The sequence below is a fragment of the Zosterops lateralis genome (assembly GCF_965231275.1).
Source record: "Zosterops lateralis genome assembly, chromosome: 3".
Lineage (NCBI taxonomy): Eukaryota > Metazoa > Chordata > Aves > Passeriformes > Zosteropidae > Zosterops > Zosterops lateralis.
In genome coordinates this window covers 27,237,236-27,519,349 of record NC_139764.1, presented here as the reverse complement: position 1 = coordinate 27,519,349, position 282,114 = coordinate 27,237,236, and the positions used below count along the sequence as shown (strand labels likewise).

Genomic DNA, 282,114 nt, shown 5'->3' with positions numbered 1-282,114 from the left:
ACTGATTCTTTCTGTGGCTCTGTTCGCTCAATTAATTACAACAAGACACATTAAACTCTGGTGTTACATAATTCAATACTTGCGTTAGTAACAGCTTGGAATAGAAGCTGATGGAAGAGCCAGATTTTTATTATGAAATACCGAACTGGAGATACCTCAGACAAAACTGAAAAATGTTGCAGTTTGCAAGTGTTTGATTCATTGGCGCACTCCCCTTGCACAAGAAGTGACATTTAATATGAGGTGTTTTAGTGTTTTAGCTTATAGGGGACAGCAAAACCAAAAGTCCTTCCAAAGGTGCCAAAAAGAAAAAATGTCTACTTTGCAAGGCAGCACAAACATACCTACAAAGGCAGCTCCTTCTGAGTTTAGAGATAAAATGATTAAAGGAATCACCTATTTTCACAAGAATTTTTAGGTTCTGAAGACCAAGGTCAAAAGCAAAAATGCTGTAGTATTATTTATGTATAAGGGCCCAGAATAGTGAGGAGTAAAAATCAAATATGGCTCAAAACCATATTCCTTTCAGAAGACAGCAGCAAAAGCTTCTTGGAGATGTTGCTCCACCTCTGCACATATGAAGTGTTTGTTAGATCTCTCATCAAAACAAAAGGACACGGGTATATTAATCTAACAACAACAGTGTCCATTGTGAGAGGGGACCCAGTGCCAGGCTGCCTGCTCCATCTGACAGTGAGAGTAAACACCACGGCTCTGTGCGCTTGGCTGCATGCCTTGCCTGACACCACCACCCCGTGCAGCCACAGGGTCAGCAGCTCAGTCACCACAGGGTACAGGACTAACAGGGCTTTTCTACGCCCCCACCATTTCTGCGTGTCTCCCAGTCTCTGAAATGGCACACAATGTTTTGAGCATCCCTCCAGTCTGAAGTACAGAGCAGTATTACTGCTATACACTGACATTGGATGCAATGTGGTAGTGGATCCATCACTATCGTCACTTATCAATGAACCACACAAAATTCTGTCCGCTGTTGCTGAGAGGCTGAAATGAGGCATATATAGCCAATATAATAGAAATGCATGTGTTTAAATAATCCTCCTAAAATTATTTTTAACTTTAGGCTGAAACCATACCATTAGATCTAAAGGCTAGATTTCACTCTCACTGACTGCCAGATGAATAAGGATGCTTCAATTCAGAGATACATGCGTATATATATGTGTATATATATATATATATGTATATTCTTTTTTCAGATTAAAGTTTTTCAATTCTGACCTAACCAACATCTTTAATGTTGTTGATACATCATTTTGAGAACCTGCCTTGAACTTTTAAAAAGTAAAAATCTGGACAAAGCTCATCTGAAATAACATTCATCATTATTTAGAATTTAAACTTGTAATGCCGCAAGATTGTTTTGCACTTGATGAGCCATAATGCATATACACACTTGTGCATGCATGTATACATTTACATGTGATTATATTCATGCAGATGTTTGAGTGAAAGTGTGACAAAACTTATTGCTGGTAGGGTTAGTTTGCATCTGAGTTATTGCTGGTGTCGTTATTTTCCTGCAGCATTCTTGACACTGTGGAAGAATATGATTTTTAATATGCCACTACAAATCCAGCACAAGCATTTATTTTTGGTGACTTTATTTTCTCAATTTAAAAAAAAATGGTTAGAAATAAATAAATAAATTTGTTCCTAGAAACTAAATTTTATCAGCGTCGTAAGAGTTGCATAGATAATGAAAATGATGACATTCAGGATGAAGATAATTTCTTGACAATGTCTGAAATCAATGTACTAGCTATCAAGATACTTTTACCAATTGTTCTTAAATGACAAGATTTGGTTTCCATTTCATAAAATGGCCCACGCCACAAAATTTAGGTCAACTAAAACCGCATTCAAATCTGTGCCCATCATAGTAAGATGTAGGATCTTCCTAGAGGCAGCACATTTCAATTTTCACCCTTTTCCCTGTGTTTTTTTCTGTGGTGTTCACAGCTCCTTGTCTTATCAAGCCCATTAAATTCTTGCCCCTGTATTGGTTAAGACTTAGTGAGTGGTCTGCACAAGTTGTGTGCTGGCAGAGGAACATGCCAGCCTGAAAGAAAGAGCATCAGTATTTGATGCATCTTGGGTAACAACTATGTAAAGAGGAATGGCATTTACTTTACAAAAAGAAGCAGCTTAAGAGCTTTTGGAAAGTGAGTCATCTTTACCTCAACTGGAAGCAAAAAGAAAAAAAAATGAAACTTCTACAGGAGTTGTTTTTTTCCTCTCTTTAGTTTTGCTTGGTATTTCTCAAACATCTTCAAAGTGAACCTCTGTTTTTAGATAGCAGCCCAACTCAAACCCACATCCCTGAAGGCAAGAGAGACAGAATCAGACACAATTAGATTAAATTCCCTGCCACTAAAACTCTTGTCATCTGTAGGCAATTAAAGGTAGTTACCAGGCCCTGACAACTGTAAGTACTTGTAGACAGCAACTTCATCATGGCTTCATTTTCCTCCTTTGAAGAAATTTCTGTTGTGTCCACACCTAACACCTTATGACCATTTTGAACTTCTTAATGATATTTTGCACAGACCAGAGCTTTAGAAAAACAATTGTTCAGCTGAATTTCATTTAGCAAACTAGAGGGCACTGATTTGTAAAATGGAATCTTCCTCTGCCTTCCCCATAATTTTTGAATGCTTCCTTCTATTCTGTATATATTTTCCCATGTTCCAGAGGAATAATTTTTATTTTAAAAATCTCTGTTCTACCAAATGGTCACCCTACAGACAGATGCAGTATGATGACAGAATATCTGTATCACAAATACTATTATGCATATATTGTTGTCTAAATTAACTAAATATGTGAACTAAGGTGGCTGGCATGAGCTTGTCCCTAGGCAGCTGTTCCAGTAATGGTCTGCTTAATGACATTCTTCAATATTTTTCATTTGAAGGATTTTTTTGCCTTTTTGAAAAAGAATCCAAGCTGATTGAGCTGCACTGCAACAAAACTTCAATAGTAATTTAAAAATTAGTTTGAGTTCTGAATGATTGGGAGTTGTTTTACTTTTTTCCCCCCGATATATGCACATGGACTTGTTTAGCTGCATAGAGGGGAGGGGCTTGGGGGCCTTTTTATGTTTTGGAAGTGATTGGGGAATACCTGATGTTGTATTGATCATCATTTAATTAGCAATGATCTAGACCAATATGTCTTGTTCCAGCCAAGAAAAGGGCATCAATACAGTCAGAAGTAAAGTCAGTCCCCAGCTATGAAGACAGAGATCTCAGTGACCCCCAGGAAAATCAAAGTGTTATCTCCCAAAGAAACAGAGAAATGGAAAGGGAAAGGCTATTGCTACTTCTTTTTTTGATACAGGGTCTAGGCCAGATCCTTTACTCTGGTTGACTACTAGTTGACACAAACCCAAAGTGAAACACTAATGTCAGTTTTTAAACTGCCCTTGTAACTCTGTGGTCTATAAGGTATATTAAGAAGTATATTAAGACCCTAGTGCCAATAGAAAAGCCTTGGGATTTTTTAAATTATACTTGGCTATTGGATCCTGAAACAGCTGCTCAGCAGGCAGGGAACTCCAGCTAAATATCCTTCTTTTTGTGGAATTGGTGACTGAGCTGTCCCACTGCTCCTATTCTACTAAGAAAACTGACTTACTTTGAAAATTATTTCAATACAGCCAGTTCTGCTTGCTTTTAAGTGCTTTGTAGCATCTCAGTGGAAAAAAAAAGGTAACTGGAGCAAAAAGTCCTGGCTCTATCAGTAATGCTGCACAGAAGACAACATTTGCTTACTGTGTATTCTTTGCAGAAGACTTAGAAGAATTAGTTTCAGTTGGTGTGTCTTGCTAAACCTCTGATTATTCATATTCTTGGACATTTACGTGTAAACTAATCAGCAGCACTGATACCCTAGTGAGAAGCAGAAATCAATTAGGAAGGCAGTGGACCTTATTATAGTAATTAATTACAAATGACATTTAGTTTCAGTATTTGATAGCCTAGCTCTTTATTCTGGCTGTGGGGGCTTTGGTGTTTTAGTCTAGTTTGGGTTTGGTTTTTTGTTCGTTTGTTTTGCTTTGGGGTTTTTTGCCTTCTCTCTATTACACCACTCTTAACCTGCCCTGATTTTTCTTAGACATAATTTTCATCACTTGAAATCTGTCCTATTTTGTGACACACACTTTCCTGAAAGAAACTTGACCTTCTTTACAGGAATTCCTGTACACTTAGGAGTCCTGGAAATGGGACAATGTTCCTACGGAAAGGTGGCTCCTTACTTCTAGGCAAAGGATGCTGACTTACTTTCTTGGAAATCTGCTTGACTGTGAGGGTGAGGGCAGGAGAGAAGAAAACCATCTTTGTTGTAGTTGGCAAGAGGGCTCATTTTACAGGGAATGCAGAGCACCCATACTCCAGTGAGGTGCTAAGTAGTATGTCCGTGATTACCAGAAAGCAGGGTTGCTCTGGAGACAGAAATTACGTTGCTTTCTCTGTGAAGCAGTTGCGTGAAGAGGGGCACACCCAAGTTCTGCAAGCTTTAATTCCATCCTGGCAGTCTGAGCCAGAGGGAAACTTGGTGCATGCCAGGAGAGCAGCACATATTTAACTAGGTAGTGGCCCTGATTCTATGCAAGACATTCATGCACAGAGACTGGGTCCCTCAAACCATTGTTTGTTCCTGGGCAACTGCACATGCCAAAGAAGAAACTGGTCATCTAGAGGGATGTAGCTAATCAGGAATGAATTAGTCAGTTTTTCAAAAGATTTCAAAGATGTAAAACAATAATGTTTTAAAATTATGGGGAGTAAATCTGTACCTTTTGAATACATTACCATACACATATAGAAAACTGGAGCTGTGAGTCAAACATCCTGCTTTGTTTCACATGACAGAATCTGAATTTAGCACTTGTATTTTTTGTATTGGTGTCTGTGAGGTTCTAACAGCTGTGGAAACTATTCGGGATATTGACAGAGAGACGGTATCATGCCTATGGAGACAACCACAGGAAACTTACTGCTCAGTTCATCAGAAGGACGACAGAGCTTGAGCCCTGAGCACTGATTTACCACTGCCCTGCTCATTCACATCAGGCACCTTCTTAACTCAGACACACTCCACACTCACATTACACTCATGTAAATAGTGCTGCAGAGTTGGTGTCAGTAGGGAACTGGGTCACAAGACTTCACAGCACTGCTTCACAGAAAGTGCAAATACCATGGGAAGAAAAGGTTTCACATTATTTTGTCTCTGTAAATGACTATTGCAAGTCTACAAGAAAAAATAGAAAAGACACTGAAAATCATGAGGCACTAGGTGTAATTAGCCTTCATGAACTAATTGGATGCACAAATTCTTAATAGACCAAAACACTGAAATATTTTAAATTGCACCAAGGAGGAAGATGGATGGATGGATGGAAGGAAGGAAGGAAGGAAGGAAGGAAGGAAGGAAGGAAGGAAGGAAGGAAGGAAGGAAGGAAGGAAGGAAGGAAGGAGGGAAGGAAGGAAGGAAGGAAGGAAGGAAGGAAGGAAGGAAGGAAGGAAGGAAGGAAGGAAGGAAGGAAGGAAGGAAGGAAGGATAAAATCAAGAACATTACTAAACTATAATTTCCAATAAGTCTATTTCCTACCGTACAAGAAGTGCCTCCAGTTTAGACTATAATTATAATCAAAACCAAGTAAATATGTTGGCCCTCAGACAGAGTAGTGGTATGACTAACATTTGTATTACAGCCTAGATACAAGTCCTCTTCTGCTGAAATGGTGGTGGGGTAAAGACTGCAGATGGGGTTGGTTACAATTTTTATGCCATTATGGTATGTGCTGCTTCTAAACACACCTTGTTTTTTCCATTACTGGGGCTTGTGAGGCTCTGTTTTCTGTAACTTTGCTCTAAAGTTGAAAAACCATCTCACCACCTAGCAGTATGCAGAAGGTTCCTCTTGCTTGGTGAATGTCGGTAGCATCATACATGTTTAAGAAAACAAAATGATAGCTAAAATTATTTCCCCTGCTATTCTATTCCTCTCCCATTCCCCATATGCAAATCAGAACTAACCTGGATGATCTGTGTAGTTTCTGACTCACTCTTCTCTCTCTCTTTGTATTCAAAGGTTCTCTGTTCAGTTCAGGTCCTCACTGTGTAGTAGGAAGAGCCTCTCTTCAGATGAATTAGTACAGCTACTTTGACTGCAGAGATGGTTGTCTGGAGAAACAATTGCAAATAAATAGGTCTTTTTAGCTTTCTCACAATATAAAAGACATCTCAAATATCTTTTCACTTTCAAATGAAACTACAGAAGAAATATGTGTAAAGGTTCCTATATGGTCTCTTTTAATTTCAATGCAGGGCTAGTCTTCTTCACTGAAGCATTCAGCACTGCTCTTAATATACTCTGCAATCAAATCCAATATGAATACATCACATGTACCACTATATCTTCAACACTGATTGCATCTGCACTGCAGAAAAATTGTTGATTTGTTACTCTATACATTAACTTGGAGTATAGGGATCATAAGTGATCATTGATAAAGAAAAAGAAACATGTATTTTTCTGCACAGAGTGTGATTAACATACAAAAGATGGTTTTCAGGTGGCACAGTACTATTGGCTTTGTCTTCTTTCTATCAGATGCTCTAGACAGATGATTTCCAGGATTTATCAGAAAATCTGTTTTGAATTATTTGCTTTTATCATTCAGTTAATTTTCTTGTTGTTGGGTTTTTTCATTATTTTTTATTAAAGCCAAATGAGTGTGCTCCAGGACATTCCACAAATGCTGCTATACTGTCACTTTAGGAAATACCATTAAGGCGACCTTTTCCTTGTTTGCTTCCCATGGTATTTAACTAAACTGTTTTAAGAGAAACATCATTAGAATTGTCATTTTCTCCATGTGTGCCTTAAGGTTATTCATAGAAACTGCAGTCTTTGGGGAATAACAGAAAAACAGGGCTTTGTTTTCCCTCATTAACCCTATGAAGTAACAGTATCAGCTTTAACACAGGTCTATCAATATTAGCCAAATTCAGGCCTCTTTCTCTTCTCCACCTCCCTGTAAGTATTTGATACTGGTGAAAGAGACCACATTAAAATCACAAGAGAGTGAAGTCCTCTACCCAACCTCAAACTGTATATAGCACAGGAAGCAATTCCACTTCTCCCCACCCCCCAAAAACCTTCCACCACAATTCCTGATATTTGTTCTGGTGTCACTTATTTTAAGGTGTGGGACAATACATCCCAAATAGTACTTGGATCCAAGTAGTAAGTGCCAGCTATGATCACAATTTTTGAGATGCTTTGACTCAGCCATGAGAAAAAAATTAGGTATCACAGAGTGCAGAGCACAGTAAGGCTGGATGAGACCTCTGGCAATCATCTCCTCCAAACCTTGTGCTCAAAGAGGAGTCAACTAGAGAAGATTGCCTGGAGCCCCATCCAGTCAGGTTTTTAGTCTCTCCACATATGGAGCCTCCATAATGTCTTTTAGCAACTTGTTTCAGTGTTTTGATCACACACACATTAAATTATTTTTCTTATGTTTAAATGCAATTTCTTATGTTTCAGTTTGTGCCTATCAACCCTCATCCTGCCACTTGGCTCCTTCTTTTTTACTCCCCATATCAACAAGCATTCATATATATTGATAAGCAGTCACAGGTCTCTCAGTCTCTCCTCATATGTCAGATATATCAGTCCTTTAACCATATTTGCAGCCTTTCATTGCACTCTATCCATCTCTTTCTTGCCCTGCAGAACCCCAGAGCTGGACACACCACTCCAGATGTGTCCCACCAGTGTTGAGCAGAGAATAAAGATCATTTGTTTTGACTTGTTGGCAGTTTTTTCTTAATACTGTGCAAGGCTGTTGTCTGCCACAGTGGTGTAGTTCAGACTCATGTTCAAATGGTTGCCTACCAGAACTCTGGGTCCTTTTGCACAAGGCTGTTTTCCACCTGGTTTACCCCAGCCTGTACTGATGGATGAGGTTCTTCCTCCTCAGGAAAAGGACTTGTATTTCCCTTAGTTGAATTCCATGAGATTACTATTGAGATGCCTCCAAACAGCAGTATAACCATCTGGTCTATCAATCTTCTTCCCAGTTTTATGTTGTCAGCAAACTTGCTTAAGATACAGTCAGTCCCATCATGCAGGCCATTAATGAAGATGTTAAACAGTTTTTTTTATCCCAGAACTAAACCTGGCACAATCTATTTGTGTGGCCTGCAGCTGATCTCTTTGCTGCTGACCACAGCCTTTCTAGCCCAGCAGCTCAGTTAGCTACTAACTCATGTCACTGATCACTTATCTAGCCCACAGTTCATCAGTTTGTCAATAAGGACACTATGTAAAAGTGTCAAAAGCTTTACTGAAGTCAAGATAAACAGCATCTACCACTCTCTTCCTATCTCATCATAGAAGGCGATATATTAGGATGGTCAGGAATGATTTCTCCTTATGGATTTGTGCTGAGTACTTCTGCTCATATGCTTGTCCTTCATATGCTTGGAATTGGTTTTCTAGGATGATGTATTCCTTCACCTTTCTAGGAATTGAGATGAGGCTCCCCACTCTGTCCAGACAACCCTTCTTGTCCCTTGTGAAGATAAAAATAACAACTGTTTTCTTCCTGTCCTCAGGAATCTCCCCCAGTGGCTATAACCTTTCAAAGCTAATCAAGAGTGGCTTCATGTTGACATTAAACAGCTCCCTCAGCATTTTTGGGTGGTTCCCATTAGATACCAGGGACTTGTTTATTTGTACAGTTCAGATAAATATTCCCTAACCCAATTCTCATTAATCAAGGGTGAGTCTTCCTTACTCCATATGTTGTAGCTGACAGATCTGACAGACATAGGATTTCTCAAGGTGAGTACTTCCAGTGAAAATTACAGTAAAGAAGACTTGAGCATCACATCTTTTTTTGTGTCTTTTTCCACCAGGTTCCCTAGACCATTTTTCCCTCTTCTTTCTTCTTTCAATCTGCAATCAATCCCTTTTGACACTCTTTTTGTTGTCCTGTATGTCCCTTAGCAGACTCAAGTCCATGTTGGTCTTCTTTTTCCTTATCCCATCCCCATACATTCAGATAGTGACTCCATATTTCTCCCAAGTCACCTGACCATACTCGCACCTCTTGTAAACATCCTTTTATGTTTAGAAGCTCTTTGCTTACCTACATATGCCTCCTGACACCTTTGTTTCATTCCCTGCTCATCACGATGAACTTGAGTTTAAAAGAGGTGATCCTTGAAAATCACTGGACTCTCATAGACCTCTCTCCTTGCCAGGGCCATGTCTTATGGAATTTTTCCAAGGACGTCCCTGCTCAGGCCATAATCTGCTCTCCTGAATTCTAAGGTCATGATCCTGGTTTTTGTACTGCTCCCTCCTTTCAGGATCCTAACTCTACCATCCCATGGTCACTGCAGACAAAGCTACCCTTAATTTTCACACTCCCAGTCTGTTCTTCCTTGTTTGTAAACACAAGGTTCAGTAGAGTGACTCTTCTCTTTAGCTCAACCATTATCTGTGTTAGAAAGTTGTCATCACTCCAAAAACCTCTTGGATTTCTTGTGCTCTGCAGTATTGCTGTTCCATCAGACATTGAGGTGATCATGAGCCTCCTCCAGTTGCCTTAAGAAGGTCTCCTTCACTCATTCTTTTGATCTATAATGGACATCCACCAAAGCATTGCTCTGGTTTATTTCCCACAGGCTCTCAATTGGCTTATGGTCCATCACTATGATGTGGTAGTGTCAAACATGCTATAATTGGAGAACCATTTCACAGAAACATCAAGGCTCCTCCTCTGCTGCAGCTTTCCTTCCTATGTTTTTAGGGAACTCTCAGAAATTCAAACATATCCTGTTCTGGGAAACCTCATGCCCATTCAAATCAATACCACAGCTCAGAGTCAATTTGAATCAGTTTCCCTGTATACCACAACTCCTTCCCTGTTTGCTGGTGTTGATATTTCTTTCTTAGTCTCCAGTCTTGCTGCTTGGGACTTCGCCACACCAACAAATGGTAGACTTGTACATCTGCTGATGCCTTGGACTGGCTAAAACTTAAGGAATCACTACCTTTTGAGAAAGAAGTTTCAACAAAACCTTTTCATTTCATTAATGTACAGAAACCCTCACATGGTCCTGATTACCCTGGGGCTCTCTGCTAAAGGTTATCTCCATTCATGTGCTTGTTACCACTTCATGATTCAGTCTGTCCTTATATTCCCTGAAGAGCTATCCTTAGTCATGCAATTCACGTGGCATTACATCTTCTCATCCCTGAATCTAAACGTGAGATAGCTTGTCCTACAACACTTGCAATTGTAACAATTTTTTATTCTGATGAAAAAACTGAATTTGAACAGGTGACCAAATCTTTGTTCAGCCACATGTAATAACTCTAATTTTACTTATCAAGCAGGCCTGCTTCTTTTTAGAGTATTATTTTTAGTATGAACATTGTTTGATTCTGTATTCACATCTACATCTATCAGTGCCACAGCATCTCACTATGCAATGAAGTGATCCTGGTCTCCATCTTCCTAACACACCGTGTAAAAGAACTAGGATGTAGCATCTGACAAGAAGCAACAGTCATACTTCTGTGTAATGCTCATTCATCTCAAAGGAAGTTCCTGCCCCAGCTGACACTAAGGCAGTGAATGCATGGAATTCTAAGAAATATTGCCTGGCAAGCTTTCTGTATGCAGTCCTAAGTGGATTTCTTAAAAGAGCTGGCAGAGATGGAGCAGGGGAAGAGAGGTTTAATGCCAATTTTTTTTACTTAATGCAAATATCAACCCCCTTGAGTAATAATTTGACATTCTTCAGCAAAGACACACTCTACTTTTGAAATATTTACCATTCCTTTATTTTTTATAACCTTAAGAAAATTTTGGAGGAATGTGAACTGTTTTGGTTTTTGTCTTCCTATGATGGCAGAGATTTATTTATAGCCAGGAACTGCAGGACAGTTCTCACGTGGCTGCTGAAAATTAAAACAGCATGTAGAGTTTTGTTTTGTTTTGATTTTATGCCTTTGCCGCTACAATCTCTCCCTGCGTTCCCTAAACCCTTGTTATTGTAACCAGAGCCACATTTTGCATTGCTACAATTGCAGGGTTATGTAAATTCCAAAGGCTTTAATGCAAAGGGCCTGCAGATTCTACTCTGGGACACAGGGAAGTTGACACAAACAGATATGCCCAACATCAAGGGAGAGACAAAGGTATTCATAAATTGTCAAGAGACAGGAAACCTAAGTCTCAGCCTCAGCATCAACCTGAAGTTTTCAAAATCTTTAGAACTTACTGGTTTCATTTAAATTGATTGCCCTCTCATTTTCAGTGTTACACTTTGCTAGGGCCAGGAAAATTTCCTTCAATCACCTCTGAAAATCCTCATGAGTTCTCTCTCACTTTTCACCAGTGTGTACTGGTTTACCCAGAGGACCCAACAAAAGAAAGTTCTACAGGTACAAATATTTTCAGATCCAAGGAACTGTATTTTTACAATGATGATGAAAACGTGCATGTTGAAATACTTCACTTTAGTCATGATTACTTTTATATTAAAAGAAAATCACAATGAAAGAGAAAACCCATTCTCATAAAAGTTGTTAAGATAAGAGTGTGCACTTGGATCCCTTGCAAGCAGTCTTCATGGCACTTAGGGTGGGAAGAAGTGCGATACATGTTGCACATCTGTGCCCTTCTGAGTAACCAAGTTGTAATGCTGACATTACCTGTGCATTTCTGTGTGGGCATGGGCAAGCCAATTCATGTCTCTGACTCTGTACTCTCTAAAAGAGGAATAATCATGCCTGACTCAGCCTCAGTGTTAGAAGGTTCTGCATAAGCTCATCTTAGTCCCCAGTGTTTAGACAACTCAGCTAAATGAGAAAAATATTCAGCCCACTTCTCCAGACTTGCTTCTATTTAAGTTCTAAATCACCATGAGATAAATCATGTTTAGACTTCAGACAAAAAAAACTAAATTACATTATTCCTGAACTACGTGGAGGTTTTGCTGAACATGCTGCACCCCAGTCGCTGGAGTGTGCTAATGAGAGCTCATGGACTTTGTGAAAAGGTGCAGTCAGAACTCCCTAGCCAATTCAGCTGACACTATAAGGAAGAATGAGGCTGTGATGCCACTCCAACATGTTGATTTCTATAGCTGTGAAATTTTCCAGTAAACATTAAACTTACAGCTGTAGATATGGGAAAAAAAAAATAAAACCACTGACAACAAAAACCCAGCACCTTGCTGCACTGTTCACACACATCTTTGGTGCAAAGTCAGTCATGGTAAGTGAGATAGAAAATGAAGCACCGGCTCACACTTTGCAACCAGGTAGGTCAAGCCAACACAACACAGAAGGACCATTCCAAGCAACTCTCAAGCTGTGATATTTCAAAAACAATCATTACAGTTGAAAAGATGTTTTCAATAGTGTACAAAAGTTCCCACTCACCTGGTAGTTGCTTTCACTGCACAGGTGGCAATAGCTATTATCATTGTAAAAGTGTAGCTGTTTAAATCTGATCATGAAAGATGAGACCCACTTCTTAAGGTGCAGCTACACAAAAGCCCTGCACAGCTCAGAAGATTCTACCAGTCTGGCATGTGTGTTTATTTATTTGGAGCCAGGAACTGCCCTGTGGAGCTCTGATCCTGACCATCACTGTGACCTTGGGCAAATGACTGAATGTCTCTGCACCTACAACTTCTTTTGAAGTCAACTGGTGGTGATGTGTATGCTCACCAGTTCTGAAGAAAAATCCAAGCCCTACAGCCAAAGCCAAAATCTGTTAGAGATGAGGTGTTTTGGGTCACATCATAAGTTATATAAAATTTTAACACTAAAACTGAAGCATCAACAGATCAGAAATATTTTTGTGAATGTTGTTGTTTAAATGCATCAGTAGAACCTAACTCCTAGACACAGAGCAGTAGAGTCCAAAGGACTATCTATATTAACCATTTTTGGAAGAGGACAATTTGTTCAGCATCTGTGTTGAGTCAGAAACAAGCAACCATGAGACAAAGAGAAACTAGAAATCAAAGTCAGCTATATTAGGCTGTGTCCCATTTTTAGTGTACCGAATCATAAGTATCTGAGAACTATGTATATTGCTGACCCAAATAAAGTGCTGACCAAAATTGTTACTTTATTTCATAAGTTATGCTTTCTGATAGTCTAAACTGTTGTTCTTTTTCCTCACAGATTACTAGTTTAGTGCTCAAAAGCACTGTGGAGCACAGATAAGAAACTCTGATATCCTATAATATCAAATTCCCCAGATTTTGTTCTTAGACCTGATTCAAAATTGACACATGCCTCTAAGTGATCAGCACTGTTTCACAATACCTTTCAGTATTTCATCAAAGTATTAAGCAAGATGGAGTTTGCTTAGCTTTTAGGACTTGTGAATCTGCAGCCTGTAATTATTGGCCAAGCCAGCATCATAGCTCTTACCTACAACTCATTAGTTTCCTTGAGTTGACAAAGCCCTTCCTTTCCCTCCATGCTTGCATATCCAACAGATACTTCTTGGCTCAGCACAATTAGCAAAGCAGGCAGGACAGGGAGCCACTTAGTCACCTCTGACACATTTTACAGTAGAGAGCCTTCAGTAGCTGACACATGTCAAAAAAGGCAAAAAAAAGTCATAAAATGCTGATAAACATAACCACACAAACTTCTGACACATCAGAAAGTCTACTTAAAGAAGAAGTCTAAAAAAATGCTTGTACTGATACCAAATGACGGTAAGAAAATAAAAGGCCTCTGTTGGCCCAGTGGTTCAGTGTGGTGAGGTTTAGTTAGGCCCATCTTAGATCCTCAGTGCTATGATATTTCTCTGCTGCATAAAGAAAAGAGGGCAAAAAGAATGAACAATGGTAAACACATGGGTAGAGGCTGCATAGTAAAAAAAAAAAAAAAAAAGTAAATAAAAGCAAAACAAGCCTAACAAAAACCCTTCCATAAGCAGGAGTAGAATAAAAGTAAAATTAGAGCAGTTCAGTTGGAAGGCAGCTATACAATAATCAGTCCAGTTGCCTGATTGCTTTAATGCTCTCTAAAGGTGCAACACAGGTGAGCTTCAAAAGACAGACTTGTGTTGTCCTCTCAACCTGCTGCAATCAGTTGCACCCAAAAATAACTGGAGGGAAAAAGACACCTGACACAGACATGGTAAAAATGACCCAAACTAAGAAGTAGCAACTCCGAGGGTGTGGGAAAGTCTGCAAACAAATCACTGGGTGTGTCAGATCCACAGACGCTGGTATAATGTGGTGATTACTGTGTCTCAGTGAATATGTAAAAGTGAGCTTGGTGTTTTAAGAGCCAGGCACAATGACCGCTGAACAAACTCCAGTCTGGCTGCATTTGCCTAGGAGCAGTACAACATTTGCTGTGACCCTTCATGGGATGTTCAGAGATAAATGAAGCCCAGAGCTACTAAACAAATCCAGCGTGGCATCTAATTCTACATGGAGATTTTCTAGACTAAATATCACAGAACTAGGAAAACTGCTTCTGTGACACCCATGAGTGAATTTCTCCATGAGCTTCACTGAGGCTACAGGGTCCATTATTTCCCACCCTGATGGCATCATAAGATGCAGCATGTGTGATCCACATCAAAGGGCAAAATTTAGCCCTAGAAACAGGCCTCCAAAATGTTAGTGAGAAGCTTTAAAATTCCAAATGCAACAAATATAGAGACCTAGAAAGCTTGTGGATTTAAGTTCACACAGCCTGTACAGAAAACCTAAGAAATCAAACAGCTCTGCGCAGCCTTGGTTGTTCCATTGTAAGACAGCAAGCAAAGAGATATGTAACACACTGAAAAGCACATACCCCAAGTTAATGGTGGTAGTCAGCCAGCAGAAGTCTAAGATTCACAATGAAAGGATTCCTAATGGAAGTCAAAGAGTTTTTCCCATTTCTCTGGAGGCATTGCCCCTCCAGTCTGGCACCAAACTGTCCAGCTCCCTCTAGCTTCTTTGTGAATTAGGTTTATTCCTGAAGGAGCTCAAGAATCCCAAGAGACCATGACTAAAAAAGGCTCAAAGAAAAAATGAAAGTTGCCTATCTCTCTCCTCCACTGCATAACCACTTAGCACTGAGTACCCAGAACTGAAGACAGTGTTCCCAGTGTTGTTTCAGCCTAGCTCAGGGACATGTTTCCTCAGCAGGCTATTTGGATCAAAGACTTCAGGCAACATCCCTCAAAGAAAAGACAAGGCAAAACACAGAGGGTACTTTTTCACCATCTGCTTCCATTTTAATTTGCTGCACTCCCACATGTCACCAGAGCCTGTAGGGTGGTCAGTTGGATTCTGGGTTGTGCGCATTCATGGCAGTATAAGACTACAAAGTCATCACATCCTGCTTCCTACAATCATAGACAATTGTGTAATAGACACATAGTCCAGCAGTCTCCACAGCACATTTATTCCAAAACTATCACACATTAACATAAGCCTTTCCAAGTGACCAGTGGGAAGCAATTAGATAAGTTTTCCAGTCTGATGCGAGGTGGCCATTTTCATTCTTAGTTTAAAGCAGTGACCATGAGAAATTAGATTTTTCATTGTACAGAGGTATATTATCATCTCCCTGACCTCTGTTAACTGATTCTAAAGATAAAAAAATTTAGTTCTCTCTGTGGATAAAAATACATAAAGCTAGAGATAACTTTTTATTTATGTTGAAATCAGGACAAAAACCCCCTAAAATATTGATATGCATGTAATTTGAATTGTATGTTGACATGTCTTGCAGAAATCAAAGCTAGTAATTGAAAAGCTGATTCTCAGAACTAATGAAGTGGCACTCTTATATTGCTTTTTGATAAAAGTACAGTGATACCATATGAAAATGGTATTACATTATGATAGGTCAGCTGTAATTTGTATTTACAGTATTTCCTTAGATAAGGCTCCCATTCCACAATAGCTTAGCTACACTAACAGATGTGTAAATCAGAAAGAGAAGGGGCCCCTGGAGATGTCCCTCTAGATGGGAACATATTAAACATCACCACTGAAAGTAAGCAGGGAATGAGACAGTGAGAAGTCACTTGCTAAATTTTGCCTCTGATTAAACAGAAAATGTGTCATGAAGGGCAGAGTAGGGCATTTATAGTGTAACACATGTCCCCCAGCAGGTACATGAAGCTATTCTGGATAAGTCCAGACACAGCTGGAAAGCAATTCATGGGTCTCCCAAGGAAAATTTCAGAAATTTTCAGTCAGAAAACGCATCTGTTTTTCTCCCTATAACTTAGTAATGGTGAGTGCCAAAGACTTTGTAACATTCACACAGACTGCCTGAATCCTGCTGATGATGAAAGGCTAAGGTCAAGCTTTGTACTTCTGGCATTGGCAGCACATTTCAGGGTCTCTACCACAGAGCCAGCGAGATTCACTCATTGGGACGCCTGACCCACAGGGCAGTAAAAGTATGAAACAAGCAACGAGGGCAAGTTCATATCTCAGTAGGGCACAGTTGGAAGACAGTTCATATTGGCAGGGCCCTAGCATGGTTATTACTCTATCCCTGCATAACAGTGCAGGAGGATGCTGACACATCAGAGCACAAGTGAGAACAAAACCAACTGTCTCTCTGTGCACTCAGCTGTTAGAAACAGTTTAATTGGTTCCCGCTGTATACACGGCTGCAAAAGTAGCAAAGGACTGAAGTCCCCTCATGTTTGGTCAAGATCTTGCTTTCTTTCATCTGTTGTGCAGATGCTGATGGGGGTCACCTGCCTGGAGGGGGTCAGGATTCTGCCAAATGGATTTTAGGAGGGTACTCATAGTCCAGGCATCCCAGCTTAATGGTCAGTGACTCAGTGAGAAAACCAAGATTGTCTGCACTAGTGGACGGCTCCATTCCCAAAGTTTGTAAGGAGGAAATGATATCCTGACAAACCTTCTCTACAGATCTATGATGTTTTATCTAACAAATAAACCCATTCCATCTAGTAGGGAAATTCTCTTAGAACCATTATCAGCAGTACCTAAATTCTATCCTTGCAGTACAGGAAAAAAACTAAATGAAGTGTGGAGTGTAGGAAGAACTGGAGATTGTAACTAAAGGCTCTGGGAAGATATGAGGGAGAGAGTAAAAAAAGGAAAGAAGTATCCACTCTGTTATAGGGTGACAATCTTGCATTCTGGGAGAAGTATGGTTTTGGTGAATATATGGCTTGTCTATAGACAGGACACTAAACAACATAATGATTAAGATTATGTTATAATATTTTAATTAGTAACTATGGCTTTGCTACACTGACACTGCAGAAGACATAAAGATATCTGAAAAAAACGAGTCTAACCTAACTGCAGTGAGAGTACTTATGTGATAGTACAGACTCCCATTAGTTTGCAGGCATCTCAGAAAGTCATGCCTCAGTTTCCCAAAATGCTAAATCCACTAATATTTGTAAAGTGCTTGGAATTTTTTCAGAGGAAAGCACTGAATGCAAACAATAAATTGCTTTATCTGCTATATATATCTGTGATTTATACATATACATTTTTATACAGTGTATGATTGCAGACAAGAAAATATTCTCAGCATTTAACTTCTGGTCAAATAGGAAAAGTCCATTGATATGACCCAGCTCTATCAGAAACAATCTGACGAATGGTCATACAATACCCACAGCACTCAGGGTTTGATTTTAAACCAATGGAAAGTACAGAACTTGCTGTATTGTAGGCTGATGATTTATTGACTACATGTTTTCAGAGGGAATGGACTGATGTAAAACACTTTGGGGAAAACAATGGATTTATGTTAAAGGGAAATCATGTTACACCTCTAGAAGAGTCCAGGAAACTTCTACGCAAGGATCAGCAGAGACAAAGATGCTTAAACAGTTCCCCAATTGTTTCATTCCTTCTTGAAAAGGTTGTTTGCTTTGACCTGACAAGCAAAGGAGCAGAATTGGCAGGCTGATGCAGAACAACATGGATTCCCATGTATTTCTGTCACAGCCTTCTGGAGATTTGAAAGAAAACAGATGGCAGTGTAGGACCAAGAGCATGCAAAGAGATTAATGATTTTTAAAGACCAGCATGATTTACTTTAAAAGATGCTACTTTTTTTATTATTACTTTTAAAGCACTGAGCTTTCCTGGAAAATGGAAGAACTCAAAATATTTGTTAGTTACAAAAGTATCAGCAAGAATATGCTACTGATGAGTATATCTGTTGAAATGTTTTAAGAAATATTCAAACGCAAAAGAAATTACAAAACATCTCTAAAAATAGCTAAAGAAAGGTTAGCAAGTTAAATCTTTCCTGAAAAATTGTCACTCTTTGTAATCCACTTTTCAACTGGGAAACCAGCAGAGATGCTGATCCCTTTTTTCAACATCAAGAAGACACAGATAGTGCTAAAAATTAATGTATAGTTTCTTCACATGCATTCTTGACACTTAAAGGACTCCAAAATATGAATAAACTTGTGGAGGTTTGTGAGGTGTCTGGTCAGCTTCCTCAGTCAACATCTTACAGATATGACTTCTTCTCCCCTGGAAAGCTGACACATCAGAGGATCTTCACATCTCTTTCTCTCACAAAGACCACAGGAATACAAAATCGACTACATGGACTCAGAAGTCCATCTAAACCAGTACCATATTGCCAAGTAAAGGTCAGCTGCAGATGTTCAGGGAAAACATAAAATACCGGATATAGTCTGATCCTACCCCTGCTTAATCCTTTCAGTTATTTAGGAACTTGCAGATGGGAATATAGCCAGATTATCATGTTTAATAGCTACTAGTGCACCCATCCTCCAAGATTTTTCACCTTTTCCCACAACTTTGTCTTAGGAGATGTGGTCTTAAAACTTCAAATGTATTCTTGCATGATTTCTTCACAATAAATCCAACCTGGACTGTGTTCCTTGGCAGAAATGTTCCTTCTCTTTCATGTATCTGTGTTTGTGTATTTATTTTATAAAATTGTCCTGGGAACACATCTTCACATCAGATGTTACAATGTTAAATTGGACCTGATCATAGTCTTCAAAGAGAAACAGGAGACTGTACAAGTTTCTATCTCTTAAGACTCTACAGTTCATTAATCCAATTCTTTAAGAAGTTAAAAAAGATTGCCCCTCCAAACAGCAAACAAAATGGAAAGCCCCCCAAATCAGGCTCGTTCACTGTCTTGAATAATAAAAGCTATAAAACAGTAGAAATGAGTTCTTGTTTATGCCTCCTTTATAAAAGTAATGTACCAAGGAGACGGAATAGACTTGTTGAGTCTCACAAATCAGCTTTGTCCCCATTTCAAAGAGCTAGGCTGGCACATATATTACCTGCATTTTAGTCATTTTGGGACACAGTGAAGAGAAAAATGCTCTCCAACAAAAACAAATGTGAACTTCAAAATTCATGAGCAGAAATATCAGCTTCAGTACTTATTACTGGGAAGTCAGCAAGCACTTGTTATTCAGGGAGGAAGCCTATTTCTTTCTTGTTGCCAAAGTAGTTTTTTTCAGTTCCTCAAGGTTACCTCTATTTTCATTTTCACGCAGTCTAAACACATCCTTCTGATCTCCAGCTCCCATTCCTCGAATTCCAGCAAGTCTTCTGATCTCATCCCTTTCTTATCTACTTCCTTTTTTTTACCTTAAGTCCCTAATTTTTAACTCCAGAAAAGCCTTATCACTGGTATAAGCCTGCCATACTATCAGAATAACTTTTATTTTAAATTAAAAAAACAAAAAACAAAACAAAAACAAAAACAAAACAAAACAAAACAAAAAAAAACAAAAAAAAAACAAAAAAAAAAAAAAAAAAAAACAAACAAAAAAAAAAAAAAAAAACACTAGCTTCTCCTGTCAGTTTTGCTACTCCATGTTACAGAATCACAGAATCACAGAACATCCTGAGTTGAATGGACCCACAAGGATCATCAAGTCCAGCTCCTGGCCCTGAACGGGACCATCCCCAAGAGCAACACCATGTGCCTGAGAGAATTGTCCAAATGCTTCTTGAACTCTGTCAGGCTTGGTGCTGTGACCAATGCCCTGGGGAGCCTGTTCCAATGCCCAATCGCCCTCTGGGTGAAGAACTTTTTTTAATATCTAATTTAAACCTCCCCTGATACAACTTCAGGGCATTCCCTTAGGTCCTGTCGCTGGTCACCATAGATTTTGTCCTGTGTCTAGTAAACTCCTACTATCAGAAGACATTATATGACACCACAGAGATGACCAGAGAATCCAAAATCTCAAGTGTTGAAATTCCATGTAGAAAACTGAAAATATAAATCTAACAGGGAGCATGAATTTTGAGCAACATACAAACCAGACACAAAGCCTCAGGGAAGGAAAAGCTTATTTGGCCAACACCAGGTACCCATTTAAGTCACAGCACTAAGGTAGCTCGAGGCTACTCTACCAATAGCACTGCTCAGGGTGTGATATGTTCATGTGCATGTCCTTACGTGGTTCACAGCAAACCACAGCTGGGTACATCCTGTCAAGAGAAACAGACCATGAGGACAGGACTGACACACCAAAGCTCATGGGAGCTTCCAGCAATATGGGATGCATTTGCCTGTGGCTTCCACTGCTGTAAACCAGCAGTAGTTTCACAGACCTTCAGAAAGTTACTGTGCTGTAAGAAGTATGTGAGCAGAATCAAACACACTCTGTAGACTTGCCCAAGTCCCTCGGCTAGCATTTCAAAAACAGCTTATAATTTTGGCTGCCTCAATTTTTGAGTGTCTTGATGTCTTAAAGGACACTAAAAATACAGAGCCAAAATTACAGGTTACTTTGCACAACTTGGGCCTCAGTTTCTCTGTGCTAAGTTCTGATGTAACTTGAACTTACTTCGAATTGAAGCATGGAGTAAGTTTCTTGAACACTACAAAGCTACAGAAAATTTTCATTAGATGAGAGCTGACTTGCACTCTCTGTATCTCAGGTCACTCAAGTTGAAAGATAACAATTTCTTGGCCTGATAATGACACAGACTTGTGCCAAACAGAAGTAATGTCATTGGTAAGTGGAATTTCAGAAATACGATAAATTAATCAGAACTACTGCATGTTAGTATGTATATTGAAAACTACCATTTTTCTGCACATGCCTGAGTTCAAAGCAATGTGATATTAGGGATCAAAACTGGCAAAAGGAAAAGCCACATGAGACACCACTGTCAATAATCAACAAACCAAAAAGCATGGGAAAATACACATAAACTCTTTCATCCAATGAAAATAAGAGCAGTCAGCTTTCTTTTAATTTAGGAACATGCTGTGCTTGCCTGAGGGTTGCAAGGGCAGGGAAGGGAGAGAGGTTCAGCTCTCCATAGGACTGACCCAGGTTTGAAAATTCACAGCAACTAAAGTGCTGAAAGCCAAGCCTCCCACACATCCTTCCCCTAAGTGTCAGGAAATAATGTCCCCTGATTGCTCAATCTCTAAGTCAGATGGCTGGCCTGGAGGGACTAGATGGGTTTCTCGGATACCATTGGACCTTGGGGAAATTTTGTATCAACTAAAGCAGATGGAGCAAACACAAACAATTTTGGAGATTCCTTCAAGATGCTATTCAACCCATGATGAGCCTCCCTGTCAATGAAGTACAGTAAGTTCACCCCATATCTGTACTTGGTAAGAAAAATTTTCGTGACTGATTTGCAGGATGAACAGAACTACCCATAAGAAGCACAACTAAAACAAACAGCAGTGATAGCAGTAGACAAGTGATATGGTGTGGTAAAGCCACTAGGATATCCAGGGAATTTGCTTACTCAGCTCTGTGAAACCATGAGACCTCACTTCGTAACACATAATATAGACTTTTAAAACCTCAGGGTTACGCTGACTGTCATGGGTTGCAACAGGCAATAGCTTTTTGTTCCACAAAACAAAACTGAAAAGATGCCTGTTTTGTCCATATTGTGTTTTTTTTAATCTTGCTTCCAGGGTAAGTCCATCCATACACAAACTAGCAATTTCCTGGCTGGTATAATCTCATCCAAATTCAAGGATGCTAAAACCCATGCATTCTCATTGGAACTGAATTTATGTTCTGCCAGATCAATATCTCCCATACCATTTTTTTTCCCAGCCTTCCACTCCACGTTCAACTTTCCCGTTGAACCACAGCTGACATCCCACAGGGAATTTCCAGACTCGCAAACCCCTGCAGGTAGTGTTGCTAACCTGTTGGATGCTGAGCTGAAGGAGAGAGAGCAATAATGAGACAGATGGGTAGCAGCCAGATGAAAACACCCTAAATATGGAATTATCTCCTCCCTAGTTCCTCTTCTTACCCTCTCAGCAGTTCTGAATATATTAGTCCTATATTGCCTACAGTACTTCAGCAGTTTTCAGCACAGCTAACTACACTTGCTCAATTTTGTTATGCAGTGGAGGTCCCAGTAACAATCTCTCCTCCCAGTCTTCAATTTTCCTCCTTTATTTCCTTCTCCCTGCCCAATAACCCACTCTGCCACCCTCAAGAGAAGAACTATTTGTAGACTTTTCCTATTATCAAAACAGCCTGATACAGGGAATTGCAGCAGCCTTTCTTGTGACTGCCTGTTGGCTGAAGCCAATTGCTAACAGCACGGGGCATTGCATTGTGCAATTCACATGGCTTCTGCTCCTCAGTCCAGCTTTGTGTTTATGCTCAAGGGCATCATCTCTCCTTCCAGCAACTGCACAGGCCAACAATGCTCCCGCTGGCCAAGAGTTTTCTACAGTTACAAGTGCTTGCAAAGTGTGTCATCTTCATGCAGGAGGCCTCAAACTGTTCCTGGGGAAGCAAGATGCGTCTGTCATGGGTCTCATTAGAGAAAATGCCAATGAAGAGGACAGCTGCCTACACAGCTATCCCCAGAATAGCTCCCTTCTCCACTTGAAGAATGAATAGACATCCAGGTGTGAGGCTGGGGAGGTAAGGTTAATTAAACACTGCTTTGAGATTTAATTGCAAATAGATACAGCTGTGTGCCCCACTGAAAACATTATCTTATGGAGTAGGCTTGGGAATCTCTGGACTGCAGAGGTATTAAAAAATAATTATTAAGAATCACTAGTTTTAGTCTGGACTTCAACCAGGTGTCTGTATCAGTATCTGCAGGGAGATTCTCCTTGTAGTAGCTGACTTGTTCATGTATGACCCTGTTACATCTCAGTTTTAGATGTGAGAGGCACCTCTGCAGAAGCAGAGAGTTCTTTGGAGAGCCCTTAGTAACAAGCAAGTACAGGCTCAAGGTGCTAAATTTGGCAGTTTTAGCCAAGTGACTCCCCTTACTTGTTAGTATTTTTTATCACCAGTAGCCTGGCAGAGCAGAACAGGACTTCATTGTCAGGGGCCAAGGAATTGCCTGTCAGCCTCATAAAAAAAGAGGGACTGCCTGCTGCACAATATGGCAAGGGATTAAAGAGTTAAAAAAGAAATCCTACATTGTGGAGTTGCCTAAGGAAGTTGATTTTTGCCTAAGGCTTATTCGGGATTTTCCTTTCCTGCTACCAGAACATGAACTAACTGAATTTCAGTTAATTTTTTATCCTTCTAAAGATATGATTGTCCCCTCCTCACTCTCCTCAGACCTCCCTCATCCCCTGTCACCCCCATGCACATACAGAAGAGCGCAAAAGCCTGCACTGTCAGCTCCTCTGCATACCTTTGGGAGAAGCAGTCAAGCTAAACCTGAATTGTGTGTGCTGCCAAGCTGGCTTCAGGATATTTCAGAGGAGGAAAAAAAAAAAAAAAAAAAAAAAAAAAAAAAAAGAAGAAGAAGAAGGATGATCAGTACTTGAGTACTTGCAGGGATTTGTTCTTGAAAACAAGCAAAAACATGAGAAGCTTTGCTGCAGCAGCTGCACTTACACTGTAGTAGCCGTGTCTCTGGGTGGATCCTCCCCGTTCTGCAGTCCCGTAATCCACACAGAGAAATGCCTGTACTGCTCCTCTCGCTGGCACTGCTGTTGGAGTGAGACTGGAACTGCTGCTGTTTTCACTTTCAGACCAGCCTCTCTCTCCAAACCCTCTGACGTCAGACAGCCTGCAAGAGATATTTATGGAATGAACAATCTAAAAGTTTCTCTAGGTAGATTTAAAACGGCAGTCTAGGGGGGGATTTGTAACTTTTCCACTCTTGGATAGAAAGCCCTTCCAAGGGGTTCAGGGAGGAAACAGTGGGGAACTAGAGATGTGGTTGTATAAGTCCCTGGCAAAAGATAATACCTGTACTTTTCCATCCATGGTATATTATATCCACACCCAAGATGTAACTATCTGTCATGTAAGTCCCCATTTGGAAAGTGGTTTTCCAGTATCTCAGCTGTGTTTAAACAGGGTTTGAATCAAGCGTGACATAGAGGTCTCTCACAGACACACTCCAAGCCCATAGCCCTCTGCTGTGCCCAGGCTTTGACTGCATTTAACTAAAACAGGACTGAAAAAGGCCTTCCAAACATCTTGTCCACATCCTCTTTCAGTTTGGCACTAACCCCTTTTAGTTGGATTGTTTTCTCAAGCATGCGGGTCATTTTGGCCATCTTCCCGCCTAACTTCAAAATATCTTCTCTAGAAGTGTGGTATCTCAGATAAATACCAGCTCAGAAAATTAATTTATTCTTTGATCTCTATTATGCTCTGCCTATCTGCATCTTTCCATTATTCCTTTGCTACTGTACAGTATGGCACTTTTCACCTGCTGTGAAAGCCACTTAGGCGTTATGTGAAAGAGAAGAGCTGCTAGAGCAAAAACCAGAACAGTATTAGCATTAACGTTAATCAGTACTTGAAGAGTGAAATGCTCTCGTGGTATAATCCTGCTGAGGTAAGTGATGATAAATTTGGACTGATAAGACCTCTTTGTTTTTATTTAGAAGCTGAGCTTGGCTGTAAGCCTGTATCAGTAGTCCCACCTAAGAGATGAAACAGGGTTTCATGGGTTTCAGGGTTTCTGAAAGTGAAGTGATTTATGGTGAAAGTCCTTGAGTGAGATTTGTGTGATTACAGACAAACCTTTTTAAGAAGTTCAAAACTTATTCAACATTTTCTGCAGGAGTGTGCAAATGTGCTGCTATTATAAGCAACTCAGTTTGGGTTTTTTTTATACCACATCATCTGCATTTTTAGACAGTTAAGAAGTATATGTCTTGGTACCACTTTTGGAGATGCAATTGCTGTTTCAAAAGGTGCCAAGGTTCTTCTCTGTGCAACTTACTAGCAGAGCAAATTTACCATTTGGAGCTGCATGGATAAGGCTTTTTCATATATATATATATATATATATATATATATATATATATATATGCATACCTTCTCTTTTCTGCACTACCATTATCAGCTTTGGGCATGAGCCAGGGCTCCTTCAAATCAATAAATTTCGTCTGATCAACTTCAAAAGGCTTAAAATCAAATTTTCCCTGATAATTTTCTAATGGCAGCTTTCCCCATGCACTATAATATCACTATGACCAAAAGCTTTGAGATAGATTCCAGAATAAAATGGTATCTCTTTGAAGAGATTTCCACTTTCATACTTATAAGATGGATCTAAGAATCTGGCAGATGGAGGAACAAAAAAATTATCCCAGTTCCAAAGCAGTATTCAGTCAAGCAAAGGAAGTAAAATGTCTTTTATATATAAAGGAAAAAATTAAAAGGAACCCAGTTTTGACAATGCAATCCAAGGATTGAACAAGTGGTGTTGTTGTCCCCTCTGGCTATGAGATTTGCCACTTGTCTATTTAGCATCAACAAGGATCACTCAGGGCACGAGTCCCTGCCTCGCTCTGCTGCATGCTAATCTTATTAAAGATCAACCCTGGAGTTACATTGCTACCTCTTAGCAGTCTGTCCCATGGACTTCCAACAGGAACTCTGAAGGGCAGAGTGATTCAGGGCTTTTCTGTAGGATACCAGAGCTGTTCCTTGCAGAGAGTTCCACATCCCACTGGATTTCATTGACTCAGCTCCTCTAAAGCACAGTAGAGGCTCCTGGTGTTTGCTAAAGATGAGGTGGCTATACATGACTCCTTTTTCTTCTGTTTATAAGATTAATATTACACCTTCTCCCTGGAGAGTGGAGTAGGAGGAACATGGAAATCCTGACCATCACACAGAAGTAAAGCATGAATAACCACAGCCTGTCTTACAAGCTGGGCCAAGAACAAATGGTACTCCTACATTTTGAAGGATTTTGCAGCAAGATTGAATGCAAGAGACGAAAATTGGCTGTTTACCCATACATGATATGGACAGTGACAGTAAACCTGTGTCCAGTAGCACATTTCATTTCTGTCCTGAAGGGATAATGCCCCTTACAATGTAGTTGTTAAGATGAAAATATTCATCCCATCAGAAATGCTATAACATTCCAGCTACCATGGACTAAGATAGTATCTCTATGAACCTGTTGCATTTCTATATGAATTTGAAAGGTAGAATAGCCAGTTGTATGGTTGTATATTTGTAACCTCTGCATAACTGAATCCCACAGGAGTCAATCCCACAAGATGCCACAGAAACCCTTTCTGGAATACACCATGGTGTGAAGAGCACAAAAAAAATCCTCTGTGGGCAACCTGTAGTCCTGGTTCCTATACTTGAGAACCCTCTCCATTAGATTGGGAATGTGCATGCAAGAGCAAAAATTGTTTCATTTTAAACAGAATTTATTTAAAACAGTAATTCTCCCAAAAGACACTAGAGACAGGCACTTTTGGAGGGTGAGGAGAATCAACTTTGGGCACTGGACCAACAGAAGCATAGGCACTACTCAGCCCTGAAACACAGAGAAAATACAGAGAACCAAGTGAGATCCTCTGCATCACTTGCACATGACTGAAAGAAGACAGCAAGTACTCCTCAGATCCAAACCAGTCTAAGGCATTTCACATGAGCAACAAAGAAGTTCAGTTGTCATTCCCTTAGTGCTACATAGCAAAATAATAAACCAAAGGAAATGAAATCCTATTAAAATACTATTCTTGCTGCCATAGTGGAACAGGCCATTCAGCTCACTAGTCTAGTACAGTGCCTCAAGCAGTGGTTAGATACCTGATGATTCAGAGCATGAGGAATGGAAAACACACTACATCCAGCCAGTTGTGGGCTGGAATATTATGTAAGGATGAGTGGTTAAAGAGGGAAGAGAAATTCTTTCTTGAACCCCATAGTTGATCAGTTTACACATTTAAGTATGAGGTTATTTCAGATGCTGGGATTTTTCCCTTGCACTGGTATTGCTATGTAAGTTATTTCTGCATATATTTCAGTTTGGGAACCCGCCAGGTTTTTTTATGATCCACTGAAGTCAGGAAATGCAAAGTTATGGTGTATGTTCAAAGAATAGCACACACCAAAGCATGCAGAGAGCTCTATCTTTGTCCTCATATGCACACAGTCTTGGCCCTAGTTTTTAAATCCACCCAGTGATTTTCCTTTCATTTCGAATGATGGAATTCTATTCACTGTGTACGCTTGGCCCTGGATTTAATTCTCCATTGCACTGACCAGAGGGAAACCACCTACAGGTCTCATAGACCTTCATTTCCAAGGCCAAGATAAGTTCTTGACTAACTTTTCCTAGTCCAAAATATCATAGCCTTTTCAAGGACAGTAACTGTTAAAAATGTTATCTGTTGTTTTAGAAGTGTCTATGTGCTAGTCATTTGCAAGAAAAAATATATTCTGAGGAAAGTCTGAGAAAGGCCTGAAGCAGTATCATGGCTTACCAAGGATTAGTAAACAGTTTAAGTGACTGGAAGGAAAGCTGGTGATGTGTTGCAGATAAACATGTGCCAGCAAGAAGGATTGTTCTAAGACACTGCCACAGCCACCTCTGAACTGTGTAAGGGATCATACTCTGCAGGGGTTCGGGCTGCTTTCCTGGCTAGCGCTTGCACCAAATCCACATTTAAGGGTACAGCTTTGTACCTTTCTGATGTTCGTGGATCTGAGCCTCAGGCTGAAGCATGGCAATGGCAAAAAATAAAGGAGGACTTCCACATGGGTTTATCCAGGTTTTATTTCACCCACAGGGCCCATGTGAAGAAGTGACCTTTTCCCTCTGTGGTCTCCGCTTAAGTACAGGGGGTGTGGACAGAGGCAGAAGACAATCTAGAACCAATCCCAGAACAGGGGAGAGTGACCCAGAACAAGAGAACGATTCTATACATAAAAAGGGAGTGGGGAACCGAGAACCTGATGAATCACCTCACAGCCTCACCAGAATTTTCCAGGCTTCTGGACAGGGTTGCAGGGTGACAGACAGGACCTACAATCAGAGAAAAACCAACAGGGTTTTAACATGGGGGTAGGGGACAAACCATTATAAAGCAAATAACAGAAGCATGCAGAAATTTTGGTAAAGCCAAAATGCACCACAACAATAATCAGGAAAGAGGGAAGAAAGCACTTTTTGGAGCTATACAGTGCACTTGAGGTGCTCCTTTAGCCACAAAGGATCATGCAGAGCACGGGAAGTGTATGAGTATCATAATCAATGTATAGCACTGAACTGACAGCATTTTAGACTCAGTTTCCTCCAGTATGAGGGTCAACACAAAGTAAGAATCAATGGAAAATAAGGCTCATGCAACAGTAGGAACATTTCAAATTTAAAGTGATGCAGTGTTAAGTAGAGTAAGACTTACAAAGCCATCATCTCTGGAGTACATTGTGACTGAACTCAGAACCTGAGGCATAGACTGGACTTCTCAAACTAAATTGGCAACTTAGATGGACAGTATCCATACATGAGAGGAGACAGAAGGCAGCACTAGCTGAGAACACCCTACCCCCACCACCAGCAGAAGAGGAGGCAGGAAAGAGTGAGCTTTGTCCCACACAGGGAGTTGTGGCTAGGCTCTGACTCCTTTGCAGCAGTCAATAAGACCAAAGAGAATTGAGTAGGCAAGATTATTTTGACAGTTGGTAACTGAAATCGTTCTGCAGACATATAATATCAGAATTAAACAACATTTTGTAATATATCACAGCCTGACTAGCTATTCCCAGGGCTATCTTAGATCCATTTTGTTTTCCACCAAAAACTGTATAGTGAATTCAGGTTAACCAGGGTCCTTTGAGAGATTTGTGGGATAACAGTTTCCTGCCTTCTTTTATTCATATACTATAATGACTTTAAAAGTGGAGATGCTTCAAAGAAGCCAGAAAAAACCATACACACTCAGCAGACGATGATGCAGACAGAAATGCCAGCAATGATATACCATATTAACAGCAATCATCACATGTTACAGGGGAGCCTAGGTAGGAAGGAGAGTTCAATTCTGTGGAATGTATCAAACTTAAGTGTCTTGACTGGTATATATATTTTTTTCTTTTCTTTCCTAGACATTCTCTTTTATTGCAAAAGATTTATTTTTAAAAGACTCCAGGAAGCCAAGAGAGCCTATTAGACTGGCAATTATCCTGAATCACTTCCTACAATGGTTTAAAACAACTCAGAAAATCTTTTTTTGTGGACATGAATGCAAAAGTACATCAGTGCCCCATAGAGCTGAACCAGTAAACCTGGAAACAGTAATAACCTACAGCTAGTTACATCACATTTTTAATTACATTGAAAGAGTGTCAAGGTTGGAAAATCAATGCTGAAAAGTGATAGATAGCAAACACATTATGATATGGATATGTTTAGCCACTACCCATGTGTAACAGCTGTGGCAGATGGGATGGGATCCAGCTGCCTACATTTCAGTTCAAGGCATTTAGCTCAAGACAACTTTCTCCTTGCAACTCTTGCCACAGTTGATGTGAGCCTGATGCAAGCTCAGTGATGAACTAAGCACCTAAAAATGCAAGCACACAGTTGGAGCTGGTGCTGCAATTTTTGTGCTTGTATACTTTTAGGTGTTTTTGTTCATCAGTGCTTATTCTCTTTACTGCCATTCTTTCTGTATTATTTGCTAATTAAAGACAAAATCTCCCAACAGTTCCAAAACAATTGCCCATGTAATCCTACTGAATTTTTGAGACATCAACATAATCCCCAAGGTCCCCTGAATACAATTTTATTCCACTGCTGTCATGATGCTGTACTTATCTCCTCTTGTGAAGCTGCCATTTCAAGAAGTAATGCAATTTAGCCATGGCATATTCATATGTCTTCTCAGGCAGGAAAACCTAGGAAAGTTCTTTAGCTTTGCTTCTGAAAAATGCTAGAGTATATATGGACAGTATTATTAGCACAGATATTCTTGGAATTTATACAAAATGTAGAGACTATGCTATGCTTCAGCTCCAAATTTTATTACCACACCAGCCAAAAGTGACCTTGTCTGCTACCCCACCTCCAGAATAAGAAATTAAGACAGCCTGTCTATGGGATAAGAGCACAGGCTCTTGATTGATAATGCCATGAAACATTTCCTAAGGTTTTATAACATAAGAAATTAAACAAGCAAACAGAACAAAACGAAACCAGAACACACAGGCATTCTTTTTTCCTTTGTACCTATTAAATATCACAACTAAGAAGTCATTCTTATATGACACTTAACATTTATTGTGAATACTGTCTCCAGCACCTACACAGTAGTCTATAGAAACAGGTCAATTTACAGGACTAAACAGAAGGCCACCAAAGTCCAGATTACATTTATTTCTTTCTAGACAGAAGAAAACCTAGTGTTATAAATGAATGAAAGTTTGAAGACAGAATACTCGTTTGGAGAATCAGGTTTTAGACTGATCTTGGGGGGGCAGTGAAATATGGCAGAAGTATAATCAGCCTTCTAGTGAACACAGATTTACAAACTTACACTGATGATACTGACTCCTCCAGGATCTTAGTCACTGCTGATTTACACATAGTTCAAGATATTAAATATCCCACAGCACCAGAATTTTGTATCTGAAGTAAAGCAATGATGCTGCGTGGGTGTGGGGGTGTGTGAGAGGGGTGTTACATTATGCAATGGGATGGCTATTTTGCTTAAATTAAAAAAAAAAAAATAAAATACAACAACCAATAAGAAAACCAAAAAACAAACAGACAAAAAACTTCATGAAAACCTACGGAGCTCAAAATAAGCTGGAAACTCTCATAACAACCAGAATAACAATTCTCATGTTTCTAAACCCATTGTCTCCCAAATCCTAGAGTGTGGTCCTTAAGATCCCAAAGCAGCTTGAAAGAAACAAAGTTGGGATGCTCAGCATATTCTAAGACCAAGGTGCAAAATATTGTCAAATGTGCCCTAAATTAGTACATTTTGTTTTTATATAACTATATAGAATACACCATTGGAGAAGTTATCAGTGATGAACCAGTTAAGACAAAATTTATTAACTGGTTTCACAAGAAAAGGCTATTGTACTTTAGATTTATCATTTACTTTGATCATTTCAAGTATTGCAGAAAAGTGACAGGCTTAAAGAAATATTTGTATAACTTTTTTGTTCATTTCATGGATTTCATGTAATCAAAGTTGTTACTATAAGATTCTTGTCCCAATTAGGTCCAGGAATTATCTAAAACCTGAAAGTTTTGTTCCTTCTCCTCCCACCTTCCTCCCCCTGCCACTAATTTGGATCCAGGAAGGTATAACAATTTAACTGCCCTTGATCAATCTGTCAAGACATGAAAACACAGTTTGCTCATAAGAGAAATTCTTCAAACTTCTGAATACTCAGTAGTCTCTAGCTGACATATAAAACCATGCAATATCATGTTATATGTAAGAATTATAATATTATGAAATTATAATAATAGTATATGTTTGGAGGAAGAGAAACTTTCTAAAGCCTTAAACATATGATTAGATAAAAATTATACCAGCTTAAATAATTTGAAAAGCAAATTGAAGGCTGGAAGGTATGGAAGGGTGTGTGAACCTGCAGGAAGAGACTGGGTTGTGTGGGGACTGTTGACCAGTGCATCACAACCACAGGATTACCAGCAAAGAACTGGCACTGATGCCTGGCTTCCTTGAAAAAAACCAAATGAAGACACTTTTACTTCCTCCCCATCTCCGAAACATGACAAAAACGACTCTATATTACAACCAGCCATAGTAGCTCTCTGAAGTCATTCCAGAAGCACAAGACCACTGGAGTGCAGTAACGTTTGGAAGCTGCAGGGGGGATCACAAGCAAGTGGCTTCTTTCACATAGAATCAAAGCCTCTGAGAGGTTAGCCATGAGCATCCTCAGAAATTAGGGGGGGTAAAAAGAATCCAAACGCAGGAGAATGATTAGAAATTGGTGAATGAAGTATTTTGTGAACCTTAGTTCTGGCAGAAGAGCAGACAGCAGCTGACTGTGGCAAAAAATGTTTTTTTACGACAAATAGCTATACCGGCTTCTTTTCTTCACACTAGTGTTACAAGTCAGATTTTGTTAATGTCTGTAAATCTCTTTGAGATCTTCCAATGGAAGTTACTATCCAAGTTTTATAAAAATATTATATAAAGGAAAAGTGTCAGTGCCAGAATATATACAATGAATCTATGGGAAATCATTACTCTTCCATGTTTCAAGAACTGTTTGACAAGTTTTGAAATTATTTCTCTGGGAACTGATCTGACTTAAATGTGCTTATCCCTTGTCTTTTGTTAGCTCATGTTTGCATTTACTGTCCATTAATAATAGATGAACACAACAGCCTAAGGTTCTTGATTCTTTTATGAACTGTAGATAATTCCACATTTCAGTCCTACATAACATCAACAGCATAGGGAAAACTGGAATGTGGCAAGAAGCCCAGGAAAAGGCAAGTTGAGTTGGATTGGGAATTAGCTGGAAGGATAATAATCCTGCAAGCCAGTATTCATTAAGTAATTTTATGTGCAACAGAAGAAAATCATGATACACACTTGGCATCTGGAGACTTTAAAATGCTAAGAAAAATAATTCAATAACTGTACAAATTGGTTAACAATTGTGACGCAAAACAATTATTTCTACGTCCCTTGATTCAACATGATTCATTTTTACTCAGCACTATCCTGAAACTCCAATACATAACCTAAAGAACAGCTTATCAGACAGCCTAGCTGTTTCCTGAGATGTTATCCAATCCATCTTCCCATTTTCCTTCTGAAGCCACATTTGCCCTACATCCAAACCATGTTCACTTCAGCAATGTGAGATGAAAATTCTGGAGGTGCTTTGGCATACACTGGAGCCTAGGCAAGACCTACGAGGGCATGCAAATATATGGAAACTGTAAAACAAGAATTTGAAACAGTCAATAACTAAAACCAAAAGCAGATAAAAATTAGCATACTTAAACTCCTCTTCTGGAATAAATTCATATCTGTTCTTAAACTATTAAATATGAGCCAAAATAACAGTACCACCTTCCAAAGGTGTCTCATCCTTTTGTAGCTCGTGATTTGCACCAAACTGCTTGTTTTAGTAATGTGACTCTTCTGATAACCCATTCAATGCAAACTGCAAATAATATAAGCTCCACTGAAAAGCAAATGTTATATTAGTAGCAACAATTTAGCTGCTGAACTAGCCATGTGACTCACCCATGAGGATGGTTGCATCTCAAGGAAGGCTTTTGGATTATCCCACTTAAGAATGGCTGGTGCTACTCTATCTGGATGTCTGTTCATTAGTGAAGATATTTATCTAAATGTAGGTAGTAGGCAGAGATTTGGGGTTGTTTCTTTTGTTTTTCAAGTAGGAGTTTTTGTTCGTGTATCTCAGTGGATTAGAATTGACCTCTGGAAATGTAATGGAGTCCTTACATATCCTGCTAGATTTGTACAATGCAAAGTGCTTTTTTCTTAGTCCAAAATATCATAGCCTTTTCAAGGACAGTAACTCTTAAAAATATTACCTGTTGTTTTAAAAGTGTCTATATGCTAGTCATTTGCAAGAAAAAATACGCTCTGAGGAAAGTCTCAGAAATTAATTTATTTACTGCCTGAAATTCATTTTTTCATGTCAACAATCTCATCTACCTGTGTTTTCAAATATTACATCTAGTACTTCATGTTCATTACCTCCGGAAAAATCTGGCTGGAGTGTGTGCAAACCATTGACCTCTCCCATGGGTCACGGAATAATGCAAACTTGAGAAGATTAGGTCCTGATTTTGTCAACAGTTCTTCATTAAAAGATATACTATTAGCTTAATAATGACTTAATCTAAAAAAATTGTGGCTGGCATATATTTGTCTGTCAAATTACCACCAACAGGTTTAGGAAGCTTACTTTCTGAATCAAGGATCCACACTATATGGAATTTAAATATGTGTATATATAACTCACCCTCTTGGTTGTAAATAACCTGGGAAAGATTAAAACTCTTGGCAATGCTTACAATAGGACTTCAGTTTGGAGAAGAAGTAATGGACATAAAGTGCAGTACAGTTGCTGACTTAGGAAAGGGGATTTATTCTATTTTCACCTTTGGCTGGTTTACATTTCCTCTGTTGTCTTCAGCCATATGTGAAAAACAGGTAACCTGCATATGGTCACTTGTGCTTGTAATATTAGGGTCCAAGACACAGCTTTATTTTGATGAGGATTTAATTCCAAATGCAAGAGAATTGCAACTCACTAATTTATTACATTCCTGGCGATTCTTAAGTGAAAGATTCTAGGGAAGGCTAAACAACAACTAAGTACACAATCCATGGCCAAGTTAGAGACAGCAGATCAATGCTGGGTAAATTAACATTTTGTATTTTAATATAGTTACTCAGACAAGAAGTCTGCCTCTTCACATTGGCAAATAACTGATGTCGGCAGTCCCTGGATTCCAACCCTTCCCCACTTATGAGATTTCTCAACTGCAGATGCACAACACCAACATGTGAAAAAATCATGCAGCCTTAAAAGTATCTGGCATTTGAGATACAGAATCACAGAATGGTTGGGTTGGAAAGGACTTTAAAGAGCATCTAGCTCCAAATTCCCCACCCTAGTGAGGGACATATTCTACTAGACCAGGCTGAATTTGCAATATTAGCTGAATAAGCAATAGTAGTTGGTTTATTTTAAACTAAAAACTGAATATTATTTTTAAAAAACCCAAAAAAACCAACAAACCAAAGCAACCAAACTAATCCTCTTTTTTCCTTTCATTACCTGAATATATCTAGAAAAAAAGGAGGATTTAAAATACTGTTGCACTGTGCTTACATGAGGGCTATTCTATTTGATTTCAAACAGTTCAAGAGTGCATCCTAATTTCTTAATTCATAGAATTGTATGGGGAAAACCAGTGTTGTCATGTTTACAACGAGGTACAAATACATGGAAAACCTTAGTGGGAAAGTTGGTCTTGGTATTTTAAGGCAGTTAGTGCCTCACTACTTAAGAAACCATTTTCTCTGGCTTCACTGCAGTTTGTGCTTGCAAAATTGGACATATTGTTTAATTATTTCACAGCTTAATTTTGTCCTTGAAGAAAAAGGCAGGTACCAGCTCTAAACATGTTAATATCAGGCACACCTGGCTGGAGCATATTATTACATCCAAGTTGAAGAAATTGTGAGCCTGGGCAAGTGTTAGTGTAACAAAAGAATGCTCATTATGGTAGTTTCCTGAGATCAGTGAACTCAGGTAGTATAATTTCCCTCAGTTTTAGCTATGTTATGTTACTTAGATTATGACTCAAACTTTTGCTTCTTTACAGGTGGCCATCTTTTCTTGTACAACTCCCTTCATCACCCCGTAAAAATATTTCTCATCTGCTCACCCACTCAAGTAGTGGTCACCCCATGCTAATTCATCTTCTCATGAGATCAACTATTCTCCTTCCTTACTTTTTTAATTACTCTTCTGTGCCTATTGACTTTCCCCACACTAGTTCCACACTTCCATTTATTCCATCCAAATAAAAAGGCTGAACAAAAAGCCCTCAAGAGATTTGCTGCCTCTGTTTACCTTTGCCTCCAAAGTAACACATTTTACTTTCTTTTTTTAATTTTTACATTACCTAAACCATGAATTTTATTTTTACTGGCTGGAGTTCTCTTTTATACTTATATTGTATAAGTATAAATTCACTACAGCTCCTTGCATCATGCCCTCTATCTTCACTTAATAATTGTGAAACTGAGATCACAACGTTTATCCTTACCCTTTTGAACTACAAAATTTAATTTTACTCCATGGCTGTAATCACCTTCTGTCACATTATTGTATTTTCCCCTCATCTCTCGTCAATGAATGACAGCTTCTTTACCCTCCCCTCTCACTCAATCCCACACACAGATCCTCAGTTTTGTTGTTTGATATCATCCTTTCAGTTATCTCTCTATGCTGTCAGCAGCTGTGCCTCTTTATTGTCTTTTAGGTCCTTGTCCATAGTGTAACACCTTATTCATGACCAACTTGCAGATAGGTTTCTCTCTATGATCTATCATTGGTATCAATTTAATTTTACACTTTCTAACACACCTTTCCCTGCTTTCTGTGATGCTAGTTTTCCGTCTCCAAAAGAGCCCTGCAAAGATCTGTAGAGTTATATAATTCTCTTTCTTTAAATTCTCTTTCAAGCAACAGCTTTATAGAAAAATCCTAGCCTCTGACTATTTTGCTAATATTACCCACGTTATTTATTTTCCTCCTTTCCAGCATTACCACCCGTCCTAACCTTAGCAACAGCTGTTTGGTACACCTCTAATTTTACACAGTGCTGAACAAAACTTCTAATCCTTGGCTTCAATCTAAAATTTATTGTAAATCAATGGTATCAAATAATCGAATTTTATAATGTTTTGTTAAAGGCGATGGGATTTTAATCCTCTTCAAAAAAGAGCATACACGAACTAGTTATACGATGACTATAAAAGAAATTACTCATTGAGCAGAATTGAACATGAGATTGTAAATTTCTCACCAGCTTTCAGACAAAAAAGCCCAAACCCCACAGACTTTTATACTAGAATTTTATCTCTCCTTAGTCAGAGACAAATCAACAGTGGACTTTGGAAGGTTTCATAATAAAGAATCAGTAAGAAAAACTATTATGCTAAAGATAAATGTGGGAAGAAGGTAGAGAAAATTGTACAGGTAAGATTTGCATGCATTAGGATTACATTTATGTCTCCTGTTAACACTTCTCACGCTAGTTTACAACAAAGGATCCAGCTAACCATTTAGAATATGAACTTCCCCCCCCTCCCCCACCCCTAAGCCAGAAACAAAATGCCCAGCTTGAAAAAAAGATTTGTTGTCTGTTGCAGTCAAGAGTCCTAAGAATCCCTAAATTCCTCCATGGAATTTTTGTTTACTCTAAAAAAGGCAATTAAAGACATAATTATGGATATATGTAAGCCCTAAGGAGGACTTTTTCAGATTTTCTAGTTTGACTGAGTACCATGACACACATTTTTAGGACACATATAAATGTGTTGGGTAAGAATGTGAGAGCAGTGACATTTTAAGGTACTTTCCAAATGTTTTTCTTACATACATGAAGATGTAACCCTGTTTCCTAAGAAACAGATTATAACAGTAGCCTAAAATAGGAAAACATCTCTGTCCTTCTCTCAGGGCTGGACTATTAAAAGCTGAACAAGGCAGTTTTGTCTACATGACAGCATTAAACATTTTAATGCTGGACACAAAGCAAGGAGAAAACAAGGGTTATATGGCTTTGGGATGATACTTGAAATATCAAAAAATATTGCCTCAACTTTTTCACATTCCATTTAAATACAGAAGCCTAATTTTCTGTATTACCACACCTTTACTATAAAGGCTGTAGTATTTCTGGCAGCACTCACATAACAAATTCAACAGATACTGTACCTAAATTTAGGCCCCATTTCAGACTTTCATTTCTGGTCATTTAAGAAGTGTTTCTGGTCATATAAAAGATACATATTTGGCATTAAAATTTTCAGGAGCTGGATGACGAGACAAACTCAGGATTTGGCAAGAGTTTTGGCCCTTCATCCTGCCTAGTTGATCTACGGAAAGATTTTAGTGTTCTAACTTCTAACCATTATCTCAGCCAAATGGCATGGTAGTTGCCAAGAATAAATAAAGTCTATGAAAAGTACAACTTTGGGGGAAAAAAAAGAGAGGACTTGAAAGTTGGGGCTACTATAAAACTTACAAGGCTGTTTATTTGGAAGCATAGTGAGTTGCTAGGTGACATAATGGAGCATAAGTACTTGAATAGCCAGGTCCAGTATATATTATGACCAATATTATTTTTCTAATTGGAAAAAAAACTACAACGGTAAAGGTAGACGATTCATTGTGATACGTTATTACTTCAGAATGCAATGGCTGATCTTTTTAAAACGTGGAATTGCCAGACCCTATAAGTCATACGCTCATATAATTATTTCAAGTCTGCAGGTTGCTTGTGTTGTGTGGTGCATTTCCTCAAATCCCGGAGCTGAAGAAAGCTGACACATCTTTGAGGTTTAACATAAACGTAAATACTGAAAAATCCTCAATTACAAGGTGATTTTCCAGGAAATACAGAAAGAATATCTCGAACAGTTAATTTAAAGCAAACCTAAACTTTTCATGCCTCCAGCATAAGATATAATCTCTAGACCTGTACATTTTTAGTTAGCTGTCACATTCAGCCTTTTCTTGAAAGGCAATTCTTTTATTCTGGAAGCAGCTTGGGCCTAAGCTGGCTCATTGGCTTCTCTGTGCCATATTCAGACTATCCTATATTAGAACAGTGTGTCTTCACTGTGCCACTGGCTCAGAGTTTGCAGCTCAGGCTTCAGGTTGAAGAAAGGCAGCTAAATCATTTGGAGAGCAGGCTTGGCCCCAGAAGCAATAGTGTCATTGACCCAGCTTCATACTCCAGCTAATGAATGGCTTTCCTCACAATTAACTATAATATTATAAAGTTTACTGCCCAACTAATTCACAATCCAGCTAAGCTGCTAAATAACAAAGCTGACTATTAAATTTACAATTTTCTGTATAGAAATACAAAATACTGTATTGTCCTGCATCATTTCAATTCCAAACCAAGAAAACCAACATTTCAGTTCCCAAAACTTAAATTAAACATCACAATTCTTCCAGAGTTCTGGAACTGAAATTACTTATGCTGCCCTCCCAAATCCTGATCTCTTAGTCTAAATTCATTGTATGTTCTGCTTCCTTCTTGGCTGCAGTTGTTTCCCTACCTGTAATCACTTCTGCTTCTAAAATCTTCTCCAACATCCCCATCCCTACTGATGAGACAAACGTTTTTCATAATTTGGAGCAATGCCGAGAAGATAATTACTATTTATTCCATTATCCCATTCCAATGTCCTGTTTTTTCCTTCACTCTTTATTTAATCAGCAAGTAATATTTTCCATTTGTTCTCATTTTTAGCCTTTTGACTTTTTGCTCTTGACTTTACATGGTGATCAGCCCTTTTTTATTTTATTCCCTGAAGACTTCTTATGCCTCATACACTTTCTGAGACAGTTATTTGCTCAGCTGAGAGAAAAAAAAAACAACCTTTTCCCTACTATTTTTGCTATTCGGAATACAAGTTCAACATATTTTTACCATATCTGAGATAAGAGAAATTTCTGTCCTCCTCCATAATCAAGTGCCTGATTTTTTACTTAAATTAAATTAGTGTGCTTGCAATGACTGTAATCTGATCCCTGCCACTATATCCCACCAAAACTAAGGCCAAAATACAATCATGTTGCTTGTGTGACACTTCAGTAACCACTTCACAGAATAATGGGGTTCTGCTCGTAATGCTCCGTAAGTTTCGCTCTCGTAGCAAGACATCTTCATTTTCCACCAGAAGTTGTTTCTTTTTTAAAACCATTTTAATATTAGAATTAAGGAGTTGATGTCCTCAGTGCCTGTGATGCCTTGGAAGGCTGACCTGTAACAGAGACTGGACAGAGCTAGAGAATAAATAGGCATTTATTGAAAGGCCTCCAGGATCCACCTTGGGCAGGACAGAAGCCTGACCACAGCTGCAGCCAGGGTGGTCTAAGAATAGTCACAAAACGGCTGGCTGGTCATGAGATCTTACATTTTTATAAGTTTGGCCCATTTGCATTTGGGGTTTAATTGTCCAATTACAGCTTCAAGTTGTGAGGTCTCTCATCCTTCATGTTTTCTCTCTTCAGTCCACCGTTGTTTATGCTGTTGGGCTGAAAGTTGTCGTTGGTCTTCAGCAGGAAAAGGATTTGTCTACCTGCTCTGTGAAGAGAGAGCTCACTAGCACTTAATACGAGGGGGGAGCCCAGCCAGGGGGGAGCCGGCACGACGGGCCGGGCTGGCGGTCACCTGTGGCAGGCGGTCACCTGTGGCAGGCGGGGCCCGGCCGCTCCCCGGGGCCCTGTGGGGCCGCTCCCCCGCCCCGGGCCGTGCCCGTGCCCGGTTACCGGGTTACCGGGGCCCGGCGGCGGCCGCGATGGTGAAGGAGACGATCCGGGTGTACGCGCGGGTGAAGCCGCTGGGCAGGCGGCAGCAGGCGGGGGTAGGCCGGGAGCTGTGCTCGGGGGGACACCCCGGGGAGGCCGGGGAGAGCCAGGGGCGGCCCGGGAGCCGCGTTCCCCGCTCGGGTGGGCGCAGCGGGGCCGGGCCCTGCCCTTCAAAAGGCTCAGGCGGGCGGCGGGGGCTGAAAGGCTGGTTCTCAGGCGGGTGTGCTGTTCCTGCTCTCCGAAGCCTCAGGAAGTTCATAAAATCACAAAGTGGAGCAGTTTAGGCTGTAACTGTTGGGGGAGTGGCTGAGGAACTTATTTCCATCCTCGTTATTAGAGAGGGGCTGGGCAGGAAAACACTTGACACCCGTGGCGGGGTTTGTGCAGTCCAACAGTGTTTTGGGCAAGGGAGGGGAGCGCGTTGTTTGCTCCCATCCCAGCCTACAGCTGCCTAACCAAGGGATAGTAAAGATAATGGAAGTGTTCCTCAGGAACCCTTAGGTCTCAGGAACCCTTTAGGTCTCTTAATTGCCTTCTTGTTTTAAACCAGCTCTTCTCGGCACAGCCTTTGTCTTTCCGAGTGTATTCTTCCAGATGTTTTGGAGGTGTCTGCACTGGCAGCAATGCTTTGGGTTTTTATAACATCACAGATATTAAAGTGGTTTGCTAAGCCAATTGTGTCAAAGAGGCGACGCTTTTGTTTTGAATATCGTTGTAGTGTTTACATGGTGACAGGCTAATGCCGGTATGTGCTGGTTTAGTTGTGTAGTAGTTCAGGAAGATCTGCTCACGTATTTAGTGCAATTTTTAACAAGTTTGTCTCCAGACAACTACAGGTGCTAAGCTTAGGTAAGTGTCATATGTAATGCTGTTCTATTGATGAAGTTATTCTGTGAATTCCTATCCATCCTTGTTAGAGTTACTCAGTTGATAATGAGGAACCTCTGCCCAGTCTGGAGATTACTGTGCCACGTGACTTAGCAGATGGGTTCATCAATAACAAACGAGAAAGCTACAGGTTCAAGTGAGTAGAAGGCGTGTCTTTGTACCTCTTACCTTTAGTGATTGACAACATTATATGTAATGATATTTAGAATCAGAAAAAGTCTAATTTTTAAATTAAATTATGGTATAGATGGGTTCATTTTTATATAACTCCCTTAATAAGAAGAACATTTCAGAATATGCTCTTCGCTACGATGGGTCTGACAGCACTGGATGAAATTTTCATTCTGTCCATTGCAAGTCATTTTGCATTTCTAAATCTCATCTCAAAGATTCATTTATCAGTTCTTCTATTTTTGCACCTTGTTTTGAATTTGTGTATGAAGACTGAAGCAGGACTGTGTGTTTTCTTCTGATCTAATGAGTTTTAATAGATTGGCTAAAGAAGTCTTGGTGTAAAACATTCTGTTTCGAAACTGTGTTTCAGACATAGCCAAAGCAAGGTAAAGAAAACCAGAAATTGTTGAAAGAAATAGATCGTTGGTTGTAAAGTGCAATTATTTTTTAGGAACTTAAAATCAATGCAGCAGCATCAAACACTTTCATTGCTTAAACAGAAAAGTGAGGCAACACTTTAAAATTTTGGTGATGAATAAAGGTAGATATATAATCACCTTTAATGATGAGGTCAAGACTGTCTTTTTCCAATTTGGATATGCTTCATTTTTTTATAGTAAACAGCAAGTAATTTGTTTCTCTATGCTATTAAAAGAGAGAGCTCCACATAAACAACTGCAGCTTAGACTGATGTTGTTTTACATCAGCTGAGGTAATCTGCTTGGAAAGAAAGGAGCTGTCCTCTCCAAATAGATTCATATGCAACACTACATTAGGCTGTCAATGCTCAGGCCTAACTTAATGAATGCCAATATTTTTGTCTGACTTTATAATTTATTAAAAACTCTGTAGAGATGCATTTTGAGAAACCCTATGCCTTATTATCCTTAAGACAAGGGAAGAATAATTGTTTGAGTTGCTTGACCGATTAGCAGGATAGAATAAATGCTTTTGTGTTTTGTGTATTGCATTTGTCTGCGATACTGTGATCAGCACAGGGCCTTTCTACACACCCAGTGTCTGTAAGGCCTTTCTACACACTCTGGGGAGTTCTGTGCAAGACTAGAATTCCAAATAGGGGGGCAAGACACCAGGACTCCAGCAGTACAGGGGGCTGCTGGAACATGTGGATGACAACTTCCCAACATAATCAGAATATTTGCAAGCATAGACAAACTGTTGATGGATATTAAGCCTGGAGGTAGCTTTGATTGCAGTGGCTGTGAGATAATGAAATTCAGGATACTGAGAGAAGGGAGTAAGGCAAAAAGTAGGATCACAGCCCTGGACTTCACAAATGCAGACTTTGGATTGTTCATGGGTCTGCTTGAAAGAATTCTCTGAGACACATTCCTGGAGAGATGACCAAGAAAACTAGCTGATTTTCAAGGATCACCTTCTCCACTCTCAGGAACAGTCCATCTACATGAACAGAAAATGATGCAGAGGCAGCAGGAGGATTGGAACAAATGGTCCCTTCCTACCTCAAAAATTCTGATTCTTGAGAAATTCTGATTCTGTAAAATAACTGCAGATATTTTATATAGAAACTGACAAAACATATTTAATTAAATATCTCATTGTGACCTATAGTAATTGTGCAGCAGAATGAAGGAAATGGCTTGAAAAAATGTGAGCCTGGCTGTGCTGGTGGGATGCTGTATTTGGTTATAGTGTAATCTATTTATCCAGGATTCAGTATGGTGCCAGTTACAAACACTAATTCTCTTGATAGATTTAAAATACGGTTTATTTTTTTTTCTAAGCCACATCATTTTATCAGAGGATTTTATTGTACAGATCTTGTCAAAGCAGCTCTGTGTACAGCCTATTTATGTACAATAGCACAACAGCAAGCTGTGGTTAAGACTACAGGGAAAACATTGTACTAAGTTATGTAAGCCTAATGATGTAAACATTGTATTACAAACACAAACAAAAATGTATGAATCAAGTACTGTTTTAACATTCTAAGCAATTATTATTTTCTTAATATTTTCAGATTTCAGAAAATTTTTGATCAAGAAGCAAAACAAGATGTGATTTTTGACAGCATTGCCAAACCAGTAGCAGAATGGTACGTTGTTGATTTTGCAAGTAACCAGGGAAATGCTATTTCTGCTTTTGTTGCATTACTTGAAGGAGAGCAGTCAAGTCTTTGTATCATTGTCGTAAAAGTGGATTGATGTTCCAGTTTATTAAATACTGGCATGTGTGAATGCAGGGAATATACAATCCCCTGAGAATTTTATGGATAATAAGATTCAATTTTTAACTCTTAAAATAACAATGCTGCTGTTGCCTCCTTTTTTGTATAGAGATAGAAATCCTTGCCCAATTCTTTTTTCTTTTTTTTTTTTTTTTTTTTTTTTTTTTTTTTGTCTGTAATGTAAGTCAACTTCATTGTCTTAGAACAGTATTTTCTGTATAGTTTCATAGGGGGGTAAACCTAATGAAAATTTTGTACTCCTATATAATGTTCATTAAGCTAGGGACTCTCATTAATGTTTGTGGAGATATTCCTAAATCTTGTCCTTATTACTTTTGTTTTAACATGTAAGGCAGTACTTTTGGCACTTTTTTTTTTTTTCTTCCTCCATTTTCATAATCAAGCAATGCTCATGTCTGACAGTTTGCATTTAAGACTGATGAAGACTTCTGCATTCATTGTGTGGATTGCATGCCACTCTGAAACAGGTGGATTTTCTGATGGAAAGTGGTTTTATGCCATTCTCTTTGCTCAGTTTACTGTTTGCATTGCTGAAGTTTGTACTGGTTTTAGTGCGGGAGAAAATCCCATGCTGGAGGAAGCAGAGTTTCTGCATAGTGTTTGCTTGTTTATCTAACTTACTGCTCAAAATCCAGACTTGTAGTAAGTTGGGAAATATTACTTCAAGTGCCAATTTCTTTCTCATTCATTGTCTGTTGGTTTAAGCCACGATTCTGCAATTTATTCCTTAATCTATTGCACAGACCTGTGTTTAGCACTGTAGGAAAACAAACATCTTCACCTGGACACTAAGCCAAGCTGTTACATGGAAGAAAAATATATCTATTTATAGTTTCATTTTCTTTCTCTTCACCCCTACTGCTTTCTTCTCTGAAGTCCCACATTAACCAGAAAGATAATTGACAGTGAAAATGAAGAGCCAGTGAATTCCAAATGTCATTAGAATGAGCTAAATATACTTAAAGATAATGCTTGTTATTTTCTCATCCAAAAGATATTTCTTTGCTTATCTGACATTATCACATATAGCTTCATATTAACTCATACACTTAATTTTAAATATTTCTGGGTTTAGTGTTGACTGCAGAAAAAAATCTTTATCTTATTTGGGTGTGTTCGGAAGAGAAGCGTTAAAAATCTCATTGTTACGTACTATGGACTTAATTATCCTCAACCAAAGCTCAGAGTATCAAAATTAATGAGCAAGAAACTGGCCTCTTTTTTTCCCTTTGGAGTGTTTTGCTAGAATATGGGAATGTTTTCCAGTTGAATAATTCATCTATACAGTGCTCTAATAAACAGGAAGGGATATTCTTCTCCTTCATTTCAGTGTTAGCTGGTAAAAGACTTGTTTTATATATTATTTTTCTCCATTATGTAGGCTTTAGTTTCAGGGTTTAGATATTTTTATGTACTTCAAAGTACTTAAATGCTATTAAAATCAATAGTGTTTAGGTAGACAATTACTCCAAATAGATGAGTCTTTATGTTTAATGCTAAAATTGACTTATAAAACCATTCTTAATGAAATCAAGATTTTGTCTTCCAGCATTATAATGTGGTAAAACTTGTATTCCACATAATGCTTGCATTGTTACTGATAATTTTAATTTTGTAGAGTAGGCAGTAACTGAAATCTGTTCATGTTTTTATCCACTGCCTTAATTTTTTTACCTCTTTTTAGACAAAATATATATTTCAAAATATCTTCAGTTATGAGGCTGCTTGGCTAATGGAGTCCTGAACTGGGCCTGAAACTTATTTCACTCTGTGGTTAATGATACCATTTTTCTTTCCATCATAGGACAATAAGAATTGCCCTGTTTCTCTTAAAGGCCACAGTTTTTTACAGCAAAATGTCCTTTGTTATTTGTTTCTTTCACAGTCAATATTCTCTTGCATGAAAAAGCTGTTGCAAGTACACACATTTCTGTTGTTGGAGTCATTTTACTAAGGGAACAGTTGTGTGTGCATTGCCAGGGAAAAGAAAGTAGCAGGAAAATATCAATGAAATAGTTCAGTAACATTTTGAGATTCTTTGTCAAGCATTCTTACAGTCCTGAGAAAATTCAGTTAGAGATTTGAATGCTCAGAAAAAAAAAAAAAAAAAAAAAGCCAACAAAAACCTTGGGCATTGTTTAAACTAAAACCAGAAAGTCAATGTTCAGGATTCTAAAATCTTTCTAGTTTGTTCTTGGATGGATGGAAATTGGATGCAACTTTTTTTTTTTTTTTTTTTTTTTTTTTTTTTTTTTTTTTTTTTTTTTTCTTTTCTTTTTAAGTGCGCTTTCTTTGATGTTGGGCCACTACTTCTCTGTCTGTAAGTCCAGTTACATTGTCATCTTGCCTGTGGTTTCTGAGGCACCAGACATTAGTTACTTTAATTTGTTTCTTCAGTCAAAAGTGCCAGCCTCTGCAAACCATTATAAGCATATGATTTGCTTGAACTTCATTACTTTTTTTTCTATCCTTGAGTCATCTCTTACATTGGTTTTTTTTCCTTCTAATTTTAAATATATATATACTTGATAGAATTTTTGTGCAGAATCAACTTGATGTTTAAGAAGTAGCACTAATTGTTACTCTATCAAAAACAGAGAAAATAACACCCTACTTTAAAAATTTGCTAATGATGAAGCATTGCTTTAGCCTCACAACTAAACAAGACTACTCTCAAAATGTTTCAGATATTAGTTTTATGATTATGTATGCAATCAGAAATTAAGTAGAAAATAATTGGTTCGAATTTGTTGAGTTTTCTGTTCTAGTATGGCCAATGTTTTGGTATTAGATTTCTTGATTTATTAAAGAATAACATTTGAAAGTATTTTCTCTTCAGTTGTCTCATGCAAATAAGAAATGGCTCAGCTGTTTATTAACCTAATGGCAATCACCTGTGATCTTTTGAAAATTTTGATGGCCTTGGGGGTAATGCTCCCATTGCTACAGATTCTTTCTGATTTCTTCTCATGTGCTATATTTATTTTAAGACTTAGCATCTGTAATATATAAACTACTTCAGTTTCTTCTCAGCTGGTTTTGGGGGATTTTTTTCTGCTGTGTATTTTTACAGAAAATATAGTAAAAATATTTTCATTAAAAATTACTCTTTTTGTACCTGGATATATTTATCATCTGGCTCATCTGCATCACAAAAGTCTATAGAATCTAAAAGGACACATTGTTTCAGATGTCATCTTGAAAGAAATGTAGCCTAGAAGTTCCCCTAAATTGAGAAATCAGTAAATCTAGCTGTTCTTTCTCAAAGTGACTACAATTATGAGGCAATAAAAAGTGAAAAGTTTCATTGATGTTTCTTCTCAAATGACTATTAGTTGCTTGTGTTTATTTTGACGTAAATTATGCAATTTAGAATTGTTAAGAAGATTGCTTAAGTTACAGTTTGACAACTTTGATTCAGAATATCTTTGTGTCACTAATCTGTGACTGTGTTTATGGTGAAATGCTAAATATATTTATAGATCTTAGTCAAAACAAGAAAATATATTACTTTTTTTTTTCCACAGGAAAGCTTCTGAAATTTCCAAGGAAACTTGCCTGCACTAATCTCTCAAAAACAGCTACATGCACATTTGAAAATCAGTTCTGTTTTTTAAAGATGAGGCATTACCAATTTGGATTTGTTCCACAAATCTGGCAAAGACATAAAGAAAAAGAAGTCATACTGAGATACTTTGTTTATTTTAATTAAAAGAAACTTTAGTCTGACCTCCAAGTGTTAGAAGATGTCTGAAAACTGAGTCTCTGTGAAGACAAATTCTTCTGAAAACTTATTTTCCAGATCTTTGAAATTAAGTTCTTCCTTCTTTTTATCTTCAATATAATTTGGAAGAGGGGAAGGGGTGGGGAGGGACTGGTTTTTGCCAGGGCTGTGTTAATTTATTTTTTTTTTTATATCGATAAATTGAGGTTTATTGGGATGGAAGGAAAGAAGGAAAATGAGGGACACTGATAAAATTTTCCAAGTCTGCAAAAACTGAGATAGAGAGGGCCAACAGCACCCAAATATCAAAGATACTGGTGTCTTCTGCTTTTTTCCTTAGTCTAGTATTTTATAGTTATTGAATATTTGTTTCAACCACATGATCTTATGTTAGTACTCATTTAAAATGAAGACAGCAAAACTCAGGAAAAAATAAGAAGCAGAAGCCAAAATAAACTAACAAAATAAATAAGTTTTTAAGATAAAAGTTACTTCTTGTTCTCAGGATTTTCTTTTACCTGCTTAAAAAATGCTTACAGAATTTAGTCTTACTTAATAAGGGGTTTTCATTGCTTTATTTATTCATATTATAAACTTTGCACAGAACTTTCACTTTGAAATTTTTCAACCTATTAGAATAATTAAGTAAGAAGGGATCTCTGTAGGTCGTCTGGACCGATTTTCTGAGGAAAGCAGGTCTGGCTTCTAGATCACATTTCTCAGGCCCTTGTCCAATAGAGTTTCAAACATGTGTTAAGGTGGGAATCTCACAGTCTATGTAGGAACCTGTTCCACGGCCTGACTGCTCTCACTGTGAAGAGTATTTTCCTTATACCCACCTGGAGCTTCTTCTCCTGCAACTTGTGAGCACTGCTTTGTGTTCCACCAGTGTTAGCCTCTAATGATCCATTGCAGAAGGTGGTAATTAGGTACACATAAGGCTTTCTCTTCTCTGGGTTGATAGGAACGAGTTCACTTGGTTTTTTGTGCATGATGTGCTGCAGCCTGAACTCAATTGGTTCTATCAGGCTTATTCTGATTTCTTTAGAGCATTTTTCATCTACTGGGGAGCCCAAAACTGCGGACAGAACTCAAAGAGGAAAGTTTCTTTTCTTTTTGTTTTGCAAATTTTGGAGGTAACTGTTCTGTTCTGTTCTGTTCAAAACTGGTGCAGCAGCAGAGGAAGCAGAGTTCTTGGTTATACTTCGGCAAAAGCCTCCCTGAAGTCTCATTAACAATGAGCACAGAAACAAATGAAAAGTTCTGTGTCCATAAGCTTTAAATAGAACAAATGATCTTCACTGGAAATTAAAACAAAATGTAGTCAGAAAATCCAACCACAATAGAAAAACCTCAGTCTGCTTTCAACCTCTGTCTACTGTCACTGGGCTTTTACCACTATTTATATTGTCTCAGGTACTCAAGGACAAAGTAGTGAATGATATTTTAGACTGTAGTAACTACCCATAAATTGTCTAGCTCTCACTTGAGGAATTTGTCACTTGAGGAATGTTAGGTGGTTGTAAACATAACATATCTATCAATTTAAGTGGAATTGCTTCCATGAGTTATACTTCTGTATCACACTATATTTAGGAATTAGACATCTTTCAGGAATGAGACAAGGCAGTGAATGACTGGAAATGCCAGTATGTAACTCTGTAACAGCATTCATTTAAATAGGGGTCCAAACTGAATTTTCAAATTAAAAGTTCATATTTCACTGCACATAGTTTCAAATCACCACTAATTCCAAGTAAGTTAGAACTGGCAAGTTACTTGATAAGTGAGTAAGAAAATTTGAGGGGGAAAACACCACAGGCTATTGCTCTCCTTTACATTCATGGCCTATGCTTGATAATGGATAGTTTCTTGAAGTCCAAGGTGCAGGAGAGAATGCATGTCATAATTAATTTTTCATAAAGCCAAAAGTGATTTTCTTGAGCAATCATCATTACATAAGCTTTTATGTAACAATACTTGGGTTATTAAGTGATATTAAGGTTGTACTGAAAGTGGAATATATAGGGAACATTTACTTAAGCTTTCTGTTTTCTATTATACGTCTCTTTTTCAAAACAGAATTACTTTTCTATTATATGTCTCTTTTTCAAAACAGGAGAATTACTAAAATTAAAAGTATTCCATTTTAATTAGAAAAATATTTGTAGAATGTATGTTGAGAGTTTCTAAGGTATTAGATGTACTTTAGATGCATACAGATAAATGTAAATCCTGTGGGATGTTCAAGCATTTGCAGCAGCAAAGTATCTGCATCAAATTTCCCCCCTAAAACTCAGTGACAAATTGGAAAGGTGGTCATTGAATAGAATAAGCTGTGGATCATGGTCTTGCTTAATACTTTTCAGGTAGAGAATTCTTTCCCAGTGTGGGGAAAGTGTCCCTTAGTATTCTGGTTAGAGAAAATACTAAAAGTATTGCAATTCCTTTCTCAAACACTGTTGTTGGGGGAGGTTTTTTTGATTGTCTGTATCATAACCGGAGGTAAAACTTGAACATTTTTAATTTATCCTATCATATTGCTGCCATAATATGTGATTAGGTTTATTTAGCAGTGGTATTAACTCAATCTTCTAGTCAACTGTGTACACAAACCACTTTTTGGTTGGAAAAGGTGTGATTTAAATTCTGAGCAGCACAGAGGATATATTCAGTGCTTTCTTTTTGTTTAAACTTGTTTCTGTGTAGCTCTGTAATGTGAAGCACAAGCTGTTGTGTTTCTAAAAACCAACAGTAAGTTTTCAGTGTTTGATCAGAAAAGAAGCATTCAATTCTTTGGGTAAAATGTAAGAACAGATCTAATCCTTTTCTAAATTATAATCATCTTGAAAAGAACATATAATTAGATGATAAATTATAATGCAGAATAAAAGGATAAAGATGATTTAGGCATGTAATGAACAATAATTATTCGTACTTTGGGAGTTGCTCGCCTGCAATTTATGCTGTTATTTGCTTTTTTTCCATGCACTCTGTCTTATTCTGATTTCCACCAAGCAAAATCTTTTTGCATTATTTTGTGTTGTTCAATGATATTAAATTTCCTAGAGAGATTTTCTTATTGCATAAATACTTCTTGATGAGCTCATAATACTTGTCAGATAATCATGATGTTTCTTCATCAGTATTTTGCTTTAATTGACTTTATTTTACAGTAATCAAAAAGACAAGACTAACATTTATCATCCCACCCACCTCAACATGCAGGAAACCTATGTATATATGGTTACATAGATATGGTTTCCATTTCCAGTATATCAACCAAACATTATTTTTTCTTATATTCAGTTTTGTAATATGCAAGTCTTTATATGACTTTACCACATGTATTTTCACTGAAACACAAAAATAAATATTCAATTTTAAAAGATATATTTACTAAGTGTTGACATAATTATCATTTATGCTACAAAATCTGGAAATCCTAATATTCTGGTATCATGAGTTAAATCTAAAATTCAATTTGTTTAATTTTGCACTCTTTGAATTTGCAGCTTTTAATTTTTTGGGGCCTTTCTTGGCAGTAATAAAACAGATCTTCCACATGTTAATAAGCCATGAAGACAGCTCAGTATGCTAAACGAGATTGAAATACAACTTTTTGCAGGCCTATTGCATGTCCGTGTTTTCCCTGATATGTCAAGTTTTTTGTGGAAATCTTGTTTTAACAGAATTTGAAGCCTTGGCTGGGTTTCTTTGAGATTTCCTTATATGCAGAAATTCACGGCAATGAGATTTGTCCCCAATGCGTCTTATTGTTTACAGGTATGAACTTCAACAAGTCAGACTTACTGCTCATGCACATGACAAATTAAGTTTTCCTTGAAAAATTTAAGTTGGTCAATATTTTCCAGATAGAAACATGAAATATGTGGTTATAAGCAGTACAAGCAAAGCCAAATCAACAATTTCTTAGAAACTGACTTTTTAATATATATTATTCTTTTCTTCTTATAGAAACTAAGTCTTATCACTAAGTGTTACATGTATATGCCTGCATGTTTTAGTGAATAATGAAAGTGATCTCTCTGAATTTTGTAACAGAATGAAACAAATACACAAATTTAGAGAAGATTTTAGTCATTGTATTTTAAAGTTTTTTTCTCTGTAGTAGGTGTTTTTAGGTCTAACTTGGTATTGACAAAAAAAAGACCCTCCAGTAAATCTGGCAATCATGACTTCAGTAAAATATTCTAGAGACAGATTTCTCCAATAGTATTTTAGCTAATCTGTCTGGAAGTCGTCCATGAACTTCTGTGCTATACAGTGTTGTATAAGTGCATGAAAGATCTCTTCTGCAAAGCCTCTCCTTGGATTATGGGTCTTTGATGTGTTTTGTTTGAAGTAGTAAAGAGACTACTTATTCAACAAAACGTCTCCTTAACCATGCCAAAATTCATCTCTCCGAGAGAAAAAAAATTGCAAAGTTCTGATAACAACAAGGAGGCATGACTGAAATACACTTTTAGTGTATGATTTTTATTTATGCATAGTTTTAAGTCCTCACCTGACTACCATCACTATCCATGTGAATTTGTGTAGTTTCAAATACTGAGTTTAAAAAAAATTGGGACTTTTGTTTAGAGACTGAAGAGCAAAGATGCAGACTTTGTGGGAAATGACATTTTGCAAAGTCGGTTTTGCTGAAAAGGCAGAAAGGAGCTGCTGATTCTCTACCAACCTTTCCCAGCAAAGAATCACTTCCACTACTGTGGAGGACAGCTTTAATTTGCAAATGAGAATCTTCAAGGATCTCTTAGGTGGATGCTGTTTAGAAAATATGCTCTTCTCTTGTCTTGTCTTGCCAACCTTTTTGGTACCTGCCATAGTCATATTTCAGGATGAAAGGGACAATGTATGTATTTTCGGCTCACTGTATTGACTTCTAGCATCTAAGGGACCCATCACTATGCTAAGGGTAATTATGCAGTATAGTTTGATATTGTTTTCTTGAACAGAATTGTATGGGTGGCTAACGGTTTATGAAAGTTTTTGAGCTTTTTATTTCCCTAAAGGAATTGTGCATCTTTGGTTGAAAATATTATGTACAAATCTTAAACTTCCTGAGTATTTAGTGAATCGGTATTGATTTATTGATTGATTTGGTATTGGTCCATCTACATATAGTTACCATTTCAGTGGTAAATTCTTTGGGAAATGAACTAAAATTAGATTGATGGAGTTTTGATTGGGGTTTTTTGCCTTGAAGTACATAGAAATGGAAAAGAGCAAAGTGTATCTCCAACAGATATTTCCTGTGGTGATAAGTCCACAAGGCTCATCCTGTGTCACTATTGATTCCAAATGAAGTTACTTAAAACAAGTCTGAATAGGACATATCAGACATGGATTTTTATTACTTAATCCATGTTATCACATACAGATCTTCAAAATTAACATTGACTAATATTCACAATAATATACTTAGGATGGTAGCTATATATCTTCAGTTTTGAAAATTGTTCTTTCATAAATATATATGTATGCACAAACACTGAACCTTTGTGTAGTTCATGAGTTTAATTCTTTCTCCACAAGCTGATGCAGTAGAGGCTTTTCATTTTCACTGCATTTTTCCCTCTACTCTTTTCAGGAGGTGAGATGGTAGTGTACAGCCTGCTTCTGAACCAAAGGAGCTTTTTCAGTCCTGCCTGAACCTCTAGTCCCTTATCTCTAATAAAAGTGTTTTGCTTTTCAGACTTAGAAAGGGAATTTGTTCCAATCCTGTCCTTATGGAGTTGCATGTTATTCTTAGAAAGCTTTTCCAGCAGTTTCACTGGTACAATTGGTAGTCTTCTTTCCTTACAGGCTTCCTTAGAACCTCAAGCAGGCTGTCCTTAAATTGACTTGGTGGTATCTGTAATACACTCTGAATGAAAGAAATGCATGCAGTAAATATGGACAGAATGCAATTATTTGTGTATATATATAATTATACACACACACATAGATACACATAAATTTAGAAAATAAGACTGACTTTTAGATCAGAATTTAAAGAACTGTGGAATCAAAATCACCTATGTAATTCAATATTACCCTAAGATAACCTATAATTGTATTGAATTAGAAGAATGCATTATTGACATGGATATGTTCACATTTTATGAGCTGCCAGCACTTTCTGGAAAACTTTTCAGCTGATGCACTGCAGAAAATACAAGAATACATAAGAATCATATAGCAAAAAGAAAACTCACTGACTTTTGCAGGTGTTTTGACATCATACAGTATGTGACATTTCATCCTGTGTTTACATGTGAGGTGATTCTAATCAATAGCTTTTTCTGAAGTATGGGAATGTTGAGTTAATAGTTTGCAGCCACACATTTACTAGTTTTTAACATGTTGCAAGGCACACCTGTAAAGAAGAGGAGTAAGAAAATTAAAAAATCCCAGTTGCTAGCTCTGAAGAGCCAGAGAGCTCTTCTGTATGAGCTGAAGAACAACTGTACTGTGTCAGACCAAGGTTCCATCCAGCACACTGTGTTGTCTCTCACAGGGACTAACAGACAATGCTCAGAGGGAAAAAATAAAGTATGTAGAGCTGCCTCCCCCATATATCCTCTCAGTCTTTAATTGTTTGTAGTTTAGGGACTTTGTGGTTGCTCTGTGACTAGTAGGCCTGAAGAAAAAAATTTTGGTGATTTAGTCCAATCTCTGCTGAAGCCTGTGTGACATTTTAATGTCCAAAACATGGCGTGGCAAAGAGTTGCACAGCTTAAATACAATTTGATGGAAGAATCATTTCCCCTTGGTAGTTTGAATCTGCCATATCTGAACTTCTGTTGATACCTCCTGCCTTCTGACAACTCATTACTGTTGTCAGCATTTAGATATTGTGACTGTGGGCACTAGAAATTCCTAAAATAGATGAATGAGGTGTTTTATCATAATAATTGTTTTGATTTTTAACATCTGGATTCTAATATCTGTATACAGTCTGTCTTTGTGTGTTTTGGGAGCAGATGTTCACTGTAGCTCCTTTCAACATGTTTCTGTTCTTGTCTTTGACATCCTACTGTAATGGATTAAAATAAATGATTTGGCAACTACTCAAGCCTTTAAATAAACTTTAATAAGTTGGAGAATCATTGCATCTCTCATGGCGCCAAACCAGCAGATATCTATATAAATGTTCCTTTTTCTCTTATGCAAGGCTTGTTTTCCCTCTTTTTATTTATTAAAATCGTGGGTTATTTACCATTTTTTCTTTAAACAAAATTCACAAGAATAGTTTTTGCTTTTCAATTTGTTGAACAAAATTGATAGGTCCGCAAGTATAGATGATTAAGCTTATCTACTCTTTGGTGGAAATCCATGGTGGCAGCGTGGTGAATTAGAGAAAGATATTTGACCTGGACTTTTTTTAGGCACTTCTGCAAACAGAAGTAAGAGGTGTGAAAAAGATTGTGAATGCCATTTCATGCTATGCCATTAGTAGCTATTTTGTCTGTTCCATTAAAGCTTCTTGTACCATCATAATTGTAAGAGAAAAGCTTGCTATTACTAATGTGACTTTGTGTGTTTTCATAGTAAATGAAGATTTTATTACAGAGGATTACAAATTACACATATTACAAATGAAGATTTAAGCACAGGTTCTCCTGCATACCTTTATCCAAGTATAGTCTAATAGTTTAGTGTAGTGATGTTCTCAGAATAAAAACTGGACCCTGGTATAGCCGTATCCTTATGCGAGTTTCTAACCCCAGTGTAGTTTTCTGTTTGCATTTAATGAAGTCCTATATGAAATATTCCTTGATTCTTCTGGTGTACAAATGGCACAATTCCTGACATCTACGGTCTTTAGAAGAGATTAAACATCATCCTTGCAAAAATCATCTGCCAAAAAGTATTAAAAGATAGTGTAAATAGCAATAAGTGTGATCAGCTAATAATGGATTAAGTCAAGGCATCAAGAAATCCTTCCATTCTAGATAGTTTAAATTCTATAGAATCCAAAATATATATATACTTTAGTGTATTCTTGTATTAGCAAAGACAGATTGTATGTAATTAAGAATTACTGTTAATTGTATTTTGGTTCTATACAAAGTTGATCATGGACAATGTGTTCTGCCTTAAATATTAATTGTCTTCTTTTTTTTAATTGTATAGTGTTTTGGCTGGATACAATGGTACTATCTTTGCATATGGTCAGACAGGCAGTGGCAAAACTTTTACCATCACAGGAGGAGCAGAACGTTACAGTGATCGAGGCATCATTCCCAGAACTTTATCTTACATTTTTGATCAATTACAGAAGGTATGGAACATTATTTTCTGTTTATTTTTAATGTCTGGTTTCAAATATGTAACTATTGCTAAAGGTTGTTTTTATTATAGTGTTGGTGGAAGTCCTAAAACTAATGCTGTAAGAAAATATCTAACTTGACACGGTATTTACTATATGCAAGAATATATTTGTAGTTGTTTTGGCTACTTGTTTTATTGCAATAGTCTGAAAAGAATAGGCATCACTGTAGGGTTTTTTTTTTTAGTTTTAAAACCCAGGCTTTTTTTAGTTGGTGCAGCATACCTTCAGATCACACAAGTGGTTCTCCTTGTCTAACACTTTTATCAGCTCCACTCTGGTTTTGTATTCCACGCATTGCATTTCGTTTTGATTTTCTATGCAATGAAATTAGTCAATAAGCCAAAGGATGTGCCAGAGTAAGCTCACTGATGGTTTATGTTTATTATGTTTGTGAAAAAATTCATTTTCTTTTAGTGTCTGAAATACTTACATGAGTGAACACAGTCAAATATTCCAGCACTTTCATAATTTTAGGAGGCAAAAGTGAAGAGAGGAAGAGAGGAGTTTGGTGTAATTTATGTTTTTTCTCTTCATTTACTCCATCAGGCCTATGACTCATTAATCTTCATATTTTAGCAAAGCTATTTAATTAAGCCAATTTAAATATTACTTGACATTAACATAAATCATCCCACTGTACTTTTATACTCTTTCAATCCCATACAACAGAGTGTCAGTCTGTTTGAATAAGGGTATATGTCTCAGTCACATTAATATGCCCTGTCTCAGGAGGGGTTAACAACAGTTAGTAATTACTTTGGCTCTTTGGAAGTATGGCTTTGGCAAGTAAGTGTACACAGCATATGGCAGAGGCACAAAAACTTGCCATTGTGGGAGAGGAAATGAAGAAAAACCACATGATGGTGTTATGTTAGACCTTCTGCTGTACAACCCCCATGGAGGACTTTTGTTGTGGAAAGTGAACAGGTTTATCGTGTAATTGCCAGCAACAAACAGTGCCAACACACTAACATTCTTTTCTAATGTTAATTATGTAATAAAAGCAAAAGAGGATGAAAAATAACTAGTGTGTTTTTCACTTTCTCAGCACAGAAATACGAATGTTTCCATCTTCAGACTGGGTTTTGGATCAAAATCTATATTTAGTTATGCTTATAGGCCTATTTCAATCGTCCTGCTTCCAAATCATAGTGTCATATAATTTTTTTTCTTAATCCATTTAAAAGAACCTCTTCTTGGTGTTTTATCTGTCCTCTTGCCTTTCTTTTCATATCTTTGTTTCATTTCTTTGTACCTACAACTGTGGTTTGGAAGGTGCTCAAATAGTGGACAAGAATCATTTGCCTTCTAACCCTAAGTAGGATGAAACAGGAGAAAGTGAAATCAGGGACATGAAATACAAGACTAGTTAAGCTCTTAGTTGGACAAAGACACTGCAATTTGAAACCAAAGAAACAAAACTTTTTACCCTAAGTGAGAAGCAAATCAAGCCCTTTGCTTTTAATAACATCTCCTTTTAATTTAGAAATTCTCCTATTTCCACGGCATCCTGTTTGAACTATTACTTACTACATTTTTTCCATCCATCTGTAGTGTATCTTTTTAATTATGTTCCTTGAAATAGTGAACTGTCATAACCAACTAGAAAAACCATGGGAAATAATTACTAAATGAAAGTGACAAGTTATATCTCAAAATATTTTGTAAAAAAAAAAAAAAAAAAAAAAAAGTAGTGGATTGAATTATTAAATTTCTACTGTGGGAGCTTTTGCAGTGGCTTTATCTGATGAAAAGAAGTGACTGATTTTTCGTTCTTTTTTTCTTTAAGTTTGGAAATCATAGCCCGCTATTTTGAGGTTTATGTTGTTTGGATTTGACTTTTGGGCTGGGGAAAATTCTGTCTGCAAAAATCAGTTGCGTTAAATTACTTTTTGGCAATGTAATTTACCAAAAGAATTGTGATTGCAGAGAACAGCTGACATCATACACAGTTCTCTAATGTTTTGATGAAGAGAGTGAAAAGCAGTATGTCACTGATGTTTCTAAAAGAAGTAAATCTTATTTTTGTTGCTGTTTTTACTTTCTTTTTGTTTTGTTTTTTTTCTTTAAACATAGTCTTTCTATCCATAATATGAGCATTTACATTTTTATACTAACATTCCTTTTTAGTGCAGAAGTGAAAAATGTCATGTTGCATAGTTCTCTAAGCAGTTCCCATGTTCTAAGTACATACGGACTTTAAGTACACAGAATCAATTAAAAATTGCAGACTAAACTCATTGGCATGGTGGGGTTTTGTGGGGGTTTTTTGTTTTAGTAAGTTTTGTGTGTGTCTGTTTTGGTTGTGGGGTTTTGTGTTTTTTTTCCTTCCTTCTTCTTATGCATATGGTAACACATAAAAGCATCACAAATTGAACATATGCACCATACCCAGGAGAAGGAAAAGTGACAAAGTGAGAAAGTGACCTAGAAGCCGTAGAAAAAAAAATTTCTTCAGATCTACCTCTGACTTCTGTTTATAGAACTGTTTTCTTTCTTTTCTTATCCAGGATAGCAGTAAAGTGTACACAACTCATGTTTCCTACTTAGAAATCTACAATGAATGTGGTTATGATCTTCTGGACCCAAGACATGAGGCCTCCAGAATGGAAGATTTGCCGTAAGTAACAAGATTAGAAAAAATCATCAAAACCAAGATCAATCATTTTCATATACCCTATTACCTTGTTTGGGGACTTTTTGAAGTTGTGCTACTGATCTCAGTGTTAATTTAATCAGAATGCTTTGTTTTCACAATTTTTTTAAGGGTGCCTTGATATTCTTTATTTTGTGTGTATGGAGGCTAGGGAGTAACCAAAGGTGAAAGGATTAAAAGTGTTTGTTGCTATTATGCAGAAGAGAGCTCTTGCAGCAAGTGACAAGGAGAAGGTGCACTTGTTTTTCTCATGGCAGCCTGTCTCTTTGTATGACATGTATGACTGTGTGTGGCAGAGACATGTAACAGGTGGCATTTCCTTGCAACAGTAATGAGAAAATCTCCCTGCTTCTACTTGGACCTTTTCCTTCAAGGATAATTATTTTTCTAGAATATGCAATTATGAAATAAAGTAAGTTATACTGTTCTTTGGAGTTTCTTGTGGAACTACTTTCTAGCTATATTTCCTTCAGGATGGATGGATGTTGTAATAGTTGTCATTGATCAGACACAAGCACCTACTAATGCTTGGAGAAGGATAGTAAACAAAGGTTTGTAAGTCATGAACGCCCCAACTGGTGAAGTTAAAGATTTCTAATTTATAGGAAATCCAAATCCTAGTCTCCAAGTCTGAAATAATAGTTTATAGTCTGTGTTATTTTTAAATAGCTAAGCAAACACTAAATTGGCGTGAATAAGTGAGTTGTTTACTGGACTTGCAAGTGCTCTGAAATAATGCTGGGCACCATGAATTTTATCACTCAACCTGACAGCAACAGACACTTGTAAACAGCAATGAAATCACTGCTAATACAAGAGCAGGAAACATACTGAAAATTTTGAATGGGGCAATAAAAGAAAATCAGTAGAATTTTATTTTGAAATAACTAATTACGTTATTCATGTATTATCAAATCATTTTATTTATTAAAAAATCTTCCAAGACAATATTTTATTGTGTTTAAATGGAGCTTTATTTTTCCACACAGTATGGGTTGTCTAGGACATGTATGTATGAAATAATTTTCAAGACTGATCTTTATAAAAGAATCTAGTCCAGAGAATAGGAAGGCAACAGACAAAGGGTTGGACTGGGCTGTGAACTGGTCTAATGGTTTCAGTTTCTTTACCCCAAACATGGAAGTAAAATTTTGCTTTATGACACATCAGAGCTATGATGACTATGTTATTTACCAGTGTCTTTCATGATGAAGTTTAGGATTCTAATTTAATTTATTACCTTCTTCCTGTGGCATGCAGAAGAAAATTTTAATCAGAGGCTACTTTGGATAATATAATTTAATTTCTGTGTCCATTTTTACAGTATGTAAAAATAGCGCGTTACACTTTCTTTTCAACTTATTCAAGTTAATGCTATTTATTCAATTTTATTGCATTATTAATTTCATTTATGAAGTTATTTGAAATATTTTATCTGAATTCATTCCATTTAACATTTTATAAGAATGAATTTATTCAATTCAAAAGAAACTGAATTTTAATAATTTACTTGCAACTTTGAAACATATTTAGGGTCATGTGGCCTGGGAAATATGTCGTATCTTTAAACTAGATACTAAATATTTTCTAATGATTGTGAGTTTTAGAATCCTCCAATTAGTTTATGTATGGTGAGTCAATTAAACTAAAGAATAACTCTGTGTTGTATATAAGGTTATTTTAAAAAGTAAATGTTAATAGATAATTTGATTGTAAATTAGCAATAAAGCATGCTGGGATAATCATAATTACTTGCAAACTTAGATAGTGTATATTACTGCAGGATGAGTTTTAGTACAATAATAAATTTTCTTTGCAGAGTAACTAATATGAATAAGTGCTTTACGGTTTTATGGACATTATTATTTCCACTACATCATTTGTCAATAAAATATGTTCTGTAAACTAAAACTATATGTACATGACTTATATTTAGCATGTGTAAAAGTATTTAATGAATAAAATATGTTTTGTTTGTTTTTTTAATATTGTAGTATGGGGATTCAAAACTTAAAAATATATAAAAAGGGAGTAAAAGTTGCAGGTATGGGTAGTTGCATGATTAACCTTATTTCAATTACTTGATTTTTTTAATGAGAAAGTAGAGGTTACATGTAAGATAAATAGTAATCACATATTTTAAAATTTATCAAGTGTTTATTACTAATATTTTTTTGAGAATTTTTTGTGCTTAAAACCTCTTAATATTTTGGTGACAGTAAGCAAAATACAAAATAATAACTTTGTTTGCTTGAAAGCCTGTATTTAGTAAGAATATTAAAAAGAATTTATGTTTTTTGTACTTTAAAGGTCTCATATTATGCATAATTTTCTGTTGAACTGCACAGTGGATCATATAAGCTTTAAGCACTATAAAAGGCAAAGGCAGTGTATTCACTCTAAATTCTTGGGTAAATATTAGCAGTCAGTGCTGATACTTTCCTAAAACTTTAAGATGAAGAAGGAGAGTATTGAAAAAATGTGTAGTTTTAGAAGAATGAGCAAAAAGATTAGTTAACCTCATATAATATGTAGACTGTTCTGGAACAGTATTATTATCCATATTCTTGCAAAAGAGGGAGATATAGTTTGAATGAAAGATAGGTGCTTCTGACCAGCAAACTCTGCATTCTTAGCTTTATGTTACCAGTTCAACATAAGGACTAAACACAGATTGCATTCAGGTCATAGAAGTTATGAAAGGCTTGTGGATATACTACAGGCTTGATGATAGTACTTGAAAAATGAGACATTAAATTTGTATGTGACGCTTAAGGCAAAGTGAATAATAAGCATTTTTAAAATTGTCCATTGCATCTAAACATTACATGATTAGACTTGGAATCTCACGTCCTGAAGTTTTGTGTGTAGCCATTCTTTGCATATTCTGCAGAAATTTTCAGCTTAGCACTACTTACTCATTTCATCTGGGTCTGCCAGATGAGAAGGCAAGAGGCTCTCACAAAAACAATCACTACTTTTCTGGAAATAAGTTCCTGACAAATGCATGAATGTGGGCCATATATAGGTGCATGTCGATACATCCATCTATATATATACATACACAGATTCCTACACAGAATTATGTAATTATTTACATATTCATGCATATGTAGGGATATGTATACATAGACCTATTTGTATACATGCATACAGATATTTATATATGTATACATTAAAAGGTATCATATTTCTAATAGGTACAGATATTTCTACAACTAATGTTGGTTTTGAAATCCCAATAAACTTCTATTTTAACAGAAAAAAAACCCCTAGTTTTGTCGATGTTTAGTTGGAATATTACTTATAACCCACAGAAAGTATCATTTGATATATACCTTAATGTTTGACACAAAATATACTTTAGTTTACAATTGTAGCTTGTTTTATTATACAAATCTGACAGTGTTTTAATTTTGTGACACTGTAGATGAAATCCAGCATATGCAAGTGCAAAAAAAATTGAAGAATATTTCTTGTTAGAATGAAGAAATTGAATTTAATATTGACAATCTAATGCTGTTTGTAGCTGTAGAGAATCCCATGTTCATACAAGGAAATTATGGTTGTTTTCAACACATAAAGGTATGAAATTATTGCTATGAAATAAAGCTGGTAGAAGGCTATTAAATACTTACTGCCACCTTATGTTTTCATAAAAGTTTTGCAAGAGTGTTCACATTAGGAATACTTTCCTGAAGCTCTCAATTTATTGTGCATTTGTGCAAGAGCCTTTTATCTCCAACAGGTTCTTGGTAGTAGTGTATTTGTAATTCATGTAACCTAATGTTACTGAATTTCACTTTGGTTGCAACCTACCAGTAAAACTCTTCCTAATGTTGTTATTTATTCAGAAGTAAGAAATTTCTTGATATCATATATAACACAAAAGTAAAGACTGAGGTTATAGAATCATTAGTCAAGTATGACTAGATTAATTCATTGGTAACTAATAAGTTACTGCTTTACCTGTCTGATGGCAAGTGACCCTCTTGCATGTGAAGGCAAACTACAGTTAGTGCTGTTTTTCCTTAGAATGACAGTCTTAGCTGCAGTAATTGAGGAACTACTTGGCAGAGAGCTCAGACCACTATTAGTCCAGTGATGTGCCATGGGGAAAATGGAATCTAAACTTCTAGTCAGCAAAAGAGATTCCCCATTTTTGTGTGAAGATTCTTTAAACTCTTCTTTGAGAGAGAAATGTTAAATTTTTAGTATGATGCTGTCTGACTTTAAGAAAACCACACTTTAAGCTGAGAGCCAATTAACTTCCAACATCAACAATGATGACTACATCAATATATTATATTAACATGCAGAACTGTTATGTTCCATGGGGTCAGTGTGAAATAATTTCTCTTTAAAGCAAAACCTGTCACTGAATATTGGTAAATTACCTCAAATAAGTTTATATTCTTCTGTTTCTTTACTGCCCTCCGAGGGCCTTGAGAGTTACCAAATTGCTGACATGGAAAGCTAAACCAGCTACTATAATAATTCCTATTTTCCTTAACAAAAGAAGATAAAAATAAAATAAGGCTGAGGGAATCATTTTCAACATATGGGAAATATATTTTATTCAGTCTGATTTCTTGATGCCGAAAAACCTGATTCTCTCCTCCAGTCTCAACAGTGTTAAGGTCAGCTCTTTTTAATGGTGGTATGTAATGGCATAATGTATGGCAACTATGTAATCTGGAAACTGACTACCAACCATAAACCTTCAAGAGCTATAGTTTCAGTGTTCTGAAAATCATCAGTATTTTAAAACTTCTACAGCCAATAATATTAGTTCATTTTTTTTTAATTTGATATACATTCTTTCAAAATTGAGTGTTAATTTTGTTACTACTGAATACCAAAGGTTAAGAGTATACAAAGTTTTGTAAGGTTAGACTTTTCTTTTTGTTAATGAGGCAACAGCTAAAAACTGTTTTGAATAATTTCTTCTAAGATTATGATTATTTTTTTATTTACAGTTCAAACAAATTACAATTTAAATGCATACAATAACTTCAGCATACAAGATATATTGGTTATTCAAATCCATGTTTTATGTTGGTTTCCTGAAAAAGAGTATAAAGTCCAGTGAAGCTTTTTAAAATTAACTTTTCTACAAGCAATTGGTGAGCAATTTCACTCATTTCAAAGTGTATTTAACAGATTTTTTTTTCTTGTGAGTGACAGTATTGAAGTTATCTGAAATTCTTACAGATTTTTGTATGTTTTGTTCATACATGAACCACTGATCTCGTTTCAGTTTTGATTTCTTGTTCTACATGGTGGGGTGAGGAGGAGAGAGAGAGAGTGCACAGCTTTTTCCACATCTCAGTAAGAAAGGTTTAGCAACAAATGGCTTAATGGGGTAACTGCTTTGGTAAGACAGAATAAGAGAAGGAAGATAGGTGGCAAATAAACCTTGCATCCCATCATGTGTTGGGTGCCCTGCATCCATGCAGCATTGGAGAGAGACTGAATGGATTTCCCCATGGCACACTGCACAAGAGCAGTACAAATCCTGGCCATGAAGGGAAGGTCTCTCTTTTGAGCCTTTGCATAATTTCCTTACAAGAAAACAGCTTCATTCTAGAAGGTGTTCTCCATGAGAACTCAGTGAATTTATCCTGCAGCCAAGGGATCTGTGTAGCACATCTCAGGCTAAATGGCCTGCTGTGTGTACAGCACCTCGCAGGCTGTGCCTACTCAGGTTCACTATTACATGAATCATTAACTCCTAAATATGTAACAGTCTCCAGTCATGTCTATAACATCCAGAACAGCCAAACTGTGTTTTTGTTGTCTCAGAATCCTTTGGAGACAGTGGGAAGGATTTCCTATCACAATATGACATGTCAAGCAAAGAGTCTGCATGAGCACTTACTCATCTCATAGTTCTGCCATGTCTCATAAGGGAGATTAATTATGCTCTAAGTCTCTACTTGGATGAAAAATCAAATCTGTGTGCTGTTAAAAGTTGTGCTGGTAGCTGAATAACTTTGTAATCTTGCCTCTTCCGTAAGTGTTGACTTTGTCCTCTGCTGTGGTATTCAGGGAGTTGAACTTCTGAAAGATCATCTTTTTGGGATGATACATAAGATGATTATCCTGACCATTCTTTCCTAAAAGCTACAGTTCCTTGCCGTTTTACAAAACCTATGTGTTTTACATATATGTTTTACAGTTTTACAAAATATTACCTGTATCCATTGATTTTTTTCTGTTCTTCTAAACAGACTCCAACATGCATACTTGCTGCTTTTCTCTTTTATCTTTTTTCCAAATTTTTTTTGCCTATATAGTCTCCTCTGTAGTCTCATCACAATGAAGTAGTATCATTATATCCTGCTCATGTATTGGCGTAGAAGTCATGTATCTTCATATGTTGTTTCTTTGCATCATTATGATTGATTTTTAAATGTTTAGCAAGTTTTTGAGATTATTTTAGATTTCTTCAATTCTAAGCCCTAGAGACAGATATAATAATAGGAAACTTGACTTTTTAAATGGTCCTTTTTTCTCAAAATATATTAAGGAGGTTTTCTTATTATTATTTATAATACACAAATTAATGAGGTGGTATTCTACATTAATCACAGGAAGCTTTAAGGTCAATGTTTGCCAGAAACAAGAATTTAAGAAATTAAAGCATTCAGTGTGCAAGGCTCTCTTGCACTGGTGGCAGGTCAATTGATGCGGGGAAGGGCACAAGTTATTAAGTGTATACTGTAATCAGGACCCCTCTGGGCTTTAGTGTGTGATGCACACAGATGGAGACAGAATACAACTTGACATTATCAAAAATTTGATATGCAAGAGCAGAATTATACTCTCAGGTTTATGCTTTGAATAGGGAAGCTGAGTTTTGTGATAATATGAGAAATGTCATACTACCACACAAAAGTAAGGCTAACAGTGGGAGGCAGTCATACTTGGAAAAGCAATTATTATGACTAATAAAGAAGCCTTGTGTTTACTTTTTACATGCAAATTTTTTTAAAAGAGTGAGGGCATTGCAATGTGTTCAAATTATTTCTTTATTTCCATTTGAGCATTTTGACCATCAGACTGTGAACTACTCCCACAATATCTAAGAGTAATACTATGGAATGCTGCTTTGATGCTCGATTTCATTCTCAGTTTGGGGTGGGGGTGGAAAGTCAAGTAAAGCAGAACAAAACACAATCTCTCTGGTTTTGAAGCAATTTGAAATAATTAGCATGCAAGAAGTACCTACTGATAAAAATTCAAACCCCATACTCCCTCTTGTGGTTTATCTTGAAGAACATGAAAATATATTTATATACATATATGTATACATATAGGTGTTTATGTATAGATAGAAAGTATTATTTATACTTCGCAGAAAGTAAAGTTTTGGTTTAAATAAAAACAACAACTTCCAACTTTTAAAAAAGTTTTGATTTGTTCTAAATTGTATCAGAGCCTGTAATTCATCCTGAAGGACATGTTATTTATCCTCAGATTTAGTGTACTTCTGTTTTAACAGATTCTTCTCTCTGAGTTTTCCAAATCCAGTGAGGCAACCACTTGGACTCCATGTTGGATACTGTAGAATGTCCCAATGAGGAGACCCTAACGGGTACTCAGTAATGCCACTAAAGTTTAACTGCCAGTAATCATTTTGAAAGAAAAAAAAAAATTCCTATGTTAAAGGATCTTCAAAGAAGTGAAAAGGATTTTCAGTAATAGCAGCTCTTCTGGAGCTTTTGCCATATCCTTGCTACTTGCATCCAATTCCTTTCTGAGAGCTTTAGTCTTATAGAAGTGTAATTATGAACATTTCTAAGAGGGGAAATAAATAAAATCATTCTGTTAGCTTGCTTTTAATTTAAGAAAGGGATAATTTACAGTTGTAGTTACTACCATTTAAGAAGAATGAAAAGAGAAATAATCTTGACAAATACAAAGTTATTAGAAACATGTTGACTACAGATGTGTTGATTCTGAAATATTCCATGCTTATTTGTATGTCAAAATAATGGTATGCTTTGTGTATCATCTCTACTTGGTAGAGCAAACAAACCCCTATGTATTATTTGTTTGGGATGATTCGTCTAATCTCTTATTCTTGAAATTTTACTATATCTCACTAAATAAAAATTCCAAAGCTTTCTCTAAAATCTAGAATTTTCTTATATTCCTTTTCTATGAGAAGTTTCTAAATAAAGGAATATAAAGGAGGTGACAGTAAAAAAAGAAATCAAAACTTCCTTTAATGTTTATCATTTATTTTTCATGTTCTTTCATTATGATTGTGTTTGTGTTTTAGATTTCACCTTTTAGGTGCAATCAAAATGAAAGTATGAAACAACGTCATGTTAAAACTCTAGTTTTCACTGTTGTTTTTATTTTGCATGTAGAAAAGTGACAATAATGGAAGACTCTGATCAAAACATTCATCTCAAAAACTTGTCTCTTCAGCAAGCAACCAATGAAGAGGAAGCCTTAAACCTACTCTTCTTGGGGGACACCAACAGAATGATTGCTGAGGTGAGATTTACTGCTTCAAACCTCAATGCCACCACAGTTAAAATGGTCAAAATCATCTCTCCTCCTCTCTGAAATAAGATGTATATTTTAGAAATCCTTGGGCATAAATTGTATTCACTTTTTGAGTGTATTTCCACAATTAAATTAAATAAGCATTTCTCTGATGATAGTGTTCCATAGTGGATCTGATTGGTAGTTCTTGATGTCATAATTTACTGAAAATCAAGTAAGTAGAATTCAAAAATTCTTGTAAACTATAGACTGACTTTTGAATGTTACATGTATCAACATACACAGACATGTGAAGATAAGAAAATATGTCCTTGCAAAGCATTGTCAAACATTCCCAGTAAAGTTTTTTCTCTGGAAGTGTTCATCACCACATTGGATGGGGCCCTGAGCAACCTGTTCTAGTGGCAGATGTCCCTACTCATGGAGTGTGAGGAGATTGTGGGTCCTTTCCCTAAGGTCCTTTCCAACTCAAACCATTCTATGATTCTATGATTAAGCACTCAGTTGCCTTTGAAGTACTTAATAAAAGTCCGTTCTTTTTTTTCCTACTTTTTGCATTAACACATGCTGTTATATGTGAAAACACAAAACAAACAACCCCCGCATGCAAACAAAAACCCCCAAAACAAACAAATAAACAACAACAAAAAAAAACCCACCGAAACCCCGAATGATAGTTCAAAGGAAATTCAAAATAAATATATGCCAATATTCAAACACAGAGGTGTTTTTACTGATTCTGAAAAATTCAAATTAAGTGTTTCTGTATCTGACATATGTAAGGTTCTTTTTTCCCTTCATGCTTTGATATGGAACGTAAATATAAACAGTGAATTGTATAATATGAGCCCTGACAATGTGTCTTCACTACAATAGAGTTGATTCTCCTTTAGACCTTTTTGGGTTCTCTTCCTCTGTATCTCCAGAAGGATATATCATAAATCATTGACAAGAAAGACACTTATAGTATATGAATAGTCAGGTAGTTCTGTGTTCCTGCTGGATGACCACATACACCTGGACACAGGGGAAGAAGCATTTGATTACAAAATGTAATTAGGGAACACAAATATTTGTTCTTTCTCGAGGATGACTATTTCAACAGTTACGTCTTGAGAGGTAGGAATATATTAAGGCAAGAGATAATCAACATAAGGGCTGCTCATAGATCTGAGCATTGAGGCAAGGAACCACTTCATGATACTGAAATAGAAAAATTCATACTGTGTGGAGGACAGAAACTTGACAAAGTGTAATAGAGGAGAAAAGGGTTAATCTAGAGATCTAAGGAAGAGGATTTATGACATCAAACCTAACTTCTGTGGAGATCCATATTTTTAAATCTTGAATGATAGTACTTTCTGACCTCTGAAGATTAGAACCCTCTTAAGTAAATTTTAAAGAAAAATAAACAAGATTAATAAACCTAAATAGAAAATAAAGTAAAATAAATGCTGGGTTCATATTTTTTTAATGATGGGTTTGGCTGTAGAAAAAGTCAGATGACTGTCATGGATCGTATATGAGATCTGTAGCCCCTAAAATTGCAACCTAGTCCCTTAACCCTGAATAACTCTTCTTTGAAGAGTTGACTCTTTTGAAAATAAAAATGACAATTTAATTTCTGCATTGCCTACATTAATGCAGTCTAACTTGTGGTTTGAGAGGTGCATCTTTCCCTCATCACTGATTGTGCTAAAAACAAAGTCATCGCAATATTAAAAGTATTTTATAGGCAAGATTAGTTCATTCATTCATTAAATTTCAGAACCTAGGGGAACTTTTGTAACTGAATGCTTCTTTCCCAGATGTAGCTATATATCCCAAGAGAAGGAAAAAGAAAGGAAACTAATCTAATTTGTGTAGGATTCCTTTATCAGGCAATGTACAACTGATCCTTTGCTCTAGTTTTGATGTGTGCTACGAGTTGTGTAAATGGTAAGATGGAAGACATTTGTGCATGGACAATTCATAAAAATCCAAATAGGAATTTTTTGGCACATATTTTGTGAGAGAAATAGGCAGAGATTAAAACCAGAACAACTGAGTCTCTTGTTGGCAGCTCTACTGAATGTATGGACTAGATTTTTGTTTGCTTTTCAATAAAGCAGTTTCTTGTTACATGTGCATACATAAGAATCTGCAGCAGCAGGTTATAAAATCTCAACTGTTTTCTCATATTTTCTATCTGTTAAGACAACTTTATTATTTCATTTCAGTATCTGAAATGCATGCTGAGGATTTAAAAATCAAATTTGCAATATAAGCAGTTGGTAGCAGCAACATCTCAAAAAGCTCCTCTGTGAAAATAAGTGTTTGGCTGTTTAGGTAGTGTTCTCAAAACATTTTATTTTGGTATACTATTAATATATTTTCAGCTGAAGTGGTCTTTTCTAAGTTCTTGTGATGGGAATCTCATATGGCCTCTGTCTTTTGAAATAACCTGCCAAAACCTCTGTGATTTTGAGAATTCTTAGTGTTTTTTTGTATTTCTTTTAAAGCAGTAAAATAAGGTCTCTTCCCAGGGATGTGCAACAATTTCAAAACTGTTAAATCCTTTTCTGAGATTAGTATGTCTGAGAACTGCAGTCGCATGTACAGTTAGAGTTTATTTTTCCTCTAATGAAAAAGTACTTTGCTTTATGAGGAAGGAAATGTTTCAGTGCATAGTTTTATACCTGTAGCTCTCCATTTTTTAAATTTGGGACACAGTGAAAACTGCAAAGTACTTGTTCCATCATTTAAAATGATTGAAGTACACTTGGGGCAATCACTAAGCTTTTGGAAATGTTTAGATCTGTTTATTTCAAGAGAGAATGAAACTTAATGCTTTAGGGATCGCTTTGGAGAACGACTTGTGACCTGTGAATTTGAACTCATTCTACTTGTATTTATTGTATATTAGTATTCTCTTGAATATATTTAGAAAGTTACTGGTAGTGTTTGACTGCATTTTTTATTGGATGACATAGAAAAAATAGGATTTCAGTGTGTGAGCGTATGAGATTAAATGTTACTTTTGACAAAAATGCATGCTATCTGGGTTAGTACTGCAGTCCAGAAGAAATTGCAACTTTCTGCTTTCCTAGGTTCCTCTTTAGTGTCCATTGTTAACTTATTTCCACTCTGACAAACCTGTTATATTGTATTATTAGCACCAAATGGCATCATTATTTCAGCACAGGTGTTTTCATTTCCATGTGTGGTAAAAAAATTACTAGTCATACATACTGCTTTGAATAGTCCTTAAAATGTTTTGGGATTTATATGGATAAAAGGCACTAAACGTAAGCTTTAATAATGTCTTCACCAGGGAATATTAATTACTTTAAAAGTTACCTTTTAAAGTTACCTATGTGGTCTTACTATGAAACTGTACTTGTAGTTAATATGGAAAGATAAAGTATTGCTTTCAGGAAGTGATTGCACCTGTTCTGATCCTTTTATTTTCATAGCAACAATTTTTCAACTTCAACTATGACAAGTGTACCTAAGTACAACTGAGGAGCCTTTTCACCTCTAACATATTATTTAGAAAGCAAACTAAAGACGTACTGAGGTCTCTCTCATCTACCAGATACAAGGACAGGCACCTGCCATTCTTCAATTTATATACTCTTTATAGCATAGTTCTATTGGGACCAGTGCAGTTTATATTCATTAGGGAAAGATATCCCTCCAAACTGTGAAATCACTGTAGCTGTCAGAACATCTTCTACAGATATCCCTCCGGTTGTAGCATGAGATTGGAGAAGATTGATTTGATATCAATCTTGGATGCTATCAGTACTTCCTTTTTCCCCTTGCTCTTCTTTGAAAAGTTCAGAAACAAAAAAAAAAAAAAAAAAAAAAAAAACCTTAAGAAGAAAAAGAAGATTTCCTTAAAAGAATATTTTGTACGTTTTCACTGTGACATTCTTTCAAAAAACTGAACACTCAGAAACATCTTCTCTTTATACATTGGCTAGTCACTAATTCACTCATGCAGGAAAATCATGTTTTGCTGTCTAAATATTTTGATCCAAGGAAGAAAAGATTCCACTGGGAACAGTATAAGTTGCCAAGTGGAGATGGGCTGAACAATGGCATTTATCACCTGTGAGATTGTTTTGTCCCAGTGGTCCTGAACTCTTTCTTGTATTATCTCTGTCAAGAGTGTTTTGGCAGCTATAGAGCAACACATTATCCTTCCAGATAGTAGCAACTTCTGTTAGTCTAGTAGTGATTTTCAAACAGCTTTTCATATGTCTTTGTCCTATTTACAAAACTTTCTCTTTCTTAGATCCTCAATCCTTCAGAACTCTGTTTAGATCAGTAGCATCCATTTCTGGCTATTTTTAGTGAAAACAACATTTATAATAGCAGCTGCAACAAATACAGGGTTTGGGAAATACATAAATTCCTGTATAGGGAAGAATTTCTGCAGACTTTTGCTGACTCAGGATAGGTAAGAATTAGATTAACATGGACAACTTAGGTTTCAGCAAGTTTTTGGGTGGTTCTTGATCCTGTATTCCTTGAGAGAAACAACTCAAAAGCTTCTTGCAGTATGACAGTGATGTAGGTTCTCATTTAAGTAGAATGCCTTCTTGCAACCATTGTATAAATAGACGTAGTTGTTAAAGTCACAAAGCTTCTATACAATTTATTTAATTTCAGCAAACACAGGTATATTTTCATCCTGGAAAAAAAGCAAGACTGGCTTGTATGGCTTGAAATACACCTTGTACATATTTTCCATGGTCAAATGAAATGCTGATGCTTTACCAAGTCATGATCTTAAATGTTACTGAATTTGTCCTTTACCACAGCACAAATGGGCAGCAATAGATGACCTGGCATTAAGTCCTTTGTAGTGTTCACGTGATATCACAAAGCATCTGAAGTTTGCTTATGTGGTTTATGATGTCACAGAATTCCTGGAAAAAATTATTCTTTATAAGTAACTGCTGCTCCTCAGTTGTTCTATATATAACTCTCACAATAGCAACCATCTGCTGAGAACCAGGCCACTCCCCTCTTTCTTTTTTTTCCTTCATCACATCAAATTAGTGTGAGGATGATTTCATATACATATGGTTTAAATACTGCAAACAAAGCCAAAATGAACTCTGAAAACCACTAAAGGAACATTTTAGTAGGCTCTGAGATACTGTCCAGAAAATGTTATTTGTTTTCTTTTTTCAAACTTTCTAAAAAGATGATTAGTGATACTCAGAAGTGGCCTATGTAAGATAACAACAAAATAGCAAAAGAAAAGACTTGATTTTGGACTGGAGATGCTAACAAATCATCATTTCTGTTGTGTGCTGTGCATCTACTTGTGTGGTAAAAGTACCAAAGTGTGGGGGAGATTATGCAATTAACCTTTCATGGTCACATCCCATTTAACAGTTTAATTTTTTATTGCTTGATGCTTTCTGCAAGAGTTCTAACAGAGCTTCCTGTATATGGGAATTGCAAAGCAGATATAGAATCATACTGCAAAAAGGAGTATTGGTGTCTTGAGTAAACCATGGTTCTGCTCCGAAGAAGGACTTTACAAAAATATCACTTTGGGATTCTAGCCAATGACTTCCAAATAGGCTTCATTCATTTTTCCATTTACGTGACAAAAAGAATCTGTGGAGAGAAAAGCAGTGGAATTTCTAATGACCAGTCCAGCCAAATCTACTTGGAATATGCAAAATAATGTTGTGGCTAGTGTATTGCAATAGACAGTAAAAACCTTATAGACCAAATATTGCCACGTGCTTGTTGGAACTCAGAGTCCTGAAATTATTTTCTTTTAGGATTTGATTTTTTTCCCCCTGTTAGCATTAAATTGGGGTGACTAAAAGCACATTTTGAAATACTTGAGGTTTTGCTGCAGTGTAAATCTCCAGTTTATTTAAGAAAACTTATTCAGAAGTATGATGATTCTTCAGATTCTGTGATAGCAACATTTGCTTTGTGCTTCCACCTGTACTGATATTTGATCTGGCTTAGATTTGTCTGCAGGATAATGTGACTGATGTCATATCTGTAGTACAAAATATCAGTTCTGTCAAGGAGAATGTCCTTAAATATTATTTCTGTTGTGGATTTTTAGCTGAAAAAAATAAAATACCCTGTCCTGCTTCAGAGAGCTGCAAAAAAAAAAAGTCATAGCTGTCCTAGTAAAATAAGTGAAGCTGGCTCTGATTATTTGTGGAATCAGAATTGCTGAATAAAGTATATTTTCACAGCATATAATTTTTCTTAGTATAACTGCATTTTAAGTAAGTTTGGGAGTGTTTTCTTGCTTGACACCTTTCCCTCAGCCTGTTTATTTTCATTCCAACACTACCACTCACTTCCTCTTCATTTGCCCAACATCACCTCTGAGGCCAGCCTACGTGTGACTGCACTCTGATGCTCATTTCACAGGATTATGAATTCCAAATTCTTCATCTGTATTGAGTAATGATTTTATTTTTTAATTTTTAATTTTTATTTTGAGCTGCATCAGCCAGATCATTTCCCAAAAAACGTTTGGTTGTGTTGGCACTATTAAGGCTGAAAAAAAATGAGGAAGTTGAAGTGAGGACAATTGAACCAAAAGGTCCATATTAGGCCTCTTAAATGACTGTTCAGCTTCATTCTTTCTACTAAGAGCTGTCCTTTCTGGATCAATAATAATATCTTCAATGCCTGCAATGGGCAGGCCATTTTAAGAGCTGCAGTGTTGCATGCTAAAGAAGATAATGTAAAAAAAGGCAATATGTTGGTATAGCTGGTCTGAATCACAGGATAGGCCTACATTAAAAATTACTGCACAAGTAGCAGAGGAATAAAGTACAGACAAGAGATTAATATAGACAGTATAACCAGGATGTTTTTTGACTTTTTTCAGCAGCTATAAATAAGTATAGATTTAGTTGCTGACTCAATAATATTGATTTATTATTTTACTACTCTATTTTTTGCAAGTCGAGCATTTATGTCCTAAAAACAATGTAGTCACATTTGTTATAGTTTATGAATAAAAATACTGTCTGTATTCTAAACCTTTAATCTCCATATATAATCTAAAGCTTTAGCTGTTTATAAAATGTGGATTATGAGGAGTCATTTTAGATTTAAGTTTCTAACAATGTCCTGATAAACAAAAAGTGATTTAGATGCTTAAAGGTTTTTATATGTTTTTTAATAAAAATGCATATGCGATGGCATGTGGTAATTTGAAATCTAAAGTTAAATAACTGAGAGCTGTTTAAATCTTTTGGTTCTACATTTCAAATATTGAGAAAATCTCTGAAGTGATGTTAAGACTGCACATTTCTAAAAATTGACTGAGAATTTCTATGTTTTAAATTAAGGAAGTGTGGCTGTAGTTATTCCAAAACAAATACATTTAAGGCCAAACATTTTATGAAAACTCTATCATGCCACCTAAAAATCTGATACTGATTTTACCAAATAGAATTTTTTCATAAAAGTAATAATGCAAAAGTCTAAAGCCTTATAGGAAGTCCTAGTCCTCATTACAGTGGTAACTACCTATCAGAAAAAAAAACAAAAAAAAAGAACTGAGTTACCAATGGGGAAGTTAATAACTTCTCAGGAATCAGCATTCAATGACTTTTTCTCCAGTCAAGCTGCCCTTTTCTAGTATTCCTCATGTAGTAAGGCCACTTGTTTTGGTGATGTTAGATTATTTTGGAACAACTTTATTGCTTACAGTACAATTTGTCCAGATTAAAGTTTTCCAAGTATTTGTCCAGAATGTGAATGTCAGGTAAGTCCTTTTGGGTTCTTTTTGCATGTTCATTACAGGTCAAGTAGCTAAAAAATTAGAAAGATTATTTCAGTGGCCAGATTATTGAGCTATAAGAAGCTAAATTTATTTATCCACTGAACATTGAGAGGTGTTTTTTTTTCTTGTGATTGTAGACACCAATGAATCAAGCCTCAAGCCGATCTCACTGCATTTTCACTATTCACATCTCCAGCAAGGAACCAGGATCTGCAACTATCAGACGCTCCAAGCTGCATTTAGTAGACCTTGCTGGGTCAGAACGTGTTGCAAAGACTGGAATTGGAGGCCACTTACTGACAGAAGCCAAATATATCAACCTGTCATTACATTATCTAGAGCAGGTAAAATTGAAACCTCTAGAGTAACTTCATTCCAATATTCACTTAATCTTGGGATATTTATTGCAGTTTTTAAAAAATCATTGAATTGGTAGATCTTCCTTTAAAATAAAATATTTTAATTTTGGGAAAACTTTAAAATTAAGCAGTAAGATTATAGTAGGTATACAGGGTCGTATTTCCAAAAGAGTTTTCTTGGTTTTTTTGGAATACTAAAAATATTTAAAAGATTTCAGCTATATTTCTGCTAAAAATGTTCTTCATAATCTTCTTCCTCTTCCACAGCTGGGATCAGGGTGTATCTCTGAAAAGAAAGTGCTGGAGCTTTATTTGGTCCAAGCACTGTAATATGGTAAATTATTTGACTCCTCTTTCATGTGTTGTTTTATTACCATACCAATTTAAATCTTTGATCTTTTTGAGACAGAAGCTATCATTGGTAATATATTTATGGATTGGTTACCATAATTGGATTTTTACCAATAGTACCCATAGATGTAGTATAATAATAATAAATAAAATATTTATATTGTTATTATTGTTATTATTATTATTAGTCTTCATGAATATTTGTCGTGCAGCTGTTGTTACTAAAAAGATTTAGCCTCTTAATTTAAGGTGTACTAAAATCCCTATCCGCCACTGTTGCTTTTTGGTTTTCCCCTTCGGAAAAAGCAAATATTGAGCAAATAGATTGCTCCCAACTAATCTTACTCATTTAAAAAAATATTATTTCAGACAACATCAGTAAAAGGAAACTTTGAAGATAAGATTTCCAGTAGAAAGATTTTGTTAATTATGACAATTAATATGTGTTTTACAATAATTAGATAATTATTAAGTTAATTATTAAAACAATTATTTTAATACTATATATAAAAATATATTTTTAAGACTTTAATACATATTTCTCCCTGATCTACCATGGTGTTTTATATGGTTGATGTTTATGAGGCTTACCAAATTAGGATAAGAAACACTTGTCACTGAGTGAAATCTCTTTTATGAATACTGTGCTATTAAGTTGCAATCACTAAAGTTTTTCAAGTGTCCATTTCAGATCTCATACCTGTAAGTGAAATTAATTTCTTCCTAAGACTGAATATATGATATTGTTTTCACAGTACAGCAAACACTGTTCCTGTTGCTAGAAATTAAATATTTTGGGGATTCTCGAGGACGATACAGTATTTTCTCCTGAGGCTTCTTTAAAAAATTTTGTGTAGAAACATTGCATTTCTGTGAGTCTGTCATTTAGGGGGACAGTTAAGGGGGATAGGGAGAACGAAATAGTCTTAACTCTAAAATTCTGTAAAACTAAAAATTCTAAAAATCTGTACTTGTTAGCTTACATTATAGTATATGTGCTATTTAGTAAAATATACAGTTGAGGTGATCATTAAACCTGAAAATTTTGTGGGTGTGTATATGTGAAAATTCTTAAAAATAATGATTAGGAAATATAATCCTTCTACTTGCTGAGAAAAAGATTTTTCATTTTTGTATTACGTGTTTTTCTGTTAACAAAAACAAATGTCTTGGATTTTATTTAATTTTTGATCAGAGATATTTCATCTGTCAAAAGAAGAAGCTTAAGGTACAGCAGGTGGCAGTCAGTCATTTACTATCACACTGGATTTTTTTCATGGCCCTCATTTGTTTAAATTTTACCTTGAAGAAAAGTGTCTCTATTTGAGTTGTACTCAAGGGAAGTGATAAGAGTCAGTGACTCTAAAATGGATGTCTTCAGAATCATACAAATTATACTCAGGATCCCTTCTTATTTATTGTATGATTTTTTTGTATTTGACAGTGAAAAATTTTATTTTTTCATGCAACTTTTAATTCCTATTTTAGAGAAATAGTGTTGGAAATAGGCATGTTGGATTCTGTCTGGGATTGTGTATCAGTAGAAATGTTTTCTAATATTGAATAAAAGACCACCAAAGACAATAAAAATGTCTTTTTGTTCAGTGGGAATTGAACCATTCAATCCGGAACTTGTAGTGAATAACATTAAAGTGCACAAATTCCTCAAAATCAGCTTATTAAAATTCTCAACTCCTTAACTACTAGACTGGTGGTCTAGTGTTTATTTATGCCATTTTGAAACACTTTTCACAGTAAAATAGCAACATTAAATGCTTTGTATGAAGATGTCAGTGGGAACACAGTTCCCTGTTACCACACTTGATCTACTTGTTTAATATCCGCAGCATGTTAAAAAGGTGTTCAAACAAATCTACTGGACGTTTACTCCAAGCAGCCTCTATGTCTAGATAAAGATGAAGATAGTTTCATGCAGCTGATCTGAAATTACAGCAGTCCTTCTACCATATCTGGGTAGCTTTTTTTGTCTGAGAAATGTAGTAGCACATTCTGAAATTACAATTGCAGTGTAACTGTGCATATGTAGATATTCCCTTATGACACAAATATAGAGGATCCTGGACCAGATTTAGAGTTGCAAATTAACAGTTTTACTGCCATGTGATTTGACACTATAATGGAATTATTTCCCCAAAATAAGAGGGTAGAATGTTCTCACTACTTTAATGAATATGTTTGTTAACCCTCATTTAACACATGTTCCATTTGCAGAATGTTGAAAGATTTTATCCATTAGTGAATGGTTGATGCCCATATTTACCAAAAGGGGTTTTTTTATTGCTTTGTTTTGGGTTTTTTTGTTTTGATTTTGTTTGTTTGTTTGTTTGGGGGTTTTGTTTTTTTGTTTGTTTGGGGGTTTTGTTTTGAGAGTTTGTTTGTTTTGTTGGTTAGTTGAATTTTTTCTGTAAAGACCAGAGATAAAGCTTCTAAACTCTACTAGAAATGGGAGGTAGGGTGAGAAACACAAAAAAAAAAAAAGACCTCTGAAGCAGGAATGTGGATATACTAAACAGCAAGATAGAGGTGTACCTGACATTTGTATTTCTGCAAGTGATGCACCTCAAAATCCCCATCTCTTGAGGATTCTCTGAAAACATGGTGGTGTGAGATACTGGTGCCAATCTGTTCCTGGCACAAAGGATGTAGACAGAAACATGGAGACTCATGGGCACACTTTAAATCATGTCAGGGCTGCTTCTGTGTCTTACATTTTCCTTTATGTTTAACAGTGTTTCCACATGTGTCAGTGAATTTATGAGTGATTGTATCTCCTGTGATTCATATAGGATGCAATTTTTACAAAAAGTGACAAGAGTTCTGACAGCAACTAGGCCTTAAAGTGGTTTGTTTGACCCACTCAAAACAAAACTTTGTGCTTTAGTGATATTATTAAGCTTAGAATTACAAGTATAAAAGAAAAAAAGAAAAATACCCTTTTTATATCAAAAGGATAATAACACCTTCTTAAATGAGACAATTTTCTGATTATTGCATTTGATACCTCTTAGATAATCCAGGTTCAGCATCTGTACAGGTGATCTCTGTTACTTTATCAAAGAATATTACTTCCTACTCCTTCAGATTCTCCTCTTTCTATTCCAGATCCCTTGATTGGATTGTAAAGATTAATTTAGTGGTTAAGGTGAGGTTTTACTAAAAGGACTTTAAACTAAAATTGTCTGTGTTGTGGGACTGTCACATGACTGTACAATGGGTTCTGCATCATGAGAGCTGGTCACAGGCTTTCAGCATTAATGTGGGAAGGTTCAGATTCTGACTGGGCTGCAGACTTCCTGCATGAACTTCAGAAAAAAGGAACTTCCCAGTAACTGTTCCCATTTATAATGGAAATAACACATCTTGTCTATTTCAATTATAGTCTCTGTGTGGCAGAGCCTGAGAATGTAATTATTAATGTATGTGCTAGACTACTATGAGGTTTCTGTGCAATATTATAAACCAACAAAGCTTTAACATGTTTCTATAAAACAAGTTGTAACATGTGAGATTTGAAAACCTTGATCCAGGAATGGGTTTCCAGATTCCTTTACAAGACAGTAATTTTCATATTATGCATTTGTGTCTCTCAGGGCTGCCAGTGTAAGATTCATAGTTTTAACTTTTAACTTTCTGAAGACCATTAAGAGAAACTAATGCCACAAAAAAGTCACACTAAATTTTCTAAAATAGCAATTTTTGTAAATGTAGCATAAACAAAATATACACTTATACATAACACTTATTAAAGAAAAACCAACTCCTAATAATTTAGGAGAGCTTGCACAACTCATATAGCTGAAGTTTTTTAGTACAGTGCTTGGCCAGATAACAGTTCAAATCTTTTATATCACAGGACATCATGGGGTAATCTAGCTTTTTATTGAATAATTAGGTCCCATAATGTAAACAGCTGAGGAGGGAAACTGAGAATAGTAGGTGTACAATTTCCTTTTTGGCCAAGTCATACATATTCTAAACTGAATCATTTCTTTCCAGCAGTACGTTGTAATCATGCACCCTTTTATTTGTGCATTGCTTTCCAAGACATTTTCTCAGAAATAAATGTATTGGCCCATCTATGAAGTGTTTTAAGAATGTATAATTTTAAAAGCATTCTTTAGCAAATGTTGAGGAAGTTTTTACTTTAGTACTATCCATATTTTATAGTTATGACAAAAAAGTAATGAGGAAGATTTTCAGCAAGTTCCTGTCTCTTAGGAAAAACTGTGGGTTTGAGTTTATCGTGTTCAGTTTCCATGTTGCTGAGAGACTGTAAGACTAGTGCATGATAAAACTTAATGTATTTGGTCTTTCAGGTCCAGCTCTTACAAAGACATATAAACATGCTGAAATTTAGCTTGGAATTCTTTCAATAAAGCCAGTGGGTTTGCGGCTAACAGTGGGGTGTATAAACGTTGTTTTGTTGTCAAAAGTTTCTGACCAGATTGGATTTGTTCTTTATATGTGCCAAACATTGATAGACATATAAATTTAAAAGTCTTTTATTTTTGCTATTGTTTCAGGTAATAATTGCCCTTGCAGAGAAAAACCGGTCCCACATTCCTTATCGAAACTCTATGATGACTTCAGTGCTAAGAGACAGCCTGGGAGGAAACTGCATGACTACCATGATATCAACACTTGCTATGGACAAAAGAAACATAGATGTATGTTCTTTTTATCTATCTGGGACAAAAATCCCATCACTTCTCTATAGCTCCTGCTCTTTTGATTTTGAGTATAGATTAAAATTCAAGTGTATAAGCTTTTATTCCTATCCTTTTAAAAGAACACTTTTATTTTGTTTCTAGGAGATAATTTTATCAGTGGAAATTGCTGTAGAATATAAACAAATCCTTTAGAAAATGTGCTTTTCTCTAAGTAATCTCAAGTCAAGTAGCAGATGGGAAATGACTTGGACCTAGTAATGAACTACTCTTTTTATCAATTTACTGATTTCCTGGTGAATAAATTTTTGATTTATTTCCACTGAAAACCTTGGCAGAACTTCTGTTACACTTCTTTGGTGTCAAGATTTTATAGATTATGGTAGACAAATGGGGAGTTCACTAGGAAAGAAAGGGAGCTGAGGGGGTTGGAATTTATGGAAATTTTTCCAATATTTTGTGTCCTGTCACCAATTTCCGGCACTGGAATTATGTGTAGTGGTGTTTTCTTCACAAATAGGTCTAAGTTTTTATCAAAGGGTTGTAGTGAACGGGGCTACATCTGGCTGGAGACTGCTTTGCAGTGATATTCCTCAAGGCTCAGTTCCAGGGCCAGTTCTGTTCAATGCATTAATCAATTATCTGGATGCAAGAGCGGAAATGCCCCATTAGCAAGTTTGCTGATGATACCAAACGAGAGATGCTGTTGACTCTCTTCGAGGGACAGAAGGCCTTGAAGAGGGATCTAGATAGATTGGAGCATTGGGCTGTGATTAATGGGATGAAATTTAGCAAGAGTTCTGCACTTATAGTGGAGTAATGCCCAGCATAAGCATAGTTTGGGAGACCAGTGGATGGAAGGTAGCCCTGTAGGAATGGATCCGGGGGTGCTGGTCAGAAAAGCCGTGAGCAGTGAGCCGAAGCAGCCAAGAGGGCACCACATCCTGGGATACATCAAACAGCACAACCAGCAAGTCAAAAGAGGTGATTTCTGGCTGTCTGCCATTCTCACCTTGAGAAAGTGAACAGTTCTGGGCCCAACAGGTCAAGGAGGATGTGAAGGTCCTTGAGAGCAGCCAGAGGAGGGCAACAAAGCTGGATAAAGTCTGGAAAAAATGTCCTGTGAGGAGCAGCTGAGGAATTTGGGCTTGTCTAGTTTGGAGCAAAGAAAGCTAAGGGTGACCTCCTTCCTCTCTGCATCTCCCTGGGGAGGGAATGCGAAGAAGGAGGTGTTGAGCTCTTCTCCCTGGTATTCTAGTGGTAGAATTTGTGGGAATGGTTCAAAGATATGCCAGGGGAGGTTCAGACTGGACATGAGGAAGCGTTTCTTTGAGAGGATGGTCAAACACTAGACCAGGCTGGAGAGGTGGTTGATGTTCCAAGCCTCTCGGTATTTAAGAGGTATTTAGACAATGGCCTAACAATGTGCTTAAACTTGGTCAGGCAATTTGACAAGCTGATCATGTAGGTCCCTTCCAACTGAAATAATTTTATTCTAAAACATGTAGGAATGTGAATACATAGAACACTGCTCAAAGCCATTTATAATCTGTTTATTTCCTGATTTTCCTAATATAAAAGCATTCTAACATGAATAAACAAGAAAAGAAAACTATATAGTCTGAGACTGTTTTCTGAAATACAGTGGAAAGCATTATACTCAAACCATCCTTCATCTGGTTACAGACATTTTCTTTAGAAAAGTGGACTTTTTCTGTTAAACAAAAACATATTGTTCAGATCTGCAAACATAATTATGCAAACATATTGTCTGGTTACAAATGCAGCTGGATAAGTTTATTAATTTTATTTTAAGCACTTTGAGATCAGAAACCTTTCAAATATCAATTCATCAGGTGTGTGCATCTCACATTCTGTTGTAGACTTCTATTTTGGCAATATTTAGATCAAGCAGTTATTCAGTATAAGCTGTGACAGTTTTCATGTTCTTGCTTTAGCATATACTATTCTCACAACATATGTTATTCTTTGGTCCTCCCAAAAATAAAAATTAATTAATAAAAATAAAAATAAAAATAAAAAAATAACACCAGCAAAGCAAAACAACCAAATCCCTTCCTTGCTCCCCAAAACCTGAAATATCCAAATAATATAGGTGGATGATAAACTAATATGTCCAAATAATATAAAAGGTTTCTAAGTCAATTGCTAATCATCAGAAAATGTCAGAATTAGGATAAGTGCATGAGTCATTATCCATAGCTATTTTAGGGTTGCATGTTGTTTTTTTCCCTTGGGTGTACATTTCACTCACAAACGATGCACGAGACAGAACTACCCCCACTATGAATTGAAGTTGTATGATAAAAGCCAAAGGACCTAGTGTTGTTTCTTGTAATGAAAACAATGAAGCAGAAAATTCAGATTAAGAAAGGGCACTCATATGAAGGGGACAAATAGATTATTATCCTAGAGAACTAGATTATATTCCTACGTCTACCAGTGAGTTTGTACAGAATTTCTTAGATCACTATATCACATTTTTTGTGCTAGTTTTTTGGAGTACTTCGATGAAGATGTTGCTTCTGAATTGTAGATATATCACTCAATATAGCTGTAACTATAAGCAGAATTTGTTCAGCAGGAAGCTGTTTGGAACAGGAGATCATAAAATGACAACAATTTAATATAATTTTTTGGTACTTTTGACTTCAGTTTCCATTCATTCCACACACTTGCAGCAAGGAAGGTTAATTGACTAATTCTTGTAAAGCCCTGAGGTGCTGTTATGATAAGCATGGTATAAAAATGATTAGGAAATCAGATGTCTGACTTGATTGCCATTTTGATTGAAAGCTAACATATTGAACATTGAGAACTGAATTGATTACCTACTCATTAATTTAACATGTGCTGCACATTAAAAAGGGCAAAGAGATCTAGTGGAAATGTATGTAATGTATATATGTGCACTGTACATATAATGTGCTTACTATATGTATAGAACTTAATTAAAATGACATTGTCTGATCCTCATTGCAAAGGAAGCAGACATAGAGCCCAGCTAATACTGTATGCAACTCTCTTAATTGTAAGGCCTTCCTTTCCTTTGATTCTCTGTGTATATATTGTCTTTAGCAAGAAACATCTTTCCTCATGTAATCCTTATTCAGGGTTCCAAACCGAAACCTCCAAGCACTTGCAGACAGAAGTTGTGTGGAAAATGTGTATGAGCATAATATTTAAACTGGTATTTTCTTTTATTGGGGGACTGAAAACTGAAGAATTAATTCCATTCTGAAAATCAATTCTCTTGCAGTAGTGAATTAATTTAGAGGCTATGTATAAATTCTCTTTTAAATGCAGGCTGCCACATCCCATAAGGGTTTATCATAGAGTTTCTCAAGCATCATTTGAATTTCTAAGACTGCCTGATATTCTATGTTTTATTATTTGACCTAACTGGAGACAATTGCTGAGGTTTTTTTCATTAAATATATGTCTTATAGCAGGGTCTGGCATTTAAATATCAGCTGATCTGGAATGTGAGAACATTATTTATCAGGATTTTTGATTTCTTTCTGTGCACTAGATGGGAGTACACAATGGCTGTCACAGAGTTTCCCCAACCACCTCAGTCTTGTATTTTTTTTTTCTGCCTTCCATTCCTGCTGATTCCCATCTTAGCTCATCTGACAGGTTTTTGTCTGGTATCACAGTTCCCCTGTATGCCTCCCAGTTCCAAATCTCCTAGCTTCTTTCTCAGTTGTCCTGGATTTCAATTATTCTTCCTTTTATCTCTTTTCCCAGCGTCTTTTACATAACATTACCCAGTCCCCTTTGCACCAAAAAACCAACCAACCAACCAAAAAAAAAAAAAGAGAAACACCAAAAAAACCCAAAATAACAACAAAACCCCAACTCTTATTAGTTTTCTCTTTTTGTCATCAGTCAAAAGTTACTGCCTTCTGAGTAGCATGGCTTTCTTATCCTATATTTCCAGCTGGTTATTTACCTGAAACACAGTTGATTAGGGGATTAACTGTATCAGTAAAATATCCTACCATTTAACAGTTTTATATGCCATTATTATGCTGACTTAATTTCCCTTCAATATTGTTATTTTGGAATATGAAATGATAGAATATTTTTGTAACATACGCAAAAAATGGAAATGTATTTTAATGGCTTCATTAGTGGTCTGGCTACTTACCTGGTGCAAAGGTAATTGAAATTATCTCTCCCTCTTTTTTTTTTTTTTTTTTTTTTCCTTCCAGGAATCTATATCAACCTGCAGATTTGCACAGCGAGTTGCTCTTATTAAGAATGAAGCAGTTCTTAATGAAGAAATTGACCCCAGATTGGTGAGAGCTGTCTGGGGACAGGGGGAAGGAGGTTGCTTGGTTTAAGTTTTGTTGAGCAATAGCAGTCAAACTGATGTTGGGGATTTTATACTGAAATGCCCCATTAAATAATTTTCAGATACAAGCTCCAACTTCTTTTTCTATAAAATAACTGCCCCTTTAATTTTTTATTTTGGACACAATTATAATTAAGTGTATTTTTATCAAATCTCTAAAGGCTTTCTCAACTCTTAAAGCATCTTAGGAGAAATGGTCACTTTCATTATCATCTTCATGTTGCTTTTTTAGAGTGATGATTCCTAAATCATAGTCAGACATCATTGGATGTTTCTAAAACTCTGATTGCTAGTCACTTGATGAAGGCACACAGCTGCATTGAAACAATTTGTGTATTAAAAAGCTAAGTAATCATACTAATACTTAGTCCTTGCTTGAAATTGATTCAAGGAACATTTTAGATAGGAAGAAAGACCTCTGTGAAGTTACCATTAGGAAAAAAGAGGAGGACAAGTAAAGGAGACAGAAATAGCCAATTATGTAGATAATGATTTCATTCATTGTTACTTGATGGTTATTAGAATATTTCATTTACTGTTAATAATTGTGCTTTTATTTCCTCTTGTCTCTTGTTCTTGAAGTTCAAAGGAAATAGAAGATCCTAGTCAGGTTTTCAGCTGATTTTCTTTTTTTATTATTATTATTGATTTTATTTTTCTTTCCAAGCAATTTCCAATAGCAATAGCATCACAGATTTAATAAATAAATAAATAAATAAACTCAGTAGGCATTAAACAACTTCTTCATTTCTATCTGTCTGTTCTTTTTTCCTTTTCTATATAGATTTTCTAGTAGCAAATCATGCAAAACATTTCTTCTGTGGCCACAGAAAGCTTTGATTGAGGTAAAACACATGCAGGCTCCTGAACATTTACTACATCCTGTGGAGCTATACTCCACGAGTTTGGTATGTCTCACTCTGCAGGATCATTTAGCAAGTAAAGCAAAAGTGGGCTCATGAGAGTTAGAAAACCATCCCCTCTTGTGGAAAAGGCAGGGCAACACAAGTACTTTGAATTTATACAGCCTGCACTCATTACGGAATTTGTAAGTAGGGTGCAACCCTGTTATCCAAAGAGCTGTATTTAAGACTTTTTTTCATAAAAATCAAATTTTATTGTAAGAAAAGAATATTAACTTTATGAAAAATTGAAACACAATTTATTGGCAGTATCTATCTGTGAGTTGAATGCATGCTTTATAAAGGGAGTTCACAATACCTCTTGGTGGATCAGAGTTAAGTCAGTTTGTTAGGTAAACTTTATTCTTCATAATGGAGAATTCCTGAGTTTTTATCATACTGAGAAGATGAATTTGTACCTTTGTACTTTTAAGGGACTCATTTTTGAACCTCTCTCACTCATGGCTAAAGGACATAATTTAAACTAAAAATCAAGGTCTTGAATTAAACTTCATCTCTATTTTCACGTAAAAATAGAAATTAAGTTGTTTTGCTTCTGTAGATTTTTGTGTCTCTTAATAATACTTGAAAATTAATCTTCTGTCCATATCCTGAAATTGGTATTTCAGTTGTCAGTTTGAAGTTGATCATCCTAACAAATTTGAACATTGAACAGAGATGTTACTGTGATTCAGCTGTCTACCATTTTCCACTCTAGCCCAAAATTTAATTTTCTTGACTCAGTAAATGGCACAAACTGCATCAGAGTGTGGCACCAAAATGGAGTAATATAAAATTAGAGTAAAATGTTTGGCCTACAATATTCGCTAAGTGTTCTTGCAACTTCTCTAATTAACAGTCATCACTTTAATACACTATTAAATGAAATATTATGTTAGACTTTCATACTTTACTATAAAAAATAGTGAACTGTAGGTTTAGAGTTAAAAGAAATAATCATATGCATGTTTAAAATAATTTGATTTTTAAAGTAAAAATTTAGGAAGTTACAATTAAATTTGACCATTGAAAGAAATACAAATGTTTAAAGGAGTTTCAACATCCAGTGAAAGTATGTGTCACCAATTTCAACAGTCTCATTACTGGAAAGCACATGCAGCCAAAAGTGAAAAAATTTTCCTTGAAAACACTCTTCTCTTGGAAACTTATTTTGCATATGGAATCAGGGCATGCATATCCACCTAAAGATATCACTGGCCTACTGATACATTTGAGCCATATAAAGGGAGGCTTCATTAAATGATCAACCATAAAGTATCCAAGAATGCATTCATTAATTTCTTAGACTTAGATATTTGCATATTACCCTGCTTTGTATATGGCTTTGAGAATTTAATGATCAGTAAATTTTGGTTTTATACCGACATTTTTTTCCCAAAGTACAGATTCTGACAATGACTTCCTAGAATTTAAAAATCTAGTTTAGTTTTCCATGTAATATTCTCCCATTAGTATTCATTAATGCAGTTTAATTTCGTTATGTTGCTTTATGCCATCAGTTTGTTGCTAGCAACTGGTACATCCTACAAGTAGAGTATGCTATCATTCTAATAATAGCAAAATGTCAAATATAAAAAAAAAGGTAAGATTAAAATTAAGATGTTGTTTTGAAACCTCTGTTCCTATAATAGAAAGAAAAAAAAAATCAGTTGTGTAGTTGCCCTTTCTCTCACAAAGATGTCAGTTCTTAAATGTGTTTTCATTTTTAAGAGGCAAAACTAATGAGTCAGAAAAACCCTTTTTATTCCTATGTCAAATTATATTTCTCTTTTGCAAAAAGAGAACTCCTTCTGTACAGCCATGTCTTCTAACACAAGAATTTACTGAGTTTGGAAGACTTTTCTTGGGTTTCTGAATGGAAAAAGAGAAAAAAAAGGTGCTTGGTGTATTTAAGGCATTTTTACAGTTTTTAGAAAGGACATCTTTTTTAAAAAAAGAGAAAACTAAAGGATATTTACCTGAACTCAACCTTCTACTGCAAAAAAACCATAAACTAGCTATTAATTTGTAGGTGATGCTTGGTTTATGTCTTGCTGTTTGTAGATGATTGTCCAGCTGAGAAAGGAGATCCAGGATTTGAAGGATGAGTTGGCACTGGTGACTGGCAAGCAAAGAACATCAGAGCTTTCCCAAGAAGAGCTACTTCAGTAATGTCTTACATTGTTTTCATTTTCTTCTTTTATTATTATACTTTTCATCAGTTTCTTTATTGGCATCAATATTTAAATTCATCTCAGAGTTTTAAATCTCCTTGAGTGAATAATAAAGTGGAGTTAGGTGCCAGTTTAGAATGGCAGATTTCCATGAAAAGCTCTGTGAGGCTGCTGGCTGTGTTTTTGCAGCCTCAGCATTGAGGAAGTGAAGTGAAGTAAACGCGAAGGATGGGAATGCCTGTCAAATGCCAGGCAAAAGGGAGTGTTGTATAATAGGGCAGAATGAAAAACAGTCTTTCTCAAAACTGGATATGCAATCTGAGTAAAGTTCAAAAAGTATTCTTGTGCTAAGGCATATCCTCCTGTAGTGTTAGTTTGACATAAACCAAAAGAAATTTCACATTTCTGATCCACAATTAATCAATGTCTTAAAAGCCAAATATTATTCCTTTTTTTTAACTGAATGTGCTGTTGGAATATAATATTAATTCACATAAATATTGTAACATTCTGCAGCTTTTGGTAACAGAGCAGTACAACATATAGGAACTTTCTAAATATGGTGTATTTCCTCAAGTTTAAATGTTCACAGTAACTGAATTCAATTTTCAGGCTTGAAAATTTGATGCTGTAGTATGGACCTATTTAATCACTGTAAAGAAGGAAGTAACCGCCTAATTTTGTTTAAGTAGTACATTAATAGTTACCAAACTGAAACTGTGGGAATATTTAGTCCTTAATTTCTGACAGGACTGGTCCAGAGGACAACTACCAGTGCTAACAATTTCCCCTGACACACAGGATTATCTGGAGACATGAGGACAAGCTGCTACCTTGAACCTTGAATTTCTCATGTAGATTATTGTTACTATTAATCATTTACATCAGCAGTTGTATGTTCTCCTAACCAGAAATGTCCCTGCAGTTCCTGCTGAGTTAATATGTATTTATCATCTGCCCAAACACATGAGAGTCAAATGCACAAATAACATTACAGAGTAGCACTACATGTGACCAAGACTAGCCATAGAAAGTACCTTTCTTTTTCATTATATGCAGAATTAAATGCCCTTATTAGTTAGTTTATTTTTACTCTTCAGAAGATGATTGACTTTCAGTGATTTTATTCAGACATACTTAAATAATCTATATTTTGGTTTAAATAAGTGCTTTCATAACATTATTGTAAAAATCTGTCACATTAATTTTCTACTGTGGTCTTGTGTCCTGCTTACTTTGTATAGAAAAACTGGGGTTTGGGAAATCATTTGGGTTTTCTAAGACCACAGTAACAAATTTTATTTCCTAAGTTTTTTTACTTTTTTGCCATGGAAATGGTAGTCCTATAAGTAGGAATGGGTTATAAATAGTAATGGATTAACGGTTGATTAAATTTTTCATTATGATTGTGCAAAGGAAAACTAGGAATGTACTCTCTGCATACAATTGCACTATAGCGTCTGGGAGGCCTGGTTTCAGAAATGTCACACAAAAAAGTGTGACAGTTGTATGTTTTTCCATTTTATCTATGTAGCACAATGTATAGTGCATTGCACTATCAGAAAAGATTTCTTCTGAGATCATAACAAGAAATTTTGTATCCCATTACTCCAGAAAGAAGCAGAGTGGAGACTTTTATGAGTTTCTACCTGTGTTGTCACATAATGAAAAATAACTTTCAAGGACCTCAGCTGCATTAAGTCAATGCAAAATTTTACGGCTTCTGAATTTATAATTTATTTATATTTACTCAGGCTCATCTAGCACGTGTGTTCATTGTTTCAAAAATAAGTTCTTTCTGGAACAAATGCCGTGGAATTAAAATATAGAACAGCACTTAAGTACTGCTGACTGGGATATAATAATTTTCCCAAGGGTCGATACTAGACAAGAACAGCATCAAGCAAGTAACCTCATCAGTCATCAATTCCATATAATGACATTTTTCAGGGATCATTTTCTTAATATTATTTAAAGTGAAAAAATAATTGTATGTACAGTTTTTTCAAACAGAGAGGCAAAGAGAGTGCTAGAGAATAACTATCACATACATGAGTCAGACTGACTTGTTAGTGCTTTAGGCTGTTGAAGGCTAAGTCAATCTTTTCTAGAGCAGTTGAAAGGAGAGAAAATATCAAATGTCTGGGTTTATGAGTTTTACAGTTGTCTGTGCTCATGCAAACAGCACTCACAGACAAACAAATGATGTGGCTCAAACACCCAAATGAAAACGTAATGAAATGATAGTATAAAAAACTACTACTTCAATGAAAGTATCTTTTTGTGGGTATGAACATTTATACTTTTTGAGCTTACTTTCATATGGCAATAGCATTTATGATCATGCTGATTTACATGTCTGAGCTCGAGGTCTGTAAATGTTCTGAGCATTTATGACAATCAGCAGATAGCATCTAAGTGTTCTGTCTCCAGTTAGAGTCTATCAACACATAACACAGCAAATCTTCATGACAGTTCTGTTTATTGGGACTAGCCATCTGAGTCTGCAGCTACTCATTATCTGGAGAGTTTGTACACATTAAAGAACAAATATACAAGTGAGTAGTCCAAACAGAAGTATGGGCCTGGATGATGGCTGATAAAATCATGATTTACTATTACTGGAAAACATCTATGTTGGGATTTGCAGCTGGTTTTGCATCTATAATGAAACCTAAATAATATTATTTATCAGGAGCCATACAGATCAGTTTGTTATGACAGGCAGAAGAAGAAAAGAAACATGGTATAGGTGATAATGCAACATACTCTATTGTGCTTGATTTCAAGTGGCCACCCAAGAATGATTCTTAAGGGACTGGAATTGTAGGGGATTCTTTTGTTATTATTGTTTTTATTATTAATGCTTTTTATAAATGTCAGAGAAAAAATTCTAATTAAGGTCATTATGGATTTCAAATCCTACTTAGACATTTTTGCCTAGTTAGGATATCTTCTGTTTAAACTTAAATAAACTGTATCTCATTGTGTGTGTGTATATATACATATATATAAATATAATTCAAGTTTATGTAGTTCTTTTCCAAATTCTTAGACTTTGGCTGAAGTCTAACTGTGGTTAGTTTTATTCCAAATAATTGACTAGTAAGGAGAAATGTTACAAAGGATAGTCTTATAAAAATAGATGTGTTTTAATTATTCTTTTTCTGACTCATTATACATATTTTTAACACAGATCACAGCAAAATTAATCTGCTGAAATTATTCTGATCCTGGGGTTGTTTTTTTTCTTTGTTGCTGAACACAGATGGTCAAAGGTATAAAACATGTCAGTGAAAAACTCCATGCACTGAGTCCACATTTATTTTTTTGTCCCACACGACATTTTATCTCAGGCACTTTTCAGTAGAAGACAGATGCCAAAATGAAACTGAGTCAAGTGGTACATGTGTAGATCTAATTTTTTTTTTCTTTTTTTTTGTCTAATACAATGCCTATGGTATTGGATAGGTGTTTTTGCTCTCTACATATGTTGTAGGAATTAAATGTTAGTGATTTCCTAGGAAATAAGTGCTATTAATATGTGAAAATTATATTTTGTATATCTCTTGACTTACTAAGTCAAGAAATGACAAACATTTCTTTCAACAATGAACTTCATTCTACTTGTTTGTATTCAAAGCATTCCAGATGAAATTGGTGGGCTACTCCATGCAGGTGGAATTGGTAAATATTTGCAGGTAGCATATGAATAAGCTGATTTTCATTCTTGATTGTTTTTTTCCTTAGTTAAATCAAAGAACTGTCTTCAAGGATTTATGTTAATACTTTTTTCATTTAATGGAAGGAAAAAAAGTCTGTCAAATGGGCTTTCCTCATAATCACTATGAGGAAAACACTACAATGTCATGTTACTATTCACTAAGTTTAAAACAAAATGGAAAACAAATGTTCTTGACTTTTACTTGGGAATGGTAAATTATAATATGATGCCATTTACCAGTTGTGTCACCAAAGCTACAACTGCCTGGAATTCAGAATTCTGTGTTAAATGGTGAGCATTTGCATTACTGTGTCATATTTTTGATTTTATTATTTTGTTCTCATAAATGTTAAACATAAATTAATTCCTCTGCTCTCATTTTGTTTATCTAAAAAGCAAAGCTTAAAAAAATCAGCTAGACTATGTAAGTGGTTCAGAATGAAGTTCATAAAATGCTTCCAAAATCTGAATTGCTTGCTTTGGATCTTACCTTCTACTTCCTCAGCAGTAAAGGGTTGATCTAAATATTTCTTTGAGCTGAAGAATTAGTTTCATATTTAAGGGAAAAAAAATTAGAAAAGGAGCTCTTTGAACTATTTTTAAAAAGTAGAACATCATACATCCCAAATACAACGAAATTGTGCTCTTTCAGGCTTCTGCATTATGCTTTAGAATAGAGTTAAATTACCTTCAAATGATTTTTTTTTTGTGAATTGTATGCCAAAAGTAAAAGGGAAAGTCCTTTTTGTTTAAATCATTTGGGATTTTTTTTTATTTTTTAATAATATAAATGAGCTCACTAGCAATTTACAGTGTGTGCCCAGAAAGTCAGGATTTCAAATCAAGGTCCTATGTTCCAGAGAACCCACGCTTCCAGAGCTTTTGCCAGTTGGAAATCACTAAGAACAGCACCGGAAGTACTGGCTTAGCACTTTAATTTATTAATAACTTTACCTTATTTCTGTCAGATACATATGTTATTACAGACGCTTCTATTTTTTACTTCAACAGTCATATATTGTTCGTCTTACTCAGTCCTGGAGATCTCATTACTTCTGTCTTTCATTTTTTCTGTTTCAACCTTGTCACATCTGTATGCTATTCATAGTATTAACAATATTGCACTGTTGTACAATATAGAGCTTTAACAGTTACTCAGTTAAGCTGTTGAACAAATGGCTTCCTTTACAAAGCAGAGCAAATGTTCTTATTTGCTGATGTCAGTGTTCAATTTCATCTGCAAGGTGGAAGAAATAAAGGCATATCACCTTGCCTTTTGTCAGTGCAGCTTTTCAGACCATGCATTTGTGAAGAAGTTAGCAGATTGACCAACATGAGCTGTGCAGGGAATATTCAAGAGAAAACAAGCTACCTTAGCTATAAAGTAGTTTTCAAATGTTTCAAGTCAACTGCTTGCTTAGATGCCTGATTTAGAATGCTATTAAATCAATGTATTTTTGTAGAGGACATTTTTTCTCCTACATGTTATGAAATCTCTAGCAACAGTACAGAAAGTTCAGATTCCCAATGCATGCACCTAAGCTACATGCTTAAAGTGTAAATAATTTTCTGTGATCCTGCTTTTTCTTCCAAGGCCCCTGAAAGCAGGGAAAAATTCTTATTTAAACTGATCGCCTTTTACATTGAAACTATTCAGAGATAATAACCTGTAAAGTTCTTTTCAAAGGATAGCAAGTTTGTTTGAGCATGGGAGTGGTAGGGAGGTAGATGATGTACTAATGTCCTGGTTTTTAATGTTCAAAATTATACTGGTCATCTAATGTTATATGGTTTTAACAATAATAGTGAAATAAATTCATACTAGTGACCTGTAAGGAGAAAACAACAGAGCTGCAGTTGATTATTTAGATGTTTGAAAAAATCTTTTAGCTAGTTTTCAAATACATATGATCAAAAGTAATTATTGAAGCTTTTTGAATCTCTCTGAAATTCATTGAATGTTTGGTCAGCTGAGTTCTTCTGAAAGTACCACTAAATACCTGTTTGCATTTTTTGGCACTTCAAATACTTTTTAAAAATCTTTTTCTATTGAGCTTATACATTTAATTAATAACGAGCAATACTTCACAGATTTTTTTTAAACTACTTCTGTCATTTATACTGTAGGATTATCATGGTGTTGATCCATATGAGTACTTTTGGCTTCTTTGAGTTGCTGTTATGCTTGTCCTATGTCATTTCATTTCAAGTTCTCCCTACTTTGTAGATACTTTGATTTTTTAAATTTTGATAAACTAAAGGTTAGTTTTCTCTTGCTACTTTTAGATGTACTCCAGTGATTAGAACATAACTACTGTTATGGCCACAAGTATTATCTGGCAGTGAGTAGCATTCCTTTATGTGTGTGCTTTTGGGTTGTTTTTATAAAGTGCTGTTGAAGAAGGAAATCATCTACTCAGCAAGCTACTTGACATGTTTCTTCTCTGCAAAAAAAACCAGCATTGTAGAATTACAGGCTCCTTTTTCCATCATATGCCAGTCTTGGTCTTTTTATTCTCCAGCCCAAATCACCTCTTTTCTTAGTGATAGAAAGATTTAGAGCTGTGTGCATTTCATCATTGAAATGAATGATTTTCAATTGTGTAGAAACTCATCTTACATCTGTTTGCCACATGGTAGCTGTCTAATTCAGAAGAATGTCCTGTAATACGTAGTTGTTAGAGCATTGTATAGATGTTTTTTAGAACAGTAAAAATCTTCCAGACTGTAAAAACATGAGACACTCAGAGACTTACTGCTCTCACTACCCTTGTCTAAGACTGCACTGGATCAATGCAGCCTATATCAGGGCTACAATAATAAAACTGTTCTATGAAATACCTACTGAAGGGCTTGTACAAAGGCTTATGTTACTGCTTCCACTGTTTAGTTACCTTAATTATTATTATTTCACTCAGGAGTTAGCATGATTTTGTTAAATGAGACATTAAGCAGTTATTTCGGGATACATAATACAGCATTATCCTCTATATGTCAGTTATGCTGTCATGTGCACTACCTGTCAGTAATGTATAACAGCTCTTCTCAGGGCAAGCTGGATGTATTCTCTGTACTTCTGCCTTCTGTCATTTCATTCACAACAATGCCTAGAAAGACCTTTCCTCTTTGCCCTTATCTTCCATAGCATTATTCATAAAATCCACTACTTTGAATCTCCATGGTCTTCCCATACTGATGCACACTTGAAGCTAACTTAGCTTCAAGTTAGCTGTTCTTAAATGTAATAGTCATTCTGCTTCTACTATCATGCATTTTTTAGATCAATGAATTCATAAAATTTGTAGAGATGCAGAGTTCCTATTTAAAAAATACAGATATTATTATTGAACTTGATCATGATTTTCGGAATTAATATATTTTAAAATTAATTGATATCAATTAAGTTACCAATAGGAAAAACATTGCAAAGTCAAGGTAAACAAAATTGTTTAATTAAAACTACCTCTCTGATTACCATAAGTACTTCATCAGCTGCCTTGTTAGCAGCCTATTTTTCATAAACTTGGATCTTTGTTTGTGAGAGAGTTCACAACTGACACACAAAATTAATTGTTATTTAAGTGAACTTAATTTTGATACATAACATACATTGTCAGTGATCAGAAGTTAAAAGGCAAATTCTCTCAGAAATGAATCATGGCTCATAAAGCAAGGTCAGAACAAGTCCTTCCAAATCTGTGTTTTGAGACTATGCATCCTGCAAGCTATTGAGAGCTCCAAACTTTAAAAACATACTCAGCTGGCTGGGACTGCTTTTCTGATGCATTTCAGCTGTGTAATTTGAATCCTGGTTCATCCAAACAAATTACTGATTCAGAAGCAATTTTTTAAAAAAATTAAGGTACGTGTTATTTAATGAACGGGTTAAAGTAGTACAGTGCTCAGTTAATCATTTTGCAGTTGTGCTATCAGAAAAATTGCATAGAATCTGAAGTAAAGTGGGTAGAAAGGTTTTGTGGTTAATATGTGGTCTAAACAGTAAGCAGTCTTCATTAAAAAAGAATTTCTGAAGGGTGGAAAGTAACCTAAGAGGAATAAAGCTGATAATGTAAAAGGTGTCTCTAAGCTCCAGTTCAGCGTGTGTTTACATTATTTTCAAAGAAAAAGATATAAAGAGGGAAAGGCTAGACCAAGAACTTAGGCCTGATTTACAGTCACTAATGAAAGAGCACTGTTAGTTTAACACATTTCCATCCCAATTGTTTAAGACTGTTCTACTATGAGTTTTCTTCCAAGCATCAGCATAAGGACTTGCTTGACACAGCTTGTGGTTTCACATTCTGGTAACATGATGCAAATCCGCCTGGATCAGCACTATAATACCGTTCTTTTTGTCCTGTGTTAATATGGTCACTATCAAAATTAGTCTTAAATTAATCTCGTAAGTCACTTGATTCTATTCCCTTGACATTGACTTAAAAGCTTTTGTGCATGTGTGTAATATTTTGTTCATTTTTGGGGGTTTGTTGTTTGTTTGCTTTTTTTCTGATGAGCACTGGGAAAGAAAACCCTGTTCTTTGTTTATGACTGTTTTTCACAGAAAATGGGTCTTTGTTTCATACTTCCATATTCTTCATCCTTTAGAGAATTTCTGTTGGGAAAACTATTTTTTCTGATATAGCAGAGTTCTGGCTGTAGGGTTCAGCACACTCTTGCTCTTATTAGTGTAAGTTAGGCCTGCTGTTCTCAGAGTAGAATCTTGCAGTAGTAAAAAAATCAGAAATCAATTAAAAATTACCTGTGCATGCTTCATGTACTTTAATAACATTAAACAATATTTAATGCGCTATAATTTACCTTACAACATACAAGAGAAAAAAGTAAAAGGGGAATAACTTTGGATGTTCATGAGTTATAAGAGACATCTTCATATGACGCTGATTTTCCTGTCATGTGAAATCAGCTGTTATCATCCATGTTCCAGTTTTGATTAACACAAATTCTGCATGGAAACATTCTTGAGAGGTTTACTAAGCTAAAACTAATGAAAAATGCAGCATCTGGCTTGCTAATGTTATTAACTACAACAAATGAAAGACTATTCGTTTAATATTTGTTTATACACAAAAATAGAGTTTTTAGGATTTCTAAAATATACTTTTGAGTTAGGGGAGGTTAAATACTAGTTTAATACTTTCAGTGCAAGTATCTTGTGGCTAGGTACTTGTATTTCAGATTAATGGAACCTTTTCTGATGTAATTCACCAGCATAATAAAATTCCCTCAAATTTAAATAAATTGAAATGACTGTCTTATGTTACAAGAGTACCAAATTCTGAAATACATATTTATACTGCATATTTCCATTGAAGCAGGTAAGTGTGACAAGTAAGCAGTTCAGTAATTTTCAATTCAGTGCTTGCTTGTACTTATCTCCATAATTAAGTTGAATTTCAGTTAATTAAAGAGCATCCATCATAGCTTTTTCCTATCAAGCTGACTTTAAAAGCAGAGCAGTGTGAATTCTTAGAGCTAAGTATTTTTTAATAAGGGTCTGTCCAGTGTGAAATAAAACTCCTGGTGTTGATCTTCAGATAATAGTACAGAGAGCATCTCTTTCTCCAGTTTTCTGCTCCAGTGCGTGACAGGTATGTGTTACAAAGTTTTTGGTGTCATTTCATTACTAGGTCTTTGGCTTCATTATCTTGAATTTTAATTTTATTTGGGAGATTATTCTTTTTGCTGCCAATTGATACATTGCAAAACTAATTTTGTAAGTTGTAACAGAGAAATAGAACGTCAAAATGGGAATTTTTTTCTTCTGCAGTCCATCTCTCATATAACAGGGAGGTCCAGGACTGCTGTAGTGCTAGTCTTCATAAATACAGTAAGAAAGGAAAACATAAGATCATACTGTAAGTGGCAGTGTTCACATATATTCAATATTACGGAAAGTGGTTTTGGTATGTTTGTTAGTTGATTTTTTTTTTTTCTTGATTCTAGCTGGTTTTCAATATATGCTTGAACCAAAGTATTTGAACATTTTTCCTTCCCTCTAGTTTATGACTTACCTTGACACTCTCAATCGTGTTGCAGAACCTATGTACACGATTTTTCTAAATTACTTTCCCATTGACTTTTGGCAATTTGTGTAATAGGGATATTAAGGCTCAGCCTGGGTTGTTTTTGGGAGACATAAAGCTCAGTCACATGCTTCAAAATTTTTCAAACATGGTATATATTCTGTGCCCAGCATGCTCTTTCCTTTAGCAAGTTCATTATCAAAATGCCTTCTTTGGGCAGCTTTATTTCCTAATACATGTTCTGAGAGGACATAAAAATGTTGACCATTATTCTCGGCATAATAGCATATGTAAATAAAAGGATTAAATGCTCAGGTCTTTTTAAAATAAAGTCTAGTTCACAGCTCTTACAGAAAATAGGACATATTGACTGATTAGTGTAAGGTCTCAGGGCTGAGCCACAATAGATACCTAAAAATACTTTATTTTACTATGCCTTTTTGTTATTCTACTATGACTGAGTTGCAAAACAGTCCTTTAGAAAATGAACATTTTAATTTTAACTCATAATTTAATATTGCCTTTGTTCTGCCACATACCCATTCCTCTGAGTAAGCTAGTGAAGTAAGATTTGCCAGAAACTTTTATGGACTTCTTGTTCTCTTTGAGTTTCTTGCTACTCTTGAACAGCTAGACCCAACTTTGTTCAGTGTTGGGGTGTTAAATCTGTTTTTCTGGTTCAATTCTTGCTGACATTTTGTCTTGCAAAAGCCTTTGGTTTGAGAAGAACAGTTTAATGTGAATTTTCCTTGTAGAAAACTAAGGATCAAACATAGGTGACTATCTCAGAAGATGCTATTGTTGGTAAGGAGAATGGTATTAGCCATCTCTTGAAAGCAACAGAGAGAAAAACAAAAGCTATTTTGGCTCTTATTTATTTCCAGAAAGATTTTTCTCACTGTCTCTCTGTTGGAGGATGACTACAGCCTGTGCATGGTTTGACCAGAGGGAATGTGTTGGACTTGAACTGTAGGTGCCCTATATGAATTTCATAAATCTTTTACAGCCCTTTTTATGTAATTCTGTGCTCTAGTTTTTATATAGTCCATATATATAATTTTATGGAGTATTCAGAGAAAATAGTAAACTGATTTAGTCAGAAATACGAGAAGTAAAAGGTTATTAATCTTGTGAATGCTGTTCTCATTTGTTTTTGTGCCATCTAGCAAACAGATATACCTTGTCTAATATATGTTAGGAAAAAATAAATGTGCAGTCAGAATTCCTTTTTTATGCTTATTCTGATCTGTATTTTTTCCCCTTGTCCTGTGATTCTTTATTGTCTCCTTGATTAGTCTTGTGAATGCTCTTGGAAATGAAGTAGCATTGTTCTTTTTTTAGTTTGTAAAACTGAAGATCTGAACTGTATAAATTCATATGTTGTTTTGACAGTCTTTGAGCTGATAAATCACTTAAATGAAAGATGGTTCAGTTTACTAAGATCTATTCATTGAGAAGAGAATCTTCAAGTATCTCCGTATTGCATTGTTTATTTTGTACCTTTGCTTAGTACTTCAATTTTCTGGAAGAACTCCCAGAATATCCAGAATGTTGCCAGACTGTGTTTATTTTAGAGAGAGTTCTGGTGTTTTTTTACATGGAAACCTGAAAGAGTGAGGGAGGCAGTGATTCGTTTTGCTAGTATTCATGGAGATTTGCATGGCTATTTTTCTTTTAAAAATTTTATTATTATTTTCCTTTTTTTTATCCATAGTGTTTAGACTTGGATAGTCAGTTCATTTTCTTCTTCTCGTTCTTAATGATGAACTGTTGAAAATTTATCTAAAAATAACACTGAGAGTCTAGGGTTCCTACAACTGGGAAAGAGGCTGAGCTGGTTTATAACTTCAGATTTACACTGTGCTATTTCAGACTTGACTCAATCTTTTAGTTCTCAAATCTCTTTTGGCTTCTATGTACTACTTGGTAATCAAAAAATTAATTGGACTGTTGTGTTTTTTCAAGAATTCAAAAAAAGGTAATATAAGAGAGAGGAAATAGCTGTTTATATCCATAACTACAGCTTCTCTAATTTGTTACACTTAACAAATGAACCTTGACTCTTGACTGGAATAATAATTTTGAAAAATAGAGCATAATTTTTAAGGAATTAGATATTGCCTATCTTTCTCTTGAAATATTGTCACATTATGGTAACAGTAATTAAGCAAGTTAGTGCAATTTTTTTATTCCCATAGCCTAAATCTGTCATAATCTTGAGTATTGGTAGATCCCTGGCAACCAGATAATCTTGGAAAGGTTAAAAGAGCTCCTTCATAATTTCTAGTTCAAGATAAGGGCCCATTTTTATAGATGACTTGATATAGTCACTCTAGACAATATAATTATCAAAAAACATTTCTTACTTGTTTTACTTACTGAAACTAATAAGGTGCTTAAGATAGTGATAAATACTGACTTACTCTGTGTCTGTGTAATCACAATCATATTCTCATTAATAGCATAAATGCCTCTCTTTTCCCACTGCTTACACAAATGCCTTTCTCCATGCATGAAGGATTAATTCTCCTGCTTTTTGTCTGTAGTGTATCTGCAGAGGGTATGAGTAATTTCATACTATTGGCTTCTGTTCTGTTTTACTCTTAATGCTGTAAAAAAAATCACATAGCAGTAAGTAAAAATTTGGTTTCTTTTACTAAGTAGATTTTGTTGTCTCTTCAGTTGAGAAGCAAGTCAATACCAATAATATATCTGTAGCTAATATTTCTCTTTAAATATCTTCTCCTTCAAGCTCTCCATATGTACAGCTCACATTGACTTCAGGGAATGTCCTGTAAATTCAGAAGTTTTGAATTTTGGACATTCAATTAGTGAAATAGGCAACATATATGTCTCTTGTTATTTAACTGAGATGATGGGAAAATGGAAAAGAAAAGTTTGTCAGAAACTAACCCTCTTGTTCCCTTTTTCTTCTGAGTATTGCCACTTTGTCATCTCTAGAGGAGATAAATAAACTTTCTGTTATGTTTTCCAATTTTCATTCTAGTCTTGCAGCTACTGATTTGCAGATATTTATCTCTTGAATATAATATTGGGATTTTTTTCTGATTTTCGTTCATCTCCTTGTTTCACTCTCCAGCAGGGATTTCCTGTTACTGTAATGTGAAGAATTTCAGTGAGAGGAGTCTTCAGAAGCAGGGAAATACCACAAAACATACTCTCTGGTCAGCATTGGATGCTGAAATATTATAAAGCCTAAAATTTTTCTATGTGCTTACAACAAAGTGATTCTGATAATAAAATGGCAACAAGATTCCCAGTCCTGTAACTGAAGAGAATAAATGACTATGAAGTGACAATCAGAAGGCTTGCATATTAAGTTGGTAGCTGAACTAAATTAGCCCAAAAGAAACACTAGGCACTGAGATGAACTCTTGCCTTTCTTGGGCAGGTGGTCACTTGATGCAGCTACCTTAGATTCCCTGGCTCAGGCTCAGAATTTGAGTTCATCTTCTGAGAATGATAACCTAAATAAACGTTTAATATGATAACATTATTCTTTAAAGGCCATATGCCTGCCATTATTGCCCACCATTTGCCTATTAAATAATTTTTCAGGAACCAGGAAATAGCATTTGTCAGGAACCAGGAAGTCATAAATCTGAACCCAGTCCATAGAGTTTGAATTTGCACTTGCAGTTTCCCAGAAATATACTTTAGTAAGTGGGTTAAAAGTCTAGTTTGGGCTTAGAAATCCTCTTCTCTTTGTCTTGAGAATGAACTGCAATGCATCCTGAAATACAATACTGGAAAGATGGTGACAGCATGTAAGCAGAAGCCTGACTCTATCTGTATAGATGCAGCATCCAGCCTAGAACATGGTGTATGCCTGTATAGGTTTCCAGTCTGATAATTTTAATTTGGTTTTGAAAAATGAAGAAGGTGCTTCTCTGTGCTAGATTGTCTTATGATGACCAAATTACTGAAATAGTTGTTTCTCCCTAAGGAAGATTTGGTCAGTTGTTTGCAAAAAACACATTGCAAAAAAATAAAATGTTAATTATATTTCATTCCTTAGAGGAAGAGCAGTAGATCTTTGAGAAATGTATGAATATCTGAATTAAATGATAATTTGCCTTATTTGGTGATTGGAGCAGGTAATTTATACTTGAAAGATATGTTATCTGCTGATTATTGTAATAGAAAAAGAAGTAGACCTCTCTTTTGCACAAATAATCCTATCTAGTAATAAATTCCAAGCCCAAAACCATTTAAATCTAGTCTTCTGAGAGAGCAGGTTTTGTCTTTTCAATTATGAGATAGCAGAGGAGCAAAAGGTTACAAAATAAATGAGAAAATAAAAGATTACTTCTTAGATGCTTTTAGTTCTAGAACTATTCCTTAGCAAGTACCAGTGTGTTCAGATACACAGTTGTAGAATCTTCAGTATCAAATGCAGATTTAATTAATCAGAACAAAATACAATTCAAATGCATGGATCTTGAAGAAAAATAGTCTATTAATATCACACAGCTTGGCACATTTTATATTGTATTTGACATGCCACTTTGCAGAGTTGTCTACTTGTTTGTGAATTTTTTTTCTTCTCTTAAAAAATGTTATTTCCAGATTGGATGAGTTAATTGACACGTTTCTCAAAGATAATGATCCTGATAGCTCTCTGGATGTTGGTGCTGACATGCGCAAGATCAAGTACTGCTTCCTTCATATGAAGGTATTTCTTTTGAACAGAGATGAAAGTTCAGCTGGCACTCTGAAAATAGCTTGGAGATATTCATGGTTGAAAAGTGTTAGAAGAAATGCAATGCAGTGGAGAGGTAGTGGAAAAGGGTAAAACAATTGAACTTTAAAGTGCATGGAGGACACCTAGAAGATTTAAATTTAGCTGGGAAAATTCAGCAGTATTCTGTGGAAACATCGGCAAAGATCTCAGCATGCAGTAAATTGTAAGAGAGCGCTGGAAGTTACTGGAATCAAGACAAGTTGTTTTTATATGGATAGATGTTCTCATCTGTATTTCCAACATTATTGAGGCTTTATTTTGGGCAAATTATGTTGAAAGTGGTAAAAATGTAGATTAAAAACACGATATCCCTGTATCTGTTACACTAATTTTCTGAAGATGTTGCAAGATTCTTCTGAATCATTGACAAAACAAGATACACTTGATAATTGTGAAATTATAGAAGATAATACTTTTCTGTATTTTGGGATATAGTTTTGTCGCTATAGTAGTGAATACATTCCTGATCCTAATTCATTGTCTTTAAATAATAAGTTTTAAATTATTTTTAGTTCTATGACACTAGAGAACACTGGAGTTTACGTGTAGAAAGACTAAAATAAACTGCACCCTTGCTAATGAAGATTAAAAAAATACAATTTGTTTCATACTTGATACAATGGATATAATTTGACAGTCAACTGTGGCATGATTTTTTTCTATCAGGAGTATAAAATGTTTTACCTTTCTTGCTATAACTAGACTCTCTCACAATAGTGTACAGAGCTGGAGGGAAAGTTAAAGAGGTGTCATTTTTTTTGTTTCTCCTAATAGCAAATTATAAATCATCCAATGACTTCAGATCAAAAACTGATCTCACAAGACATCTCTGAAGAAAAAAACAGTAATGAAGAAGTGGAAAAACTGAAAGGACTTCTGCAACAAAGAGACAATGAAATCAGTATCCTTTGTGGGGAAAAAGTATTATTTGGGTTTGAGATGATCTGACTTGCAACGATTTTTCTTTGTGTGAGAGAGGCTGTACTATGTTAAAGGAAATGCTCAGTTTCCAGCTTTTTATGTGACAGGACTTCTGATTTGCACCTGCTTCTCTTTCCAGTTTTACCAAAATCAAAATCCTGAGTCCAAGCACCATTTATCTTTAGAATGATCCAGCCAATAACCAAATATTGTGTATCAGGCCATACCTAAAACATTCTCCTCAAGCAAATTAAACTACTTTTTAGAGGGCAAAACTCTGATACTATATAAAGACCAATCTATTACCTTACAAATAATAGAATTTTCTGTATGTGTTATTTTTAGTCAAACAAAATGTTGCTTTGGGGACTATTGGGCAGTTTGCCCTTAGAACAAATATAAAACTTTATTTTTACATTTAAATTTAAAGCTTTTTGCGCATAAAAGTGCTAAACTGCTCAGACGTGTTTTGTCCACTTAACTGTCTCACAGGAAACACGAGTAGCTGCACTGAAGTACGATGGGTGGGAAGTATTTTTAGTAGGTTGCAGACCTGTGGGCAAACCACAGCCACTGTGACCCCAGCTTTGTGGCTACTCAGTGGGGAAAGTTTGTAATACAGCAGAGAAATTAAAATATGGTGTTGTTGAATGTAAGAGTAACAAGGTTTTTTTTCACAGTTATTAGTAAAGAGCAAACTCAGTTGCATTCTTTGTGCTCAACAGTTCCAGCTCAATTTTATATGTCAAATGAGAATGGCATTTTTCACTGGTGTGTAGCATGTTACCTGTCTGAACTGAGGTGGCCGGAAAGCTTCCCTGTTTCTGCTCTGTCACAGATTACAAGATTTTGTTTTTCCAAGGTGCAGTTTCAGATTACTGTAGCTAAGACACTGACTAATTCCTTTCAAAAAATTCTTCTGTTTTTTAATGTAAATTTTAATATTTGAATTCCCAGAAACATTTCCTCCTGTAATAAATATTTCATTAGTATAAGAAAAAAAGCAAAATATTTCTATCAAATGCAGTTGTGCTCGACAGATTTATACAGCTTTGCTCACTGAAGTAAAAGGAAGAAAATTATGTAAATCCATGTAAAAGGTACATAGAAAGAATATAGGAAGAATTTGAAGACAAGACTGATTTAGGGAGTCTGCAATGGCTAAGTGACAGTACTTCATCACTAGAACATTAAAAAAATGTCTAATGTGACGAAGTGGTGGGTAATATGGAAGCTGTTGAATAAACTATGGGTTCCTTCTTGCCTACAGTAGCTAGAAGCCATCATAAAAACTGAATTGGAAAGTGTTTTATTATTATTATCTACTCCAGTTAATAATATTTCCCAAAGTCTACTTAGATTTGCTGCGGTTCATTGGGAAGATTAATTAGGATTAAAAAGAATAGCTTATAAAAAGCATATTACGGGGACTTCAGTGTTCCTAACTGAATGCACGCAGGATTTCCATTATATATCCTCTATAGGATGTTTGGCAAAGTGTATTTAATATACTTCCAGTAAATTCACAGTGTTAATGCAAGAAATTTCTTGAAGATTTTTTCTGAATTTTAATAAAACTTTTGTGAAAAGCTTACAGATGGGATACACTTGCAAGGCTGCCTATAAATTAAGAGGTTTTCTCTTTTGTTTGCAAGTCTTTTTTATTACAGAATTTAAAAAAGGGACTACCACAATGTCAATAAGATCTTGTTTTTCTGTAAACGCTTTTATCAGGAGTTGATTGAATGGGATCAGCAATAGTGGTCAATGTGAGATTTTCTTATTGTTTTAGTAAGAAGTATTCTGCTGTTTGGAAAAACTGAGGTATATGAAAATAATTGCAAAGAATATGTCCAACTTTAATTTCACATTCATGCATATGCTTCCATAAAGTGAATTGTTTCACTTTGAAAAAAAAGGGCTTATGGACAAACAATGATGATTGTTGCTTTAAAAAAAAAAATCCTTAATATATCTTGCAGATATTCTGGTAACTATGCTAAAAAAAGAAAAAAAGAAAGCACGAGATGCTCTTTCACAGCTTAATGTCACCTCTCCTGGTTCTGCAGTCTTGGAGCAGTCTCCTTCTATGAGCTTGGAAGAAAGTCAGAGTCCATCTAGATGTTTTAGTCTGAAAGAAGCAAAAGATTTCAGCTCTTCCATTCCCAGACTACCTCTTCTTTCCAGAGAAACAGGTTAGTGTAATTATTAAGTGAAGAGTTATTAGATAATTTCTGTGTGATTTACAGTATATCCTTCAAATGTGGACCAAAACAAGGAAGCTTTATTCTCTGTACCAGTCATGTTGTGCTAATTCTATATCTACAGATGCAGAGTTTTAAATTTAAACCTCTGTAAAGTGCTGATGGCTTTTACAAATTTATGTAAATATTTTGTTGAACAGCCCCATGGAACCATACAGTTGCAGGCCCGTGATTCTTTCAGTAAATTCACAGGAAAAAATGGGGGTTTGAGCATAATTCATTAAAAAATATGAGGAAATAATATTTTCCCCTGGAAGATCCATTTCAATTTATCTGTATAAGTGATACAAAAGGATTTAAGTTTGTGTTTAAATCATTGTAGAAGCAACTCAAACAATTGAAATAATATTGACCAGTTAGCCTGGATTGCATAAGTAGGGCAGTTTTTATAGTGGTTATTTGAAAATAGTTAAGTGTTGAGCATTGCAGTTTTCTTTCCTTACATCATTTGAACTGGTTATTTACGAAAATAGGTAATAATATTCTTGCGAGTTCTTAATTTCAAAATCCACATAAAGAAAACTTCCAATAACTGTAGGTAGATTTTTCTTGCATGGTTTCATGTTTTCATTTTCTAGTTGAATTGTTAAAATAAAAAGATTTTTTTGTGTCAGCAGATTCTAGAAGTGCTTATGTTTTTGTTAGTAAAGAACATGCCTCATCCTAGATTGTCACATATGACTATTACATATTCATGATTTATATTTCTGTATACTTTTTATGCATCTTTCAGTTAGCCAAAATAAGAGTTTTCAGTGTGAAACTCAGACATGGCAGCTGGCAAGTAGAAACTTAGATTTTGTTAGAGTACTAGTGGGAATATAGTTCTTAAATGATTTATGTTTGGCAATTATCCTCTAATATTGCATTGTAATTGGACTAGTCAGTTGTCATTGACTAGTTTCAGTTGCTCAGCTACTGAGGAATTCCCTTTTGCCTTCTACTTTTCCTATTTACCATGCTTCTTCTCATTTTATAGGAACAATTTCTTGAAATTGGTGTCACAGTAGTATAAACTAAATATAATCATGTCCTTATACCACAAAGCTTTTCATTACCTCAGAAATATGAGCAAATAATAGCTGTATTGTATCAACAAATAGCTAGAATAATTACATCTTTTATACAGTTGCACATATTCTTCAGTGTTTAAAAAAATCTCTCATAGACAGTAGCAAATATTTAGTATTGATCAATGCATTCCCTTTCTGCAAACATTTGTGCAGGTATGTTCATAGGAGTTTTCTTTGACTCTAAGGTAGGAATGAGCACATCAGCTCAAATTGACTGTATTGTAGAACGTTATTACCTGCACTCTGAGCTGGCCAGGCCAGACTGGATGGGGCCCTGAGCAGCCTGGTCTAGTGGAAGATGTCTCTGCTCTTGGCTGGGGGGCTGGAACTCAGTCATCTTCAAGGGCCCTTCCAACCCAAACTATTTTGTGGTCCTTTGCTAAGTTTGTATGAGGCATTGTTCTTACTCTAGCACAGAGCCTCATTTTTCATCTATTGAAAGCCTAAAAATTATGTTCATCTTTATAAAATTATCCATCCATTTCAAAATCCATCTGAACTGTGTATATATACATACATACATATATATATATATATGCCATGTGGTTTATAGGCTTTAAGAACTCAATGAAAATTGTTAAAGGGCTTAGGCCTGAACCAGGGTCAAACTCCCAGAAGCTTTAGCGTAGTATTAAAGCTATTCTTCATCATTTAAACCCTTTGCATACTTTACATCATTTATGAAGATTTCAATTTACAGCATGAAGGCTATATGGTATGTTAATTATTTGAACAATCTAGCTTGCTTTATTTAATTCTGTATTCTCAAGCCTACCATCAGCCTGATTTAATGCAATATAGCACGACATTTCTGATGTCTCTAATGTGTTTTCCATTTTCCTATCTCATTTCCTTATCCTGAAAATTAAATTAGGAAATCAAAGTGTTGGAAAAGAATATTTAGTTTTAAAAAATAGTCATTAGAACCTCCATCTAATAATTTATATATATATATAAATATATATATATAAATATATATATATATTTAGAACCGTTCATTTATTTTGCAGTTGATTTATTGTGTAGCTGTAACATTTACTTGTCTAGAAACAGATCTTTACCATTTGGTGATAGAAAACAGAATAATATTCTTACCATTTTTTCCCCCATATATCTAAGACTATATCTACATTGAAAGATATGTGTGACCATGTTTCTTGTCTATCCTATCCAGACACTGCTTTAAGTAGGAGAAAGGCAGTCATACTATTTCACTGCTGAGCTTGATATAATAATATGTGATAACAGGAAATTTATCTTAATCTCATTACAGCAGTAAAAAATTCCTGGTCCAAATTTGTCCCACAGCAGGCTGACTTTGAAGGTAAATGAGTAGTGACTTCTACAATGGTAAATGTTTTACAGGTACAACTGTAATTTATCTCTTAAGTCCATCCTGCATTGAATGTGCAGGATCTTTTCAGAAGAAACTGACTGAACATAATATATCTTCAAAGGTTTGACATATGGTAGTATTTACCTTCCTGCACAGTTTGCATTTTCCCACCATGTGTATGCCTGAAACTCTAAACAGAAGCCTTTAATGGCTGTACAGACTGAAGAACTAACAAGGCCTAACACCCAGATTTGATTTCCATGTAGGTTTTTGTGCAACATTATATAATATTATTGACTGATAATACAAAGTTGTAAAAAGTTTATTCCACAGAATCATAGAATGTTTTGTGTTATGTAAGGGTGCTTAAGAATCATTTAGTTTCAAACCCCCTGCCATGGACAGGAATGCCACTAGACCAGCTTGCTCAGGGTCTCATCCAAGCTGGCCTTGAACACTTCCAGAGATGGGGCATCCACAGCCTCTCTGGGCAACCTGTCCAGTGCCTCACCACCTTCTGAGTAAAGAATTTCTTCCTAACATCTATTCTAAACACCCTGTCATTCAGTTTAAAACCATTGCCCTTTATTCTGTCACTATCTCTCTGTATAAAATGTCCTTTGTTAAGCCCCTTTAGGTAATGGAAAGACACAGTGAGATCTCTCTGGATCCTTCTCTTCTCCATGCTGAGCAACTATAGCTCTCTTTGCTTGTGTCTGATTTAATGTTGAAAGGTACTTTTTCTGAACAGGTATGTCTTTAGCTGCTTGTTTGAATATCATATCTGAAATAATGTTGCTAGTAAAATATTGTTGAACATACCACTGGAGATCTAACTAAGAAAAACTGAAACTGGACATGTGGATCATTGTTGTGTTTTGTATTGTGCCTTTCTCAGTTTGTGTCAGAGTCTGGATTAGGCTGTTCTTCTTAATAGCCACAGCAAAGGAATATGCAAATACAGTGTCCTGGTAATGCCCTAGCTTTCTCTGCTGGTATTGAGTTACATAGCATTGAATTCTACATTAGTTAAAAATGATACCAGTTTACATGCAGTCAGATTTGTTTTTCTTGGATCCCAGAAGACTTCTTTTAGGAAGGAGTGGTAGGTAGACAGGCTGCCTGGAAGCAGTGAAAGGCTGCCTGCTGCTGTCATTTTTTCAAGTCAGACAGTGAACTCACAGTGAACAGACCAGAACTTGTTATCTTAGTCCAAGTGTTACACTATGAAAGAGGATAACTTGCCTTTTAACATCCATCCTCCATCACAGAGAGCTCTAAATTATAAATCCATAACTACATGAGGAAGAATGAGTAAAATAGTCTAACACAGTAGCCGCTGTTATTATTGCATCATAATATCTTTCATGAATCTGAAACAGACATAACTGGCTATGAATTTAAATTATGTTTCAGATGAACATTCCAGAAAATGCAAAGATAAGTTATTGACATAATAACCTGAGCTTTACAAATGCTTCAACAATTTTGTTTTTAATATAATCATTTAGTTCATTATAAAGTATCTAGTGCTGCTTTAATTGTGTTAGTAATTTATACCTTCTAGAGATATAATTGTAGAACTACATGTAATCTTTCTTAGGTGTTACGTGAATAATGAATTAGTAGTTTCAGGATAGATCACAGAATCAATGAACCTAGCAAAACAAGAAAAAAATCAGACTTCATCCGACCGTAGAGGGATAAATATTATATTGTATTTTAGCTTTATTGCATTATATCACTAATTCTGTTCAGAGAAGTCTTATTTTGAAATCCGTCACTGATTTCAAAGGCTAGTGCTTGCCTCTTAGGATAATTCTGTCAGCATAAAAGACATATGATACAGTTTTTCCTCCTGCTAGATTTGTTTTGCTCCTAAACTACGAAGTTTGGTTATCAGAAAACAATGTGACTGTAGCAGCATTTGAAGAATACAGTACATCTTAGTAAGAGTTTCAAATGGTTGCATATGCTGATGGATCTGAGAGTGATTGTTTTGCTCTCACAAATGTTTTTGTTAGGATCATGTTTTGACCAGATCAAGCTATTTCCTTTTTCTTTCACTGAGAAGTTGTGAAGTTTTTTGAGACTTTTGTGAAGAATTTACCTCCTATGTATCCCACTCATGATTTAAGACCACTTTTTGCTTGACACTATGCAAACAGCTATATAAAAAAGTATTCCTGCTGAAGGGCTGACAAGCTGGCTTTGGAATGTAAGGTGAGAGACAATTTCGGTAAACAGATTATGCTTATGAATAGCATGAAAGTAGTGATGATAACACACATACTGCTACATATCTGAAAGATAAATATTTATCTTTTCTATTTTATATTTTTATGCAATAATCTGGGGAAAATGCTTCCTTCTATTGTTGTAAACCCACAGAAAGTTCCCTAATGGAAAGGACTGACTGAGGTTTTCCATAGGAATCTCTTCTATGTCTTTCAGTTCAGAAAAAAGGCCAGTCTCAAACCTTCAGAAAAATTAAATGCTTAGCAAACCCATATGTTTCTTGGAGAATTTTTTGTGTCCAGTAGTGCTTTGGGATATCTGGGGGCAGAGTCTTGGCACTGTGCTCATGACAGATCTTTCATTAACAAATGCATGTAGTCATTTTATTGCTATTTGGCCAATACAAGAGCTCACTGATGCATTTAAGGCACTGTTCAAAATTACTGTTGATCTTTCTCATTAGTCAGAAAAGAAAGTGTGTTCTACATTTTCTGTTAAAGGTCCAGGAAAAGTATATATTCCATTTGCTTTCCAGCTGAACTTCTACCAGCTCATTGTAAGATGTAGTGCATATTTCATTGCTACTTTTAAATCTTTGTAACAGCTATTTAAAACGTGATGTGCTGTTTTGCTAATTTCTTAAGCATTAAATGTTTTCTATAATGTAGAGTGAGTATTTCCTACAATATATTTTTCATTATTGCCAAGTTTAAGGACCAAGCAGGAAGTACCAGATTTCAGTGCTTGGTTTAGTTATTTTAAAAAGTTATTTTATCTTCAAAAAAAAATTCAGCAAATGTTAACAGCCTAAGCTTTTTTCAATTTTATTTAACTTTACTTCCGATAAGTTTACCAAAGTTATTTTCTGGTATTTCAAGTTACCAGATAAAACATGTATTGCTAGAGCTCAAATTATGTCATAAGTATTAATGGCTGTCTATCATCAGTGACATATGTTTGTAGCATGTAGTTGTAGAAATTTTTTATTTTGTCATCTGCTGTTATACATTTTGGTATCTCTGTCTTAAAGATCACAGTTTTATTCCCTTTTTAAATCTTGTGACATGAACCAAAAGTAAAAATTAAAACTCAAACTAGTTTCTAAAACAGAATTACCTTCTTTAAATGTACAGTGACTGAAATAAATACCAAACAGACTATCTCTGTGAATTTATAGGAGACTCAACTGGCTTGTGGGGTTTGCTCTTTTGTTTGTTTGGGTTGTTGGTTTTTTTTTAATCTGTTCTTCTATCTGTACTGCTTCCAAGAGCTTTATTTTGTTGGAATTCACAGTGAGTCCACTGTGACTTTTGCTTGAATGAGGACTTTGAACTGAGCTCACTGAGATTACTGAACAGCAAAAAAAGAACTGTGTTAAGAATTTTGAGACTCCAGAAACATCTCTGTAAGGAACAACAGATGACTATTCTTTGTGACAAAGAAATATAATTACATGTTATAGGATTTAAAGTGAGCTCTTGCAATTGATATTCAGCGATAAACCCCTGCATGTTACAATTTTTGTCATCTTAACTAAGTGTTTATAAATATGAACATAGGGTTATTTTTAGGAGATGAAGCCCAGATTTTCCTCTTTGGAGCTTGGTCCCCATTTGCAACTTCAAAGGCAAATTTTGTAACTTGTAGGGATTTAATAAGAGTTGCGGAGCAGATCATTACAATACTTTCACTAATTTTTCAGAGACACTGGAACTTACTTATATATTGAAAATGTTGTTATGTAAAACAACTTACTGCTTCCATTAACAGCTTTTTCTTTCTCCACATTTATTTGGTATTACAAAACATTTCTGTTTTTTCTAAGATTTTCATCATGTTGTTCTTTCCACTTCTCAAGTGGGAATCTCTTCTGATGTAGAACGTATGTTTAGAAGCTTGTTAAAGATGCTTTTGGCAGTTTTTACTGCCTTCCTCCTGAGTCTGTTTAGATGGGGAAACTTTCCAGTATTTTATGCCAGTTTACTGTTCTCTTATCCAGATTAGTCTGCTCAATGTAACCTAGTGTTCCTTGGAAGTTCTTTGCTATTTCAAATCTTTTTGGCCTCCTGTTTCATTAGCCATATTTTGGCTGTCTAAAAATACTATTGGATCCTTCAAACTAATGCCTTAAAGTTGTTTTGGTTTGTTTGTTGTTTTTTGTTTGTTTGTTTGTTTGTTTGTTTTGGGGGGGTGTTTGTTTTTGGTTTTTTTTTTTGGTGGCTGAAACTCCTCAACTCTTATTTTATATTTTTTATATTTTAGAGGTAAGATATGCTTCTGAAAGTTTCTGTGTGCTTGAAGGGTGATCAAATTCCTTTATATATTGACTGTCAGGTTTGGCAAATACCTCTGTAAAACTTCTTCCCTATTGTTGTTGTTATGAATGCCAGTCCCAAGACATTACAGTGCCTTTTAATAGAGCCACTGCATGCACATTATATATACATATGGGTAATCAAAATATTAGAAAGTTCTTCTAATAGCTTATACTTTAGATATTTCTGTACAGATATTGCTAATTCTGCTAAATAATATAATAGTCTAGAGTTCTGTCTCCTTTGTTTGTGTATTTAACCTAAAAAATACATTTTTTCATTCTGTTCCTAGCAGAAACAGATATTTTCTTGAGACTCTAGTCTCAGTATATTTGAATATAAAACCAGAATAGGAATTATTGGAAATATCTCACAAATCCCAACCCTTTTTTCCTGATATTTGCAGTACAAGCAGGTTAAGTTTCATACAAATGTTTCAGGCTAATTTCATGCTTCTGTTCCGGTACGATTTTTCCGTTAGAGATTTGTGTGCTTGTTTGCCTCAGTGAAAATTGGTTCTTAAGTTTTGGATGCTTTTGTTGAAAAAATCATTTCACCGTTCACTTACCTCTGATGCATTATTTTTTTGTCTCTTGCACTTTTAACTCTGAAATACCTATTTAGTAACTGTGCCTTTGATTCATTAATTTTCAGCCCTGCCATAAGTTAAGAAAGATACTTTCAAAAGAATAACATCACATTCACAGGTTATATTGTATTTAGGTTAACTTGAGAAAAATTAGACCATTATTGACATCAGTGTGAAAGAAAAGAGTAACCACATAAATGTAAATGAGCTAACGACAGAAATGGAGTGATACTTGGTTTTCCACATTTATACAGCAAGTTTAGTCGATTTTACTTCTAGATCTGGTAAAAGCTCTTACTGATTTTCATTGCAGGCCTGGTCTTACAAATCTCTGGCTGTGATGCTGTCCTGTAACCATCTACCAAGCTACACTGAAAACAGTCTGTGATCTTTTTGTTCATAGAGTCAAGTAGCAGCTGGTCTAAGACTTCCTTAAGTTAAGGCAATTTTGGCATTTGAAATGATTACACAGAGTTAAACAAAGAGCTGAAGTTGTTCTTTCTAAACCTGTGCATATCAAAGATCCTTCATGTGTAGGTAATTATGGCCATTTTCTTGTAGCAGACGTTATGTGACTGAATAAATTATTTAGCATTTGTAAGCATTTAGGAGTAATTCCAGCTCTTCTTCAAACCACTTGTATCTGACTTGAATGAAGTGAACTGTGGAGTTGAGTATGACAAAGTTCTGTCTACTTTTGTGTTCTATTACAGTTCACTCATGTTTAATCTTCTCTCCCTTAATAGTTTCTCTGTATTCCATTTCTCCTGGTAATAATCTTCCTAGAGGTGAGTCATTTGGTGATGATTGATCAAAACATTTGCTGAAAGATTTTGTTGTTGTTTTTGTTGCTGTTGGTAATGATACCAAGTTTTGATGTAAATACTCACACAATAATCCTATCATACTCTGAGCCCTACCTGATTTTCAGCATACTTAGTAAACCCTCAATCAAATAAAATTAAATTTCATCTTCTACTGTTTTTTATTCATCAAACTAGTGTCCAAAAATTTTATAAAACCAGTATTCTCAGTCTTTTATTTTATTGTGTCTTGAGTGTAATTATCTCAAGCCTTTTTATTTTGGTCACCTCATGGCCCTTGAACTTCTGCTGCATGTTCATGTTACTTAACTTGCTTGTGGTTACTATCTTAGCTATTGTAATGTTTATTGTAACCCTGTAATTCCTTAAAATAAAGATCATCTCAGAAACAACATTCTGAATTTGAGCTCTAGGCAAAACTAATACAGACATGTAATCTGAAAATCTCATGCTGTTAATATTGGATGCTGTGTTTGAAGGCTTCTGCAATTTATTCTGTTATGTATATTATAATGTCACTATTGCTTTCTGATGCCATTTTAGGCTTTCTACTACCTAGATATAAAAGCCTTTGAGAATACCAGTTTATTATGCTGGAAGTCACAATAAACCTTCACAAAAATCTAAATGGGGAGATTAACTTATTTAATATTTATGTTATATATTTGAATCACAAGTCTTATGAGGAGAGGCTGATGGATCTGAGGTTGTTTAGCCTGGAGAAAAGGAGGTTCAAGGTGGACCTTACTGCTCTCTACAACTACTTGAAAAGAGGTTATAGTGAGGTGGGGGTCAACCGCTTCTCCCAGGTAAAAAGTGACAGGACAAGGGGAAATGGCCTCAAGTTGTGCCAGCAGAGGTATAGTTTGTATATTAGAAAAAAATTTACTCATAAAGGGTTGTAGAGCATAGGAAGAAGCTGGCCAGGGATGTGGTAGAGTCATCATCCCTATCCTACGGCAGTTGGATGTGGTTTAATGGTGAACGTGGTGGTGCTGGGTTGACAGAGTTGGCGATCTTGATCTTGGACTTAGATGACCTTAGAGATCTTTTCTTACCTTAACAATTCTTCTTTTTTAGGAAGACACTGGTGGTTTTTTTCTTTACTCTTTAACAGAAATCAAATCAGTTTCACCATATATTTGTCTCAATAATACAGAGAATAAAAGAGGAGATGTTCCTGTGTCACCGACAAAACAGACAGCAGCATCACCTCCTGGGCATAAAAGTGCTGGAAATACCTGCATGTGTTCCAAAGCCAGATAATTTGCAGGAAGGGTAAATACACAGCATAAACTGCTGATTGATAACTTGTGGTTCAGTTTGGGTTTTTTTCTTGATGTCTGTTACTTAGTGTTTAGATGAAGTGCAAAAGCACAAGATGTAATATTTCTTCCTGTTTTTATTTGCTATCATAATTCTGTATATGTATGTGGGTAATTCCCTTCTGGTTTCTGGTGTGTCATATTTTAAATGATAAGTAGACATTTATAGCTCAGTCTTACATATTTGTTTTCTGGGCACAATAACTTCTGCACCACATCAAGGCCTGATGATCAAAACATCCACATGGCTGAAAGAGGATAATTTAAGGTAAATAATCTCCCACTCCTGTGGGGAATCCCCAGTTTGAGGACATAGCCTGTAAAGCTAAGTTAATCAGAAAAAGGATAAGTACTTAGACAAACAGGTTCAAGACAGTCATGAGGTTCGTTGTATCATTGCATGACCAGGCAGGGTTTATTGTCAGGGCTTCTGTAAACAGTTAATGGTGTTTTGATATCTGAAGAAGTACAGATAGGCATGTTGTTAGTTCCCTATGATGTCAGTTGGACCTAATCATATGTCAAACAGTCATGTAATTTTTTGATACTCTGTGAATTAGTACTTTAATCTATTTATCCTTACTGTTTGAAGAGGCAAGGTTCAGTCCAGAGAATTTCCTTCCCATGTCTAACTTCCCTTGTAAATCATTGCACGTTGCTATCATGTGTTGCTCTTAGATATGACTTTGAGTGATTTAATGGTAAATAAAACTGGATACAAAAATTAAGGTATTTTTCAAAGTAAAAAAAAATAAATAATAATAATTTAAAAAAAAAACCAACCCAAAAAAACCCCAAAAAAACCCAACCTGATATATTAATGAGGATTAACATATGCACTTCAAGCCATAAAATTATTATTATGCATTATTATGGGACAATGGGAAGAACTACTCAGAATGTACATTACTATTCTTGAAGACAAAGTTTACCTTTCGTTTGTAATACAACTTTGTGGCATTTTGGAGTGCAATAAATAGGCATGTTTTAATCTGTGACTGACAAGAACTGAATGAATAAAGCTTTCTACCAATAAATGATTTTGCTACACTCTTCCATGTATTTGTTGCCCTAGTTTTGATTCCTGGCATGTAGAGCTACAAATTTAAACTGGTTTGAAATTGAATTTGTTATAAAAAGTATCTGTTTGTCTGCTAAATAGAAATTATCTCTGCATATATGTAATGTCACAGTTCTACAATATTTCTTAAATTAAGGCAATTTTCAGTCATTTGGGACCTGTCTTGTTAAAAAACTCTGCTAGAAGTTGCATCTATTACAAAAGATAAGAGATGTGGTCAGGCCATTGATTCAGAAATGTCTTCACTATTGGCACCCTCATGAGGTGCCCCAGAGTTTTCTTCTTTGACACACTGTTAAAAGTCTGATTTTCTCCAGATTTTTAAAAAGAAGGAATAGATTGAAAGGTGCCAGCCATGAGAGGAGATGTACATTTTTATATTCCTATGACTGAACTTGCTAATTGTAGCTCTTAATATCAGGTCATTTAATTTATATTTAGGGGAAGAAAGCTTGCATAAATTGAGTCATGTCTTGAACTTCTTGAATAAAATAAGTTCAGTGCTGGGTTGAAAATTTCTGTGTCAATGTCTAAAACAGTGGAGGAAGACTCAAAGAAAAAATTGAAAATATGATTGGTCTTTTATTCTCTCTTACACTCTCTTTCTGGGCTTTTTTATTTGAATGTCAGGAATCTTTTTGATCTGTTTAATGGAATAAATTTGGAGACCATGTGCTGATTACAAATAGCAAATGTGTTTCTGAATACTACTTTTGTCTTTCTTGTGAAAATACTGTGGCTGCCAGGAAACAGTAGTAGGAGTAGACAGTGGAAGCAATTGATACTACAATAGTTATTGTACCTCACACTTGACTGTCTAAACTCTGGGAGGAGAAAATTGATTTGGAAGGGGTAAAAAGGAAAGGGCAGGTATGGGTTGGAGTTCACTTTTATAAATAGGGTAGAAAAGAGCAAAACTATTTGTGGCTTAGGATGTGTTCCTAATGAAGCTGTGAATGAGATCAGAAATGAGAGAGACTTGATTCCAGGGAAGGAAAAGCTGAGTTACTAGGAAATGAAAAGGGAACCCAAGAGAGTTATTGAATGGAAAATGGCTAGAGAGACAAGACAGTAATAGGTGCTTTGAAATTGCACATGCAACGAAAGGGAAACAGTAATTGGGAAGTGGCTGCTTGTCTTCCTTAATTTACCTGTAGCACCCAAAAAAACCTGAAGGTTCAAAGACAGAGGCCTCAGAGGGGTAACATGTACATTTAACAGAGCTTCCTTATATTAGGAGTGCTGTAGGAAGAAGTGGTATAGTTGTGATGCCTTGGTAAATTTATTGGCTTTAAGATGAAGAGATTGGTCTGGAGTCAAAGCAACCAGATTAATAGAAGATTTTTTTTCTTTATTGAGATACTTTTAAACACTTGGTTTGGAAAAACTGTGTTGTTACAGTCAAAGACCTAATTTTGTTATAATAAATACTGTGTAGGGCAAGGTCTGGTAAAACACCTGTTAACAAAGTCCAAAAAAAAAAAGATTCAGTCAGGTTCAGTTTGTGTGATAAACATCATGTATTTCATGATTTTCTGTTGCAGCAGCCCAAGTGTTTGTTATAGAGGCTTTCTCATTAAAATTTCCTTTTTTATCTGCCTCTGAATGAGGCATAAGAAGTATTAATGCCAAGAATAACAATGACTATGTTATGTCATGTTCCAATGAATGGTCTCTCTGCAGGCTTTTCATAAGTTACTCCTTACAGTGCATTCACATGTGAGGCTGTACAGAGAGAAGAGAGGAGAAATAGCAAAATGGAAAAAAATGGAATAGTATCAGGTCATGCATGGATGAAATAGTCAGTGTGTTTTTGTTTGGAACCTGTTTGATACTATTTTTCCTGAGAAATATAAAAATGAATTTATTGTTACTGGACTATAATGCTTTGAGTGGTCAAATATATACTGCTGGCATACATTTCTGGGGCTAAATTGAGGTTTCGTGTGGCTGAATGGAATGCCCAGCTTGGTTGGATTCAAAAATGTCATAAGACTTTTTTTTTCCCCAAACATTTCTGCCAAGTGCGTACAGGAAGTGGCTTTGGCAGTTGTATCCAAACAAGTAACTTCATTTCCTGGAATCTGCTTTTTTGCAAAATGTAGACTTTAGGAAAGAAAGTGTAAAGAGGGATGTTAAGTGGTAGTGGAAAGATCACCCTTAAAAGCCTCTGAGAAGAAGGCACAAATTATCAAACTACATTTTTTCTAGATATAGTCACAACAATGTTATATGATTTTTATGAACTTGATAGTTTATTGATTTTTTTAACTTGATAGTTTATTTATGTAGTAAAAGTAATATTAAAAATCTATTGACCATAACTGCACGTAATTAGGGAAGCTATTATGTTTATTACAGTCCATTTCACTATGGTCTATTTTCTGTCTATCTAGTGTTTACTGGCAAGGCAGCCGCAAAAGTATTTGAGATATAAGAGAATGTGTTGCATGACTACTCACATTATGAGGACCTATTAGTAACCTGGGGTTTAGTAAAACTTCTGTTTACTGTCCTTAAAAAAAAATTAAAAAGAGAATAGATGTTATGGGTATAATTTTCAGATATAAAGGAGACATGAGTGGATATAATATTAAACACATTCTGCTAAAACTATGAACATTTTATCTGACTGGTCAGGTGCAATTTTTGCATGCTAGTGGAAATTCATCTTTTTCTAGTCTAACTTGCTGGATTTGAGCCATACTTTTTTTTTCCCTCTGTCTTTTGTTTGTTTTTGTTTGTTTGTTTATGAGTTTTTGTGGGGTTTTTGGAGTTTTGTGCTTTGGGGTTTTTTTTTTGCCTACTCTCTTAAGGTTTCTAACCTTAATATTTCAATAATAGTGCCTGCACTATAGTGTAGTGCTGGATAGCTGCCAATAGTATAAGCACAGCCTTCATCTTCCTAAACCCTTAATCTCAAGGTCAAATCGTTGGTATTTTTCAGATACTTGAAAAGCAGTAGTCAAAAACTGTTTTGTATCAAATAATTTTTTTAAGGGTTGTTGTTAATAAGGGGCTATTTCAGAATTGCTAAGAGGGAAAAAAGTACATTGAGAAATGCAGTAGCAATGAGTCATATTGTGATGCATCAGATAAGAACCTTGGAAAAATTTCCATTTTCTTATAAATAATATTACAAAATGCTAAATTTTAGACAGCAAAGTAAATGCTTAGTAAAAATCTTAATTTCAGAAAAAAGCAGCAGATTTCACAGATAATCAAGAAATCAGAATATATTTTTTTAGTAATAGATGTAGTTGCTTACTACAGAATGACAATATGTAAAACAACTTTGTATAACCATTGTTCTACGTAGAGTCTTTATCTTGTCATTGAAGATTCTTTTACTGGATGAAGAGACAGGAAAAAATGTTTTGGAAGCAGTGCAGAACAAGAATTAAAATACAAGTAAAGATAAGCAAACCTGTATGTTTCCCAAGTGGCACAGGCTGTGTTTGCTATGTCATAAACAGCAGCTGCTATAAATTTTGAGGGGAGTGAAAGCTTTACCTTCCCTTTTCATATTTACTTCTTTTTATATTTTATTCTTCATGCAGTCATCTATTTTTTTGGTTCTGTAATGTTCACTTTTTTATTACTTAAGCAGAGAAGCTTCAGGCAGTTGTTAGCAGTTGTGTGCATTGACTATTCATGCCACTCTTATTATCCCAAAAGAAATGAAACTTTGTAAGAATAATGTATGAGCTCCTGTTAACATTTGCCTTTGTGTGTTTCTGATTTTTCACTGAATGCTTGTGATAAAGTGCACTGTCTAACAGAGGTTGTTAGCTGGCTTATTCTTGTTTGTCATTCATAAAACAACTCAGCTTTCCACTGCATTATAGAGGCAATACATTGCATAGAGTAAGATCCTAGACTGAGATGCAGAGCATCTGGTTTTTATTTCAGTCTTTATTATTTACTAAGTTTGTGAACTTACACAAGTGACCTCATTTCTCTGAATCACTTTCTTCAACTGTGAAATAAATTAAGAGTGGCTTATCTTCCTTGATCACTTAGAAATTTCATGTTCAAAGGCCATTTGTAAGAGCAAAATCTTGTTTTTCTAACATTGAGGACCAGTTGAAATGATTTGTGAAAGTAAGACAGTGAATTAGATGGAGAAGCCAATATAAAATCTTGGAAGTATTATTGACTCTTCATTTTTAGTCAGCATAACTATTCGACCCAGTTCTTGAAATTGTTTCTTTTTATTGATAGCTAATTTGTTTGGGAAGCCTGAAACTCTAGACTATGCTGGCTACTTAAAATTCTGTACAAGCATGGGCAAACAAATGATATATTTGATATTTATTGTAAATTCTGAGAATAAGCCTCCAAGTATCCAAGTATATCCAAGTATATTTCATGCAAAGCTGACTCTACTTCTCAGTAAAAGAGAGTAAAGTACTCAGGGTGGGCTGGGAAGGTTGTATTAAAATTATTGAATTTTTTATTATGAATCCTTCCTTCTGCAATACCTCCCCACTTTGATCAGCTTTCTTTATTTATGCCATTTACATCCAGCTATAATTCTGTGAAATAATTACAAGTATTTCAGAAATTTCCTTTAATCTTTAAGTGTACAGAGAGAGTGACATCAGTTTGAAAAATGACCAGTGGCTGGAAACAGAAGAATGTCGTTGCTTTGTATCAGAACTGTTAAAACAACTTTGCGTTAGGGAATACTAGAAGAAAAAGAGTTCCAAGAAGATATCCTTTTGACTTGCAGCAGGTTTATTTAATTAACTAAAGCCTGATAAAAGAGCTCATGGCTCTGATACAGCACATTTAGTATTGTAGTAAGGTTGAATGACAAGGAATGTCCATAATTTATTGTCCCCTTTTGATCTTCGGGAAAACAAGCAGTTTAAAGCCATCAAATAAACATAGTGTACTTGGCTTTCAGGAAGAATTATGCTATTTTTCTAGTGATAGTCACTTATTTCAACAGATTTTCAAAGGGCAAAACTGCTTTTAATTCTGTGTCCTGACATAAGCAGATTTAGAGTGACAGAGGTTATTGGTTCAAAAATTTTCTTTTGATCCTTTGTTGCACCTTAATTATATAGTTCAGCTGGTTACAAATTTTGGTTAAAAAGGAATTGAAAGAAGTTGCTTTTCACAGTGGGAAATGTGCCAATACGAAATAGAATTTCACTCAAATACTTTATATTACATTATTGGGGGTTTTTTGTTTAGTTTTGTTTCTTTGGTAAGAGATGTTCCCTCAAGTAGCTCCTGAGACCTGAATTGAATTTTCACCAGAAAAACTCTGTAGTATGATGAGCCAGAAAGACAGCAGGGCATTCTTGCCTCTGTGAGCAATCAATTTTTCCTTTAATATCTCTGATACAAGAAAGTCATCACTTTTGTTTAAAATGAGAGTTTTTTGAATCACATAAATAAAAGCCAATAATTAAAATTAGAAGAACCCAGATTAACTTATTTTTAATTATGATTATTCTCAATTTTAATACAATAGACATGTAAGCCATCATAACAATAAAGTTTTCCTTATCTCTTTTTATTTACTCTGGAGACTATAGGCAGAATAGATGAAGCTGACAATAAATTAGTGGGAGCATTTCTCTGAACAGAACATATTTAGGTTATGTCATATGTGTTGCATGTTGTATAAAAGAAAAAAAAATTGTATTTTGAATAATGAAGATGTCCTAATATTTGAGGGGAATGGGGGGTTTCCGTTGTTTATTCTCAGGAGCAAGGAATGCTTTGTGTCTTTCTGCTTGTCTATATGTTCATTATGTTGGCTGTGTCTTCAATTGCCATGAATGTACTTGGGGGAAAAAATATCTGCACCTTTTTTATGCAGGATCAGGAATTTAGCTTCTAAATTAATTTGCTTTCCATTATCATTGTTGAGGATGAAAAAAAAAATTGTAAGCATGTAGTGCAAATACACATCTAATAGTAAGGGATTTGGAATCACTATAATTTTTCAAAGGCTCATGGAATTTATATATTTCTATAAATAGGCACCCACCAATAAGACAAAAAGATAAATGATCAAGAGATCGCTAAAGATGCTTGGATAGATTTCTGAAAGACAAACATTTTGTGAATTATTATAAGCAAGTAGATGCTGCCAAATTGTAGGTTTATTTTACCACACTCCAGTATCACATCTGACTTTTATATCATGGGGAATGGTTGCTGTACATGAATACAATGAATGATTATTTTGCTGAATGTGGTTATTTGTTGTTATGGGAGCGAGACTGACTTTTAATGGGATAGGCCACACTAACCCACAACTACAGGGCAAAAGGCAGTTCCTGCCTTTAGCGACAATTTAAGATGGAAGCTTCATCCAAAATCTGAATTAATTTTAGCATGATGAGGTTTCAGGGATTGAATTTGGAGTTAATATGTGTGCTTCTGTTTCAAAACTATATTTGTAAACCCCAACCCAGTTATTTCTAATGTTTTCTCTGAAGACAAAAGATAACGTGAGTAGCACAGATCTTTTGGCCAACTTAGCGGCAATTACGAGGTCTCAGCTGTCTCGGCTGTTCATTCTCCCTTTGATATGATAGAAATTCATTCTCTGCAGCAGACCTGCCCTCAAAGAAGGTATCTTAATTGCTTCAGTGACCCAGTATGGTGGGATTTCACCTTGAGAGTATGGGAGAACAGGAATTAGTTGTCCAGTAACTTTACAGTGCTCAAAGTTTTATGACTCTAGGCTCAAAACAGAAGTTTCTTTTCATTAAGTAGTAGCTCTTCATTAAAATGCATTAAGATAAATTTAACAAAAAGATCTCACTCCAACTTTCTACAGCAGTCATAGCACAAATATTGCTCATGGCCATTGTGATCCCCCTTACTGCTTCCAACATGTAGCAAGCCTGAGACTGTCAGGTGAACTAATTTTTCATGAATATGGTCCTCCTCTGTTCCCCTTCGTATTCCTTCTTAGTTCTAGGATGGAGTACTGTAGTTAGGCATAAAAGGTGTTATTAATTTATCATTATTCAGCAGGTACCATGCTCCAAAAATGAATGTACAAAGAGGAAAAGGTCCAGGTGAATCCCTGGATTGAAAGGAAGAGGCTTTGAGATCTGGCTGCAAAGGGCTAGACATACAATGGAGTAAAGAATAATCCTTTTTTAGCTTTTTGAAGACTGCAGAACTGGCAGTGGGGCACTCTCACATTCAGTCTTATTAATTCATAAACCTAGAGATATTTATATATTTGAGTGGCTATTTTCACAATAATGGTGGACGTTAAGGTTTGTATTTCAGGTGAGAATGATGGTATTAGTTGGAGAACTTCACATTCCTGGTTTTATTTACATTTTCAATTTAAAATATAGAGATTTAAGTTATTGCTTCTAGGCCAGATGGGTTATTAGAATCCTATGGGTTGGGTTTTTTTCAAATGTTTCTCAGTCTTCCATAAGGAGTGCCTGTGCCAAGAGGAATAAACAGGGATATTTGTTTGAATTCCAGAAATATTTCTGTAGTATTAATGAAATTTCTAAAGCATTTTTTATTCCTTCAGGCCATCTAAACTGGAGATACTTATTACCACTTACTACTTTTAGGCTTGATATAAGAAGTGAGGTTATTGCTTTTATCATTTTGTCATGCATAAGACATACCAAATTTACCACATACAAGATTTTAGAGGCTTTTGGCTGATACATAGGATTGGGTAGTGCAATACTAACTTTCATTGACCCTGATAACACTTTAGCCCAACTTCCTTCCATCTTCCTTCACTCAAATACACATTTAGGTGGTGTTTCTTTTGAACTGCACTGAAATAGCAAGTTACATATTTTCAGTATTCACTTTACTATATATATCGACCCTAAAAAAAATACATTCAAATACATAACCTTCTGCAGTTGCTCTGTGGTTTTACAATGACAATTTTTAACCTCCTTCATGGTGAAATTGCCAGAGAAGTACTGTCACACCTAAAGTAACTAAAGAGGGATACCAGTGGATGCAATCAGAGGATAGGAACTCCGTTGTGACATTAGGAACTTAGAAGCATGAAAGCAGATATTCAGTAATAATTAATGTCTCATTAATTTATAACCAGAAAAAAGGGTCGCCTCACAAGGGCTTAGCTGTCAAGCTGAGTTTGTTGTCAGTTATATTTTTGTTGATAAAAGCAGTGTTTCCATTCAGTATACATGATTTTTTCCCTGTGATGGTTTGTAGTGGTGTATTTTTAGTTTTATTAGTTCCATGTATGCATTTGTTCCATGCTTTCATGCTGTTTGTATAAGTTATAATGGCTTGTTCCTTGTACCCTGTATTTAACCCTTTGTGGTTTACCCCCGTTGCTGTTATCTGTCCATCACCTGTTATGTAACCCCCAGGTCCTGTCAGTTGCTTTGGGGCCTCTCCCTGTGTCTGGAAAGTTCCAGGGAGAGCATCGAGTGATTGGGCAGGATCCCTGTTATTCCCTCCTTTGCTTTCTTGATTTGTTCTCCTGTCTGTCCTTCATGTACAGAGTCACTCCTTCCATTCCCCTGGCTGGTCCCACACTGTACCTTCCCCTTACTCCTGCCTCAGTTAAAAGTTGCTGTACCGGGGTGCTCTGCTGGGCAACTCTCTGGGGTGAGGTAGTTCCTCGTGGGCATCAATAAACCCCAGCTGCCGTTCACCATCAGAGTCCTTCCTTCATTCCTCATCATTACTCACGCTTTGCAGTCACACTGCAAAGACCCCACAGGATTGGGAAGGTATCCCTGGACACTGGAGACTTCTCACTGTGGCCGATGTCAGGGCCAGCCAGGCAGAGAGGGACAAGGGTCCTGAGACATCACGACCACCACAATGGTTGATGTATTAGTAGAGTGTGAATGCATTTGTATTTAAATGCAACTTTTCCAAGTCATCTGTAAGCTATTAGTAAAGAAAATCATAGATTTTCTTAGAATTTCTTAAGCTTGGGTTGTATTAAAAGAATAGCAAAAGAAACATCCAAATGGAGTTTATTTCTCTGCATTCATCCAGAGTTTTCTGCTGGTCTGTGGTACCTGGGATAACAGAAGGTTGGTGGTGCTACTACTGACTAAAGTGAAGAAGGCATTCAGAAGCACTGCCTTTTCCATATCCTGTGTAACTAGGTCTCCTACCTCATTTAGCAGGGGACCCATGTTTTTTCTGGCCTTCCTTTTGTCACCTGTGTATATATAGAAGTCCTCCTTGTTCTCTTTAAGCCATTTCTTTCCATGTTACACTTTGTGTAGCCCAGTACAAGAATGGAACAGTTAAACAGCATATCATCAGTACATATAAGGTGATAAGGTAATATTAGGTCACAGATTGGACTTGATGATCTCAAACATTATTTCCCAACTAGGTGATTCTGTGATTCTATATACTTACTCTACAACTTACATAAAATCAACATGTATGGAAATAGTTCTGGAAATAGACAATGGTTTCAGTCTTGGCAGGCAAAATACTTTTGATAAAAACAAAGAGAAGATACCTCATACTTTACTTTTCTCTACTAAGGATTAAATATACTAAGGATTAAAATTAAACTATCCTTTTAACAGTTTTCAGCTGCATTTCAAAAGGTCTTGCTATAGAAGCAATTTGATATCCTAAAATTTTCATCAGGTGTTCATATATATATTTTTTTTTGTAACGAGGACAGCTACTACTTTTCAGTTTTGATTAATTTATCAATACTTCCATAAAGGAAGAATTTCTCTTTTTGCAAACGACTGCTAATTACTATACCTTAAACCCATGTGAACTTAAACTTAGTATTATATATCAAGAATGTTCAAGTTAATATTTATATTACTGCTCATGGAATCTAAAGGTTCTATTCTTAGAATAGTGAAAGTGAATACTACTGATGTGGTGCATAATTTTGTTCATAAATATGTGATGTGCATGCTATTTGTCATTATTGTCAGAAAAAATGGATTTAAATTCTGAGCTATTTACTTCATCCCATTTTTAATAAGTCATAGGATTTTGGTAAAACTAACTTAAATATAACTCTATTTTGCTGGTTTAATATATTATTTTGATTAATGCCTCTACTCAAAATGTTTTATTAAAAATGCACATTACAGCTTTACTTAAACCTGCTCAGCCTTCTAGACTGTGTTAACACTGATTCAGAAGGCGAAGTACACTTACTGCAGGGGTTTGGCAAAACTGCTTTTAAAAAAGGATGTATACAGCATTCAGGATAACTTTTCTTTTTTCTACAGTCTACAAAGATTTAATGTTTCCTTTACAATTCAATCCTTCAAGATAGATTTTTTTCTTTCCATTCAAAATGAAATGCAGTCAGAAGAGTTCTTAAAAGCAGTAAAAGGCCTTTAACAGCTGAGGAAAGTCTAAAATAATGAGTTTTACCTAAAGATAGCCGAGAATTTTGTAAAAAACAGTATGCTAAAATTTGAAAAGCAGAAGTGAAAGTTCAGGAGAAAAATTAGCCAGTTTGATTTTTCAGGCCCCATTGTTATCTTCTCCTTCTCTGCTTTGTCTTCTATTTCAAAACCACTATAGGTAAAAAATGGAATATATGAATGTTGCTGAACTGGCAATAACTGCTCTCTTGCTGCATTCACTAATCTTTACCTTGTGTTACTAAAATGCACTATTTGTGTAACACAACAGGCACAATGTCCTTAATTCCAAAGCAAATTCAGCAAGTTTTGTCAGGGTAGGTGTTTAGGAGCCTGCAAGTTACACAATTATTCTCTAAACCTCTGCTGAATTATGGGTACAGGACTCCCATTTTAACTCTGCTGGACTTCTGGAGCTTGTCATGTGCCCAGAAGTCCTCAGTTGTGAGATTAGTTGAAACTTCTGAAGGCTCAATTTTGTGTGTATATTTAAAGTACAGTTAATACACATTGATGCAGTCTGTAATGTAGCAGTTACAGGTTTCCTTCAGAGAGGGATAAAATGTTTCTTCAGTAGATGAGTGCTTGAAATTTATTGTGGTCATTGCTGAGGTATAACATGCCTAATTACTTTTCAAATCTGGACATTGGTACACAACAGGCTTCTGTGTTCATTCTCAGAGATGAACTCCAATAAAGTTTCAACAGAGCAGTAATCAAATTTCAATTTTTTACAGATAAATTTTACTCATTTCTTAGTTGCTAATGTTCAGTTTCCAAAAGATCTAAGGGATAGAAGCATTAAAGCTGTTCATCTGGAATATAAACAGATAGTAAATTTTAAAATTAGTTAATTTAGATTGCTGCCTGGTAAAAAGAAATAGCTTACCAGGAAGTTTATCTCATGGTTTCTTCTCTGAGCTCTCTGCCTCAGCATACCCCATTCAGTGCTGGTATTCCTGGTGGAAGAAAAATAAATTAAAAAAAAAAGAAGAAAAATCAATTTCTCATGAAGTGGCTCCTGCACTCCTGTAGTTTATAGCATGAAATATTAAAAGAAAAAGATAGCCCCAAGATGGTACTAATTAATGGTGTACCAAACTACAGAGGATTTTTTGTTTGTTTGTTTTCTACCTAAAATGTAGTATAGACAGGCTTCTACTTCAGAAAACCTCAGTATCTTAATAAAGAAAAAGCTAAAATGTAATATGAAATTAAAAATACAGTAGGTTTCCAAAACCAGATTGATGTTTATAACAAGTTCTTTTCCCTTTCCTAAATTGTTCTGAAAATGAAATATGCCTCTTTTGTGGTTTATGGTGTTACTGGCAAGCCTGGTGGTAGAAATGATTCTCCAGACACCAAAATACATGCAGATGTCTACAGATGTCCCTAACAAAAAACTTCACTTGCATTTGGTCCAAGCTGTCATGACTCCATTGATGTAGGTTGTCATTTTGTAGAGCTCTTAAAATATTCTTACGCACCACTCAGAGTAATTCTTCTAAAATTGAGAAAGATATATTGAAAAGTAGGATTTAAATACCATATCACTCAAAACAGTACAAAACATGCAAATTGAGCAAGTTTTGTTGAGACTATTCTGTTTTTTTAGAAATTTGTTGGTCTGGTTGAAAAAGGCAGAAATGTTTTTGAGCTTAAAAGCCCTTTTTCAGGTCTAAAACAGAAGTGGCAAATGTTGCTGCTACAGCATGTCAAGTATATGAAGCATGTCAAAACTCATTTAATTTGCCATTACTCAATCCTCATCTTAAGCTCAGTGGTCTAAATTTGATTTAAAATCAGCTCTAATTTGAGTGGACTCAAGTGCATAAATATAGGTCCTTTCTTGTATTTAGTAAAACTTTTACAACTGCATCAACCATTGGAGGGAACAGATTTAGATTCCTAAAAAACAAGAAAAATGCATAGTTTCTTTTTAATATCTGGTGTTTGGTGTAAACTGCACGATGCAGTATGACATATATATCCTGTTTTATGAGAAATTATCTGAAATGCGTGATCTGTCATATGCAGAAATGAATCTGATTTATTTAGAAGTGGCAACACCATTGGGTGGGTCTCCTGAAGTTCTTGTGGGTTTGACTTCATATTTTCCTTCATATCCACCCACTGAACTTCTGCCAAGCCTACCATGCTTCATTTCATGCTTTCCCTTTGTACCTACTAATTAAGGACTTTCAATGTGCATATGCATTATACAATCAAATATGATCTCACAGGCAGCTTTAAAGAAGTAAATGGTTGCAAATAGCAGATGAATCTTTTTTCTCTTTTGAAACATACAGGGTGTCATACATGAAATTAAAAATATTTCTCCAATAATATTTGTGTCAGAGCACGGCCATTTTATTCCCCACTGATGAGATCTGCAAACATTTTGGTTATGCCAAATAGCCTCTAACTGCATTCTCATCTCTATGCTCCAAGTTTGACATTGATAGCTCTGGTGCCCACTGGCTTTTTGAAGAGAATATAACACAAAAGTTGGCGTGCAGTAAATCATCAATGCTAGTGGGGATATTCTAGATCACCTTGATTCCATGCCATGGAATCAGATAAATTATAATAAAAATTATACATGAGAAATATAAAACATTATATCTGAGAAATCTGTAAAAAATAAAAACATAATCAGACCAAAATGATCCTGTTAACTGAGTCTGACATCTATGAAAATATGCAATCCACCAGGTGGAGGTCATGAATGTATTTAAAGTTGCTATTAACAGTTTGATTTTATCCTGCAGTTCTCTCTAAAATTGTCTTTGCAACATATGACAGGGAGGCAAACTGGTATACTAATTTTCCAGAAGAGGAAAATGAGAGAGAGATATTTCAATAATTTCAATCTTTACACATAGATATCACTCTAAGATTCAACCTGGTGTCAGACTTGTCACATTTCAGTAAGGAGCCTAAAACCACGTTTCTGACTTTTATTAGGCATTAAAGGTCAAGTGGCTTTTGTTGCCAAAGTAGAGATGTTAAAATGTACCTGCACTGCCACTTGAGATTTCTTAAAATAATGAAACTGAAGAAATTCAACATTAATAAATTCAGCTATCATATCTCATTTAGAGTTTTGGGGTTTTTTCTGTGGTCTTAGACAATCTTAAAATAGTCAATTTCATCTTCTTTAAAATTAAGTTTATAGTTCATTTAACCTTTGGTTTTGAAATACAGTTCAGTATTTTCCTTACTAGTCCTGCAGAGAAATATGAATTAATGTAGTAGTCTTATGAGATTCTTGTAAGTAGTTGCTTGCTGGATTTTGGAAGCATTTCAGTTGAACTTTATAAAAATTGACTTTTACAGAGTTGACATTATATGTAATAGCTAAGGTTTTTCTGTTTTATTTTAGTCATCTTAAAGTAATCCCGTTTTTAGTGATATTAATTGCATTAGAAATAGTGATTGTCTTTGATTTGTGTCCAGGTTGCTACTGTACAAGAATGTTCTTTGCTGTTCATCCTTTTCAGAGTTTCAACAAATTGTTCATTTTACCCTCTTCCTCCCCTCTAAATAAACAACCTCCATAGAGTCATAGAAATTAATTTATGCCCATGTTTTATTTAGTTCATTGCATCTGAATATTCTGGTTTTCCTTCAAGGCTTAACTTCTCCAGAAACTGTTCAACACTGCAGGAGTTCTGTGAGCAATATTGTTTTATGTCTTCCTTATTTTTGAATTGTAGTCTAGTGAAGGTAGCCATGTGTAATACACATGCTTTTCATGAGAAATTTAGCTGAGCTTTGCAGTGGAGAAGTATTTGTTGTATATTGTTTTGCCATTTGTTTGCCTATTTTTAAGTATTTATTCTTTATTGACTTGTTATTGCAAGCTTTGTTACATCTGTCTCCATTCTGAACTGAGGGTTATGACATCTTGATGGAATCCTGGTAAAGACGTAATGAGTTATGCTTACATGACCTCTAATACCTGAGTTCTATTGCAAAGACTTACCAAAATAATTTGTTCTCCGTTTCATTTGAAAGTTTTTGCAGTTCCTTTGTTCCCATTTGATAATATGTGGAAATACATAACAGCGCAAACAGGCTGACAGTCCTTATAAGCATGAAGACTCACAATTCATGCTAGTTGCTATCCTGAAATTCTTCAGACTACCTTCATCTGAATGAGAGCTTTCCTTGAGCCAAGGGGACTCTGCTTCTATTAATTTCAGTGGAAGGGTTGAAACTCTTGTCCAACAGACCACTTAGTAAAAATGGAAGGAAAATGGAATGACAAAGTCTTTTACTCTGAAAATGAAGTTTCTGCAAAACAGATACATGGGCAGATATGTGGACAGATGCCTTTCTCATCAGAATACATTGTCTGAACAGTTATTCCCAGGAGTTTGCTTTTGTCAACAGTCTTAATGTTCCTCCCTCAGAACAGATCAACTTGCGATTTTAATACTTCTGGAGAGTTGTTTCCAATTTTTTTGCGGGTTAAACCAGCAGCCTCTGGCATGAGGCCCCTGAAACCCCCTTAGAGCTCTCATACCAGGACCGAAATCTGGTTGCAGAGTGGTGTTGTGAGGAGACACTGTGGTTCTGCTTTCAGACAGAGATGATGTCAATTTCATGCTATTGTTTGGCGGATCTTCCCAGACCAAACTGAAGAGCAATTGTAAACTTTTTTGTAGGTTTCAGGCATTAAACTTTATGAAGATCTTCTCCCTCTGAGCAATAACCCTTTTACAACAAACCAGCCAAAAAACAGAAAGTGGCCGGACTTAAGACTGGAAGTGCCCTTTCCAGACTGAGCAGTCTTTAAATTTATATGGGGGGGAAAGAAAGAGAAGACAGAAAGAAAAAAAACTACTAAAATCAAATACTTTACTGTTGTCCAGTATTTATAAATTTTGATCACTTTTACAATCTGCAGTAGGATTTATTGGTGTTAGATTCATTTAAAAATCAGAATGGTCATGTATGGTATTTGATCACTTTTAACAATAAAATAAGGTCTATATTTATCCCCTTGCATGCTCCTACCTACTCAGTGTAGTCTTTGAATAGTTCCAGTGCATATTATTTTATTTAAATATAGCATTCAGCCAAATAATTTCTCTGTTGGCAGTTGAAGACCCAGAGCCACACTATACCCTACATGTTCCTTTAAAGTTAAAGTTTATTTAACATTTGGTGTTTAGGATGGCTGTAAATAGCATTAGTGTATGTAAAAGCAGAGAATAAATTCCTAAAATCTCTAAATTAGTGAGTGACAGAATAGCATGAATAGTGTCTGCCAGGGTCTTCACTGATATGCAGGGTTCTACCTCCTATAGGCATGCAACTGAGTCCTTAAATCACTCTACTTTTTATCTTAAAAAGTAATCAGCAGTGACCAAAAGTCTTATTATGTTTTTGTTCACTGTATTTTGAATTATTACTGGGTTTGAGAGTTTAGCCCATTATAATACTACAACAACCTTTCTGTTTCTTGGTCATGTCAGATCTTGTTGCTGTAATTCAGAGCTTGGGAGACATCGCTGCTGACATACCCAAGTTCAGTGGGGCAGCTGTAATTTGCACATTTCAGCAGAGGAGCCTACTGAACCAATTTTTTTTGTTGTTTAATATGAAAGCTGAGAGCATTTACTGGGTCAAAGAACAGACTGAAATCAAACCTTCAATGAGAACATTCCTAAACATACAAATTCATGATGTGGATTGAACCTGAATTTTACCAAAAATTTCAGCTATGTGAACTTGCTATAAATGATGATGGGTTTGCTGTGAATTTCATATTGGGCATATTTGTGTTTTGGTATTCAAGCCAAGTAACACAATCTAACAGGAAAGGTATAATTAAAATTAGGTTGATACAAACTTTATCTCTTTTTTATGCAATCCTGTCAACTGGGGTTTTGTGAATGTGATTGCAAGAAAATTTTATGCATTTTCCAATGATCTGAATTATTTTTATGGTAATGACTATTCCAGGTCACATTGTAATGACTTGATGACATCTGTTTCCTGGTTCTCATCCTGCAGGATATGATGGTTCTTCCTTAGATAAGAATTTTCAAATATTTATTTTGTAACACCATGCCATGATAATTAAGAAGGAGAGGAGGAATTTTTTGGCTTTTTCAGAGTGAAAGAAATTGTTTTCTCTAGAAGTTTTAGCTGAACTATTCCACTACCCTGCCAACTACCCCTACCACATCAACCATGGAAAAGAAATAATCTTCACTACTGAGCAGAATTAAAACACAACTGCTCCATCAAGCTTTCGATGTCTCTTGCAGTCTTTCACTGTTATTAATATTGTTGACTTTCCTTATTTTCTTCATAAATGTCTCTGCTATTACCCATAAGCTGCAAAATTATTCTATAGCTGTTGTATGCTCATATTATACTGAAATACAATCTCAGCAGTCCTTTCTAAGTTTCTTTCCTTTTATACCATTTTCAGAATGGATTTGTTTATGACTTCATATGTTTCTGTATTTTCTTAAAGTGAACTGCATAAATCAGAAAATTTCTCCTTCCCAAGTGTTCTGGGGATCTATTTTTGTGTGCTTTGTTTGGCTGTACAGATTTGATGCCTTTTCAAGCTAGTGCTGGAAAATGATTATCAGGTTACCTTTAATTTTGGTTGCCTTTAATTTTGGTTGATGCATTTCTGCCAGACAGTAGCAACAATAACTGTAATAGTTTTGTTTTTTGAATTTACTTTACTGTTTTTACTTGTACTCTCAAAGGCAGCACATGGTCAGAAGAGTTAAATACTTTACACTGCAGTGCTATGTATGAGTAAGGGCAATGTCATTGTTTATATTAGGCTCAATCATGAATTTTTTCTAGGCTGTCTGCACTTAATACAAGCTTTTTTTCTGCAACAAAAGCAATTCTAGGGGGTCAATTCAGGCTACATGTTAAAATTAGTGCTAGAGATGTCATGAATGTACCATAAAATTCTGCTCGCAAAGCTGTCTGTTTTTCTACCAAGCAAGCATGAAACATGAACATTATACTCTCAGGTCATCACCACAGAAAAATATATTTTCCTGAATTCTTTTGCTTTTTTGGATCACACAACAGTAAATAGTGCACTGTATCTTTCTTTGATTTTCTTATTCAAAAAGGGTGGAGCATTTCTGCATGTTTTGCCATTCAAACATTCCTGGCGGTTCTGTTTTCAACTCATAATTTTTGAATTAGTAGCAGATGTGCTGATTCCTTCAACTGAAACAGGGGCAAAATTTTCTCTATATTTTAAAGAAATCTTTTTACACCTTTACTCATCGTTGAACCCTGAGTCATAGTTTTGTTACCAGCTTTCTCTGTAAACAGTATCTTACATCACAGAAATCTCGCTGGAGTCAATCGGAACTTATCCTGATACACGTATGATGAGGTGCACCAGAATATATTTAGAATGACTTTAAAATGCAGCTTATGGATCAGTAAGGGGTAACATCCCAGTATTGCACATCCCAGCCTGTTAAGGCATGTTTTGTCTATTTCTTGCCTCAGCTTCACTGATGCAAATGAGTATAAGATTTGGTGATGCTGATCCTGAAAACAATGTATTTTATGCTTCTGAAATGAGCAAATTGTGTTAAAGACAGTGGAAGAAACGGGAGAAACTCAGAGAAGGAGAAAAGCCTTACACCAAAATTGCAAAGCAGGTAGCCTGAAAAAGAACTGGTATATGTGCATATGTTACTGGTAATGCTGGTCCAATGGCATGAAAGATAGAAAAAACACTTGCACAGCAGAAATCCTAGGGAGTTTTATAGCTCTTGTTCAAAATGGATTTGGGGGGCTTTGATAGCTCTGGGGCAGGAAGGGAGACTTGTGGGTAGGACAAAAGAATGGCTCAAGAGGGGGAAAATCAAAAGAGAATCAAATTCCAATTTAAGGAATATCGTTTTCAAGGTTTAAGTTGCAATTTGGAGGTTGAATTAAAGGTGGAGCTATTTTGCATTCATCACAGAGTTTGAGTGTTAGAGACCTCCCCCTTTCTGCTCCTGAACTGTCTTCATTCCTGTAATTTATTTAGTGCATCCTTTCTTCTTGCTTATTTATTGGCATATATGTATCGGTGATAACACAGATTCTGGCATTAGCTCTCATTCTCCTTAAGCCTTTGAATGATTTTGTTGAATGATCTATAGATCATCTAGCAGTAAGAACTGAAAATACTACAGACTGTAATATTTTTCTACAGTGATTTTAAAGATTTGAAGACCAAATAAGTCTTGACATTCTGGTGTACAAAAGGAAAAAAAACGCAATGTTGTAAATGTAAAAAGGCACCAACCAATTGTGTCGGTAGAATTCTTGCTTTATCTAAAAGGCTATGGAAAAGCATTTAGTAATACATAATTAAAGAAGCCTGATTTTTTTGTTCCAAGAATTTTGAGAATATTTGAGGTATATTTAGGGCCCAATGTGAAACAGATGAAAGAAATACAGAAGCAAACTACATTGTGCTGTTGTGGAAATACATCTGGCTCACACTTAGGAATATTTCACATATTTTAAATTTTCAAAGTTCAGTTTTACTTATGAACATTTAAAATTATCTTGACGAATTTGTACCTCAGGAATTCAGACTTTAGAGAAGTGATGTGAAACATAAAAAATTTGTCAGATAATAGAAATCTTTTGTCAAAAATGCTTTCCAATCAGTGGAAAACTGAACTTAGTTTCCTTTTGCCTTAAGACCCCTAGGCTGACTTGCTGCATTTATCTATAAAGGATTTAAATCCGTGCAAAATCTGTATCTTTTGATGACTCTGAAGAAATTCTCTTTTTTTTTTTAATCTTGGGGCAGGAGGAAAGATGTCGCTTGGATGCCAGGAAGCTTTTGAAGTTTTCAAGCGGGACCATGCCGACAGTATAACCATTGAGGACAACAAACAGCTTCTGAAGCAGAGGCGAGTGTCACATCAAAATACAACTGGGGGAAGACATCTGAAAGTTCATCAGCAATCTGGTCAGGAACTTGTGATTTTACACCAGACATCCCAAGCTTCTGTTGAGGACTCATTACAGGCATTTCACCTTTTCTTACTTAAGACATTTCATATTCAGAAGACACTGAGTGGTGATAGAAGTCTGCATAGAAATGAAAATAACATGAGGAATCTTAGTGCATATTTCCACTCCTTTTATTCATCTTCACAGCCATGTTGAAGCAACGTGGCAATGGCATTCATGATCAAAAATTATCTAGGGGAAGTAAAATCCACGGGACTGAATCAATTACTGCAATTTCCATTGTCAAAAATGCTTTACTGGCTTCAGCATTGAATTGGATAGTATGCTAGGAGATGCTTAACATATGCATGTCTGTATGTGCATGTGTCCCTAACCTGTTTGCCAAGTGATTTTAGCTTCTCTCTGCCAGTTTTGCATTCACAAATAGAAATAATATTTTCTTCCTCCACATTTGTTGTTTATGTTGGCAAAACACTTCATATGTCTGGTGAAAATAGTGATAATGGTAAAACACTGAAAACATGAATTTTCATACAGATTTTAAACCTCACTAACTAAACCACCAACACTTGACTATGTGGATAACATTACTGGTTCAATGTCAGGTTTTCAAGTGTTAACCCTCTTAGTACTGCAAAAGAAATGCATGGCTTTGAGATTGCAGATGCCAAAAGCAAATACCTCAATCTATATTTGTAACTATTCCCCTAAAAATTGCTTAGGTGTATTTTCTTTGGTTTTTTCTGTTTGGTTGATAGGGTGTTTGTTTGTTTGATTGTGGGGTGCAGTTGTTGTGGTTTGGTTTTTGTGGAGTTTTTTTGTCCTAAGGTTTTCTCCTTCTCCAGGTTACTCCTGCTTTCTTCTGTTTTCTTGAACACAATTTTCTACTTCATAGGCATGAAAGACATTTTTTCCAGGGTCACCAAGTCTTACTTATTTCAGTAAAATTGAGGCAAGAAATGATCTCCACATTTTTTTGACTTACTCACGTTCTTGCTATTTATCACATTTCTGAACTGATTAACTTTTTGCCTGGACCTCAGCCACAGAAACACAAATAGCTAAGGTATTGGATGTATGTTAGCTTTTATCCATGTAAACTGGATGTTACAAACAACGTTGCCAAATTGATAATTAAAAACTGATTTCATTGTGCTACCAAAATCGGTCGTGGAAAGCCACAATCAAAAGACAGCGCTGAGCTGGGGATCGGTGCTGGGTGAACCTAGGAACGGACTCTATTGCTCCAGACCTCCTCCTGTTCACAAATTCGGCTTCTGCAGGGTCTATTTTATACAGTTTTTCTGACTAAGGCAGGTTTTTTTCTCATTCTTTCTGTCCCTTTTGCTCACTTAGCATATTCGTTCTTTCTGTTGTTTTGATGAAACAGTTTTCCCGGCAGGGACGAATGCTTGATTCTTTTAGGGGAATATGGTAATGGCATGCACACCCTTGATGACTCTAATTGTCTTATAGTAGATGCATATCGGGTGCTTATCATTTGGGCGTTGTCAGACCCATCTCTGGAGAAGACCCGTCTCTGATTGAAGCCACTCTTTTCTATTGCAAATCAAATTCTTCCTCTCCACTGCCATGTTTTTACAATTGCAAAACAGTCTTTTCCCTGTAGCTGCTTGTGGTTTTACAACTTTTGGGATCATTTTATATCATATATTACACTGGATATTTGATAATGCCTTTCTTATGATCAATTTATGAGATCATGCCACAGCACTGCATCATCACTGCATAAATTATTACCCTGCAGTCATTTCTGGTGTTGCTGTTCAGCAGAACAATTAATATAGTTACAACATGATAATGAGAGCAATACCGTTCTGAGCCATACTCTGCCCTTCCTCTAGTTAATCAAAATTCTATTACTAGTAATGTTATTACTATGAAGCAAATCAGTATTTCATTCTGGTTTCAGAATATATGATATTGATGAGCAGAATCTACTAAGTTTGACAGATATGCTTTCCTTAAAGGACAGAGAGATTCATACTAATGGCTTGTGTAACCCCTCTCTAATAGGCATCAGCTGATTGCTGAAATCAGTGCGAATGTGTATTTTGATACTTAGGAACAAGGCAGTTTCCCCTGCCATTTGCAGTCATTTTTAGCAAAGATGCTTATAGCTCCAAGTTTACCAAGTTCATTAGAATGGATTTGTATCAAATCCAGTCTGTAATTTGGAATGCAGCCTCTGAACTACTAGTTACACAAAAGCTCTGTTACCCAGCCAGTGTTCAAATTGCACAGGAAGAAGAGTGTGGACACCACATGTTTAAAGGTTACCATAGCTTCTCTTTATATGTAGACTTCTCTTGTTAATAATTTTGTTTATAGTTGCATAACCACTTCTGTCATACCACAAACAGTGTTTGGTTCACAAATTACTTATTTTTAGCTGTCTTGTTTTTTCCTTTGGGCAGATTTTCTTGGCTTGCTAATTATCATAGAGTCAGAGAATAGACTGAGTTGGAAGGAAACTTTTACAGTCATCTAGTCAAACCCTGCTGCAATAAGTGGGGACATCTTCAACTAGATCAAGTTGCTCAGAGCAAAGTCAAGATTGATTTTGCATGTGTCCAGGGATGGGGCATACACCATTTTCTTGGGCAATCTCTTCTAGTGTTTAACCACTCTCATTGTAAAAAATTTCTCTCTTATACCTAGTCTAAATCTACCCTAAAGCACTACCCCTTGTCCTATCACAACAGCCCCTGCTAAAATTTTGTCCCCATTTTTCTCATAATCTCCCTTTAAATATTGAAATGCTGCAGTAAAGTCATCCTGGAGCTTTCTCTTCTCCAGGCTGAAAAACTCCATTTCTCTCAGTTTGTCTTCCTAAGAGACATGTTGCAGCTCTCTGATGATTTTTGGAGCCCTCCTCTGGACCTACTCTAACAGGTCCATGTCTTTCCTGTGCTCTAGAGCTGGACACAGTGCTGTTGAATATATTCAGTGCTCATAGCTCGGTGTGCAGCTGCAATTTGAGCTCTGGTTGTCAGGAGCCCGAGGCAAGAGGCCTTGAACTGCACTAACCCTTTGATTAACAAAGGACACAGAGAGCTGTGGTTCCAGCCAAGTGGACAGACACTTGGAGACACAGTAGGAGTCAGTGCCTCAGGATGAAGAGCAGACACTTTCATGCTCTTAGACTGTGAGGGTATAAAAATCCAAGGTTTCCTTTGTTCAGGGTCCCTCCTCAGAGGCACCCCAGCTCAAGGTGTTACCCTGCTGTTGCATCGCAATTAAATTATTTTAAGGATTTAAGGATCTAGACATCTGAGTCTCTGCTATGCGAAACTTGTGGTTGAGCCAGTAAGGAAATGTTGTCTGACTGTGGTAAGTGCAGAGAGTCAAGCAGTTCACTTCTTGGTTCACTGGAGCCCCTCGCTGCAAAGGGGCTTTGGTCCTAGCTCAGGTGAGGAGACTGTAACTCATTATGGCTAAGGACAGGGTTAATTTTTTGTGGTAGCCATGAGAGGGCAGGGCCTGGAGCCATGTGGGCATAACCCAGACCCTGTTGTTATTCAGTACCATCCTATGTCATGGCCAGATGAGGGACTCTGGAGGAGAAAAAGGATGCTCTCTCATTTCAGAAAAGAGCGTTCCTTTTCCACTGGGGGAAGTGTAGCAGAGAGAGTGGTAGAGTAACGCTGGTCCCAGATGAAGGGAGCACTTTGGGTGGCATGACTGTGGTTGAGTCAAGCTCCAAACTTTCTCTTTTGTGCACTTTTGTTATGAATATTTTTGCTGCTATTATTCTTTTTCTTATTTCATTGCTCTTTCCAGTAAATTGTTCTTATCTCAAATCGCAACCTTTGCCTTTTGTGCTTTCAGTTTGAGGGGGAGCAAATGGAAGTGTGGTTTTTTTTTTTAGTGGGACTCCTAAATCGGAGAATACCATTCCTAAACCATTCTGGCCCAATCCCTACACAGAGAGCATCACTATACTCTTCCTAGGTTATCCATCTGTGCATTCCCTGCTTGTACCTTAGACAGATTTGCAGATCTCGACTCAGCCATGCTGGTCTCTTGCCTTCTTTGCTTGATTTCTTGCTCCTAGGGATTGTGAGTGTTTGCACTTCATGGAAAACATTCTAAGACTTACCAGCTTTGTTCTATACCTTTGTCCTTGGAAGTTCCTAGGAACTTCCCTAGGAAGTTTTCCAGGGGATCATATTGACTAACTCCTTGAAGAGCTGAAAGTTTACTGTCCTACATCTGGGGGCCCTAACTTTACTCTTGCACTGGCCCATATCCCTCTGGACTGTGAACTCCACCAGCACATGACCACAGCAGCCCAGGCTGCCTTGACATCTCCAGTTAGATCATTACTTTTGTGACCAGTAGGTCCAGTATCACCTCCCTCTGGTAAGACTGTCTATTACCTTGCTGAAGAAGTTATCCTCCATGCAGTCCAGGAGTCTCTTTGAATGCCTACTGCTTGCCATGCTACTTTTCCAGCAAACACTGACATATTTGAAGTCCTCCAGGTGGACAAGAGCCAGTAAGCACAATGCCTCCATTAGCTGGCATTGCAGCTTCATAAATAGGCTCCCCTTGATCAAGCATCCTGTAGTAGATGCAAACCACTCTGTTCCCTCTGTTCCCTCAGTCTCAGATTCCTACCCATCAGCTATCAGCCTGCAGATAACTTTTGTTCAGAGACAGCTCTTCACACTCAGTCCACCTCTTGGTTTAGAGACAAACCTCTCCACCCCTCCCCCTCACTTGTCTCTTCTGACAACCTGTAGCTATTGGTAGGCAAACTCAGGTTATGGGATTTGCCCCACCAAGTTTCAGAAATGGCAACTAGATCATAGTTTTCTAGCAGTGTAGTGACTTCCAGCTTCTTCTGTCTGTTGCTCACACAGCATGCATTGGTATAAAGGCACCTCAGATGTTAACCTTTCCATCTTCTTAGTACACACCTTAATTCCTTTGAAGTATTTCCTTGGCGTTACCATATTGTCTCCTATTGCCTCAGATGCCCCTGGTGCATCTCAGTAAGACATCAAGTGTGCATTGTATCATTCTTATGTTATTGAATGGTGAACTGTCTGTGACCCTACTTGAAAGTTTCACTGTGAAGGTCACAACTGTTGCTTGGGCTGTGAAATTGTTCATATAGATGTGACTATACATGGTCATCCATATAAAATATACATGTGCTTTTTCTGTAACTACTGATGTAAAAATGATCAAAAGCATTCAGCTAATTAAATCAGATACTGAAAAGCTTTTTTTGTTGTTGTTAAAAATATATATATAAAAGATCTGGTTTTGAATGAAGCTTTTCACCTACTAAGTCAAAGCTCTTCACTGGCGCAGTAGCTTATACTGTAACACAGAAATATCTCTGAATTTAAAAAGTGGGAAAACTGATATAGTCAAAGAATTCAATGAAGAAAAATTGATTCAGTTTGCCTTCAAGTTGCTTATGGGAAGTGCCTTTGTAAGATAGAAAGTGTAATCTTCTACAGTGTTACAGCAATTCTTTTTAATTTTTCTTAGATACAATAATAACTGCTTCCCTACTTAAAAGAAACCATCCTGTGTTTATACCCAGATAGTATCAGATTTCTGCAATGTGGACTTTCTATACTTGACTTCCAGAGAACTTAATAATATCCTATTTCTTAATGCGATCATGTTCTCTTAAGATTGTTCCTCTGAGGAGGAGAAAAACGCATCCCATTCTCTGATGAAATATGCTACCAAGCAATCTTTCCAGTTGTGCCACTCCAACATAATATTGCATAGTGCACAAAGCTTTTAAATCTCATCTTAGTCAATATTTCCAGCAGTAAAATTCTACTGAGCTTACAGATGTGATGTAGATCTAGTATCCTTTTTGTTGTTCTCCATTTTTTTTCCATTTTCTTCTTTCCTTGCTTTCTGTTTTTTAGCTGGTTAACAGTGAACTTGTTTTTTCAGTACCTATGGGTAATTTCATGGAAAGGATGAGTTCCATTTGGGTCACTTGTTGTTGTAATTTCTAATAATTAAAAACAAGTGAATATTCATTTAATTCACTGAATGTCTCTCTCATTAGACAGCCTCTGAGTTTGTCTTGGTTTACATAATGAGTTAGAGATTTCTTTTCCAAGATGTTTATACTTTAATTACTGGCATTTGTATTCAAAGACTGAAATCTTTGCCAAAATGCTTTTTCCACTAAAATTAGTGGCTAAATTCACTCTGGGGTTTCATATGGAGTATTTATCTTGTAGGTAATAGAAGCCATGATTTGGCAATTTCAGCCTTTCTGTTGAGTGGTTTCCATGTAAGATATACATGAAGTTTTTTCAGCTAACAATATAATTGTTCGCTCATCACTATTCATAGCAATATCACCTTAAAGCTAGATAATGACACCTTTTTTTTATTAAAAAACTATTGGAAATAATTTTTCCCCATTTAATATTAGAATCAAGTCTTATGTATTTACCTGACTAAATTTGTTTTACTAGGATTTATAGTCACACATGGAATCTGTTGAAATGTCATACATTAATGCCAAATTTCAGTTTTTGTTATTGTGCTGGTTTATAAACTATGGTGTTTGAAAAACAGATGCTCGACCTATTCAACTACTGGCAGTAAACTAGGAATAAAGGCTGGATAAATAGCTGACTTCAACTTTTCCAGATAAATCTCTCTGTGAACATGAATCAGAGTCAATAGCCAACAGGAGATTTGTCTCAGATTTTATAAGTAATAAGTAATTGATGGACTTACTATGGGACCTGAGGGAAAGAAGGAGAGAGGTACTTCAGAGCTTCTTCCCTTTGATATTGATGCAATCCTTAAAGCCTGCTCAGGGCTCTAAGTCAACCCCAGTAGAAAAAGCTTTTCTAAAGTCTAACAGAAGCTTCAATGGCTTCCACCTTTTTATGTAAGAAAGAGTAAGTGCTCAGGAACCCCCCAGCTTCAGCCATTTAGCCTTTTGGAATTCAGCCTTGAAAGCAAATGTTTGTGAGTAGTTACCAGCTTAGGCATTTGAAATTCTAATTTGTTCCAGTCTTATGAAGAAATGGACTAATTGAGAAGGGGGAATTTTTCGCATCCCACCTGTGTAGGGAGAGGCCATATTTGTTTACTCTGTTTTGACGTTTTTTGAGTTAGACAGAAGTACAATTTGTGGATTTCTTCAGTTACTTTGTCTAGATAGACTCCTCTAGATGGTTTCTCTTAGACCAGACAATCTCTCCTAATGGAAAATTGTTTCCAATTAGTTCTACTTACAAAAAAAAGTAGTATTGAGTAATTCTGTATTTTATTGTGGTAAACTTCTGTAACTAGTTGTTCTTTAGAATAATTCTGTATCATTATGCTTGCATTGACAGATTTGATGAAGCTAAATGCCTTGGAGAGAAATTAAATGAAATGAGAAATAAAATAAGTGAGTATATTTTAACTTCATTTTACCTTTTAGCTGATGAAATCACAGAATTCAAATATATGGGAGGAGATTCTAGTTTTTTGAAGAAAAATGTCAATACATAGCTAAGACTTCCAATAAGATGAACAGTAAGCTGATGATAGCAGTAATAATTTTATATACAAATTTTGATTATTTCAAATACTATAATGTGAAATCTAGCTCCCTTCTTTATTTGACAGGATGTCTGAAATTTATCAAAAAGAGAAGTTAAAGTATTAGCATGGGAGTTTTAAATTTTATTTTGGAATAAAAGGATCCAAAACCATAATTTGAAAATTTCATATCTATGGATTAAGGATTGTATTTATCCATAAATATATATGACTTCTGATAAAAGATTACCACTCTACAATTTGTACAGATTAATTAAAGCAATTTTGAGGAGTGCCTCAGTTTGGTGGGGAGTTTCATCATTTTTTCCTTTAAGGCCCCAACAGCATATGTTTGGTGTCCAGTTTCAGATTGTTCAATGTCAAAAATCACCCACAGATATATTCAACCACAAGGCAAGTCTTATATGATCCTCCTAGAAGTCTTTGATATGTTCCTAGTTGATTCTGGAGTTCTCTTGATTCCAAACCCAGAGACTATCCAGGATTTCTGTCAGATGTTAAACAGTTTTTTCTGTCCCTGAAGTTCTTTGAGATCAGGTCCTTGTCCTCCATTTTGCACACATTGAGGTGAGCCATGTCTCTTCAGCCTTTCAGATACAGACTGTGAGAGACTAGATTGAAAGGTAATCTGGCATCCAGGGCAAGTGATGTAGATCTTGCTCTTATTTTCTACCTCCTCCTTCTTTTGGGTGGCACCAAAATAGATGTGGACAATGAAGTCATTATCATCACTTCATGTCTTAGAACAGCAGTTGACTTCTGGGAAAGGACCAATATCTCACAACACAGCTGCCAAGTGCTCTGTACTTACACCATAGCCATGATTATATTCTCTGCGGTCATGAATGATAACTACTGCCAGATTCCCCTCCCAATCACCTTTGGGTACACCACAAGTCCCTCAGAGATATTATGCAGTATATTTAAATTATGCCAGGTATGCAGAAAGCCTCAGCCATGTTGGCAATGTGTTTTCAAACCACAGCACAACTGGTTTTTGGAATAGATCCAGAAGCAGAGACACCAGGTGCTGAGCCCTGCTGCAGAAGTTTTCTGAACACTTGGTTATTTCTGTAAGACCTAACACTGGAATTCCTTCAGTAGGTTAATTTTCCTCTGTCAAGCTGGCCACGACATAAATGCCAGTACAGAACCTGTGCATGGATATTCATAGATTGACCCATGCAAGAAGAATTTCAATATCTACCTTGCAGCTATGGGTCTCTGTAGTATCCATATAACTCACTTAACTCCTGCCAAGTAAGCTTTTTACTGTGGCAAACTTGGAGAAGCAAGTTGAACATGCTGTGGAGGACTCATTTCCTCTGCTGCCATCTTGAAGTCCATGTTGTTCTGCATTCCTTCTCTCTCTTAGATTTGCTCAACTATGTTATACTCAAGAAATTCCTTAGCCTAAATAAGGTGTAGCCAAAAGTCAGCCCTGTCAACCTTCTTTCTCTTATGGAAGTTGAAATGAATTTTAGAGCAGGAACACTGAACACCAGCAATGAGCAGCGACACACAAGCACGTCTTTCTCAGTACCTGGGTTTGCAACTGTGCTGCTTGAAGACAGGAGCCTAGCAGCCACCCCAAATGCACTTCTACTTGGGAAAGAACAAATGTTTGGACAGTATGGAAGACAGTAAAAGATACAGTGGGACACAAGCCAGTCCTGAAGGTACCACTTGCAGTGTCATGCTAAGACAAGGCTTGTGTGATCTTTTAAGTCCCTTGAAATTTCAGTCTCTCAGAAATAACATAACAATGCAATGTAGACATCATCTCTCAAGACTGTTTCCGTGGATTGCTGCAAAATCTAGAAGAAACCCTTGGTTTGGACTGAATTGCTGTGGGTTTTTCCTCAGTAAGTTAGGCAAAACTTCTGATAGCTATAGTGCAGTAGAGTGTGGATTTAGTTGCAGTTAAAAACATCTGTTTAAAACTTGCTTTCAGTTAAGTTCTTCAGTGTTAAGATTGAAACAATGAAGTATATCTGGGAAACATGAGTGATACAACAACAGCATATGTAAACTGAAAACCAAACTGATCCCTTGAATAAAGCAAGCAGCTGTGTAACAAATCAGTAGTGTTGCACTGAACTTGACAATGCTTGCATGCCTCCTGTAGGAAATTGTAATAGGTTGTGGACCACATGAATGTTGAAAATTTCCTTTGAGAATCAAGCTAGAAATGTCCCCAAAGTTCGAAGAAAAATAGCACAAAGCACATTTTGGTCTTGTTTTGGTATATAAATAGGTACAAGTAAAGTGTTTTCAAATTAAAAATTCGTTTCCATACTCTTTTTTTTTTTTTTTTATTTTGGTAGTAAAGTGTGAAAATAGTATTTTCATTGAGTTTTTACTCTAGTTCTACTGTATAAGCAAGAAACTCTATCCATGTTATATATCCATGTATCCATTTATAGCTATCTGCATCCTGATCGATGCAGATTATGCAGATGTAACTACTTTGTGGATGGTTTTAAACACTGATGTCTGAGGCTTAAAAGTGATCATACTGTAAATCCTTTCTTCAATTCTTTCTGTGTAACACTCTGCAGCACATGAAAATTAGCACTCTGGTGAATACAAATATTACATTTTATTCATCTGTCCTTTACTCCTGTCCAGCTTTGTTTAGAACATATTAGTTAATGTATCTACCTATAAGCACCTCGTAAGAAGTATTAAAATTTTGTACCCAGCTCAGCTTAGTCAATTCAATTACACTACCTTATACAGTTTAACATCCTGGAGCATTTTTTTTTCAGTTAAGTCTGTTTCATCATAGCAGTCATACTCAGAAGATCATTAAAGATGCTAAGTAAGTTTACTAACCTGCCAAATTTTTACTTGAATTGTGGTATGAGAAATAAGAGTCATCTGTGGCCTGCAACTGGATCTTTAATTTACTTTTATTGTTGTTTTGGTTTCTTTAAGCATTCCTGGCTGCCTTGTTGTGCACAATCAAGAACAGATTCCATCAATATCAGTTTCCATTATTTCTAAGTTACTCTTAATAGTATAAAACTATGTACCACAGAGGCCATAATAATCCATTTCATGCAGTCTGATTATATTTTGAGATACTGACAGCAGCATCTGGCTGTAACTTTTATGTCATAAATACCCTTTCATTCTGACTTTGGAAGTATTAGTGTTTTGCAGTGAAAAGTATGCACAACACTCCAACCCCTTCTCAATTACACTAGCATTTCAAAAACATCAGGAAATTAGGGCTGTAAAAATAAATTTGCAGTAGGATTTTCTTGGTAAGCCTTTGTAGATGTTACTGCTTGCACAAAAAGATTAAGGAAAATCATGTCTAGATGTAAGATGGATTTCAAGTGTGGAATACCTATAATATCAGAAATGAGGTATTGTGACCAGCATGCCTCTTTGCTACTGTACCACTTAGTCCTGGATTCTGTCTCCTTTTATGTTTAATAGCAGTAGCGAGATTTTTATTTTTTTTAATGAGAAATTTCTTAGATTTGTCATTATGTTTACTTTTCACAATGACCTCCTAGAAGTAAGAGGATGAATTTTTTGAGGATGAAAATTGTCTTTTTCTGATACTTGGGGAAAAAAAAAAGAAGAAGAAAAAGAGGGAAGTGTTTTTAAGTTAGGGTCATTTTAGTGATGCAGTTTCCTGCATTATCACACTAAACTCTGTATAGGCACAAATAAAGGAGCAGAGGGCTTTGGTGCAAGCATTGAAGGGCAATTCTTTTTGCAAGTCAATATTGCATAAATAAACCATAAAAGAGCAGTGAAATGGTATAGATTTTGAACATGTAGAGATGTCTGGATTTGTTTGAGTGAACTATTCAGAATTGTTTACATATGACTGGAGAATGTACCCAAGGACTGGGCTTTAAAAGACGAATACAAAAAACCAACATGAGTGAAACTGGAAAAAAATAACTGAGAGGCCAGGAAATAATGAGAACTCTGTAACCAGCGTAGGAGAAGTGGAAAGTGGGCCAGCACAGACACAAAGTACATTTTTGCCTTTCTAGTCCAACATTAAGAACTTTCAAAGTGTATATTTTGCTAGTTAAAAAAAAAAGAGGTTTTTTTTCTTGGGAAAAAAGTGCTGTGTGACTGCATGTGTTTTGTATTGTATAATTTTCAGAGAGTTAGGGTCTCTAACAAGAACTGTAGATCCTTTTGGTATTACTGAAGAAGACAGTGAAGGAAATTTGAAGCCTAAGATTTTATTTCATAGTGAAGAAAATTTCCTATTGCAAAAATTTGAGTGATTGTGCCTAGCACAGTGTGGTGAGTCAAGCTCAGCTGACTATCTAGCAGCTCTCTCACATCCCTTTCTCAAAAGAACTGGGGGGAAAAGTAGGAAGAAAAAGGTTGTGGGTTGAGATAAAGAGGAGAACATGACTTACCAACTAATAAGTGAAAAGGCTGAAGTCGGAGAAAATTAGTTTAATTTATTGACAATTAAAATAGAGCTGTATGTTGAGAAGCAAAGACAAAACCTCTGAAATAAAAATTCATCCCCTTATCAGGGCTAGCAGGAGGGTTTTTTTTCTAGGATGCTGTTATCAACAAGGTGGTTTTACACTATTATTGCAAACATTCCATGTCAAAATACTCTGACAGTAAGGATTATTCTACATCTGAACAAACTGTAAAGCATTAAATAACCAAAAAGGACCCAACTGCTACTGCATTAATCAAAGAGTGTGTTGAGGGAATTACAACTTCTATTTTCAGTGTAAATTAAACTGACATATTCATTCAGAATTTCACCACTAAAAAAAATTTCCTATATGCAAGAATGAGCTGTGCGTTAGAAGCATTTAAGAGTAGTAAAGATTTCCAGTTCACTCCTATAAATGTCTGACTATTTGGGGTTATTTTTACCCCTGTTAGATGTAGTTTTTTCCTAGAGGGAAAAAAAGCATACTAAATGGTATTTAATGCCTAGAGGGAAGCAGCTGTTGTTTTTAGTCTGTCCAGAAATCAGCTAACGTTATGATCTGATTGAAGCTGGGAGAGGAAGGGCAAACTCATGTGGGAGTAATAACTGTGTGAGGAAACAGGCACTCTCGGAATGAAAAAGGGTAGGTGGGTGGATTATGTGCACATGATGTTGATGGTGCATCTATACCCACAGGAATGCTGAGCTGTTGCACTGCTCTGCCTCATTTCAGGCTTTGATTTTTGTGCACAAGATCATAGAATACCAAAGCAAATTATAGTCTTAAGTGACGGCAGGTTCTAGTATTGCAAACCAAGGTTATTGAAGAGCCCTCATTTAATTTGCTTGCAAATTATTCAAGTAATGTTCATATGTATCACAGTTAATGGCATGCTAAACTGAAATGGTGAGGATGGACGAGAGCTAGGGCAAGATATGTCAGTGCTCAAAGATACTATTTATTCTGATTCACTAACCTGTATGTCCCACTGCTATCTCTGTGAATGCACAGTACATATTAAACCTACTCCAAACCCTAATTAATATAAACCCTGAATTTTTATTCACCTTCTTCTCTTTGTGCAAGATTCTATGTATGTGTACATAAAAAAATCAATCTTGTTACTGTCACACTTCTTCCCAATGTGGATGAGCCAAGCAGACCTACATTAAATTCCAAAGAATGTTTCATGCAAGGATTTTCTTTACACCTAGACAACTTTATGAAGGGAACAGATAGCAGCATTTTTGCAGGTAAGTCGAAGTTTTTTTTATGCAGAGATGGTCTGAGAGCACTCTATTGCCTGTGGTGTACATCTACGTTGTTGTAGCTTCGCATGAAGGCAATAAGTTACTTGGAAAAATAAGGATCAGCTAGTTAAGAACTAGAATCCCAAGGCTGATATTAGGAATGCTACACATATTTTAAGGCATGATTATATGAGCTGAAAGAATTGAGGGATGTCATGCATGAGCAAATAGCATGTTTAAAACATTTGCTGAAGAAGTATCTGTACTTTGGAAGGATGGATTTTCTCTCTTAAAGAAAAGTTCCATGCTTTACATGGAACCTAGATTAAATGAAAGAGCTGTGATGATTTGCTATATGAAAAGAAAACCCATCAAAATCTATGCACTGCTTTCTTGAAGCTCAAAATTATTGGTAGTATTATCTATTTCTTTACAGTAATCTAAATGTTCCGAGTTACAGACATTAGCTTAACTGGACATTGTTTCAGCCATGAATGAAGTGAGGCTACAATAAGAGAGAAATTACTGTGCTTTGAAATGCATTCCATTCTTTAGTGTAATATTCTGAAATACTTATTCTTTTTTGAAAATAAACATTGTGACTTCCTAGTTGCTGATTTAATTCACTGTTCTAGTGTAATTCCAGAAACTATCAAGTACTTACGAAAACTTACATGTGCTCAGCAAATTTTACTGGAAATGACTAGTGTAGAAGAAGAATGGCAAGATTTGGTTTAAAAAGGGATTTAGAAACTTCAAGAAGAAAGGTTACATTCCACAAAAAATATGGTTCAAATGAGACCCAAGCAACTCATAAATGAATTAATTCTGTATGCAGATTTAATGAGCAGATAACTCAATAATGTCATTCCACAGCATTTCATTCTTCAGGTAGTTTGTATTCTCAGCAGAGACCTTTAAAATCCCTGGAACTTGAAATCTTGAAATCCTCACTAAGGAAAAACTCTAGCTGAGGTCAGTTTGAGTTCTACTTGTATATGGATTGAAAAGAAGATTCTGAAAAGATTTCCACGTTTATCTTTATTACTGTTTTAGTTGATCAAGGGCAACAAGCATTAGCTATAGATTCATGAAATCATTGAATGGTTTAGGTTGGAAAAGACCTTAGAGCTCATCCAGTTCCATCCCTCTTGCCATGGGCAGGGTCACCTTCCACTTGAACAGGTTGCTCTGAGCCCTATCCCACCCAGTGCAAATGTGCACTCAGTGGACAACATGATGTGCAGCTCATCCAGCACATTCTCTATCGGATGTGCTGTGTGTGCCTTCTCCAAAGCCTGTTCTGTGTCAGGCTGTATGCTTGCTGCGTGTACCGTGATTTGTGTGTCCAACATCCCTAGCTGACTGAAACTGTAGTTTATCATGAGAAATAGGAGATTTGACAAGAATACATCAATGTAGACTTCAAGCTCTCAGAGCAAAAAAGCCTGCCTGCTGCTTCACCACTTCTGTCCTGCACTGAGATATATAGAAAATTAAAGCCTCAATACACATAGTTTCCACTGATTTCTTTTCTCCTGGAATGCTGCCTGTGTGTTGCAGATGTCCTCTGTCACTTAACAGAGTCAGTCTTGGTATCAGGACACAAGCTGTATCAGAAAACAGAAAACAAACATTATTTCTTCCATACTTCATCTCAGGTGTGGAACTATGCTTCTCAGGTGTGTTAACCACATTGTTTATTCCTGAGAGATGTTGCTTATGCCTAACATAGCAAAACATAGTAGGTCTGCAAAACCTGCAGCCATCTGTGAGAAAAATAGAAGAGAAAACAGGCCATGGGGACAAACAGTCCCCCAGATGTAATTTCCCAGCTGGGATGTTATTCAACGTGGCCCAGTGCCTAGAAGCCCCAGTCTGTTTCTGATCTGCAGGTCAGTTTCAAAGTACTTTTGTAATAAATGAGGCATGTTTATGTGTCCACCAAAAATAGCAGTAGCTGTTAAAGCTGAAGCCATTCAGCATGGCTGACACAATCTTCAGATTCTTTCTCCTTAATTTCTTGGCCCAATTGTTTGGCAACTTAATGCTGAAAAAATAAAGTTCCTATGTGTGTTTGTTTTGGATAAATATCTAAGCATCATGCCATTATGACAGCAGTTTTTGAGTCTATTTTTTAAAATGTTACATTTTGATTTTTGGAAGCAAGGAATTGAAAACACAGAAAAACAGCTGAGTTTCTAAAGATATTATTTTCATGGCTACTTTGTCATCATCTGCCATTTCTTCTTTGTTAGAAATACAATTTACTTTGCTTTGCACGATGCTACATCTTATTTTTCTGTTTGGTTACAAATCCTTCAGTTTTAATATATTTTCTTCTTTCCATGATGAAATATACCTTACTTTAACCTGATTCTGTTCAGGTTCTTTTTCTAGCACTTCAGGCATGCTTTCTATGGCCTAGTTAACCAGGGATCTGTAGAGCATAATCTAAAATGGTGTGGTCTTTCACGGTGTCTTCTGGAAGGTCTCTCTCAAGGTGCTTTAAGGCAGGTGTCATGACTTTCACACAGGTCTGGCAGGTAATTACTGCATGGTAGCTGTTTACTATCCTCTTGGGCCAGACTCAATGCTGTGATGCATATTTCCACAACCTATTTTCTTGTCCTTTGAGCAGAGAGTTGGATCATAATATAAAGCAGAGTGATGGGAATGTATTTTTCTTTCTTGCTAGCACTTCAGTGAAAGGTTCATGTTAATGATTTTTTTTGTTTGTTTACTTCTTCACAGTGTTCATAGTGAGAGTAATCAATTAACTACTTTGTTTGTAATCAACAGATCATATTTTGATTCACATGAAATTTTTTGGGGGAATCTCAAAAGTCTCTGCCATGTGAGCAAGGCTTAAATTGCCTTGAAGTAGTTATGTTTGGTGAGTATAAGCTAAACGACCTATGACTAGGTAATTTATCAAATAATAATACTTTCAGCTGAATGAAGAATCTCCAGAAGGCTAATACTAAGATGTGCAAATACAGAGGGAAACAAGACAAAACCATAAATTCTATTAAAAAGCTTGTAAAGTGTAATTATCCCTTTCTGAAAACAGTAGAGAAAGTCTGTCTTTGTTATACTATGGCAGGCATTGTACATGTTATAGGTCCAAACCCTTGGCAGAGCAGGAAAAATCAGCATTTTCCAAGGCTGAGGATCAAAACATGAGGGAGGTACCAAAAAGAAAGATGTGAGGGAGCAATGTTGGGGCAGTGCCATGCTCCTTCTGGCATGCCTATTGTAGTTGCAGTGTCCCTGGAGCTCTGATTTTTGTGGCTTTTTCAAGCCACAGCGGAGCAGAAAAATCAGAATTTTTCAAGGTGAATTCCCATTCTGTGGGTGGTGCCAAGGTGTGAAGGGAGCAATGTTGGGGTTGACTTGCCTTTTCTAGTTGCAGTGTCCACGAACTTGAAGGCTCTGTGGTTTTCTCAACACTAACTCTTAAGCATAAGCCTAACCCTAAGTGGATGAGCAAAAGCAGCTTCTTGCCTAGGTGCCCAGGACATAAATTGTGCCAAGAAGAAAGGTGTTGAGGGAGCACTCTTTGGGAAATGGGGTCTTCCTTTTTCTTAATACAATGCTCTGAAACCTACCAAAATGATACCCACTAAAACCTAAGGGAACAAAGTCAAAAGAAGAAACAGGAGACAAAATTCAGGAAAAGAAATGGAAAAAAAAATGTAAAACAAAGAGAAAGCAATAAAATGGCATGGGGGTGACATAAGGGGCAGAGAAATAGACCAAACCCTGCCGAATTGATCCTCATTGAAATCACAAGAATTCTTCATTTCAGGAAAGGAAATGAAATCTTGAAAATAGAAAAGAAAGTATTGCAAACATGCTGGAGATATGATCCAATAAAATGCAAAGAAAAAAAAGAAAATTTGGAAATGGAGTGACTACAAGAAAAAGGATAGGGATGAAATTAAGTGCAGTGAAAAGGACCAAAACTTGCCAAAATTAACCATACTGAAAACCCAAAATTAGGAAACGAAGTCAAAGGAAAAGACAGAAGAGAAGGATGAAATGAAAACGCCTAATGGGAAAAAACAATTCACCAAATGTAAAGCAATAAAAAAGCTTGGGATGCCATGAAGTACAGGGAAATGAATAAAACCTTGCTATTAATTGCTCATTAAAAATGCAAGATTTAATTTCCTTTCCCTTCATCAGGAACATTTTCTTTCAGGAAAAGAAATCAATTTCTTCATGGTCCTTTCGTTTGACATCATTCCCTGATTTTGGGATTTTAGTAAGGTTAGTTTAGGCAAGTTTTTCTCTTTTTCACTGCACTTCATGCATCCCTTGCCATTTGATTGTCTTCCCTTTGGCAAAGATTTTTTTATTTTTTTTTAAATTAGGTATGTCATTTCATCAATATCACCTCCTGTATTTTGTTTGGGTTTGTTTCCTGATTTTGGGATTTCAGTATGGTTAATTTTGGCATATTTTAGTCCTTTTCACTGCACTTCATTTCGTCTCTATCCATTTTCTTGTAGTCACTCCATTTCCAAATTTTCTTCTTTTTTTTCAATTGCATTTTATTTGATTGTATCTCCTTTCCAGAGTGTTTGTAACACTTTCTTTTCTGTTTTCAAGATTTCAATTTCCTTTCAGAAAAGGAAATGAAATCTTGCAATTTCAATGAGGATCAATTTGGCTAGCTTTGATCTATTTCCTTGCACTTCATAGTATCCTATACCATTTGATCATTTTCCCTTTGGTGAAGAGTTTTGGTTTTTTTCATTAGGCATTTCATCCTTTCCTTCTCCTGTCTTTTTGTTTGGTTTCATTACCTCATTTTGGTATTTCACTTAGAATTACTTCAGCAAGTTTTGGTCCTTTTCAGTGTACCTCATTTCATCCCAATCCATTTTCTTGTAGTCACTCCATTTCCAAATTTTTTTTCTTTTTTCAGTTGCATTTCATTTGATCATATCTCCTTTCCAGAGAGTTTGTAATTTTTCCTGCTGAAATTAACATTTCTTTAATGACAAAATCTGGTCATTAAATCAAACTATAAGACAGAAGAAGATTTTTTTTAAAAAAAACATGCTTGATGAAAAAAAAAAACTTCACCAAAGGGAAAACAATCAAATGGCATGGGATGCCATGAAGCACAGGGAAATGGACCAGAGCTTGCTGAATTGATTCTCATTGAAATTGCAAGATTTCATTTCTTTTCCAGAAAGGAAGAATTTCCTTTCCTGAAAGGACTTGAAATAATGAAAACACAGAAGAAATTGTAACCAACGCTGTGGAAAGGAGATATGATGAAAGGCATTTTGTTTTTTTTCAAGCTTTACCCTAATTTTGGCAGAAAAAACGAGCATTTCCATAGACACAGATACCCAGCACATATGTATTTTCATGAGGTGAAGTGTGGAGGAAGAAATTTTGGGGTAGTGCCATGCTCCCCTTGGCATGCCTTTTCCTGTGCGGTGTCTCTGATCTCTGGACTTTTAATTTTTCTCTACCTTATCCCTAAGCACAACCCTAACCCTAAGGAGAACAGTAAAATGGGGCTTATTGTGAGGCTGAGATGTCCAGCACGTGGGTGGTGCAGGCTCTCTCCCATCAGAGCTACACCGAGGTTTATGGCAGCTGTGACAGAGCTGCCTGTTCTGCTGCTGCTGCAACATGGTCATGCTTTGGCCATTTTCAGAGAAGAGAGAGAAGGACACATTTCATTGCTCTATCTTCGTCATTGCTCTATCTTCTTCATTGCTTTGCTAGTGTGGGATTTTTTATCAGATCTGGTAGAAATGAGACTAGCAATAGAACCAGGCAGTTCTAGTAGCTTTGTTGCAGTTTTTTTCTTTATTCTGCTTCTCCTTATAAGAAGAGGATACTATCTTTGGTAATACAGTCTTTGCAGCAGCACTCAGCAGACTTATTTCAGAAAGTAGAAGTCTTTTGGCTTCAGGGGGCAATGCATATGTTAATGGAAATGCTAAATATTGTCCATTGTTTCAGAGTTGCATATGTTTGTTTTTACTTTCAAACAATAGGCAATGCCTTAGGGTTAGAGTGCATATGCTGAATGGGTCCCCAGAATGAGAAAACATGATTTGTCAAATGACTTATTCAGAAAATACCAAACTGAATGAACTCATTTGAACAGCTCTATTATGCTCCCCTGGTGTGCTATTCTTTAAACAGAAGAACCTTATTAGTGTAACAGTCACCCCAGGCCCAAGATGTTAATGTTTTCTTTGGCTCTGAGTTGGAATGTACGTATGTAGGAAACATTTTCATTTTCTAATTATTACAAATGATGTTCTGTTCTTTACAAACAGAACTATTTTCAGGGGGGAAAGTTATTCTCAGGAAGAAATCAAGTAAACATTTTTTACTTAAGGTTTCACTAGAATAACTAAAACAAATTGAGCAGGCTCATTGGATTTAATAAAGCCATGATTATAAACTTGGAAAAATAGTAACAGATTTTCTGCCTGTAAGCTGTCTTTTGACTGAAAATAGATAGTCATTGCTAGATTGCTACACTACATTTTGCTGTTTTATTAGGCTATGGTATGTTCTTATGTCAGTCTATGAAATTTGCTCTTTTAAAGAAAAAATGCTAGGTGATAATTGATGCTATATTATGAGGTGTGTGTTAAATCCTACAATCTTTTGTACACCAAGTTTTTCTTGATCATAGAATCACAGAATATACTGACTTGGAAGGGTCCAATCAGGATTATTGAGTCCAGCTCCTGGCCCTGCCCAGGACAACCCCAGGAGTGACACCATGTGCCTGAGAGCATTGTCTAAATATTTCTTACATCTGTGAGGTTTGATGCTGTGACCACTTACCTGGGGAGCCTGTTCCAGTGCCCAACCACCCTCTGGCTGAAGAACCTTTTCCTGACACCCAACCTAAACCTTTCCCAATGCTGTGCTCGATGCTCCCAGGACATGCTTAGCCCTCCTGGATGCCAGAGCACTGCTGATTCATGTTCAAGTTACCATAGACCAAGTCCCTTTCTGGAGCACTGCTATTCAGCCTCTCATTCCCTACTATATACAGACAACCAGGTTTGCCCCATTCCAGGTGCAGAATCCAGCACTTTCCCTTGTTTAACTTCATCTAGTGGGTGATTGCCCATCTCTCTAATTTGTCAAGGTCTCTCTGTAGGGCCTCTCTGCTCTCAAGAGAGTCAACAGCTAATCCCAATTTAGTGTGATCAGTAAACTTAGTATTCCCTCAAGTCCTGCATCGAAGTCATGTATGTCTTTATTGGCTGGCCAGAGATTTTAACAGTGAAAAACCAAACCTTCAAATTTCAGAGAAGTAGACCTCAGCTTATTCAGGGTAGTATTGTTCAAGAGTGATATTCCTTTCTGAGCACAGAAATAGAAATTTGTTTTTCATAGTATCTCGTGGTTCATTTATGCATCTAGACAGCATTCATGCAGACTTGTAGCATAGACATACATACACATAATAAAAGACAATAGCTGCTTTTTTCTAATCAAACTTGTTCCTAAATCATGTGTCACTACAGCTGGTTGTGAATGTTGCAGAAGGAATGCAATCAACTGCAAATAACTGTAATATGAAGATTTTATCATGCACTTCATTTAAGGCTGAGGAAAAATGTCTGTTCTGAGCTGATTACATCATTAGATCGGTTATATATAATCAGATTGCGTTTTAAACGGCTGAGCAATTCGAGAAGCAGACTTAGGCTTATCCTCAACAGTGGATATATGCTGTATCTTCACAGGAAGCTATTTCAGATTTTACTGAGTTGCTAGTATGTGTCTGACACTCAAGGAGTCACTTCTCAAAGGTTTGGTACATATATTACAAGTAAATGTACATCAAAAAATGTGTCATACAGTCATTCTTACTCTGACTTCTTAACATCACCCTGAAATGTTTATTTACGTGGCATAAAAATATGGTAGCATATCTAATCAGGTTCAGCATAGTATTTTTTTTTTATTATTCTTAATTTTGTGTCATATCTGTCAGAATCTTAACATCAGTCTGTCTCATCTGACCAGAAGTTACACAGCAGTATGTGCTCAGTTCCTTGGGTAAAGGCAAAAAATTTAAGTTTCTGAAATGGAAGTATATAGTGAGCTCTGGAACTTTGTATTTACTTTTATGTTGGACAGCCCTGGCCAGAAGAAATGTCACAAAATTAAACTGGACATCAAATCGTTCCATAGAAATTACAAAGCCATGAAGGCAGTATTGTAACAGAAAATAAACATGTTCATCTGGAACTTGAATATAGTCACTTTCTATTTAAAATATTAACTGAGATCGGTGTATTATTACCAGAAAACTTTGGGGGTAAAATTCTTTGGTTTTGACTTTACTTGTTTGTGCTTTTAAGAACCCTTTTAATCCTTTTTAATTTTGTATATTTGAAAATGTGAAAAGGATAGGAGTTGTATACAAAGCTATTTCTCTGACTATTTTCTTTACTCTTTCCCTTCACATTAATTTCTAAAAAAATAATCAAGAGATAAGCTGCATTCAGTCATACGAGCATCCAGAGCACTAAATTCACAGATTATGGCTCCTTATCCATTTGGCATTGTTTTCAGTCATGCTTTTTGGACCAGCTTAATATTTAATTCATAAACAAATAGATGTGATAAACAACAGAACAACAGTTTCCAGATGTGCATCATTTCTGTTTCTTTTCTAGCATATGAAGATAGAGTAACAGAATATTTTTTCACTTTGGACAATACCTAAAATAGCACTCTGGCATCTAAGGTATAGCTTAAGTGAAATTTAGGTAGCTAAATTCAGGAGAGCTATCCAGGAAAAACAAAGCCAAATAAATCCTCAAAAAAAACCTGTTCACTTTATTTCCTGAATGCAACAAACTGCCATTGCTACAGCACATACAGAAGTACTACTTTATTGGCTGAGCTGCCTATCCCCTCCCCATGGAGTATCCAGACATAATGTGTACTTCTGCTGAAGTCCCTTGGAGTGTGCCTGCTGCTGTATATCCATGCTTGGCTAAAAATGCCTGGTCAGAAATAAGTAGTCACAGCCAACCTTGGGACATGAAAACAAAGGTCCAAGCATTGATTTTTAAATTCAGAAAGCATCCAGGTTCTGATTTCCAATTTCAAGGAGATGCTGAGCTGCAGTCCAGAGTACTTAGCACTTTTTTATTGGTTTTCCTAGATGTCCCAGTGTTGAATATCTGGATTTTTAGAAAAAGTGTTGAAGTGTTCCTTTGGGAACATTTCAACAATTAAGGCCTATGTAGCCTATGACAGTCTGTTCTTAGAGCAAGATAGAGGTCCAGAATGATGTCAGCAGGAAAATAAATTCTATTTCTCTATAGTTTTGCTGTTTAACCCTATCAAAGCTTTTTTGTTGTTGTTGTTGTTCTTTAGCAGCCAAAATGTATGAAAGACTATTAGAGAGGAAAAAAAAAAAAAAAAGTATTGTGGAAATGCAGGCCAAACAATAAACAGCTACAGGAATGTCCTTCAATCAGAAAGTCTAAGTCATCATTTTGTTAGGGGACAAAAGTAATCTGGCCAGAATTAACAAGAGCATGAAGAAAAAGGAGAGGAGACTTAATAAGGAAGTAAATGCAAAGAAATGGGTTGAGACTTTAGAGGACTGTATATTGAGTAGCTCAATGAACCACAGGATGATTGAGTCCAACATTTAACCAACCACCATCTCTTCAACTAGACCTTAGCACTAAGTGCCATGTTCAGTTGTTTCTTGAATGCCCCCAGGGGTGGTGACTCCACCACCTCCCTGGACATTCCATCCCAATGCCTGAACAGCCTTTCAGTGAAGAAATTCTTCCTGAAGTCAAGTACATTGTCATCCTGTAGCAATGACTAGCAGAGACTGCTATCTCATAAGCTTTCTGTCTGTAAATTTGATATTTGAAAGTGTTAAATGTGTCAGTAAAATCCGTTATTGTATGAGTATGGCAAGGAAGGGAACATGCCCCAGTCAGATATTTTAAATAATGTGTAGTATCCTACATCATAGTAAAATGTATCCATTTGAATCTGGGATATTTAAATTCCAAAGAAGGAGATTATGTTGGGAAAACTGTGTATTTCCATGTGTGTTTGGTAATGTGCTGAGCTTGGGCTATGGTTTGCAGCTATGAATTTGTGGAAGTCAGGGTGGTGCTTCAAATTCTGAACCTGTTGTCCTTCCTGGGAGCTCTGACTGAGAAGTTCTATTAAATCCCATCAGCTTCCTTCCTCCCAATGGTCTGGCCCATCTCTTTGCTGGCAGTTGCCTTCTCCAATCTTTTCTTCCCAGCTGGCCAAAGAGGGTGTTTGCTTGCATTTCAGATATTGTAGTTGAGTTGATGATAGTGCATCAGCCTAAATTGCTGGTATGCTTGTGCTGATGTGCCAATTTCTGGAGCTAGAGCAGCCAGAACATGGGCAGACATTTCCTTCTACATTCTCTGCTGTGGGGCAGTGACCTTTGTCAGCAGACAAAGATAGATAGAGGAAAGGGAGAGGGAAGAGGAGAAAGGAGAGGCAGTAAAATCTTAAACCACTGCAGAAGGCAGAAATTTGCTGCAGCAGGTTATATTCTACAGTAAGTTACCTGAGATATTGTCATCCATATATTTTTAATGCTGATGAGGGCTGCTGTATTTCATACCTGGAAAAATGCATGTGCATCAGAGAGGCTGTGTGTGTTGCAATAGGATGTTTTCCTCCCTGATGCTACCAAGGACTTTCTGAAAATGAGAGGCTATCAAATTACATGGGATTTGGCCAACCATGTATTCCAAAATAAAGCATTTCCATCAGACATAGTGTTGAGCCAGTTTACTAATGCAGACTACTTTGTCTCTGCACATTGTCCTAATAAAGCCAGCTGACATGTTTTTGCCATTGGAGAAGGACAAAGTTTGAAAAGAAAATTCAGAATTTGTCCCAAATATTTCTCTGGGTCAGAGAAAGGCTGAATGGTTTATTTGCTCTTAGTGCTGCAGGATTTGCATTAGAACAGGATATTTTCTTTTATTCCATGACTTTCCCTGTCAGATACTTTTTATCATAGAGTGTGTTCTTATACAATTTCATCACCAGATTTTAAAAAAATATTCTAACACATCTGGTAAGATTTCCTGTTACTATCTCTGTTTGATCTTCTCAGTTTGAGAAATTGTTCCATTTGAATATCTACACTTGGGTTCAATGTCTCCTACTTTCAGAAACACTTTGTAAGCTGTTACAACTCTAACCTCAAGCTCAGTTAAAAATATATCTATACAGGGCTCATGGAAGTTATGTGATTGCTCCTCTCTTTGTCTCTGAGTGATTATTTGCTCAATATGCATCTTTAATTTCTGCTAATTTGGCAGGACTTCTTATCTAATTCAAGTGGAGGCATGCAACTTCATGAATCAGATTTAATAGTTCCAGAGTCTTGAGTTGATCTTGATAGTTGGGTGGTAGCTGAGTCCAACAGCAAATATAGGAGTATTGCATTAAAAACAAAACCCCCACTTATTTCCTGTAATGGTTTAAGCCCAGCTGGCAAAAAAGCACCCCCACAGCCACTTGCTTGCTCCCCTCTGGTGAGACTGGGGAAAGAATCAGAAAAGTAAAAGTAAGAAAACTCATAGGTTGCTAGAAAGATAGTTTAATGAGTAAAGCAAAACCTGTGTGAAGTAAAGCAGAATAAGAAATTCCTTCACTCCCTATTGACAGCCACCTCCAGGAAAGCAGGGTTCCTTCATTCCTAATAGTGACTTAGTGACAAGTACCATCACTCCAAATGGTTCTGCTTCATTCTTGTTCCCCCTAGCCTTTTTAAACTAAACAGTATGCCACACGGTGTGGAATTTTGCTTTGGTCCATTGGGGTCAGCTGTCCCAGCTGTGTTCCATCAGTTCCATCTTGTGCACTCCCCGCCTATTGACTGGTGTGGCAGTGTGAGAAACGGAAAAAAGATAAAACAACATCTAATACCATATAGCATGATTAGGGACCCAAAATCCCAGGAGGGTGAATTCCAGGAATCAGATGCCCTGGACACATAAGAGGATGTTCTGCTAGATATTTTATGTAACACCAAAAATTATTTAAAAATTATGAAAGTTAAACATACAGCATCCTATTTGAGATGTGAAGGTTTCAGGATCTCCATGGTGAAAGGATGTATTAAGATAAATGCAAGCTTGGAAAATGTAAAATAATAGAAAAATACTAAAAAAAACCCCAAGAGATGAGAAGTCATTGACAAAAGCTTTAGCTTGTCAATTCTTGAGTTAGCAGTCTTTGAAACCTTATAATGGTATTATATTAAAGGTCTAATAAAGCATAAAGCAGTTTTAAAACCTGTAATGTGGACTCAAACAAAACAAAAAAACTTTCTTAAATCAGTGAATTTTTTTAATTATAACATACTCACTTTTGTATTGTCTCAAAGCATATGCTTCAGGTCAAAGCATTCCTTGCCTGTAATACATTGGAAAATAATTTCAGATCCTTGAAATAGTCTGGAAAAACGCAAAGACAAGTTAAAGGACAGCCATATTATGTATTCTGTCATATTTAGTCACAATATGGGGTACTTTCCTCTGCTTTACATCACTCTTAATTAGATTTCTCTAGTCCATTTTGTCTTCTCCATCTCCCTCCTTGCTTTTGTCTCCTGTCACAAAGCTGAAGTTCTGTGTTACCAGCTCATCTCTTTTCCATACCTAAATGCCTCCAGAAATGCAGGCCAAAACCAACAGATTTATCACAGCCTTAATGACAGCTGGCTGCATGCTGAGTGAATTTTTGAATTCCACAAAACTACTTTTCTTGCCAAAACCTGTGGAGTTGCAGCAGTCAACATTTTATTGGGACCGTTATCTCCAGATGAAGAATGACTCTGCTGGAAGAAATTATTTGGTATCAGCTATAGACCTATTTTTAGCTTCTTGTTTGGTGAAACTTCGGAAAGTATAATTAGCCATATGTTGAGAGCTGTTCTCCATGTCTTAAATTCAATTTTTGCAAGCCACATTTAAGCACTACCTCATCCACAACTTTACACTTGGAATCGGAAGACATGGTGGGGTTTTTTATGAGAAGTGATTCTTCATATTTCTTTGGGTATATATGTATGTTTATGAAGGTTGTAGAACGGCTATACTTAAAACTGAAATCTTCCTTTTGTTTATATTGGAAGATTTGTGCAGGCAACAGTACTGGAATCATCCCCTACTTCTGTCACTTATGAACTTCAGGCCTAGCGTTGAGGCAATGGTGTTCTCAGAGGCAGAAAAGTAGAGCAGGTCAGAAACATTCATTCTTCCCCACAAGTATTTGTAGCTAAAACAAAACAAGATTATTTTAATCAAAAACATACACAGAAAATCTCAAGGGTTTGTCAAAAATAAGAGCTTCTAAATGAAAACAATTTTTTTCCCAAATGAAATCTAAACAGTCAAATTTCAAATTGGATTAAAACAAACTGAAAGATTAATTCATACCTGGCTGGATAAGTCTTGGTATGGAATTATAGTCAGGTGCCTCATGATAGCACCATGTCCCCCAAATCAAAACTCATATTTGGCCTACTTTTCCCATAATACAATTTCAGTTTCACCTTAGGAAGTTTTCTGGGAAATGAAGTTCAGTTTTTGCTGCCCTGAAAAGGCAGTTTGGACTATGTGAATTGGATAAATGTCACCTTTCTATTTGTATTTAAAGAAGAAAAAGAAAGCTCTTTTGCTAGAAGAATGGTAAGGCTGGAGTTTTATTTTTCTAGCCGATGGAGAAGTTTTCTGTGATTCCTCTCTGATTACAGGTGGTCTGATTCAAACTTCTCATTCTTTCACAAGGATGCCAAATAGAAAAAGTTTTCTTGCAACATCATGGTCCATGTCATGGATGGAGAAGTGTACAAAGGTTAGAATGAAGAGAGGGAGGAACATTTGGGACAGTTTCACACTGCTGAATGGTCTGACAAAGCTTGGAATACAAGTGAACTCCTGCAGCCTTTGTGGTTTCTATCCTAGCTGTGCCCAGAGTAAACTCTATGTAATAGAAAGTCAAGCCTCTTGGCTATAGTCATTTAAAACCTAGTCACAATGTTCTTGTGTTTCCACATATTGGTATTCATTGCAAGCTGTTGTCTATCTGCTTGGTCTTACTCTCATCAGCTTGTTTGACCTGCTTTTTTTTGGTTGACCTCTTGCCACTTGAAACGCAAAACATTTAGATTGTCGATGATCTGTTTCCAGCAAGGTTAAAGAAGGTGATATAACACCATTTATTGACAAGATTGACAACTGTATATTGCCCTTATTTTTAGGGGGCTCTTGATGAAAAGCCTACTGGAACCATTCTTCTCAAACACTGGTGGTTGCCTTTTGCAGCTCGCAATGCTTAAGAGAGTTCCTGAGCCCTTACACAAAGATAAATGTATAGATTGTTTCTGAGGCACCTCTGTTAATGATAATCCATTGAGATGAGTGTCAAGATTTCTACAAATTGTTTCATGGCTGTCTCATGGCTCAGTATTGAATGAGTAACATCACAGTGTGTGAAACAGTGGGATGGAATACAAGGATCTAAATAGTCAGAATAGCAAAAAGCAATTTGAAGAAAAAGTAGAAATATGTTTAATCATATTTCATTGAGTATGGAAATCAACTGAGTTGCTTTATAGAGCATTCAAAGCACAAATAGCATGAGTGTTGATCATTCAACTGGGTTTTATCAGTAAAAAATAGTAATCAAGGATGTTTTTCTATAGTTACAGGAATCAACTTATTTAACTGAAAATGGGTTTTTTGTTGCATGTTAGTACAACTGAGATGGAGAATTTATTTGTTTTTATAGCAGGGTTAGATGAAGTTAGCTATTTCACTTAATCTGTTTCTCAATAGCAGAAGGCTTTTCCTAATTTTACAGACTGCAGTTTCCTAATTTTACAGGTAACTTTAATTACAGAAAAGTTCATTAGTTTAATTAAAAATAATTATAAAGATTCAAACTAAATACAACTCTATGTCTATTTTATAGTCAAAGAGTAGGTAGGGTGTTTTCTTTTGTTTCTTTTCTATAAACATTCAAAACAACAAAACTTGAATGTTATAATGAAATGTATTGCTAATAATACATTTCCTACAATGCTGCTAAATACTTAACAATTATTCTCATAATTTCCAAAGAAATTAAATTTGTTATAGTTTTTTTGTGCTCACTGAATAATCCAATTCTCATGACCTGTGAATTAAATGGCTTTTATATTCTCTGGTTAAGCATTTGCCAACTTTTAATGACTTAATTTGCCTCTGATTAGCTTACTCTGTAAGCAAACTAGACTTCAACAATTAGACTTCACTTGTAAGCAAAGTGATATTTTTAATTCAAAATGCATGCTAATATGATATAGATAATCACAGGTCTGGGTGGAAAAAAGTGAATCCAGCATGGATTTTTTTTTTCTTTCCCTGGTATCCAGATTTACAGCTTTGAATATTATGAACAAATCTCTGCTTAAAAATGGTTTCAATTTGAAAACTCAAGAGGCATAATCCCATCCCCCTTCAGAACACATTGCTGAAATTCCATATTTAGGGTTATGTTTTTTCTTTATTGGTTCCGTTAATGTCTTTGAATAATGGCATCCCATGTGGTAATCTAATTATTGTTTGGAATAATTGGGAAACTGGCCCATTGTCATAAATCAGATAGGAAATTGATAGAAGGATAAAAGTGAGTTGTATGGGGCATGGGAGTCTAACTAGGAATGCTGAGATAATGGAATTGGTTAATTTTTGTTTGAAAACCAATGGCATCTACACAGTGAATCCTGCTGACTAGTTGCCATGATTTAGGCATATTGCTGCCCAACTCAGTGCCCTCACCAAGACTCTCCAAACCACACACTGCTGCCTCTCTCTGCCCTATTCTCCCCTTCCCAGCTGTGGTGGGATGGAGAGAATTATTGGAGGCAAGAAAGGCAAAGATCACAGGCTGAGATAAGAATGATTTACTGGAAACAACAAGAAGATAAGAAAATGAACAGTAACAGCAACAATGTTAATGACAGAGGGTACAGAGAAAGAAGCAATTCACACAGAAAACCTCCCAATATTAGACAATATGGGATGGCTCCCTCTGCCATCTTTACTTGACCCTTGTCCCCAGAAGAGTGTCCCTTTCTCCTGCCCCCAGCAAAGATGTGAGGTAGTGCAGAGTAACCTCACAGTCTCCTCCCAGCTACTGAAAAAATTAACCCTGACTAGAACCAGGACAGCAGTAGAATTTGCAGAAGCTCTAGTACATGGGATATTTAAAACTGAGCAGGACAGGCAGGAAGAAATCGATTTTGGGGAATTAGTTTTTCACTGGCAAAGGGGTGGACTAGTGACCTACTGTCTCATAAGCCACCTTAACGGCTGTTTGTACAAATACTTGGAATTCCATATGTCCTCTGGTCCCACTTGGACATCTTTTGTATCTAGCAGTAGAAGATCATTATCCTCTGAAAGTGCTTGACAGTAAATGCTTAGTTTTCAGTCTTTCTTACTGGACAGTTAAATCTCAGTATATGCAGAGTCACATTGTGCCTACTTGTTTACTTGCAGTAGAGAGAAGGAGAGAACTCAGAAATCAACTTGTCCCATGGATCACAAAAACCCTTAAACTTGGCCAGCAGCAGAGGAATTTCAAATGGTGGGAAATAGGCAATGACTTCATTGATTTTTTGACATTTTGAATTCTAATTGTTTGCATTTTGTGTCTTTTACAGACTGTCTGAAAGGAAAGATAATCCAGAGGCAGATTCAGAGAGCAGCTCTAGGTAAGAGCATAACATTTCAAATAGGATACAACAGGGCCAACAATCTCTCTCCCGGGCCTGAATCTGCTTGGGAGGCAGGTTGTATTTTCTGTGACAGTTTTTTTTTGCCACAGTATTTCTACAATAGTCCATGCCATAAAGAACATGGACTCTGTGAACTTTGCCTGAAATTTGACTCAAAAGGTGTCTGATTTTATATGTGGTGAGAAAAATAATACACAGTTCTTACAGATTTGAGAGTTTGGTTTCTGATTAGTCTAGTCTGAATTTCCATTAACAGACATTGATTTATCCTGAGGCTGAGCTAGTAGCCATGTTGCCACAATCTAACATTCTTTTTAATTTTTCTCATTCCAAGAGTGACTGAAGGCCTATACAATTCATTTTTCTCACATTTAGTTATTGAAGTTGGGAAGTTATTTCTTGCAGTTTCTGTTGACACAGCTATAAAGCTAAAATCGTCTGTGTAAGTTAAGTTCACTAAAGTGTAAAGTCATCCAAATTTGGTTTAAGATGCTTTGACTCCACTGACTTTGTATTGAAATGGCCTAGGAATGTTCATAAGAGAATTCTACTTTGGGAACAGTAAACTTCAGCCAAATTTGGCAGAAAACCACTGGGGGAATCAGTTTAGATCCCCCTTCATTTAGATCCATAAAAGAACCCCAAAATGTGCCTTCCTGGACCTACTTTGCATAAAAGATGGCACTAACTCAGACCAGATTGCAACTGATATGTGTATTTCTATGTATACATAACACAGAGAACATTTGTCTCTTAATAATAAGAGAAAATCTGGGGACTGTCTTTTCTTCCAAAAGTCAGGCAAGTAAGTTACTTCAGAATAACAAAACTGTTTCTGTTTCTGATCTGCCCATGCATCTCAAACTTCAGTGATGATGTTATTATTTCATACCTTTGTAATTTTTTTGATTCAAAAAATCAGCATTAAAAAGAATTTTGTCTGTGTCAATAAAGCCCAGGAATCAAACTCAGTTGATTTTTATCAGGATGAGAAGGAGAAATGAAGGAATTGCTGATCTCTTCTTCCTGTTATCCAGTGATAGGACATGTGTGAAAGGTTCAAAGATGCATTGGGGGGGTTCAGATGTGATATCAGGAAAAGATGCTTTACCAAGAACAGGTTTCCTTGACAGGTGATTAATGGCCCATACCTGACTGTTTAAAAAGTAATTGAACACCCTGGTTTAATAGTAATATGCTGTCACTTTTGGCCAGCCCTGAAGAGGACTAGATAATTGCTGGAAGTCCTGTCCAAGTCTTCCCCTTCTCTGCCCTCTCCTTTCCTCCTCTGAAGTTCATTTTAATGGTGTTATCTTCAAAATAACATGGAATTTTTTCTTTAATTCACTCCAGGTTTGAATACCATCTATTTACTAATTTTTAGCACTCTTGCAAGTTACATCAAGATGAATCATAGCTGTGCTGTTTATGAGAATTCCTTATTCAATGTTTTGAAAAATGAACTAATATATTCTGAATGTGTGTTTCAATCTGAACGATAATATCTGGTCTTGTACACTGACTTTTTTATTACATAGAAAAATTGTGTTTCAAATGCTGTTTTCAATAACTAAGCTGTTTTTCATAACATAGGTAGGTATAATTTTTCATGTCCTTGGGAAATGCCGTAGTAGTGACTCTACCAGCTATATATTCACAGTGTGAATATTATATTAGTATTTCACCTCATAGCAGGCAACCTATGTGTTTCTGCCTTTTTGTTTTGACCATTGCTGTCTGCTTATTCTCACTAAGTCTGGACCGCACAAAGTATTTTCCAGTATTTACATTATTATTTTAAATACTCTGGATATTTAGACTTAATATTTATTCTATGAGTTGGGGACTATTACTTGCCTGCCTGCCTTTCTGGATGAATGTTCTTTCAAAGAGCAACAGGTGACAAGTCTCCCAGGAACTTCTTGATGATCAGAATGTCATCAAGATATTTTTAAATGAAAACTGCGTGGTCAGAAGTCTAATTAAGGATCTGTTGAAATCCCAACATGAAATAAAACACACTATTGTTTCAACTAGAAACAAAGTTAACATCTTCCAGCTGCCTCTTTTTTCTTCCCCTTAACCTAAAGCATTTTATGGTTAAAACTCGTCAAGAAACTATTCTAGTCAGATTTTAAAGAGTGTAGATCGGTTTCCCTTATGGCTGTGCTTAAGATGAGGATTTATTTTTGAAGGAAAGCACCATTACTTAGCCCATTGCTGTTAGCTGTCTCTTTTAAATCACCATATGCTGGAAGTTAAAAAAGGACACAAATAGATGGGAAGTATCATCAGAGACAAGAGGTGCTCAAAACTTCTCAGTACATGAAAAGAAACATTGAATACTTTATGTAAATTTGCAAGGATTCATCTCAGTATGCCTTTCATCTTTATTAACTGCAAAAAAACACCTTACTATGCAAGTAAATTATTTTAGTTATCTTTATAAAGATCTTTCAGAGTAACACACATAACTGCATTTTTAGGCAGGATTTAAAGTTCTTTTGCATGCCTAAGGAGTATTTAGAATTAAATACTTCAGGAGTATTTAGAATGAAATAATGTGCACACTGTTTAAGTATTGACAGCAAAAACACTGGGTCACAAACATGCTTTTGGGTGGAAAAGATGGGAGGAAAGAACGGAAAAAAAAAAAGCTTTCCCTGGGGTTTGAAATTTGTAGAAGAAAAGTTGGTGGTCGATTCTTGTAGAGGTGTCTGTGTCTCTCTACCGGGCCAGCCCTGACACTTCGACAGTAAAGGGCACAGCTCAGTAGCAGAATGAACCTCACCGACCCCTTGGGTTCTTGTTTGCCCGAAGGAGTCAAGCGACAACAGCAGGAAAGAAAGAGGGAGGCTGTTCAGGGTTTATCCACTGGCTTTATTCACCCCCCAGTGGGGATAACCTCAGTTCAGGGTATCTGCCTCAGCAGACACCCCTCAGCAGAAGTGACCCCTTGGCAGAAGCAGCAGGAAAAGGCAGGAAACCCCCCCCAATGTAACACTTTTTCTTGGGGGGAGGAACTCAGGGATGGGTTTAACTGGGGACAAATCAGGGACCATGGGGGTATGTCTCTCCAGGTAAATGACATACATAGTAACAAATCAATAACTCGGGTGGGAAGACAGCCAAAGTCTTGTCCAATCTTGCCCCAACTTGGGGCCCTCACTGGAGCTTTCCAGATTTTGGAAGAGACCCCAAAGTGACAGACAAGACCCAGGGGCTGTATAGCTTATGACTGACACATAATTAGGGTTGGAGTAAAACCAAGAAGGGTTGGATAAGGGTGACATGGGACAAACCATTACAATTTACAAAAAACAGTATAAAACAAGGAACAAATAGATACATAAAACTGATAAAACCAAAAACACATCACTGCATGCATTCTAGTGAAGCATCATTTTATCATGTTTTAAAGTAGTATTTCTGTAAAATGCAGAGCCTGATGGCAAACCTTTTTTGCTTCTGAGGAGGATTGTTAAGAGTAAATTACTGTCCAACTCTGTTGTCTTTGTACTTGAAATGGGGAAAAAAAAAAGGACAAATGGGAATCTTTGTAAGGAACTTGCATCCTTGTACAGATTTCAGTGTTAAGGCACAGTTTATTGATATTTTATTTAAAAACTACTATCCAAACCAAACAACTCACTTGTTTTTCCAGGTTTTGTAACTTGAGTTTTAGAAATAAGATTCTGTATTTCTGATTTATTCAAAGAGCTGTTCCCGAGTTCTTTTTTAATCAAAATTCCCTTGAAAAAACTGAATCCTCATAAAAAATAAAATGACAAGGTGAGTCAGAAAAAACAGATACATTTCAATCCCTGAAAATGCCTGCCAGCATTTGAATTAGTGTGGCAAATGCCTGTGAGCAAAGATTTTGGCATGTTATTTTTATATTTGGATTTGTAACACATATTTGGTTTTAAGCAAATATAGGGAAATTTCTGCTTATCTTTCTTCCTTTTACAGCTTTATCTGTACCATCTTTTCCTACATTTTCAAAGCTCGATGCTTGCTTTAAGGATGTTAGTGTCACTCTATGCCCTTTTTCTATTCCTTGCTGTGTGTTTCTTTATAGCATGTTTCATTCTGCTTACTCACCTTTCCTTGTCTAGAAGTGAATGAACATGATCAGCACAGAGGGATAGCAGGAATCAGCAGGGATAGACAGTGCTGTGTAATGAATGCAGCAAGTACTCCTGCAGGAGTATTCCAGCCTGTCTTGGGAAAGGATTTCAAGCAATGATACCTCCAATGCTTGTGATGCTGCCACTACCACATATCGGATACCAAGATGCAAATATGTTGTCTGATACATTTCTGCATATCAGAAGAGTTACAAAGGGGAACTGCTGCTCCCAGTTGTTCAGAGTGTCAGATCTCAGAATCACAGAATGATTTGGGTTGGAAAGGCAGTTTAATGACCATAGTTCAATCCTCCAGCCATGGGGAGGAAAATTTTTCACTGCATCAGGTTGCTCAGAGTTCCATCCAACCTGTCATTGACCCTTCCAATGAGGCTCATGCCACTAGAAATGCTGGTCCACCATGGTTTGTACCTGCTCTGGAAATAAGGTATGTTCGGGAAGTGTATAGGAGTCCTTTCTGCAACCATTGCAGCCTCTTCCAGACATATATAACATTAATTAGTCCAGTAATTATGACTGTCTTGAACTCATCTGCTGTGATCTATGTGAATGGAAAGCACATAGCACTTCCAAACTGCTGGTTTGCATCACAGTTAATCTGTTCCTTAAATAAATCCATATTTAAATAAAATGAGATTGGTTTCTTTCACTGCTTTACATCTTGTAACTGAGATGACATTTAACTTTTTTCATATGAAGCAGAAGAGTCTTGATCTGTACTAATGCCATGAAATGAAGAGACACAAGTGTTTTCAATCACGAAATGACAGAAGCTGAGGAAAGTGGCAGTTTGTGTTTTCCCACACAAATCCAGCATAGTCCATGGAGAATAATAGATGGCCTGTTTTAAGACCAAGTCATTCTTGTTGATGAAAAATTATATCTTATGTATGGGTTAAATAAAGCACTTTAGAGAAATAATCTGAAGTCCATAATTTCAAGGAGGGTTTTTTTTGGTTGGTTGGTTTTTTGGTTCGTTGGTTGGTTGGTGGTTTTTTGCAGGAGATAAGGCAAATGTCCTCAGTACTACCAGGCAACCAACAGCTAAAATATGCTAAAGAGCAGTACAGTAAGTTTGCAATAGCCTCAGAATAAAGGAAAGATTCCTCTTCAAGAGTTCACTGTTTTGATATTTGCAATGTTTCTGTGTGTTGTGTTCTTCTGTGCATTTGTGCTTGAAATGTGAAGCAGCAGTGGTGTTTTTCTACAAGTTCTTGTGCATGCATCACACTGATTTTTATTCCTAGGATGACCTCTAGTGGCATCAAGGCCATTTTCTTTAGGGATGAGTTTAATTTCTTTAATCTATTTCAAAGGAAATAGGAATTCTGAGTGACAGAAAGCTGGTGACGTTGTGCTTGCTAAAAGGGATGTTGATTTTTCATCTTTTCTAACACAAAGATACTAATGGCAGAACTGGATGAAAATTCAAAACCAGTACCTCTTTGCCTTTTCAAAAGAGTTTTACTCTGCCAAAGATACAGATATTTTCAAGTTTTCTTTGTACAATTATTGTAACATATTAGGTACTTTCAGAAATATTTACCAAATCAGTTTTTAATCAAATGCTTGCAACAGTTAGAGACAATTAATTTTGAAAACATATATAAGTAGCTGTTCAGATATTACAAGTTGTTAGACTTTATCCTTTGGTAACTGTGAAGCTACACACCATAACAAACTTACTCTCTTGGTTTTGCATGCTATTTTTTGCTTCAAGTCAGTATAGTTTATGGGTGAAATGACAAACTCTTGAAGAGTTTTTTTATTATTATTATTATTTTTTTATCTACCAAGTTCTTCTGTAAAGACAATCACAATCAGGAAAAAAGCCATGGATTCAGAGCAGCAGCTAGACAAGCTACAATGATGCCCTTGCATTGCCAGGGTGCTTGAGAATTCTTCTTAGGTAATATGTTTTGGGGTTTTCCCAGCATTAGATAGGAATTAAGTTTAAAACTGTAGGAGTATGTTCTACTATGAAGACACTTCTCACACCTTTCCCTTCAGGCCTTAATCTCACACAGACCTTTCTTTCCAGGTTTCTCGCCAGTCCTTCTGGAGCATTTTGTAGTATTATTTTTTGCCGTATTTTTTCTATTATTTTTTTAGCAGGATTTACTATGTCCAGTGTTAAATTCTAGAGGTAGAGTCTTCTCTTCCAGTTTGTCTTCAAGAAAGAGAATACTGATATTTACTGGAAGTCTTTGCAACTATGTCTCCTGAACTGTCAGAGAAAATTTTGAGGTCACTTCTGTGTTCCTATTAAGCTTCCCATGTGACCCACTCAAATCCATCTATCAGATCTCAGAAAAGAGCAAAGACATTTTTGGATCAAGTGATATTTTTATTAGGAATCATGAACTTGTAGTGCAGCTACCCAATACTCAGCATTATTGACATCAACTTTGGCATTTCACTGCTGTTGGAACAGCTTGAAGTCTCTGTAAGCTTTCTTGTAGTATTTCTTTTAAAATGATGAAAAGTTCAGTGAGAGTTGTATTATTATTTAGAAACTCCTTCTAGTGTCTAACAAGACAGAATCTGGAGATGAAGCTTTCAATTCTCTAGTTTGGTCTATTAAAATAAGATATTAAGATTCTGTGAGGGTAGTACACATTGAAAAAGTCATCAAAGAAGTTTGCAGGATCTCTGTTCATGGAGTTTTCACAATATGTCTGAACATAATCTGGTTCAGTTTTCACCCAGCCTTAAGCAGTTTGAACCACACAGGCATCTAAGGTCCCTTCCAACCAAAATGATTCTATGATTCTAAAACACAGTGCAATGAACAAAAAAAATAAATCTGGTTCTATACACACAGACTACAGATTCTAGGCCTAAGCTTGTTTGCTTTACTTCAGTATATCTTTGAGTACCTCTCTCTTTTGGCTCTAAAAAGCTGGTAGAAAGTTTAAGAGTAATATGAAGTTTAAGGTGCTGTAAGTTTCTTTCTTCTGGCCATGTCCAGTGGGTATGTTGGGCAACTTGACTAGTTCTGTTTCAGTCAAGGTTTCCTCCATGAAAGCTCTTTGTAATAAAAAATTCTGTAATCTAATGAACTGTAAAAAACTAATGGAGCTCTTTCACATCTGTCTTTCTGTGAGTTTTTCAAGGTCAGACCTAGACTAGAAATTTCTGTCCAGCTGATTATGTAAAGGACAGGACAAGGGGTGAATGAGAAATAGCATGGCGAGTGTGATATCCAGCATTTCAGAACAACCTGCAGGTCTGGTAAAAAACTTATGCCTTTTTTTTTTTTCCTGAAATAGCTAGAGGAAATTAATTCATTCCTTCTTTGCTGAAAAATGTTTGCATATTTGAGATCAAAATAAATAATTACTTGGAACAAGTAGCTAATAATATCCCACAAATGTGCAGAGGTTGGATAGAACTTCTCCTGATAAGAATCTTGTGGTTAAGTTGTAATTGTTTCTGTATACGTCAAGATTTTCTCTTCTCAGTAAACAGCACAGTGTAATTCAGCCAACAGCTACCAGAATATCAAGCCCAGTGTCCTTTCCTTCACAGGTCATAGGAAAGAGCTGAGTTACGAGAACTCTCTAAATAACTCTGTATTTCTTGTACCCTCTTGAGCTGGTAGCACAGACAGCCCAGCTGTTCTGCAGCCAGCAGGTATGTGCGTGGGAGACCCAGCAAAAGCATGCTACCCATCCATGTGGGATGTGAGTGTAGCCAGCAGGGATAGGGGGTCCCAAAACTATAATCTAGTCCCTACAGCTGCCCAAGTTGCACATAGCCCTAATCTAATACATGTGCCATAACACTGAACAACATCAAAATGAATCTTCTTAAGAAATGACATTCCTGGTGACATGAAATCCTATAACTGTAGTTTCAGAAATTTTCTGGAAAACTCATACATCATACCAACACTTAAAAAAAGCATTTAGGAAACTGTTTTAGAGGACCAGTGGAGTAGCCATGCTGGGGAGTAGAAATTAAACTTTCTGTAGCACTTTTGTCTTAATTCTGCACTTAACTGAGGTGAGGTCTTAGCACATATCATTGCCATTTTGCGTATGAAAAACCATCAGATCTGTGCTAGAGGAGCTTCAGCCCAACATCTTTTGTCTTATTTGAGCCAAGAGTTAAACTAAATAATTTATAGTGAAACTGCATGCTCATAATATATTGATTTCACCAACAATGATGTGTCTTTCCTTTGTGCTTTCCACCTCATCTACACTTTAGAAGATGAAAGTAGCAGAAAGATCAAAATTATTCAGACTGGTACAGCCTATGCATGTTTGCTTAGTATTCAATTCTTGATTCAAGGTTAAAACTCATTTATTGTCCAACTTGAAGTTAAACATCAGTTTCATGGCCCATCTATGCCTATGCACAGCTGAAACAGAAGCAGTTAAGGATAAGCATGTATGCTTATTTTTGCCTAATATTCTTTCAAATGACATTACTATAAATTTGGTGTCCAGAATAAATGCTTCTGTGCATTGTCATGACCATTTGTACTGACAACCACAGACAGTTCTATGCAGAATGCAGGTAAAACACCCCATATTTTTCAAAAACAACAGACCTATTGAATTGATCCCACGGTTGTTATGTGGATTGCATTCCTAAATGTGATCTTTGCTGCCCATGCCTGTGTATGTTGTTCATGCACAGTAGTCTGTGACACTCGATGTGACTGCACCTTTAGCACCCTTAGGTATGTCTTATTCTTAGGAAAGTTGTGCTATATTATTTTCAGCCAAGTCCTTCTCTTGACCAGACATTATTTTACAAAAATTGTGGTGCTTATTGAACTGCATTCTGGATATTGGTGACATCATGACAAAGCTTAGAAAAGACGGGGTTTTTTTTCCATGAAAGCTCTTGGATTTTGTAGAAATGAAAGTTTACAAAGCCTCAAAGCTTATGTATGACAAATCACACCCCTTCTTGGGAGGAAGAGAAAGACCATTCAAACATATCAGGTATGATTTTATCTAATGTTAAGAAGAAGATAAATTATGCAAGAGGAATTGCATATAATCAAATAGTAAAAATTATTTATTAAGTGTGGGCAAGAATCTAAGTTAGTAGGGTGTTCTTGGCTAAAACCCAGCTGTTACTATTCCACTAGATTAACTGGCATGTATGGAACATATTAAACTTAAAGCTGCTTTGCTGGGTTTTTTTTTTTCCCAGTATATTTTAATTGTATATTTGGAAAGCAACAGAAAATTTTTAGCCATGATGGTTTCAGAAGCTTGCATGCTTAAATGCAGCTGACATGAAGGTAATGCCTTCTGTTTCGTATGCCATGTATTTTCAGGAGGAAAAATATAGATGACTAGTTTCAAAGAAGAAACTTGAGGCATTAAAGTATGACTGTATTTAGGAAAAACAGCTCACTGAGATGAGAAAAATAGCTCTGCTTTTCAAGAGTACATTGAAAGTTAGTTAATTTGAGCCAGTATTAAGCCAGAAAAACAATAAGCAATGCAATGTTACGAAGAAAAAAAAAAAAGGCAGTATACCAATGGACCCTTTTACTAAATTCAGTGATTAAAAAAAATCAACAAAATACACATGTCCTTAATCTAATCTCCTGCACATCCATTAACTTGTAAAATACTGAAAATAGGACAGTGTGTTTCAGTGTATTCTATGACAAACTGGCTGAAAATTTAAAAATTCTATTACATTGGGGTTAAGTAAATTGCTCTAAAAGCCACCATATAAACTCACCCAGACATTAGGATATTTTCATCTTCTCCCAAGTTACATTGTGCCTACTTGTCTTTGCTTTTGTATAAGGTACACATGTGGTGCCCAGTGACAAACATAGGCTGGTATGTCCCAGGGGAAACAGAAAGAAAACAAGGAGAATTACTTGTAAGATGATCCTGAATAATGATAGATGTGTAGTTCTTTAAAACAACAACAACAAAAAAACCCAAGAAATTTACAACATATGTTCCAGTTTGAAAGCAGTAATGCTTGAGTTTGCCAAAATCTGCAAAGCTGATAAATAATGCAGTAAATATACTAATGGGATACTAAAGTCAGTTCTAAATTTGGTTACTTCAAGTGACTATAAATTTAAGGGGATAAACACAAGACTATCCAGTGGAAAAAAAAAATGAAAATATTTGACTGCGAAAGTACAGCTGAAGGGCAAGGCACAATGTTATTTGAGGCACAAGACAATAAATCCCTAGGAGTTTGATTTCCAGGATACATTCAGGTTGAGATATATATGAGCGCCCCTGAGAGTATAAAGTTCAGGGTCACAGAGAGTTCCTTGCAAAATTTTCTGACTGTACACAAGAATCTGCCAGAATATTTCAGGTTGTTGCCAGCTTGCAGTAAACTATAGTGATAACACTTGGTATCATTCTAGAAATAGTGTGCTTCATCCATGCTTTCTACATGGCTTTGAAATAGTGATCCAGTTAGCAGGTGCTACAATTACTTTCTGGTAAAAGAGAGAAATAATTATGTCTTAAAATGCCTCTTAAAATCTTCTTTATGGGGAAAAAAAAAGCACCAAAAATTACAAACCTTTATCATTTGAACTGTCAACTCGTGCAGAGCTCATCTTCATCTCTATGTGGGTAGCCGGTATCAATTGTATACTGTGCTCACTTCACCAAATGGGCTGTATATGAAGATGAAGCAAGAACAGTTAGCCTGTTTATCCTCACAAGAAAGCATAAAATTTGGTACCCATTTCCCTACCTTGTGTAGCTGTCAGTCTCTTCTTTACATTTTGTGACTCTGTATTCTGAAAAAAGTCTTCACCATTCAGGATTTGTAATTTTTGTCACTCAGCTCTAGGTGTAGTTATGTTAATGTAAAGAAACCAATACTCCTTATCAGTACATTGCTGACTGCTGCCAAAATAGTTCTGTTGTAAGAGCTGGATGCCAACAGAAACCCCTAGTATACACAGAGCCAATGTTTTCCTAAACATGCATGTCATACCTCCCCACACCCCTGAAACCTGGGGCTGCATTATCCAGGATTAAGTTGCAGCAACTGCATTTGTTGCCCAGGAGAAGTCACTGGGGCACGAAAAGTGCATGTGGTATTACACTCCAACTGAATGAAATCATCTCAGCTGATGCACTGAAAGCATAGAGCTAAAGTGTACAGCTGAATTTTATATGACAAACTGTCAATCAATGAATTAAAAGTAAACACTTGTAAAGTAAAACTGAACAAAGCAGATACCACTTTGAGTTCTGTGCAGTTGCAGAAATTGTATCTTAGAGTTAATATTTTAGCAGTAGCATCTCCACTACATCTTTTAATGTATTGCAGATTTTTTCATGTATGTGTGCAAAAGCTGATGTCATGATTTTTCAGTGCTTTGTAATCTACATGTAATTTGTATATGTGTGGTTAATATATATTTTCTGTTTCTGCATGGAAGGCAGATATATACAATAAAAAGAAACTCTTTAGAGAAAAAAAAAACTGTAGCCAAAATGAAGCATTTTTTTCTTAGGTGTCTGAATTAAATTCGTGAGTAAATATTATGCTTTTCATGTTTTACAGTTAATTCATTCAGTGTCCCTCTAACATTATTTTTAAATGACTGAGCCTATGTACTGAAGAATGCTAACATTAGATATGAGATACAGTGAGCCAGTAACCTCTGCCTTAGCTTCCTTTCTTCAACTGTAGCTGAAATCGCCTGGACTGGTAAGAGGAGAGGGGTGTGAGACAGCAGAAGACCAGGGGCAGAAAGAGGCCCCTGCAGGGATTCATCAGGAAAGGTAAAGAGGGGAAGAGAGGAGAGTAGAAGTAGCAGGGAATGAGGAGAAGGCAGAAGTAGCAGGAAACATTAAGTGTTGAAATACAGTCCACCAGACCTTAGATGTCTTTCTGCTTGGAACATCAGGAAAGAGACATGATCCTTTGTATATATTAGAGTAGATGTGTTCCAAAGGTCTAGTCTTTAGGGCAGAATGTTATTCAGTTCACAAACACATTGCTGCTATGGGCAGGCATGACAAGAAACTGAAATGGAGCTTGCAACATCTTAGGAAAGACACCGGAGAACTTACAAAGCAGTGCCCCGGCAGGCGTGCCCTGGACTTGACTTACTACTGGACTACACCTGACACTGTGATGAGATCACTTCTGCTTTTGTGACCCAAGCTCAGTGATGTGCACAGGGATGTGTGAGTTTCAGCCATTTATCTGATGCTGTATCTGCTGCTGGGGCCATACCAGCTTGCAGTATACTCATCTCTTTCCATTCACAAAACTGTGCTGGTCAGCTTGTCTACAGCTGTGTTTCTGCCTTTCATCACCAGCTAGGGATATTGGGCAGACTTGTATTCATGGGTGAGGATGCTGAGCCCTTTTTATGATAAAGGTTTTCATCTCATAAAAAAGGCTTTATTATTATTTCTGAAGGTAACTTTCAACCAAATAATTCCTTGTACAGCATGTAATCAGCAGAAAAACACCCGTTCTTTTGCTGTTTTTATATACAAGTGACAAAATTTTGCCTAAGTTTGGCTGACCTTTCAGAACTAATATAAAAACATCTTTCCAAGTACTAGATGTCCTAATAAACCATGGAAGGAAAGCTATACTCTGGCTTGTATCACTTTGTAATAACTAGCAGAATTCAGTGATGTTTTCATGTAGGGAAGTCTTCACTTCAGAAACAGCATTAACATTTTAAGATGTTACTCTCTCCCATTCTATATTATTTCCCTTCTTTGCAAAGGGCTAGAGCTGCTGCCTCCTGAACTTAGACATGGCCACAGATTGTGCAAATAGGACAGTGCTCTTCAACATGCTGAGGAGTGTCTCCTTTAACCTGAAATTGGCTCATCCTAGGTCTGGCTAGAATATTCATGGAAATATTCATGGAAACATAATAAGGATTCTCACATGGTCTGTGAGCATGGTTCACTTGGGAGCCAGTAACTCCCTAAATCATTTCAGTTTATTCCACAAGAGCACATTTCCCTCAAGCCTGGCTGATGTGTGTTCATGAAGTTCAGATAAGCATGAAGCCTCAGGAGCTCTGCAATGTCTCCCCACAAGTTCCATCTGTGCTCTTCACATTATGCCTTCTCTTGGGGATGAAATGTGACAAATCAGAAAATCCTCATCCCTTGTAATTGTGGAAAGATTTGTTCCTTTCCTTAAAGGTTCTGGCATGGTTATGATGACCTTTTTATTATCTCTTATGTTCAAGTATAACTTGTTATACAATGTCAGTGGTGTAGCATCTCCTCCACCTCCTGTCTTGTTTGTTCACTTCAACATTTCAAGCAGTTTGTATTTCTGTCTTTTAAGGGTACCCTCCCCCCTACAAATGTATTCACCCTATCCTTCTTTGTAATCACACACTGCAAGGCCTTTCAGTGTGTGAAGTGAGACTTGTGTGTGGGCTTTGTCCACCTTGACTGCCTGTATTAACATGCTTGAGCTAAGTAATGCAATAAAATGCTTTTCAACTTCATCTGTATTAAGCTATAGGGTGCTACTACAAAAGGTTAATAGTTTCAGCTGGTGTGCTGACAGGTAGAGAGGGGTCATTGCTGCCCTCTTGTTCCAGACAGAATTCCTCTCCTTGAAGACAGGGTACACTCCTCAGGCCTTATGACCAACTGACATAGAATTTATTTTCTTGGCAGAAACAAGAGTTGGGGTGGAAACCTGCATGTATTGTACAGCAAACCTTTTGGATTTTTTTCATTTTTCTTGAGTTAAAAAGGTCAAAAATGTTTTCTTGGGAACCTAAAACTCTTCTCATTCATTTCAGAAACAGAAACTGTTTTACAGAACAGAAACTGTTGTAACATTAGTAGGTAACTTTACATTTCCTTTCACTGCTGAACATATAAACTATGATGGAAAGACTGTGTTACTATCTTTCCAAATAAGCATATTGTGTATTGCATGTTAACTAGCTCTGGATAGGGAAATCATGAGCTGCTAGCTTGGGCTACTCTTAAGATATTTCCTTAGCTCTCCTTTATCTTGAAAATTTTCTCACATAGTTTCAGGATATCTTCCTTATTTATAGTAATTATCTGAATTTATTGCTTTCCAAAGTTAACCTCTCTTTCAAGTGCTACTGCTGTCTCTTCTTTTTGCAACAGTCTCTGGTCTTGTTTTAGTTGCCAAAACCGTTGCAAAAAAGTGGTTGAATGCATTTGATGATGTTTTATGCCAAATATGAATGTTTAACTTGCTTTTATTTAGATCTAAAATTAATGTTCCAGTCTTTAATGATGAAAAAATCCCATTATAAGCAATTTGATTCAAAACTAGTTATTGAATGTGTCTTCTACTAAGTAAGCCCTAAATAAGGAATTTGAAGAAGCAGTTCCAGAAGAGAGAAATGGTAAAGGACCCCCATTTCATTAACTACCTCTTAAAAGATAGGTTTTATTTTAATTAGAAATTACTTCTTTGGACACCATATAGTCATTGCTTAAATCGGATCATTTATCCTATAGCTGTTTCAAATCCCTCTGAAGAACTAACATCTGATCCAGTAGAAGAGAATCTTCGAATGCAAATTGAAGAAGAAAAAAAAAGGTATTATTTCCGCCTCAGATTTTTACCATCCTTCAGAAGATAAATTATACTGATAGTATATTACAATTCTGCACACACAGCTACCCTCAGGGTTTTCTCTGACATTTTAAAAATATCAGCTCTGTGGTTCACTAATAGTTTTTAAATTTGTGTATATGCTCTTGGTGTGTCTGTCAGATGCCACAGTAGATGAGAGAGGAAAAATTTATGCTTGAGCTAAAGGTTAAAAATAAATAAAAACAGCTTAATGTCCTCCCTCAGGATTAGTCTTTGCAACTTGTTTGAACCTAAATGTATTGTGAGCCTTTTGGGTTGATTCAGAAAAGTCCTGCCTTTCTTGACTTAAGGAAAACCTTTAGGTTATACAGGACTCACTAAGTGTAAATAATATGCAGAGTACGCAATGGTTAACTGATCCTTGCTCTACTGCCACTGTAGCCAGGAGGATTAAAAAAAAAAAATACAAGGTTATCATTATGAAGCATTTTGCTAGCATTTGTTATTCACAATCTCTGAGGAAACTTCTGGCTCTTTCATACTCCTGGTAAATCTCTAAGTGTCTAATAGCCAAGAGGGTAATGAAGCATCCATCTGACAGGGGAACCAGTCTCAGCTCCTATCTGAACCCAAAATACCAGTTACTTATTAATGGTAACATGATGAGAATTCAAAAGAGATAATTTTCATAGTTGATTTAAGCTGTATTTTAACTGTTAATCAACATTGATCCCACTTTAATTTCACTAACTTATTTATGAAATAAAAGGTTGTTGGAATACGTTTCTTGCACTTACTGTCCTATGAAGCTTTTATAAAATAAGAGATGTTTCCTTCTACCAGCCGTGTCCTCTGCATATCGGCTTATTTTACATTACTCTATAATTTAAATCTCTAGCTGTTCTAGGTAGGATTAACCTTTGTTCAGATACATGTTGGAAAATTTGTAAGACACTTTCTTCTTCTGATATTAGCTATGAAACAGTGTACAGTCGCTTTAAAGGGCTGAGGGTAGAGATTGAGCACCTGCAGCTTCTTATGGAAAAAGTGAAGATGAAACTGCAAAAAGACTTTGAAGTCTGGTGGTCTGAAGAGGCAAAAAAATGCCAGGTATTAAATAATTTTGTATTTCTTCCATTTTCATATAAGTATAACATCTTCAATAATTGCTTAAAGACGTAGTTAATTGACTAGATAGAAAGGAATATGAAGGGTGGGATTCAGGGTCTGGTTCGCCTTTGCTTATGCCAGTGTAAGTTGGACAAAGGTAATGTGAACTATACTTGTGTAAAGCTAATAAAAAAATCAAACAAACTCATTTTTTCCTGTTCTATTTTCTGTTTTGATGTTCTCCAAAACAACTTGATTGATAGAGAAGAATGGGCCCAAAATGCCACAACAACTCTGAAAGAACAGTACCAGATTGCAAAAAAATAATCTTTTTTACTGCTAGCAAAACTATTTCATCAGGGTTTTTTTCAGCAAATATAGTTACTTTATAGCTTCCTTTGCTCACAAAGACTCCAGCAACCATTCAGCTTGCCTACGCTCCCAGAGGATCAGCAGCTCCCAGCACAGTGTGTTTCCTCACTCTCTAGCTGAAGTCCACCAGTGCTTAAGCTCAGAGTGCTCTAATGCAATGACTTGTGTAAAAATGAACTAAAGAGCTGTCATTTTAACCAGTGTATTAGAAGTTCATAACACAGTCAGCCTGAAAACTACACTCTACTGAAACAACCTAGCTACCCTTCTGACACTTTTTTAATGACTTGCAAGTAGTGACATAGCAGCTCACAACAAAGCTCTGCCATGAAACATACATCAGCCTCATGAAAGAGAGTGCTGAGTGCAGTCCACCCCATATCATTTATTATTAACTGGAAGAGAAGATTTATGCCTTGAGGAAAAATATAGGCTAAAACAAAGAAAGTTTTAGCCTATATTTTGGTTAATTCTCATGAGTCTAAATTTAAACTTTTTTTTAAGAAAACAGCCTGAAATAAATAGAGAACTTAACATGGGGAGTTTCATTTTCCATCAATGCCACCTAAGTAATTTAAGAAAAAGTTAGCATTACCAAATACTTTTCCGGTTAAAATCCCTAACCATATTAGTGGCAAAGAGGATGACATTTTAGTCACCCTCCTGTCTAAATATTTAGGCTTTTCAAAGCACTGCAAGTAATATTCTTGAATCCATGGCAGCACATTTTTCTCTATCCCTTGACAGGAGAGTTCCAGGATTCAACCTCTCATGATTCATCAGTAGAAGATTAGAAAACTGGAAAATGTAATTGGGATTGATTTCTTAGATCTTGACCCATCTATACATCTGAGTTCCCTAAGAAACTGAAATCAGTGAACATACGCTGTTACATATTAAAAACGTGTAACTTGAGCTTAAAAATACTTGAACCAATCTAAATACTTTTTGCTTTGTTCAGAAGTGTTTGTGCAAGTGGAGAAAATACTGTGTGATTCAGACTCTGTGTTTTCTGAATGAGCCAGTGCTTACTTGTTATTGCTGAAATTTCTAGGCCGATATGAAGCACTTTTAGAAAATCCCATCTCATAATTTTGTTTTTCATTCTAAACCCAGCAGGAAAAGCCAGAGATGGTTACCTCACCAAATAATGCCACTGTTTATCCACAGTTTATCAGACCCTCACAGCATCTATCACCTAACAGGTAAATTGTTTATTTTTCTCTTCCTTCCTTACATGGGAAAAAATGCAATTTTAATAAAAGTGCAGTTGTCCAGAATGTTTTTGCAAATATCACAATGAAATACTATATTTTCAGTTACAACAGAAATTATTGTGTAGAAAATGAAATTTTATCATTCAGTTATTTGGAAGTCCTGTTGAAGGTAGGACCTCAGTTGGTCTTGGAACCTTGGAAACGTTTTTCTAGGGGCCTCATGACACCTAAGAAAGGCAAGCCTATTATCAGTCAGTTTTGCTGTATGAGGAGACTATATCTCCTTTGGGATGTATGCAGGGGATTTAAAAGAAAAATTAAATATTATTTCATATATATATCCTAGATAGACTTGCTACTGAAAATGCCATGGCACTACATTTATGCAGCATATTATTCCACAATGATATTATATTTGATATTGTAAATGCTGATGTGTCATCTACAGGAAAAAATGTAATCATCTTGGGTTTTTTCATCAACAATCACCTCTGATTTCAAAACCTCTAATTTAAATTTGCAGTAATAGGTTTTTCATAACCATCAATGAAAGCAGAATGCAAGAAACTACATACCTGACTATGTAGGTTCCCATACTCAAGGACAATAAATGGAGATGTTCTCTCCCCTCCTTCTTCCTTTCTCCCACTGTTTTCCTATTTCCCTCTCCACCTTTCTCTTGCTCTCTTTTTCTGCCTCTCTCTCCTCCTTCTTGTCATGCAATTAACACTTCTCTGATGAATGGCTTTATCTAGATTTTTATGACAGTAACCTGCATAAATGATGTTTTCTGCTTTGCAACAAACGTAGTATCTCCTACATGCCATTAAACAATGAATACTGATTTTTCTTAAAACTGTGAAATAGCTTCAAAGTTTTATTTTACACTCTCATGTATCTGTAGTAAATGCTTCATAATCAATACAGAAAATGAGAGTCATAGTCCTCTAAAGTTTTCTGAGAAGACATTTTCAGATCTCTTAAACCGATGAAAAACAACTCCAGTCTTCTCTACTTTGCTTTGGCTCTTATCCTGTGTCCTCTCAAGACTTAGGCATTAATCACTTTGCAAATGGTTGGCAGGTTTTAGGCCTGATCTGTGCTGTTCATTTCTGGTCTCAGGCTGAAGGTTTCTTGTCCCAGAGAAAAGCTGGTGGAACAGAATATGAGAGTATTTTTGCTCTAGCTTAGCACAAATTCAGCCAAATTAGTTCAAGCAATCCATGACTGTCACTTCCTTTAACTTTGTCCTGTCCTTTGAACTAAGCACTTCTTGCACAACCTCTCTGCCCCACTGATCTTGGGAACCACAAATTTCAGTTGGTGTGCTGATGCATTGCTCAGGAGAGCAGTACCTTTTGCATTCTAATTAAAAATTCTGGACTAAAAAGAACATAAGGTAGTGCCCAGGCACTTTCCAGTGCAATGGGGGACTGGCTTCCAGCAGTGTTGAATCCTCCTTTCCCTACCCTAGCCCAGAAACAAAATTGCATAACTGGTTTCTTTATTTTTTTTTTAAGCTTTTCTATAAAACACCTTTACTATTCATGTTTATTACTGGAGGACACGTCTAAGAAAAGTCCATCTGGCATTTGGACTAGAATAGGGAAAGGCACGTGGTAGCTTTCAGCTGCCAAGCTTACTTCAGAGTCCTGTACTGCCCCACATGATTTCCTGCAAAAAGCAGATGTGCTTTGCAGTGAACAGTTTCTCTGTGTCTAAGTAATGAGCATATTGACTGAGGCTGACTGGATAATCCTTGCATAAATATCACAGACACAGAATATTTATCTTCTGGAACTAAAATGGTAGAGGGAGTTGGGATGAATGTAGTTTTATTTTCCCATCTTTATCAATATTCTTGCAATAATCTTTAAAAGTCAAGCACTCTTTCCTTCCTATGATTCTAGAAGGTTGATCTTATTTTATGTTGGGTTGTTTAAACATATTTTACTCAGGTACATTTCCAATGGCATGTATATGGAAGTAGAAACACTATTTCTGCTTTTTCTGAGGCAGGAGCTATAGGCTTAACATCCCACTGTGCATGAAAATTTACTTTTTCCTGTACCCGAGTCAATAACATTTTAGAATAACGGTTTCAAATTTCACAGACTTTAAAAGAATAAAATAGTAGAATATTTCTTTCCAAAGGATTTCCTTGGCCCCATTTGACACAGGAACTTTACTTACTACTTCCCATAATTGTGTAGAATGAGTCCAGGCTACAGGCACTTGTTTCACATAGTCCTAAGACACAAATGGCTCTTTTTTTCTAACTTGCCCAAAAATCAACCCTCTCTTTCATTGGAATGATATTGCTATCTTCACCCAGCAGAATAACCAGCCACCAAAGCAAAAGCTGACACAAATTATGTTTGATATAATGTGGTGTAAATAAAACCTGTTTCCAAAATGGGATTCTGTTAACAGATGTGTTCAATAGATGTAAGATCTAAAACTTAGTAGGCTAAATTCTAAGACTGCTGTTGACAAAGTATTCAGTAAAACCATTCAGACAAACTCCTGAATGGGAATTGATATAAATACAATCTTCAGGATAGAAATAATAAATTATGTAACTCAGCATGCAAAAGACAGATATATTCCTAATCCTTATACGTGTTTTAACAGTCTTTTGATCACCTTCTAGTGCATGTTTTGTGTGGATTGTTATTGTTTGACACACCTTAGTTATGTTTCCAGAGAAAATTAAGCCTTGGTAAGGATCAAATTTTATTTTATGCTAAGTTAATTTATAACTAAAATAGCAGAGAAGGGAGGCTGGTAATCCTTTTGAGGCTTAAGAAAGACACGCACACCTAAAAGGCACTTGATTCATGGCCAAATATGTCTCTTTTTTCAGTTGAAGAAGTGGCTGAATTGTTAAAGCGTCAAAATGAGTCTATGTTAATAAAAGAGTTGAATAGTGACCGTTTCTGCCTCAGTCAGTGAGGTCTGAAAGGTTGTGGTCCTACCTGCAACTCACACTGTATATATGTTTATGTCTCTTAATGGATTCCTGTCAAATCTGCAAGAAGTCTGAAAATGCATATCAGGCCCAGCAGTCCATGTGTGCTCCACACATTCAGAATTCAAGCACAGTCTTTTGTTCTTCCTCATACAGTCTCTCCCACAAAGACTTTCATTTAAGGAATTTATCAGATCCTTGTCTATTCAAATTGCTTCTCTCACTGAACATTTAGTTTCAGTAGTGTTGAACAGTTCTTGTATTCCCTTTGAATCATATAAATGTTAGATAGTTATTCAAATCTTATAAAAATTTTGGACTTTTTTCCTCCTCTCAGAAGGAATGCATTCCTTTTTATCTCAGTCATATCTTTCTTAACCTCACTCATTTCCTTTTACTGCATCTCATTTGTCCTATTCCAGCAAGCCCCACAATATGTTCGACCTCAGACTCCTCGGCTGTTCTGTTTCTTATTCAAAATCTTCCTGGCACTTTAAATTCCCTTGGAGACGTTTTCAAATAACTCTTCGTGTTGTCTGATGACTTTGAGCATCAGGTTTTTTCTAACAATTATTGTCCTGGATTGCAACAGTTACTCCCTATATTAATGTTGTGTGAAACAAGGTCAATGTTTACATATTTTACACCATTTTCTGTCTAATAATTTTTTATTCCTGCCAATTTTCTGTAGTGTTACATAATGATAAAAACATAATCTGGGAATAACATCATCAATTAGTGACATTTCAAAAGTTTTCACATTCTTTGGTAACAACTGGAATAATTTATCTATGAACTTGCAAGTTAGGCCAAGTTTAATTTTGTATCCAACTACTAAAATGCTCAGCTTTTAAGCAGCTTGAATCTTTCCTGTCTGTACACTGAACATCTGTTCCCCTCATGTCCAAAGCTCAGGATAATTGGACAACTACAGCTGAGGTTTTCTTAACCTTACAGAGGTTGCACACCTTCAAATTTTCACTTTCCATTTCAATCTACCTGATCTTCCATTATTTTTTAACTGGCAGATTAAGTCCTCATACCATGACATGCATCATCTCTGCAGTTCTTCTACCCTGGGTGCTTGAGGGAGCTGATCAGTCCATGGATCAGTTGTCTCTGGGTTCCTGCAGCAAGGGAAACGCTGCTGCAACCCCGTGTACATCTCTATGACCACTGCTCCATGACTGACTGAGAAATACACCCCCATCAGTGGATTCTCCCCCCACAACCCCCCCCCAAAAAAGAAAGTTATCCACTGGGTGAAGCTTCAGGTACTAGATTATAAAAACAAACAGACATGTAAAGTTGACAGACTTCAATATGCAGAAAAAGTAGGAATTTTACTGAAATTGCCAGGAAACTGTCTTTGAGATTTCTTAAACTCAACTCAAGGAAAAATCAGATAGATTCAGAATCAAAACAGGAAATATACGCTGTCAAAACAAGCTGAATAAGGTTAGAGGTTAAAGCTTTGGTGACAGACAAAGAGAAGTGACTTACCTACCTTTTATGTCCACCCAAATACAAAATGTGATCCAGGAATGTTTGCACATTACAGAAATGTTGAATGGCACCTCTAGAGATCTCTGGATCAACCCGTTGCTTGAAGAAGACTTTCATCACACTAAAGTGTGTCAGGCATGGTTTTGTTTGGCTTTGTTGGAGCATCCTGAGATGCCCAGTGCTTCATGCTGATCATACAGAGTGGGGTATCACTACCTCCACCTCATGCTGGCATAATGACTTTCCATTAAATCTAGAGCATTACTAGACCATTTCTCAATTTTTTTGCATTACTAGAACAGCATTTAACACTTGGATGAATAAGGAGTGTCCTGGAAGCCAAACTTCAAAATCATTTCAAAAATTAATTATAAGCTTCCTTATAAATTTCCTTAACTTTCAGGAGAACAGTTTGTGTCCCACAATAAAAATGGCTGCTTGCAACCCCACAGGCACAGGATGGGAGGTTAAGGTCCATCTCTAAACACAGTAATGTTAATTTCCTGATTCTGGGCATCATCTCACTCAGTCTAAGTGGATTTTTTAATATTGCTTTCCATGGGTGCCAGATTCTCCCAGAGCACCCCAAGGCAAGTTTTGCCATTTACTGTCCTTGGGTCCAGAAATGCATTTGAAAGTGACATCCATAGAGTTCCAAGCATGCCACACCTGTAGTATATAAGTGTTTTTGAAATAAGTCTGAATCTAAATCCCCTTTCAGATGGGGATTTAACAATTTTAGGTATTTTTTTTTTAAATTTCAATGGAAAAAAAAAAAAAGTAGTTCAAATATTTAAACTACTGCAAGTTAAAAATAAAATACTTCAGCTGACTCACAGTATTTGTAAAATTATACATTTTGTGCATGGCAAAGAGAAAGCAAAGACACTTATTTCAATGAAAAGAAAGCAATGAAAAATAATCACATTAAGTCACATTACTTTGTGTTTGTTGTAGGCTAAGAATAGAGTCAGGGATGGTTGCTATGGCTCAGTTGATGTGTAGCGATTTATTAAACCGTGGTTATGTGACTTGGATGCCTCAGTATCTCAGGGCACAGGCACAGAGGCCTTTAAGAAAACTGAATTCAAAACACTAAATCACTTTGTTTTTAAGAACTGCCAAATCAGTGGGAAAAAAATGTTCAGGAAATCCTAAAGCAGAATGATGATATGAGGTTCCCAGATACTGTTAAACCACATAGTAGGTAATAACATCACACATCCTTTCTAGCTCTTGTAATATGTAGGTGTAATAGAGTACAGAATATTAACATTAAATAGGATACTGCTTTAGTTGAATTAGGCAGGTGTGAATGGTGTGGGACTCGAGGAGTTAAAGAGAATCATTCAGCAAACCTGGAGCTGTTCAACTGAAAATGACTTATACTCCTGGGCACAATATCTTCTGCAAAACTGAACCTGGCACAGTGTAATACAGTAAAATTTTAGTAATATTTTTTTTTCCCTTTTCAAGTTCTCTGCCAGAAATATCAATTCATCAGCCAACAATGAACAAACTACTGCAGTTAGAAAAACAAGAACTTGCCAATCCTGCCATCTACTGGAAAAATCTTTACACTGAGTAATTTACTTTTTCCACTCTGAGATTGGCACCAGATATGGCAGTATATGCAACCCCCAGGAAAAGCAGACTCCCTAGATATCCAGTGGCGGAAAACTGCCTCCCTAACAGTGAGCTTCCTTGATAATGGTATCTGCAGAGGCAGGAATGCACAGCAGCTGTTTGCAATATATTTGGCTATCATCAGCAAGCCCCATCCCAAAGTCCTCACTGAGTTTTTATCCAGTCTCTCACTGCTTTTGGTAATAAGTTTGTCTGAGTAAAGAAAGAATGGAAAATGAGCGAAGGCCTCACTTGGCTAATAGTCAGTTTAGGAACTAAATATAGCATTACAAACTATATCAAAGTGTTTTACAAGTCTGCCTTAGAAGGCAAACACTAAAAGTACATTTTTTATGAAGTTATTTGTCATTGTTTCATAGCCACATTCTCTACATAAACATAATCATCATGTGGATTAAACTAAAAATCTTCTTTCAGTAAACAAGTGTTTTATATAGACTTTTAAAAAATCTCGGAAAACACCTTCTTTGTGTTTTTTGCCTACGCAAGGGCTATATCCTTTTCTTTATTTCCTTCATTACTTCATTTCCCATTCCAGTTCTTCAGACAGTAGAGACAGCCTGTATGAAGATCCAGCTGTGAAAAACAATTCAACCACTTTTGGCAACCCAACTTTAAAAACAAGGTAAGAACTATAGCTTGGCTACTCAGGGGAAAAAGCAAAGTACCAAATAATGTAATGCCTTCACAATCCTCTTATCAGTCTATTTAAAAACAGTCTCCTTGAAATATATTAAAAAAAAAAATCGAGAATTGCAGATTTTCCTCCAACTTCCAAACTGCAGGCTGCCACACAGGTTTACAATCTGCTGCATCATTAGTTTTCTGTTTGGCCTGAGGCTTTTTTCTCTATAAGCTTATAAATAGTCATGATGTGTCTTCTCAGAGAACAGGAGTCTAAAAGAGTAAATAAGAGAAGTCAGAGTGTGTACGTATTGCAGAATTGTAGAATTCAGGAAATAGGCAGAGATTTTTCATACTTGTGATTTTGTCTTTAAAATATGTTTAATCTCCCTCCCACAAATAATTCTATCAAAATAAAATGGCAACAGTTTCAGGCTTGGCAAAGGTTATATGTCATGTTTTCTCAAAAAAGGTACTGTGTCACTAGATGGACATGAAAAACGACATTCACTTGTCAGGTTGAGAAGCGAGAAAAAGAAGACAAAGGTTTATTTTGGTTTGGGGTTTAAATAGGGTTTGGGCTTTGACCAGCGATTGGGGAACGAGGTTAACACCTCTCTGACCCCACTGGTCAAACCAGAAGTCTATCACAGATAGGAATGTAAAAACAATTTACTTTATTTATGTTACAATGAGTGAGAAACTCCAGTTCAAGAGTGAAAACATGAGAAGGCTGAAAAATTAAGGCGACAGTACTGCTTTGTGAAAATTAGCTTAGCAGGTTAACAGAAGCTACTATAGGTTTAAGTCTCTATTTTTTTTTATTTCTATGTTCTTTTCTCCCACTGCAACATGATGCCAAGTCACTCTAATTCCAGCAGTTATATTCTTATTGTGCTCAACAGCTCTGGTTATTAACGCCCTTAGGAAAATAGGGTCAAGTTAGTTGTTTTTCTACTGCATTAGTAGAAGAAAGCACAAGGGTTTTTTTTCTTTCATTTTCCAGAACAACCCATTTCTAGAGCAGAAAAAAATCGTGACAAATTTCATCCCCCAAACCCTAGTGTTCTAAATTTGGGTTTAAGAAAAGCAGAAGAAGAATAGAAGGTAAAATGGAATTTAGAAAGTACCTTCTCAATATACTGTGGGTTTTTATTTTTTATATTGTTGCTAAATAACTGAAAATCAATCAAGAATAGTCCCTTATTGGTGTTCTGTGATCACCTTGTAAGTTACATAAAAATAGAGGAGTTTTAAGTTCAGAGTAATTTCTTCTTTGTTTTTCCATTTTGGTTCACTGATTCAGGAATGAGATCTTAATTAGTAGATCTTAATTAATCTTAACAAACAGAAGGATATTAGACTGCTGTAAAAGTCAGTCACACAAACCACCTACTGCTACAGCCAGTAAGGAACAGTGAAAATAACTATAATTACAGAGGTAAGATATGTAATAAAAAAGGTTTTCCCTTCAGTTCCACTTGTCCTGTATAGTAAATTTTTGTCACTGTATTTCTCATGTCCCAATTAGTGCTTAATCTTTAAATAAGGTTGAAGATGCAGGTGGAAATTCTTGGCTCTCTCAGCTAATTAGAACAGCTTCATCATGTTACATCATCTTACACCACCAAGGGATCTCTCAAAAACATTATTAGTCAATGATTTAACAGCATAGGTACAAGAGTTCAGCTGGGACTGGAGACTCAGCGGCACAAAGGATTTGCATCTGTCAGGAGATATCCTGAGTGCCACTTGATTGTTTGCTTCTGTGTATGTATGAAAACTTAATTCTCTCACTGTAACCAAAAATTCTATTGATCTGTTCAGATGTATAGCAGCCTGGGGCAAGCAAACACATGACGTAGTCACATCCATAATTTCCTTGATAAACTCACTACATTAAGCTTTTTCACTTGGAATTAAGTCTTTGACTCACCACTACAGTATTGTTAACCCTTTGTGAGAGGTCTATAGCTGATAAGCAAGTAGCCTTCCCACACTAAAGAGATAGTGGCTAATCTTAGGAACCTACATAAGACTATTAAGAAGTCCTGAGATCAATTCTCTGCTTAACTGTGCCATATCTAACAGTACATCTAAAGAATAAAATCCTTCATGGTGAAAAAAAGAGGAGAGAGAAAAAATAACCTTCTTGCTTACTTGAGTCCACAAGCATACTTTCTTATTTCAGAACCCCACCAAATTCAGGTACATCTATTCCTCTGACTGGAGACAGCCAGGCTGATGCTGACATCCTAGCTTTCATTAAAGCAAGACAGAACATCCTGCAAAAGAAAGGTAAATACTGCCAAAAAATAGGAAGCCAAACCAAAATCACCAGTGCTGCATTTTAAAGCCAAAACGGCTTTAGTCCACATTATACTGACACAAGTGAGAACTGATTCTGGCTTCAGTTATATTACATTATGTTCTCAGCCATTCAAAACACTTGAGATTCTTCACATGTATTTCTCAAGTAGCTCAATGCTGCAGGGCAAAACTGTGAAGGCTCTTTGTTTTACTAAGCCACCATCAGTGAATGTCTGGGACATGCATGGCTGTGGAACCTGCACAGTATATTATTTTACCCTTAAACAAATGCATTTGAATGTGGCTTCTTGATGATTCAAAATTTTCTGTATAGATTTTCTTTAAACTATCTGTCCTGGTTTTCATCCAGTACAAATTTAGTTGTAGCAGTTGAAATCAAATAAAGATTACTCAATGGTTACACTGTACCCCTACCTCAGGAGGCAGACTGGCCCACTGTGCCTAGCAAAGAGTATGTCCTTAACAGGTATTTCACTATTTCAAGGTCTAATAAAATTTTCTATGAGTATCTATTGTCAGATCAGGTACTGAGAGCAATCATAGGAAGGTAATAAAGTTCACTCTAGAGTGTAGATAAGTAAAATTGGCAGGAAGCAGAAAGCAATAAATAAACAACAGTGGCACTGCAAGGTAGCCTAAAAGTAATTTATCAGGATAAAGAAAAATGACCTGTGCTTTTTCTTTTCCCTGAATAGTAGTTTTTAGTGGCAGCAACCAATTAGACAGAATATGAGCATGTTAGTGGTTACTGAAGCAATAACTTTCCATCAGCACTTCAGTGCTGATGACAGCATTTTTCAACAGGCTATCTGCACCTGGCAGATGGTGTTAGCACTGCCACAAAGTGGGGCTTTGGTATCACACTGCTTATCAGAAAACTGTCAGGTAAACACACACTGGCTGAAAAAACAGCCTCCCTACACTCATCCAAAGCAAACACTTAGCACACTTAGGCTTTGGGATCCCTTTTGTCTTTATTTAGAAAAGCTGTTGTCAGGTTTCTTTTGCAAATGAAATTAAACTGGATTTATAGGCAGCTCATCAGAAGGTTAGTGATGTGTTACAACAAACATTTCAGGCCTTAGAAGGTCCAAATCTGACTCAATCTGTGAGGTAATGTAATTAACAGGAGCACATCTTATCCTCTGATCATCTCCTAAATCACACCACATCCAGAATGTCTCTCTCAAATGCCTTTTCCATCCTGATTGTTTTCAACCAGTGGCTATCACATGGCATCATCCATCAGTTTCAGAAGGGGCTAGGCATTCAACATTGACAACTATTTAGACCTCAAGTCATAAAAGGTATTCTTGCAGAACAAAGGGCAGTCAACACTTTTAAAATTATTTTGAAGTTCAGTTAGATAAGATGAACTGCTATAAGTAGATGAAAAAGGAATGGAGTAGCATTTGATCATCCTGGCAGTGAAGGGCTGGATGACTCAACAAATTGCTAAGCATAAGCAGAAGAATAAAAAGTAAAGAGGCTCTGTCTGTTGAACAAACATGTAGGGATCTGATGTGTCATAGACAAGATACAGCTCAGCAGCAAGTTCTGAGGAGGATTTGGTGTCAACCTAGCAGATAGAAGAAGGCTTTTCTTCCTTGTGAGGAAAGGGAAAACCTTCCAGATTTAACGAATGAAGCCAGTGATAGCAGGACCCATTGAGCAAGTAAAGTTTGTAAATTCTAATTTAGCAAGATGAAGGAGAACTAGATGCTTTTCCTTTAGAGGACAGGAATGGGGGCTATGTCCCCCTTCCTGCCCCCACAAAGAAAAACTTTCAAATGTAGAGTTAGGTAGAGTTAGGTAGAGAGGAAGAGTAGAAGAATGTAATCTCACTTCAAACTTTAGGGGGAAAACACTATGTGTCATCAGTCACATAACTTTTCCTCAAGAGATTTCAAACATATAAATAATAAACCAAAGATAAATTATTTGCCCAGAGCCATTAAGCTGAGTCAGACAGTTTCACACAGAATCTAAGTGTGCTGAGTCCCAGTTAAGTGCTCTATTGCTTCCTTACCAGTCTCTCAACTGAGATGTTCAACAATCCTTTCTACATTTGCATGAAAATGTATTAGCTGTCTGCAAAACTATAACACACCCAGTGCCCGGCAGGAAACAATATGAGGAAACATGAGGTCAGCCAAGCCAAAGTCTGCTGGGCTTAAAAACTGTCAACATCCTTACTGCTCTTTCCTTTATTGATCCTGGCCCTTTCAAACTGTTATATTAGTATCTTAGAAGCAAACTGCGGCCCCTACTACACATTAGAGGGGAAGAAAAAAGAAAAAAAAGAATAAATGTGTGCAGAAGCCAACAGAGTGGAAAATAAGTTTCATAAATAGAAAGCATGGGAATGCTCAATGTCCTTAGTGACAGTAATGCAGGGGTGGAAATGAGAGGTCTCAGTAAAGATTACCTCAGAGGCTGTAGGTTATTACCATTTGCTTTCTAAACAGAGCAGGTACACTCATAGGGCCTTGCTGGGATTGTTAAAGCATTGTAATGACTACACTGGAAAGCTTTTTAGAAAAGGGCTACTCAGCAAACATGCTTTTGATGCCATGTTCAGTGTTGGGGTAGAGAAATGAAAATGCAGAAGAGTAGATGAATGATTTTTGCATCTTAAAAGATTTAAATTAAAGGATTTGTTTTTCTTTCTTGTTTTGTGTTTCTGAAGTTTGTTTTAAAACTGACAATGCAACCTGAAATGTAGTCTAATGTACTTCTTTATCTCCTTTCAGGCTTGGGGAACAAATGAAATTCTTGTCACAGTCCACTATTTCCTTTTAGAAACATTGAAAGATCTTTATTCTTTCCCTTCCTCTTCTGTTTAGAAACAGGTACAAATAAGTATTTCAGATGTACAGGTTTAATTGGTAAAGGTATATAAACTGTCTTTGACAGCAAAATCTTATTTCTCCAACAATCGATATTTGAGTATTTCCTCTCAGTATCTTCACCTTGCATTATGATTAACAAAACTGAAACAACTAATCAGGAGTTTGCCAAACATGTTTGTTTATGAGAATTCCTTGTGCATTTCTAAATGTTAAAATTATCTAATGTATTAATGCTCTTATACATCTTTAATCTGGGAAAAGCTTATTACTACTGATAAGGGGGTTTTGCATCAATTTGCATAAGGCTTTATTAATTATACCTATTGAGCATCAAGAGATATCTATTCAATAACAGTAGTTATGTGAGTTATACAATTCCGTAAAATTTCATGTGAGATTTTTCCCCCTCAAGGAATAACAATTTTTATATCAGATTATTAGAATATTGAGATTGCATTGTAATATAAAAACAAATGTATTTGAGAAAGTAATTCTGGAGTTCTAAATTTCCAAACTGTTTTCTTTTTATTTGAATGGATTAAATGTTGTGCAGAATGGATTAAACTGTGCAAAATGCACACCCTCCCAGAATATACAGGTTTCAGAAGAAACAACTACACTAAATCGGCTTTAAACAGAACAAGGGCAATACTTCTGAAACACCATTGAGATGTGAAAATTTAAATGCATTTATATCTTATATACAATGTAATTTCACTATTGACTTGGTACTATTTTATTGCAAAATATCCAGTTATGAAACAACTTGTTTTACACATTAAATTAAAAATTCAATGCAAAGTACAAAATATTTCTCTGATATATATACTACCATATTGAAGCTGTCACTTTTCATGCTAGTGATAGTCTTATATTCATGCATTTAGAAGCATATGGGTTGTTCACATAAAAATAAAACAATATATTGGCAGAAGACATATTCTCAAGGATGTGTATTTCTTTGTATACATGCTGATTCTTAATCCTTTGTCAAATTCATAATTATACAGAGGTACATGGTGAATCGTTGTGTCCAAACCTACAGAAGATATGTTTGTCAAATTAACAACTAATATGCAATCAATTAAAATATTAAAGTTGTACCTTTTTTTTGCATTTTAATTTTCTGTAAAAGTCAACACAAATACCATATAAATTGGTAAGCTTTAGCAGAATTTAGTATGTGCAAACTGAGATAAAAGTCAGATCTACTCTTACTTTGAGAAGAGTTCAAGGATTTACTTAAACTTCCATCTCCCAACTGGTTTGCTTTTTCAGCTGAAAAAAAACACCAGACCACCAAGGCTCTGAATCCTTGCACATTGCACATCCCTATTGAAATCTTTCTGTTCCCCTACTCACACTGACAGAGCAGTCCCAGACAAAGTCCAGGGTGGTCTCCTGAGAATTACACACAATAGTTTTCACTTTTCAGAGTGGCAGGTGGCCTTCTGCTGACAGTGAGTCATCCTCCTGTGGATGATGGTTGGCCCCAGGTTATGAACACAGTACAAATGGCAAGTCCAGGAACTTTCCCACGTACAGATATGAATCAAATAATTTTTTCAGTCTTTTTCTGTGAGCACTACCTCTCATTGGAAGACAGGTGTAAAACCATATGAATGCTAAGCAAAGTAGGGATACCTATATCCAGAATATTTTAACCATAAGGGAGTATAATAACAAAATTGCAGCCCTAGCCACCTGGCCATCATCGTGTGTGTGTATGTGTGTGTGTTTGTTTTCTTTCAGAAGCAGTGTGACACAGATGACACTTGCCATAAAGCTCTTCCTACAGAAAAAAACGCAAGCCCAGCTCATTTCCAGTGCATGATAATTATTAAGGCTCCTATGAGTGAAACTGATACTTTTTTAGCTAATAATTAACCTTAAGCCCTCCTGCCCCCTTAAGTATTTGTATTAAAAAGGCAATACAGAGACTGAAAGCAGTAGGCATGAGTAGTTTATTCTCCAGCTCTATGGACTAAAGGGTGGAGTCATCTGACAGGATTCAGGAGCAGTAGGCAGTGAGTGAGGGGAGTGATCTTTTTAGGGCTAGAAAAGAAAGAGATTCTGTTGTGTGACCAGGTTGAATTGAGGATGGTTATAAGCTTCACCATGCTGGTTTTACTGGTGGCAGCAGTGTTTGCATGGTACAGACAGCAGCTATTGACTTTTCCATTTATTCAGCTCCATACTCTTCTTTTTTCTGGGGAGTCTACTGTGATTAGAGAGTTTAGAGCATTTTGTTGTACAGAAGCTTAGTGTTTAGAGTAAGGCTTTACTTGTAAAGACTTTAAGAGTCTATCTGTGGCTCTATGTTCATATGACCTGGGGTAAGTCATATAGCCTCAGATTTGGTTCAGCTTCCCAGACTGGAAACCAATACCACCCTCAGAGGGCTTTATTCATTTGATTGCGATCTTTGGATAAAAGCTAATAGAAGAAAAACTCTATGATCCACACTCTTTTTAGCTATAAATGTTCACCCTTTATTTTGGATAGAGAACAGATGTGGAGGCATAAAATTTCTCTGTTAGTCTCATTATGTAAGCCCTGATACCCTGATGTTTTATTGAAAAACTCTCCATGGCAGTAGCTGGAAACATGGGTGTGTGATTCCTGGGTGTTTTGGGTAGGTCACATCTTGGAACAGTAACGTATAAAGTATTCAGCAGGGGCTGGCAAGGGCAGATCAGCAGCATGCCCCTCTTCACTATGCACAGCCGGCAGATCAGCTGGACTTCACTTTTGGTACTGGGGTACCTCTTTTACCTCCTCCTGGGTGCTATGGTGTTCCAGCTGCTGGAGAAGCAGGCAGAAACACATTTTCGGGACCAGTTCCAGCTGGAAAAGCTCAAATTCCTGCAGAATTACACATGCTTGGACAGACAAGCCCTGGAGCAGTTTGTACAGGTAAGAGGAGAAGGTTTCCATTATTTTGTTCAAGCATTATTTTCATTAGAAGAAATTATACTATTGGGGCCAAGTATCCAAGCATGATATAAACTGATCAGCTGTCCATGATATTAAATATCTAACTTTATAAATAACTCGAGCCCATTCATATACTTCTTTATCTTTGTCTATGGAAGTACTTTATTTCCACAGTTACAAACTCCCAAAATTTAAGTGCATCTAGTGATGCACTTGTGCTGCATTGCAATAATTTCAGCTTCATGGTTTTCATCTCCCTATTAATTATTCCCCAGAATTATACATGAGAACAAAAAACAAGAATCAAACCTAAAGAAGTAAGTTGCCCTTCCAAGGTTCTCCAGTCCAAACCTGGCAAACTCTTCTCTTTTGTACTAGAAATTGTCCACTACCTTTGAAGGTGGTCCTGCACTTCCAGCATAAAGAAAAGATAAAGTCAACCATCACAAACTGTGTTATCTATCGCTTATAAGAGATAAAGGGCTTTTGTTCAATACGGGTTGTCAATTAATGACAACTTCAATTACATTTTAAACTTTTCCTCAAAACTGGCTGGAGATACCTTTCCTGGTATTATAGATATATTCTCCTAATAGTACTGCAAGAACTGGAGAGAAATTTTTGAACTTTGAATCCTTGAGTTTCTTTGTGCTCAAAACATACCTAGTTGCAGAGCTGGGTGCCTTAACAGTTTGAACTCTCTCTACCATGTAATTAACACTGATAAAAACTCAAAACAATGTGTACTGCCCAGGTCAGAGGACTTCCATGAAGGTATATGATTTTGAACAACAAAAATCCCAGACTTTGTATATGGATTTAAGCAAACAGTGAAGCTCAGATCAGAAAGTGTAAGAAAATGTGCCTGAACCTCTATGTCTAAAAGCTGATGTTCCTATTACTAATACTGTGATATATTACTTGTGGAACATTGGGCATTGGCCATAAAATGACTATAGCTTTCAAGAACTTAAATGCCTAAAAACACGTCTATTTTTTCACCTTCATGACTTGGTGATATTATCTGTCCCTCCCTTATCTCTCTGATAGTGATTGCAGAGGTGAAAATTCTGATTCTCATTCTAAACCTAGCTGTGATACTTTATGTGATTGTAAGGTTTATTCAAATCTCCACTACCCTCAAAACCTTAGGGGAGGTCACACATGTCCAGATTCTTCTCTCTCTGACTCCAGTGGAGTTTTCTTAGATTCACTGCCATGTCACTCAGAAAATCGCATTTTGCTACTGTATCTCTGCTGAATTAAACAGAATTTCACTTGTAAGCTGTTCCAGATGAAGCCGGCTGAGGGCACCAAATCATCTACAATGCACCAAGTTTCAAAGTATTGAGACTTGGTAGTCCTCAAAGTGTGTGTATATATATATATGTGTGTATATATATATATATATAAAGTGCAGGTAGTCTCTGGCCCATATGTTGCTTACAAGACATGTTAACAAATTTGTCTCTTATTAATATTAGCAAACACTAGTCTTCCCATATTAAATCTCTAATGCAGAGAAGCAGTTATGTCTCTGCATGTTTTAACTATATGGTTAAGGAAACCTGTTCATCATGTCACTAGTTCCAATCTGAAAAGTCACAGTACTTAGTCTGCAGTGAGACACAGCCCCTGGACTCAGTCTGTTCAGCTAATAAGTGTAAGATGTCTTAATGCTCATTCTTTAAACCTAAATCCTGCTATGTGAGATTCAACACAGGGTTTTGTTGTTGTTGTTGTTGTTGTTGTTTTTGCATATCTATTGTCACTTATAATGAGTTACCACTTATAATTCATTAACTTTTGACTCCATTATGCATGAAACAAATTCTTGTAATTCCATGTAAATGAACGGCATTGGTTCTGCATAGCTAAAACTACCTAGCTGAGAGACTACCTAGCTCTACCTAGCTAGGTAGCTAAAACTACCTAGCTCTGAGCTGCAGCTCCTAACATGAGCAGCCTGGAGCTTTGGGAAAGTGCAGATCCAAACTCTTTTATCTAACGCATCTCTGGTAGGCAAACTTTGGTCAGGAAATTAAGTCTCACAGCATAACTGAGAAGCAGATGCATTGAGTAAGGAGTCTGTGTTTTGATCATATCCATAATTTTTCAGTCTCAAAGGACATGATATAAACACAGACCAAAAGAGCCAAATCCTTGTCTATGACCACAGCTGCAGCGTGCATTGGCAGGGAGACAGGAGCAGAAACAGCAGGCAGTTTTTATTCTCTCCACATCCTACTATAGCTTAGTGTAGGTTTCATCTTCTTACTGTAAATTACAGCACATTGACATACTGACAACTACTCTCCCAAAGGCAACAGCTAATGTTCACCAACCATTCAGCAGCTGTCATAACCCTTACCTGAGCTGTAGATGAAAGGAGCCAGGAGCCATTATAACTGTTCTACAGGAACCTGTTTTTTGGGCACCAGAATGCCATTTCATTCATGGGGTTCTTTCATGGGCTTGTACTTAACAGCATTGATTATACCAAGAAATCTGGCATTGTCAAACTGTGTCTGAAAGGTCCAACATTCAAAGTTGCCTTATTCTTCTGTGTTGGCTCTCATGATGTGAGTGGAACTCCAGTGATCTCTTGTGCATTGAAATGCACAGAACTGTCAAATGTTCCTTACAGGAATAAATTAAACGTGATTATTTCAAAATCCTCATACCTCAGTAGCTTCTGTATGTTTCTTTTAAGCAGTAAACTTAATAAGTGACCCTAGAAAATCTGGCATGTTGAATTCTTCTCATTCTAAGAAAAGGCTTTTAATGGATAATGCAAAGTTCTTTGTCATATTGAAAATAAGTTCTGCTGACACTGACACCATGACATCATGATGTCATGACATCACACATGATGATGTCCAGCAGCCCTCTGATAAATTTGACCAATGCTGTAGGATTTTTTACTGAAGGAATCAAATCAGCTACTATACATAGGATACTTAGTCCACCAGTACAGATCAGCTAATATTGCAGAACCTGTCCAAAATCAGATACCTTGTAGTAGTTATGTTCACTAAAAAAGCAATCTTTCTGGGAGTGGCTAACATTTGAATCAAGAAAGAGTATCTTTGTGGGTCTCATACTCCTGGAACCAGCTAAAGCTGGGGTTGCTATTGACTCGTGATCATGTCTTACATCATACAAATTCTTTAAAAGAATGAACAAGTAATTCCTTCAGGCATTTTGCAAAATTACAAAGGCTGTGACTTAGCCTTTGTAAGGTATGTGACAAACAAGGGGATTCTTAAAACCCCACCCACTGAGCAGAGGGAAACCAACCTCCCACGGAGAAATCCTTGGTGACAGCAAAGGAACACAATCTTCATTAAGGCAGTCGGCAGGATATTTGATGCAGGAACAGTAATTTTTTGGCAACAGTAGTTTTCATCTGTTAAGAGCTATCTGGAATAGCAGAGAATATTCTATTACTTAATCTTTCAGACTAGGAGAAGCCTAATATTCACTGAAAATTATATGGAAGTCATATCCAAAAGTAGTAATTCATCCCTACTAGTACTACATGGAGAAAACAGAAATGAGCATGTTCCCCATCCCCCTGCCCACAGACATAATTACACATTTACACACGCCAAAATTAAAAACTTGAATGAGATTACAGGATTACAGAAGGAGAGAAGAGCAACTACTTTATTTTTTATGGCACAACTTTAATTTTTTTCTGAGTTTTATCACATTGAGGAATCCTCTACACACTTCCTCTTAGATTTCATCCAGCTGGGGAACCTATCATACTTCAGTGACCTGTTCTCCTATAGCAAGAGTTCAAGTTCCTGGCCAGCTCTATTTCCAAGTTCTGCCATGTCAGCAGAAGTTCTTTTCAGTCCAACTCTAGCTTGTTATCTACCCTGTTTATCACTTTGCTTGCTCAAGATGGAAAAAGTATTTACTTATCTCTGTTTCTGGCATTCTTCCTCATCTTTGCTCCTTTGACCTTTTCCACTTCAGGTCCTCATGGAAGCATGGGAAAAGGGGGTCAACCCAGAAGGAAACTCTACAAATCCCAGTAACTGGGACTTCGGCAACTCCTTTTTTTTTGCAGGAACTGTTGTCACCACTATAGGTGAGGTACTCTCTTTCCTTAAAAACTGGTGTTTCCTCCAGCTGTCCTGTAAAGCCCCCAGAAATGTGTAATTAGTGGACAGAATACACCTGCAAGACAATCAACTACTGTGGGTTCTGGTTGTCTATTGGTTTCCAGTTATGCCTGTTATTTTTCCATATACAGTATTTTATACCCTCAAAAAAGCTGAGTGCCTACTTGGTACATGCAAGATCATTTTGTACATGGACAGCACATCTTTAGGTTGTTTTGAAGCTCTGAGTCACACTCACAACAAAATCAGAGGCCTATAGAAAGTTACAACAGTACCTGGAAGAGTAATATTTTTCATGTTTAACTTTCAGCTAGTACTAGTGAACACAAAAGGCTTCATCATAAGCAATGGCAATTTGCAGACAGATTTAACTGCAGAAAATCATAGATCCACAGGTTCCTGAAGCTTAATGTAGTTGAGCTTCCAAGCTTACAAACACTCCATGACACATGCAGCTTGACCGTAGAGCCTTTTCATGTAGCTGTTTTCTTCTTTTTTTCCAGGTTATGGTAACCTGTCCCCCAGCACAGTGGCAGGGCAGATCTTCTGTGTGTTTTATGCCTTATTTGGAGTGCCCCTCAACCTGGCCTTCCTTAATCAGCTGGGGAAAGCTCTCAATGCTCATCTGCTTACCCTGGAAAGATGGGTGCAAAAGCCAGGGCGTGCCCAGGTACAGTGCCTATTTACCATTTGTTTTCACTATTTTAAAACTAGTTAAAGTTCTCTTCTCAGATAGCTGCTGCTGCTAGCTTAGGTTTCCGTGTGTGAAAAACAGCAGTTACGTGGCCCTCTCTATCAGAAACTTGATACTCTCAATTTACCTACGATAGTGTTAAAACTATAAGCTTTTGCTTGAGGGGCCCTAGATTTGCCTTTTTAAACCTTTACTCAGCAAAACCATAGACCTGGTGACCTTGGCAGAATACGTGCATGTACACACATTGCCAAATCAAGCCCTTATTCTCCAGCCTGTGCCAGCATCTATCCAGAGTCTAGCTCTACACCATGCAAAGGCAACTTATTTTTATTGGCCTAATAATCTGGCTGGAATTAGCTTTCCTGTTTGTGCCAGCAACTTAGCTCTTCCTTCCTTTTCTTTTCTTAAAATGTGAATACTCTTTACTTACAGTTTATTGGTGAGTCGTTGAACTAATCCAGACATTTTTAATAAGAAAAGTACTGATAATGGAAAATACAAGAAGGTTGTTTATTACAAAGTTAGTGCACGCTTCTGAGAAAAGGTTCAATAAATTGACCCCTTCAGTTAGGGAAAAGAGAGATTAGATATGTGAGATATGTTGAAAGATTTCAGCGTTCTGGCACAAGTTTTTTCTTTTACATTTGTAAAATCTCTTGAGTCACTACATTCTTTATCTACGATGGGAAAGCTATAAAGGTACCGTCAAATGCAGACTTGGATTATACAGACAAGAAATTCTCTAGCTGCATAACCTCTGCCTGCTCCCCAAACACATGAAGCTCTAACATCGAGATTTTCATAGTAGTCTAGCTGTATCTTTCCTATTTTTCTGATAGCAGCTCAGTGATGTGATCTTTTACTTTGCCTTTTCACTTCTGAGTTGACACCTCATTTCTGACAGAACTCCTATGATGAGACAAAGCTTTGGAGCTGTATCTGCTTGTTTGCTCTGAAAAGTGTATTCAAGGAAGTTGGTTTATCTCCGTACAAAGAGAATTTTGTCATGCTGTGGGGAATTAATTGCAATCAGTTATTCCTTTGTTATTCCTGACTTATTGTTCCCAACATTACACGTTTATATGAGAAAGTTCTTAAAAGACAGGTTAAAAAGTAAAATTGTTCATTTCAGTATACATTTTAATGCAAAGTTTATTATGTAATTAAATGCTGTAATAAAGGTACTGGAATGAAGTAAATGAGAACAACTGAATTATATATCAACTATAAACATGTCAATCAGTAATTCTCAAACTGCTCTGCAAATGAGGCAAGTATTATTACACCGCTAGAGAGACACAACACATAATACAGAAGTGACTTGTCAAAGTCACTCAGTCATCTCAAGCCAAGTTTCTCAAGCTCAAAGCATCATTTTTTTTTTTTGTGAGATAATTCAGAGAGAGAAATTAAAACATGATATCTGGACCTTCCACTTTATAAACAGTGGTTTGGCTTTTCATCCAGTCACAATAGGCTCATTAATAGAAAATCATACTCCAGTTTGATTGCCCTTGAGGGCAGTTTTAAATAACTGTAATGAGTTTGCATCAGCCCACACATCATTAGTTAAAAGTTCACCAGAATATGTTCCCTGGAAACACATGAGTTCCTGATCATCATTCCTAAACTCCTAAAATCCCTTCAGGACCCATCCACTGACCCTTCTTTGTACCTATCTACCACAGTCATATATACAGTAACTTATCTCCCTGAAGGCAGACGTTTGTCCTGAGAGGCACAAATCTACCCTGTGCTAACACAAACCAGTTCTGCTCTGAGCACTTCTGAGTTAAAAATGAAAGCAGACAAACTGACTTCACTTAGGTTTCATCCAAACATATTTTTGGCTGAGCTCTTGCAAGGCACTTTATAAATCTTTGGAAGCAGTCATAGTGAAAAGAACCCTAATTTGTTCTTGCCAATCTTTTTTTTTTGTGAGTTATGCACTACGTGGTGATTTTCCTCAGAGAAGAGCTAGTTGACTACAAGAGCATCTCTACTTGAATTGAAATGGTAAAATGAGTATTTCATTCCAACGGCTGTCATAGTAAATCTGAAAATATGACTACAGCATTCTTGAAAACTCATTGCAAAAAGCTTTTTTAAAATCCTCCTTTTTTCCTAATTTTAAGATTTTTTTTTTCATGGTTAGGTACAATATCTATGTGCAGGGTAAACAGTGAGCTCAACCTGCAGTACATGGAAGCATTGGGTCATCCTTCTTTTTTTTTTGCCATTGCTCCCAGGTGGAGTGGATTTCTGATTCAAGAGTAAAACAGAGACAGCAGTTTTGACAAGACAACTTCTCCATGCTCTTTAGCTGCCATCTTCCTCTTCTCTTTCAGGTGGTTCAAACACTGACAGTGGCCATCTTCCTGACCACTGGGACCTTGCTTTTCCTGGTGTTTCCACCATTAGTCTTCAGTTATGTAGAAGGCTGGAGCTACGGAGAAGGCTTTTACTTCACCTTCATCACCCTGAGCACCATTGGCTTTGGGGACTATGTAGTAGGTAAAAAAGGACATGAACTGGATTGAGCTTTGTTGAAATTCATAACTCTAGTATGAAACTAAATACAGGGAGCATAGATATCCATTCCACTGTAGATCTGGTCAAGAGTGAGCTCAGCCAGACCAGTAACAATGAGCTAATGTATTGTAGCATATGAGCATTTTTTTTGTAACAGCCAACCTGAGAATTACCCAACTCATTTCACACATGCCACTGAATACTCATTCAACAGTGGCTGTGTCCAGGCTGGTACAAACGTTACCAAGAGTGAAAGATGGAATATAAATAAAATTCCTTTTTCAGTATTAAGACTTTAAACCACACTCTCCTAACACTGATTTGTTTTAGCAAGTGCCTACCATTCCCAACAACAAATCATATCAAATATTAAATAATAAGTACATAAAATGGGGAGAAGATTACTGACACACACAGGATGCCTCTGAAACAAAACAATCCCAGTGACATTACATAGTCTTTAGACCTCTAGGTTGAGAACATCATGGTAGAAACACGAGGGGCTATTTTTACACACACTTACTTGAACAAATGTATAATCTTAACAGATTATGTGTCATTTGTTTATGTGTTTATGTGTTAAAACCACTAGGGTTTCTTACTTCATCTCCTCTCCTGAAGGTCATAACTGTGTCCCAAAAGGAGATAAAAAAGAATCCCATGCTGAATCTGGCACTGTGGAGTTTCATGACTGTATCAGCTACACTGATTGTCCATGCTGTGGAAATATCAAACCAGGGATTAAGAGTCTCATAACCACTTAATTAAAATGTCTACATTTCTCATATTATCCAAGTGATTGTGAATCCCAGGAACTGAAGTCATATCACCCTCCAAAAAGCAATCACTGCATCACTAAATTCTAGCTTTCTAAATCATCTGAGATCCCCTGTGTGCCCCTTGAGTAAAATATGATTAATATGGCTTCAGCATTTAATTTCCAAGATTCTTTTCCTCTGTTGTTGGCTACGAACCATTGACTTTGAGCATCCCTGATTAATATTATATATGGGTATTTTTATTATATAGCCTCAGCCTCAGGGATTTCATGCTAACTGTGCTAAGCTTTACCTCAGAGTTGTTATGAAAAAAAAAAAATCTATCTGCTGATGGATCACACAAGCTTGTTAATACACACACTTTTGCAAGGACTGGAGAAGGTGTATGAGTATGTATGTTTATCAGACCAAAGCTGCCAAGATAAATATACAAATTTTCCTGGATTTTTCAGGCACAAACCCCAACAAGCACTATATCCCTGTGTACAGGAGCCTAGCTGCCATATGGATTGTTTTTGGCTTGGCCTGGCTGGCTCTGGTCTTCAACGTGGGAGCTGACTTGATGGAAAGATACCTTCAGCTAAAGTGGCACAAGTCTGACTTAAGCTTGGCAGAAGGAGACACCACCAAATTGGAAGATGAACCTGAGCAGCCTAGAATTCATATCCCTAGCTGAGCAAGGTACAAAGAAAGCAGTCTTGAAACTGCATCTTCCACCTGTTTCTCACACTTTATCCACCCCTGTGGATAAAGGACTAAACCACACGTTGTGCACTGTTTCCTGAAGAGAGGAAATGTTTCAGATACATGGAAAATTCCACACCCTGTGTAGGCATCAGCCAGTTAAAACCCCAAGGAAGGAGCATAAGTGGTTATACTACTGTCTCAGAATTCATTTTACACTTCTCATTCTAAGGCAACTTCCCTTGAAATAATCAATTATTATCCTTTCTCTAGTGGGATTCAGTTCTTATGGTCACTCCTTTTCAAAAAATCCATAGTGACTGCCTCCCAGCTTCAATAAGAAGTCATTTCACCAAGAATCTCAAGTGGAAAAAGTCAGGCACATAAATCTTTCTTCATTTCCAATCAGAAAACAAACAAAACTACAGTGAAATATCATCATCTTAATGACACCTGCTTAATGACATTCACCCAACTAAGATTCAGTTGATATTGTCTGAAATGAATAGTTTTCATAAAAAATTACAACATTTCTTTATTTTCTGGGTTAAGATACTTCTCTTTTAGTTGTGAGGAAATTATGTGTCTGTTCATCTCTGCCTGGACTGTTACAATTTGCCTCAGAGCAAACTGCCAGCTCAAAGCAGGTCCTTATCAGAGTTCATTTCACAGCCGCTTGAAAACAGCACTTTAAACTAGATCTAAAAGCAAGGAGACATCCTTATTTCCAGCCAGATCACAAATACCATTAGAGCCCAGAATTTGCTTTGGGCCAGTTCACAGAAGAGCTATTATGCACCATACAGAACTGATGCTGTACATTTACCTCTAAATAAGGCCAATGATAGGTTCTTGCATTCAGTCTGATCCTCGGTCAGGCCCATTGTGTGATCCATCAGAAACAGGGAGATGGAATTTATCCCAGTTATTGTAAGTCAAAAGCAGCAGCCAACCCCAAAAGAGATGAAAAACCAAAGTACATATAAGCACCTAATAAGGGACTAGTCACTGAGATGCAGATATGTAGCAATACTCTCTATTAAAGTAAACTCCAGAAACTTGATAAAACAACTATCCATTAATTTGGGTACCATGCTCAATCATCTCTAACGTTCCATGGGTATGTTTGTAATTATATACACATTGCTATTCATTCAATATGTCTATATCTCATAGTAACCATCCATTAATCCTTTTGAACTCATTTATAAGAGGAACTTTAATGTAAAGGATGAGTGAAATATGGCTGGGTACGTAGACTAGCCCCGAGCTAGCGTGTCAGACTATAGGAACATCAAATGTCAGCCTTTCAACAGCACTTTGTTATTTCATTTTGGAGATGTGTCCATAAACATGTAGACACTTGTGTAGGTCAGTAATTTTTTCCTTCATACTTCTAAGGAGGGTCACAACAGATGTTTGTTCTTACACCTGACAAGGTGCGTGTTTTCTTTGCCAGTTGCTGACTCTTGCATAGTGCAGTGTGACTACTCAAATCTGAAATGCTGGCATATAAGAATACTGGTTATGGTTTATTCAACTAATTTAGAAAATGAATGTTCAAATGCTTATCCCATCCAAGATTTCCCTCATGTCTTTCCACTACCTACCTCACAGATTTTTATCTCCTCGGTTTTTGCACTGATCTTCCTTCCTCTATGCCCTCAGCTATTCCCATAAATTTATGCAATGGCTTTCTCTGTAGACTTTCACTGAGAGCAGGCAACTCTCTCCTGTCTGGCTTTTTGTATCTTTGCAAATCTCACAGGAAACTTTCTCTCTCAGTATTTTCTGTTCTTCAGACACAATGTTTGCACTTGTTAACATCATCACCATCACTGCACTCTGTACCTGCCTTGTGTTAACACCATGAGACACTTTTGGCCTCTTTATGTAAAATACAAAACCAAAGTCCTGCTGACTTCTATATCTAACCTGTTTTCTTCACCTTGCTGTTTTCCATTCCTTCTGTACTTTATCAAGCCGCAGTCAGCCACAACACAAGCACTAGTCTAAAGGTGATCCTATCCAGTGTTGTACACTATGCTGCATGCCATAAAAAAAAAAAAAAAAGATAAAGAGCTTTATCAGGGATAGAAAGCACTTACTGACAAAGTGTTTCTTAAAATTATCCTTACTTGACATCTGACTGCAGGAAGTTTGAGTTGTTTTTACTGCAGTCCAGAAAATTGCTCCTGTATCTGATACTGATTTTGCAAAGTAGCAGCAAATGGTGAGACTACCTCCTGGATTTTTTGCTACTGCTGCATTTACTAAAGCTGACAGTAGCTGCAGCTGTTCTCCAGCTGCCCAACAGAAGACTCAGAAACCTGCCTTTAAATCAAGCATATGGCCATGTTGGAAAAGAAATGAGAAGGATACTGATGCCCATTCCTGTGGTACATAAGCTACAGAAATTTCTTGCTCATTTTGTCAATTTTCAAGGTTCTGGAAAGCTCCTAAAGGTCACACACATCTCTAATAAAAGTTACTATGAGATACATACTGGGAGCACTGGCCCAGGTTTTGAGCACGGATGGACCAAGTGCCTTCTGGCAGTGTTCCCCTAATAAAAGTGTACTCATCAAGTATCAACTGACCAGCTAAGAAAAGTAACATGGAAGAACTGCACAATCACAAGGACTTGCTATGAGCCAGAGGAGCACACAAAAGAGATTCTTCTGGTCTAATAACCCATTTTACCAGTGGTGTATTTCTGCCCAGAATGGGGAGCACGCTCAGCTCCAAGCATGGAAAATGGAACTTTTTCAGCCTCTAAATGTGGCTCTACAGGCTGTGGCAGAAGCAATGGCCCAGGCAGTGTTCATCTGTGATGTGGAAAAGTAGCATTTTCTCCTGAGCAGCTATCATCTCGAGTCCAGGGCAGGACAAGAAGCAAATGTCCTTCCAGGCTTACACTTACCCTTTTAGCCTACTCAACAAGCCGTTCTTCATCCTCAGATATAGATGTTGTTTTTCTAGACAACACCAAAGTGTCATTGGCAAATATTTGAGCCTTTCTCTGTGGAAATGTAAACAGAAGACTGACAGACAAGTGCCGTTTCTGAGAATACTCAAGGAAACAGTCATTTAAATATTGTATGCTTCTGTAAAGATTTGTTGTGAATCTTGATTTCTTTCTTCCCAAATTCCTTCTAGTCAGCCTGATAACCTGTGTTTTCACAGCAGATCTTGTAGTCAAAAACCCTGTCTCACCTGTAATTAGTTTCATATATTTTTAGTATTAACATTAAATTCTATGTTTAGTCCATAATGTTTCAACATAATTATACTCATTGTGTTCTATATAAACTATCTGAGTTTAAATAGAGCTAAAGTGTCAAAATGTAGCTCAGATGTGTCTATTTCCTGATCTTAAATGTGATGAGTAAATATATACTTTTTAGAATCTTTGCATTTTTTTCTTACTTACATATATTTTTATATAAGGTTTTCTTTTATTTATATATATATAACTGCATTTTTGTCTTTAAATATCACTGAGTAATGAATACCCTGAAAAGGCAGAATTAAGACTGAGCAATGGGCAGTGCATATGTATATGTATATTAATTTTTTTTTTAAGACTGTGCTCTGGATGATATCATTACACTGGAAGTATCTAGCCTTTGAATATTAATTCTTGCATCTTGCCAGTGAAATCATGTGTTTATGCTAGTCAGTTTAAAGCACATCTCAGAAAACCATGAATTAGCACATTGCCAGAACATTTCCAGGGGGGCAATACGTTTGGAGGCTGCCTTACTTGTGATAATACTTACACTCCACTGGCACCACAGAGCAGTGTGAGAAGACATTACCCTCTGACAGTGTATAAAGTCATCCTGTGTAGAAATTTAGTGAGTTTATTCCCCTTTATCTCATACTATGTAACAAAATAAGTAAATTGTAAAGTTATTATACACCCAAAATGATTTGATTGTTTTATCTACCAGTGATAGAACAGAAAGGAACATTGGATGCAGTCTTATAGAAGAAAGTAGTTAATCAAATAGGTCTCAGAAACTACCTATATGAAGAAAGTAATCCCATCTTTCACAGCAAAACCACAAATTATAAAAGGACTCTGAAAAAGCTGCTACCTTTTCACTTGTTTCTATCAAAGGATTGTTATCACAAACACCTGTTTGCTGCCTTTTAAATTAGCTTAGCAGCTGAGTGAAAGAGTAATGCGGGTTTATGCAGGGTGCTGGCGTATGTAGTGCCAGCTAGGAGGGAAGCACTTGGCTCTGTGGGGAGAAGCTCTGGCTGTAGCATCCCTCGGGGGAGCGAACATGACTCGGAGCTGGCTCCTGCTCAGGAGCGAGGGGCAGGGAGCCCTGGACAGTCTCACCCTTTGGGACACACAGGTGGGAATTGGAGCGGCTCAAGAGAAGGAGGAGGGCGGCGGGCTGGGCTGCCGCAGGACGGGCGGCGCGACCACCTCCATTCCCTGGGCTCTGGGCTCCCCTCCTCGCCGCTGGGGTGGGAAGGGGCAGGCAGGGGGAGGTGCCGGGGGCCGGGCACCCTGCCGGGCCAGGGTTGTCCTCCTCCCGCCTCAGGCTGAGCCGCTTCTTCACCCCGGGGGCGATGGTGGCGGCGCGGCGGAGGCGGCGCTGGGGGCTGCCAGCGCTGCTGGCGCTGTACGGGGGCTACCTGGGGATGGGCGCCGCCGTGCTGCAGGCGCTGGAGCGGCCGGCAGAGGTGCGGGCGGCCCAGCACCTCCTCCGGGAGTACTGGAAGCTGCTGGCCAACCACTCCTGCCTGCAGGAGCCCGCCCTGCAGCGGCTCATGGAGGTGAGCGGAGCCCCGGCTGCGGGGCAGGCGCTGCCTCCCGCCCGGGGCGCCAGAGCGGGCTGGGAGCGGCACCCACCGCGCCTCCAGCCACAGAGTAACTTTAAGAAAAAAAAACAACAAAACTCCCCAGACTTTTTCCCCTGTGTAAGTGTATGCGCGTACATCATCTGTCCCGAGGAAGCCGCCGAGGGCGTGGGAGCTTTCGGCGGGCAGCACCCCGGGCTGCGGCCGCCTGTGCTCCCCGCTGATGGAGAGAGATGCTCTTGTTCTCCGCGGCCGCCCCAAGGGCTGCGGCGTTGGCGGGTTTGGACCGAGGGCTGGCGGTGCCGGAGTGTCCCGTTATTACGTGACAATTACCTGCTGGTAATTAGAGGTGGTCTGGGTTTGCTCTTGCACTTAGGAAACATGAGTTATAGTCTGTGACGTCTTGCAAGTGGTAAATTATAATAGGAAGGCTTTGTCGTGGTAAATTTAATTGATGTTTGTGCTGGTGTCAAACCTTTACATCTGATACTTGTTATTTAAAGGGAAATAGAAAGTCTTTAAATGTCTCAGGTTTTCCTTGAAAATGTTTCTGAAGATATTTGGAGGACGGTTGTGAAATGTAAAGCAAAATATATATATAGTCTTACTAAAGCAAAAAAATATAGTCTTACTAAAGTAGAGATGGCTGCGTTTTTATGATACAGATACGAGCAAAGTGACATAAATGGGTTCTCCCTTAGCTCAGCTTTTGCCTGAAAAACAAAAACCTACAATATTGAAGTGCCTTGAGTACTTACCCAAACCTTTTGATTTCAGTAGGTGCTGGTAGTTGGGCATGTACTCCTTGCTTTGGTGTGTCTCCTTCAAATAGATGTTGCCAAACACAAAGGAAACCTGGGGTTGGTTTGGTTTGTTTTGGTAGGTTTTTGTTTATTTGTAAAAGCAGTGTATGATGGTGACTGAAACCATAGCAGTAGTTCAAATATATACTTTTATTAAGTTAAATATATACTTTTTTTTTTTACTTTTTTTTTTTTTTTCTCCCTCCTTCTTTCCAGCAGAGAGGAAAATACAGAAGCCATCAAACAGGATAATCATATCTGGTGTTTCAGCAAGGCTCTGGTTATGCTGCTGCACTATGTCCCACTCTCATCCTTTGGCTTTCTGGATGGTATATTCTGTGTTGGCAGTCAGTGGTACAGTGATCATATATATGCTGTAAATCTGGACCTTTGTAAGCTACCATAGTGATCACTTTTATTATTTATGGTGTGTGCTGCACTAGCTGTGGAATTTGAATAGAGAGAAGTAAGAAGTGTAGCAGAGAAGACCAGTCTGGCATTTCATAAAGCTGGATCTTAGCTAAGCTTCATTCAGCACCGGCCCATTGTGTGCCTGGTGAGTACCTGATACTGCACTTGCCAGGGGTTGCAAGGGCTTGGTGAATGATGGTAATGAGGTGCCAGTAGTGGAGAGAAGATAATCACAACTAAATAGGTAGAACTGTCATTCTGCCAGTTTGTTTTACATGTTTGCAGCATGACCTCTACTCATTCTTCATACCCCTGGAATAGAACACCCACTTAAATCCCTTTAGACCAGAGGTTGTTACAAAATGCAGTGTGAGTACTTAATTGTGACTGAGCAAGCCCTTGGTTAAAAATAAGCTTTGTTTCGTTTTATGCAGTGTCTGTGTGTGCCTTCATGCTCTGAGGAAACATACTCTGAGTTTAAATGGCTTTGTGTGTAATTTTGAATAACTTTAACACTGAGAAATTAATCCTTAAAAATCAACAAAACTGATGCTTTCCCATCCTATGCAGCAATCGCTGGCACGCTCTAGGTGTGCTCAAAAAGAGATGTTTTCCTGTGCAGTAAATTGTTATTGCAATACATAGTTTATCAGGCACTATCATCACTGCCTCTCTTCAGATAAGAAACTGGTATTCTAGATACACAGCTGATTATTTGCTAATTAAGAGTGTTTGTGAAAACATAAAGCAGTGTGTGAATTTTAATTGCCTTGACATTACTGGCAATCCCTCATTGTTTTTCTTACAGCTCTTTCATTCCAGATAATCCTAAACTGTGTTTATTTAAAGTGTAGAGGGGCCAATATGAAATAAAATCCTAGTTTGCTGAGCAATGTACAAACATAATTTTATGACCTGTTTATCACTTAGTTCCTAGTTACCAACTGGGAGTGGAAATCCACTGTTCCAACCCTTGTGCAGATGGGAGAGCAACAGAGAGCTTCAGCTTTGAGGAGCTAGCAGGGAGAGCACGGGGTGAGGATGGGCAGGAGGGAAGCAAAGCAAACAAACCATGCTGTAGTAGCTGGACCAGTGAATTATCATTCAATAATTTCTGTGACTCTGGTCCCTTCCAAGGAAGAAGCAGTCTTCTAGTTAACAAAGGAGAGGACAGAAGGAGGTGAGAATAGCAAACCAGCAACAAAAACAGCAGTGGAGGAGAATGTGTTATAAAGTGTGTGACATCTGTGGTGATGGGCCCCTGCTTCCTGTAGCTGGATTTTGTTGTGGCTCTCTGGCCTGGAGGGGTTGGACAGCTCTTCCCCTGCAGGAGCAGCTCCACATTTCCTGAATAGTTCAAAGCAGCACATGCAAATGCTTTACATGTCAGCCAATAAACCGTGTGTGGTCATGTGTTTGTAGGTACACATAGGGCACAATGGAGGCACTGTGGTCACAAGTCTCTCTACAGTGCATCCAGTGACGTTTACTCAAGGAACACATAAGTTTGCCTTTGTTGACCCATCTAGCCCCAGGCTATTATTCTGCCATTGGGTACAGTCTGACTGAACATGTGCTCACCAGGAACAAGACTGGGAGCAGGCCATCCCTGTGAGCCACTAAGTAACACGCAGAGAGGGCAATATCTGGCCTTTTATTATCATTATGGTGGTGAACTTTACATGCCACAATTACTGGGTGTGAGGTCACATCAGAGGAAGCTCCCAATGACAAGACTTGCAGAAGATGGCAGCAGTTGCAATGACAAGACAAATTGCAGGTGATACACTTTAAATACAATTAAGAAAAGTAGTTGGACTCAGCTGGGGAGGAAAATATCTATGTCTAGGCACAAATTATGTTGGTTCTAGATTCTGGAAGCGTCCAGAAAGTGAGGATGTGCACAAAGAGGGCACTTTCTGTAAGGGCATATTTCTTGGAGATGAGACATTTTGGGGTTGGGGGCACATAGACATGCTTTGGTGTGAATGACTTCTAGTGCAGAAGTACCCCAGCTTTACTGCATAGTGTGAGTGTATATATAGCTTTGGTCCAGCTGAGCTGTCCTCCAAGCTTGCTCCTTTTCCGACATCATTGTCAATGGTTAGAGATGCTCAGCTGCTGTACTTGCCAGTGTCTCTTTAATCAGATGATTGGATATAGGGCCAAGCTTGGAACAGCAGTTTATGCATGTTACCCTATTACCATGAGTTCCCTTTCATGCTACCCTTTTTTTTGATAGAAACCTTTTGTGTTAAATATGAATTTCCCTAGTACAGATGTTTCCTATATTTATTATATTGTTATATTGATTTTCTATTGTAGGTATATAATGCTATTTAAACACAGTTGCTTTCATAAAATGAGAAAGTGAAAGCTGAGCTAATTTTTTTTTTTTTTTTTGGCCTAGAAAGATTCAAGGTGCAGTGAAAAGGGCTAATGCTAAAGAGCAGGTTATAAAGTAAATGGCTGCAGGTGGATATAGATACTGTTATCTCCAGAGTCAACAGCTAGAGTTACACAGAGACTTTGAGTAGATACAAGAGCAATGAGATCCCATGTGACTGGAAGATTCTCATCAATACCTTGGCTTGTACTGACATTGAACCAGCAAAGAATTGTGGCAGCTGTCAGGAAATAAAACCCTGCAAACACAGCTTACTAAAATAACCTTGCACTCAGATGATATAACAGGAAGGGGTGAGCATCAGAGATCACCTGCCAGTGGTGAAGGTCTTTAAGGAACAGCAATAGCTCCTGGTATTGTGGAGCTGTAATATCTGTATAGAACCCAATTTGTCAAATTAACTTGCCACAGATGTAATAGGATTGATCCCCTGTAATTGTTCTTTCCAACTTCATGCTTATCAAAATGTACTACTACTTTGCTTAAGTTACAGCCAATTCATCATTCTCCAGACCTGTTGGTTAAAAGACCTGTGAGTGCCTTACCAAGAATGTGCATTCTGTGCTAATACCATCTTCTAGCATACGTTTGACAGAAGTTGTTGAAGGTAAAATCATTATTCTATAAGGCAGTAGGCTGGCACTCTATTATTAGACTTCTTGCAAGGTGAGGAGAAGGCATACTGACGACCTTTCTGGTTAGTTGACTCAGCCCTAGGTCTTCTAGTAGTGTCTAGTACCTGTGTTCAAAAAGAGAAAGGCAAGGGGAAAAGCATAGCAGCCTGTTATACCTTTCCTCTGCCTGAAGAGGTGTGTTCTTTTGATATTATCAAATTCCCAGTTACAGCTGGTCAGGCTTGGTGGGAAGTAACACGGGAGCGTAGCCAGCTGGCATTGAGTGGTGTCTCAATAACCTGTCCTACCAGAAGGCTCGAGAACCACAACTAGCAGTGAATAGCTAAAGGCTGGGGATGCCTTCTAAAATGAGATGTGGTAATTCTTATCAGTTGTTTGAAGATGTGGGTTATTCTATGAACTTGTTCCTCATACTTTCTTTTTTAATGCAATTGAAAGAAAAACAACTAGGGAAAGAAATCCCAGTTTTACAAGGATAATACAATGCAACCTTTCTGTGTTCTGTAAATTATACAGGCAACTTCTTCCAACTTCTTTCAACAGGCCCTGCCTATCTGTTGCAGCCCAGCTGTTGAGTAACTGTTCTCATTAGGGTTTGGGAAGTGACTGGAATTCAGCAACACTTTGTCTCATGAATCATGCCACAGATTCTTCCAAGATATAAAAGCTTAATTTTCAGAAAAAGTACTAGTGGTTTAGGGTACCATTGGTTGCAGCATTACTGCACTACACTACATCTTTTGCTCCTTTCCTGTTGGCAAGCCTAGATGAATTCTAGAAACTGTAGTGCAGACCCAGCTGCACCGTAGAAGTGCTTTTGCTCTCAGGGCTCCTTTGGTTTTGAGGAACCAGTTACGATTGGCACTTTGCCAATTACATTAGCAAACATTGCTGGGAAGGTGAAGGAGCAATTGCTTGATCAGCTCTCAGGTTATTCAAGTGGCATAAAGGTAAAAAAAGCCCCAACACCATGAATTCAATAGAATTCAACTGGGGTTTCAATTTTTTTTTTTTGTATTTTGTGCCAGTTCTTCTTTCAGGCAGAATTCATGAAAGTTTCCTCTCCAGACGAAGACAAGGGATCAGAGCTAATGGCTAGGAAAGATGTGATTAATAATCTATTTGTCAATTATTTAGAAATTAATTGACCTTTGTCCTTGCAATCTGAGACCAAGGTTAATGTTAACCATTTTATTCTGTATTTATTTATACAGCTGGTATTCTGTGAGGCATAAATGAATGTTTATATGCCAACATTGCACAGAATGTCCAGTGCACAAAGTTTTTGAGTTGTTTTCTCGTTAATCTAAATGGTAGCTTGTTGCCTTTTGAACACCTTTTCCTCTCTTATGCGTTGCAAAGTTGAGGAAAAGTGTCTGAAACGAGGCAAGCTATTTTCAGGAGGATATGTATGCCCTAGAAAAGTTGATTTTTGTGCATGAATATGTAAACTTCAACTAAACTTGGGAATAAAGTTTCTTACACCAGTCCATTTTTGCCTTCCTTCAGAACTGCTTTCAAATACGCTTAGTAAATACTGCTTTTACCTTTAAAGGTGTCTCAAGATTACCGTGATCTCTGGCCAGAATGCCGCAGTTCAGAAGCAGGGGACAACAGCAGTGACAGGAGCCACAGTTTACAAAAAGGTCATTTGTATGACACTTTCCCTGATGGTTTCCTCCAGAGGGGAAAAAAATCATGAATTCTAATGGATTTATTTGGTAGGGTCATAATCTTCTGGGGCTTTGCTTTTGTCATTTTCGCTTAACTTGCTCATTTTGGGGAGGGCAGGCAGATTAGAATCAGTCTGTTTAATCATTTATACAAAGCTTATTTTTTGCTGTAAAGATTATGGGAGGAAAGAGAAGCATAGTGTTCTGAAGAAAGAGATTGCAAAGAACATAGTGTCTCAGTTTACATATACACATTCATTTGTACATTCTTTACTGCTGATCTTAAATGCCTCTCTTGAAAGCTGTATCCTAGTCACACGCTGTTGTGACTCGGTGCAGAGGTGGAAGATGGAATTTTTAGTTGGTGTCAAGGAGGTCAGATTAAATAATGGTCCTTCTTTTTGTAGTACTTGGTGATCAGAAGCTGCAGCCACAGATCTGATGATGGAGGGGCCCACTTGTAGTGATAATTGTGGAAGAGAGGAAATGTGTAAGCTGAGAAAGCTGGGAGTTACCCTGAGCTGATAACACAGCAAACATGGTAAATGAGACTTAGGGCTATGGCTGAAGGATAGAGTGGCTCTGCAGCAAATACAAAAGAGTAAACCTACCTTTTGTGGGGGGGGGAAGATGCAATACTCAAATGTCAAGTGGAAACCAAACTGTAGTTGTTGGGTTTTGGTGGTTTGTTTTTTTTTGTTTGTTTTGAAGTTGGGGATTTTTTAGCTAGGCAGTAGGAACAGATCTTTTGAGTGTAACTCAAAGTTTATGGTTTAATTTTTGCTGGTATGACTGTAATAATTACTTTGGGTTTATTGCTGCAAACTTGTGTAGAGTGGTAAAACTCCGGTATAGGTGAGTCACTGACTTTCCATCATCTGTGGAAGTGCAGCCCCAGAGCTGTGAAGGGTTAAAATTCAGGCTGTAGGAGTGATTTCAATTTTTTTTTTTTTTTTTTTTTTTTTTTTTTTTTTTTTTTTTTTACTCAAACAAGGAAATTGTGGTAACGTTGTGCTTGGATGTTGCTGCAGAAAGAACCAGCAACTGCTAGTAAATTACAAGGAAAGAAAGGAGTATTGCCATCCTAAAATAAGTGTGATAAGGGAGTCAACAGAAATCCACAGCTTCCTCACAGTGTTACCACTTAGCTTGAATTCAAGGAGGGAATTCCTTGCAGAAATAGGCAAAAAGCAGGCTTTTGTGCTGGGATGTAATCTAAAGTAGAGCTTGCATTTGCAAGTATTAGCTTATGGCATTTCTAACTGAAACTTCAGATCTTATGCTTAAAAAAGATGGATCTGGAAGCCAAATTTGCCTATTCTGGGGCATGTTTTTATCCCAAAGGCGACAGGACAGGCATCTACATTTAAAATAGACCTCTTTGAATGGATATCATGCTGGTGTTCTAATCACCAGCCATGGTAATATTAAGTAGCACCGTGCAAAGCCTACTTGTGTAGTCAAAAACCAGAACAACCTACTTGATGAGAAAGTGTGACAGCCTGCAAATAGTTTCATTGACCTGTGAAGGTCTAAGAATTTAAAATCTGAGCTTATAAATCCTAGGAGTTACAGTAATTCCCACAAAATTTTTATCTCTAGCTTTAAATTATGTAAGTATTGTCAGCTAAAGATGTAGTAGTCACTGTGTGAACTGTAAATTATTGTCATTTTAGAGAGGGGAAAATAAGTGCAAAGAAGTGAAATTATGGTTTTATATTATACAGTTTGTCTCTCAGTAGAAACCAAAGAACCAGTGCATTCTGGTTTTTTTCCGAATATTTTAACCACCCACCTGTTTCCTTTCTGCTTTCTGAATTGCACGTGAGCTTTAAAGTTCGGAGAATATCAAGCCCAAGCTCTGCAAGTTCAGTATTTTTGGGGTTTGGACAATCGGTGGTATTGACTGAGGTCTTAGATCAGGCAGATAACTGCTTTTGAACACTAGATTAAAGATGTTTCTTCTACTAGTGCCTTTTAATGCATTAGGCTTTGAGGCAGACACTGTACAAATCACCAGCCTAATAAAGAGAAAAAGGAAAACCCCTAGGATTTCACCTCCAAGTAATCATAAAGTAAAAACAAAGTTTCTGATTCTCAAAGAGGCTGGCTAAGGAAACTAAGCACTTAGGATGCAATATGTGTGATTCACTTCCTTTTTAGTACTTCTCGAACACACAGGCTAAAATATACTTCATTTGAAAATTAGTAGCAGTGACATATCAACACCTCTTCAATGGAAAAAACAGGGAGAATTCGGCTGGTTTGCTCGAGTGTTTATAGCTGGATTTTTTCCTGTGTTCTAAAATTATAAACCATTTTTAATTTTTCTATGAAAAAGAGCAATAGCCAAAAGCAAAAGTCTAAAGAAATATAGAAAATTAAGCAGAGTATTCACTGGTATCTCCCTGAATGTTCGGTCAGCCTTCAGGAGTTTGCAATCCAGTGACTTCCTGTGCCAGAAGTAATTTCTGTGCATTAGTAGCCATCTATGGATTTTTCTTTCATGAATCAGCCTCCATGGGCACATCTGCAGGAAGGCAAGCTCCATTAGTTCTACCATTCTCAGGAGAGTCAATCTTTAGTTTTCTGTCATTATTGTTGCTATGTCAAAGGTTGATTCTAGAAAGTACAATAAAACATTTTTTACTTTAGGAAAACAAAAACTGGTATCCTTATCTCCACCACTGTGAATCTTCCCTTTTAAGGGTGGCATCAGTAGCTCTTTCTTTCTAACAGTAATGAACTTGACTTTTTTTCTTGGAGTGTTCATTTATTCAAGTGGCTTTGCACAAATACTCAATGGTCTCCATGGGGCTGTCTTCTACAGGTGGGTGAGCCTAATGGTTAATGATGTTACCTAGATGTTAGATAACAAGAGATAACAAAGAAATGCTTAGAGATTTATTGCTGAAGGGGTTTGGAGACCTCAGCAAGCATACCCAGTGTCTCAATACCAGGAACAGAAAGCAGCTGGCATGCTGCAAGCTCAGGGTTCACTCTTCACCAGTGAGTGAGGGTTACATGATACTTCCTTCCCTCTGACAGCAGTGCAGGTCACTGTGCCATTTAGGGCAGATGCTGTGGCTGTCTGCAGAGCCTCAAGACACATCCTGTGCTTCCTGGCAGTAGCATCACTGCTTGGGGAAGTTAACAGTGCCCCTGGGATGCTGAGTTGTTACAAGTCACTGCAAAGCTGGCATGGGTGCTCACAACTGCTCAGCCTCTTGCTTCTAAACCAAGCAGAACGGAAGTGGTGCAAAGGTGTAAAACTATACATTGTCAACTATACATGACTTGGTTACTGCTGCTTGCTTCTCACATGATATCTTTTGCAGGCTCTTTGTTTCCCTTTTCTTCATGATAGCTTTTCCATTTCTTTGGGCCAGTTGTGTCACAGGTTCTTGCAATCCTCTCTGATTCTTCAGTGTTTCTGGATTTAAAAACTTGATGTTGAGTGTAATATTGTGGTCCTGCTGAGCTTGTATCAGTTTGAGTTTTTCAAGTATCCCTGATCCAGCTGATAATATATCTATCCAAGAACTGGACTGTTGCTGTTCCAGCTGGTATATTATGTGTTCAAGACTAACTAAGAACTGCAGAGATCACAGTTTACAGAAGGATTTTTTTGAGGAAAATATCAAGCTTTTTATTTCAGATTTAATTACTGGCTTTTGGAGGGGAAAAAATAGGTCATCTGTATAATTTTCCAGTGTCTCTCTTGCCATTTGACTTACTTTGGGAGTTACTTTATGTTCATGCACACTGTGGTTCCTGTCTAGGCCATTTTCTGCAGCGTTTCTTACACTTCTTAAACTGAAGGTCAAGTGTTGTCAGCCTGCAACCTGACAAGTGCAGACACCAGACCTGGAAGAAGAACAATGAGTGGGAGAATTATACACAACTGTTCAAATCAAATCCTTCTGAAGGCTTCTTGAAGCAACCTTTTCTTTTTTTTTTTTTTTTTTTTTTTTTTTTTTTTTTTTTTTTTTCCGGGGGTAGTTGCATAGAGAAGGGAAGCAGGGCTTGGTTCTTTTATGTCACTAATGCTTTATACAAAATCTTTTGAGTTGCCCCACTCACATTACAGCAACAATTCACAGAAGGAAGCAAAATGCAGTACAACATGTGTGGTCCTTAGCCCTTCTCAGAGCATAGGCTCTCTGCTCTTTCTCATAATTTAGAATTTAATAGATTATAGTGGCCCTGAGGAGTTTAAGTTGCCTTCAGTTATACGTAAATCAAGATATTTCTGAAAATGCACTATCAAAGAGTGTTTATTGCTTAGAAAAATCTGTTGATGTCCAAGTTGCTCCTTGGTCTTAGTGCAAGAATTAGTAGATTTAGGGAAAAGAGATAATGATCTTTATAGTTAAGCTGCTGCTTGGGACCCTGGAAACAACTTTTAATTCACAGCCTTTTATAATATTATACAAATCATATATATTATGTAGAGCACATTACATCAGTAAAATGGGACAAAGCTTCCTTGCTTTGCAAGCTTGATATGCCAGTTGGTTTGGTGGATGTATAAACTTCAACTTCCTTGTAAAACCGAAAACTGATCTATTTTTTTTATTATTTATTTATTTTTATTATTATCAGTGGTGAAAGCTTTATCAGTAATCTTTTTTGTTAGGATAGGAACAGTATTATTTAGTATCCTAAATTCTTTTTCAGAGATGATGAATTTTATGTATTCTTGGGTACACTTTGCATTCAAAGATATCAACTGTCGAGTGAAGTGTGGAATGTTTAGTGTCTGTGCTGTGAATAATGTTTTGGACACAACTGCCATTAATTTTGCTGGCATGGGAAGGCATAGTCAGATGTGGGCACTATTAAGACATTTGATATCTTATTTTGGCATAACTCTGCACACTTTGGCTAGTAATTTCTAAGTCTTTCCCAGGAGAATTGAACAGAATTGGGCATAATGCTGATCTGATGTTCATTCACATTTGTAGTTTCAAGGTGGGGACACACTGGCCAACCTGAGAGTCTCAGTCTCCTGTAACACACCAGATACATTCCTCCCCAGTCCAGGGGATCCCCTGCAAGGGATCTGTATCATTTACATATGCATGTACATTTGCTGTTCTGGGACTTCTGCCATTGGAATAATCCCATCTGGGAACACTTCATTTTCCTAATGAACATATCACAAGGCAGTCTTAATTATTGTCTGGCTAGATCTTCTCTAGTTAATCTTGCCCTCCAATCTCTTCCACATTTATCTATATAATCTACCATGTGCAACTGTCTTATATTGCTGTAGATGCACTTCTCTTAGAAGCAATATGCTGGCTTTTGGCTTTTCTGACCTTGCAGCCCTTTGGTCTCTAAGGCACAAGATATCCTCTACTAAAAGGGAAACAACAGAATCAGAAGTGGTTGTAGTTGGGGTTTTTGCTAGCTAGAAGTGGAAATGCCAGTCACATGAACTTGCCTTAAAGGGATTTGTGGGATCTCATCTTGTTGTCTCTTTGCAGGGTATCATCCAAGCCTACAAGAGTGGCATAACCCTCCAGGGAAACACCACTAGCCTGGGCAGGTGGGACTTCAGTGGGTCTTTCTTCTTCTCCATCTCTACAATAACAACCATTGGTAAGAGTTCCCTGCTTATGGGGCCACCTCATAGGTGGGAAAAGAGTGAGAATGAGGACCTGTACTCAGATGCTGCTCCAGCACTATGTGGTTCACTGGAGCTTGCAGCAGGCAAGTAGGGAAGCACCATGAACTCAGCCCTAGGAGTGCTTCATCAGTGCCAGTGCAGTAATGATCTCTAACTATCAAACACAGGGATAGTTAGCTTAGGACATAATCCTACTAAGTTACATGGCTTCTTGGCCTGAACTTCATGGTGCTGCACTGCCTGGTCTTTTCCAAGTCTTGTGGACTCTGAGAGGTCTGAGGGGAATTGTGCATTGAAATGGGCTTTTCCTATGACAAGGACAGGAATGATTTTGGAAAATTCTTAATATTGGCTATTGCATCTTCAGATACTGTATTTATGAATTATTCCTCCTTCTTACTACCTTATTAGATGAGGACCTGCTTATTCAAGTGAAAGGTAAATAGCTGGATAAACATCGCAATTCAGTTAACTCAGGTTTCAGCAAATGGGTAATGCAAAGCCACAAAGAAATTATGGAAATAAGTATGGAGAGATAAAATGGAATAAAAAAAGGTCCTAGGTACAGAGCTAGTTAAGGCAGATACCATTAATTATAGTCAGTTCATATCTCCTGTCCCCAAAACCATTAATAACTTGCCCTGGTGTCTTTTTCTTATGGTGTGACCCAGTATTAAAAAAAAAAAAACATGGAGGGGAGAATATGTGGGGAGATGGTTGTTCAGTATCAAAAATCCCTTATGGATTTCTTGATTTGTCAGCTCTCTTCAATTTTAAGTATATTTTTAAATCAAGATTTTGCTTTTTACACCCAAATGGAACCTTTTGTTTTCTGGTTGTTTTTGAAGATTGGCTCCAGAACACTAAGCCCCCAAGCATGAGCTCAAAGAAGGGAGAGGGTTTGTGGGTTTTCTGTGGGGGTGGAGGTGAGTGGGTGGTGGTGTGTCATCTTCCTGTGATTCAGAACGTCTTTCTGTCCTGCTCTTTTGCACATACATTGTTCTGGTTGGGAACACACGTTCAGTGTGTTGCACTGCCAGGCAAGGCTTGCACCAGATGATGGCAGTGGAGGCTCATCAGACAGCGGTACACAGGCTGTGGGTTTCCAGCAGAGCCTGGTCAGTTCCTTCCAGCCTTTGGTACAAAGCAGCATCTGCTCAGGGCTGCTTTCCTTGCCACAGTAGTGAATCCTAGTGAGTTTCTAAGCCATCAGAGTGACTGTTTCAACACGGCCAATTTAAGTCAATGGTATTCAGTGAGAATCAAATTTATCATGTTAAAATATAACGGGATGTTTTGATGTTGGCAGAGATCTGGCCTAAGCATTTCTGCTCTTCTACTAAGAGTAGCTGCTAAGCTACTCTTCCCCCCCACCCCCAGTCCCCTCTTTTTTTAAGTAAACTCCTTACCCTGATGGCTATAGGGGGAAGGAGGACAGGACAGGGCATGACACAACTGAGTTGACAGCAGAGGCAATTGAAAAGAACCAAACCTTGCAGCTCTTTATCTCCTAATTTTAAAGCTGATACTATGACTAGAGACTTGTTCATGATTTTTCAGTTGTGGATTTGAGAATGCCATACAAGCTGTTTCTATGCAGGAAAGTTTAAATAACTGGACCCTTCATTCTGCTTTTTCAAGTTAAACTGTTAGTTGTATACAGATTAGTGTCCTAACACTCTGTTGATAACAATAAGTTGTGGAAGAGAAAACTACAAATGGTTTCACAGAGCCTCACCCTGAATCTGTTATCATAATCTCTCTTTATGTAAATTCTTGAGATAGTGAGGGGTTCAGCCCCACTGAGGATACCAGGGCATGATTGGGAAGGATAATTGATGATGTCAAGTAAAGAAACAAGCTCCTTTCCAAACAACTCAATGAAGTTCAAAGGGGTGAGTCACAATAGGAAACTTCATGTATAAGGTATGGCAATGAGATAAATGACAATTGAGAAGACTTCTTGAGGAATTGTAGAGGTTTTAGTGTTCTTACATGGCAAGGAAGGGTTTATCTCAGGCTGTGATTATGGAACCAATGAAAGCAGGTCCAGCTGCACAAGATTAGCCTATAGGATTTAAAACCCAAGGCATTCTGGCAAATGAGTTCAGGAAGGGTAGGGTTAAGATGATAATGTGAAAGAAAGATTCTCAGGAATTTAGGGGTACTATATAAAGATTTTGAAGACTATGGATGGCCTCTATTCCATATGTTCCAGCTGCTGCAAGTCCTTTGGCCTGTTTGTCTCTTCCACATTTTTTCTTTGCAATTAATGCTATCCATGCTTTGCTGGCCTCTTATGCAAAATAACATCTTTGTGACTCTTGTCCTTAGTCTTCTCAAACAGCACTGCCAAAACCACTATTGCTTTTACCTTCATCACTTTCCTTTGAGATGCTCTTTCTGTTCTGTCAGCCTCTGTATTTTACTTTTGGTGCTGTAAGCCCCCTCAGAAGGCTAGGTCCATTTCTCAAGACCTTACCAGAGCACTTTCTCACTGGGATACAGGAAGGGATGATAACTTCTTTCCCTGTTAACACCAACTGAGGGCATTAGCTTCTTTCCCCACTGTCAAGGTGGGCTTAGTCTCAGCTGGGTGAAACTCATGGGGTTTAAATCCCTATGTCTTCTGCTGCAGAATCTTCTGCACTGTATCCTTCTTCTATTTAAATGAGAGCCTCATCTATTTTCACTACTAGTGATTAAAAGCAGCATGTGAACTCTGCTTAAAAACAAAGTGAGTTCTAACCTGCAGGTGGACATAGTTGGTGCCTCATTCACAAACGTTTGAGAACAGATATATATGAACTAAAATCTCTTGTTTAAAGAAGTGCCCCAAAGCCTATGTAGTTTTTTGGCCAATCTCATAATTTGAATGGAACTGCATTCATAACTTCTGGGATGAGCAGCCCTGGCCACCTGCTGATTCCTTCTCCCCACTGTTACATTTTTGTGCTTTCCTCATTGCTGTCTTTGACATATCATATCATGTTATCTCATTTTCTTCAGATTTTTCCATAAGAATCCTTTCTCCAATGCCTTGAAGGGTCATCTTCAGAGTTCCTGTAGTAGTAAACATGATTAAAGAAAGAGAAGCAACTTGCTGCTGGTTTTATCTCTCAGACTTCTTTATCCCTTGCCGACACAAAGTCTCTCCTTTCTGTGTTTACTCTCCTTCTACTTAGTTTGGACTAACAGAGCAGAGGTCAAAGCAAGTTCAGAGTGGGGCACAAGATCAAAGTTCCTAAAGTCAAACGACCACAGGGTGGTGTAATTTCAGAGAAGGTGCTAGGGAAAGGCTCTTTCTGTAGCCAATGGTGAGGCTGACTCCTCTGTGCAAGTAGGAGTATTGTCCTTTCCAGCCCGAATGTCCCACTTAATATTGGGTGGATGGATGCTGATGCCTAGTGCTGTATTACCATTGTCTGGAGGCACAGCCACCAGAATGCAGTTGTGTGAATTTCAAGGGCCCTTTTTTAAATATAAAATGGGACAAATAAAACATCTCACCATGAAGAAAGAAGGGAAATACCTTCTTCCTGTTCTTTCCTTCTCTGGTTAGCACAGTGCATAGCTCCTAAAAGCAGTAGCCCAAACGACCTCTAGCTTTAAAATTAAATTCTTCAAATTTTTGGTTTGTTCTCATCATAAAACTGAGAAGCCAATGCAAGCAGTGTGACTGCTTGGAGCTTGTGTCCTGTTTTTGTCCTACATGTACAGACTCCATGCCTGTAGCATCCTCCCTGGAGAGATGAATTGGGAATAACTGTGACTTCCCATGCCAGGTGTCCTTAGCTGTGTCCAGCTGATAAGTGTTCTTGAACTTAGGGCAGACTTGGTGGATATAATTTGGAATCTTACAAGAAGGTTAAGAAGCCAAGTGGTTAATGTATTTTATATAGATATGGAGACATTTGAAGTATGAGGGAGGATAGGAACCCCTGACTTGCTGATCTTCAGGTGAATGTAGTTGTGGTACCAAATGACCTCTGAAAATCCTAATGCTTGTAGGATCATAGGATAATTCAGACTTTCTGCTACCTCAGGAGATCTCCAGTGCAACTGTCTACTTAAAGTAGTCAGCTATGGGGTCAGAGCAGGCTAATGAGTGCTTTGTCAGGGTCCCATTCCAGCTATACTCACATTTTCGGGAACCAGAGAAGCATTATCATGAAGCTGTGTGAGTGATCAGAAGGTGTATTTGTGGGTTTTCCACTTCGAATTAAATAAAAATATCTTTTCCATCTAAAGTGAATTTTCACATATCTTTTTTCCTCAATGAAACATTTGAATTTTTAATGAAAAAAACCCTTTCATTTCTCCTGGATTAAAACATCCAGATCACTTGTAAAGACCATAAGAGAAAGAAAAGTTTAGATTTCCTGAAAAGTGTTAGAGGAGGAGCTAGTGGTGGGAGGAGCTAGATGGCTTAAGGATTTAATTTCCTCCAGTGCCCAGGAGAATAGAAATATGGCGCACTGAACATCATCCTAACTGCCAAGCAGAGAAGTTTTTATGACTATTTAAATGGGTAATGCAAAATAAAATAAATCTGGCACTGACACCCCTTGATGAACTGGACAGTGGATACCTGGCCCCCAGGCTTAGATGAATTTCTGGTTATTCAAAGCAAAATACTGTCAACAAGAGCACTCTGTAAATTTGGGATTAGACCATGTCTGTAGGAAGTGATGGCTTATATACTTTCAGATAGGAGAAAAGATTTAATAAAACAAGAAGAGTTGCTTCTCTAACCAGTAACTTTATCAGTGGTTTTAGCACTCAAACACATTTCTGGAGAGATTTAGTTTTATGCTAAGTCTGGGTTTTTCCTGTGGATGAAATTTTTTGGTAAATTTTCAGATGTTTTTCAGCCTGTGGTAGACACTTTCTGTTCTAAGCACTTTTTGATGAAAATACTCTTTTATATCTGGATAGTGAGAACAAACATCTCATTATGGGTAGCAGGAAGTTGCAGCTGCCTCAATTAACTGAAGGCACTCAAAGTATTGTCTTGTGAATGAAAAGATCTTTTACTAATAAGTTTCATCCTCTTAACAAGTCTACAGAGCTTCTGAATCCCTTATGGACAGGAATGTAATGGGAAAGTAGGAAAAAATCCTGAATTACTTTATATAAGTAACAGAAGCACATGAGTTAAAGCACATGGTTATGAGCATTTAGAAATAAAACCACTCTTGTTTTGTTTCCTTTGAAGAAGCTTAGCTTACATTACAATTTATTTCAAAACAAGAGGAGCTATACATGCACTTAATCCAGCTGCTTCAGTAGAAACACTTACACTTTGATATTTCTGGAGTTTTTAGTGATAATTTCTCAGTGCCTGCACTACGTGGCATCCCCAAAATTCTGAAGGCTGCTGTGCTTCACACAGTGACCAGAAAACGTGGGCTTTCTTATGTCCTTCTTATGTTTTTCTGCTAAGAAATTTAAACATCTGTGCTTAAAAGGACTGCCCAAAACATCACGTGGTCTTTTAAAACTTGATATAGAAGGAAAAGAAAGGGGAAGGGTTGGGGGGAAACCACCTTGGGAATAACTAGCCATAAATGTATATGACTCATCTTCAGCCTCCAGCCCTACAGTGAATGCCCCTCAGTATTTTCTCCTGGGCCAGGTCAGGCCACAAAACACCCTAATCCAATAAGAGGAAAATTTGGAACTAATCCACTGAAATGTCACAGCCAGTGTGAAATGCATCACACCAGGCGCATCTTCAAATAATTTGCTTAGAAGTGGTCATTTAGCAGATGTACTTGCCTGCGTGTCTTGTTAACCACACCTGTTAGTCTAGAAATAGTGAAAGATGACAGAAAATACCAATAACTGGGGGAAAGTGCATTAACATTGCAAAGCTGCTCACAAGCAAAGATGAAGTAGCACTTGCATGAAGTCTTAATTTAGCCCCTTTTGTTTGACTGTATTTCAAAACATCTAGTTACATAACAGCATCCCATTCTTTCTGGGGGATGTTCTCCCCCTTCCCAGGGACAGGCTCCTGGGGCTCCACTAGAAGTACACTGTAAGCCTAAAATTGAAGAGGATGTCTTCCATATCATGTAATTTGGGATTTGTAGGGGTACATACTTAAGAATAGTTTGCCCCCAGACCTTTTTCTGGGTGTAGTTTGCCAGCACACATGCACAACTAACTGCAGAGTTGTCCATGGGAAGAGTTTTTTGTTAGTAGAAACTTTGCACAGAATGTGTAGAAATCCCCAATTCATAGCTGCATGCATTTCCAAGTTGTCAGTCAGTGGCTTATTGCAACTGGCATGTGACAGAGGTTAGTGAAGAAATGGGACTCCCAAGCTAACCACAGATGTTTGCACTCTCACTTATCTGGGATACAGAGCCCGGCCCTGGGGCCTCTCCCTGCTGGGCACTGCTCACTTGCCCTGAGGCAACAGCACCCAAAAACAGGGTAGCAAGGCAGCGGTGGAGGGAGCACCTCGGTGCTTGCTGTGCTGATGGCTGGGTGACACTGGGAGGGGGTAGCACTATTTGTGGTAAAAAGATAATCTCCTGTGTGGATGTACACCAATCTCTGATGAGTAGAGGTGATTTTGGAATGTAGTCAAGGCCATAGATCTCTGACTGGCTAAGGCACTGTTGAAATGCTTGTGGTGTGCTAGTTGTTCTGTCTTTGAAAGAATCCTAGTTAAATCTGACTTTCTTGTGGCGGAAAACACTGGAAATTAAAAGTCAAACCTGCAAATTTATGGGACATTTTAAAAAGAACTTGTGGGAAATGCAGACATGTGGATTTGAAGCCAGAATGATCTGAGGACACAAGCAAGGCAGTGATTGCAAGGCAGGACCTTATATTAGATCACTTCCTATGACTAGGAGAAAGAGGCAAAATTTAAAACACTTTTTTTTTTTTTCCCCTTAGGTCTGAAATTGAGGTATTTTACAAAGGTTAAATATAATTTCTCCATGTATCTTGACTCTAGGCAACGACTTTGACAATTTAAGATGTATTTGGTACTTGTGGGGCAAAAGAGTATAAGCAAGGAGGCAGTGTTAAGTTTACTAGTCCTGTGGGACAAAGGTAGAAAAGGGTGGTTGTTATAATTAAAACACTATTGTTGTGATTCAGAGACCATCTGACAGCCATGCAGGATCTTTGCTAGCAAAGCCCATGCCAACACTGCTTACAAAAATTGAACTAAACGGAAGGTTTGCATTTACGTCAGATCCCAGCCAGGGCAGTGGGTAGGGGAGAGGAAATTCACTGGTAAATGGAAAAGGAACTAAGCAAAATTGGCAGGGAAAAAAATGTTATTTTGCAGCCCACAATAGGATATGACAAACAATGGCTGTAACTTACGGTTATTTATAAAAAAGGTCCTTTTGGAGCAGTGACCTTCTCACCTAACTTCTGTTGATGATGGAGGTTCACCCCTCCAGGAGAAAGGGATGAGCAGATAATATTTTAGATTTAATGGTTCATTTCTCCCCTGTCTAGGCTATGGGAACCTGAGCCCCAGTACTGTGGCTGGTCGCATCTTCTGCATCGTGTTTGCACTTTTTGGCATTCCCTTGAACCTTGTACTCCTGAACGAAATTGGGCAGCTGATGCTGCTTGGGGTTCAGCACTGTGCCCGTCACCTAGAGGAGGTGTTTCACTGGCAGGTAAGCAGTAAGGACAGGCAGATGTCAAATCAAACAAAGACAGAGGACATTGTCTAATATTTGAGATCCTATGACTAACAAGGACAGCCTGGATGACTATTTGACTAAAATGGCAATTATACTCAGGAATAACTGGAAGTGAATAAATTTAGTTTATGACAGCCCTATGAGGTGTCAGATAAGGTTGTTTATTAATTGAGGGAAATTCTGTGATGAATGACTTCCCCTACAGCAACAGAAGTGATAAAGCATGTGAGCAATGCACAGTCCTAGACTATCTGGTTTGTTTATCATCAGTTTTAGTTAGAATTGCATGTGTAAGTTACATGGGAACATTTGTGGAACAGGCTTTAAACTGGCATTAATTTAGGACTTATGAAGGTGATGCCCAATTTGTGTTGTCTGGGTGTCAAAGGTTAAGCCTCAGCTGGCATCTAAGCACCATGCAGTTACTCACCCCTTCCCAGTGGGATGGGAAGAGAATCAGAAGAGTAAAAAGTCCATGAGTTGAGATAAAGACAGTTTAATAAGTAAAGCAAAACATTCTTGTGCATACAAGCAAAACAAAAACAGGAATTTGTTCGCTACTTCCCATCAGCAGAGAGGTGTTCAGCCATTCCCAGGAAAGCAGAACTCCATCATGCACAATATTTACTTGGGAAGACAAACTCCATCATTCTGAACATCCCTTGCTCCCTTCTTCCCCCAGCTCTATATGCTGAATATGATGCCATATGTATGCAATATCCCTTTAGTCACTTGGTCTCAGCTGTCCTGACTGTGTCCCCTCCCAAATTCCTGTGTACTCCCAACCTACACACTGGTGAGGTGGGATGAGAAGCATAAAAGGCTTTCACACTGTGCAGGCACTACTCAGCAACAATAAGAACATCTCTGTAGTACCAACACTGTTTCCAGCACAAATTTAAAGCACAACCCCCTGCTAACTACTGTGAAGAAAATAACCATCCCAGCTAAAACCAGCACACATGTGGGACAGACACCCCATTTATTACAGTGGAATTCAATGAATGTTTGTATGCGTTTGTGGAGTCCATCATCATCATCTGCAACTGGAAACCAAGCTGGACTTGACTTTTCTTGCTGCACTTCTTGTGACAATCTTTTTTCTTTTTTTTTTTCTTCCTTCCTGTTTTACTAGAATAAAGCTTCCTTCCTGATGAAGACTTGTGCACTGGTAACTGGCTTGTTATTGTTCCTCCTGCTACCTCCCTTGTTATTCTCTGACAAAGAAGGCTGGTCTTATGATGAAGGCTTCTACTATTCCTTCATTACCCTCAGCACTATAGGGTTTGGAGACTATGTGATTGGTGAGTAGTTCACATTTCATTGATTTCACCTACTGAACAGCAAATCCATGACACGTAAAACTCCTCACTCAGCAGTTTGGCACCAGTAGCAATAACCAGACCTGATGATCGGTATGCTGTGGTGGGCATCTGACAGGTTGGAAAAGACATGATTTCTGCCATAGCAGTGCCACCTGTGGAAGAACAAAGACACTGTTTCCCAGTCAGTGAAGTGGCCTGTCCCTTGAATGACTACACCACCAGGCAGGAGTGCTATGGTTTAGTCACAGTCCTTGCTGAGGGCATGCTTTTCACACTCCAGTGCATTGGCAGCCATTAGTTTTAAGCAGATGCCACTCTGCATGGTCATTAACAGACAGGGATTGTTTCTTCTGTAAAAATCCCAGATAAATGCTTTCTAAAAGGCAGCTTAAGTCACCTAGGTATAGACTGCCAGGCACCAGGCACTACCTAGTTTTGGATGCCAGAACTCTTTGCCAGAGGAAATGGGATAGGATCCACACCCACTGCATTTGCTGAAACACAGGACACACCTTTTTGATAAAGACTTTCTCATTAAAAACAAATTGATTACAGAAACACATGCACCCTTGAATACCTGAGAGACAGAAAGACTAAAACATCTTGTTACAGATTTGCTATTTTCTTTTCTTCATAGTACTTGCTTGATGCTTAGACAACTTAGTGGCAGTTACTTTAGGACTTGTCTGTAATGCATCAAAGTTATGATTAGAGCTTGTGTAGGCAGATGTAAATAAGTTAAGAATAAAGTTAGCTTGGGCAAGGGTAGCCAGATGGAGCTTGACTAAAGCTGGGTCCGCTCAGCATTTTCCCATACTGATTTTATAAATGATGCTGAACCCTGTGCTACAGCAGCTTTACTTCTCTCAGTTTCTGGTAATGCATTTGGTATTCCTTCCTCTTCCAGGTGTGCCTTCACCTGTGTAGTACCTTTGTAACTGGAATATTCTGGCATAAATAGACTAGGTTTGCTATGGGAGTAATTGAATATGTAATTTGTGGTATGTAGGGGCTATACAATTTTGCCTTACAATCCTATATGTGTGGTTTATGCCTCAAAAATAAGGTTCAATTGACCATTGCACTGTTTCCCCACTAGTGTGCTAAAGAGCTGGGAGGAATAATTGATCTGCTGGGAAACATCTCTGCAGAAAAGGACCTGGCAGTTCTGATGGGCACCAAGCTGTCCATGATCCTGCAGAGAGTGCCTCTGTGGCCGCGAAGGCCGGTGATAATTTCAAACTCTGTTCCAAAGTTTGCTTGCTCTTGGAGGTTTTAGGACTGCTCAGGCATCTTTTCTCCCACTCACAGAGACTCTCTTGCTTTATATCTGCTTTAACCCGACACATAGAGTAATACATAAAACCTGCTTACCTCTCTGCCTGCAGGGACTCATTACTTGCTGATAGAATATTGTGTTGCTGACTGATAAACAGAGAAACTCAGCTGTGTGTTTGAATGGGAATATAATTTCACTTTGACATGGATGCAATCTGGGATTTTTTTTTTTTTTTTTCCTATGGGTTATATTTGCAATTCCTAAGGAGTAACAGGCTGTTGCTGACATATCATGAAACATGCAACATCTGTTCACATGCCAAGTAGGTGGCATACTTGTGTTTTATGTAGAAATCACTAATATTCAATGATATTCCAACTGTCTGCTTTACATATAATGTCTCCTTTGAGGCACTCTTGATCCAATATAGAAATGTTTTGGGTGATTCTATTGTAGGGATGAACCCAGATCGCACCTATCCAAGCTGGTACAAGAATGTAATCTCTCTGTGGATCCTCTTTGGGATGGCCTGGCTGGCACTGGTTATCAAATTTTGCATCAACATTCTAGAGAGCTCCAGTGACTTCTGTCAATGCAACAAGAAGAGTGTGGAGATGGCAGAAGACTTAATGGATGGTAGCAAAAATAGTGTGACTGGACTTCAAAATGCGGAGATCTGCAGCGACAACGACACAAAAATGAAAGGACCAGTTGAATCTCACTCTTACACAGCTCCTACAGAAGCCCTCTAGGGAAGAAAAATACCCTCGGTGTCCTGTAGGTTTTAGTGCACCAGAGATAAACCATTTAGAAATGTGTAAGTGGAGCTGCCCTGACCTGTGAATGGGGTGAAAGTTTGCTTATTAAGCTTGAAATGCTTTTATTCTGAATTGAGCAATGACAGAATGTTTCATTTGCAGCCACCACCAAGTATTACCGACAGGACTCTTAGCCAAAAGTAGATTATGGAAATGTTACTTGCCTTCCCACCTCAATCTATGAGGTAATCTTTGACATCCCTGAGCAACACTAGCTGTTGTCCATTTCTTTGCATGATTCTTGCGGCCTCTAGTTATACATATGGCACCTTGCAAATGCCACAGCTGTAAAAGTAAGTGCCATTTAATGCAGGAAACAAATAGCATATTGCCAAAAGAAATGAACAGCACTGTTTAAAGCTATCTGGCAGCCATGACAAATGTGCACCATCACCTGTATCTTGTGCTTGTGAAAGGTGGTAACAAGGTTTTGCTCTCTTATCATTCATACAGGGATGGCAGTGAGGAAGAGCTTATAGAGGTGCCTGATAAAAGCAGATCATTCTGGTTTTTAAAAGGTAATTTCTACATCAGAGGTCTGTTAACAGAAAGAGGCTACTGGGTAGGCTATTCCTTACTTCAGAACTTATGTGGGTTCATTCTTTGAAGTATTTTGCCGACCAAATGTCATCAGCTAAATGTGACAGTTCATTTAGATAGATTTGTATTTTGCTACCTATTGCAGGTCAGAAAAGGAGGACTAGAGGCAGTTTTAAGGGTCAGTGACTCCAACATTTTCCTATTGCCAATATTAACAAGGGCTACTTCAATCTGGAAACAGACTGAATTTTCTTCAACTATGATCAGGAGATGCTATTGTGATGAACTTCTCATGTCATGAATGATTAGTGTACCTGTTCTATCTAACATCTTATATATAATCATAAATGTCTTAGATCTGCAGAATGCCAGATATGCTTTTTTTTTTCTGTGTCAGTCATGAAACAGAACTTGGTTAGGTCTTTTTAGTTCCATTAAATTCTCAAAAATCTTTTGATCTATTATGCTGTTTATAAAGGCACAACAGAGTCTAACTCCCAGTGCTGTTTGTACTCCATTATCTGTTCTTCCCATTTTGTTATTCCTGTTGTTCTATTTGCATCCTAAGCATTAACTTTGAAAACTTCACCATGGCAGCCAAGCCAGAATGAAGCATTTGGTTGAGCCTTCAGCTTTTGCAATGAACCAAGATTCCATAGGGTTGTTAGAGAAAAGACTGAGGAATTAGAAATAGCCGTAGCTATATTCACAGAAATGGAATGAGTGAAAAATGTACGGTCTTCAGGGACACAAGTTCTGAAACATATACTGCAGAAAAAGTGATCCCAGAAGAGGCCAGTCTCAGTGCTGATATTTGGTGGAACTGATTACTGGAAAAAAATGCAGCAAAGGGATCAACTGAATGAAATTTAGTCTTGACCTTTTTCTGATTGCACAGTAGTAAACGTTCTCTCAAATACTGTTTGAAGGGGCAGCAGAGATCAAGAAGAGAGGCAGTGAACCTCTTGGATCATACTGATGCAAAATAAATGTATTTCAGATTTTTGAACATTGGGTAATTTCTTTAACAGCCTTTAGCATAAACTTTTCTGTTCCATGTTTCATCTTGCTTATTTTCGCTAATGGATACACAATGTAGTATCTGGCCTATGTGAAGAACAAAGTGTATTTCTTTAACCATGAGTAAATTACTATTCCACTTCACAAAATATGATACCTGGATAATGCATATCCTTTGCACCCAGTGCAATACTTAGTATAGGTGTATTGTAAAATCTGGATGCCCAGGAGGTAGTAGGAGTTTCTGCTGCCAAAGCACAGGGATGACTATGTTAATCTGTTTCAACTTTTACTTGAAATGTCTGGGAATTTCTACCAACTCTGCTCTTTGATGAGATGGCTTATAGAAGAGTTGAGAAGAGTTTCTTTTTTTTTGAATTGTGGTATCTATTATATTAATCTCATTTAGTTAATGTTCCCATGTATTTTTGGGCTGTGGATGGGGTCTTTGAAAGTGCCTTAGAGGTTTGGGCACCCTGAAGAGCAGAGTTACAAGTCTTTGGGCAGCTAATATACATTTCTGAGAGGCAAAGGGGAGAGGAGGAACTTAAGGAATAGCCTTGAAAAAAAAGGATAAAAACGTTTCGCAGATCTCTGTGCTTCCACTCTGTGTCAGGGTTCGGCCCCAGACTTAGGCATGTGGTTGGGTCTCAAGATGCCTCATTATCTGCCCCAGCTGTTCTTTCTGAGTCACTTCCTTCTGCAACCCAGCTGCTCGCCGCTACCAGAGTCCTGCCACCCACAGTCTGATGTCCCATATTTTGTGAGAGACACATCAGAACTCCTGGCAAGCCACACATCCCTCCAGAGCTACAACTGCTTGCTTGGATCACCCAAAAATATTAGGAATGGATGAGTCAAATACTGTTTCTGACTGGGTTCTCTGACACTGAATTAGCATGTTGTCTCTTATGAATATCCTTTTTTTCACAATTCCTCTCAGCTGGCTTTTGATGTGGACAATAGATATTAATATATCTGAGTCCCCTCAAATTGCTGTGCCACTGGTCTTTCTGTTCTTTATAAAGCTATGTTGTGGTTAGATTATATGAATGAATTTGTTCCCAAAGGAATGAAAAGAAAGTGGAGTTTTGAAACATCACAACAACATCATCATCAATGTGTCTGCTGTACCAAAATATGAAAGGTTATCTTCTCAAGGGTAAAATAAAGAAAACAAAAGCATCGTTCTGTTATCATTCATGTCACAGCTGACTTGCAGTCTTCTGTAGTCTGCACTGGAAAATTACAGATACTCCTTGATTGTTTTTTTTTTTTCTCTTTCTATTCAGATAACTATGCAGTTTTCATTAGTAGTTTCACATTAGACTTTCACTGCTATTTTTCTCCACAAGTCAACTTTTCATTATTATTCTGTTTTCTTCCTTGGGAAGAGCTGAGGTTGGAAACAGGTTTGGTTAGTAGTGGTAGTTGTAAATATTTATGTAACATCAATCTCTAGAGTCTTTTCCACAATCCCATAGAGCGTAATGTGCTTCTGACCTTTATACAGTTTCCCAGGAACTCAATCCCTGGAAGCAAGAAAATAGAGAGGGTACTATCTCCCCTGCTTCAAGGACAAGTTCTGACTTCAGCCTCAGCGTTTCTTACGCTGGTTCTTTCTGCTAGGCCAAGAGACATTTACCCCTTGGGGAGAGATGTGTCCAGAAGTCTGTAACATGATGTCACAGCAATGTAGTACAGACTGCTCAGAACTGCACAGTTTTTGTCCAGTTGACTGCACTATTTTGAGGTCCCTAGACTAGACCAAGGAGGCGCCTTTCCCATGATGGTATATGGCTTCAGAAAAACTCCAGGATGGTGGTTTTCTTGCAGTGTATGGCTGATGATACCTTGTCTTACAGCTGATACCCCAGGTCAATTTAGAACTGAATTCTGTTAGCCTAGAGGAGGTTCAGGGCCAATGTCATCAATGTATCTAAATATCTGCAGGGAAGATGTGAAGAGGATGGAGTCAGGCTCTTTTTCAGTGGTGCCCTGTGACAGGAAAACAGGCAATGGGTACAAGCTGAAACACCAGAAAACACTTTTTCCCTGTGAGGATGACCTGGCACATATTCCCTGGAGAGGTGGTAGAGTCTCCATCCTTGGAGATCTTCAAAAGCCGTGTCTAGGTGACTCTACTTGAGCAGGGGAGTTCAACCAGATGATGTCCACAGTTTCCTCCCAACCACAACCATTCATGGTTATGCATTTTAAGTTTGAACCATCCTTCTCCTAGTAGTCCACTGTACCCAGCCTTCCCTTCTCTACACACTGTATCCACTAACATCCAGGTTGCACTAACAGCAGGCTTGGTAGACCTTCCTCCAATTTTGTAGATACTGATTATTTTTTTTATCTCGTAGTCAGAAATGCACTTTAGAAGAAGGATGGTATGGAGGAAATACAATTATCTGAGGAGAGGGAGGGTGTCTCATCATATGTTAGATACCATTGTACCATTCCAAAAATGTGCAATGATATTCAACTTTTCAGGTTGGTATAGCCTCTTGTCAGTGTTATCTATCTGCCTGCAAATTCCAGAAGAAGGATTTGGTGCTTCATCTCTGACACGCTTCAGGTAAAGCAAACCTCATTTTTGTTTACCCCTTCTAAAGTAGAGGATTATATTGGTACAGGTGGCTACTTTCCAATTGAATTAGGGCAAAATTTTAATGTATTGAGGTCTTACAGTATAAAGCTTGTCATCCATGTAAATAAATATTCTGCCTTATAGAAAAGGTGGATGCAATAAACAAACGGTCTTTTCTGGGCAGCTCTCACACTGGATGGTCCTGGGCAAAGATCCAGAGGTTTCTCAGAAAGATAGGTGATTACAATGGAACAGTATCTATGCCCTGAAAGACTTCATTTCTCAAGACTGAGATTTAACCAGATGTTTAGAGTGGGGATTTTTCAGAGAGAAACTGATAAACATTTTAGCTAGTACTAAACAGGCAGAGAGGATCTCTGGTACCTCTTAAGTCAATGTGCGTTGCAGTAAGAGCCACTGAAAAGCTGTCACTGTTGGATGAGACAGCAGCAACATGGATTTTCATACTCTTAAACTGTTTATGTGAATATAAGGTCTTCAAAACTTTTATTTCCTTTCAAATTCTGAGCTAAGGTACCTTTCTTTTTAAGGGAAGTTGTACAAGAAAACATTCCTAGTAGAAAATTGATAGATCTATAGTGCTGGAGTCTAGGTGCTGGAGCTACCTCTTGAGGCAGAAACAATGCAGTGTAAATTAGAGAGGTTTTGGAAATGTTTTAATTTTTATGGTAATATGTAACCTGTTTCTTTGCTGGTACTGAGTTAAACTCACTGGAACAAAATTCTCAAGTAATACCAGTTTCCAAAATCTCTAAATTAAAACGAGTATGCTTACTAAAAAAATTAAAACAGATTAAAACAGAAAGGGAAGGAAAATAACAGGAAAGAAAATGTTGAGGGTAGAAGGCTGTGGAGTTTATTACTCATTCTGAAGGAAGGTGGTTATCTGTTAGCCTAGAGGAGGTTCAGGGCCGATGTCATCAATGTATCTATCATCAATGCAGGGAAGGTGTGAAGAGGATGGAGTCAGGCTCTTTTTCAGTGGTGCCCTGTGACAGGAAAACAGGCAATGGGTACAAGCTGAAACACCAGAAAACACTTTTTCCCTATGAGGATGACCTGGCACATATTCCCTGGAGAGGTGGTAGAGTCTCCATCCTTGGAGATCTTCAAAAGCCGTGTCTAGGTGACTCTACTTGAGCAGGGGAGTTCAACCAGATGATGTCCAGAGCTTCCTCCCACCACATTCATGGTTATGCATTTTAAGTTCAAACCATCCTCCTCCTCTTAGTAGTCCACTGTTCAACAGTAAGGATAGGATCAAAAAGGAAGGATTAATTGAGGCAAGGAGAAATCCAGCAAGGCAGCATCTGCCCAGCTGACTATGGTGAATGAAAAATGGGTCATTGAGGGAACTTTCAATATAATTAAAAATTTGCAGTAACCTAATTTGGATAACTACTGATCAAAAAGTCATGATTATACCACTACTGCTGTTATTTGACACTTAATTCTATTACATGTTGGAGTTGCAAGACTGTTTTTAAAGCATTTCAGTTCTCTAGGTTAAGGTTGTTAATCACTTTTCCCACTACACTTTTGGATCTGTTGAATTAGAACACTATTGTGGTATTAATGATCCTCTGCACCTTGAACTGATAAACAAGGTGTCTTCCAAATACAGGCTTAAATCTGTTGATTAAGCTTTGGTTAGAATGTAAAAAAGCAAATTTTGTGAAGTATAATACAGAAAAGTATATTCCTAGAAGTCAAGTGGGATGGATGACTGCCTGTTGTACTGAAAGTATCATAAAAAGTGCCTGGCTTCTTGGTTTTGTATGGTTTTGCTGTCAACAAAGCACAATAAGGAGTTTAATAGTTATGGGCTTTAAAATAAGGGAGAATTGCTCCTTAGTAATCAATGAATGTAAGACAAGACTTTAATGCACCCATTTGGGTGCACCCAAAGTAAAGCCACATCTCAGATATTACTTAATAAGAAGAATGAATCGTTGACAGCATTTGGATGAGAGGACTTTTGAAGTCTTATAGCACTTTTAAGTCCAGAGATTCCAAAAATGCTGGGTCATACTTTTCTGAGTCTGGGCCCTGAATTTTGCACTGTTACTGCAGTGCACAACATTGTGTCTCTGTGTTTGTGCAAAAGAGAGAAAGAGAATGTGTTTCTAGTGTTGCAAATCATATTATGGTCACGTTAATTCCTTCAGTCTGCTGGTCTTTACTTTGAAGGGAGTAAGGAGGTCTAGACAGTCTCAGCTGGTTGGCTTGCATTCAGGTTGGTTGTAATGTACTGGAAAGCTGAAGCTTTTGTTGTCAACTGCAGCCATGCTCCAAGCTCATTTGGCATGTGGAGAATTTGAAGGAATGGCAACACTTAAGATCGTCAGGAAAAGCTTGGAGGAAGGTGGTGATGGCTTCACACAAGTTTGTCTTCCTTTTGAGAGAATGCTAGCTGTAGCTATCCAGGAAGTGCCAGGCAGCAATGAGTGACCCCGGGAACTGAGCCCGAAATAGTCCTCCCCATGGATTCTCTTGAGATCCAGCAGCTCTGGATGTTATTGCTATTTGTTCCATGATAGTGTTGCCTTTGGAGTTCAGAACAAAATGTTTCAGCTGAGCAATGCGTTGAAGGCACAAGGATTGAATCTGAGGATTTCTTTTGATGTGACATAAAATCAATGATGACAGCTAGTAGCCACAAGAGAATGTACTGCATGATGTTCTTGTTATGACTCTGGATGAAAACTTTTGAAGTTTAGAACCTGTCCCAGAATTTCTTCATGATTTCACAAATAGAGACATCTACCACTCTATCTGCATCACCCCTATATAACCTCTAATTCTCAGGACAACAGTACAATATTCTCTGCTATGCATGGAGGAGTAGCTACCAGAGGAATTCACTGAATCCAGAAAATAATTAAAGGAGCTAACCAAGCCAGGGAAAAAAAAAAAAAAAAAAAAAAAAAAAAAAAAAAAAAAAAAAAAAAAAAAAAACCACCACAGGTGAACCTAGGTGAACCCCACTTTTAATCATAGTGAAGTACCTTTGTCTGGACTAGGTCCAAATGTTAGATATAAAGCCAGTGCTTTTTCTTGAAAAAAAAATGGAATAAAGTGCTTGGGACTGGTATCTGGGAAGGAGTGATCCATTTTCAAGTCTTTAGTCTGACTCAGGTGGGGCAGGCCAGCAGTATGACATGATTGCCATCTACTTAAGGTTCATGGGCAGGCCATCTCAGCCACTCTTGAAGTTGTTTCACTGCTCATAAATTATTAACTTGGCTGTGAGTTACAGAACTATTAGCAATCCTCTCTCTTGCTTCATGAATCACTACAGGTGTAAATCTTTATGTGGATTCAGTCCTTAGGGAATTACTACAACAGGAAGCAAAAGAATATCCAGTTTGGATAGCAGCAGCCAGTGGTGTGAAGAATTGCCGTCACAGGTGTCTCCAAGTTAGCTTTCATGAGTTTAGGAGCTTGTTGATTCTCAGGCACTGTAAGAACATCTTGGAACACCAAGATGGACGTGTCCCATAGTGGATCCCTCAGCCCTAAGAATGGTAAGCATGTTCCCCATATAATGTATGGCAATAATTAAAGACATTTCTTTACCAAGGGGTTGTCCACGTGAGCTTGCAAAACAGGCAGAAGTGAAAACAGCGAAGGATAAATACAGAAGTAGCTGACTGGCATTTCCACACAGAATTCAGCCACAATTTCTTTGGCAAACACCTACCTGCAACTTTTCTGTTTGTAGAAACCCAACAAAGCCACCTTAAAACAGCCAGCAGCTAAGTGATGTGGGAAGTCATTTAGGTGAAAGCAATGTGTGATCATACTCCTGTGTGATTAAAATCAAAGGATTTAAATCTGTGTTATAGTAAAGGCTCCAGGCTAAATGGAAGTTGGTCTTTCTCAGTCTCCTTTGCTAAATACTTGTTGTGGGGATAGAGAGCCAGTGGTTCAATCTATTGCTCACTTGTGAAGGTATGGGGGTTGTGAAAAGGTGACATTTAGGATCCATTCCTGTGAATGCTAAATAGTTACACCAATGGGGATGAGTGTACTGGTAGAGATTGAAGAAGATTTAACTCAAGGTATATAAACAATTCCAGTTCAGGTGCGGCAAAGCCTTCAAATTCTGGCCACAATTCCCAGTGATCACCTGCTGAATAGCTAGTAGCAATTTTGAGAAGGTCACTAGCCCCTAAATAGAGCATGGAAATACCAACAAAGCAGTTGCCACTGGAAAACCCTGAAGATTCCAGCTACAATGCAGAACTTCTGGGCATAGTTAAGCTCTGCTGAGCTCAGGCTACATCAGACCTGAATGATCTGTTTTAAAGGATGTAGCTGTACATACAGCTGGAACAACTGTGCAATGCCATTACACAAATAGATGACGTGCAGAAATAAAGTCAACCTGTGGGTGGGTGAACAAGTTTCTCACCTATAATCTTCCTCACCATTTGCTTTGCAATAAAAGGGAGCTGTCAAAGACTGCCAATGGGAGCTGTGTCTCCCAGCCTTGCCCTCCCTTATCGTATTTCTAAGCAAAGCCAGCTGATTAAGCAGCATCTGGTGTGACTGACCTTGTATCTGAGGTCAGTCAGAGACCTGCAGAGCAACCTGTTGATTCACTCTAAAAACAGGCAGTAACTTTCAAGTTTGCAGCTCTCAATGCCTTCACTCGTATGGGCATGAGAGAATTGCTTTAGGTCTTGGTTTTAGATGTCTGTTAACTTGCTGTACAGTTCAGCATGTTGCTGTGGCTCAGGGCAATTTTAGTCTGAAAAACAAAGGATGACAAAACTCTGCCTGCACACAGGCACACACAGGTGTGCACAATATGGTAGGAGCAGCATTTGGAGTGCAATAGGATATGTCTATGAGGAACAGTGAAGTAGAATGGAGGAACATAAGATCATATTGTAAGAACATGTGTTTCTGGAGTAATTCAAACCTTATCAGCACAAGGAAGTATTTGCCAGTGTAACTTCAATTGGTATTGCTGTACCAGGAAATGCTCCTAGCAAGTATAAAGCTCATATTACTTTCCACAAGGAAATAAAGGCTTATCTTGTTGGAAAAACTGTTTTATTCTGGCCCAACAGTTAGGCTGGCAATTGTGGAAGGAGAAGTCAGACTTCTCTTTATCTTTTCACTTCTTTCTAAGTCAACTTCAATCATGAAATGGAATTAATGTTTCTTATTCTACAGCTCCCAAGAGTACCAAGAGAAGTCACTACTTAAGCTTTGTACAATACTTTCCAAAAGAAGATCTCTAATGCACTCCACTGATGCAGAGCTGTACTGTTAGCATGCTGTGTGCACTCACACAACCCCTTAGACTACCTGTTGTCTTTAGCTGGTGGCAGCAGCTCAGGAAAATTAGATATGGTCTGCTTGACTGCCAGTTACTCAAAGATAACTTGGTTCCCAAATACTGAATTTCTACAGGGAAAAAAAAAAAAAAAAGTTTAATCACACCCAAAGCTTAATTAGCCTTGTCATGCTAAGCTTGAGCTAGTGCATGTGGCTGTAGGCATGTGGCCCTGTGTGATATGCCAGAGGCAGCTTTGGTAAAATCTTTTGATGTACAAGAAACCCAAGGAATCACTGACACTGCACAGATACAACAGAACAGTTCCAGTCTCCCTTCTGCTCCTACTGTTTTTTAAAATGCTTAGTTTGCACTGTAGTGTAACAGACTGATTTCTAAAGATCAGGGAAATAATTAATCTCAGCCAGTATTAGACATCTATACACAAATTAACCAAAGGACTTAATGATTTGTCTGACCCACTTTTAGAATAAGATGGATTTCACCTAATAGTGTGTATTGTCATTCAGGTGGTTTTACAGGAGGCCCAGCATTGTGCACACTCAGGTGGCAGATGAATCACATCCTAGAGGTCTTTACCCACCCTGCACCTAGGCTGCTGAGTAGTCTTCAGTGTGGATGCTAATAAAGCAATCACTTTTGCTTTTATTTTAGGTCAGTTTCACATTTTGGTATTCAGGCACTTGGCAGCTGTGTAATGTTTGGTTTGCAAACACTCCCAGGGAAGGGCTCAATCCAAGCCAATTATTTTCTTTACAAAGAGATAAAAACTCAAACATTTTTCTTTACTCTCACATTTTGTAAAACTTTTTTTTTTTTTTTGGTTGCTTTTCTACCCCAAAAAGGCCCAGGCTCGGTTCCTATATTCCTTTATATGTTTAAAGATCTCCTCTTTCCACACTTCACTCAGGATTATTGTGTGGCCCTGTGCTCGATTTTTATGGAGGTAGAAGTCTATTTAACTCTTCTTTAGCAGCCCAGATATTTTAGAGGCTGGAAAAGGCATGGACACATCCACCCTGTGCATCACAGGCACATGGACTAAGGCTGACCTATTGCTACCTGAGCTGGTGTGTCTGAATGATGCACAGCAGCTCTTTGGAGAAGCCGGCTTCAGTGTAAAAGCAGCAGAATTCCTAGGAAAGGGGCTCCCTTCCAGATGTTGCACTGGGACCCTCACACCTGTGCTGCCCTGCTGCTGGGTTAGGTATCTCTGTGCCTGTGCTTTGCTGGGTGGTGTAGATGTGCCAGCAGCCACCACGTAGCACTGCTGTCACCTCTGCTTTGCTGCCATGCGGTGGAGAGTGCTGTTCTGAGGAGCGTCCAAAGAGGAGTCACAGGGAATGTTTAAAGCCAGCACTGTCTCTGTTTATAAAAGCCAGGTCTCACTTCAGCTGTTTTCCCACTGAGAAGTTCTCCATTAAACTGCCAATCCAGTCTTCATGCTTCCTCCCACTCATGAAAGTCTAGAGATCAAGATAATCTACTTCCAAGATAATGGAAGAATACTAAATATATGCCAGATACTTGATGGGATAAATGAGCATATTGTGACTAAAGGAAGTGAATCATATCTTCAAACAATGTAAATTTGTACAAACTTACCTCAGCCAAGAATGTATGCCCACGGTCATATTTTCAATTGGCATTGGAAGTTAACTAATAAATGGGAGGGATTTAGGTAGCAGGTCAGTCAGGCTTGTCCAGTCTTTCTCATGCTGCAGGCCAGGTAGGAGCTCTGGACTTTTTCCACATAGGCCCCTAGCCTCGTAGTGGTGTCTTTCACATTCCTGGTGCAGGAGGGACCCCTTTGATTTCCACTTTTCCTTTTCTGCACACACAACAGCTGCTACATCTATTGAAGGAAGAGAGACTCCCTGTGATGCAAAGCAGGCACTGCATCTGGACAAGGCCACTTACCTGCTTGGAATAGTTTGGTCCATCTATACTGTTTTTTAAGAAGTGTTTCATCTGGGATGTTCACATTCTCATTTTTACAGTTAACCCAAATATAGGGGTGCTTGTAAGGCAGCCCAAGAGAGGCTTTCAGCTCATTGATAAGTCCATCTGTACCCTGAGCAGTTCTTTTTTTTAATCAAATGGTTGTAAATTAAGTATTTATCTGACCATATGATTCAATACTCTGCTGTTCAGAAGCTGGACAAACCTGTCTTTTATTTGGTTTCTTCAGTCTCTCTGAGGGCAGAGATACAAGATAGAGGAGCGTTGAAAGGGTTTACTACTGCATATTTTTTGAGCATGGACTTCTCCTGCATAGAAAAATAAAGAATGAGTAGAATAAGGCCCACTAGATGACTCCCAATGGATAAGAAAGACAACAATTCTAGCGCTACCAGAGATGAAGAAAGCAGGTGAGAAGGAATCAGCTCAAAGATAACATTAGACACCAAAAATCAAATAATGTTATCTGCATAGAGTAAGTAGTTGTTTTCGGGTTTTGTTTGGTTTTGTGGTTTGGGTTTGTTTTTGTAATAGACACATTAGATGGTTTAGTCTCTTCTATTTTTTTCAGCTAAAATGTTTTCAATCTTTTTCTTTAAAGATCATTTCCTTCACAGTGTTGGAGAATGCAGAAATCAACCTGTTGGGCTTGTTTGATGCTGATGCCACACTGAACAGACCTCTGGCATTATAGAAAGTGCCAATTTAATTGGAAAGATCTAATTTTCCATTTTCTGGATCTGCGAAATGTGATTTTAAATATAAATGAGAGTCAGACCCAAGGGGATTATCCAGATTTATTAATTTAAATTATCATCAGTGTCTGAGTGGATGCTCTTGTGTCAGTTTCTAAGTGATTTTTAAGGTGGATAGATAGGGAAGTAGACAAATAGATGTATGAGCAGGTTAGTGGGTGAAACATGAGCATAGCTCAGAAGTCATGTTTGCCTAAATGGGAGTGCACAAATGGAGGGAGCTGCTGGATGCAGGGATGCCAGTTAAGCCACTATGGGCAATGGTGGGTTTAGAGCCATCCCCCTTCTCTTGATCAGCCCACCAAAAGATAAAGCTGACCCTGGGGCCTGAGACGGGTCCTTATCCCTCTACTGAGGTTTCAGCTGTGGAATTGCTGTGAGCTCCCTCACTTGACGTGGTGCTGCCTTGAGGGAAGGCCTTTCATTCAGGGCTGCCCAGGCATTACAGAGCAGCTGGGTCCTGAAGGCTGTTTGGGAATGTTTTGTGCAATGAGAACCTGGTAATGAGATCATAGAGCAGCTACTGGGAGGTGAGGTGGAAAAATGCCAGTGGCAAAGTGCACTGAGGTTGGTGAGGTAATGATGAAATCTAACTCACCTTGTCTTCTTTCAGAGTTTGCAAGTGTTATGAAGTGAAGATGTGTGGTAGTAATTCCCAGCTTTAGATGATGTAGGTTATCCAGGCTGTAATATGCTTTGGCCTCCTCTGAATGGTTTCTATAAACAGCTACAAATATATCTATCTCTCTTTCCCCATTACTTGATTTACTGATGCCACACTCAGGCCTGCTGCTATCCCACTGCTTATTGTTACAGATCTCAATGGCCCTGAAGCAAAGACAAAATACCCTGTTTATTGGGGCAGGCATATCAGAAGACTTTTTCATTTTCAGTTACTTTCAATATCACTGGTTTTTCCCTCTCTTTATACATCTTTTGTAGCTGTGCAGCATAAAGGTTACCTGATCCAGGCTTTTCTCTGCATCTGGTGGGAATTTTGTGATACTCAGGAAAGAGGGGGTGCTTATGAGAGTCAAGGGATGCACAAGCTGTCTTGCTTTTGGGGAAGTCATATGTATCGGTTGTGAATCACTTAAGGTGATTAGTGAATGCTGGCTGTGCCTGTTCTTGCATTATCACAGTCCTGCCTGCAAAATCTGGCCTATGTGGTATTTTGTATTGTACTGTTGTTTGTGAATGCTGGGTTATCATGGATTACTTTACTATTCCATGTCATTCGTGCACACTCATGCAGGCAAGCCAGGTATCAGTTTGGATCCTATTTCCTCTTATAAAAGCATGCATGCCTACATGTAAATCTTCACTATAAAAAGCTGCATTCATACACTAAATCTCAGTTTTCTCTTTGCCTGCTTAACTTGAGGCAGAACATGTCTTGTGTTAATCTCAGCAATGAGTTGGAGAAAGATGAGTGCAAACCAGTGAAGTGTGTGGTTGGCTGGTGCTTAAGAGATCTGGATTCTGTTCTGCATTTTCATTTTGACCTGGTGCTTGACCCTGGGACCTCTCTTTGTTCATCTTGTCTATTTGAATTGATGGGTTTCACTCAAGTCTGTACTGGATGGAAGTACTCAAGGGAATCAGGGTTTCAGGGTAAATGTGCATTGCAGTTTTAAACTGTGCTCCTCCCTGTGCGTTTGCCTAAACCCACTACTGTGGCTGCACAAAAATCTTGCTTATGTGGCTTGGATTAAGTGATAAAGCTGAAGCTATTCCCAGCTGCTAATCAGTGAATTCCTGAGAGTGCCTTTTGTTATGTATTCTTGGCTTGACAAGAACTGTTGGCTAAAATTACTTGTCTCCCAAGGCACCATCCTGTGCCCGGGGTCACAGGAGCTGCTGGGTCTTCCAAGCAAGAGCCAAGTAAACACAGCAGTCACCAACATTACTTGTGAGATGCATACATACGTTTCTCTACAAGCACTACAATCTTTGTCATGCAGTTATGGGCCAGTGTACCTCACTCATGTAGCAAAGTGAAGTGTCCTGGTGACTGCAGGAATTTCCAAGCTGTCCCTCTTTCTCCTGCTCCCTCACTCACAGAAGTGGTGGAGGTGCTGCACCAGGTCAGGAGTCCTGCAGAGTCCTTCCAAAGTGCTCCCATCAGACTGAGACCCACCTCACAGTGAGCCTTTTCCTCATTTTTAGCTTACATCTGCTGACTAATATGAATTACTTCAGCTTTGAGTTATTTTAGCAAATAAACTTACTGATTTAATATAAAGACCATTTATCTCCCAAATTTTGGGATAGCTGAACGTTGCAAAAGATAAGTCTTTCATATACATGACTGGTGTGCTGGTTTGAGTCTCTTTTCTTGGCAAGGTAGTACAGGAATTTTTATTCCATAAATTTCTTAACATCTTAATAATATTTTAAGAGAATATAATCCACGGCTCTCTTTACTAGGCAGTTTTTGTCAATAGTCAACGATTATTGCTGACAAACATCAAGTGTTTCATATCTGAAAACTAACATTTTTGCTGCCCTCAGTTTCTCAGCTAGTGTATGAGAATGCTCAGTGTGCCTATGCCAAAACTGTGATTGCTGATGATGGTTTTGCTGATGAGCTGAGATGTAGGGAGATCCACCTGAACACCCTTATTTGTCCACATGTTACTGTTTCCTTACACCACTACGCAGGGGCCCCAAAAATTCAAGATACAGATTTGATCAGTGATGTGTTCTATCCATGAGACAAACATCTGTTATCCACCAGAGTAAATTAATCATTATTTTTAAAGTCATTTGCCCACTGGATTATAATTTAACCTTTATCTGGGAGTGTGAACCAAGAACCTGAACGATGACCGGATGGTTAAGGAAAGTAAATGGTGTTTCCTCATTCCTTTCAAGTGGTTGTGCAGAAAATTGGTGCTGTAGCTTTTGTTTAGCTTGTGTACTCATAAGCCCTTCTCCCCTTCTTGCTCAGTTCATGTGGTACTACCAACACCATTAAAAATTAGATCACCCAAAAAAGGACTGCTTCTCCAGGAAAGGGTGGACAGCCAAAATCCTTTACCTCAGAGTTAACTGGTTCCTGAATGGTGCATTCTTAGAGTGTGGCAAGCTGCAAGAAAGAAACCTACCAAAAAATACCTATCGAACTGTCCATCAGGTGCTCTTTATTTTGTGGGTGCTTGGAAGAATGAATGGTTCAAAACCAGGTTCAGAAAATCAAATCATGTTAGTTGTAACTTGACATCAGTGAGGTTAGACCTGGAGTTCCTATTTCTTTTCTTTTTCTAGGTCACAAAGACTTTCATGGCTGTGAAAAGCCTCAGATCAGTTCTCTAAATTGTTTTTCATTACATTTATGTGCAGTCTGAGACTTTTGTTAAACTAATTTTCAAGATGCTAAGAATTAATTTAATTTTTTTTATTTTCTGTGCCACAAGTACACATTATTTCCTGGCTAGCTGTAAGTGACCTGAAGGCTGCAAAGTCGATATTAAAGATAGGACTAAGAAATCCTGTCTCTATGACAGTTCTTCTAGTCTTAAACTATTGCTTACTCAGCACTGTCATTTGCAAACATATGTTATCCAGATTTCTCTAAAGACAAATATCATGACAATCTTTTTTAAAAACATTAGCCCACTCCCATGTCTTTTCATTCTGCTTTCTAGGCCAGATCAATTGTAATACCCAGACAAGTTGTTCATGGGGAAAAAAAAAACAAACCCTCATTAACCTCAAATTAGGCCCAACTGATGAGATTTTTAGTTATGATTGTATCAGTAAAAGCTAAATTACAATCATGGGATGTTACAAGTACCTGGCAGAGGAAGGTGAGATTCACTCAGTGCAGTTCAGTGCATCTGAACAAGATACTAAGTGCCTGTGATAGTTAATGGAGAGAAAAAAGATATGGCTAGGGCATGATTAATTTAATTCCCAAGTTGTTGATGAAAGGACAGCAGATAAATCTGACTATAAAAGTATCGATTTCCATATATAAAGTGAACTTAGAATGACTACCTTAGATATTCACATCACAAACTAAAGGTGATGAGATCCTTCAGAGAATGAGATCCCACAAACACAAATGTGAATACAAATGTGGAGGTCACCCTGCAAAGTGAACTCTGTAGTGCCAGAGCCCACAGTCAGGAAAGAAATTATTATGTTGGAGAAGTCACCACCTGCAAGGCCCACAGTCAAAAGCTCCAGGGTATAGAGGAAGATGTATTAAAATTCCAATAACAAGATCTGCAAGATACCTGCTAGAAAAAGCAATCTATTGTATAGGCTGAAGGGTCTTTGGTTATCTGCCAAGCTGGTTAGTTGAACAAGAACAAAGTTCAACAGTGTAAGGCCATGCAGAAACCTTGTGAGAAAAAAGCCCTTTAGTCAGACTAGGGCATGTTTATGAGACTGATACACCCAGCCTGTAAATGCCTCCAAGCCAGAGACACAGGCGGAAAGCCATGTGAGCATTGGCATGTGTGAGGATGTGGTGTTCCCCAAAGCAGTGACAGTTTTTCCTCCCTGCCCACACTATGAATTAGTCATATTCCAAGGGCACTGGGGCTATCTGAATGGGATTTCAGGTTCCCATCAGCTATCGCACTCCAGACTGCCATTTCCCTCTCTCCATCCCCTCCATCTCCCAGGTTTCAATCTCTTTTCCATACAGTGATTTATGTGTCCCAGAAAGACTAAAGGTAAGCTCCTGGACTTTGTCCACAGAAGACAAAAAGTCCCAATTTGTCATCACCATAGCCCTGCAAGCAGCAATGGCTGTAGCCTTTGTGAGTCTGTACAGGTGCCAGCGCAGCTGGCTCCTGCTGAGCTCTTTCATGCCACAACTCCTTCACCTGCATCCAAGTTAGGATCTACCTGCACTCATGTTAACATGACTGAAGTTAATTCAGGCACTGCTGCAGGAGTTTCAGTGCACTCCATCTGGAAACGTTACTGCAGGAGACCAGGACATCTGAACACACAATCAGTATGATTGAAGCAGAAGCCCTTTATTGTTTACATTAAGCTACAGTTATGGATTCTAAGCTGCTTGTTCACGCATCATCTCATTGGTTGCCTCGCCTTGTCCATGTGTCCAGCACAAACCCTTCAGGACACCTAATTGGTCAGAGTCCATCATCATGTTGTGCCTCCTTTATCTAGGTTTTGCATTCTTGGTAGTCAGTTTCTCAGGCTCTTGGTTCTTATTTTTAGTCCTGTTGTTGTCTCAGTAACCTTGATGAATTCCTGGGGGTTCTGATAACAAAAACTACAGGTGGTTGGTTAAGATTACTTGCAAACAGTTTGGCTGGTATACAGAATGGCCTATGTTATTCATCTACATCTCTACACTTGACCTGTCCAGTTGGTGATGAGCTGCCTCTTGTCCCCACTCCAGGAACACTGTTCTGACTTTGACGACAGCCTGACTGCTGAATCAGCTGTGTTGACAGGAAGATTTGACACCAACAGGACTTCTTAAGTCAGCTAAGACAACCTGTTTGTGGTGTCCTGAATGGTTTATTGCCTTGACATGAGGACTGGCATGTTTACCTTAGAATGTTAGATGTTTATCCTTTTTTTCCTATATGCTCTGTTAAGTGCCTATTTAAGTTTACCCTGTCCTACACTTCTGCCTCAGCCCTGCCACACTAGGCAGAGAGGGGTAGGTGTAAGATCTGGCTGTTTGCTGTAGTGCTTCAGTAACCTAAATATTCTTGACCAATGTCTTTATTATCAGTGTGAGCTGAGTTCCTCTGGTATTCTAGAAAAATCTAGCTACCACAGCAGGTCTTTCATATACCCACATTACAACAAGAGTACTCAACAGGCCAGAAAGTGTCTAAGCCAGTGGTTCCCAGATGCCAGACTTGTGGCCCATACTGTGGAAGCAATCTCTGTTAGGAAGTTTGCCATGCTGAGGAGTGACTGCTGCAGGTCTCCTAATGGAGAGGGGCTGGCGTGGTGCCGAGCACAGGACAGGACTGGTGAGCCAGCTGCAGACCATGCGCTGGTGTCCCAGTCAGCAGTTTGGATGAGATTTTGAGACACCAGCCTAACAATTGGTATCCTGGAGTTCTGACCCATCACTCTGATTTCAGCTCATTTCTATAACTAGGAAAAAAAGGAAAACAGCAGATTAAAACCCATGTGTGTTCTTTAAGAACCATTGCTTTAGTGAGAGACTGGTAGTGCTATAAGAGTCTTCCTGAGCACTAGAGAGATTTGTCTCTTAACAAGAACTTTATAAAATCTTCATTATCACCACCTACCTACCAGGGGAGCTAACAATTTCACACCCTTTTTATTCTTAGCTGCACATAATACCCTCTTAACAACAAGTTAAAAATAACTGCAGGAAGAACTGAATCACACATAATTTGAACAATTAGAAGTGACAAGCTGTTTTTCTCATCTAGTAAAATATGTCCATTTGGCATACTTTGCTGTCTAGCAGAGCTCTTTTATTCACACCACTCCAGTCTCTAAGGAAGACAAGCTATTATTATTATTGTTCCATTGAAGAAGTGGACATGTGTACTTTCAACAAGATTAATATATTGAATGCACCAGAGTTATTTTATAGACCCTGAATTTGTTGTTATGAAGCAGACCCAGGAAACTGAAGACACAAGGCCAAGCCAAGCAGGTCCTTGTACAAAGCCTCCCTCCTTGGTGCACAGAGTTAGCCAAACAAAATGAATCAGCTCTCCCATGTGTTGCATCCCCTACTTATAAACTGGGCCTTGTAACCACATTTGCTCCTGGACTTTCAAAAGCTTACAGGGTTTTGAGAAGAAAGCACACTGTATGTCAGAGGTGGCATAGCCATCCTCCAGAGAAAACAGGGGGCCCAAGTTGAGGTTGTTATGTACATGTTATACCAGACAGATATTTTTTATTGTGTTTTCATCTATGAACAGTAAAGTTCAGGTTTCTTGCTGAGCAACTAGCTTGACCTTAGAGGCAAGAGGAGAGCTGGAACCCAAAGAGGGCTTGCAAAGACCTGGTGCCTGAGGGAGTTTAAAGCCCAGTTCCTATGACTTTTTCCCTTGGAGATCTACACATTGCTTTAAGCTTTATCACTTTCAGAAATGAGCCACTTGCATCTCATTTTTAAGGATATATATGTGTCTTAAATGGCAGGTAAGTAGTTAGTGATTATTTCAGAGTAATTTTCCATCTAACTTCTATCAAGCAGATGTCAAATGACTTAATGCTTTGAAAAATCCTAGAAAGAAGATTCCTGAGTACATTTGCATCTCTGGCCACTGTTACCCCATTAGTGAAAGGAAAGCAATCATAATTGCCCATTTCCCTGGAGGCAATAAAATCTTGCTAGGAAATAAAGAGCTCTGGAGCACCAGTGTTGCTAGAGAATGGTAGGTAGATCTGAGGGTGGTGAGAACATCCTTGTTTCTGATGTCGTGTCTCTTGCCATAGGGAAAAGAGGAGGCAGTGAGCTGAAGCACTCTTTTTTATTGTATTCTTATTTCTCATTCTTTCATAGTGGTTAGCTTCTTGCCTTCACACATCTCTGACCCTCTTCACTCTACCCTGTTCCTCCCACCTACAACATACACAGTTTATTTCATCCCACCATATTGAATAATAATGGGAGCTTAAAATTATCCAGTGAGAGACAGTGTGACTCCTTTCTTCTATTTCCCTGAGCACTGACATAGTGCTCATAATTACAACTACTTCAAATAGAATGTTAGGCATTTCAGGAGGTGAAAAATGTTCTCTACTTGCTACCAGCAAATCCCATTCTTCTCTGCTTGATCCAATCTTCTTTCTCTTCATCTGTTTTCTTGAAGCAAGTTAAGCATGTTTTGATTGTGCACTCCATTAGCAGAAAAGCAATGTCTGATTCTTAAAAATATCATGTTGGTTTCCTGTGTGCTTTTGTGCCATTGAGGCTGAGAAATCCCTTGTGAAAAATCTGACCCTATTAGGATGGAACTCTAAGCTTTGGAGAAATCAGTAAGTGTCTGCTTGCTGTTGTGCCAAACAAATCTGGATAAAGCACATCAAAAAGATAAGATTGATCCATTCCCGTGGTCCCAAAGGGAGAAGGCTTAGTGCATTGCTGTGCTTCCTTGCGTAAACTGTAGTGACTACAGGACAGCGTTCTGCCTGGTACCCAGAGTTTTTCCCTTTCTACAAAGCATTAATCTTAATTCTTCACAGAGGAAATCTTTGTTCAGTAGTTCAACAAGTAATCCTTTAGTCCTTTGGTTCTGTATGTAGTGTAGCTGAACCCATGAACCACTGGAAACTGATAGTCCTGATTAATTTGCAGGATCAGACTGCAGAGAATTCACTCCAACAATGATAATTTGTCCCTTAAGCATTATGTCCCTTAATTTCCCTAATATTGGGCATGGAATTCTGGTGATTTTAGCTATGAAAATTTGTATTTGAACGCAGATGAATTTGAAGTCAGGTATTTGAGACACTTACAAGGAGAGGTGGGAAGGGGTCCTGCAAGCTTTATATCCAGAAGGAACTGGCTGCAGAAAAAAGGAAATGAAAGAGGTTACATGATGTAGTTAAGGAGTGGCAGAGATTTGGAAAGTAGTGCCTCGTAAAGCAGTGAGATTCTCATCGTTGTCGCTGAACGGGAGTAGGAACCAGCCCTACCTTGGGCAGCCACACTGCAAACAGTGGTACCTACCTTGCCTCCAGCAAGGATTATATGTTAACAGCACTGTTATCATCACTGTTCTCAGGAACGATCAAGGGTTTGCCTCAGGAACACCCTTTTGGACAATAGTAGCCTTCCTGGCCTCTGTTCACTTGAAGCAAGTAATAATTTACAGCTACATCAACAGCAGTCACTGCAGCCCTCAGGCAACTGAATTGCAATTGCAGTTAATGCACACAGGATTGAGCAAAAGCTACACCCTTTCACTAGCACATGGATTCTACGAAGGGCTTAAACTGATGGGAAACCCTACAGATTCACCTGTGACATACTTCTAACCTGGGTAGCCTGCACAGGGCTGTAGAGTCAGTTCTATTACTTATGCATTATACAAATTACTTATGATTTTGTGGAATGACATAAACGTGTAAACCATGGCACAAATTCTCTCTAGTTCAATTTTCACTGAATCCTAAGAGCTTGTGCTGATGAAGCTTGTGCTTGCTTCCTGATCCCGATTCAGGCAGCATAATCAGGGCTACATCCAGAGTAGGGCTGTCTGCCCTGAGCCATTAATCTGGGTCCCAAAAAGGCAGAAGGATGCCAAATTCACAAACCTGGAAAAGCTCACTCTACAGCTGTGTTATGAAACATCTGTGTTTTCTTTTTGTGTTGAGCTACAGTCTGGGGAATAAATTAAGAGTTGTTGGGTTCTTTTTCCCTGTATAATGATTTTTTTTTTAATGAACTGCATTTTAAAAATAGGAAATATTTGATACTATGTAAGGAATAATCTGTTTGATAACAGCCTAGCAAAAAATGGTCAATTTGTGTCCATAACTTTCCTTTTCTGCAAACATTCACATGCCCAGCATCCTGTTTTCTCTTCTCTCACAAAACTTTTTAATGACAATTATGACAGAAGCAGTCCAGATTTTCAAAAGTAAAAATCTGCAGAACTTGGACACCCAACCTTCCCTTGGAGAAAGTATTGCCTTGTCAGAACAATCCCTGATAGGGCAGGAGACCTGGTAATGGGGTATATGGAAAAGGCTGAAGACCTTGTTTTTTTCCTCAGTCTCTGCAGTCAAAGTCTGCCTTCAGCCTCAAACAGCTACGTGCCTTGTGGCAGAGCTTGAAGGAGACAAATATTGCTAATGGGAAGGGAAGATTAAGTCAGACTGTGTAAACAAATGCTTCAGCGTAAGCATGGGGACATGTGTAAGTCCTTGGGATGTGATGGCGCGGATCCAAGAGTTAGGGAGCTGCCTGGTGTCATTGAGTATGGCAAGGCCACAGTCTATCATATTTGAAAAATTATGGTGATTTGATGACGTGCCCAAGGTCAAGAAAGGCAAATGTCACACCCAGCTCCAAAAAGGGCAAGAAGGAATGTATTTCTTAGCAGGAACCTTGCTAGGAGCGGGATTTGGTACTAATGAGGCTACATTTGAAGAACTGTGTCCAGCTTACAGGAGGGCAAGCAGCAGACAACTACAAATCACAGGGCATGGGAGAAGACACTGAGACAGCAAGGTTTATTATATTAGCCTAAGAAAGAGGAGAATAGGAAAGCCTATTGCCATCTTCCATTGATGGGGAGGCTACAGAGGGAACAGAGCCAGATTCTTCTCAGACATTTACCAGGAAGGTACAAAGAACAGTGTTTGCAGTTTGCACTACAGAAAACTCTGATCAAATATAAGAAAAGAAAATGTCCTTTCGAAAGTGCACTGTAGTGGAAGAGGACAGAGAGGCTGTTCCAGTCCCAGAGAACATTTTCAAAGTTCAGCTGGTCAAGGCCTTGAGCAACCCCACCTATCTTTGAAGTTAGCCCTGCTGTAAGCAGGCAGCCTGTGAGGTGGCCTCAGGGATGCCTTCAGCCTGAATTAGTCTGTGGTGCTGTGACTCTTGTGTTGGGGCTTGAGAGTCTTTCATGGGTTTTCTTTCCTATGTGTATTCCCAAAAAGAGAGGACAGGAAAGTATACATAACTGTTAAAAACCTAGAAAATAATTCCCTTGCCCTATTAGAACAAATAAGGAAAATACATACATACTGAAATGGACCAAATTATATATTTTGTTCTTAGCTTGCTGTTGTCTGGAGGGTAATGATTCCAGGTGAAGAACAATTGCTTTCTAGAAAAGTAAGGATGTTTTACAATATACCTTCTGGCTTTTTAACAGTAGCCTAAATTTACTTGCAATGACTGTAATTTCTTCCAGTGTGTTTAAATGCTTTTAAATATAAGGAAGTCCAAATCATTGCTGCTGATGGCTGGGTCAGGAGATGGTGACTTCTGGTGTGTGGAATGCAGTCTCATCTGACATATCTGTGTGCTGGCCTTCTGCTGGGATCTTTTCTTGCAATCCCAACATTGCATTGCATCATCACTCAAAGCTGTTCTCATTTAACTCCTAAATTTAACAAGTGTCTAAAACCTCCAAATCCATAAAAGATGCTAATTTTAAAAGATTCTTCTGACATAATTCTTTGATACTGGAGCTCATTTATCTTAAGATCTTTCCAGAAAGAAAGTGAAGATGCTAGGGAGAATAAAATCAATATGATGATCAGATAAACACTTATTGATTAAAAACACTATTCCATAATGCATCATTGGTTTGGTATGGACATTTACCAGCAAGCATAATTTTACTCAAATAGTGAGGCCAATACCAGTCTGTAGCAAAGACTTATGGAAAAACCATCTGGCTGCACAGCATTTCTCTCACTGTTATGTAGCACACAGTAAATTTCACCACCTTCAATTCTACTTCCAAATTTCCGTTCTACAAGAATCTGTAGGAACATCTTGTCTGCATTCTCCACCCACACAAACACATGCATAAAAGTGTAAAATAGTCAATTACATATGCACAGTGTAAAATAGTCAATTAATTGTTGTTTATATGCTGTTTTTTGTATATTCACAGCCACAGGTTTTCCAGTTGTGGTTACCAGCCTTGTTGACACAGTGGCAGTACACAGGTATTCCCTCAGCAAACAGTGCTAGAGCAAAAGTGAGAAGTGATCTCTCTAGAAACAGCCTGTACACCTGAAAGTAAAACTAACTAATCGTTCTCTTCTGAGTGTGAAATGGGACCAAACTCCTGCCTGTGTCTGGATGAGTTTTGCCTGTGTTTGGGCTCATCTTCCAGTAAATGGTGCACTGCACATGCAATAGGAATATTCCCAAGCATTTTAAATGTCCAGTGTCACTCTCAGCTAGCTTAGTAATGGATTAGGACAGTCTCTAATGACAGACCAGGTCTATTTTTGCACTTCTGTGGTGCAGTGCCATGGACAGACTCCTTGCAGCAGCTGGCTCACCTCAGTGCCTCAGTGGTGTCTGATCCCCACCCTGCTTGCAAGGCCGATGTTTCCCAACTCCAGACTTCCTCCTGTTGGCTGGATCCAAATTCAGTTCTCACTGAGTAGCCTTCCCACAAAAAAAAAAAAAAAAAAAAAAACAAAAAAAAAAAAAAAAAAAAAAAAAAAAAAAAAAAAAAAAAGCTCTCAAAATGAAATGTTGTCATTCATTTCTGTCATGGAAAGAGCTGCTCCCATGCACCTCCCTTGAGAGCCTTACATACACACCAAGTCATGCTGCAATTCATCCTGCTTAGCTGGTGTGCCTGATGTTATGATGCTGTGTGCTCCACCTTATATTAATACTCAGACTCTGAGTCCAGAAAAGCCCCTTTAGAAGCCTCATAGACTAATAATGATCCAGCCCTCTAATAAAAGGTTAATTCTATTTTTTTTCTTGTTCATCTTATCTCTTGGCCCAGAAACAAGCGACAAACATATTTTGCATCTAAAGCTGCCAAAACCCAGACGTCTTACACAAGAGCAGATGCTTAGAACTTTGTCCCTAGCTGGCTGGCAATGCAGTGCTAGAGCAGAGCCCAGTTTCCTCCCCTCCTGGCTGCAGCTCAGCCTAGATTACACAGACCCTTGAACCTTCAAGTTCCCACATGGCAGTGAGATCTCCGTTTTGGTTTCAATTGGGTCATCAAAGTTTTAGTGACACCACTGCCGTGCACCTAATCTGCAGATGCTCTGCAGGCCCTAAAAGAAAGCTATTCAAGGGTGGATGCTTGCATATGCATATGTCTGCCAATGGGAGAGTTGGCTGATGTACCCATATCATCAATTTTAGGGCAGATGCTCCCTTCTGTAATTAACTTTATGCTACAAAACGAGCTATCAGTTCACTTGCAAGATCCTCACTATCTGTGATGGTTGCCTTGATACTAAATGTTTTGTAGCTTTAAAGTTCCCATTCTTTGCAATGCCTTTTTTTATCTTGGCCCCTGATTTATAGAGAATATCATGTCTTCCTTCTTCTTCTTCTTCTTCTTCTTCTTCCTTCTCCCCTACATACCTTCACATTATTTCTTAGTGTTTATCAATATCAAACCTTTATGAAGTTGTGCATAACTAGCTAAAAACATAATTATTCGTGAGTGTGAGCACAAGTCCCACCCTGTACTTGTGCCTTGGTGTTTCAGCTGAGAGCCTTCTGTGAATTGCACATGGACAGTCTCCCCAGCCTTGCACTTTTTCCTTTATCAGATGAAAAACTGATTCTCTCTTCTACACTATGTACACAGTTTAATGAAAAAAGGTAAGACACAAGCTTACAAAGTTGAGCATACAGATGTAAAAAACAGTATTCAAGCCAAACATTCTATGTTTCAAGAAGCAGAAACAATTTCTTGTGTTCAGTGACATTCACACTCTGGGGTTCTTTCCAGATTGAACATATGTTACTTGAATACTGTATGAGTTGTCTATGCAACTTGCTTATCGACACACGCAACTGCAGGAACTCTGCTAATGTTCTGTGTGGACCTGCTTGTGCTTTAACAGGGCAAAGAGTGCTCTACAGGAGCTCTCAACTTGTTTATCCAAGTATTCCTTGGATAAACCTGTGAGAACTTGAGCTCGCAGTGAGCTTTGTATCTTGAAACAAGCAAAAGCATCAGATCTCATTCACCATCCTTCTAAATTCTCCCCAGGTTTTTTGTATTACTGTGACTGATACCTCATCACAGAACAGTCTCTTCTCAAGCACTGAAACTGAACTCTACCACTGACAGCAAGTCCCCTAATCAGACAGAGTGGAGATGGATGAGTGCAAACATACTAAGCAAAACTCATCTCAGGACTGTAGTGGTAGTAAGAGATGGATCATCTAAAGTACTTTCACCCTAAAATATATTCCTTATGAGGCATTGTGTTTTTGCAGGCAGGAAACCCTTATGACACTAAATAAGGACAAGGCCATGTGTAGAATTAAGCAGGACTCAATAAAAATTGTTTTTAGAGTAAAGAAGGAAGGAAAAGAGGAAATGCTAGTGAGCAAAGTATGAGATGACAATAGACTAGTAAAGAACTTCAGCTGTATAAGTGAAGATACTTCTGAGAGGCTGCAAGAGATAGATTTAACCAGCCTAAGGAGATAAACAATCACATCGAATATCATGTCCAGATTACAAGTATATATGATAAAATGGTATAAGAAATTTAGACAAAAGATCCAATATTTTAGTTAAGATTAAATAAGGTTAAAATGATAACTAGGTATCACAAGCTGAAGTTCTGTTGAAAAAAAAAAAAAAAAAAAAAAAAAAAAACCCAACCAAAAAAAATTCCCAAGATAATTCAGAAGGGATGTAATAACTTTGTCAGTTCTCTATACTCAAGTGGTCACTTCCAGGGGAGTGACTCACATCTGCAGAAACTGCAGAGCAGTGTGGCAGTGATTTGTCTCCCTGAGTGTGTTTTACAACTAAATAAAAAAGGTCATCAGTGATATTCTTTAAATGTTGTTGCTTCTGTGGCTAGATTTACCTTTTGCTTCCCACTCATTCATAAACAAAAGAAAACAAAACGAAAATAGGAAAACACCAATCAATGCTGAGGGAAAATTGATGTTGCTGCATCAAGAATTTCTAAAAATTGGCAATGTCTTCTTCTGAGTCTAAACTAATGACATTTTATCAATTTGTTTGCAGTGTCAGTTGTGCCTGGTGCATTTGTGATACTCACCAATCATCCTGAGAAAATAAAAATACAGCTATTGGATATAGGCCATTTAGGTTTGCTTTCTTTTATATTCACTGATGGAGAGCTGTTGTTCAGCTGTAGCAGGGTGCAGATGTGTGCTTTCCTCAACAAGTTCAGTCCATTGTGGTAGGCAAGCTCCTGGTTAAGTGACACAGATCCCCAAACGTAACTGCAGACCACTCACCCTTTCCCTCTGCTCTCCCCTTGTATTTTACCAACAACTTCATGACCTGTCATGAGATGAGAGCTGGTACCTGCTGTATGCCTGTATATCCTGTGACTGATTTAAGCAGCAGAGAAATTGCACATTATCACATCCTTTCTGAAGATCTGTTACCAGTTTTCCTCCCATCACGGGACTTGTATTTGCTGGCTGTTGAATTGCAGAAGCATTTGAAGGGAAGGGACTTTGTTCTTGTTTAAAACTTCATCTCTGAACACTTCTTGTACCGCTTTCCGTTGAGGGAGTTAAAAATCTGATACTCTGGATCTGATGTGTTTTGGGCCCACCATCAAACACTGGCTGTCACTCCCCTTCTTTTTCTGAAGAATGCTGCAAACTTTGTTTCTGGCAGTATCTCAGAATATGACTACATAGTCATTTCAGTTGACTCCCATTACTCTTTCGTCCCTTTCCAGTACACTGCTTGTTTGCAGTCGAGAGTGTGATTTTGATTTTCACTGCCTCATGTGTCAGCTGTGAGCCTGAAGGGACCTTTTTACCACTGTAATAACAATTCTCAACAAAATCAATGGCACTTTCATTAGCGGGATGGAGCATCCATCTTGTTTTGCCCCCAAGGAACAGATGCCTTATTGCAGAAGATGTTACAATAGAGGCTGACACTCAGCAGTTACAGAGTAGAGCCACATCACAAGGAGGATCTGTCATGAGGCTGCCTTTAATAGGCAGCCAAAAGAATTTGGCTCACACTACACTGAATTCTCTTATCAACAAATTTGGCATCAAAGGAATTACAGTCTTCTCCTACATTTTCTGAGTTTGCCTGAACCTCAGTGATCTGGTGACCTCTGCCCTCATAGCAGCCTTGCTATGTGTTGGAAAGTTGGAATAGAGTTACTGTTCCAGTTTGATATGAGAAAAGGAGTTTCTCAAGCAAATGCCTACCCAAGATATCACATCAACATAAGGACTGGAATTGCTGAACTATGTTTTTAGGCACTTGACTTGGCTCACAGTAGGTACCTGTAGATGCAACAACAGATGCCAGAGGATCTTGCTCCAGCACCATTGCACAGGAGCACATCCCAGCTGTGCTCTCACCCACGCTTCTGGGTTTCTTTCCCATGAACACAGGGACAACAGGAAGAGAAAGAGAGAGGAGTGAGCCTGGTGCATGCTTAAGTTTTACTCTGTTAAAAGAGTTAGGCCTTGGACCTAACTAGGACCTATCCCAGCCCTAGGAATATGAATGTGTTTTCCAGAAGCACAGAGGCAGGTTGAGATGCTGTGGAGCATTACGACTATGCTAAGCCAGTGCTGTTCCTTCTTCCCTCAGCTGCTGTTTTCTGCCCCTGAAAAGGGTGCACCAGCTGTGCCGATAGAGCTGCTTGTGTGGTCACTGTGTGAAGCAGATTGGGAGACTCCATCTGAAAAATAATTTCCTTTTTGTTATTTTCTGACTGGAGTGGTTGCGCAAGGCTGTTTACAGCACAGCTGCACTACTGAGGGATAGCGTGCCACTGGACAGGGTGTAAATGAGAGGAGGCATCTCTGGGGAGGAGTCTGTAAGGAGAGGAAGGAGATGATGCTTTAAACCAGAATAGCTGTGAAACTCTTTGTAATGTAAACTACAGCTGAAGCCAGTTCATCTTCTTGGGCTTTCTTTGTGGTCACTAGGGAATGATAAGCTCTTTCAGAGTGATGGAGAGCAGAAGTCCTTATCTCCATTGATTACAGAGGGACCCCAGACAGTGAAGTGCTTAATGTTACAAATACCCCCAAAACAGGCAGTGAAGCCAAACTTCCAGTGTCTCAAGCAATTTCCATCTTGCTGTCTTCATATTGAGGAAATAACTTTCATTTTTGTGCCAAGAGTCTGCCAAAATAGCAGAACTGTGTTCCTGAGTGTAAAGTTACTTTGAAATCTGATGACGAATATGAATCCTCACTTCACCTACCAGTCCTGACCATCCTCATTTCCTGTTTGTTTTTTTATTATTATTTTTAGATATTATACAGTGTTTAAGATAGATGTCTATCCTCATCCCTACCTAAGAGAGATAACCTTTCCAAGTCTGCCTTGACTTCTTTTTTTCTTCCTCTGAGTATGTCTTTCTTAGTTGGTGAGCCACATTTCACCCTTGAAGTTGTTTACCCAGCTCCCACTCCACTCTCCAAATTGCTCCTTCATTAATTCAAATGGAGTCTGGGCTGAAAGGGGGGAAAACTGCACTATCCATCTTTTAGGTGAGCAGGAACAAGGAAGCTGCAGTTACCTGTCCATCAACACCAGTTTCCATGCTTTGCAGGATTGTGTGGCAGTGCACATTTGAAATGGATAGATTATGTATTCAGGATACTGTTTTGGGCAGATTAGTTGTAGGAGAACAGATCTTACCTGCTAAGCTACTCCTTCCAAATATTTTGAACATCCTTGAGCCATCAAAGAGAGTAAGAGTAGTTCAGTGCCTCACATTCTAAAGCCACAGTGGTTTTAGGTCCATGACTATGTACTCTGAAAGTGGAATTACCATAACAGGAAAGTCCAGCCCAAGAAGTGCCTGCCAGCAACACAAGCATCTTGTATTTTCTCTTGTGAGGATGGCATTTATACTCACTCTGGTCCAGCCGTATCAGAATTTGCAGTCTTTATTTTTATAAGTTGAAAACAGACCACCCAGCTATTGTGACCACACAGTTGTCAGCAGCCATCACCCAAGCAAAACAATATTACACGTTAATTGACCATTGAACAGCATTCTGGGATTTTGTCTTTCCTTGCTGTGCTCGTTCTCCCTGTGAATTACACCAATAAATCTACCATAGTGTAGGTCTGTTTTTTTCATTTTTCAGCGACCAACCTGCAACTCACTTCACATACACTGCACCAAAAATGGTTATATTGCAAATAAGACTGAAGATTTATTTTAGTTACACTATTCTATAGATGTAGATCATGCTATAGCTGTACCAAGATACCTGATTAAAATGTACTACATAAAAGTATTTCATGCAAGATCGATCTATGTCTTGACTGTATCAAGAACTTATCAGATCCCACATGAAGATACACTTTCCTGATATACATGAGAATTGAAGCATGTGTCTTTCAAAGATTTATGATTTTAAACTGAAGTTATGATGATGTTGTGTCTTATATCATTCCAACCTCCAGTAATGGTAAATGTAGTTCTAGTTTATATCTGTCTTCTGTGGCATACACCCAGAGAAAACAAGACATAAGGCAATGTCTGAATGTCTTTAATGCAGACTTGCAGTGTTTAACTAAATCTCTGCAGCATCTCAGTATTTGTCAAAATTATACACCTTTTCATTTAGAGCTTGCTATTCCCTTCCCAGTCTCACACCCAGATAATGTTAGTTAATTTTTCTTGCATTCTACTTCAACTCTTGTGAAACCCTCCAGACCCTCCACACAAAACTATGAGCAAAGTCAGGCCTCCTATAAAAAAATGCAAGATTATTCTCAACCAGGCAGTGGGAGTTTAGGAAGTTTATTTATAGTCATTCAAAAAGAAGTAATTAATAGTATGTAAGAGATCCTTGGTAAGTCTTTGCCTCTTTCTTACATATTTGCAGCTGCTGACAAGATGAACATTAACAATTTCCTTCTGCCTCTTCCTCTTGTAGTTGGCAGAAACAGGAGCACAGAAGGCATCATTGATCAGGATAAGCACTCTGGTAACAGAGTGCTGAACCATCATTACCTGTTCCAGGTAAAAATGGCCCCACCCTGTTATGGTTCGGGGATCACCATCCCCACACCTCTGCAGACTGATCCCTCTTCTCATGCTTATACAACTATTTGTGGGGCCATGCCATAAACTAGACCGCTGAATGGAGATAAGTTTCAAATGGGTACATCTCTGCCTTCAGCCATGAATGGTTGTGGAGGGGTTGGTATGAAGGAGCATCTGGGGATGGAAGGCATCAGGGCAGGAGCAACCCAGCCAGATGGGTTCATTGCTGAAGTGCCTGTAGTGTGGCAGTGCAGCCTGGGCAGATGGTGCCACTGCAAAAACACCCAGTCCCAGCTGAAGGTGGGGTCAGGGCTGAATTACAGGCTGGCCATGCTGACTCAGGAGAAATAAGGAAAAGATGTGGGTTATTCCTCTGATAGTGTGACTGTCTGTCAGGCAAAGGTCCTGAGGGAAAAAAAAACATGTCTTGTTTTAAGGACTGTACCATAATAGTGTGTTACAGTAGCACTAACAACAGTGTCCCATTTTGCCAAGCAGCTGTAGGCAGAGAATAAGGTGTATCCTGTTTCAAATGCTTCAAAAGTCTGCAGATGATGGAAAATACTGCATTTGCTCTGAGTTCTCTCTGTATGTCAGAGAGGTGCATAACAGCTCTGTTTTCCCATTTCAGAATTTTCCCCATTCCTATCACATGGCTGTGGGAAGTCTCTGCTTCTACTAGCACCCCCCAGTTTGGACAGATGGCCACTGGCATGCCCTATTACTCCCAGTAATACTGGCATTGGAAAAGCCGAATTCCCCCAGCATCTGACTATATGTTCACTACCAAACATGGAGTATGGAAAGAACATTTCCTTGGATCAACCTTCCAAGAACTAACTAACTAACTAACTAACTAACTAACTATTTTGTCTTCCCCTCTAATGTAGGGCCACACTCCTAAATCTTCTGCATATTGTTTATCTAATATATCCTTAATTGGACAATGATGCAGGGCAATAGGAACTCTCTTTGATACCCTGATGTCTTCCTATGGCACAGTTTCTGTTGTAGTTTTCCCTACAGAAATTTGTTGAGGAGTATGGTAGAAAGCTCTGTGGCCCGTGGTGGGGTGTGGAGCAGATGACATGGAGTTTTTTGGAGCAGCATTGTCTGGAGCTACAGCGCTACTGAACCAAGATTGTTATCCACAAATGAGGCTCTTTTTTGCATGTTAAATGGAATAACAGAGTCCATCAGCTTTTGAAAAAAAAAAACAAACCTTGTGTTTTTTTCTCTTACATCCTTAGCCCTTCACACTATATGAGGGAAATCTTGGGTTCCTGAAACATGATTGCTGTTTTATCTCTAGCATGACAAAAAACATTTCATGATTAGCACTTTTTCCTGCCTACAATGATCCTTTTCTTCAGGACCTCCATTAAAATCCTTTTGGAAATTCCACTGGCACTCCCATAACTCACTGTTAGACTCTCTCTTCCATGTCTCAGTCTCCTGACAGTGGTGCCCATATGACTCACTTATGAGTTGGTCTACTGACTGCACTGCCCCACACCACTGCTCTTCCATGGTCTTCTTGTTGTGGATAGGAGTGAAATCACTGTCTGCCCCAACCTAAAACATCTCTGTCAGTCTTCCCAAGTCCCTCTGAAACTGAATCCTTTATTATTAGCCATTAAACTGAAGCACAGCTTCATTCCAGTGCAGACATGCAGACATCTGCTATCCCCATGGCCTCTCCTGGCTGCCAGACCTAAACCAGAAACCGAGCAGTCGTGTCAGCACAGTGCTGCCCCTGAGCACATAAGCCTTGCTGAAAGCAGAGCAGCTGAGCTCAGATGTGAGTGCCACGCTAAGGCTGTCACCTCTGTACCAGAACTGGCTCATGTCCTGGCAGCTTGGAGAGCAGGAGAAGCAGCCCTGGGACCTGTGCCTGCCTTCTAGAGACACCCTTGTGTCCCTGTGAGCAGCAAGGGCTGAGCCCTCAAAGCACAATTCTGCTTCCAGTGTCCAGCTGCCTTGACACTGGGAGCAGCTCCCAGCCCCGGGTCCCCAAGTCCAGTGCAGCTGGAGATTTGAGTAAAGAACCTGAAAACATTACTTTTGGAAATCACAACCTAAATGGGAGAAACTCAAGGTTTAAATCTAATGTTGTAAAAAGGACTGTAGTCTAAGCAAGAGAAGGAATATAGCCTAGTAATGGATCTTGTTTTAAAGCTAAAACATATAAGTTAGGTTATTTTTGTTAGATTAAAAAATTGCCGTAATTGAAGAGTCCTCTGGTAAGTGCAATCAAATGCTTTAATCACTACAGTGTAGTTAGGCAAAAAGTTTGTCTGTGGATCTGGAATCACTGTACAAGCTTTATTCATTACCTGTGCAACTTGGCAGCAGTAGAGAAGCCCATTGCAGCATCAGTGGTGAAATGCTTGCTTACTTACGTGGAAAATTATTAGCATAGTTTTCTTGTTACCTAACAGCAGTCTGAATTCCTGAAAGGGATAAAGGAAGATGATCATCTTCATTCTTTCCAGCTGCACCAAATAAACAGCATTCCTCTTCCATGTTTGTTATTGCTTACAGGCAGAGACCCATTTCCTTCTCCAGCTTTGATGCTTCTGAAAAATTGGAAACTGTAGGGACACACACTGCAGCTACTTTCAGCCAGAGAAGGGTTAATTGCAATTGCCCTGACATTTGGCACTCGAGATGGATGATAAAACCTTATCTACACTGAAGCAGAAAAATCTCACCAGGATAACAAGCATTGCATTGAGGAAAAGGCAGTTCAATGAGCAAGAGCTTCTTATTAATAGGGGGCTTTGCAGCCTTTACTGTATTTGTATAGTCAAGGCAAGCAACCTTTCCCCGCACTTTATCACAAATATAAAGATACCAACTGAAAGTGCTGCACAGTTTATTTTGGCTTGAGAGGCACTAAAGTTTATATTGGTGTCAGGCAGCTTTATTTAGGGCCTAAACATTTGTCTGGTAAAAAACCAATATATCGTGTGTCTGGTTAAAGTATTCATGATCTGTCTCAAATAGACCAAAATATCTAAATTTTAATCTAGAAAATTGCAGATCTGTTCTGGTGTAGTTCCCTCTTTACACTTGTGCAGTGCATCTGTAATTACAATGTGTAAATTGCTTTAAGGGAGTAGTGACATTAAGAGCATCGAGACATTTGTGGAACAAAGCCCTTAGAGGACTGAGCTGTTGGAATGAGTTAAAACCCCATGCAATTGGGTTGAATGCTTGCTTTACCTTCTGTAAAGTGTAAATTTATGGAAACAGCCATTGGAAACAAACACTGAACTGAAATGAAGAGCCTGGCTACTCAGGGCTTTGTGCCTCATAAATGTAATAATCTGAGATGAGTCTGAATAACAACTGCCTTTGCTCACTCAGATGAGTGCAGATTCACCTCACAGCCTCATGTCATTTTAGCTCATCCTTTTTTTGAGCTGCTTATCTCTTTGAAGTGATAATACTTCTGTGGGTCCTGTGTCTCCAGAAGCAAAGGTACTCTACCAACTTCAAGAACTTAACTCCTAACACTCCAGATAGAGAGAGAAAGATAGTCAGAGTCTGTTTTGTAGGCTTTAGCTCCATGGGAACTACTGCGTTAAAATGGATTTTGGGCCAAAGAGGTGGAGAAAATGCCCATCTCCTCCTGAGTTTTGTCTGCCGTACTCATCTGTTCTCAAATTTTCCAGTGAATGGCCTACATTTTCCTTCCTCTTGGAAGAGTTGTTTTCTTCTGTTTGCAGTCATATAATATTCCTATGCTGTCTTCAAGGACTAACATAAGGAAAGTATTTAATCTGTTTTACCTAAGGCAAATACTAAGGCTATTAAACAAACTACGATGATTTAAAAGGTGACAGCGACAGCTTTGTATCGCATGATGTAAATTGAACTAAGGTTACTTTGGCTGCATATGCTCTGACAGTGTAAAAGTAAACCTGGAGTAGTAAAGGAAAAATATGCTTTAGCCTTTCATTTCAACATTTAAATTGATTTTATCCATTAATATAATTATACAAGGATAGTTATACTGACAATCTCCCTAATGGAGTTGTACCTAACATATATAAACTTATTAGCTGATTTAAATAAACTAGAAGACTCAAAGGATTAATTTTCCTTTTTTTAAAATTTCTTCCCCTGATTTTTCTAATTCTGTTTTAATTGCATCTCTATAAGCAGAGGTGTGATTTCATCTTTTATTCTTTCTTCTGGGCTTGGATACCTTTTCTTTTGCTTTCCCTGAAAATTCTCACTAGCAGATTCAAGTAGTTTAATGGAAATAAAGTAAATTTGTAGCAAATATCAGATTAAAAATTAATATAGATCTTGAAAATGCAACTCTCCATTCCCAGAACAACTTCACTGAAAAAAGAAAGGGACTGAAAAAACCAAAACATATCAAATAACTGGAAGGTTTCAGTGAAACACATCTCAAAAGTAGCAGCCAGGTACCTGTAAAACACATTTTAGCTGGGGAATACAAAGCAGTACTCATGGTACACCAGGCCTGGACACAGAGTATGAGGGACTGTATTGACATCATTTCTTCCCATCCCCTGGTACAGAGTGACCTCCCCAGTGCCTTGTGCCCTTGGAGGAAGAGCAGGAGGGAACAAAGTGGGGTAATAGAAATCTTGGGTCAAACCCAAACAATGGCATTTTCGTGCTCTGAGTACTTGCCTTCTTATTCCTATCCCTCTAAGTAAATCAATCCTGCAGATTTATGTGGGTTTACTTTTATCATCTGTGGGAAGGAAAGGGGCATGATTCCTCACCAGTATGTGCTGTGCCAGCAGATATCCAAGGGGGTGACTCAATTATTTCCCAAACAAAGGGTCTTTGTCAGTGCAATTAATAGGTGGTTCATAATATGTGAATGTATGACTGTTCTACTACAGTAAGTGTGTCTTCACTAGGCGTTAGCATGGGATATGGATTCCTTATGCCCTAAGTAACACCTACAGTAATGTAGTCTGAAAGCTATTTGCCAGATTCAAGCAGAAGCTGAAATTGATCTCAGATCCCACTGCTGCTGAAAGCAGAGGGCAGCCCCACCTCTGCCCCTTCTGTGGGCCACAGTGATGCTCATGAGGGGATGCTCATGTGGGAACTGCTCCTGCTAGAAAATGGGTTTTATCGATAAAAAGCTTTTGTTTCTTCTTCTTTAGCTGAATGGCCTGGTTCTCCAGGTGGATACAGCACATAGTGTGTAGTGGCAGCACACAAGAAAGGACAGAACTGCATGAAGTGCCGCATTAAATCAGATTAAGATAATTGGGGAAGTAAAACTTCAGTCAACAAATAATGTTGATTGGTGAATGAATATGAATAAATTATTTTCTATTCATGACAACTATCCATGCAGAAAGACAAAAATGGGTCAGACAGATACATCAGTTACAGCGAAGAAATGGTTCACTTCTAGTTAATTCAGAGTAAGAAAGGAGTGATAAGACACATTAACCCTTGAATTAATGAACAGAATGTTTCAATTTTAGTTTGGTTAGAGCAGAAACAGAAATGCTTAAGCTGCCTTTTTTTGTTTTTTTTGTTTTTTGTGGGTTTTTTTTGTTCAGTTGGTTGTTTTTTTTTGAATGCAGCCCAAGATGTGGGCAGTAACAAAGCATCAGAAAGGTTCCAATTGATTTGGAGCATATGGCAAAACTCTTTGTCAAGGAAAAGGGGGGGAAAAAGTTTTGTTTGCTGGAAGAAAAAGAAATGAGAAGACCAAAGCAATTCAATCTGCTGAGTGTGAAATGCATTAGAAGGGTAGGAGTGTTGCACAGCTGAATGCTGTGCTGTCACTGCCAGACACTTCTCTGCTGGCTTCCAGTCCTGGAGCTCTGAAAGAGGTCTGGCAGTTCCAGCTCCATGTCAGTCACTGCCACAGCCCAGAGCTGTGGGGACAGGAGCATATTGACCCAGCCCAGCATAGACAGGGGCAGAACAAGGGTTTGTAGGCCCTTTTTGAAACAAAAAGAAAAAGCTTTTTAAATATTTTGAAACAGAAATGCAGGCAATATATACCTTATTCAGATATGGATGGCATTCTCATCTGGAAACTGCACATCTGTAGTAAAAAATCCAAAGTTTCTCCAGTGTTCCCAGATTCCTGCATTCCTAACACTGCCTCTGCCACTGTAGAGTTCTTAGCAGTCCCCTTCCCCACACACCACCATCACTTCAGGAATCAAGTCAGTTGTGGAAGGAAATGAAGACCTGCTTTGTTTTAACTCTTACCATCTACCAGGGCATATCTAGTATATTCACAGGCTCTGTCTTGCTTCTAGTGAAAGAAGATAATTGACCTCTTTTCTCTGTTTTGGGAGTGAAGAAGGATCTGAGAGAGATACAAAAATGAAAGCTACTCTGGAAAGCTTTCTGAGACTGCTGCATGGAATTTACACTACAGCTGGGAAACCACTGTGCTTTGTGAGATAAATTAAAATTTGGTTGCAAGTGAAGCCACAGAGATGAAGCCACTGACTACAGAACCCAAAGCAAGCCTGCAAATGTTATTGCTTTCAGTGGACTGCTTTCAACTTCAGGTCACTGGGAATGAATTGAATCCAAATTCACACTGTCATGTAGGCTTTGTGATCAAACATGCTCTTAGTGGAAAGTGCACTGACAGTCTTTCTCGGTTTAGGTGCCTGCATTGCCCACACAAAATAGATACAATTAATTAATATATCATTGAAGTTACAATTGACAATCCAAGCATTGATCACAATACCATGAGAGGTGGATCATAACTTGGGAACCAGTGCATGGTCTAACAAAATAGCACGGGAGGAAAGCTGGAGGGAGAGGGACAGATGTCAGCCACAGTTTGTGAAGAGATGCCACCATGAGATGTTAGGAAGCGCACATTTATTCCCTTTTGACTCTTTCATGAAGGCTTTGTGCTCCAGCTAATGGGTTGGAAAGATGTTACTGTGAACCATTTAATGCTTGAAGCTCTCTTCATCCACTTCATCCACATTAATCTTTCTTTGAATTTAAATGTTTGGTGCTGGAAAGTGTTAGATAAAATGTTTGGAGAAATTCATGCTTATGAATTAATAGACATTTATCTCAGAACAGATTGTAACAATTCCCATGTTCAATTTCTGTAAAATCCAGCTGAAAAAATTCATCTTAGCACAATCAATTTATCTCCTACTTAAGCCTATGGAACTCTATTTATAATGTAATGCTACATTATAAAAATGTATTCAAAAAAGAGAAATTGCAATTTTTCCCAGTGTAGATTCAAGCTGGTAGGGAATTATTTCTGCAGGATAATAGTTCCTTATCTTAGCTAGGGAACAAAGATGAAGATAGGTACTGTAATTCAAAACAGCCAAACAGACAATTTTTTTTTCCATCTTCTTCTGTTTTTTTGGGGTTTTTTCTTTCCCTGATTGACTGAACAAAATTTGGACCAATCCAGCTCTGAAAAAAATTTTTGTATTGCCTGGCATCCAGATATGCCCCAGAATCTCAGATGAAAAGTTTACAGCAGTCAAAGAGGCTCTTACTGTCCTCCACTTACCATGGAGAAAGTTGGGTTAATAGCCCTACTTTCTGTTTTGATACTAGCAGAGGAGTCCTTAAAATGAAGTCCATATTCAGCCTTTATAATATTAAGATACATTTTATGTTATTAAGATATATTAGAATGTAATATTTTTAAGAACTTCAGGCCAACTCTCTGCAGTGCTTTAAAATCTAATTTTCCTTTGTAACACAATAAATAGGAAAGAAACTGTGAATTCTGATAACCCTGTAGTGTGTTCAGAGTTGCCTTGAATGGTTTTAGTGTCTGTAGGGGTCTTTTGTGAGTGTTGCTTCTTTATTGTATTGGAGAGGGAGTGGGCAAAGAAGTAAAGTCATGTGGACATGCATGTATTTCTTTTCTATCCATATGCTTAATCTCCAAGTCCTTTTCCTCAGTGGATCTCATAGTACTATTCCAGGAATAATCCATTCTATGTCTCAGACTGAGATGCACCCTCGGTGGCAGAAGAGAGGAGAATGTAAAAGTAGGGAAGTGCTTTCAGGGGTTCACCTGAGGAACTTGGCAGGGGGTTCATCTAAGGATGCTAGGCATTAATAACAGACCAGGGAACAAAGCCCTGGAGGTCTAGCTCCTGGCTTTTTGCTCTAACCTCAAACTTATATATTTACTGAGAACATATTCCTATTACTTCCTTAGTAATTTCTACACAATAATCTTAGACTTTGCTTCCCCTGTTTGTTACATGCCCACAAAAGCCAAAGGACAAATGCAGACTCAAATGTTCTCTTAAATGCTAATGAAAAACTGAAATGCCAGGAGCACAGCTCAGGAATGGCATTACTGTCATAGAGCAGACTTCTCCTGGATATTGTAATGCTGATTAGTGCCCTTTAATGGTATCTTCTTCTCAATACTACCTGCATCCCTGACAGACATAAATAAATAAATACAAGTCATTTCTAAAATTACTTGGTGTCTTAGTTGTTCAGGAGACTGACACCTGCTGTTGTAAACATATAATGTGACCACAGCGAAAACAAAGTCTGTTTGCTTTTATGTATTTGTAGAGCACATTTATACCCCAGTGGTATGCAAATATCCGGTTGCATCACGTTGCCTATAACTTCATTTATAACACACCTTGCTCACAACAGCCTGAGCTCTGGTAGATCATTCAGCTGAGCAAACTGTCCTGCTCACAGGGACTCATAAGAAAGAGGTCTACGGTGAGCAGCCAGGTGATGGATACATAGCAGAATGTGAGGCATGTTTTATTTGTCTGAGCAGTTGACTTAACTTACGTCTGTAGCTCATAGAACTCCTAAAGTGCTCACTGACATACTACAGAGGAAACCAAAACTGCCATTTCTATGACTTAAAAGCAATTTCTTCTAAAGCAGGGTGAGCTCTAAAATAGTGGGCTGTCATAAATTAGGTACATTTAATCCTCTTTTGTATTTCATCTTCTTTTGAATCATAAAACACATAAAAATATTTTTATATACTACTGATGCATACTTGTATGAGACAAATGATTGAACACTCTTTTCCAAGCAACAGTGCTGAGAAATGGTTTGCCATAGATGTACTGGGGATTAGGTATTTTCATTAAAAAGATAATAGCAGAAAAAGAATACCTCTTAGACTCAGACCTTGTTAATTCAAATTCCTGTGTACATCTATTTGGAAGGGTGTTCTGAGTTCCTCCTTTTAATCCTTGCAATCACAAGGATGAACTTTTGATGGTTTAATGTCTCCCATCTTATCTTTCTGCCTCATTTTAGTACTTCTAGAGTGGGAGACGGCTCCCACGGCGGGGATGTTCCTAAATTCATTGACAGATCTTATAGTCACTGAGAAAAACCATCATTAATGCAGAGTTAAAACTCCCCTGGTATTTCATGCCCTTCAAGTCAGCTTTAGGTCTAGCACCTACATCTGAAAATATGGGAAATAAAGGATTAAAGGACATATCTATGAAACCTTGACACTCGCCCTTCCTTGTCAATAGCACTGGAACATGTGCAAATCATCAAAGCATTACTAGCCAGAAGGATTAGTCACAGCAGTTCAGCCAAGGTGTGGTTCATGTGAAAAGCTGATGTGGATGGACCATTCCCACCCGTGAATGGAGGAAAAAAATTCCTTGCTAGGTCCTTCATTTGAACAAAAGAGGGCTTCCTGTAGCTTCAAGAGCTCCTACACACCTCATTTAAGCACTGCATTGAATTGGTCGCATAAAGTAAGGATTCCAGCAGCTCTCTTTGTATAGGCTTAATGGCAGGTGAGTGTAGGGTTGGATGTGTCAGATACATAAAGGCAAAGAGACTACAAAAAAGGAGCAGAGGGCTTATCAAATGTGAGCGATCTGGTGTTCTGGGGGTGAGGTGCGTCAGGAATTTGGCTGCAGGGCAGGTGTAGCCACCCCCCTGCAGAGTTCAAAGCCACCCTTCGGTATGGGAGCTATTCCCGGAGCCAGGGTGCACAAGCCAGGCAGGGTAAAGGTTGCCTGAACATGCACTTTAATTCTTCCTTTCTAGTGTTCAGATACTTGTATTTTTCTGACGTGATTCTTTCTAAAAAGGCATGGGAATTCATCAGATAATCTTAGCTACGCTTCAAGAAAACTATTTGAACCTTAATTTTCTATCCTTCCTCCTTTTCTCTAAGGGAGGAGAGAAACACTGTTGATGAGGGTTAGAAATCCTTTAGGAAGCCACAGCTATAACAGTTTTGCAGGAGAGATGCTATGGCAACTAGTTAAATATAAAGGAGGCTATATGATCTCCAAGTGATTCTCCTGTTATTTATAGAAATGAGGGCTGAAATATTTGGTGTTGCTGATATGGATTCTCTTAAAGAAACTGTGACATGCACTGAATGGGATAACTATTGTATGACTTGAAACTTGGAACTGCACCCTGCACCAGCAGCCTGTGCAAGTCTATCCCCAGTTCAAATAAGATTTTGCTCCTCCCAGATCTTCTCTGTGTGTCTGGGTTTCAGGGCTCCTCTCAGGGACAGGCAGAACTAATTAGGATTTCCATCCAAGTATTTATCAAAGAGGTCTGCACTCTCTACCTGTAGCTCAGATGAAGAATACAAGTGGGAACAGCTTTAAAATGTTATCCTTATACATCTAATCGTAGTTTCTACGCTCTTTCTCTCTCTCTCCATACACTTTTCTGCTGGCGCTATTCTGGGCTTCCAATTTCTTCCCATTTATGTCCTTAATCACATTCTTCAACCCCTTAATTCCAGCTATGCTTAAATCTTCTCTGTCTTTAAAGCTGTAAAATCATATACTTGTTATAAATGCAAAGGCAAATTTCAGGTTAATAAATGACAATTTATTAACAACAGAATATCGAGCACCTGAAAAAGAGAAAAACCACAAAAATAGGAAATTGTCAGCGCCGCGCTGGGTGGATAGAGGTCCGCACCGATGTACAAGACGCCCTAGTCCACGCCGGTGCAGCTTTCAGTCCACCGTTTTATAGGAATTTTCTGCCCTTAGGCAGTTCAGGTGTCCAAGGTGGGTTGAATAGTCCGGATTTCTTTTCGATGGCCCTCCCGGACCTCATCAAGTCTAGTTGTCTCATTCCGGGAAGGCTCCTTTCTTATGTCAATTCCAAGAGTCTGTCCTATGTTGATTTCATTCCGCTCGTGGCACCAGTAGGTTGATGAAATTGGCATCGTCGTCAGGAAGGAATTTCTCCTTGCCTTGGCGAGGAAGTGATTCTTATCAGGGTTGGCCAGTGTCTTTTGTCTAAGTTGATGATCTTCGTCATGTCTTTGCAACTGAGATTAGCAGGCTGAGAGAGAACGGTTACCCTTCTACTGGATTTTACAATTTTACTTTAGCTTTGTTTCATTATACATCGAATTATTATTTTATACACGAATTTTTACCCTATTTTTATCACATACTTGTCCCATTTGATATAATCTTTCCGTAGTAGCTGGTGAATTAGATCATGGGAAGTAAGAGTGCACAGTGTAGCACACTGATTTTTAGTGATTCCAGCCTCCCCAGCAGTAGGAATTTTCTCTTGGGGACCCACCATGCTACTGCTGCTCTACTACTACTGTAATGTCACTGTGATTTCCAATAATAACAAGAATGATCACCTTATTTTTCCAGAAATTGAGTGCTAAATTTTCCAATTTTATGGTGGCAGAAATAGAGAACATTTTTAAGATTTATCTGGAGGAACACAGTGAATACTAGAAAATGATGCTACAAAAGTGCTTAATTGAAGTAGGGTACTAGAAACAATAGGATAAAAATGACGTTATATAAATCATAGATAAGTAATATCTGAGGATCACTGAAGTTCAGCTTCAAAATGAGGGGTGATGCAGGGCCTTATTAGATCAAACAAGTAACTTTTCAGAAATTCTGACCTTTACCCAGGTGGATTTTGAAAAAGAATATTTGACTCTGCAGAAGGTCATTATAATTGGTTAATTATCTTCTAGTATATTGTAGAATATGATAAGCACGTGAATTTGAGACATCCCTATAAAATGGATGACTGCTACTAAAGAAAAGTTCAGTGACTTCCTCTAAATGAATAGAAAGGGCAAGTCAACGGCCTCTATGCCATGAACAAAGTCTCTCTCACCTTTCTGTTTTCCTCATGAAACACTCCCCTTCTCTCTGTTTATAATACTGGTGTCTCTCCTACCACACCTCTCCCAGAAGCTTGTTTCTATAGCATAAGCTACCAAATACAAGCTTGTATTTGGTCGAAAAGTACTTGAATATTCTCATTTTCTTAATCGTCCAGCTGAAAAGTGTCACTGTTGGTCTACTCTTCCCCTCCCTCAGTTTACTTTGTTTCTTTCACCCCTTGTCTGACATCTAACATTTTAGGCATGTCCCTTGGAGACACAGCTGCACCTGATCTGTTCTGAGGACATAAACACATCTACTGAATGATGGTGAACAAACAATGGCATTGCTCTTACACCTTGATTCAAGAGACTTGGAAACTGTGCCTGGTAAGGGTGCAAAAGAAAACAAGCTGTCATACAGATCATGATGTTCTGCTGAGCTTTTGACAGTCAGCTGTGAAACAGCTGTTCTTGACAAAGTCTGGACCTTTCTGCTCCACAGACACCAGATGTAGAGGCAACCGAAGGGTGTTGTGGGTCAGAAATGTAGTTTACATATGAAGACATGTAAGACTGAGACTCAGATACTGGCAGCTAATCAGGATGGTCAGAAAGGAAAAGCTCAGGTAGGCACTCAAGAGTGAGGATTCTTATTCCCAGTAAAGCTAAAAGAATTTACTACTGATTTTCTAAGTGTGTTCCCACAAGCAGGGAAACAGCTGAAACAGGACAATGCCTGCACAAATGAAAAAGCCTCACCCCAGGTGGAGGTTGTTCACAGTCATTTCTCACTATGCATGTGAATAGTTCTTGTAACTTACTTAACAACTTGTAACTTGACTATCACTTCTGTATTAGACCTTTGTTCCATCCTATCTCCACACTTCAGTTTAAACTCACAGCATTCCCGTAGGACACACCAACACCCTTCTTCCTTTTGCAGAGGAGAAAATAAGGCATTGAGACATCATCTGCAGACAGCTTTAATGTGCAAGTGATAGTAAGATGAATTAGAGTTTTCCAAATCCATGATCATTAAGTCTAGCTGTTTCTTCCACAGTGACTTCTGCTTCCTCTGTTGGTTGTGTTTTATCTTCCCTGGGTTTTAAAGTCCTTTCTAGATGGCCTCTATCAAAGCAGGATTGAGGGCATTTGAAATTCAGTGTCTGGTTTCTGAGCTATCTCAGAAGACCCTTTCTAGAAAGGTCCAGAGAACTGTGATATTCAGTTCCTAAATTGTATGTGCCCACCTCCAGAGAGGTCCCTAGTCCTAAGTGGGTTGTCCCACACAACAAGCAGGTGGGGCAGATGTTTAAAGCTGACGTTGACAACAGGCATCTCAAAATTCAGGGCACTGAGCCAAGCAACAGGGTATGCTGAAGAAAGGTTTGTGTTTGAAGTTCTCCCTCTAGCCTCCATATAGAAATGTAACTCAGAAATAGAGTTAGATGCTTTGGTGAGGCAGAAAGCAAAACCAGCTCACCACCATCAACATCTCAATCATGCAGTTGAATGAAGGCAAATGAAGTGGAAGAACAGCCCATTCCAGCGGCCCTCCTCAGCCCCAGGGGCACTGAACCCAGAGCTCTCTCTCTGCAGCACAGCCAGGCATCTCCAGGAATGGCCAGATATTGGCCATTCCTGGTGGACACCTACTCTTCTTTGGAGGACCAGGACAACTCATGTGACAAAGATCAACAGGACAAGAGAGATACAGAATGTCACCACAGTGTCTGGGAATTCAGGAAGGAGGGGAGGACCTGCATCTCCTATACCATGGTTGGGTAGGTACTTTGTGTTGCTGCTCTGTTCTGTGGATGCAAGAGTGAAGCTCCTCAGTCCAAGCTATGTGTCCCTAGGCACTTTAGATGAGATTTGAGTTATTTGCCTCAAGTAGTTGGGAAATTGTCTCAAAGTGCTCTTCATGTGGTTAAATGCTGTTATGGATCGCACTGTCAGTTGCTGTAATTAAGGAGATAATTTAGTGAGAGTTAGAAAGTCTGGTTTCTATTTTTTTTTTTTTTTTTTTGTCACAGATTTCCAGCATGACCTTGGCAATCAAATCAATTCAGGTCAAGTAACAGTGAACTCAGTGTTCAAGGCATTGGCTAACACAAGAAATTGGAATGTATCTGCACCTGATTTGTGGAGTCTAGCATTTATCCATTTCTTATATACATCAATCACACATATTTACTTATTTTCTTACATTTTGTGAACACGTTGACTGAATAGGCTAGTTTATCCTGGAGTTAAATTGAGATTATGATATTTTTGTACATTATAGGTAGTGAAATAATGTCTGCAAAGCAGTCTGAGACTCTTGTGTGTATCAAATTGTGTATAGATGCATATACTTGATGCACGTACTTTAGTTAATAATTTTTTATCCTCTCAAGTTTCACAAAATATGTCAATCTTTGGTATGAATGCTACCTTAGGCAAAAAGTTTAATGTACTATGTCAATATCTGTTTCTGAATCTGTTCCAGGAGGATCTGGGAGATCCATTATTTCAGACAAATGTTTTGATTATGGAAATGTCTTGATCTCATCTCTGAAATGAGACAGGGTCATAGACACTGACACCACTTAAGACATTGTAATGTATCAACAACATAATTAATGATTAATGTACTATTTATATTGTGGTAATGTTTACAAACCGCAGTCATCAAGACCGAGTCTGCTGTACAAATACACACAAACATGATTTCTGCCCCAAAGAGCTTAAAATCTAAATCAGAGGAAAAAATCCATTTTCCTTTGGAAAAAGGAAAAATATCAAACCAGTGACAATAAAAGACTGTACAAAGCAAATCATCTACACTGTAACAGCAAATTCCTGGTTTCTCTGCAAGAGAAAGCTATTCTAATGTAACTTGAAGAGACTTTTCAGAATATTCATGGCTAATTTAAGTGTAGATAAAGATTTGCCTAAGTGTTTGTCTACATGGTATATATTTTTCTCATTATCATAATGTAATTAGCTAATGAAAAAATAGATGCCATTTCCTCATGTAGGCAATCCAGAGGGAATAGAAAGGTTGGCAATTATGCAGTTGATGCAGGGAAGTAATACTGGCACACTCAGTTATTCTCTGGAGACTTGCTAACACAGTACATGCACTTAACATTTTAGGAATTCTATACTTCCATGTATTTCCAGATGTGTCCTCTCTTTCTGCTCAGAGATTGTGTCCAGGTGCCCAGCAGCCCAGTTACTACACTAGTACAGCCCTTCCTGGACTGTCTGACAAGGAAGCCCAAAGAAACTTCCAGCAGTTTTGTGCAGATCAAAGTTACAGAATTTGTGCAGTTTGTCCTGTGAGCCTCACTGTATTGGATGTTCATGCACTTCATGTCACAAATATACTTCTGTTAGGGAACTTGTACAAAGAAGAAAGGGAGCTCTCCCTAAACTAGAAAACTGGAATATATGCTGCCAATGCAACTTTTTTTTTTTTTTTTAATAGTAGAAAATTGTCTCTTCGGTTTACAGTGTTGAATTACTCAAGGCATACAAAGTTAACTGGAGAGAAAAAATTCTACATGAAGTGTCTGAATGGTGATTAGGCTCCTCTTCACATGGGGAAGGAGAGGGATTAAGTAAATCCTCATCACAGTTTTCTTCTTATTGGAGAAGTCAATCAAGAGCAAAGGGAATAATGGAGTTGTGAACTCAGCTTGATTTTTGCTGGTGCTCATCTGTCAAAGCTTCAAGGGCAGTGTCCACATCAGTTGAATCATACTGGCATAAATTCACTTCTCAAGTTAAATTAAAATGAGTTTTTCAGACCATAATTATGCTGTCACATAAAACCCATTACTATTTAGTGGGTGAAACCAGGGGAATCTCATAGTGCATATGATTCACCCAGGTCTTTTCAAACTGACAGAAATTGAGGTGGCCTCAGCTCACCCTCAAACGAATATTGCAAATTCAGATGGCTCAAGAGGATGGGAAGACCAGAGTACTGGCAACTGTTGAGACAGGATATCACATCAGAGTCCAGAGCCAAGGGCAGCTCCAGCACAGCAGTAACTGCCCCAATGCTGGCATGCCACTAAATGCTTCGGATTCCTTGTAGGTAAACAGCAACAGTGTGTACCAAGGACATACCCATCTGAGTGCAGAAGGGCTGCAAACAAATAAAAAACATATGCTGGGAATTTAATAGAAGGGATTCAGCTTTGCCTCAGGTGTCTGCATTTAAGAGCACTGTTTTTCAGTGCTGTTATCCTGGGTTGGTGTTTGTGTCATTGGGCAGGGAGCTGTGGGAGCTGTTGTTGCCTGGGGCTGTTGCTGGAGGACTTTCAGGTAGGACAGCCACTTGTTATTGCTGAACATATGGACACACACAGACACAGAGAGAACTATTCCTGCATAGATTGTGTTTTCCTCAGGACTCCATCTGAGCCTCCAGTAACCACTTCTACCATGTCACCACACATCTCTGATACAGCTGTGGTTTCTCCACTTCTATAGTCAGGCTCCATCTCCTCCACATTCCCACCTGCATCCCCCAGCCCAGACCTCTGGCCTGCCAGCCCGGCTCTGTCCTGCCTTGCTCCTGCATCTGCAGTGTGGGGATGCAGCAGAGGGATGCTGGGAGTGGCTGCCTCACTCTGCACAGTGCATAGCAGCATGGAACACCTGATTTATGTCATCTTGCTTCATCCAGGCCAGGGCCCAGGTCCCAGAGATGTTACTTACAAACATGTAATTGTTCACAAGGAAACTCGGATGCACTCTAGAACAGGAGATTGAATTCCAAGTGTTTGAGATTAGACTTGTGGAGTGGCAGGATTTATCAGTCTGTATGTTATTCACCTATATTGCTTGTCGACCTCAGCAAGTGTCTTGAATGTTTATTCTCCACACAGAGTCATCTGGAGGTGCTAAATGAGGAATCTCTGTACTGCTTCATTATTTACTGTACACATGCCCTAGGATAAGTGAAATTAAAATATGCGTTTCAGAACCAAAAGCCCAACCATAGTCACTCTGAGGAGA

General features: G+C 37.5%; 3 protein-coding genes and 1 long non-coding RNA gene across 5 annotated transcripts; 3 read left to right on the top strand and 1 right to left on the bottom strand.

Moving 5' to 3' along the window:
* Positions 1–40,364: 40,364 nt before the first annotated feature.
* On the top strand, positions 40,365–194,854 carry KIF6 (kinesin family member 6). Its single transcript, XM_083858420.1, has 23 exons — positions 40,365–40,462; positions 41,324–41,430; positions 43,471–43,545; positions 55,565–55,712; positions 58,274–58,383; positions 66,801–66,930; positions 74,857–75,063; positions 79,974–80,117; positions 84,356–84,442; positions 87,465–87,568; positions 101,933–102,038; positions 102,882–103,008; positions 105,011–105,223; positions 113,590–113,631; positions 135,262–135,364; positions 142,793–142,848; positions 165,455–165,505; positions 180,147–180,228; positions 181,200–181,335; positions 182,824–182,912; positions 189,587–189,673; positions 191,846–191,970; positions 194,757–194,854. The coding sequence occupies exons 1-23, from the start codon at positions 40,397–40,399 to the stop codon at positions 194,771–194,773; spliced, it is 2,412 nt and encodes an 803-aa protein (XP_083714546.1). The 5' UTR covers positions 40,365–40,396; the 3' UTR covers positions 194,774–194,854.
* Positions 194,855–197,558: 2,704 nt separating this feature from the next.
* On the top strand, positions 197,559–206,612 carry LOC310907402 (potassium channel, subfamily K, member 16-like; the record flags this gene model as incomplete). The annotated part of the gene is made up of 5 exons (XM_083857622.1): positions 197,559–197,771; positions 201,780–201,894; positions 202,432–202,598; positions 204,974–205,139; positions 206,389–206,612. The coding sequence occupies 5 exons, from the start codon at positions 197,559–197,561 to the stop codon at positions 206,610–206,612; spliced, it is 885 nt and encodes a 294-aa protein (XP_083713748.1).
* Positions 206,613–210,855: 4,243 nt separating this feature from the next.
* Positions 210,856–235,661, top strand: LOC310906718 (potassium channel subfamily K member 17-like). Of its 2 annotated transcripts, none has more exons than XM_083856170.1 (5): positions 210,856–210,990; positions 222,863–222,977; positions 230,497–230,663; positions 231,826–231,994; positions 233,751–235,661. In XM_083856170.1, exons 1-5 carry the CDS (start codon positions 210,916–210,918, stop codon positions 234,044–234,046), a joined length of 822 nt encoding a protein of 273 aa, XP_083712296.1. In that variant the 5' UTR covers positions 210,856–210,915; the 3' UTR covers positions 234,047–235,661. The 2 variants fall into 2 exon arrangements, with proteins under 2 accessions (XP_083712296.1, XP_083712295.1); XM_083856169.1 differs by lacking the exon at positions 210,856–210,990 and adding an exon at positions 211,197–211,417.
* Positions 235,662–251,386: 15,725 nt separating this feature from the next.
* On the bottom strand, positions 251,387–258,825 carry LOC310907304. Its single transcript, XR_014589594.1, has 3 exons — positions 258,291–258,825; positions 254,772–254,821; positions 251,387–252,419 (listed from the first exon to the last, which is right to left on the bottom strand). It is a non-coding gene; the product is annotated as an uncharacterized lncRNA (long non-coding RNA).
* Positions 258,826–282,114: the final 23,289 nt, after the last annotated feature.

Coding starts and splice junctions, on each gene's coding strand:
- KIF6 (XM_083858420.1), top strand. CDS start 40,397: ATGGTGAAGGAGACGATCCGGGTGTACGCGCGGGTGAAGCCGCTGGGC. Junction 135,365..142,792: donor AAACAGCTTCTGAAGCAGAG/GCGAGTGTCACA, acceptor TTGCATTGACAG/ATTTGATGAAGCTAAATGCC. Junction 182,913..189,586: donor CAGCATCTATCACCTAACAG/GTAAATTGTTTA, acceptor TTCCCATTCCAG/TTCTTCAGACAGTAGAGACA.
- LOC310906718 (XM_083856169.1), top strand. CDS start 211,211: ATGGTGGCGGCGCGGCGGAGGCGGCGCTGGGGGCTGCCAGCGCTGCTG. Junction 222,978..230,496: donor CTCTACAATAACAACCATTG/GTAAGAGTTCCC, acceptor TCCCCTGTCTAG/GCTATGGGAACCTGAGCCCC. Junction 230,664..231,825: donor AGGAGGTGTTTCACTGGCAG/GTAAGCAGTAAG, acceptor CTGTTTTACTAG/AATAAAGCTTCCTTCCTGAT.